The sequence below is a fragment of the Myxocyprinus asiaticus genome, chromosome 2 (genome assembly GCF_019703515.2).
Source record: "Myxocyprinus asiaticus isolate MX2 ecotype Aquarium Trade chromosome 2, UBuf_Myxa_2, whole genome shotgun sequence".
NCBI classification, from domain to species: Eukaryota; Metazoa; Chordata; class Actinopteri; order Cypriniformes; family Catostomidae; genus Myxocyprinus; species Myxocyprinus asiaticus.
Window position 1 is genome coordinate 18,843,037 of NC_059345.1, and position 243,793 is coordinate 19,086,829.

Sequence of the window (243,793 nt, forward strand, 5' to 3'; positions counted from 1 at the left end):
TCTTTTTCATATCTATACACCTACTCATACCCTCAGATCTTCCTCATCAACTCTTCTTGTCATACCACGTATTCGTCTGAACACTATGGGGTCTAGAGCCTTTAGTTATACTGCCCCTCACTTATGGAATTCCCTTCCTCTGGACATTCATAACAGTGAAAGTCTTCAAACTCACCTTTTTAAACAGGCTTTTTTATGACTGCGTATGCATTGAGTTCATACTTTGTATCTTCCGATGTTTTATTGTATATCATATTATTGTTTGCTTAATGTTGTTATTGTTGATGTTTTCAAGGATGACTTTGTTGTGTTCAGTTTGTAAGGTGACCTTGAGTGTCGTGAAAGGCACCTATAAATAAAATGTATTATTATTATTATTACCTGACGGGACCATGGTAGTATCGGCCTGCCTCCTTCAATCGGACAATTGACCAAATCATAATCAAACTGAAAAACACTTAAGGGAGTACAGGGACCATAAGAAGGACATAAGCAAAAGCGACAGTGGACGGAGCAACAATGTTTGGACTCGGACACTGTTGGGCCTCATGTATTCCGATAGAAGACAAGGCAGGCCTAACACAGTCGTAAAACCTAACTCAGGCCCACATACAAAGTCATAAATCTTACTGATAAAAACCACACCAAAATCAAACAAAGGGAGTCCAAAACAGACAACAAATCCCATGAAGCCTTGCTCACTAAATGATCTAACTCTCAACTCCTATTGGATGAGGCACACGACAGAACGCACCTCAACCATGACATCATCAGGAGTAGAAATACCTCTGAAATGCTTCCGGGATTTGCTTCCAGCAACTTTGCTCGTCGTGTGTAGACGCAGCTCATCGCTGCTCTCAGGTGTAGCCTCGTGGCACAAGGAAGTAACGTCCGACTTGAAACTGTGGCCATACAATCTCCATCTCGCTGGACGAGTTGAGATTACTCTGTGTTCCACCGAACACTCTAACGGATCCGAAGGAGACCGCCGAGCAATCCGCATCTTCATCCGTTTGCCTGCAGAATTGAAGAGATAAAAGATTTCTCTTCCATCTTCAATCAAGTCGATGTCGCTGATTTCTCCGCCAGCCTGCTGAGAATCAGCAGCCGTACCGCCCGCCGACAGTGAGGAAACGGCCTTCCGTCATCACCCGAGCCTCGAGGAACCGAGTCGGAGTTAAAGGACGGATGAACACACATTCTACGTCCTCATACGATTCAAGTAAGAGGTTTACGTCTGGGCAGAGATAGAATATTATAGTGTGTTATTCTTGTGTATCAAGGTTATTGCTTGTACAGTTTACGGATCACCGAGTCCACTCATTGCGGCTAATACTCAAGGTATTAATTATCACAAATGAGATCTTTTTATTTTGTAGTATTTTGTAGGAAAATGAACCTCCGAATCACACGTCATTGATTATGCAAACTTGATTACCTCCTGGTTTCAATGTGGGACAAGAAGTGCCAGAGGAGAAGGTAAAACCATTTTGTGACAGTAGATGGCGCTTGTCAGTAGCAGAATAGGGTAGATGTCAGTGTACTGGAACATTCGGTAGCAAAATTTTGACTTCCCATGCGATTTTCACCCCATTTATACACCTTGTATTAAGATGCGTATCGGGTGGTGCTTCGCTGCTTCACTGCCAGGACATTTCCAATTGCTGTGTGCCTGCGGAATCATCCATACACCTGTGCGGTGCTCCTTAAGTGAATTGTAAAAGATTGAGAGACTTTAAATGCTGCAAACTAGTCTATCAACAGTATTCGACAGAGCCTGGACAATCATAACAGAATATTGAAATTTTGTCTCTCTCGCACTCTCTTCTTTCTGAAAAACTGTGGGTCAGGTATAGTATTGATATTTTGTTGATGTTATTGAACAAGTGCTGTCTGAGGCTCTCAATCTTAACTTCAAAGCGATGTTTTGCTCCCCCAGAAGATAACTGCCACTTTAATCACAGCCCACCCACAGATTACGTGATACCTAGAGTAAATCTTTTATTTATATAGCATCTTTTAAAACAAAGTTTTAACAAGTTATACAGCAGATAAAAGCAGTATCTGTGCACAAAGATTCACATGTACACAGATGGAAGGGGATACATGAAAATGGAGACAGCATGAATAAAACACATAGAAATATAGAAATAAAAAGAATAACAAAGTAAAATGCATATATTAAAATAATTGTAAAAATGCAAAGCTAAGGAGCATGATTAGAGCATATTGTGAATGCAATCGTTCTGTAACACGCCAATTTTCAGTATATGTTGTAATTTAGTGTCTGTATTGCACTGTTTATAGGACTGTATAACATTAAAAGAAGCATTAAGAATATGATGATGATCAAATGGAACTGAATGTATGATAAAATGTATAAATATATCATAAAATCATCTAAATTAAAGCTAAGACCAAAAATAAAACTATATATATATATATACCACTTTTTTTATTAAACAAGACCACATGAAAATCCAAATTTTGTTACACAGAAAGTTGCATAAAGAAAAGGCTTTTATTGTCAGTGTATGTAATCAGACAAACCTGACATTTATGGACTGTAGTTTATACTGTATTCACACCATGCCATTTCAGTGGATTTTTATAAGATTAATTCAACATATATTATGTTTCACAAGCAACCTTGAATGGTTGCTCCGACAATGTGGCACATCTTTTATGGACCAGTGAGGCTTCTGTTTCAGCTAATGGTGTGTAACTGCAATCAGGTGCATCAAATGATGGTTTTTAGCATAAGTGTGTTTGTAAATGTGTGTTTTAAGCTGATTTTGTCCATGTAGCTTAACCACTTGTGCACTAATGTGCACTAATTCTTACCTACATCAATATGTAGTTCATTCACAATTTAAAGGATCTTGATCATGCAATTGTGTAGTGTTCAGTGTACAGTTCATGTGAAGGTGAGCATTTAATTCAGCATACTGAATGAACAATGAATTGCCCAATATTTTTTCAGCTAGCAATACACAATCATTTGGAAAGGTCGTTGATATGTAAAATACTATACAACCACTATTATGTGTTTAAAATGATCTATCCTTTATAGAAATGTTATGCATTATGCTTAAGCCACACTTTAAAATATAATATGTTTCATTGCATTAGATAACAAAATATCAAACCAGGTAGAATTTATGTTAAAGACAAATAGCAAAAGCACACTTTCCAAGCAAAACCTTTCACAAAAAAGTTATGTTTTTAATTGTAAAATGTCTAGGTTACTGATGTAACCTTGGTTCCCAGAAAGGAGGGAAAGAAACGCTGCATCAGTAGCTGATGCTTTGGAAGCTCCTTCTAGTGGCGGTGACCTTTAAACCCTATACCATCACGGCAATTTGATTGGCTGATGATGCTTGGCGCTCCGCCCTATGCTTTTATAAGCCAGAGTCCAGTGTCACACCATCTGGATTTTCCGACTGAAGGGAAAAGAGTGCATCTCTTGGTCCTTTAACAGTGAAAAATCAGTAGTGCGGCACAGCTACATTGCCCTATCAGTAGCACGACGTTATGGTATACACAGGGTTGGGGAGTAACGGAATACATGTAACGGGATTACGTATTTAAAAAACAAAATATAAGTAACTGTATTCCACTACAGTTACAATTTAAATCATTGGTAATTAGAATACAGATACATAAAAAAATTATTTTGATTACTGAAGAGCTTACTTTGCATTTTATTGTAATTTGTTTCATTTAAAATGTAGTCCTTTCAGATGGAAAACATTTATACATATAAATGATGCAATCCAAAGTGCATTTGAACAGCGGTGAAACACTTTCTTATGATGTGTTACATTCATACGGGCAGACAGAGAAGTAAGTTTGAAGTAAGTTTAGAGCAGAAGAAATAGAAATAAACCTTGTGTAAATTGTCAGCTTTACGCTAAGCTAAAATGCTATTTCTAGCCATTTTACATGCACATGTTACCAGAAAAGATCATATTTTTTATCAAGAAAATTCACATTGGATCATAATTTCTAGTTCCCTATCTGTCACTCACTCGAAGTTGTGTCGATGTAGTGACACTAGGGGTCACTCTTGGGAGCCCGAGACACCTCTGGTCTTTGATAAAAGGCCAATGAAAACTGGTGAATGGTATTTGCATGCCACTTCCCTGGACATACGGGTATAAAAGGAGCTGGTATGCAAACACTCATTCAGATTTTCTCTTCAGAGCCGAACGGTCATGCTCACTGAGCTGAATTCCACTGTTCATTCACCTCTGCTGGATCTGACGGCGCATTTCAGCGGCTTCTCCCTCCTCTGCACTGGTGCACTGCAGAGAATGCCCCTGGGCGCTTCGGCAGAAAACAAAGAGAGTACATTTTCTGATAGAGTCTTTTCCTCTAAAAGAGTATATTTCTCTAAAAGAGCGGCACACACGGAACGTCTTTTTAAAGACGCGTCTTTTTAAAGATGCCTTTCCGATTGTGTGTTATTCCTGGTTGCGGTCGTTATCTCTCAACTTGATGGTCATGATCGCTATCTGTCGTGTCTGGGCGCAACCCACACGGAGGCAGCGTTTGTGGATGGTTCATGTTGTCATTTCGAGAACATGACCATGGCAACGTTGCGGTCGCGGCTTGCTTCCCGCCTCGGTCCTTCTACCTATGGGTATGAGGCCAGCGCGGCTAGCACTGGGGGCGATTTGGGGACCCCAATGGGATCGCCTCCGCCGGGTATCTTCCCACGGACCTCCCATTCCCCAGCACACTCGTCTTCCGGATGAATCCGCCGGCTCGTCTCACAGCGAGTCTGGCCTCTTGTTCGGGGCCCGCGAAGATGATGAGCTCTCGAGCGCAGCATCGGAGAGCGGGCTTGTCCAGTCGGACGCAGAAGCCTCAGCTGGGCTCCCCCCCTCGGGGACGATTGCCCAGTCACAGGCTGATGCCGAAATGACGGACATGCTTTCCTGGGCGGTCGCAAGCGTCCACTCTCCCCTGAAACCTCGCGGCTTGATGATTGGTTTCTGGGCTCAAAGCAGCCACACCCCGCTCCAGTGCCTTTCTTCCCGGAAGTGCATGAGGAGCTGACTAAATCGTGGGAGGCACCTTTTACTGCCTGGCCCCGATTCCGCAGTTCCCCCGCCCTCACTACCCTCGATGGCGGGGCGGCCAGGGGCTATACGGCAATTCCCCCGGTGGATAAGGCGCTCGTGGTGCACCTATGCCCGCAGAGCGCCGCCACCTGGCGCGGACGCCCTAAGCTCCCGTCCAAGCCCTGTAGGTTCACGTCGTCCCTGACGACTAAAAAAATTCGCTCGCGACCGACCTTGCTCTCCGAGTGATGAAGGTCATGGCGCGGCCTCTCGGGCAGACGATGGCCACATTAGTGGTCCAGGAGCGCCACCTTTAGCTCAACCTGGTCGAGATGGGTGAGGCCGACAAGACATGGTTTCTTGCTGCCCCATTCCCCAGGCTGGCCTATTCGGCGACAATTCGAGGACTTTGCCCAGCAATTCTCGGCGGTGAAGCAGCAGACAGTGACTATCCGGCACATCCTGCCCCGGCGCGGCTCAAGATCCCGCACCCCGTCTGCTCGTCACCAAGGGCGTCCCCCTGCGGGAAGCAGACGCCACCCGTCTCACAGTCGGCTGCTAAGAACCCACGGAGGTCGTCAAAGTGCCCCTGAGACGGGCGACCCAGGGATGAAGAAACCCACTCACCTGGAGCTGATAAGAAGACCACTCCATCCCCGGTGGAGGGCCAGGTGGAAACTCTTTTGTTGCCTTTTTGTTTGATTTTTGAAAACGCTGCTACCTTGCGCGCTAACCTCCTATGGAAGGGCGCGATATTTGGTAAAAGTCATCAATTTAAACAAAATTTTTTTTTTATAACATTTTCTTTTATAATGAAATAAATTAATATGGTGGCACAATTATATTTTTGTCTACAAAACTAATTTCAAACATTTAAGCATACGCCTTCAGATCAAAAGATTTTAAGACCATGAGAAACATTTCAGAAAAGTGTTTCAAAAGTTTTGACCGGTAGTGTGTGTGAGTGTGTGTGTGTGTGTGTGTGTGTGTGTATATATATATATATATATATATATATATATATATATATATATATATATATATATATATATATATATATATATATATACATATCACATATACTGGCGGCCAAAAGTTTGGTAATGTACAGACTTTGCTCTTATGGAAAGAAATTGGTACTTTTATCCACCAAAGTGGGATTCAACTGATCACAATGTATCTAGTCAAGACATTAATAATGTGAAAATTTACTATTATAATTTGAAAAAAAATCTTCAGAACTTCTTAAACTACTTCAAAGAGTACTTCAAAAAATCCTCCACATGCAGCAATGACACCTTATTACTTATTACTACCTAATTACTCCAGTAAGTGCTCCATTAAAGCAGCGCAAGCCTCGCTATCCTCCGTTGCTAGTTCTAAAGTAATGTTTTTGAACTAGCAATGAAGGCTCGGACTGTATCAAAGCAAGACGCTGAATCCGTGGTGGAGGAAAGTAGTTCAACTCAAAAGAGCGTTTTAGGGACGAAAACCAGAAAATGTCTTGAGATAAAACCCTGAACAATGTCTTAATGTGTGGTAGCTGTGGTATAAGAAGAATAATTGACTCCGGCCCATTGAACTATTGAAAAATAATGTACACCCAAGGTGGTAATGTGGTCACGACGCGCAGTGGAGTCTCAAGATATTTTCTGGTTTTTGGCCTTAAAATGCTCTTGTGAGTAGAACTATTTTCTTCCGCCAAGTATTCAGCATCTTGCTTTGATACAATCTGAGCCTTTGTTGGCTTGTCACTTTAGAACTAGCAACGGAGGATTGCGAGGCTTGCACTGCTTTACTAGAGCACTTACTGGAGTAATAAGGTAGTGTGTGTGTGTGTGTGTGTGTGTGTGTGTGTGTGTTTGTGTGTGTGTGTGTGTGTGTGTTTGTGTGTGTATGGGCGGGTTTGGGTGGTTTACTAGGACATTTCTTTAGGTAACTGGTAATTACAAGGGTATTATGCTATAAATGTGGTTTATGAGGACATTTCTAGTGTCCCCATAATTCAAATCACTTAAACATACTAAACAATGTTTTTTTTTGAAAATGTAAAATTTTTTGTGAGGGTTAGGTTTAGGGGATAGAATCTATAGTTCGTACAGTATAAAAATAATTATGTCTATAGAGAGTCCTCATAAGGATAGCCACACCAACATGTGTGTGTGTGTGTGTTTGTTTTTGAGTGATCGAAAGAGAGAAACTGAAAATTGCCAAGATGTAAGTTCAAGCACTTTTCAGCAGCAGCAACTGTCATCATTTTTATATGTAGCTTCTCCAATGTAAACCTTAACAACTGTTTTCAACCCTACTGAGATGCAGGTGTGCACTGACATAACAGCTCTGTTTTTTGCGTTTTTAGTTTGTGCGTAATGCCTGTATGTGTGTCCAGGTGTGTGTGTGAGAGAGTTTAAGAGATGGGGAGGGGGAGTGCGAGGCTGTTTCCCACAGACATTTCAGATAATATAGAAACTGTTGTATTGATCAAGTGTATCTAGCTTTGATACAGCTCAAGCATTTGTTGCTAGTTCGAAAATGTCATTTTAAAACTAGCAACGGAGAATGCACTGCTTTTCGGCATTGGAGTAACAAGGTAGTGTTTGTGTGGGTGGGTGAGACGAGTGCAAAAGAGAAAGAGAGAGAGAGCGAGAGAGAGAGAGAGAGAGAGGGAGCCCAAGGATGCTTTTCAATCAAAATTGAAATACATTTAGGATATTATGGACATTGTTTGTCATTCTTATCAGATGTACTTAACCAATGTCTTTGTTTTAATTGGTTATTGTGTTGTGGTAGTCTGTAGGGCTCTTTGAAATAACTGAAATAATTTGGCAAAGTGATATGGAACCGTTATGTGGTCAAGACCTGGAACTACTTCATAGCCGTGCGTTTACTTGAAAAATAATTGCACACTTTAGAACGCCCGTCAACCAATCAGAATCAAGCATTCAACAGACCCGTGGTATAATTTTCAATAATTCAATGGTCCGCTGTCAATTATTTCTTACATAAAGATTTATTTCAAATGTTATGTACAGTATGTATGTTCCATTCCAGCCTTGACAGTTTCTGGTAATGGGAAGCTTTATGGTTTGCTCTAGCAGCCAGCTGCACTTAAGTGAAGTTTTAATTAGCATTACTGCCATTAGTTTATGAATGTGGCTGCTCACCCATTGTCATTGCAGCAAAAAATCAAACAAGGTTCTATGAGGATTGGCAAAATTAGACCCTCTTCATATCAGGTGTCCATAACGATTGTGCCATTCCACAATAAGTGCCCAGGTGTCTATAATGCTGGAATATATTTTTTTCTTATTATAGGATGCTAAGTGTAATAACAAGTCCTCATTTGGCATCTGCATTTTAGTAATTAAAATGTACAGTCAGTTTCATTATGCATGAAACCAGAAATTGTTCTTCTCGATCAGATTATTACAAAAAATATTCATACTGTATTTTTATTATTATATTATTATGCTGATTTTAAGAACACATGTCAGACTGTTTTTTTTAAAATAATGTGTGCTTTAAAGAATTTTGGTGACATTTTCTATGAAGCCCATATTTATAATGCATTTTAAAGGCGTTATAAATGCATTATACTGAATTATTGTCTCATAATACACCTTATAATAAGTTATAACTTCTCATAAATAATTATAACTACAGTTATAATACATTATAAGACTTCCCCTATTTATAGTTATACTTAAGAGTATAATGCATTATAGCACAAGCAACATCCAATTTTAAGAGAGCAGAAGCTAATAAAATTAGTATAAGTGCTGTATAGTGTAAACAGTCAAACGGCTTTATAACGTGATCATATTATAAGTGGTCTGCCTGCTTAAAGTAAAGTTACAAAAGCAATATCTTCTTATAAACAGCCATAACATTAACATAAAAGTTGCACAAACATGAAAGTTTATTGAAATGAGTCCAGCATAGAGAATCAGTTTGATTTTTTATTCTTGGGTGTTTACACCCAATAAGATTGGCTACATACATTGAATGTGTGTTATTTTGTATTTTGTGTATAATGTATATAACTTTCAGCATGACTTGTAATGTCTTATAACCATGATAAAAATATCTTATGGATGTTCATAAGACATTGCTTTTGTCACTTTACTTAAAGCATATCTATTATATATTATATTACAAATATACTGTATATAATACATTATAACTTCTGCAGATAAAATTGGATGTTGCTTGTGTTATAATGCATTATACTCTAAGGTATAACTATGAATAGGTAAGTATTACAGGCACGTGCTGTGGACTTTGTGACTGGGAAAGCATCAAAGATTTTTAATACACATTATTAAACACTGTGCCCAAAACACATTATACGGGTGAGTGTAATGTCGCGGAAATGTTATAGATGTAAATTGTTGCCTTAGAACCCACCAGTTAATGGAAACAGTTATCACAGTGGTGAACAAATAAAATTAATACTGTATCCCTATACCAAAACAAACCCACACAATCTCAAAATAAAAATCACAGACTCTTACTTAAACAAGCAGGGGCACACACTCAACATGGCCTTAACATTGCTTATCAGTAAAACAGGGTAGGATATATGCAAGTTTAAAATACTCAATTAATGTTATCACATTAAAATTGATTTATGTACCATAATATAAATAAATTCAAATTAAAGGTCGACCAATATAGGATTTTTCTGATACGATAATGTGGTGAAAGAGAGAGATGAGAAAAAGATTTGATTCATAGTGTGGAAATTGTAACTTTAAAGGCTGAAATACACCGGGGACTCTTATTTTGAAATGTATGCGCTTTTCTGCTCTCAGCTACTCATTTAGACAGATAAGGGAAATAAAATGTGCACTCCTACAGTAATCTACAACATATTACAATATAAACAATTAAAAGTAAACATTGTTATATTTCATCAACACTATTTCATCATCATCAACAGCTGATCATTAGTGATCGCTTGTCTTAAATTTCCGATATAGCGGGCAGCATGTCGCTAGACTTTACGACTGGTGTCGCTGGTTGACGTTCCTACTGCTGCCACCGCTCTAACGTTAATGGTGGACTTCACAATTGGCCATAGTAGCGTTTGAAATGCTGTTTACAGATGATCCTGCCGATAAAACTAAGATATCATACTAATTTCACAAGGAATCAGTTCTTTTGCCTCTACAAATGCACATTCTGCATGGGAGAGCCCATCTTGCTTGCACTGAGCCACCTCCAGTATCTCACACTCACCCTGCCTGGAAACTGATGACTAAGCACCTCATCCGCTCCTTTACTTTCATTGGTAGTCGCTCACGAATGTCGTTCGTCATTTACATAAAGTTGAAATTTTCTCAACTTGTCTTGTCGCTCCCCACGGCGATCTCTATCGCCAATGGTCGTGACAGCTCTTGTCACCGGAAGTCGCCGTGCTCTCATTGATAATGAATGGGATGGTGTTGCTGTCTCGCACAATGTCGCTGGCAGTGTGAATGGGGCTTAATGATTGCAAACTGCTCTGCAACAGCAGGAAACACTCACAAGCTCCTGCGTGCTTGTAGAAAATACAACAGTGGTCATGTTTTCACTCTGAAGGACCCAGCGCAGGCATTTATTTAATCAGAACATCATCTTTTGAAGTTTGATAATCACATAAGGTCATATCAAGATTCCTGTCTTTCCGCCTCCAAATAAGACCTCTTTAAATGATAATTATCTTTTGTTGTATCATTTAAGATATTTAAGACTTTTTATGACCTTACATTTTGGAAAACTGAATTTAAGATATTTTAAGACTTTTTAAGGATCTGCGGGAACCCTGCTAATCTGACCACCAAAGACAACATTCTTAACCTGAATGCACAAGGCAAATGTAACGTAAAAACGGCAGTCTACATCCGTTAATATATATATTTTAAACAGACACTGCGCCCTAACGTTATAACTATAAAACAGACAGAGCATAACACAAGGACATGATTGTCAGATCACCACTTCATAGCCTCAGACTAACCAGAAACAATGACCTAGTATCAATAACACAAATTTTTAATAAATATATTAACTTTCCTTTACTTGAACACAAAATGCGTCTCTCCTTGAAAATGAACATCTACGTCACTTTGTTGTAAAAGTCGCCTGCTTGTTGAAGTTTTGATATCCTCTATTTCTTGATTTTTTTTATTGAAATTAACTTTGCCAAATCCGCGTAGGTCATTGATGCTTACACTATATCCATTTTAGCTCTTAGTAACGCATTAGTTACGTGAACTTGAACGTGTTGACTCAAAACCAAAATCTAGCCTCTCAGATAGCGTGGCTGAAGGAAGAAGCTTCTGATTGGCTTACTCATTCTGGTAAACATGCTTACCTTTGCCATTTTGTAGTAGCGGGCGTGACTTTGAATGATGACAGTGTTGAATGAAAAGGCGGTAAACAATGGAATCAGAGAAAGCATAACATAAAGTGCTTATACCTGAGGGTGGCGCCAAAGCTAATAAATGAATAACTGTCTGTGCTGCTCAACTTAGTTGAAAGATGACGAATTTGAATGAAAACAGTAGTTTATACTAACAATATTTAAATATTTCATAGTGTCATTTTTCTGTTCACCCTTCTGTTAGGTAAGCACTGCTTACCTTTCTTATATGGACAGCACATCCCTGAAGTATTATAATGTATTATTGTGGTTACAATTATTTATGAGATATAACATATTATATAAGGTGTATTATGACTATATGAGACATTACAAATGCATTATAATAGCTTTACAATTCATAATGAATATGGCCTTCATAGAAAGTTACTAGCATTTCAAGAGTTTTTTTTTTTTTTTTTGTATTTTTTTGTAAGTATGTAGGCTAATATTTACAGTTCCATATAAACCAAATACAAAACACAAGTTGTGAAATCTATTACAATTATTATATTAATACAAGTTATGGAAGGGTTTCTTGATAATATTCAAGTATCACATTCCCACAGGCTCACAGCAAAAGTCCAGTGTTGAATTAACTCCCACAGAGTTGATTTCAACACTTTTTCAGGGTTTATATAGCTCCACACTCTTTAGACTTAAATTAACACTTTCAAAATAGTTAAACATTTAACACTATGCCAGAGTTCCTTCTTTAACTCACAAAATGTATGTATATTCATATATGTATATATGAATATATGTGTGTGTGTGTGTGTGTGTGTGTGTGTATATGTGTATATACAGTGGTGTGAAAAAGTGTTTGCCCCCTTCCTGATTTCTTATTTTTTTTGCATGTTTGTCACACTTAAATGTTTCAGATCATCAAACAAGTTTAAATATTAGTCAAAGATAACACAAGTAAACACAAAATGCAGTTTTTAAATGAAGGTTGTTATTATTAAGGGAAAACAAAATCCAAACCTACATGGCCCTGTGTGAAAAAGTGATTGCCCCCCAATCCCAATAACTGGTTGGGCCACCCTTAGCAGCAACAGCTGCAATCAAGCATTTGCGATAACTTGCAATGAGTTTTTACAGCGCTGTGGAGGAATTTTGGCCCACTCATCTTTGCAGAATTGTTGTAATTCAGACACATTGGAGGGTTTTTGAGCATGAACTGCCTTTTTAAGGTCATGCCACAGCATCTCAATAGGATTCAGGTCAGGACTTTGACTAGGCCACTCCAAAGTCTTCATTTTGTTTTTCTTCAGCCATAACAGAGGTGGACTTGCTGGTGTGTTTTGGATCATTGTCCCGTGCAGAACCCAAGTTCGCTTCAGCTTGAGGTCACGAACAGATGGCCGGACATTCTCCTTCAGGATTTTTTGGTAGACAGCAGAATTCATGGTTCCATTTATCACAGCAAGTCTTCCAGGTCCTGAAGCAGCAAAACAGCCCCAGACCATCACACTACCACCACCATATTTTACTGTTGGCATGATGTTCTTTTTCTGAAATGCGGTGTTACTTTTACGCCAGATGTAATGGGACACACACCTTCCAAAAAGTTCAACTTTTGTCTCGTCAGTCCACAGAGTATTTTCCCAAAAGTCTTGGGGATCATCAAGATGTTTTCTGGCAAAAATGAGACGAGCCTTAATGTTCTTTTTGCTCAGCAGTGGTTTTCGTCTTGGAACTCTGCCATGCAGGCCATTTTTGCCCAGTCTCTTTCTTATGGTGGAGTCATGAACACTGACCTTAACTGAGGCAAGTGAGGCCTGCAGTTCTTTGGATGTTGTTGTGGGGTCTTTTGTGACCTCTTGGATGAGTTGTCGCTGCGCTCTTGGGGTAATTTTGGTCGGCCGGCCACTCCTGGGAAGGTTCACCACTGTTCCATGTTTTCGCCATTTGTGGATAATGGCTCTCACTGTGGTTCTCTGGAGTCCCAAAGCTTTAGAAATGGCTTTATAACCTTTTCCAGACTGATAGATCTCAATTACTTTCTTTCTCATTTGTTCCTGAATTTCTTTGGATCTCGGCATGATGTCTAGCTTTTGAAGATCTTTTGGTCTACTTCACTTTGTCAGGCAGTTCCTATTTAAGTGATTTCTTGATTGAGAACAGGTGTGGCAGTAATCAGGCCTGGGTGTGGCTAGAGAAATTGAACTCAGGTGTGATAAACCACAGTTAAGTTATGTTTTAACAGGTGGGGCAAACACTTTTTCACACAGGGCCATGTAGGTTTGGATTTTGTTTTCCCTTAATAATAACAACCTTCATTTAAAAACTGCATTTTTTGTTTACTTGTGTTATCTTTGACTAATATTTAAACTTGTTTGATGATCTGAAACATTTAAGTGTGACAAACATTCAAAAAAATAAGAAATCAGGAAGGGGGCAAACACTTTTTCACACCACTGTATATATATATATATATATATATATATAGTCTATTGTGTATTCTATATATTCTTTTCTCTTTTCAATATTTATCTATTTTTTTATTTAATTTTAATTATTTTTTAAAAGTCTTGTTGCTGTTTTTGTATTGTTGTGTACTGGAAGCTCCTGTCACCAAGACAAATTCCATGTATGTGTAAGCATACTTGGCAATAAAGCTCATTCTGATTGTGAAAAGTGTGTTAAAGTAACACTAAAGGATTAGACAAATAACACTGATCCGTGTTACATTTTTTTACTATTTGGGTAGTGTTAGTTTCACTCCTTGAAGTGTCAAACTATCTACACTGAATTTTTTTTTAAATTTAAGAATTAATTCCAATAACCAAAATTGTCAAAAATAACATTTATTTTTGCCTTTTCACCCTTGCAGCCATTCATACAGTTGAATTAAAACATTGTGAATGAAGGTATAATGTACAAACTTTCATCTGAAACGTTGTATGAGCTTTGAATATCAAACGGTTTATGAAATTTAAGCTCAGACATTTTTATTATACACCTTTCCTCACTTCGTAATACTCTGAATGAATGATGATGGTCATCAAAACTCTCTATGAATAGCTTGTCAATAAATTTTTTTTATTTCCAACCAGAAGTATGTCACTTATTTGACAAAAGACTGCCATGTCTTCTTCCACTGCACTGCAAATAACAAGTCCAGCTTTATACTCTACACCATCAACTTTAACCCAACTAGTTGAGAAAACATCTTTTGACAAGATCATTTCAAGCATTTCATTGTTGACCATATTCTCATCTCTGAGGGAAAAAGATGTAATTGGCCCGTACTCATTTTGTCTGAGGGTGAAGGTTTCCCAGTGATAAGCAATGGCCATCTGATGCTTTTTAGCAAGTGATTTGGTTGTTTTTGAAATTTTTAAAAGAAGATTTAAACAGCTTGTGTTTGGCTTCAAACCTCATACACCACGTATGTAATAAGGGGCCAATTTTCCTTATAGAAGATAGGTAATGGATCATAAAATGATGCTTAGGTATCAAGTTCCTATATGGATACAAGTGCTTAAATAGTTTGTGGTGGTCAACAATCAAATGCTTTAAATATATTGTCATACCTAGAGTGAGAGAAGGTGAAAAATCTATGTTCATTATTTGAAGTAACAACAGTAACAAATTCCAGTTTTTTTTCCTGCAGGAATAATGTCACCAAACAACAGTGGGATGTTTTTCACAAGAAACGTCTAAATAGAATTCAAACCAATGCCATTGCCAGCACTCTCCAAAACATGGAAATCAATGAATTAAGTGTATATTATTTTTTCAAACCATATAGTGAATTCAATTGTGGGTTTTCCTGGAGAGACTGGCAATGCATTTCAAAAATATCTTTTCCACAAAGGATCACCTTAGGATCATCCTCACTGTATATCGTTTGACAATCATTCTTCTCAATCAAACAAAGGCAACAGAAATGACGGCTACTGAATGACTCATTAAAACCAAGAATTGTGTGCATCCCTAGATTATCTCCAGTGATCTGTGAGATTGTACCATATACCTGCTCATCATAAAATGGAAGACTTAGTCCTTGGCTTTCCACTTTTTTTAATATCAATTATCAATGGTTCCAGAATAACATCAAAACCATACTTGTGCAGATCTTGCGCGTGAAAAAGTGATACTAAATGAATGTTCATCAAAACCAAATTAAATTTTGGGGGCAAGTTTCTTACAACAAAAAGACAGCCAATTTTGTGAAGTCCACATTTGGAGCCAAGGGGATTGGCTGTTTCAAAATCATCATAGTATAGTTGAATTTGTAATGCATGTCTTTTTGCTGTAAACAAAGTGTGGGTTTTAAAATAACTTCCGTCAAAAAAGTCAGTATAAGTGTCAGGTTCTGATCTATACTCTTTCTTTAGGAAAACACATTTGTCTGAATTTCTGCACATGAACTTCAATGTTTCTAAAATCGGCACATATATAAAAGTATCCTTCACAGGTACTTGATCATAAGTACTGGATTTCTGATTTCGCCAGTTGTCATATCTCACTCCCAGTGTTATTTCTACTGGCTCGACAACTCCCCATTTTATGTTGAAGTATTTATTTTGTTTCCATTCTGTATTTAAATTAGTGAACGGGTTTTCAAATTTTTCAAAAGATTCATTATTACAGATATGTTGGGGCCAGTTGTAGGTAAAGCAGAAATAATGGTATGCTTTGTTTGTGAGCGAAGCTCACCTGTTAGTTCCTCCAAATCTCCTACAATTGAGGATACCAAACTGTTGGAAATCCCATTCCCCTGTAATTTGGCCACGATGGATGCACACATTTCTTTGGTTGGATCTTTAGTAAGTCCTGAATCATTGCTCTCAAAAGAATCACTGGAAGAGCTACATTGATTTTGGGGATTAAATTGGTCCTCCAAAGCATGTGCCTGAGATGAAGTTGCAACTGGCTCACTAGAGCAACAGTTGAAGTTTGAGCAATTTGCTGAACATTGCTATGAACACTATTAAGGTGCTTCCGAAAACCTGCATATGTTAGGAACTGATGCCTACACCCTTCCTGAGAACAAAACAATCTGAACTTGGGCCCAGGATAGTAACCATGTTGAACTCTTAAATGTGAAATCAGCTGCTGTCAGCTGGGATACAGTTTCTGACACATGAAACAGGTCAGCATTGTTTTATCCTCTTACTCACAGAGTGAGAGTGCTACTGTCTGGTTAAGCAGTCTGGCTCTCAAGTCTCTAACTCTGGGTGACTCCGTTTTCCCCACATCAATGATATTCACTGTTGTCTGCAGGAATGTGTAAAAATTCACCAATGCAACATCATAAGACAAATTAAACACAAAATGTGCTTTGAAAAGTTAATCAAATGCCCCGAGGAAGCGGTTTGCCTGGCATGGGATGAGATGCTTATCCATGGTGATGCAGAAGCTGTCAATCTTGCTCTTCTGACATCCAACAGCAAGGAGGTATGGCTGCTGACCCTGCTGGTGGCAAAGATGCTCCTCCAAACTGCAGCATGACTAGGGTTGAGATAAAGAAACTGAACATCAGACACAAGAATAATGTGCAGCCACAGAGAAAACTATGTTATAGAAGCAATTATTCAAACATCTTCTCACTGGCTAGTGCAAGATGGGAATGCCTATGAAGACTTAATTTCAATTTCATCCACTTTTTAACAACCCTCATTTACACATGTGACTAAGAAGGTGACATGTGACAAATTATTATAATCACCTTAATAATATAATTACCTCATGAAAGACTACAAGTCTTTCAACTGCATCACATGCACTAATTTTTGGAGACTTCAGTCCCCCTGGTGGTGGTGGGAGATGTATCAGCAACAACAGGGAGGCCATTTCTTGGTCATAGGCAGAATTAACTGAAAACTCTTCAAATTTAATACTTTAAGTTTGAATGAGAACAGGGAGGCATTATGAGATAGTTTTAGACAGTCATCCATCTATTGTTCATATTTATCCCAAAAATCATATCAACTTTCAGAAATACACAGAATAAACAAAATTAAATCTAGTAAAAGACTCTCACAGGTGATTTCATTTCCTAATTTTAATCATATAGTCATGAAAATAATGAATGAAGCAACTATAACTGCAATTATAGCAAAAGCTTTAAAACAAGCAATAAAAAATACAACTCACTTGTTGCCTTATCAAGATCACTTCCTGGGGGACTTTCTGCTGACTGCACTAAGCGACGCAACTCTGGTGTTGAAGTGAGCCACTTTTATGACATTTGGCTTGAAGAACACATCCCATTTCTGAAGCAGCCTGGAGGATGTCTCTTCATCAAATAGGAGAGTGAAATCTTGATCCACCTGTAAGAAGATTTCATTACTACTACAGGAAATACTTTCAAATTTCAAGCCATTCTAAACATCTCATTCCAAACTTACCAATCCTTTTGTATCCAGGAATCTTGGGAAGGTGGAGAGGATATGAACACTTCTGCCTGGGTCATTAACAAGCCTCTCTCATCTTCTGGAAAATCAGGGAATTGTCTGCGGTATGTTTGAGCAAAGACATGGCCTCTTGGCAAGCATCCCCATCAAGCTGCCTTTCAACAATAACAGTCCTCTGGAAATTTGGGCCTCCTGGAGAAAAGTCATTAGAACCATTTGGTGGCAGTTCAGATCCTCGACGTATCTTCCTTTGGACTGTTTTCAAACGCCAAGAAATGTATCCTGTGCTACATGCAGCATCATAGAAGTGTTCCTGAAATGAAAAAATAATAATAATATATATAATAATTAAATGCGTTGTGATACTCGGCTCATAAGAAATCTCGGAGAATTCAAATGTCAATGTCATACACACAGCTTTGTGTCACAACATGCAAGTATGACATGAAAGTGTCATGCAAATAATAATAATGACTATTACATAGCCTTACTTGGAATATGGATCCTTGAGGGAAGGGAACAGCATCACTATCCCAAGAGCATACTCTTCTCTGATTGCTTTAGTGGGAAGGTGCCTGAGAGGAGATATTAAATTAGTAATCTAAATTTATGCAATGGCCTTGCAGTTATTTGGCACAAATAAAAAGAATATGAAACACACATACCCATGATTATCAACCATGTGAGCCACCAGTATGTTAACCATTTGTCTTCTTGTGGCATCTGTTAGGGATTGTGTTGTTTGGTACTCCTTCTTTACCACCAGACTTGCCTCTTAGCACAGCTTCAATCAACTAATAAAAAACAAAAACATGAGAATGCAAAACATGGTGATAAACATCTTTTCTAGACTCAGAGTGAAAAAAAAGTGTCAAGAAACTCATGAGAATCAAGCTTTGTTCCAACCTGTTTAGCAGACACTGCATCACGTGTATCCTCAATTCTTTGTCTCTTGCTAGGGGCATCATCTACGATTACAGTTGATGCACTTGAGCTGAAGCTTGAGTCAGACATCTCAGAAGCAGAAGACAAGGAGCAATCAGAAAATTCTAAAGGAATAATAAAAAAATAAAAAAAAGTATATTTTACTCCACAGGGGGAATAGTGCTTGATTATACCTGCCTTTATATCTCACCCTGATTTGAGAAAACTCAGCACAACGTTGCCTTGTCCAACGAGGTTGCTGAATATTTCTGCATCAACTTTGGTCCCTGTTGCATCCTTGTATATAACCTCTGCATCAGGTGGCAGGCAAAATCTCTCAATGACTGGGAAAGATGTTAAGATAATTAAATTATTATGATATATAATATAATAAATGATGATTGGCTTTTTTATTATTATTGACTGTTTTGGTGTATATTATGCTTTACACTCAATGAGGCACACACTGCAGAACTGAAAATGTTTAGCAATTTACCCCCATTTATGAAAGAGTCTGCTAAAGACATGTAAAGAAATCAGAGTCTACAATATTAAGGAACTTGCAACATGAGGTTTTAAATGAAAATGGGTGTATTTTTAAACCTTTTTCCTCAGCCAAGCTAAAGTAAAATTAAACATTTTTTTCATGGAATTTTAGAAAGTCAAACCGTCCTTCGACCTCATCCAACTTCACATACTTCTGCTGTTGGCTGTACTTCACCTGGACCAGCATTTTTACTGAGACATGCAAAAAAGTTTGACAAAGTAAATTAACATTTAAAGAAAGAACGTAAAAAGCGAAGTCCCGGTCACACAGACAACTAGACACATGAAACGCGTGTCTGCGTGTTGGGACACATTCTTTGAGGCCTATTTGACGTTCACCACGCTGAAGGCAAAAAAAACCCCTACGACCGTTAGCTCCAGTCTCAAACAAGATTATCACCTGTACAATTAGCTAATCACCTGTACAAATTTGCCGCTCAGTCCTGACAACTAACAAGGATTTGTAAAGCATATATTTTCTGTAGATGTTTCATTGTACATACTGCAGTTCACAGCATCAATTTATAATTGTTTCAGTAAGTTTGACTTAATTGCACTTACCGTGTAGAACTGCACGAGAGGAGGAAAATGGCGCTGACTTGTCTCCTTGTCTCCAAACGAAAGAGTGAAATGCTTGGGCGGACCTAAATTACATCTTTGTGAAGTTGGGCTAACACTGATGTGATCAACTCTGTCAAATAACTCCAACCCTGAACACCATTTAAATCAGAATGTGTTAAAATTACACTTTGGGAGTGGAAATCAACTCGGAAATATTTAACCCTGAAATTTCAACACTCCAGTTTTTGCTGTATTGGTTCTCTATAAGGTTTAACTATAAGGTTTTGATTCTTAAAATCCAATTTCATAATCCTTGCTTTCTCTAACAGCGGATGTTGGTATGTTGGTTTCAAACACCCAGTTCAAAAATAAATTCTATCCTCCACACTAAAATCCAATATCATCATATTTTTGTAATAGCTGTTGAGTAAACAAGTAAACACATAAAAACCAATAAGCACTTTATTAGGAACACTATGGACCTGAATTGGCCTTCTACTGTTGTAGCCCATCTGCCTCAAGGTTCGTTGCTATTCAGCTCACTACCATTGTACAGAGTGGTTTATCTGAGTTACCGAAGCCTTTCTGTCAGCTTGAACCTGTCTGGCCATTCGCTGTTGACCTCTCTCATTAACAAGGCATTTCCGTCAGCAGAACTGCCACTCACTGGATGTTTTTTGTTTTTGGCACCATTCTGAGTAAACTCTAGAGACTGTTGCGTATAAAAATCCTCAAATACAGAAATACTCAATCAGCCCGTCTGGCACCAACAATCATGCCACGGTCTAAATCACTGATATCACATTTTCCCCATTCTGATGATTGATGTGAAAATTAACTGAAGCTCCTGACCCATATCTGTGTTTATATGTTGTAATATTATACAATTCATTAATTACAATTTCATTTGGCCATAACAATGGTTTGATATTTTTATTACCCTTTCCATTTTTGCTGACTTCATGAATTATTTAGTTAATAATTGTTTCAGTTTTAAATTTTGCCTATAGTACGTTACAGATATGGTGTGGAAGGCAGCTTTTTGCTTGAAATTATAGAATTTAAATATATATACACACACACACACATACAGGGTTGGGGAGTAACGAAATACATGTAAAGGGATTACGTATTTAAAATACAAACTATAAGTAACTGTATTCCACTACAGTTACAATTTAAATAATTGGTAATTAGAATAGTTACATTCAAAACGTATTTTGATTACTGAAGAGATTACTTTGCATTTTTTCGTCATTTGTTTAATTTAATATTTTGTCCTTTCAGATGGAAAACATTTATACATATAAATGATGCGATCAAAAGTGCATTTGAACAGCGGTGAAACACTTTCTTATGATGTGTTACATTCATACGAGCAGACAGAGAAGTAAGTTTGAAGTAAGTTTGGAGCAGAAGAAATAGAAATAAACCTTGTGTAAATTGTCAGCTTTACGCTAAGCTAAAATGCTATTTCTAGCCATTTTACATGCATATGTTACCAGGCACGATCATATTTTTTTTATCAAGAAAATTCACGTTGGATCATAATTTCTTTTTTCTTGTAAGACCTTTGATATTAAGGCAAAAATCTTATTCTTGATGATAATTTTTGTATTGTTTTCCTGTAAAAATATCTAAAACAAGATCAATTTGATTCATCTTGTTTTAGAAACAACACTGCATAAGATATTTAGGTTTTTCAGAGAATGTATTTTTAACATGTGTATTATGTCTTACTGAGTTTTTATAGTCAAAACAAGTGAAAAAATCTACCAGTGCTGAAGAAGTAATCCAAAGTATTTAGAATACGTTACTGACTTTGAGTAATCTAACGGAATACGTTACAAATTACATTTTACAGCATGTATTCTGTAATCTGTAGTGGAATACATTTCGAAAGTAACCCTCCCAACCCTGTATAGGTCTATATATATATATATATATATATATATATATATATATATATATATATATATATATATATATATATATTAGATAAACAGATGGATAGATAGATAGATAGACAGACTGACAGACAGATAGATAAGTAAGTAAAATCCTTTCCTGGAACATACTCTGTCTCACATGCACATACACGCCTGGAGACATGACAAGTTCTGCTGGTCCTGTGTTATTATGACGCTTACTGACGAGGACTTGTCACCCTCTAATAAAGAAAAATAGCTTATTTCAACTTGGAAAGATATGTTTTCCTTTCGCTCACGTACATGCTCCCCTCTGTCACAACCTCTTTTTCTCATGCATACCTGAAAGACATTTACTGGAGGAATGGCTATCAAAACATTCATACTGTTAAAAGCATTTCATCAGCATATGCACTGCGACAGTTCATAACAGACATTTCTGACAAGTTAAAAAACAAAAACTTCACTTTATACACAAGTGTTTTTAATATGCTTTGATGTCATCACATGTCATTAGCCTCTTACAAATACATAAACAACCAGAACTATTTCTCTTTTTGTATTATTTCAGTTGTCTTTCACGGACCATTTGTGAGAACTGACATAGTATAGCCTTCTGTGCTCTTTAACAATCATATATTCCGATATTTTATGAGAACAAGCTCCATAGAAAAATATGTAAAGTCTGAATTAAGTATTGTTTGGATTTTTAACACTTGGAATGCTTCCTTGCGTCCTCTTCATATTTATGTATGCCCAAATTATAACAGTCTTAAGACCTTTTGAAAAGCCATTTGAGCAATATGTTTCCATTCAGCAATATATTTGCCAAATTTATCATAAATACGTTTTTAAAATACATGTAGAAGACATATGCAAACAAATTCACTAATAAAAAAGGTGTTAATATTGTAAATATAGGCGGCAGGGTACTGTCGCCTCACAGCGAGAAGGTCCTGGGTTCGAGTCCCGGCTCAACCGAGCCTTTCTGTGTGGAGTTTGCATGTTCTCCGTGGGTTTCCTCCGGGTGCTCCAGTTTCCCCAAAAGACATGCAGGTTAAGTTAATTGAAGACCCTAAATTGCCCGTAGGTGTGAGTTAGAGTGTGATGGACTGGCCACCTGTCCAGGGTGTTTACCTGCCTTTGGCCCAAGACGGCTGAGATAGGCTCCAACACTACCTGCGACCCTACATAGGACAAGTGGCTATAGAAGATGGATGGATATCCAAAGACCTTGATGCAATAATACAAATCATCCACACGATGGCAGCACTCAACATCTCACACACAGGCACCCTTTTTAAATGTGCTCCAAAGCATAATGCAAACCTGAGGTGTGATACGGTGCTGACTATCCCCAACAACACAGCAATTAGCATGTTTCTGCTGAGACAAACTACAGATCAAAACTGGATTTCTTGTTTTAGCTTTTAGTCTATTTCCACAGGGATTCGTGTTAAAGACAATGTTTTTCAGACTACATGTTTATGATTGGATTTTGCCGCTTGACTGTTTTCTGGTTCCGGTCTCCATAAGAAGCAATGTAAAAACTACCAAAACAAGCGATCCAGATGGAGAACAATCACTCGAAGTTTTTAAAGGGATAGTTCACCCAGAAACGAAAATTCTCTCATTTACTCATCCTCATGCCATCCCAGATATGTATGACTTTTTTCTTCTGCAGAACACTTCAGAATATTTCAGCTCTATAGGTCCATACAAAGCAAGTTAATGGAGACCAATATTTTGAAGCTCCAAAAAGCAAATAAATCCAGCATAAAAGTAATCCATAAACTCCAGTGGTTTAGTCTATGTCTTCTGAAGTGATCAAATCAGTTTTGGTTGAGAACAGACCAAAATATAACTCCTTTTTACTATAAATCTTGACATAAGCGGTCTCCTTGGCGTGACCATGATTTCAATCTCGATTACACTTCCTAGCACCATCAAGCACTCTGCGCATGTGTCAAGCACTAGGAAGTGTAATCGAGCTTGAAATCATGATTGTGCCTAGAGACTGCAATGGCAAGATGTACATTGAAAAAGGAGTTACATTTTGATATGTGATTACTCGAAACTGATTAGATTACTGTAGAAGACATGGATTAAACCACTGGACTGAATTTTTGGGTGAACTATTACTTTAATGATGTCAACATTACACTAACTACAGGCCATCGCTTCAGGTCATCTTCCCACTCTTTAACCCACAACTTTGATGGGTACGGCACTGTCAAAAGAGAGTCATCGTGACTCTGTTAAGTACCAGCATTATGGAGCCACATTTTTTTGTTTCTGTTTGTTTGTTTGTTTGTTTTACAAATGTAATATCCTAAACATCGCATCTGGCTAAAAACATATGCCAATGCAAATTAAAACAATGGAGTTCGGAAAATGAAAACAGGCTTCTTTTATGAATCGTGGAACACTTCTGCACTCAGGAAATAGGTTGATTACAATGTTTATTGACATTGTACCATGGTATTCCTTAAAGCACCATGCACACCATGTACATCCTACCATGTAAATAGCACTGTTTATGCATATGGTAATTATTCAGTACCATGGTATATATAAAGATACCATGGTATTACCATTTGAGACCATTGCTGTACCATAGTACTTTTTTCAAGGGGTGGAAGTGATACTAACTGACAGGCTCATTATTCAACTTCCAAGTTTAAAAATAGTTAAATTCCATGTTTTTGTATCATGTATTTTGCTCTGGTAAACTACCTTGTGGATACATGCAATGTCGTTCCGAACCCTGTCAGAAGTTCTGAACGACTCCTTTACAAAAATACAAATGTAAAAAAGATCCACAATAAAACACTGAATGATTTTTATTAAGTGGAATCTTAAAATACTGTGTATGGACATCTAAACACCTCTGAAGTTTAAAATGAGAACATATTATTGCAAAATGTTTCAAAAAGGAACATTTGACAAGCAGCAAGTTACCGTTGAAAGTGACACCAACATGAACGAGAAAGACGTGGTAATCCAACCAGCTTCAATATGTAACCAATTGTTTTTTTATTGTCATGACAATGCAAAATGTTATATCTGCACTGCAGACAGGTAGGTGACCATTTTGAAACCTTGTCTGAGTCTGTCCACTTGGCCACTTATGAAACCACTCACACCTCTTTTCAGTTCAGCTTGTCTCTTAGCGAGTTGAAACTGGTCCTGAAACAGCAGTTAAGCAAGTACTGAACCCTTTTATGAACAAATCTGATATATTATCCATTTGCTATTACCCAGTCTGCACTTTGTCCTCCTGTGCCCATGCTGGACTATGCCCACTGGGTAACTGGGCAGCAGGCATACAGCGATGACTCTTGTATGTGCCTAGATGCCTGAAGCTCCGCCCACACTGGTAGCAAGAGTAGGGTGTGGCGCCACTGTGAATGCGCATGTGTGTATATAAATTACCAAGCTCTTTAAATCTGCGACCACACTGGGGACAAGCATAAGGGCTCTCTCCCGTATGTACACGCTGGTGCCGTTTTAGTCCGGACAACACCGGGAAGCCTTTACCGCACTGCGGGCAGGGGAAGGGGCTCTGGGCTCCACTGTGGCTGAGCCGGTGGCTCTTGAGACGTGCAGCGTGCCGGAAACGTTCCCCGCATTCTGGGCAGACGAAGGGCTTCTCGCCGGTGTGGATGCGCTGGTGCTGCCGTAGGTTGCCCAAATAGTTGAAATGACGGCCACAGTCACCACACTCATAGCCGCCCTCCACTTTCTTCTCCCGTGCTCCCCTCCCGGCAGGTCCTTCTGGGCCTACCAGAACTCGCCCCACTTCACCAAATTCACCCTCTGTGTGAGAGGAGGAAGCACCCGCAGGGGACTGCAGAGCCTGGGTACTCTCGTCATGGTGCATGAGCTTTACATGTTCCTCCAGGAATGAAGAGTCGGGGCAGAGAGTTCCACAGAAGGGGCAAATGAATGTGTGAGCGGAGAACTGCTGACCTAAAAGAGGTTGTCAGTAAATCAATACATATTCAATACATAATCAATACAAAACCAAAACTACTTAATGCCAACCACAGGCCTAAAACTTAGATTTTATCTTTGGTGATGAAAGTCATCTGCTGTTGGGCTACTGCTTGCTGTTATAATGTTTAATAGTGCCTAGGGCTGGGTATTTATACAGATTTCCCAATTCGATTCCGATTCACAAGCTCTCGATTCAAAAATAAAATGTAATTTTTTTAATATATTATATTATGCAATAGTAAAATATTTCTGTCCTAATTTCTTCACTTTCACGGATTATTTTAATGCTATTTAAACCCATGAGCCCTTATTTGTCATGAAGCAAAAACTTTGAGATATATCACTCCACAGAAAGAGAAAGCGTGCGTCTCCTCCTCTGTGTCACTGCGTATCATTAACACTGTGCATATGATCCCGCTATGACCAGGAACATTTGCCATTACATGATCATGTAAAGTGAAGCCAGAGCGCTTTGCGTTCACTAACAAAGTTTATATTTGTTTGAATATTTTTTCGCAGTAGTTTGGCACGATCCTCTGCTGACGGCGGGCGCATCAGAGCACTTCACACGCTTGTCCGAACAGGAGCTGCTCTTGTTGACATCCGTGGTGCGGCTCAGTAATCAGCCATTGGCATTTATATATATCCTTAAAATTCACTTATTTGGACATTAAAATGTGATTGGAATTCGAAGTGCACAATAATCGCGGCTATATCAAATAACTGTGGTTAGATCAAATAATGCGATTAGACGATTATTTAATAATCGCAGCAGGCCTACAAAGGACCCTCTAAATTGGTACATTATGAAAATATTAATTTTACAAATTGTATTTTTTATGTTTGTTTTTCATCAGTTTGCTCATATTTTAGCTTTTTAAAATTAACAAATTCCATCAATACCATCAATAAATATATCTTGAAATTCCATATATCCCATATACAGTTGAGCGCAAAAGTTTGCACCCCTTTTTCTCATAAGTTTACACACCCCTTTCAGAATTTATACATATATATATATATATATATATATATATATATATATATATATATTTTTTTTTTTTTTTTTTTCATTAAGTACTGCCCTTCAGAAGCTACATAACAGATATTTACATGTAACCCACAAGATAAAATAATAACAATCTACACAAATCATCTGGTTTAAAAGTGTACATCCCCTTGATTCTTTAGTGTGTTGCCTTCTTGAGCATCAATGAATGTTTGCACCTTTTATAATAGTAATGTTTGAGTCCCTCAATAGTCCAAAAGTATCAAAAGCAGGATGTCAACAGCATATAACCACTGTTGGGAAGAAATCAAATGTGCAAAAGATGCTGGGAAACCAAAGAACTTCCAGTACCTGGAGGATTTTTCTCAAAAAAAGTGGGCTGCTTCACTGCTCATGGCAAAGCAGGGACTTATGCACAACTATTACAAAAGATACAAACAGTCATTAGCTGCTTTTCCACCATCGCGCAGATTGGATCTGAGCATGGTATGGAATGGTTACAATAGCATTTCCACTTGAGTATGGTTCGGCACTGCACGATTATAAACCGTTCTCTGCCCAAAATTCTTGGCAAGGTTAGCTAACCGTCCAAAACCATTCTCAACCGTGCTGGTGGAATGGCTTTAGTATGTGGCAGCTCGTTTAGTGTATCGTCATGGTTTTATTATGATGGTTTAACTAGTACTATAGCCTACATTTATTTTTCTAAATGCCTTTTCTGTCAGGGAAGTAGATTACTAGCTCATTACATCAATATATTCTCATTATGAGCCCTCTTTTTTATAATAATAATAATAAACATCTTGCAATTCTGCAAGGGGAATGATACGGCAAAAGAATGATATCCAAGTTGTGAGCTTGAACTCTAAATGGAATGTGATAAGATAAAAATAGCGTGTGCTGTGAAAACAAAAACAACACGTCTATCTATTGTATTTTGTGGGGCTGAACGATCAATAAAAATCAAATCAAAATCATGATATGTCCTTGTGCAATTATTAAACTGCAAAGGGCTGTGATTTAATTTAACAATCTGCATGCACTGCTGTGTCCTGAGAGGAGATGAAAGCATTTCACCATATTTGGAATGCAGGGTTCGTACAGATGCTTCAAAGTTAAATTCAAGGACTTTTCAAGCACATTTTTATTTGTTTTCAAGGACTATGCTCGAGATGTCATTAAAACAAATTTTGTTAATTTTAAATACAAATATTTTAACCATTCAGTAAATTTTTTTTTTGTAAAACACCACTTATTACAAGTACAACAATGAGCATCTTTAACTACATATTCTCACAGTAACAATTCTTGGTTCATTCATGATGAAATTGATGTGCAATTGTAGTGTGCTCCCTTAAAACGCACTTCGCTTTCCAACATATGTGAATAACTGGGTCTGTAAACAGTAGTCCATATGACTCATGTGCTGTGTTCCATGTTTTCTAAAGTCACACAACAGATATATGTGAGGAAATGTCCGAAATTGCAAATGGGTCATTCTCAAAAAATGTTGACTTTCCAATGTACAAAATATTGAAATTTTCCAATTAGTTCAGTTTTTGCCTATAAACGCTGAGGGTAAACATTTTGTAACGTGTTGACATTAATTTTTATTCATAAAGGACAACTTGGCTGTTGTTCTTTCTTTTATTATTACATTTTGTTTCACGAACGAAGCAAGTTAACACTAAGTTAACACTAACGAGGGTTAAATGGGTTACAACACCACATTTTGAGGGTTCAAATATTTTTGTGTGAAAATATTAGTTAAAATGTGAATAACTTTTTAACATGCTGGGAAAAATCACTATATGCATATGTAAGCAGCCTCTGAACTTAAACCTTAAAAATTATTTTCTACAACTTTTTGTATTTAAAAAATGTTAAAACATAAAAAATAAAAAAAAGGTTTTAACATTTATAAAACCAATAATATGAATTCAAGGGACAAACATTCTTTTTAAATTATTAATAATAATTTTGTTTTGCTTTTTTGCACACTTGTTCAGCCTTGCACTAATGCTTTTATTAAAAACTAAGTACAAAATAAATACACAAATAACTTTACATGTCATAGAAGTGGTGTACCAGATGAAAGGATCAAGGATTTTTTTCAAGCCATTTCATATCATTAAAGGTTATGTTATAAAATTATAAAAAAATATATATATTTTTTTTCCACTAATTGAAAGCTTTTTCATGACTAAAAAAGTCAAGGGACATGTTTGTCAACATATTTTGATATTGACCCACATGTTGTCAGAAATAACCTATTTTGTGAGACACAAAGCTTTCTTTACAGAAGGGGGCACTAGACGGCTCACAAAACTGAATCCTCCATTGATCTGCATTCAAATCATTCAAAACGTTTTACATCTCATATAATCTTTTCACTCTGGAGAGTAAATTGTAATTAAAACTGATAGTTGCAAGGATTCATACTTGTTAAATCTGCAACAGCAGTATCTATAAAATATATATTTTTTAAATCCTCCAGAAACACTTAATTGCGATTGGCCCATTCTGAACAGCGCTGCCAAAAGTGACAGGTGACAGCGCTGCCTGCTTCAGCAGTGGTCTAATGGTCTGTCGTCGTGTTTTTCCGAAAATAAATAAATACATTTAATTTATTAAATGATTTAAGCAACGTATTTTAAGATTTTCTATAATTCAAGAACTTTTTAAGCACCTCTTGTTAAAAATGAATATTTTCAAGGGTTTTCCAGGACTTCGAGCATTTCAAGCACCTTGTACAAACCCTGGGAATGAGGCGCTGTTTCAAAGGTCGATGGTAACGCAACTTCATGCAGAAAGATATTCCTGCAGTTTTCAAAGGTTCAAGGGTTTAACCAGACCCCATAGCAATGCTTTGTATAAGTTAAAAAATTATAACAGAAATCTTACTTGTATAATAATATTAATAATAATAGTTATTATAATACAATTGTAATATATTTCTGTAATTTCTTAAAGTTGTAATAATACATATTAATTATGCATTATTATTATTAATAATGCATAATTTTACATCTCATGTTACACCTGCTGCAAGAACTGAATTCTGTAGGAAAAACTGGCCCATTCAGTAAAATGATCAATCTTGGGATTGAAGAATCGATATCAAGGTCATTCAAATGAAAATTCAAAACAAAATTCATCAGAAAATCTATATTTTTTACCCAGCCCTAACAGTAGCCAAAAAAAATATTTAAACACTGAAGTCACAATTCAAAATGTGTGACTTTTTCCATCATTTTGAGTCACTTTGACCCAGCAACCCATTTTGAATTTGATGGACTAAAGTACAAAGGAAAGGTTTCTAAATTATGTGTCTACTCTGAACCTCTGCCAAAACATAATCATTTACATTTTGACTGTGACTTTCTTTTTACTTCAGTGCACAAAACTCAAAATGTATTTCTGGGTCAAAATGATTAAAAATGATGGAGCAGGTTACATTTATGCATTTCAACTAAAATCTGCTGAGCCTCTGCTAGACCTTGGTAGACCTTTTCTCAGTGGTAACTTCACTCACTGAGCCATTTTTGCAATTATGTTCAGCCAGCTGTTTCAAAGGCAATTTTAGTGGATATAAGCTATGTAGTTTACATTAGGTTCACACAGGTGTCCTTGCACAGTAACTACAGGTGAAGATCACATCAACTATTGACATGTTCAATTAAGTTTGACAAACAAAGTGTGTCCAAATACTTTTTATCTTAATTTGTAACAGTACAAGTGCACAACACAAAAATTATTTCCAGCTACTCTCATTTTGATAGTTTATTTAAAATTGCCTACTACCAAATTATCTTTCATTTAAAACACTGACCTGGCTCCATTCTGTCCACACTGTCCTCCGCTGGGCTGCTCCTGTCTTCCAGCGGGGAGCCCTGAGTTTCCAGAGGAAAATGGGCAGCGTTTGGGTCAGACACTGATCTTAAACTTTCTCTTCCTCCTCCAGAGTCGTTATTTTCATCCTCGTCATCCACACCGAGAACATTCTCACACTTTGTTTCCGTATCACCTAATGAAAAGATGAAAGCAGGCATAATTACAATACTTTATAGTTTTTGCTCATTTATTCAGAAAATGTTTATCCTAAAGCTTTGAAATGTCGCATTAAACATCTCCATTTATATATATATATTTCAACATATTCCATGCGGTTCATGCAAAAGTTGAAAGAATAGACTTAGTGGTAAATGTCAAGCACAGCACAGTTGCAAGTAAAATATTGCAACAACAGCTCTTGCTACAACAACATTTGAGATCATAATACAGTGCATATAATGTGTACAATTCATGCATACTTTATGTAACTACCAGTATATGCATTTCACAGTACATGCATACTACAATGCAAGCATGTTATGCAATCATAATGCATGCATACTTTATGTAACTCACTACATTCATAATGTATGCAACTAGATGCATACTGCATTGCATGCATTCTATACAACCTTAATGCATGCTTTTATGCTAAAGATTACCCTTAAAATCGGAGTTGAGCTCCACTCCAGCCATCCACTCATAGTCATACATGCGTTTACTGGCGGACGGCAGCATGTTGAAGATGTCCGTGTCTGTGTCCGTGTCTCCGGGAGCGCTGTCCGTCCACAGGCTCAGATGCGTGTGCGGTTGCGGTTTGGTCCGTATATCCCGATCTGATCCAAAGGCCTGATCGCTCTGGTCGCTCTCCACTTCAGCACCACCGCGCTGGTTCTTGTCCTTCATCAGATAGTCGCAGATCGCGTTGATGTTCTCCTTCTTCACCACGGGAGTCCCGAGTTTGGCTTTCTTCGGGTCGGTACCGTGTTTCTGGCCCGGTTGGTGGTCTGATTTCCTGAACTCCAGGATGCTGGAGTTGGGAACTCTTCCTCCGTCTTTCTCCGTCGACTCCAGTTTGGCCTTAAGCAGCTCGATCTCTTCGCTTTTCTCGCGGAGCTCCATCTTCAGGACGCGGATTCGAACGTTGACCAGTTTGCGTATCTCGGACAGCGCGGACTCCAGCACCACCGTGATGTTCCTGCCCAGATGCTCCGTGATCTCGGTCACTGAACATACCAGCTGCTCATCGGGTTCCAGCTCGGAGAAATCCTCCTCGTCACGGTTGAAAGCCCCTGTGTTGTCCATTAACGCGCTCTGGGACTCCGAAGACTGTCCCGTTTCTATATAGCAGTGGTTTCTTTTTCGGTTCATGTTATAAAGCGCAAGCAGTCAGCTGCGATTGCTCAGTGTTTTGATCGTGATGGGCACCGAGGTTGCACAGACACCTCTGAACACCAGGCTAACTTCCTCCCACTTCGGAAGTGGAGAATCAAAAGAGCGTCCTCTACTGAGCCATCCTTTAGTCGCATATTCACGTTTCAGCTAAATAAAGAAATAAATCTCAACTATGTTATTATTATTTTTTATTTTTTTCCAGTGTCATTGTAAATTTACGAAATGTATGGCACTCCATAAGGTGCATGTGCATTGCACTTATTTTGACATAATGGAGAAAACAGGATGATATTTGCCATAATGGAGAATTAATTGAGGTAAACATATATTCAAAATATATTTAAATAATAATTGAATAATTAATTTAAATGAGTAAAATATTAAATGAGTAGTAATTTTATAATGAATCACTTCATTTCAAATTTATAATATTAATTATTGTTAAATCCTAGGGTAACAGTGGACAGCAGAGCAGACCTATACAATAAATAAAGTGTAGTAAATAATAATAATAATAATAATAATAAACACTAGTATACACATTAGTAAATAATTGTGTACACTTAATTCCTGTACACAAAAAAAAAAAAAAAAAAAAAAAAAAACGGGGGTGGGATTTATTGTTAAAAAAAAAAAAAACTGGGGTGGGATTTATTGTTAAAAAAAACTGGGGTGGGATTTATTGTTAAAAAAAAAAAAGAAAAAACGGGGGTGGGATTTATTGTTAAAAAAAACTGGGGTGGGATTTATTGTTAAAAAAAACTGGGGTGGGATTTATTGTTAAAAAATAAACTGGGGTGGGATTTATTGTTAAAAAAAACGGGGGTGGGATTTATTGTTAAAAAAAACTGGGGTGGGATTTATTGTTAAAAAAATAAACTGGGGTGGGATTTATTGTTAAAAAAAAAAAAAGAAAAAACGGGGGTGGGATTTATTGTTAAAAAAAAAAAAACTGGGGTGGGATTTATTGTTAAAAAAAATAAAAAAAAAATAAACTGGGGTGGAATTTATTGTTAAAAAAATTAAAAAAAATAAACTGGGGTGGGATTTATTGTTAAAAAAATAAACTGGGGTGGGATTTATTGTTAAAAAAAAATAAAATAAACTGGGGTGGGATTTATTGTTAAAAAAAAAAACTGGGGTGGGATTTATTGTTAAAAAAAAATAAAAAAAATAAACTGGGGTGGGATTTATTGTTAAAAAAAACTGGGGTGGGATTTATTGTTGAAAAAAAAACTGGGGTGGGATTTATTGTTAAAAAAAAATTAAAAAAAATAAACTGGGGTGGAATTTATTGTTAAAAAAATTAAAAAAAATAAACTGGGGTGGGATTTATTGTTAAAAAAATAAACTGGGGTGGGATTTATTGTTAAAAAAAATAAAATAAACTGGGGTGGGATTTATTGTTAAAAAAATAAACTGGGGTGGGATTTATTGTTAAAAAAAAATAAACTGGGGTGGGATTTATTGTTAAAAAAAAAAAAAACTGGGGTGGGATTTATTGTTAAAAAAAAAAAAAACTGGGGTGGGATTTATTGTTAAAAAAATAAACTGGGGTGGGATTTATTGTTAAAAAAAAAATAAACTGGGGTGGGATTTATTGTTAAAAAAAAAAAAAAAAAAAACTGGGGTGGGATTTATTGTTAAAAAAAAAAAAAAGTAGGAAATCATTTCCATGCAGAAATTGCTGGTAATTTTAACAGACCATATTTTCAAATGAAGGCTACTCACAGATCTTGGTGGCTTTAATTAGACATTCTCAAGAAAATTTTACCTGTAATACTCTCATGTTTCATGTAAATTTTACTCACTCTTTGTACGTTTTACTTTAGCAATTTAGCACTGAATTAAGACATGCTTTTATAGCGTACTAACATTTCAATGCTTTTTTATTTTTTAATAGAATTTAGTCATGTACCAAATGACACAAGGAAGCTTTCGACAGGAACCTTAATGCGTCCTATGTAGTCTATTAGACAACATCACCTTGCTTCAGTGGCGATAGAAACAAGATCTAGATCTGCGCACACAGACCTCAACACTTGGTGCTATTGGTAATGTTTTCAAGTTCACGCTTAAACTAACTTATTCAATGTAGTATGTACTTAATCTTTTCTGCTATATTTACTTCACCACAAAATAATTGTTTCATGTATTTCTGCGAGTTTCCATGTTGTGATTAGCTGATGTATGCATAAACAATTCTTCTGAGGCCAAATGTTTACTAACTGTGCTGTAAAAAAGTGTCTTGTCTGCACAACACATAATAAGATAATGACTGAGCTAAAAGATTAAAATTATTTGTATGAGGCTAAGCAGGTTGGACAAAAACTCTTGGCCTGTCAAACTGCTGACTGCCTCACATTAAATTGCTTATAAAATATACAGTTAAATGTATATGAATTTGTACAATTTATACGTAGCCTGTTAATTATTTGTTTAAAATTAATGCATTTGGTTTGTTTTACTTTAAATCATCTGTATCTATGACTAAAACAATAGACACCTGCTCATTGGACATATTTGCTCTTCATCTGGGTCAAAGTGTAGTTTAATGTCAACAAATTAATTGTCTCACTCGCAACATTGAACTTCTTCCCACGTTACTAATCCGCTTTGACAACTCATTACAATGTGAACACAGTGATCACACAAACAAATAGGTTTTTCTAAAACATTAAAACATTTTAAACATTTTTAATAATTAATTTTTTCTTTAATGAATCTGAATCTGTGCTGACACACATCTGGATGGTTTTTCCATGTACAAGACAGTCGTGGGGTAAAAAATAAAAAATAAAAAAATAAATGCATTAGAAGGAATTAAACTGAATTGGTGCACCATACGTTCCATTATAAAAACTAATGCCATTTGCATTTACCTTCCACTGAATTTCCCAACAATTTAACATGGTACTCTGTTTTATAACCCCAATCTAATATTGAACATATTTTTATTATCCATAAATAAAGAATGGTCTGAAGGTACAAAGAATTAATTGAAGGAATAGTTCACCCTAAAAACTAAATCATTTACTCACCCTCATGACGTCCCAGATGTGTATGACTTTCTTTCTTCTGCTGAACACAAATGAAGATTTATAGTAGAATATCTCAGCTCTGTAGGTCCATATAGATCCAGTCTGTAGGCTCGAACATGATTTCAAGCTCAATTACACTTCCTAGTGTTTAACGCTTGTGCAGAACATTAGATGGCTCTAGAAAGTATAATTGAGCTTGAAATCATGATCGCCTAGGAGACTGTAGATGTCAAGATTTATAGTGAAAAATGAGTTACATTTTGGTGTGTTCTCATCCAAAACCAATTGAATTGCTTCAGAAGACATGGATTAAACCACTTGAGTCTTATGGATTACTTTTATGTTGCCTTTATGTGCCTTTTGGAGCTTGAAAGTTTTGGACCCCATTTACAGAGCTGAGATATTCCTCTAAAAATCTTCAGACTTTGTGTTCTGCAGAAGAAAGAAAGTCATACACATCTGGGATGGCGTGAGGGTAAAATGTTGAGAGAATTTTAATTTTTGGGTTAACTATCCCTTTAACATTTTCTATCTCAGTTTACATTATTAACATACACAATATTTTCCACATCTGCTTTTCACGCTTCATATCAGTCTTTGAAAACTCTCTAAAAGCAGATTCCCTCAGACAAACGTGGCTTTATATTCCACTGTTTCGCTCTCGCTGACTTCCAGCACCCCGCTAAGGGGACGGGACGCTTCTGTGAATGAGTAAATGCCATTTCTCATTTTGTTCTGGCACTGCCGAAGCTCAGCTGCGTAGCCCTCAAAGCTGTCCTCTAGAGTTACCCCCTCAACACTGAGTCCCTTGTCCAGCACAGCTGAGTTCATTTGGGATACTGAGGAGAGACACTGTTCCCTCTGGTTGGTGATACATAAAGTGCATGTTTTTCCTCCCTCTGTACCTGGAGAACGCAGTTAGCACAAAAGTTAGTCAAGCATTTGTGAAGAAAAGTACAGACAGAATCTAGGAATTTGGAACCGGAAGAATTAGACTGATCCAAGCTTGTTTGGTTAATTAAACACAAGTTAAGGTGACATTCTTGACTAAAGGAGAATATGAAATCATCAGACACCTTGACCTTTGATTGTCATTATCACTTCTTGATTCAGTTTATAACATGGTAATGCTCTTGAATGTTGAATAGACTTGTACATTAAATTTGTTTACACGTTACATGCTTTTGTGATTCACACACTGACTTTGGATTGATTATATCAGCCAGTATGTGGTACAACACTACTAATACAACTGAGAGCATGTGGAGACCAGGACTTTAATTAATTATATACACCACAAATTGTCAGTATTCTTATGAAATATTTCGAAGCAGTGCTGCACAGTCATCTAATTTTTACAGTGACCATCCAAGCACAAGGTGGCAGTATATCCACATTTCATTACGATAAGCCCAAGGATAACTTCAGATGGCTTCTTCAAATTCGTTATCTGGAAAATGTTCTCATGCTTGTTTTTGTAGATATAAAAAGAAAGCATTGATTTTTTTTTTTTTTTTTTTTATCCCTATTGTTGTAATAACCAGTTTAGCACAAAAATCTGTACAAGAAAATCAGTCAGAATTAGAGGTGTGTTGAGAAACAATTGATTACTGGAAACAGAAGAAATGCTTGGAGATTTCTTCACGTTCATGCTTGTATATAGTTATAGGTTACAGATGGTTTACATGCAGTCATCTTATTTTGACAGATTCAGCAGGTTCAAATGAATGTTGTTGTGCAATAACATGCAGTACATCATACCAGGTTAGATACTGTATCTATTAGTCTTACTGACGCAATCTCAGATCTTATCAATAACGCTTTGAGGTATCAGATTTGGTTTCAGATGAAGTCTTGATGATCACTGCAGACATATGGTTTTAAGTATATTTTTCAAAATGCAACAAATGCAAATGTAATGAAAATGCAATTGAAGCAAGCATGACTTAAACAAGGTCAGAAGAGGGGAAGAATGGTGCTTAAAGGAATAGTTCACCCAAAAGTGAAAATGTTCTCACCATTTACATGCCATTCCAAATGTGTATGATTTTTTTTTCTGCAGATCTCAAATTAAGATTTTTAGAAATGCAAGTGAATTGTGACCAAAACTTTAAAAAACACATAAAGGCAGCATAAAAGTAATCCATACGAATCCAGTGGTTTTATCCATGTCTTCTGAAGCGATCTAATCAGTTTTTTATGGACCTACGGAGCTGAGATATTCTTCTAAAAATCTTCATTTGTGTTCTGCAGAGGAAAGAAAATCATACACACCTGGTATGGCATGAGTGTGAGTACACGATGAGAGAATTTTTATTTTTGGGTGATCTATTCCTTTAAGAAAAGATGATCAAATTAAGTAAGAATTAACAGGGAAATTAACAGAAGTTACACAAGTGCACAGGCAAGTCTAGTATGATTCACAAGGATTTATTAGATCTAATCAGATTCATACAGAATCAACATGATCTACAAAGGAGACAGAATGGCAAGCAATTCAACAACGCAATTGTTTTAGATATAGTGTATAGCATATACATCACATAACTAAATGATTTATAATACTGTATTGTAAAATATTGTAAAAGTATTTCCAATAGAACCACGTTTAGTTAAAGTCTTCTGCATTGTTGAATGGCATCTTAGACAATGATTAAATGATGGGTAGAGACAGACAAGTAAAAAAATTTAAAACAATATAAAACAAAAATGCAAGTAACATTTTGTTTCAAATGATTATGAACACTGAGAACCCTCACACCCACAGTAAAGGGCATAGCATTGACACACCTATGTGAATACTGTAAAATACTTTTAGTATTTCATGGGTGAATCTCACAAAACCTGTCAATAACATGTCATATTTCACCCCGAATGAAAGAAATTAAGCCTATTTTTAGGACCATTGGGATTTTTTTGCATTTAAATTATGATAAAGCACATCCCAATCAAAGCCGGTAACTCTGACTTAATATCTCACAATTGTGACTTTATTTATCGTAATTGCAACACTATTTCTCGCAACTGTGTGTTTATTTCTTGTAATTTTGACAATTGTTTTTTTTTTTTTCCTGCCCAATTTGGAATGCCCAATTCAAAATGCACTCTAAGTCCTTGTGGTGGTGTAGTGACTCGCCTCAATCCGGGTGGCGGAGGACGAATCTCAGTTGACGCCGCTCAGAGACCGTCCATCCATGCATCTTATCACGTGGCTTGTTGAGCACGTTACCGCAGAGACGTAGCGCGTGTGGAGGCTTCACGCTATTCTCCGCGGCATCCATGCACAACTCACCACGCGCCCCACCGAGAGTGAACCACATTATAGCGACCACGAGGAGGTTGCCCTATGTGTCTCTACCCTCCCTAGCAACCGGGCCAATTTGGTTGCTTAGGAGACCTGGCTGGAGTCACTCAGCACACCCTGGATTTGACACTCTGGCCCTAATAAAGTGCCCGATATTGGTCTTTTGCTGTTGTAGCCCATTCGCCTCAAGGTTCGACGTGTTGTGCATTCTGAGATGCTATTCTGCTCACTAAAGTTACAGAAATAATCAAACAAGCCCGTCTGGCACCAACAATAATGCCACGGTCGAAATCATTGATATCAAATTTTTTCCCTATTGTGGTGTGTACATTAACTGAAGCTTCTAACCCATATCCGTATGATTTTATGCATTGCACTGCTTCCACACGATTGGCTGATTAGGTAATTGCATGAATAAGTAGGTGTACAGATGTTCCTAATAAAGTGCTCAGTGAGTTTATATCAGAATTGTGAGATGTAAAGTCACAATTGTGAGTATAAATCTCGCAATTGCGAGACCACCCACCCCTAATCAGCAAATGATCTTAATAGTCCTAAAATAGGCTTAATTTTCTTTATGGAAAATATAATTAAGTTGTTATTATTTCTTTTTGGTTTAGGGATCTACATGTTGTCTTAATAATGATACTGTGTCCTGAGATGAAAAACAAAGTAATGCCTTGTATGTAGTTTAAAGCTTTCTATACATATTACATATTTTACAGTTATTTACATTTGGATATTATAATTGTTGTACATGAAAACTAAAGCCCCAAAGCCTTACTGAATTAAGTACAAGATAGAAAAGGAAATATAAATACAAAACTACATTTCAATCATCACCGGCACTATCAAGCGTATATCATTCGGCACTTTATCACTTTAATTTTACACTAATCCATTGAACATGCCACCCACAACACACACATGCACACAGCAACACTCACGGCTAGTCAGGCGGGAGAAATACCTGGGTTGGTGTGTATACACGTTGGAAGAGTGAAGTTGGCCTCAGGTAGGCTGCCCTCATAAGGGGGCGGAGAGCTCGGTGGAGGTGGAAGCAGGGTGGAGTTTGGGCTAGTGATGTCCCCCTCCCCCACCAGTGTCAGATCACCCAGTCCTTCCTCCTCCTGACCCTGGGGATCAGAGGAGCGTAAGATGGGGGAGAACGAGGCGGTGAAAGGGGCAGATTCAGGGCTGTGTGTGTGGGGGTGTCCATTGGAAAAGCTGGGTTTGGGGGGTTGGGGGTTGGTGGTGGTAGTGTGGACGGGTTTGTGGGAGGTGGGAGTGGAGCAGGCAGGAGGTTGGGGTTCGGGATCAGGGTTGACACGGAGAAAGTCAGGGAGCACCAGATCTTCTTTTCTCAGCAAGCCTCTCTGGTCATCAACACGACTGCTCTGAGCACGACTCAGCAATTCGAAAAATTCTAGGAAAGGAGAGGGGTTTCAACAACATTTGCAACATTATAACAAGTAGCCAAGATAAAACCAGCCAAACCACAATAACACCATATTCCAATGAAAAGCAACATAAAACACTCTGAATCATAGCCAGCCAGGATTAATTTATTCCGTAAATTAAAGCATCCGATTACAAGGGATTAGAGAGTGCAACAGTGCCCGCCCACGCTTTCAGCCGAGATCACATTATTAAAAACTTTTGATTTGATTTTAATAAGTATTTGAAAATCAGACAAAAAGACAAAGGTATAAGATTGTGTTCTTACTGTCTTTCATGAAAGAAAGAACTACAATCCCATGAAGCATTGCGAATGATGTAATCGAATTAAAAACAATGGAAAAATCTAAAACTATCAATCTAAAGTTGTTGATTATAAGTGTAGAATCAATGTATTTAAAGAATGTTGCAAAACATTCAGATATACTGTATACAAATATACAGTATATGTAGTTTGAGAGTGTAGAGAGACTGACTTAGTTGCACCATAGAAGTGGGCGGTTGCTACTGGGCTAGTTTGGCGAACTCTGTTGGCCACGATTCTCTGATTGGTGGATCTTTCTTTACTAAATAAAGATCTTTCTTTACTGGATAATGTAGTTCTTCACCAGGAATTCCACTAAACAAATTTTTTAAACAATGAAGTTGAATTAACACAGACTGATGGCTTTAACAGAGACATATAGCATTGTTTATCAACCTCAGAGCTCACAGTAGCTCTGTCTTTAAAGGTTTATTAGTTATTGTAACAGATCAATTCACCTATGGAGAAAATGAATGGTATTTTTTACTTCTGGAACCTGACTGTTGTGCTCTGTTGAGATAAAGCAAGTAATACTTGGCTTAACATATGATCCCAATATGGTGGTGCTCATGAATGTGGGCCCAGGACCACTTAGAATAAAGTATTTTTTATCAAAGACTGATTTGACGAGTTTCATTTGAGTGTACATCATTTTTCAAAAATACTGTTAATTTTGTTTTGCTTAAAAGTTTAGCAGATAGCAACGTTGCAACGTTTTGTTTTCTGTCATGTTGTTGACGTTGACGTGATGGCAGATTAGTTGTATCCGTTACAAGATCAATATTCTTCCCAACTAAAGCTCAAAGTATACTTCGGTTTTAATGCGAACAGTCGAACGCGAGCCTGTCAAAGTATACTTCATTCGACTGTGTGCGCATTCACAGGATGTTGGCACATGCGCGCTAAGACTTCTAAGAGATACTGGACTATTTTTCCTCAGGAGTTCAGACATATAAAGATGTCTTTATATTCCTTCAGACTCAAGTTATACAAATGTATCTCCTGACCTCTTCACACACATGCTCTTAATGTGCTCATCCACTGTTGTTGTTTTCACATTCGTCGCCTGTTGTTTGGCGGCAATTATATCTTCTTTTAGCACTACTTCGTGACAGCAACAACTCAAATGTTAGTGTTACCATCTTGTCGTGCCACTAATTAGTGAAAATAATTTCAGGCACATGCGCATTCAAAGATGCGCGGTTAGAAAATCGGGCTGCGTGCGTTCAGTGCTCGAGCACTCTGCCTATGACAAAATTTGCATCACGTGTTCTGCTGATTGAAGTATACTCTGGGCTCAAAGGTACATTCCCGAAATTCTGTTCACACAAACTTATGCACATTGCAACAACATGTAGGAAGTGCTTGCAATTTTCTTTTGTATTGACCTGCACAAAACAGATGAAAAAGAAAATATCGATGAAACAGTGGTTGGGAAGACGTGGGTAGCAGCCTGCTGGCACTTTGATGTTTGTTTTTTTGCCCTCCTCCTGTGCTGTTTTTTTTTTTTTTTTTTTTTTTGTCAGAGACTGTCCGCACACCTCACGACTGGTCAGCCAGATTGTAAATAAGTTTGAAACGTATCTTCTGGAAGTTCTCAATCTGAGAGTTGGAACGTGTGTCTCATAAGTGCACACACAAAAAGAGCATTGGTGACTGGCACTTGCTGCAAGTTGACTATGACCTGCGGCTTTTTTGTCACAGACTTGAAAGGGCACCCTAGGCTTTCTGCTCCACCAAATGGAATTGCAAAAGAATATTGTTTTAAAACAGCTTTCCTGAATACTTCCTCCACAAACAGATTCAACCCCCCTCCCAAACTCACGCCACTGTTTGAGTCAATTTTGCTGCGCTTTAATAGTTTTGATAGTTCCACAAAGCCACAGTGTTTACAGTTTTTGAAGGAATCAACCTACAAATCACTTATTTAACTACCTAAAATAGGAAAAAGTATTTTAACATTGAAAAAGTTACACACTTCGGCTTTAAGAAGATGAACATACTGTATATATGAACAAAGTATTAAAAGTTAAAATTACCCTCTGCTTCATCTTTATGACTCTTTATCCCTTTTCTCCTTTCTGACGCTGCTGTCTGGGATTGTTTGTCTTCACCATTTCCTTTCAATGGTTTCCCTGCCGAGCTGTTGTCTCTCTAGCAATGCAGTAAAGATATAGGAAGAGTGAGTGAATCATGGGCTGAATGTTTCACAGAATTACATGTGCATTAAGGTTTTATTGCCTATATAAAATGGGAATTGTGTTTAAACCATGGATGGAGTTTGCCTAATCCATAGAGTACTAATGTCTTAAAAAGTAATACAATGACAAGTACAAATCTGCATTCACACACAAACCAATAAACACATCTTTTCTCACACCAAGATGACTAAAAAAAATCAGCATGCACACAAGTCATACATGTAACCACAAGTTAGCAGCCACTCACGCTAAGAGTTAGAAACTTAAAGAACATGATTAAACTGCAGCCATGAGTCAGATAATACATGCATGTTGGGCTTGAGTGTTGTAGATGAATCAACATATGGCTATTTAGAGGAATGTGAGGTACACAAGCTCACACAATCACAATGACTGAAGTCACTCACCTCTTTTGGCAGAGCTTTCTTGGCAGCTGGTGTTTTAAAGTTGGATGTTTTAGACTTGTCTGTTGAAGGAGTACAATAAAACAGTAACACAAAGGAATGTTGAAACAACCTTGAATATAATGACTTGATAGTTCAGCAGTATCAGAGCGAGAGGGGAACATGATGTCGACAAAGCCATGTGTGGGTATGCACCTTTGGCTGGATCAGCCCTCTCCAGTACAACTCGAAGCCCGTCAAGGTTTGATATGGGCACTCCAAGATCAAGAACTTCTGTTTCTCCACTCTAAACAAAATCAAAATACAATCATTTAACAATAGCATTAGACTGTTTGCTCTACAAATGTGACAAATTCTCCATTTAAGTAATCCAAAATCCCTTTAAGGCAAGTCAGGTCACTTAGCAACCATGCTATTTTCTGTCTATTTATTGGATACAAGCAGCATGCGAGTACAGCTCCTATTTACTTTCATGGGGAAAGACCAAATCCTTCAAAACGTTTGGTTAAGAGATTATGATCAAATAACATGTTTTATGTCTCGGCACTAAAATCTGACAACAATTGTATGATAAATTGTGCCTCTTTAGCTCAAATGAATAAATAAATAAATAAAAATGCTATTATTTAGGCTGGTCCAGCTAATGTGCATGCACATTTTTAATGAAAACTTGCAGGCAATGTCTCAATCAAAAAGGTGATTGGCTCTTTTCATTCTTTTAAAAGTTAATTCATAGAGCTGCCTTATTCAGTGCTATGATTTCTCCCATACTGACCCATCTCATCCTCTGAGTAATTTCTGTTTTTTTATGAATGATGATAGCTTCTCTGACACAGAGAACGGGTTTAATACATGTTAAGCTGCATATGCACAATGTTTTACAAATGATTACCACAGAAACTTGTAAAAACAAGCAAAATTGTGTTTACAGTAATGCACTTACAATGGAAGTCTATGGGGCAAGGCATTACATTTGGATAAACGTTAATACACACTGCTTCCAAGTATAGTGACAAGACTTAAACATCAGGCTATATGAGTTAGCATGAGACTTGAGTGCTAAAATCAGTAACTAGCCTTGTCTTTGCAGTTTTATCAACTCCTGTCATGACCATGTAAAGCCAGTAAATCCTATAACTTTAACATGATTTGCGTAAGCATACCAGAAAGGGACATAACATAATTATTCGCAAAGTACTCTTTATATGGAGCTCAAGGATGATTTTTGTACGGAAAAATTTGTATAAGAACTTAAACATAAAAACAAGCTGCCATTTATGCTTTTAAACCCCCTGAAATGCCTTGGCCCACTTCCACTGTAAGTACTGTAAACATGACTTTAGTTTTTTTTTACAAAATGAGGGAATAAAATGTATTGTCTGTGGTAATCAACAGCATGCCACAGAAAGAAAGTTTAACTTCTATTGAACCTGAAACATTCCTTTTTTTTGTCAAAAACTGCTATATGTCCGAAAGGTAGCAAGATATTAGCATTTGCTTTTATTTATTAAAATAATTGCTTAATTTATTAGCAATTTATATGCCGTTTTGGATATGCATCAAACTCTAGGTTCACATATTGATCTTGTTACTATGGTTTTGAAGGTTAATGCTAAATATCTGCACTCTGTGATATACAAGTAAAAATTTAATAGACCACTGACTAAAAATAAACTAGCTGTCGTGCTTTGCAGAGCTGGGAGGTGGCTTTGTTTCAAACCATTACAGTCGTTTCTAAACTCTGCTTAGTGCTGTCTTCCATTAACTTCTAAACGTTGGCTCAGAGGACTGCCTTTGACCACTGTTTGACGTTTAAGAGGGGATAAACTGTAGCGGAGAACCAGCATTCCTTCTATACCGCACCACATATCTCCACACCCTCTTACACTAAACAATCTGCATGTAGATTTCATATCAGGAAATTCTATTGTTTTACCTTTGCAACAACAACACATTTAGGTTGAAAAGCAGAATTTAGAGTATAGATTAGATGAAACATCCCAGCCCTTGTTTGGACTACCGAGACTGAATTCACATCTGTACTGACATGCATGCAGTAAACAATGCAAGTGGACAGTATATGTCAACCATATGTGACAGGTTACAGCCAGTAACTTACTATTCTGGCCACTAAGTCACCAAGATGGAGTCCATACTTTGCAACCACAGGACGTAGAACCTCAGTCACAGGTTTTGTGGGCTTTGCTTTCAACCCAACCGATCTGTTAATGGGTACCAGGTCCAGTCTGAAAATAGCAAGCAGTATGGAACTATTTATACACCACCACCAAGCAAGCCACACATTTGTTTGATAGTCTTTGCTACACTTTAAGATATATGGTGCTCTTGAAAAGAGCATGCCACTATTGAAGAGTGATAGAGTATTTCCTACTGAAGATGAAAGTGAAAATAATACAAATATCTGATTGTTTTGAAAATCTTTCGAACTGTGGTATTAGAGCAACAAAATAAGTAGTACTGTACATACAGTCACATTCCTGATAATGAGCGCTTTCCTTTGATATATGATTTGTCCATTTAGGTGATATGTGAAAGACTTTTATATTCATATTAATATTTTTACAACATTACCTCGTGGTGGTGCTTATTTGTGACATGGGTGATTTGAGCTCTTATTTTTTTATTTTATGTAACATAAGTGCAAAAGGGATAGTGTTCTATGAAAAGATCAGAATCTAAGCTTTCAAATGATAACACATATGCCTGATTTATGCATCTGGGAACTTTAACGTTTTAAGTGTAAACTTATGAGATATAGCGCCCCCTTTGGACCCACCGGCCAGTCCATAGTTTAAGGGGTTAGGCTAATTACAAATGCCATAATACATTATGAGATTGTTATTTACAGTGAGCACTAGATTAATTCCAGATACTCTGTGTGAAAGAGAGATGATAATCAAGGGAAATGAGAACATAATGTACCTGAACAAAGTGCGTTTTTCAAGACGAAGTTCTCGGGAACTGAGGGTAATACTATCTTGGTCCAACACCAAAGGCTAAACAAGGAAAAAGGAGAAACAGGCAGCAAAGTTCCAGCATTGCATTCACAGAGGGAGCAAAGTAGTTTAATATTTCAAGATCTGAAGTATCTCTGTACCTTCTCTCCTCCTGTGAGGAAGAGGTCAACAGCAGCCAGGTTGATGTGCTGTTTTTGACATAGTTCCAGCAGCACCTGTCTGATGGAGGCACCCTGTCGTAGAGGGACGCAGCAGCTGGAGCCATCGGGCAGCGTTACAGTACATGTCCTGCTGCATCGCTCTTTATCCTTCTCCCAAACAAGACCTGAATTCCTCAACTCACACTGCTTTACACAAACACAATTATAGAAACAAAAACATTTATTTATGTTATATAATTTGTAAAAAACATTTGTACAAAATATTTTTTTTACTATGAAGAATTTTTTTCAAAACAGATAGTTTTATTGGACTAGCCGTGTTCAAAATAGTTGTGAAATGCCAATCAGATCCTCTTACCTCATTCTTTCCACCAGAACAGGAAGTGTTTAGCTCTTGACTCGCACCGGATGACATAGAACCCTGAGACTCTCTCCGCCCATTGCAGTCTGTCCACACATATGTATATCCAATCACATTAACAACATACCAAATGTGATATTTCTAAAAATACAATAAACTGATTTCATGATTACAACCTTTCCCTTTCCAAGAATACTGTGAAGTCATTTATAGACCTTAATTCAGCTTATTAAGCTAAATCAATATCAATAGAGATATCAATATTAATGCCATACTAACATCAAATATATCAGTTCTACAATGGTACAGCAAAGATTAGATGTTCAACATGCAAGATGATTGCTGATGAGATAATGTTTTGAGACTAACTGTATGGTAAATCTGTGGCTTCTTTTTTCTTTTGTCCTTTCCCAATACTTGGATATCTGTACCAGGGGAAGAAGCCATTTTTCTTCTCGGATGGTTTCTCTCTGAGGTCATCCCTTGAACTGCCTGGTTTGGGCTTCCTATTTTCCTGTAACACATTATTTTGAGATAAGACAGAATTCCAGTGAAACAATCAGACTGCACCTAAAGGAAATATCAATATACAAAAAGCCATTTTGATTGCGTAGAGTTATCATGGAAATATATCTAATATCAGAAATACTGAATCTATCTCAATAGATGCTAGAAACAGCATAACACACTTGATTAAATATCATATCAATGTATCCAAATACAATGTGGTTAGAAAAGCTTATCCACCATAAATTGCTGAGAAATTATTTTTATACCTTTTTAAGATTTATACCTTTTTAGGTGTGGAAAGGTCAGAGGTGAAGCTGTGCTTGGAGGGGGCAGGGCTACATGGAATCGGGCAGGGGTCAGGGAGAGGTTTACCCTCTACATCGGCCAGCATGCACTCCTGATAGAGAGTGGACTTCAGGAACCGTGCATAACTGTCCATCTTCATCAGATTAAAGATCTGCAGGGGGGTGTAATAACACATGAATACTTTTATTTGTACATACATGTAGACAGGCTAATAATACACATATAGCCTTGTTGGGAGATCAGTAATAAACAAATAAAATGAATAAATAACAATAATAAAAAAATAATATATATACAGAGCTCTGGAAAAAAAATTAAGAGACCACTCCAATAGTTTTTTTTAAATCAGCATCTCAATATGTATGGCAGCCATTCCATTCTAGTGTCTGTTGAATTCCAACACAAGCACACCACATTCTACATAATGAGGTACTGATTAGGTGATCACCTGAACCAAATCTTATTTAATGATGAAAAGTATATAAACCATTGCTGTGGTCATCACTATCCTCCTGCAATAGGACCAGCTGGATGGCAAAAACAGTGCTAGTAGTACCTCAAAAGTAATTGGAATAAAAAAATAACTATTGACCATGCCAAAAGAGTTGAAAAGAAAAGTTTTCAGTGAGGAAAAGAAGGGTTCAATTCTGGCTTTACTGGCAGAGGGATACAGTGATACATCCTTAACATTTCAAAGAAGGCGGTTCATAAGAACAAGATCAAGCAGCAGACATTGGGCACAACAAAGCTACAGACCGGTAGAGGGCGAAAACGACTCACCACTGACCGGGATGACCACCAACTAATTTGAATGTCACTCAACAACTGTAGGATGACATCAAGTGACCTACAAAAAGAATTGCAAACGGCAGCTGGGGTGAAGTGAATGGCGAGGATGGTACAAAACAGCCTCCTAGGGGCAGGGCTGAAGTTGTGCAAAGCTAGAAAAAAGCCCTTCATCAATGAGAAGCAAAGAAGAGCCAGGCAGAGGTTTGCAAAAGACCATAAGGATTGGACCGTAGAGGACTGGAGTAAGGTCATCTTCTCTGATGAGTCCAATTTTCAGCTTTGCCCAACACCTGATCGTCTAATGGTTAGACAGACACCTGGAGAGGCCTTTAAGTCACAGTGTCTCACACCGACTGTGAAATTTGGTGGAGGATCAGTAATGATCTGGGGGTGCTTCAGCAAGTCAAATCAAAAATCAAATCACTTTATTGTCACACAGCCATATACACAAGTGCAATGGTGTGTGAAATTCTTGGGTGCAGTTCCGATCAACATAGCAGTCATGACAGTGATGAGACATATACCAATTTACAATAACATCAAATTAACACAGCACAATTTAAACGTCTGATATACACAATTACACACAAAAATATACAAATAATAACATACACAATCGGGCAGATTCATCTTTGTGAAGGACGCATGAATCAAGCCACGTAGAAGGTTATCCTGGAAGAAAACTTGCTTCCTTCTGCTCTGAACATTTTCATTTTTTTTTTTAAGAGTCATCGTCGGGAGTGCTGGAGGGAGAGAGAGACACACATGGAGCTGTGTGTGTATGTGTGTCATCATGTTATTATGTTCCAGTTCAGTGTTTTAAGTTGTAATTAAAGTCTTGTTGATTGTCAATCCGGTTCCTGCTTCCTCCTTTACCAGCAAACGAGAAGCTTGTCTGCCACACTCTCTCTCTCTCCAGCACTCCCGACTCCTCCTCTTGTCTCTCTCCTGCTGATTGGGCCGCACAGCACCAGGCTCGCACACTCACAGCCCGGCCACGCCCTCCTTCTTGTCACAGCTTGAAATTATGTTTTTTTCACATCAATCTACACTCCATACCCCATAATGACAAAACAAAAACCAGATTTTTAATTACTTTGCAAATTTAGAAAAAAAAACAAAACTGAAATATCACATTGACATAAGTATTCAGACCCTTTGCTATGACACTTGAAATTTAGCTCAGGTGCATCCCATTTCTCTGAATCATCTTTTGATTGGAGTCCACCTGTGGCAAATCCAATTGATTGGACATCATTTGGAAAGGCACACACCTGTCTATATAAGGTCTCACAGCTGAAAATGCATATCAGAGCAAAAACCAAGCCATGAGGTCAAAGGAACTGCCTGCAGAGCTCAGAGACAGGATTGTGTCGAGGCACACATCTGGGGAAGGCTGCAAACATTTATTGACTGCATTGAAGTTTCCCAAGAGCACAGTGGTCTCCATAATTCTTAAATGGAAGTTTGGAACAACCAAGACTCTTCCTAGAGCTGGCCGCCTGGCCAAACTGAGCAATCGGGGGAGAAGGGCCTTTGAAAGAGAGGTGATAAAGAACCCAATGGTCACTCTGGTTGTGCTCCAGAGATTGTGTGTGGACATGGGAGGAACTTCAACTTCTTGCAGAAGGACAACCATCACTGCAACACACCACTGATCTGGGCTTTATGGCAGAGTGGCCAGATGGAAGCCTCTCCTCAGTGCAAGACACATTAAAAAAGCACCTAAAGGACTCTCAGACTGTGAGAAACAAGATTCTCTTGTCTGATGAAATGAAGATTGAACTGTTTGGCCTAAATTCCAAACACCATGTCTGGAGGAAACCAGGCACCGCTCATCACCTGCGCATTACCATCCCAACGGTGAAGCATGGTGGTGGTAGCATCATGCTGTAGAGGTGTTTTTCAGCTGCAGGGACTGGTCAGGGTTGAAGAAAAGCTGAATGCAGCAAAATACAGAAATATCCTTAATAAAAACATGATCCAGAGTGCTCAGGACCTCAGACTGGGCCGAAGGTTCACCCTTTCAACAGGACAATGACCCTAAGCACACAGCCAAGACAACCATCAGAATGGGAAAAAAATTTGATCTCAGTTATTTAGACCATGACATGATTGTTGGTGCCAGACCAACAATCATGGTTTGAGTATTTCTGTAACGGCTGATCTCCTGGGATTTTCATGCACAACAGTCTCTAGAGTGTAAAGAGAATGGTACGAAAAACAAAAAACAACCAGTGAGCGGCAGGTCTGTGGACGAAAACACCTTGTTGATGAGAGAGGTCAACGGAGAATGGCCAGACTGGTTCGAGCTGACAGAAAGGCTACGGTAACTCAGATAACCCCTTTGTACAATTGTAGAATGCACAACATGTCGAACCTTGAAGCGGATGGGCTACAACAGCAGAAGACCACCTCTGTCAGCCAAGAACAGAAAACTGAGGCTGCAGTGGGCCTACAGTTTGTGTACCTGTTTGTGTAGGGGTGTAACGATCCATCGATCTGGATCCCAATGATCCAATGTTCCAATGTTATTGATACAACACGTAATTATCGATATAGTTTTTTAAGATGAACCTTTATTTTAATACTCTCATATCAGCCACGTCAGTATGCATTTCCGTCAGGTGATGAAGCAACCTTATTACATTCATTTCATTTTATGAGCGCTAAATATGCTTTTCATGTGGGACATGGATGTGCGCGGGGTCTTTGAAGCCAAATTGTGCTCTGCTATCCGTGCGGCGTGCGCACGCGTCAACCGGGCTTCCTGCGAAATGTGAGCTCCATTGACAGGTTCTGTGCGAGCGCATCAACCGGGCGCTCCTTAAAACATGAGCTCTAGTGACAAATGCAGAGTGGCTCACATGTGCGATTAATTCGGGCTTCCATCGACATCGTTGCACATGTGATCCATTTGAATTTTACATGAGAATTTGCTATTTTAAAGAACCAGGGAGAAGTTCAACCATGTGAAACATCTTGACAACGGCGAGATTCTGAACAGCACTAATGAGGGAAAGAGAAACACCTGCTCAGCTCCAGCATCAGTTATAAGACTTTACACATCTACACATCAACACCCTTACTAACATTTATCCCAGTTAATTGTAACAGAATTTTTCATTACAAATGCGGAAGTTGTAGCCAAGAAAACCACGGATAGCATGGATACCACGGATAGTTGGAAACAAGTCATGGGTATGTAAGTATTTTGAATTGGACTAAACTGAAAAATTAGCTATCATCAAATGAGTGATGATCACTTGTGTGTGACTATATTTTTTATATTATTTATCTGTATAATTTTTTTCAACATCTGAAATACCTTATTTTGTTGTGGATGTCCCAATGTGCATACAGAGAGCTGAATAAAATAATCAAATTATATTTTGGTTGCATTTGAGGGCAAAAAATAAAATAAATGTAATTGTGTAAAATAGGCACATAATATCGGAATATTGATCGCAGGCCCCTGAATCGAATCGTATCGCGGCATACTCTGAAGTATTGGCAAATATCGGATCGCAGGTCAAGAGAATTGATTCAAGATCATATCGAGATTAAACGTCCGATTTACACCCCTAGTACCTAAGCAGAAATCCAGATTTGTCAGACCAGGCGATGTTTTTCCAATCGTCTGCTGTCCAGTTTTGGTGAGCCTGTGCCCACTGCAGCCTCAGTTTCCTGTTCTAAGCTGACAGTAGTGGTACAGGGAGGGGTCTTCTGCTGCTGTAGCCCATCCACCACAATGTTCGAAGTGTTGTACGTTCAGAAATGCTTTTCTGCATAGCACTGTTGTAACGCATGTTTATTTGAGTTACTGTCAGCTTGGACCAGTCTGGCCATTCTCCTCTGACCTCTGTCATTAACAAGTCATTTTCGCCCACAGAACTGCCACTTGCTCAATGTTTTTTTCTCACCATTCTCTTTACAATCTAGAGACTGTTGTGCGTGAAAATCCCAGGAGATCAGCAGTTACAGAAATACTCAAACCAGCCCACCTGGCACCAACAATCATGCCACGGTCTAAATCACTGAGATCACATTTTTCCCCATTCTGATGGTTGATGTGAACATTAACTGAAGCTCCTGACCCATATCTGCCTGATTTTATACATTACACTGCTGCCACACGATTGGTTGATTAGATAATCAGTAGATGTACAAGTGTATCTAATAAAATGGCCGGTGAACGTATATCCCTATTATCCCTATACACATATATACACACACACACACACACACACACACACACACACACGATAAGATGTAAAGTAGATTATGTCACATTTAAATGGTGCATAACAACAGTATCTTATCTCATATATACTATTCAAGGTTTATTTTAAGTGTTTAGAACCTGATTTATTTTTCAGTCCTATCTCAATTTCAGTTATATTATTTTAAATATTTGGCTTTATTCTACTTTCAATCAGCTTTTAACATTATTGTAAATATTTACAGCACAGTCTGGGAGTATGCACAAAGCACATTTCACTAACTGCGTGTAAGTGACGACTTGCAACATGAGTTGGGGTTCAATGAAAGGTTATGTTTGCTCAATCAAGCAATGTGAATGTAGGAGTTTAAATGCATACTGTATGTGCGTATTGAGTGTGTGTACATGTGAGTGTGCTAACCTGTAGCTGTGGCTGTTTGAACATGTTTGGCTGTGGAGCTGTCAGGACATCATCTGCAAGTTGAGCCTGACTATCAATGTTCACTGGCATAGTAGCTTTACTTGAGAGGAAGCAGTTGTAGATCTCTTTGGCCTTCTGGGATAGCTGAAAACAGCAGCAATTCAAGCATTTACCAAAACTATGATTAGGTCATCAAAACACATTTTGACTTTTAAATCTTAAAGAATAGTTCTCCCAAAAATGAATATACTCATACTTATGTTGTTCCAAACCTGTGTTATTTTCCCAAAGAATAGCCAAGGAGATTTTAGGTTTAATGATGCTAGTACCACAGAAATTACACACTTAACCTTTAAATGTCAGTCTGTTCCTCACACAAAGCTATCATATGTCTTTAGAGGACTAAGAATATAGTGTATGAGTTGCATGGACTACTTTTACAACAGTCTGAATCACCATCCACTTTGTATGGGAATTGGACACTCTTCCCAACATCTCCTTTTGTATTCCACAGAAGATAGAAAGTCATACATGTTGTGAATGACATGAGAGTCAGTATATATTGACAGGCTTTTCTTTTTTTGGTTGAACAATCCCTTTAAGAGGCAAAAGGAATGAACTGATTGAACATGTACCACTGAGGGAACCGAATATGTTTTACAGAAGATTACCTGCTTTTTGTCATGTTCTGGAACTTGGCTAAAGGATTCACAGGCCTGCCAGAATAATATGTTTTCCTCACTAAACTCCTTCTTTAGAAACTCCTGTAGGAACATAGAACAGTACATTTGTTTCTAAACATATGTAGATTACTATCCTGTGACATTACTACACTTTTACTCCATGATGGTATTAATGAATTTATCGGAATGCGCGAATCAACAAAAAATAAATACATTTAACCATCAGTTCAACTGCCATAATCATTGTAATTCATGAACAATATTTTCATGTGAGAATGTGAAAGTCTAAGGCAAACAGGGATACTTACGGAAAAATAGCGGACACCCACAGGGTCCTGGAGCAAGCGCTCAAAGCTGACAGCCCATAAGGCAACACAGCGCTCTGAAAGGCGACGATGGTTGTTAATGCCAAGCAGACTGCCGTTACTCGCCAAACTGTTTACACTGCCACAGTCATGATGCATAACACCACTGCACTCTGAAAAGAGCAAAGAGTTTATATCTAAGTTATTTGAATTCGGATTCCTGAACTGATATTTGCATTCCTGGTCAGTAAAATACAATTAAATCTCTATTCTGAACCTATATGTTTCTGTAATAAGCAAGCATATGTTTAAAGAGGAGAAAGTTGGGAAGGTTTTTAAACTTTAAAAGTGCACACAGTAACTTTTGTCTTTGTGTCATCTTGGACTTACACTGACACCTAGCGGCTTGGATGCAGCATAATTTAAAGGTACAGTATGAAAGATTCAGAAACACTTGCTATTAATGACACCTGTGGCCGTTAAGTGAACTGCAGCCAGCTACCTGTTGCTCTTGCTCGTGCACACACTCCAAAGGGATGCGAGCATCGACCAAATCAATGACATAACATACAAAGAGACTGAATGTGATTCACCGACCTCATGCTGACAGATGAGGCAGCATAATTAAAATTACACAGTTATGATTGTTTTACTACAAACTTTGAGACTGTATATTATATTTGACACTCCAGTGCTGGAACAGGGCTAAAACAAAGTGTGGATACAGGTCTGACTATGTGAGACTGTAGTTTGAAGTAATCACTTTTCTTTGCATGATACATTGACTGCATTTATTACATGGCCTATGTCGGCGTTAGCTAGCTAGCCAGCTTGATCAATAGCTGTTAGCTAAATTTGGTGGATGATGACAGTAGCTGTTTATAAAATAGACTGTACATTATAAATATGTTGACACAATTCAGTATTGATGTGATTCCATCACAACTGTCATTTTGATATATCGATGCGCTATTGTTTTATAATAATAGAATGTATATATTTTCTGTATAACCAAGTTACGTTACACTAATGAATGGGTCTTTTTGCATTATCTTGAACATTGTCTAGCATTCATTTAATGTGTTATTGTAGTTTAGCTAAAATTACACAGATTAATCCTTATGGCACTATATTTCACATGCTTTGCATTTATGTAAGCTTACCTGTCCAATAAGAAGAACGCCAATTCAGGGTCGGTTTTGATCCCCAAAACTGAACGAAGGTCCCTCCAGGAATCAAATGCCCTGCCGATGTTCACTCTAGTTTTCGCTCGACCACGATCACGTTCCCGCTTAGCCAGACGGGATTCAGTAGATAAATGTTTTTTTTGTGTGTGTGTAGGAGTCAGTGTTGTGCTGGGACCTGGACGTTTGCTGGATTCCATCTCTAAAATAACGTTACCTAGTGTTGCAGTTTGTTGTCGCTGTTGAATAGCGGAAGAGAAGCTATTACTGTCTGAGGCAAGGCTCTCGGGAGCGTGCATAAACGTCACATCCTTTGGATTTTCCCGGCAAAACCGACCTGCTCCCTTCGCATGAAAATCAGTCTACAGGCTTTAATAGGCTACATAGGAAGTACGGGAAGGGCTCATTTTTTAAGTTGCGTTACAAGCCGTTCACACATTGGCAAAAAATGTTATTACATGAAAACTGTTACATATTGCACCTTTATATTCAATAGTTTTCCATTTCAGAAGCCAAGATTACTTTAATCAATGAGTGAAAGTGTCAAATAACAGGACGGTTACTGAGATTAAGAGAGTAGTATTCGGCTGGTCATGTGATTCTAACATGGCAGCCCCCATGTGCGGACCCTCTCCATGTAGAATAAAACAACTTCTATACATTTACTGATATGACTGGTGTCTTCATTTTAATGTGAGTGGTCATGATTTCTTACATATATTGCAAAATTATTATTCATGTCTTTAGGAGTTAAACTTTTTTAATTAGGAAAAAATTACTGAGTGCACCTTTAAGATTAAATAGAGACTCAAATAACATCAAAATGCCGTTTGACATCATGGAAAAAAAAATTCTCCTTTTGTGTGTGTTTCATGGAAGAAAGAAAATCATATGAGGTTTTGAATGACATGAGGGTAAGTTTTGGGTGAAATATTTCTTCAATGTGTATTGAAGTAATATTTAATGACATTCAAAGTTTTTCTTATTTTAGTGAGAAAGGGTGGATTTATTGAAGGTAGTGTAAGCAACAGCACAGTCAATACTGTATGTATAATAGATGATGGTTGTTTATGCTATGGAATACTTTCCCAAAATGGGAGTGTCATTTTAATGACAGTGTAACACATACTGTGTCTATACATTAGATGTGATATTTTCTAATGGCAATGGCACTTTTTAATAAAGTTCAATAAAAACATGTTGTTTTGCATTTTGTCATACATAGTTACAGCCTTTATCATACATATTATTTGTTTTCCTTACTTTTCAGTAAGCAAGTTCAGACAAATCTCGAAACTCTCTCTGAATACAACTGTCACAACCCCATTTTGTCAAATCAAAGGGAACTTTCTCATCGAGCTGTTGACAGTTTGTTTTATGGTTCTGAGATGCCCAAAAGGACCTCTAACCTAATGCAGCTTTCAGCTCAAGACATGTAGTAAGAATCACTGAGGAGCTTTTAAAGATTTAAGATTCTATGCTCAAGTATGTAACTCAACTTTGCAATTGCTACAGATTACAACAATCAAACATTCCAATCTGTATTTCATACATAAATACCTAGGTTTGCTTTATTCTCAGTATAAATCTAAAACTATACAATGCTAAGTTTAAATGATGATATTGTACCTCTTTTACAACAGCCTCCACTAATAAAATTCAAAGGAACACAACATAGGTTCTTATTTGAAGCATTTAAATTAACAGTAATATCTACATATAGCACACTGTCAGCATTTAGTGAAGAAATTTCTGAATGTTGTGATTTTTTTATTTGTTAGAAAAGGTTTAAAAAGTGTACTCACCTCCAGCTGATGCGGCCGACTGAAAGAGAAGAAAGAAAGACATGAATGAGCAATTGCCATCCTGACTTTGATGCGAAAAAGATGCATGAAGAGGGGGAAAAGAGGACAGAGGTAAAGCTGAGCTGGAGACAGTGCCTGCAGACATCTCAGCAGCCTGTCTTATCTTAACTGAATGTTTGTGACATGTGTTTGTTGAGCGGTGAGGGTCTTTTCATACGATCGTTTATGTAGCTGTGTGTAACACGCAGCTGTTCACACCTCTGCTCTGGTTACTGCCTCCCTCCCCACACACAAAGACGTTGACCTGTCCCAGGCCTGTCCAGACACTTATTAGACTATATTTCTTCAACAAAGAACCTTAGTCAAGCTTTTTATGTCATCTAACTGCTCCTGCAACAGTTTCTTTGAGTGTGGAGGGACAACAGGAAATGAGAGGAAGAACACAAATAAATATTTAAGTCAAGAACAGTGGGGAGGCGGGGTGGTGTGTGTGTGTGGGGGGGGGGGGGGGTACTAATTGTCCCACACAATACAAAACAATGTGTCTTTTTTTAATCAGTGCAGAAAATAATTAAATATGTGATGCTGGTAAATTAAGCATACAGGGATCCTATCATACAGGAACTTTTGACTTTTTAATGGTTGCTCATCAAAGTGTTGATAGTGGACAAGTGCATCTTTTTTAAATTAAATTTAAATTGTCCATAAGAAGGTATAACAAAACTTTCTCTTTCATTCTTTCAGCATGTAATATAAATACCTGGACAACTCCATAATCACATAAATGAAACTAATGCTGCTCAACTTTGTCAGTTCATATAGCAAGGCATATTGCAGAACAACTTGGTATTCAAGGTTGGCTAAGACATGGTGAAGTAGGGGACTGAAACGTGATCCCAATGTTCAGATGAAACCTACGCCACTTGCTGACCTACATGATAAAAATGTGTAACCTCCTGTTTGATCGCAGATACAGCTCATTCATTTACATCATGGCCAGCAGAGGTGTGTGTTTGTAGGCTGGGAGCAAAGCACATGGACAAACACACATACTGTTTGTTCAGAGGGAGGAAGTGTAATGAAATAAGAAAGGGCAGTTATTGAGACAGCAGACACACAAAGGAACAGAGATTTTTGTGGGGTGAATACAAATGTGAAGAATCAAAAAGAGGGATATAAAAGTTCTTTGTTGCCACATAATACAATTATAGAATTATGTTAGCGAGTCACGGAACCCCTGGAGGATGTTTACTAAGTGACACCATATACCTATTTGTATAAGGTGGTGTTTAATTTCAGTTGTTAGTACTTTGATAGTTGGCATTGCTGAAACCCTTCAACACTTAGCCTTTGCACTTACACTTCCAAATGAAAGATACAAACTACTTCCTTCTGGATACTGACATGCTCGATGCTTAAACGGATAGTTCAACCAAAAATTACAAATTTGAAAAATCATTTACTCACCATCATGTTGTTACAAACCCACATTTCACTCTTCTGTGGACCACAAAAGGAGAAGTTCAGCAGAATGTTGTGGCTACTCTATTGCATACAATACAAGCATATAGTGACCAGGGGCTGTCAAGTTCCAAAAAGGACAGAAAAAACATATTAATGCACCATTTTGTTGTCAATTACACAAAATACTATTAGTTCAGTGTGTCTTGCAACCAAACATAATGAACCAAGTTTGAATATGTGCAAGCGTAAATGAAAACTGAGAGCTACAGCTGAAGTGAGGATTTTCAGTGAATAACAACTTCAATTTTGGTCTGTTCCTAAAACAAAGATGCTGTGCACAAGACATATGAACTACTTTAGTGGTACCTTAATGGTGCTTTTTTCTGTCCCTTTTGTTTACTGTAAGCTTTCATTTTCATCAAATTTTCTTTTTGTGGTCCACAGATAAAAGAAAATCTTAAGGGTGGGATTCTTTGATGATTGTTTTAAATTAAATACCATGACTTTGCCATGACCTTTCCAGTCATTTGTGATTACTAATCAAAATTATTCACATTCTGATTAATTCAGCTGAACTGGACTGACCGATTCATTGTAAAGAACTGACTCCAAAGAACCATTCACTCACAAATCAGATGTCACTGTGGCAGATGAAATATGCCAGTATGCCACTATGACAGATGAAATATGAATATCTCTCTCTCTCTCTCTCTCTCTATATATATATATATATATATATATATATGTATATATTATAGAAATGTCCCTAACTTTGTCATGACTTCCCTTGCCATGCAATACATGATTTTCCCAGGCCTGGAAAACACAATTTTAAAATTCCCGATTTTTCCAGGTTTTCCATGACCGTGGGAACCCTGTACAGGTTTGAAATAACATGAGGATGAGAAAGTGACAAAATAATTTTCAAGTGAACTCTAATTTTAAGACATTTGTACACTGCTTTTTATTTGTTTGTCAGTGTGTCGACTTTAAATTATGTTAAAGTCACAAAAATAGCAACAGGAGCATTTGTGTCTGTAATGACAACAAACAATGAGCTACATCATTACCTCATCAGTGCTCAGAAATGGCACATTCCAATCCAAGCATGTTACCATTATCAATTATCACCATTATCAATAGCCCCTTCCAGGAAAAGTCGTTCTGGCAAATGTTCTGGAACTGTTGTTAATTCACACTGCCAAAACTTTTCCATAATATGTGCTTGCATTTACACATATCCCAAGAAAATCCAGTAAAGATAAAACTGACATCACGATGTGATGTCTAATGTACAGTATCTTGAGTTTACTGATAACCTGCGTATTCTCTCTCGAGAAGCCTGTTCATTCATTCTCTTATAAACAAATAAATAAACTTTTTGCCATGAAATTTGTGTCAAATTCGCAAAACTTGCCTTAGTAACAACCACTAGTAACATACCAATATTGTAGTAGCATTCTGTAGACATAAAGATTGCTAAAGCCTCCTCTGACCAATTTTCAGTGTACCCCAATCCAAGAATGCTCTTAGCAAAGCGAAAAGACGCAAGAGGGATGGCCTCCAAAAACCACAAACCTCCATGAGGCCACTTCAAAACGCCAATGTGCCTCAAAATGGAGAGTTACAAAGGCAGTCTTATATTTCACTGTCAACATGCCAATAGGAGCTAAAGGCTGACCACAACTTACCTGAGATAAACTCAAATCAAGCCAGACTCCAAAAATAATATTCATGAGTCTGAGTCTATAACTGTAGCAATCTCAAACCAAGACCCACAGATATAAAAAGAGTTTCACTCTATCAAGTGTTTAGTTTGAGCAAGGGTACAGCTGATCTTCTCTCTCTATCTCAGGTAACATAACCTATCAAATCCATGACTGATATAAATCTCACTTCTTTTAAAACATGAAGCGGCCCTTCTATGGTTCTAATTATAGTGAGGGATGATTTAGTAATGGGAAACAGAGGGAGGAAAGAAAGAGAAGGGAAGAAAATGAGAAGCTATGACATGGTAAAGCCTGATTACCAAATGGTTTGTGCCACCACCCTAGTGTATTTGGTCAGAAAACTATGGCAACAATTCATTTTAGACCACAAACATTGAGGCCAGCAATGACATGCGTCTCAGGCGGGGGCGTTCTAAATATATCACGTGGTCCCATAAGCAACGTGTTATTACAAGGGGGTTTTACAGCAGCAGGATCTGGTAGGCGTACAGCGTGGCAGGATTTAGGGGTGGGCGTCTGCATTGATGAAGTGTCTACAGACATCTGGAGTGACATGTCTCTGAACCAATCAGATGACTTGAAACTTATGAGAAGAAAAACCATAGAAGTGTATTTATGGTGTTCAAGAGGAAATGATGAGGTAATTTCTGTGTTTAGAAAAAACATTTTAAGCCTGTTTTCTAGAATAGCGCAGGGAAAATGTCTAGGCTTGTCATCAAACCATAATGGAAGCAGCAGACTCCATTTTCTTTCTATAGAGGTATTTGTGCCCAAATACTCACCTCAGTTTACAACTGTGTAGCAAAATGAAAACTCAATTTTTATATTTTCTGAAGAAAACATTAGTCACAATGCTAGGGTGTTCTGGGTGGTTCTGAGTGGTTTCCAGGGCATTGCTATGCGGTTACTAGAGTGTTTTGGGATGTTGCTAGGTGGCTACTTAGAGGTAGGTGAGCTCTTTTGACTTGGGCCAGTACATTGCAAAAAATCATTTTCTTAATTAGCATTTTTGTCTTGTTTTCCAGTAAAAATATCTAAACATTCTTAAAACAAGATAAATTTACTTGACAGGCAAAAATCGCATAAGATATTTTGTCTTGTTTTCAGACCAATCTTAATAAATTTAGTGATTTTAAAAGAAGAAAAAACTATTTGTCAGTGGGTTAAGAAAACTTTACTTATTTCAAAGGGAAAACAAATGTATTTTTCTTACCCCATTTGGCAAATTATAATTTTTTTTTTCTTGTTTAAAGCATTAAGTTTAATAAGTTTTGTCAGATTTCTCTAAAAACGTCATGGTTACTTGTGTAACCTCCGTTCCCTGATGGAGGGAACGAGACATTGTGTCGATGTAGTGACACTAGGGGTCACTCTTGGGAGCCCGAGACACCTCTGGTCTTTGATAAAAAGCCAATGAAAATTGGTGAGTGGTATTTGCATGCCACTTCCCCGGACATACGGGTATAAAAGGAGCCGGTATGCAACCACTCATTCAGGTTTTATGCTGAGGAGCTGATATAAGGTCTGGCCATTTCAGCGGGTAGTTCAGCGTTGTGGCAGGCGGGACACAACGTCTCGTTCCCTCCATCAGGGAACGGAGGTTAAACAAGTAAACATGACGTTCCCTATCTGTCACTCACTCGATGTTGTGTCGATGAAGTGACACTAGGGGTCCCTATATGAAACGCCACAATTGGCTGAACTGTGTTACGTGAACTGGCGATGTGTGGTGGGCAGACTACTGTGTGCCTCATAGCCAGCACACCAGGTCGACATGTAACCTCCCCCAACATAGTTATGAGTGTCGAACGGCCCTTTTTGGTGACAAGTCGACTACCCAAGAGATAGAGACAGGCTTAACCCAGTCATGGCCTCTTTTCCCCTTCTCTTTTTTCCACTCACTAAAAAAGAAGGGGGATTATCCAACTGGGCCGCCAGATCTAGTTGGGGGGTGTCCCTACCAAGGGGAAGACACAGCGGAGACCACACCTCGCCCGAAGAGAGGGGTGGATAATGAAGTGGAAGGATACGTCACATGGTCTTTCCAACCATGTGGAGAGTCTTCAAGGTAGATCCTGCCCAATGGGGGAGGAGTTACTACAAACATGGAGACTGGGGCAGAGGGGCTCTTTCCAAGGAAGACGCAGTTTGCCAACAGGGAAACGAATTAGTGGAAGATATATAATCGCATGGGGTTAACCTTACAGGGAACAGCCTAATGCAGAGCACCTACCCCAGAACAGGACTCTTAGTTAGTACGTGTACTGGGCCGGCAGCGAATCTCTCCGAAAACTCGACTGACACAGGGCTCGGAGGAAGTCAACCAGGGAACAAACTTGTGAACACTACTGGGAATTAATGGCACATGTCTTCAGCTCAAAAGGAGGTAGAAGGCACTATGTGCAAGCGATACACCCGGCCGGCTATCCCATGCTTGTGTTGCGTGCCACTACCTGGGACGAAACCGGTTCCACCCGGAGGCTGTAGAACCTTGCACAGGTGTTGGGTGTTGCCCAGCCCGCTGCTCTGCAAATGTCTGTTAGAGAGGCACCTCTGGCCAGGGCCCAGGAAGCCGCTACACCCCTGGTAGAATGGGCTCGTAGCCCTACCAGGTGGCGGCATGTCCTGGGAGAGATATGCCATAGTTATGGCGTCAATGAGCCAGCGGGCGATCCTCTACTTGGAGACAGCGCTTCCTTTCCGCTGTGCACCAAAGCAGACAAAGAGCTGCTCAGAGATTCTAAAGCTCTGTGTGTGATCCAAATAGATGCGTAAAGCGCGCACCGGACACAGCAACAACAGGGCTGGGTCTGCCTCCTCCTGGGGCAGCGCTTGCAGGTTCACCACCTGGTCCCTAAAAGGGGTGGTGGGAACCTTGGGCACATAGCCCTGTCGGGGTCTCAGGATCACATGAGAGTAACCCGGACCGAACTCCAGGCACGTTTCACTGACAGAGAATGCTTGCAGGTCACCTACCCTCTTGATGGAAGTGAGCGCAGTCAGGAGGGCAGTCTTCAAGGACAGTGCCTTAAGCTCGGCTGACTGCAAAGGCTCAAAGGGGGCTCTCTGTAGACCCTGAAGAACTACAGAGAGGTCAAATGAGGGAACGAGGCACGGTCTGGAGGGATTCAGCCTCCTGGCACCTCTTAGGAAACTGATGATCAGGTCGTGCTTCCCTAAGGACTTACCGTTGACTGCGTCGTGGTTTGCTGCTATGGTGGCAACATATACCTTCAAGGTGGAAGGGGACAGCCTCCCTGCCAACCTCTCCTGCAGGAAGGAAAGCACTGATCCGACTGCGCATCTCTGGGGGTCTTCGCATCGGGAAGAACACCACTTAGTGAACAGACGCCACTTAAAGGCATACAGGCGCCTGGTAGAGGGGGCCCTAGCCTGAGTGATCGTGTCTACCACTGCAGGTCCCGTCCATGGGCCAGACATGGATATTCCAGAGGTCTGGTCGCGAGTGCCCCATCCCTGAGAAAGAAGGTCCTTCCTCAGGGGAATTCGCCAGGGAGGAGCTGTTGTGAGAAGCGTGAGGTCCGAGAACCACATCTGGGTGGGCCAGTAGGGTGCTACCAGGACGACCTGCTCCTCGTCCTCCCTGACCTTGCACAGGGTCTGTGCATGCACGCTCACTGGGGGAAACACATATTTGCGTAGGCCAGGGGGCCAGCTGTGTGCCAGCACGTCTATGCCGAGGGGAGCCTTGGTGAGGGCGTGCAGTGGGAGGATTCTTGGGAGGCGAACAGATCCACCTGTCCCGGTCCGAATCGACTCCAAATCAGCTGGACCACCTGAGGGTGGAGTCTCCACTCTCCCCTGATGGTAACCTGCCGTGACAGAGCGTCCGCTGTAGTGTTGAGGTTGCCCGGGATGTGACTGGCTCACAGCGACTTGAAGTGCTGCTGACTCCAGGGGAGGAGACGGCGGGCGAGTTGTGACATACAACGAGAACGCAAACCACCTTGGCGGTTGACATATGCTACCGTTGCCGTGTTGTCTGTCCGAACTAACATGTGCTTGCCCTGGATCAACGGCCGGAACCTCCGCAGGGCAAGCAGAATTGCCAACAACTCGAGGCAGTTGATGTGCCAGTGCAGTCGCGGACCAGTCCAGAGGCCGGTGGCTGCGTGCCCATTGCAAACAGTGCCCCAGCCCATTTTGGAGGCATCTGTCGTGACCACAACACGCCTGGAGACCAGTTCTAGAGGAACACCTGCCCGTAGAAACGAGAGGACGGTCCAAGGGCTGAAAAGACCGGCGTGATGACCACGCAATGTGTCCCGTGGCGCCATGCCCATCTCGGGACTCGAATCTGGAGCCAGTGCTGAAGCGGCCTCATATGCATCAACCCGAGCGGGTTGGCCACCACCGAAGATGCCATATGCCCCAGGAGCCTCTGAAAAAGTTTCAGTGGAACCGCTGTTTTCTGTTTGAATGCCTTCAAACAGGCCAGCACCAACTGGGCACACTCGTTAGTAAGGCGCACCATCAAGGAGACAGAGTCCAACTCCAAACCGAGAAAAGAGATGCTCTGAACCGGGAGGAGCTTGCTCTTTTCCCTGTTGACCCGAAGCCCTAGTCGGCTGAGGTGTGAGAGCACCAGGTCCCTGTGTGCGCACAACATGTCTCGAGAGTGAGCTAGGATTAGCCAGTCGTCGAGATAGTTGAGAATGCGAATGCCCACCTCCCTTAACGGGGCAAGGGCAGCCTCTGCGACCTTCGTGAAGACGCGAGGAGACAGGGACAGGCCGAAAGGGAGGACTTTGTACTGATACGCCTGACCCTCGAAAGCAAACCGCAGGAAGGATCTGTGTCGAGGAAGGATCGAGACGTGGAAGTACGCATCCTTCAGGTCTTCCGCCGCGAACCAATCTTGAAGCCGGACGCTCGCCAGAATGCGTTTTTGCATCAGCATCTTGAACTGGAGTCTGTGTAAGGCCCGGTTCAGTACTCGCAGGTCCAAGATTGGCCGCAACCCACCGCCTTTTTTCGGTACGAGGAAGTAGGAGCTGTAAAACCTTTTCTTCATCTCGGCTGGAGGGACAGGTTCTATCGTGCCCTTCCGTAGGAGGGTAGCGATCTCCGCGTGAAAGGTAGCAGCGTTTTCGCTCTTGACCAAGGTGAAGTGAATACCGCTGAACCTGGGTGGGCGCCTGGCGAACTGAATCATGTAGCAGAGTCAGATGGTCTGGATCAGCCATCGCGACGGATTGGAAAGCGCGAGCCATGCGTCCAAGTTCCGCGCAAGGGGGACCAAGGGGACAGCGTCGTTGGACGTACCGGCAGGTGGGGTCTTGTGGCGGGGCGGAGCTCGAGGTGCCACACCATGTCGTGGCCGTGCTGAGTCTAGGGACATCGAAGCACTTACCTGGCTCCTTGTGACCACCCCCGGAATAGCCTGGAACGGGGGAGGAAGAGGCCTGTCCTCGTAACCCGTGGAGACTGTGTGCCACAGCTGGGCGCTCAGGGGCGGAAAGACCACCGCTGGAGCGCCAATCCTGCAAGAAAAAACCTGTGGACAGTAGTCGTGGTTACGTCCATGCACATCTCAGGGGCAATTTGACGACCTCCATGGGTTCTTAGGTGCCGGCTGTGAGACGGGTGGCGTCTGTTTCCTGCGGTGGCCTCCACGCCAGGGCTGGGCCGAAGGGGCGGGCTGCGGCGGAGCCGGTGCAGTCACCGCAGGGGGACGCACTTGGCGATGAGCAGACGGGGTGCGGGATCTTGAGCCGCACTGGGGCAGGATGTGCCAGATTGCCTCTGTCTGCTGCTTCACCGCCGAGAACTGCTGGGCAAAGTCCTCGACGGTGTCGCCGAATAGGCCAGCCTGGGAAATGGGGGCAGCAAGGAACCGTGTCTTGTCGGCCTCACCCATCTCGACCAGGTTGAGCCAAAGGTGGTGCTCCTGGACCACTGGTGTGGCCATTGTCCGCCCGAGAGACCGCGGCATGACCTTCGTCGCTCGGAGAGTGAAGTCGGTCGCCGAGCACAGTTCCTGCATCAAATCTGGGTCGGAACTACCCTCATGCAGTTCTTTCAACGCCTTGGCTTGGTGGACCTGTAGGAGAGCAATGGCGTGCAGGGCAGAGGCAGCTTGTCCAGCAGCGCTGTAGGCTTTAGCCATCAGGGACGACGTGAGCCTACAGGGCTTGGATGGGAGCTTAGGGCGTCCGCGCCAGGTGGCGGCGCTCTGCGGGCATAGGTGCACCGCGAGCGCCTTATTCAGCAGGAGAATTGCCGTATAGCCCCTGCAGGCCACAAGCCTGGGACTCTATTTGGTCGGGGAAGTGCGGGAAATTCGGCAATCCTGACGAACGTCGTTGCTGACTTAGAAGATCTTGCTGTGATACGTTGATCGATCACTGCCATGGAGACGAAATTCACTGAGGTGGTTACAAGAGTGGGGGATGTCGAGAAACGGATCGATTATCTTGAGTCATCGGAGAGGGAATTATCTGCTAATCCGCTATTGACCAAGGTGGATTTGGACGCGTCTGGGAGAAACTGGAGGACATGGAAAACCGTAACCGGCAGAATAACGTCCAAATCATCTGAATTACTGAAGCTGAAGAGGGTCAGGATATGGTGAAATTCCTGGATGGGCTTTTTCCGAATCTGCTTGATATAACAGACCATAAGATGGAAATTGTGCGAGCTCACAGGGTTCCGGCTTGGCAATCCGCTGAGGGAGACAGGCCCCAATCAATTCTAACCAAATTTCTGAGATCATCCGGTAAAGATCTCGTGTTGCACGAGGCAAGGAGTTAAGGAAGGCTTTTTTGGAAGAACCACAGCATTTTCTTGTTCCCAGACTTTGCGAATTCAACAAGAGAGAAACGTGCTCGATTCAAGGAATGCAAGAAACTCGGAAGAAACGGAAGATCGCTTTTGCACTGATGTTCCCTGCCAAATTGAGAACAGATGCTAAGGATGGCTGCAAAACATTTACATGTCCCCAGCAAGCTCTGTCCTTCATAAAGTCAATGGAGTAAGTTATTTTGTGGTACTCATGTTGCAGCCAAGTGGACTGACTCACTGAACATTCACTTGACTGTTCGAGGAACTGAGCGCCTTTTTTGTTTCTTTTTGTGCTGGTTCCGCCTAGTGGCTGGAGTTTGTTTTGTGAAGTAACACTCCTTCGGGACAGTGTTGTGGATGAATCTACACGTTTTTGTGCTTATGCCTCCTATTGGCTGGAGTTTGTTTTGTGGAGTATTTATTGCAAGACATTGGAGTGATTAGGTCATTTGTGGTAATCATGTTGCAGCCAAGTGGACTGACTCACTGAACTTTCCTTTGACTGTCCGAGGAAACTGAGCGCCCCTTTTGTTTTGTTTCTTTGTGCTGGTTCTGCCTAGTGGCTGGAGTTTATTTTGTGGAATAACACACCTTCGGGACAGTTATGTGGATGAATGTACACGTTCTTTGTGTTTATTTCCGCCTATTGGCTGGAGTTTGTTTTACAGATTATCTGTTGTTGTGTAACTCTGTAATTTGTATAGAAACACTGGACTTGAGCAATCCGATGGCAAAGTTGTCACAGGGGTTCTCGTAGGCATGGACTGTTTGAATTGAGAGGGATGGATGCCAGTTGGTGCTGTCATGTGTGGGGTTAATGTGCACGTTTTTCTTTTTTCTGTTTGTTTGGTTATGGGGGAAGTTCGGGGTTTGATTGTTGCACTAATGTTGGAATGTGGTCTTTATAATTTTGTTTTTGACACACAATCTATTTTTTCTTATATGTCAAAAAGTCAAATGTTAATATGAGCGGATTGTCTCTCGCCACGTGGAATGTGAATGGGTTGGGGCAGCCCATAAAAGAAGATTATTTCTCTTCTTAAGCATGAGAAATGTGATATAGTGTTTCTTCAGGAAACGCATCTTTCCCCACAGGAAGCTGAAAAATTTGGGAAGGTATGGGGTGGACATGTTTTCTTTAGTGCTGGCTCAAGTAAGAGCAGGGGAGTCATTACACTGATAAGTAAACATCTACAATTCAAATGTCTCAAACAGAGTAACGATAAATTAGGGAGAGTCATTATAGTTTTAGCAGAAATTCAGGGGCAAAGTCTTATTTTGGCTAATATTTACGCACCTAATGTTGATGATCAGGGCTTTTTTATAGATCTGGTAGGGATGTTGCAAGCCGCTGGCACCCCTCATGATTTAATATTGGGAGGAGACTTTAACCTTTTGATGGACTCCTTGATCATAGTGAAGCTAAAGTGTGCAAGACCCTTGAGCAACATTGACGCTTCACAGGATGTGTAAAAATCTTGGTTTTACAGATATTTGGAGACTTTTGATCCCAAGTCCCTCATTTCATCTGTTGGTGATTGCTCAATTGGAAACATTTTAGTCTCAGATCACGACCTGGTGAGTTTAGAGGAGCTGCCACATATGGAGAAAAGGAAATCATATAGTTGGCGCTTTAATGTATCCCTTTTGCAAAATCCTGAATTCCAACAAATGTTGGAAGACTGGGTAACTTAGATTTGTTTGTTGGGAAATGGGGCAACTATTTGGAGTTTTTGGAGGGCTCTCGGTGAGAGGCAGTGGAGAGAGAGGTATAGGTATAAATGTGTGTGATTAATATATATTTTATTTCTTTATTTGTTTGCTTTTTTGTGTATATATGCATGTGTGACCACAGGAATGTTTGTTGAGGGTCAGGGTGGGTTGGGGATTGGGAGGAGTAATAGTGGGGGTTAAACGCTGATTCTATGTAAATATGTTTTGCTTTTCTTTATTTAATGTATGAATCAATAAAAAATGTTAATCATAAAAAGAGTAGATTTTGAAAGGCTAAGCACTCGACCACGCAAGACAGAACTGTATGTGGAAAAATTAAGAATACCCTAGCCTTTAGGGTCAGGGGTTTGTTTGAAGTCGGCATGAAATCAAAATTGACCCTGTTTATTTTATTAATGCAAGTTACTGGTCTTATTGTGATGGATTCATCAATGCATATCTGCTATTTTATAAAAATATCTGACCTCGTAATCTTTATCCACTCTTCCGGTGAAATGACTAACTCTTCTCTGCTGGCATATATGGTAGTCAGTTTTAACTCTGCACCTTCAAGAGTCTTGTAAATACACTTGATGTCAAAGCAGCTTATGCAGAGATGAAAAGGTGTATTTTCAGCTGTTTCCCCCCAAAAGTCCTGTTTCTTAGCCCAAACTTCCTTGGTTATGCGCCATTTCACTACGTCACAATATGGAAGTTGGTCACAACTTATATTTCATTTTGACTTTAAGTATACCAATAGTAATGGAGTTAATACTAAAAAAAATCAATAGTGATGCTTGCCTTCCCTATTGAAAATACCAGCACTACTGGTCACCAGCAAATGTTGTGTTGTGGATGCTGGGCCTTGTTATGGAATTCTATCCTGGTCCCACCAGGCTTCTTTTTAATTAGCTGAACCAGCAAGCCTTCCTTGGTCAACTGGTTTTATCAGAAAAAACTTGGTGGCTGACCAACATTTTTGGCTGGAGACCAGTACAAAACCAGAAAAAAACAGTTTGGATCAGCATGGAAATTAGTGCTGTTCCAACTTGGTCTTTTTATCAGGGTTAGTGAGCACCATGGACTACATCAAGTATAAACGGTAGCCCACTGAATTTCCAGGCCAAATATTGTGTTTGAAATCTGAAAATTCCCTCCAATCACTACTTTCCTTTGATGTCTAGGCACACCTGCCACACTTCTTGTGAGTCTTCACACCTCCACTGACTTAACACAAGCAAGCTTCACCACAACATGTGTGGCAAAATTTGCTGAGACTTGCTTTGTTTATATTTCCACCTTTTAAAATATGTGACGTTACATTTTGCCCTTTTAACCTCAAAGGAAACTCAAGAATTAAACTGGACTATCTCCGTTTTTTACATGGATTTATTTGTGATACATATGTTGCCTTCTCTTTTTCTTTTAGTTGTAACCGCTAACACTACTTCTTTCTTGTCACGTAAGGTCTTTTTTTTTTTTCATTTCATTCAGGAAGTTCAGCAAATTCAAACAAACATATTATACCCTCTTCTGATGATATTTGTTGATAAAAGAAAGACAAAACCCATAGCCAGAGCACACTATCTCCTGGCTACAGCTAAAACAGCTGAAACAGAGAAGCACTGGGTCTAAACAAAATATCCTGGCTTGTCATGGCATGTTTAAACTGAAGTTATGGCACAAGAGGATAAAGACGAATCACAAGGACCTACAACCACAGGCGAGAACACAGTGAGGACAGACATCCACACACACACACACAACTGTGGAAACATCAGAGCGTGAAAATGTAATGACTCCAGTCCAGATGAGCCTGAGACTCCCTGCCGCAGATGCTCAGTGTGGGAGTGCAGGAATGAGATAAAACACCATGAGTAAAGCAGCTGATCTAACCAAGCTCAATCATTTGGCTTCGGAGAAAAGAAAAATAGAAATTAGAGAAAAAGGCTGAAATTTGTGGCGCAAACTTACCATTTTCGGGGGCTGCTTTTTCCTGAAGGAAAGTCTCTTTATGAGACTCATGGTCAAGATGCTTCTTCTCTTTGTCGAATTTCGGTTCATTACTGCAACTGCATGAGTGGGTGACTGTGAGTAAATGTGTGCATACCTGAAGATTCGCTACCCAGGATCAGATATTGACACAGAAAGACTTGTCGCTACATGTTCAGTCAGCCTCCAACATATGACAATGCAGACTAACTGACTCTCTTGTACTGTAGTCATAGCTAAGCTGTAACACACAAGTAAAGTCAGCTTCATATCTTCCTCAACCACTTCTGACATATCTATCAAAGAGGTCTATAATACCTGGAAAAAGCTTTCCATTAGCATTCCAACTGATCTGAATGGCAGCTGCTCAGCTAGCACATGACCCCCCAGAAGTATGTGACCTGCATGCTGCCATCTTTGCTTATGGGTTTCAGATACAGGTTTTTTTTTTTTTAAGCGAATCACCTGAGCCGTAAATGCCATATCACTTATATAATGCAACGGTTCCCACCACATTTTTCAGCTATAGGGATTTCATAAAATGCTTAATAAAAGAGTTTTATGACATGAAGCAAACCAACCAGCTCTGAGGTGAATCACAACATTACAAACTTAAACAAAAAATATCCAATTTGATTTAAAGCAAATAAATATAATCTCAATATCAAACTATTAAATTAAAGTTGTTGATTATAAGTATAGAATCAATATTTTTAAAGTAGTTGGCAAAATATTCCGCAATATACAAGTAGTTTGAGAGTGTAGGGAGACCGACTCGATTATGTACACTGATGAGCCAAAACATTATGACCACCTGCCTAATAAGCTGTTTATCCTCTGTGTGCCGCCAAAACAGCACTGACCCGCCGAGGCATGGACTTTACAAGACCCCTGAAGGTGTCCTGTGGAATCTGGCACCAAGACATTAGCTGCAGATCTTTCAAGTCCTGTATGTTGCGAGGTGGAGCCGCCGTGAATCGGACTTGTTGGTCCAGCACATCCCACAGGTGCTCAATCGGATTGAGATCTGGGGAATTTGGAGGCCAGGGCAACACCTTGAACACTTCATCATGTTTCTGAAACCATTCCTGAACAATGTGTGCAGGGTGCATTATCTTGCTGAAAGAGACCACTGCCATCAGGGAATACCATTGGCATGAAGGGGTGTACCTGCTCTGCAACGATGTTTAGGTAGGTGGCACGTATCAAACTGACGTCCACATGAATGGCCAGACCCAGTGTTTCCCAGCAAAACACTGCCCAGAGCATCACTCTCCCTCCACCGGCTTGTCATCTTCCCACAGTGCATCCTGGTGCCATCACTTCCCCAGGTAAATGGCACACACAATGGCCATGTGTTTTACATCACATGACCATCCATGTGATGTAAAAGAAAACGGGACTCATCGAATCTGGCGACATTCTTCCACTGCTCCAAGGTCCAGTTCTGATGGTGGACAAGGGTTATCATGGGCACTCTGACCGGTCTGCGGCTTTGCAGCCCCATACGCAGCAGGGTGTGATGCACTGTGTGTTGTGACACATTCCTCCCGTAACTATCATTACAATTTTCTGTGACTTGTGCCACAGTAAACCTTCTGTTAGTTCAGACCAGACGGGATAGCCTTTGTTGCCCTTGCACATCGATGAGCCTTGGGCGCCCAACACCCTGTCGCCGGTTTGTGGTTTGTCCCTCCTCGGACCACTGTCAGTAGGTACTCACCACTGCTGACTGGGAGCACCCCACAAGCCTTGCCGTTTCAGAGATGCTCTGACCCAGTCGTCTGGCCATAACAATCTGGCCCTAATCAAAGTTGCTTAGGTCTATATTCCTGCCCATTTCTCCTGCATGACACGTTGACTACGAGAACTGATTGTTCGCTTTCCATCTAATCTACCCAGACATTGATATGTGGCCTTGTAAGGAGAAGAACAACATTATTTGCTTCACCTGTGAGTGGTCATAATGTTTTGGCTCAGTGGTGTAATTCACACCACGTCATGGAAGTGAGTGGTCACTGCTGGACTCTTTTGACATAATTTGTTGGCCGCATATCTCTAATTGGTGGATTTTCACCCTTGGTGTCATGGGTAGTGTAGTTCTTCACCAGAAATTCTGCTTTTAAACATGGATTTTAAAAATGAAGTTGAAATAAAGCAGACTGATGGCTTTAGCAAAAGCATACACCATCGATTAACAACCTTGGAGCTTATGGTAGGTCTGTCTTGAAAGGTTTAGAAAGTTATTTTTAATCATCAATTCCCCTATGGGAAAATGTAATGGGATTTTTACTTCTGGAACCAGACTGTTACGCTCCATTACTCCGGAGCTGCAGGAAATTAAGTTAAAACAATGCTGATTGGTTGATCACACCACAACAATGCGCACAGTCCGAAGCCTTTCACTAATGACTACCCTAAGCTATGACATCAAAGGCAGCAGAGATTGAAGAATACAAGTTAATTTCATGCTTTAAAGAGCCCTCCAAAGAAAAACTGGGCACTGGTAAACAAAATATATATATAATTAAATATTTATGATTTTAATCTTGCTAACAAAATTTTTTATTTCAACAGAATACATGGCTATTTTTGAATGGCTGTCAATGGCAAAAAATTCCTCACCTAGAATGATGTAGATACTGCATCTACCAGCAGAAGCTACAGCCCATGCTAACCAACCTTGACCCCTCCAACTCTATGGTCAATTTATCCTATATAAACTCCCTGTTTGGAATTTACTTGGAAATGTGTCTATGGATAAATTTAGATCCATTTGTCTTAGCACTGGGCATTCTGGGTGGGCCTTTCCCACACTGTAATTACCAAGGAAGTATGATTATATTACAGTGTTTTTCTTTTTCATTTTGGTTTTAAACCAGCTCTCAACTGTATTTGGAGATTTTGTGGTTGGAAAAATAAGAGTTAGCCAGGCTTACCTACACTAGGGTTGTGTGTATATCTCTGAGTCAGAAAAGATTGTGAGCTCATGAATGTGTGCATGTTGGTTGGGTGTGTATGTTTAAGTGAGATATAAAGTGGGCTGTAGATTTACAGTATTAGTTTCCGCTTATTATCCGCGAATGGCACCAGATTAGAGAAGTGTCCATTCTGTTGTGCTAGCAGGCTTGAATTGATTTCATGTACTCAATACTCTACATCTGCTGATGACATTTCAAAGTGGAGTATGTAATACATGGTGGATGTAGTGTGCTTGGGTCATAAAATAAAGCTTCTCTTTTTTAAGTGGCATCCCAGAGCTGAAGTAAAGCAAATATGATTCCAAAGTCATTTTCAAGGAGGCACAACAAATATCATCCTCTTATCTCTGGCAGACAACAAACCGCCTGAAAATAACATCAGAGACCTCGGAGGAAACTTCCTTTGAGGCCGACGGAGGAAGGGCAAAGACTAATAAGGGGAAAACAGACAGAGAGGTAAAGGAAGACAGAAGCAGAGGGAGAGAGAGAGGGAAAGAGAGAGAGAGAGAGAGAGAGGGAGGAAGGTAGGAGGGAGAATATCCAATATTTTAGTGGTAGATGGTCATATTTCACCCCAGAATAAAAAATAAATAAATAAATATGTCTATATATGAAGTCTATTTTAAGATTTTATGTATTGTGATATTTTCATGACACTTGTCATTTGCCATTTGAAAAAAAAATGTAAAGTAATTATACACATTGGTAGTATTTGTTCAGCTAAAGGCCAAAGTATACTTTGGTTGTGCACGTTGCGGATCCCTCCGTGCACAGTATGTCAAAAATCAAATCAAATCAAATCCCTTTACTGTCACTGATTTACACATTACACAATTTACACATATTGTTACACAACACAATATACAATATACACCTAATAATATACAATATACAGTATACACAAAACAAGAAGACTGTATACAATAAAAATACACTGTACTCAAACGTAATCAGTGGAAATAAATATGAAGTGCTGTGTTGACATTCAGCTGTCGGTTGATAGTCAGTTGCCAGTGTGTTATTAAGAGAAGTATAAAATGTTGAGTCCATTCAGAGGCTAATAAAGTGCAGTGCTTATATATGTATCGTGAGCGATCAAGAGTTCAAAAGTCTGATTGCTTGGGGGAAGAAGCTGTCATGAAGTCGGCTGGTGTGGGTCCTGATGCTGCGATACCGCCTGTCTGATGGTAACAGTGAGAGCAGCCCATGACTCGGGTGGCTGGAGTCTCTGATGATCCTCCGAGCTTTTTTCACACACCGCCTGTGTGACGCAAATTGCGTCATCAGTACAGCCATGCTTCTACTTCCTCCACATTGTGATGTGACACTGTGGAAGACATTTGCATCTGATCTTCTCCACAACAACACATCAACGCCTACTTTAGCTTATCACTTCCATAGCCCACCCCGCATCGGTAAGCAGTCAGATGGCAAGTAGAGAGAGCAGGTCAGTCAAGAGCAGAGAGCCAGTCATAACAGTGGGCGTTTACTGTCAAGTCTTAAAGGATAAGTAGCACCAAAAAGGGTCAGAATGAGGGTAGACAATTATCATGTTTTACAAATATATGATTGCTTATTGTGCAAAGAACTGCACTGATATTATAAGTGAACCTCAAGGAACATATTAAAATAATAAAAAGGGCATGTCATGACCCTTTTAAGGAGAACAGAGGGTTTACTCCAACAAAATGTGTCTATATCAACTGTACATCTACTGTTCATGATGTAGGCTGCCAATATTTATCGATTTCTGAGCCCAGAAAAATTGTAATACAAACAACACCACATGGTTTGCCATTCATCCCATCAGACACGGTAACCTCTAAATGAAACCACATGATTACAGTCAGGGACAAAAACAAAACCAGATGCAAACTTGCAACCACAATATGTCATCTGCCAAGGCCATGTATTCTCTTCCCAACCATAAAATGAACCACAGCGATATTTTAACCACTGTCTTAGGATACATCGCCTGTAGAGGTCTGTCCTTACAAACAGCAGGAGAAAAAGCTAATTGCAGTGACCTAAATCTTTTGCCAAAACAATGAATGGATCATTTCCATGTGAAAAGATGATCCCACATTCACAACCAGAGTATAGTGTCAGGATGTTAGGCCTCTGGCCAGAACACCCTACAATACAATACTACAATACAGTGTAGTATCTAATCTAAGATCTATAGTTACAGTCATCCTTCAAATTTCCATGGATGTTTCCGTGTTACAGTGCATACTGTATCAGAGTGGGCTAAGGCCAGGGCCATGGCATTACAATGCTGTTGAAATTGTTAAAATGTTTTTGTTGTAACAGTTAAAGTGGATCATGTGTATCAGGTTACACTGTACTGTATCTATATAGCTGGCCATGAATGCAAGGTTTAACTGCAGTCAATGTTGTGCTGCTTTTACCAAATGCAATTTATGGTAAAGTAAACTAGATTTTTACATTTCTAAAGCTGCCTGCAACGATGCAAGGGAGTTGTAGGTGGTTGCCAGGGCACTGTTATGTGATTTATAAGGTGTTCTGAGTATTTTGTGTATGGCGGTGCAGTTGCTAAAGTGCTAAGAGTTTTTATTTGTGTGTGTGTGTACAGATTTGGGTGGTTTATGAGGACATTTCTAGTGTCCCCATACTTAAAATCGCTTAAAAAACATACTAAACAATGTTTGTATTTTTTTCAATGTAAAAATGCAGAAAGTTTTTTGTGTTTGGTTTAGGGGTAGGGGATAGAATCTATAGTTTGTACAACATAAAAATCATTATGTCTATGGAGAGTCCTCAACAGGATAGCCGCACCAACATGTGTGTGTGTGTGTGTGTGTGTGTGTGTATTGCTATGCAATTGCTAGGGTATTCTGGATGGTATCACTCTGGCCCCAGTCAAAAGAGTCCACCACCAAGTCTCAATTATATTCTTGTCCCTAAATTTGGATCTGGTTCCTCCTCCAATCTAGATCTATCAGAAATTTAATGCAGCTTTATTGTCATCAGCCAAAAATAATGAAATATTAGCACACTGCAATACAAGCTGCACGATTCGATCGTTAATGTCTGTAGCAAAAACGGCAGACAAAAATCTGATGCATTTTTGTGGCCGTCTGCAGTGTTTTTCAACTTTTTTGAACAGAATGCAAACAATATTTTTTTAAACATGTGCTAGGTGGACGTATTTGACCATTGTGGCACGACTTTTTAGCCACATTTTTTAAAACGCCGTGACAATTTAAAAACAGGGATGCAAACTCATGAGAGGTGAAAAAGGTGAGAAAGTCATAGCAGGTGTTCCAGATGTATAGGCTAATTTCTGTTGATTTGTTTGTCATATTTAAAGCTTTTTGGTTGTATTTAAAGCTTTTTTTTTTTTTTTATGTTTAAGCTTACAGTAGCCCTTTCAAGTTATTTTAATACAAAGGACAATGTTTTAAAAAGGACAATGTAGAAAATTTTACTGAACAATTTGGGCAAATTAGCTTCAGAAAAGTTGACTTAAGCTGAAAGGTTAGTAGTTTGCATCCCTGTAAAAAAAAAAAAAAAAAAACATACACTCATGTCTTGAGACACCTGCATTCTGTTTCCATTGCATCTAGCCTTTTTAGAACAAGAACACATTCAGTCTGAATAGCCCGTAAGGCTACAGGGATGTTTTTAGATTTAAACTATTGCAAAGCAATGCGAATCAAAGTTTCAGAGGGGCCAACATTTCAAACTAAGCATTAGCAAATTTGTAATGTAACGAATGCTCAAACACAGATTCCCACAAGGAACATATTTGCAAGCATTTAAACAGAGCCACATTAGCATCTGCAACACAGGATAAACATCTCCCAACTCCTCTGTGTGAGAGTAAGGGAGGAGAGCAGGCAGCACTCATTTGTCCTGGAGGAAAAGCATCCATCATCATCTAAGCTTAACCCGAGACCCCACCCAAGTACACTTTCAAGCGTTCTCTCTTTCCTCCCTCTCTTTGTGCCTGAACCAAACTGAAACCTTACACTCATAATTATAAGAGAGCAGATCTTTTTCCTGGCAAAAATAGTTCCCTGTGCCCAGAAGCGTGGACCCAACCAACTAATTTCAAAGCCATGGTGGAATGTTTAAGACAACCTGTCAAATGACTGAGGAAAGAGTAGGGATGGATTAAAAGGGCTCACCATGGAACAGAAGGAGCATCTTCACTCTTAAAAATAAGTTCTTTTTTTTTTCCAAAGATTTTTTGCAGCACCAAGGACTGTATAGTGCTATATGATTCTTTGGTTATTTTTGAAGTTATATTATAGGTTCTTCAGAACAGCGTATTGGTTTCTGGGTTCTTTAAAGCACAAGTACTAGAGCATAAGAAGCTCTTTGTGAACTTTAGAGGAATACTGATTACCACCTAAAATAATTTTGACTCATCCCCCATTTATATATATATATATATATATATATATATATATATATAAAGCATATTGGTTCCAGTAAGACACTTACAATGGAAGTAAATGGGGTCTGTCAATAAATGTTAAAATAAATATTATTTCACAAGTTTAGCCACAATATGTAAACATTATTCTTGTTAACATGACTTTAGTGTAATAATATAGCTTACTAACTTTATCTGTGTAAAGTTATATTCAATATTACGACTTCGATCGACCGTTGTGCATTTGTTCTCCGCACTTGATGTCAGGCCATTTCTCCGTGTGAGAGCTGCAGGTCGCAGTGGTTTGTTTCATCACTCCTGTAGGGACCTCTTGTTTAGACATTTTATCTTTCCACTTGCACTCATTCTGTTTGGAATGTCTCGTGGATCACACTCCTGCTTATCCATATCATCACTCTGGGCTATACTGTTGACTTGGGCTCCATTGTTGTCTGTAGTATATATATTGTGTTTGTTATAAAATTGTTTGATTTGCTTGTTTTGTTTACATGTACTTTTATGTTTGAGCATTGGCTGAAAGTGCTATAAAAAGTAAGCATGTTATTATTATTGTTACAGTTTTTGACAATTGCTTACACACGATTTCTGAAACTATGGCTCATTTTCTCTAAACTCTACACACAAAACCCCAAAGCAAACACACAACATGCAAAATGTCACACATCTCTTGCAAAAGCAAACACTTAATTCAAAACTATATTAACTCTTCTCAAAATTGTGTTTTTGTATCAAAACTCTACACACAAACCATCAAATGAATAATGGTTGGCCTTGATGCGTCCTGAGGATCATGACAACAGCAAGCACTAAATGAATTCAAAAATGAAAATTGTTTCATCATTTACTCAACCTCATGTCACATAAAACCATTATGATGTTAAAGAAGAGCTTACCTAAAACTTTAACACTTCTTTTGCTGCCTTGCAAGCACTGACATTTCTTTCAAAAAACGCTAATGTTTTTTTTTTTAAAGCTGCACTATGGAACTTTGGGCTCTCTAGTGCCATCTGTGGTTGAAACTTACAATTGCAAGAAACTTGTGGAGGATTATGCGAGTAGTCTTTCGGCACTAATATTCTGCACGGATGAATCTCATGGTTTGAGGTTGCCTGCTTTGCCTGTTATCACTTGGAGATCTTTAACTGCAGAGCCAGAGTCATAATATGCTATTTTCATGGTGATATTACATTATTTTGCTATTACTTGCATTGAGGAAGATAAACAACACTCTTATTTACATATTTTAATATGATAATTCATCCACTACACATTAATGTTTGTATTGTACTACACATATAAATTTAAGAGGTGAAACTCGTGATATGGCTGATATGAGTTCAATGGAACACATGTATTTTTATGTTCCAATTTACAGCCTCAGTGGACAATGCAAGTGAACCGTAATCCTACAACAGTAGGTCTATGCACTCCAAACAATAAGACTGCAATATAAAAACACAAAAAGGGGATTCAAAAATGATGGGGATGAAATATACTTTATTAAACATGAAAATAATATGCAGAAATATGAAATATAATAATTACAATAATAAACTATAATAAATAATAGTTTCTTTGGAAGTAAAATTATAATTGAGAGATGGTTACATGCTAAACAAACTTATATGGACATTACTGTATTATGAAATCGGTACATTATAAACAACTTGGGATGAGCATACTTTCATGGAGAACTACCATACCATAAGTGGCTTTTAGATGCAATTTAAAATTGTCCACTCTGTTTAAACACACTATCTGCTAAAAGGACAATGGAAAGTGATATAACTTGTGCATTTCTGTGACTGGGGTAAAATAAATAAGATAACAGTGGCACACACAAACACATTTAGGGAACCTCGAAACTACAGCAATGTTATAAAATACTTAGAAGTCATGAATATTAGTAAACGTGTTACAGTAACTCCACCGGAAAACATAGCCTATTAAACACATTGCGATCGGTATATATGAGTAAAGTTCGATTCATTAAAGAATGACAACCAATATAAGCTTAACAACCCTACCAGAAAACATATCCAAGCATTATAGGAAGAAAACAGCTCCACCAAACAGTTGACAGTTAAAAATCCATCCGGAGACTGATGTCCTGCCCCTTCCATCCTGTACTGCGACTGACTGAACCGCCATAGTTTTCCAAGCTGACACATGCAAGTCACAGTCGGTCATTCTTTTCTGAGCTTACGGAGATGACGTAAACACGCATGGACAAATGATTTAAGTCTGTGATTTCATGCCAAATCCAACCCAACAGCTCAAAATGAAAATTATTATTATTACTGTAAACTTACCGTAGTGAATCGAGGCAAGGACAGGGTTTTGAACATGGATTTTGTATGTACTCACTCAATAAATAATATTTGTAAATTGTAACCAAAAAAAAAAAAAAAACGTACGTAGAGCCACTCTAATCAATAAATCCAGACAAGAAGCCTCCACCTGATCCATTTTATTACTCTTACTATTTCTAAGATTGTTCTGTATTCCAAATTGTTTAACCTTAAACTTGTTTCCTCAGTTACCTGCTGAAGTAACCATCCCAAACATTTTGCAAGAAAGTATCTGCCAAGCACATAAATGTAAATGAGCCATGGTCCATGCCAGAAGTGGCAGCTCTCAGACCGCTGATGCACAAAGTGCCGATTTTAAGAGGTTAATAATGAGGGGTAATAAGCAGCCGTAAATGACTACTAATGGCTTCCCATCTATCTTGAGGCAGGTTAGCTCAAACAAGCAAAAACGTAGCTAAACTAAAGGGAGAAAATTAACTCTCTGACTGTGTCCAAAACTATTCTCACAATTAAAAACAAACAAAACACAAATAAATCTGCATGTAACCCACATCAGACAAAACCAGACCTCTAACTTTACATTAGCTTGGGTTCTTTCATCTGAAAGAGTCTTGAAGCAATTAGCTACAACCATCACTGCTGAGCCACAATGGTCAGGCACTCCTCAAAAGCTTTCATAAAGGACTATTGGTTGTGTTATTGTGAGATGCACCAGATCTTGGGTGAGGGAGAAGGGTGTGGCGTGGCAGGTGGAAACGGTGAATGTAGATAGAAGTGAGGCCTTGTTTGGGAGTTGACCTTGAAGCTTATATAGCTCTGATGTGGGACAAGACTAATTGTTTCCATGCGCACAAACAGACACACACACACTTGTTCACCCATGTTATTATCTAACAGCATCTAACAACATCTAAAGCTTATCATAATGCATCTAGCTATAGTATACAAAGGGGCTCATTTGTTTTCATGACTATCAAAATCATTATTAATCTTCAGCAAATTCAGGTCATAGGGAGCATTTCCTCTAATGTTAGAAAGGGGGATAGTCATATAGCTTGTGGTTTTGGGTTACCAGACCTGGGAGCACGGACAGGCCATGCATCTAGACAAAAAAAACATTGCCCTTTAGCAGAACAGGTGGCCTCTGCACAACGTATCAGAAATGTAACTGTCAAAAAAACATGGAATATGGGCAAATATTTCTGAAGAAAACTGTCAGAGAAGAATGAAGACCAAGTACAGATTTGTGACTGAAAACAGTACACATTTTCTTTTTATTTATTTATTTTTTCATCTAAAAACATCACTTATTTGTAGACATTTGAGTCATAATGGTGACCTCACAGATAACTGTAACAATCTAAACACAGGTATGTAATTAAATAAAAACCAAAAACAGAACAACAAATTAGGCAAAGTTATCTGTAAATGTGCAATATGCTATTTGACAAAAACAACAAGGTACGTGAAAGTGAATACACTTAGAGAACAGTGTTTACAGGCAGCTTCAGGCTAAATTTAACAATGTCGTTTCAGTAGGAACATGAAGAAACTTTGGGTGGATCTGAGAATTCTTCATTGTTGTCATCTGCTTCAGTTACAGTTTTCTTGCAGTTAAGTTAGTTTAAAGATTTCACCTAAACATTTCAGGGAGTTGCTCCACACCGACCAAAACATTCCAATGCGAGATGACACATGTTCTCCACAATGCACAATTAAAACATTCTGGAGAACAGTTTTTTAAGAGCTACAATGAAGATCAATTATATATATACACACATATGTGAACAAGTACCCACATGCACAGAGTTTTATCCAAAACAGATTTAGTGACTTCAGGAGGAAACTTACTTTAGAAGATTGAAGAGTTAAAGTTGGCTCCATTTGTGTGTGTGTTAGAATTATTAGTCCTCAGCGCTCATTTAGATACCCAGCTTAAATAAACATGTCCATTCAGCCGCACGCTCTGTGAGTTCACAGGGTGAAGCTGAAGTGAATGTGTCTGTCTTTCCACAAGAGTTCCTGCACTGTCCCTGTCTACGTTCTCTGTCTGTCTCTCCCTCTTGCACTCCCTCCCTTTTCCCTCCTCCCATCTCCTTTCACTCTCTGTTACAGACACATTTCTCCTCCCACTAAATCCACTAGCAATAAGCCTTCACGCACTCAGACCAACTCCAAAACTTTCTGAGATGTCATGCTGATTTGGAAGGAAACTCCACACTGTGCAAGTTTATGAATTGAGGTATGTTCACTTTCAATGGCTTAATGTCTTCAAGATTTTTGTTTGAAATAAAAATAATACAAAGAATGTTGCCACAGCTTTATTATGTTTATCAGTTACTTGCCAGCTATTTTTTGTTTTTTTGGTTGAAATTTGCATTTGAAAAATGCACAATTATGTATAATACATGTCCTTTTGAAAACTCGCTGGCTGTAAAGAAAACAATGTTGTCAACTCAAACTTCTTACGAACCATCAGTACTTTTCTGATGGCTTTGTGATTACATTAGGAAAGGAAACTAATCTGGCCTCTCTAACTCAAGGGCAGTTACACCAGATTTTGTCTTCCATTCACTTCCATTTATGTATGTAAACATGGGAGGCTGGGTGCATAAACAAAGCATATGCATATAATATTTGTCTTTCACTGCATTTTAAAGTTGAAGTCTGGTGAACGCTGAACTTCAAATTAAAATAGCAAAAAGACATTATAGGACCAATAGAGGATCTAAAATTCATAGCTTGACCCTTTTGGCTGTAGATTTGGCATGGATAAAACTCTCCTTTTGGCAGATTCCCATCATCCTGTTCTTTATGGGCTAATACAAGTTTAAAATAATATAAAATTAAATTAAAGCTGATGTAATTATTATAATGTTAAAATACTTTCTCCTATTCCAATTTAATATGCAGAGAAAACTGTAAGTAAAACATTCGTAGATTGAAATCCCTGAAAAAATGTAAACATTGCAGCACTATCAAAAATTGCTTTGTTTATATGAGCATTCAGACCAGCCAGTCATGGCGACATTGGCTACGTTCACACCGCAGCTGAATGTGGTCCAAATCTGATATTCTGATCAAATCTGACTTTTTTTGTAAGGTTGTAGCCCATCCGATACAGGTCTGAATAGCAGACGCTCCTAAACTGAGCTGTTTGAATAACCCTCCCTGAGCATGCGTTTAACAAACTCTGGCATGTTCATCAACGTAATATGAATAATGAATTAAATTGCATTTAAAAATGCAATTAGCTCTTTTTTTAAGCATATAGGACATAATATCTAATATTTCAGCAAGTGATGGAAAAAGACCGTCTTGATGATATTTTTAAATAAAGTAGTTTGCCTTTGTATGGTGCAGTTTACTTATCATCGAAGCTCAAGAGTGTAGTATTACTGGGGGCCTGGGTAGCTCAGTTGTAAAAGACGCTGGCTACCACCCCTGGAGTTCACTAGTTCGAATCCCAGGGTGTGCTGAGTGACTCCAGCCAGCAACCAAATTGGCCCAGTTGCTAGGGTGGGTAGAGTCACATGGGGTAACCTCCTCGTGGTCACTATAATGTGGTTCGTTCTCAGTGGGGCGCATGGTGAGTTGAGCATGGATGCCGTGGTGGATGGCGTGAAGCCTCCACACGCACTATATCTCCGTGGCAACACGCTCAACAAGCCACGTGATAAGATGTGTGGGTTGATGGTCTCAGACGCAGAGGCAACTGGGATTCATCCTCCGCCACCCGGATTGAGGTGAATCACTACGCCACCACAAGGACTTAAAAAAAAAGCGCACTGGGAATTGAGCATTCAAAATTGGGTGAAAAAGAAAAAAAAAAAAGAGTGTAGTATTACTTATGAGTGAAACACACCATAAAGTCGAAGGACAGTAGAAAAAGCGGCATTACATATTTGAAAGGTAAGACGACTTTTATCTATAATTATTTCAGATTTCCATTTACTTGTTTGCATTCGCATTTTGATACAGTATGAGAAACACAGAAATGTCTTGGTTACTGTTGTAACCTCCATTCCCTGATGGAGGGAACGAGACGTTGTGTCGATGCAGTGACACTAGAGGTCGCACTTGGGAGCCCCAAACACCTCTGATATTTGAGAAAAGGCCAATGAGAATTGGCGAGTGGAATTTGCATGCCACTCCCCCGGACATACGGGTATAAAAGGAGCCGGCTTGCAACCACTCATTCAGGTTTGTTCTGAGGAGCCGAGACAGAGTCCCGTCCATTTCAGCGGGTAGTTCAGTGTTGTGGTAAGAGGGACACAACATCTCTTTCCCTCCATCAGAGAACGGAGGTTACAATAGTAACCAAGACGTTCCCTATCTGTCACTCATTCGACGTTGTGTCAATGTAGTGACACTAGGGGTCCTTATACAAAACGCCACAACCAGCTGAACTGTGTTACGTGGATCGGCGGTGCAGGTGCAGGCAGGCCACTGCGTGCCTAGTTGCAAGTGCACCCGGCCCCATCGTAACCGTGCCCCACGTATGTCGCATGGTCCCTCGTACCCCAAGGGGGAACAAGACGTACTTACAATGGGAACAGGCCGCACCAGCCGCTTCGGTCTTTTCTCTTCTTTTTATCCCAAAAAAAAAATAAAAAATATTGAGCTGGGGCCAGACATATTCGTGTCGGGGAAGCTATTCGCGTCGGGGAAGCTGTTCTTTCTCCCCCCGGGGAAAAGACACCGTGGAGACTTTGTAATCTTGTTTTTGACACACAATTTATTTTTTCTATTATATCAAACGTCAAATGTTAATATGAGTGGGATATCTTTCTCCACGTGGAATGTGAATGGGCTGGGGCACCCCATAAAAAGAAGGAAGGTTATTTCTTTTCTTAAATGTAAGAAATATAATATAGTGTTTCTTCAAGAAACATATCTTTCCCCACAGGAAGCTGAAAAATTTGGGAAGATATGGGGTGGACAATTTTTTTTTAGTGCTGGCTCAAGTAAGAGCAGGGGGGGTCATTATATTGATAAATAAACATCTACAATTAAAATGCCTCAAACAGATTAAAGATAAATCAAGAAGAGTCATTGTTGTTCTAGCAGAAATTCAGGGGCAAAGGTTGAATTTTGGCTAATATTTACGCACCTAATGCTGATGATCAGGGCTTTTTTATAGATCTTGAAGGGATGTTGCAAGCCGCTGGTACCCCTCGTGATATAATATTGGGAGGAGACTTTAATCTTTTGATGGGCTCAGTCCTTGATCATAGTGAAGCAATAGTGTGTAAGCCCCCTAGAGCAACATTGACGCTTCACAGGATGTGTAAAAATCTTGGTCTTGCAGATGTTTGGCGACTTTTGAACCCATCTGGTACAGACTATACATTTTTTTCATCAGTCCGTAAGATTTATTCTAGAACAGAAGTCCCTCATTTCATCTGTTGTCGATTGCTCAATTGGAAACATTTTTGTCTCAGATCACGCCCTGGTGAGCTTGGTGGTGTTGCCACATACGGAGAAAAAGAAATCATACAGCTGGTGCTTGAATGTATCCCTTTTGCAAAATCCTGATTTCCAACAAATGCTAAAGGCTGAAATCAATGTTTATATGGAGACCAACTGGTCCTTAGTATCCTCTGTAGGTGTGGCTTGGGAGGCACTTAAAGTGGTTCTTAGGGGTCGGATCATACAGTATGCCTCATTCATCAAAAAGACCAAAGCACGAGAACTCGTGGAGTTGGAAGGGAATATTAAAAGTGCCGAGGCAGAGCTGAAGCGCCGAATGTCGTCTGATGGCTTCAGAGAATTGATCCGATTGAAATACAGATAAAATACTATTTTGTTGCAGAAAGTGGAGTTTTAGTTATTCAAGGCAAGACAGTCATATTTTGAGTCAGGGGACAAAGCAGGGAAGCATTTGGCTAGATATATAAAACAGAGAGAGTCTTTTTCTACCATTCCATCAGTGAAATCTGCTAGTGGCAGATTTACCTCAGCCATTGATATTAATAATGCCTTTAAAGAATTCTATCTTGATCTCTATAGTTTCACGTCTTCGTCTACTGATGATGATATTAGAAATTTTGTGGAACCATTAGAACTCCCTAAATTGACAACTGAGCAAAAAAACTCTCTTGATTCTGAGATAACCTTGGAGGAACTTGACGAGTTAATTAAGGCCTTACCTACAGGCAAGGCTCCGGGGCCAGATGGCTTTGCTGCTGATTTTTTAGATCTTATGCTACAGAACTGGCTCCACTTTTGTTAGAAGTTTATTTGGAATCATTAAAGAATGGAAAGCTTCCGCCAACCATGACGCAAGCCCGGATCAGTCTGATTCTTAAAAAAGACAAAGATCCAAGCGAGTGAGTTACCATCCAATTTCCCTAATCCAGCTAGATGTAAAAATGTTGGCTAAAATTTTGGCTAACCGATTATGTCAAGTTATGACATCTCTTATACATATAGATCAGGTGGGGTTTATTCGGGGTCATAGCTCTTCTGATAACATTAGACGTTTCATGAATATCATGTGGTCAGTGGCAAATGATTAGACTCCAGTCGCTGCCATCTCACTTGATGCCGAAAAGGCATTTGATATGGTAGAATGGGATTATCTTTTTAAGATTTTGGAAATGTATGGGTTCGGGAGTACGTTTATTGGTTGGATCAAGTTACTTTATAGACACCCTGTAGCAGCGGTACAAACAAATGGATTCATTTCAGATTATTTTACTCTGAATAGGGGCACCCGGCAAGGTTGCCCTCTTTCCCCATTATTGTTCTGTCTTGCCATGAAACCATTAGCAGCCGCGATAAGAAAGGAGGATAATTTTCCAGGGGTGATGGCGGGAGGCGTGGCGCATAAGCTTCTGCTTTATGAATATGATATTTTATTATTCGTCTCTGACCCTACTAAATCTATGCCTTGTCTCCACAGAATTATTAATTCCTTTTCCAAATTCTAAGGATACAAAGTCAACTGGTCTAAATCCGAAGCTTTGGCTCTGACAGCATATTGTCCAGTAACGGCCTTCCAGCCAGGCGCCTTCCAGTGGCCCAAACAGGGCATTAAGTATTTGGGTATTTTATTCCCAACAAATTTGTCTGATTTAGTTAGAGTTAATTTTGACCATTTAATAAAAAGGATTTCGAGCGATGTAGACAGGTGGGCTTCATTACATTTATCGATGATTGGGAAGGTTAATGTTATTAAAATTAACTGTATTCCAAAATTTAACTACCTGCTACAGTCTCTCCCGGCAGATGTCCCCATCTCTTATTTCAAGCAATTTGAGAGCATAGCAAAGTCTTTTATTTGGAGTGGTAAGCGTCCCAGATTACATTTTAGTAAGCTGCATAGGCCGACTGACAAAGGTGGGCTAGGTCTACCCAAGATTTTGTTTTATTATTATGCGTTCGGTCTCAGACATTTGGCTCATTGGTCGCTTCCACCTGAAAGAGCCCCTCCCTGGTTTTGCATTGAACAAGAAGTTCTTGCCCCTATTTTGCCATTGCAAAGCCTTTCTGTCAATATAACCAGAGAAGTTAAATCACACCCCGTTATTTCACATTTGCACTCAGTATGGACAAAAGTGTCCAGAGTGTTTAATTCAGATATTTATCTAAATGTTGCCTCGAGCCTATGGCTAAACCCCAAACTATGCATTAATAAGTCCCCTTTTTGTTGGTCAGAGTGGATTGCGAGGGGGGTTAATACACTTGGTGATCTTTATGAGAGTGGTGTGATGAGATCCTTTGAAAATTTGGTTCAATATTTTGGGATCCCCAGATCTCAGTTTTTTAGGTATCTTCAGCTATGCCACTTGCTCTGTACTATTTTTGGGAATAGCATACACCCCCCTTAAAGCAGCAGATACTCTAGGAGAGGTGATTTCTGCTTTTGGAAAGGGTCATGAGGCATCCCTGCTATTACTCCCTGCTAATTCAGAGTCTAGGGGACGGAGTCTCAACCACTCTCAAGAGATTATGGGAGAAAGATTTAAACTTGGAATTGGAGGAGGGAGAATGGGCTAGGATTTTAAAAAACATAAAAACTGCATCTAGAGATGCAAGGGTGCGCCTTATACAATTCAAGATTTTATATCGGTTCTATTGGACCCCCTCTAAATTGTATAGGCTTGGTCTTAAAGACACACCCACCTGCTGGCGATGCCAATCAGAGGACAGAGATATAACCCATGTCTTTTGGGGGTGTGTTGAAATACAAAAGTTTTGGTTAAAGGTGCAGAGTCTGGTGTGCGATGTGCTAGGCATTCAGGTATCATTCTGCCCCAGACTCTGTATCTTGGGTGATGGGGCGGTCATTGTCATTGAAAGTAGACACATAAAGAGTTGGGTCTTAACCAGTGTTATGATCGCCAGGCAGATCATTTTGAGGGGTTGGAGGTTGGCTGGAGCACCCTCTTTTCAGGAGTGGTGCTCAGAGATGGGAAGGGTGGCGGCCTTTGAGGATGTGACATTCAGAGGAGCGGGGAGGTATAAAGTGTTCGTGGAGAAATGGGGCGGGTATTTGTCATTTGTGGATGCGTGATTATTGTTGTTGTGTTTATCTGTTTATTTATTTATTTTATTTTTTTGTGCATGTGTGTGTCTATGTCATTTGGGACCACTGTTATGTTGTTGGGGTTAGGGTGGGATTGGGAGGGGTAATAGTTCGAGTTACGTTTGATTCTATGTATATATCTTTTGTCTTATGAGTTACATAAATGTGAATCAATAAAAATTGTTAATCGAAAAAAAAGACGCTTTCCGTCAGTGCTCACTCTTTTAAAGAAAATATACTCTTTTAGTTTGCTCAAGTGTGGCTGCTGAAGCATCCAGGGGCGTTCTTTGCACTTATCTGTGCAAGAGGGGGAGAACCCGCTGTAATGCGCCGTATCCAACAGCTGCCTTTAACACTTTCTCTTCGCTTTCGTCAGATGTGAATGGAACGGCAGTGGATTTCATCAACACCGCTCAGCTCCGAATAACAAATCTGAATGAGTGGTTGCAAGCCGGCTTCTTTTATACCCGTATGTCTAGGGGAGTGTCATGCGAAGTCCACTCGCCAATTCTCATTGGCCTTTTCTAAAATATCAGAGATGTTTGGGGCTCCCAAGCGCGACTCCTAGTGTCACTACATCGACACAACATCGAGTGAGTGACAGATAGGGAACTGTGTTTTCTGTGCGAGTGACATGAGCAAAGAGTACTGTTATGTAAATATATCTCTGTATCTTTTCATGCGCATATTTTACTAACGAATTGCTGAACTCAACTGTTGAGCCCATAATTTTATTTTCTTTCATTAAAAAGAACTGAATGCATTAACTAAAAAAAATATGACTCGCAATTAAACATTTTAAACAATAACAGTCTATATACAGTATGCCGGAAATCAAGTGTGCAGATGACAAATATTGAGTTAGATTGATGTAAAAATCACATTGAATCTGCCCTGGCTGTTCACACTGAAGGCACATTGGAAAAAAGCATACTTATCCGATTTACTTTCGATTACATATGAAAGTGGCCCAGATAGGATTTGAAAATGTCAGATTCAATGTGCTTGTGGCTGTTCACATGGTCATTCAATTAACAGATCTGTGTCACATGTGTGTGAAAAAATCTGATTTGGGCCACATTCAGCTGCGGTGTAAACATAGCCATTGACTAAACCAATGGTGTGAGTTTGGAGTGGGACTATCTATCTCTTCGGCCAATGGCAGAGGGTGACAGAGGGAGTATTCAGGAAAGGGAGTATTCAGAAATGACACACTTCACTTTCCTGCAACATTTAGTTCCAGCTTTAATCGAACACACCTAAACCAGCTAATCAAGGTCTTTAAATTTACTTTAAATAACAAACAGATGTGATAGCTCAGGATTGCAGCTTAATGCTGCAGGAAAGTAGATTCCCAGAAGTAGAACTGTGTACCTCTAGTCTTGATTGACTGCAGACCGGCACCTCACATGATGTAGACCCTGGACAAGATGATCATATCCAACTTTAAAAGCCTGGTAATTTTAACATTGAACCCACTGCAGACACATATGGGTGGAGGATCCTAGAGGTTGTGAGATTTATCTGTTTACCATTAACAAATGGTCTGCTTTTTTTACAGTCAGGAAAACGCAGAAATAAACATCATCAATAATGGCCAGAAGTGTTTTAAACTGAGAAGCATTTGCATATACTTTCTCAATTTTCATTAACTTGAGAAATAGCAGCAGCAGTTAACCAATTAGTGCAAAACAGGTGAATCCTTGTGTAATAAATCTACAATGTACTATAAAACTATCAACGCTAACAATGAACATGTGTTCTGAAGATTTAGCCTGTTTTTAGATACTGTTTGTTTTGTGTTTATAATAACATTCAAACTGGGACAATTGTCCTCTACAGTACCTTCAACACCAGGGTGGGAAATTAACTTGCACACCAGCCACAGTGTAGGGAACACGCAAAGCACTAAATCCTGACAGCTGTTATCTCAGGGTGTTTTCATATTTGCATCCTCTTCTAATCTAATCTAATCACACATCCTGATGAAAGCATGCATCTGAAGTGTTCATATAAAAGGCCAAAACTGTTGCAAACTGTTCTGCACTGCTGAAACAAGCCAAGCCTGCATGCACATCAAATGTGTTCTACTGAAGATTCAAACAAATGCCTTGCGAATGTAACTTGTTCTTTGAGATCTAATCGGAATATTTTACACAAGCACACATCATTGCTACTAAGCAACAGAATTTCTTGTCTTAGGCCAAGGGTCTGCAACCTAGGGCACCAAGGTAGGGTTAATCACTGGCATGCAAACAACAGCGAGAGAAAGGAGTATGTATTTTGTTCATATGAAATCCTTCGTACCTGCATGTGGCATGCCTACTGCTTTTTGTAATCATTTGCCATGGTTGCGCAACGTGTTTTTTAGTTATTAACTGAAAGGAAACCTAAACACAATAAAAGTGTGATGAAACTGCACTAGTCAACAACAGACGAGCGCAACATGTGCAAACCATTTGTGCTTCACGAAACGTGGCTCAGTGATTAACAAGGAAAAATAAAAATGGCAAAATGTCATAAAGGTTGTCGACCCCTGTCTTAAGCCAATGTAAGACATCTTACAGGTTGCCCAGCACAGTGGCTCATAGATAAGGCAATATCATCCGCCTCCTCAGAAAAATACCCACATTTGGCTTGGGTGGTAATTTCCCACCCTGATCAACAGCAAGCTGCTGCTGCTGAATAACTTGAGGTCAGCACAGTTTGGCAATCATTTCTTGTCCTGGATTACTGACTAGCTGACCAGCAACCCATTATCTCAATGCAGAATTGTGTTGGATGGGATTGTCATTACTCAATTCCACCTTCTACACATTTGACTATTTGCAGAAGTTAGTTAAGACTCTTTAATTGTTGTGTGCATTAATGAATGGAGCAAGAAGGATAACAGGGACATGCTTAGCAATTTTGTTGAGTGGGGTCAACTTAACCACCTCAAACTAAATGCTAACAAGGCGATGAAGGAGACTGCAGGTGGTTTAGTGTGCCACTGACCCATGTCACCATCCGGGGACATAGTTATTAGTGAATGGCTTGAGACTACACACTTTCTGTGGTTCAACCAATCAGCATTATCAGGATGTCATCTTCCTGTGGCTCCAGAGTAATTACTCATATGGCATTTATGGCTCAGGTGATTGGCTCATGAAAAAACTACAAATAAATTGTGTCCGCCAATGATCATAGATGGCACCATTCAAGTGTCATTCTTCTGGGGCTGCATGCGCCAGCTGAGCTACTGCCATTGAGATGAAAGTGAATACTAACGGATAGCTCATTCCAGGTATTATAGACCTCCTTGTGCACCTACAAGTGGGGAACACCTTGACAATAAATTAATGTGTAGTTGGGTTCCACATGCAGATCAGCAAATATGCTCTCCTTAAAAAGAACTCTACTAAACACTTTATCAATCAGTAGTAGCAGCAGCGATCTTTTATGTGGTCATGTGCTGGCAAAACTGCATCAAGACTGGGGCTACTAAAAGAATTTAGCTTAATCAAGATGGTTGGGTCAGTGCTAGCGCTGAACCTCAACCCCCGGGATGTGTTGGCTTAGAGAAAGATGCTTTCCAAACTCTCAGTCATCATGAAAAACACCTTACATCTACTCTCCTTGCTAATCTCAGGTCATAAAGATCTGACTGATTGGAGTCTCAAATTTCCTGTATGAAAAACACAGCATACGCATCTTATTAATGAACACACCAGTTAGATTTTTGCAAAGTCAGACTAACAGACCTAAATAATGCGATTATAGCTCGGCTTCATCCGGGATGAAAAACACATTAATCAGACCACAATTGGCCTCTATGCACAACGTATAGCCTATTTAACGTCCTTCCTCCAAATATTTGATTACGCATCGTGTCATGTACTTGGACAGACAGATTATAACTGTTGCTAAACTACATAAAAACCTGCTGTAACTCAATTATATTTTTTAAATGTGTAAATACCAAAATCCTAGTAAATCTCTTTTCTGGTTTTAAGAAATCCATCATAAATAGATGTGGAGTTTGTTGCAACTTCTTGAGTTTAGCACAAACATGATAAGTATTACTTAAATGAACTGAATGGCCTCTCATTTAGATGCTATCTGGCAACAAAGAACATGCTTAGACCATGCATTTTCCAACCAAACAAGCCTCTCCATTTCACATCCCCTTTCTCTACTGGTGAGCACCAGCGTGACTGATGTTCTCATAACCACACTTTCCAGTCTGCCTGACCACCAGAGGGGCATTAGTGCTGTGAAAAAGGCTGCTTTAAGTTCCAGGAAAAGCCAAAGGGAAATCCTACTCCTCTCAGAATCCACACTTGGAGAGGTGACAAACCTTTTCCAGCTTTGCAATATTTAAAGGTATGAAATGTATTCAGTAGTATTCAACTTAGTTTGTTTTTATCCACACAGTTTTGTTTTTAGAAGGCAACAAAACCAGTACTTAAAGGAATAGTTCACTCGAAATGAAAATTCTGTCATCATTTCCATGTCATTCCAAACCAGGACCAGCCGTGGTCACCGTTCGCTTTCATTGTATGAAAAAGAGCATCTTAGACATTTTGCTAGATTACGTCTTTTGTGTTCCTACGGGTCATACGGTCATACGGCAGGAGTGCTCACAATTCTATGGCATGAGATCTACATTTTCATACTACGATTATGGTAAGATCTACCATGTATTGTAGGAAGTGTTGTCACAACACCAAAATTTCACTGGTCGGTACCTGTATACCAGTGAAATTTGACAATACTCGATACCAAAACTAATACTAACTCATTTGTTCTTTAGGTAATCATTGTTGTTCTGAAGTGATTTTTCAAGACAAGGAAACAAATGAAGAAAACAGTGCCTCAATTTTCTAACAGCAGTATCAATATGTATCCAAGTATATGTTCAGAAATTGAAAAACATTTTTTTAAATAACATTAATATTTTTAAAGCTACTAAAGTTATCCAGCCAAGAGCCATAAATAGTCTCAAATTCTTGTTATTATTGTTTAATTAACGGCATAGATGAACAGGTCTATCAGGCTACACAGTAGTGCCCGACCGATATCAGTCAGCCGATATTAGCCTTTCACCGATATATCGGTATCGGTGTATATTTTACCGATATGAAAACTTTTTTTCAGAAAATATAATGCAGAAAACAATGCTTTAGAATTGGTGTCATAGCGTAGTTTGTCAGCGCAGTCAGTAATGAAGCAGACTGAAAGGTAAACATCAGAGCATCTTTTTGCAGCTCAGCAGACAACGGTGCGGTGGTGGATTGTGTGTTGAGTGTTGATTTCACACTTCGCTGTTGGTGAGACACAATGCTGGAAAGTAAATAAAGTCCATCTTTTACTCTCCATGACGACGAGCTTATAGCTAACTAGCTAATCACGTAGCTACTTTCATTGCTTGTCAGCTGAGTGGAAGCTAATGAGTAAACATGTATTCACCAAAATGTTTTGTTCAGGATTCACAGTTTGGTAACACCTTCAACCGAACAATTCCAGTCGCTGCATTTATAAAATGTAATATTTAAAAGTCTGGTTTTCCAGACATTAAAATAGGATACGTAATAAAAGTAGATTTAATAAATAGTATATTTGTCCTGTGTAAATAATAATATATAGGAACCGTATCTAAAATAAATGAGGGGTGATACATACTAATACAGCAGGCTGGAAATGCAAAACATGAGCTCATTGATGTCATTAAGTGAGTCTGCTTTTTTATTCCATCAGTTACTCCTGGTCGGAGGCTGCCATATATATTTAGTCTATACGTTGGGTTACGTCCTCCATAAATTTAATGGTGCAATGCTCAAATATTTAGTAGAGTGTAAATTGTGACTTAGTGCCCATTTACGTCACAACTAGGCTAAGTTGTAACGTAGGTATAGCTGGTATTGCGATTTAGCTATTTATTTTATTTTAATTTATTCTTTATTTAAATGGTCAGCAACTGACTGATACTAAACAGTACTACTGATGTTTATTTAGCTATTTATTTTATTTTTATTTATTCTTTATTTTAATGGTCAGCCATTGACTGATACTAAACAGTACTGATGTTAATTAAACTATTTATTTTATTTGTATTTATTCTTTATTTTAATGGTCAGCATTTGACTGATACTAAACATACAGTACTGATTTTTATTTAGCTATTTATTATATTTTTATTCTTTATTTAATTGGTCAGCAATTGACTGATACTAAACATACAGTACTGATTTTTATTTTATTTTATTTATTTTATTTATTCTTTATTTAAATGGTCAGCAATTGACTTATACTAACAGTACTGATGTTTATTAAGCTTTTTATTGTATTTTTATTTATTCTTTATTTTCTCATTGTTAATTTCTAGAATTTGTTGACAATGTATAATAATAATGTCAAATGTTCTTTGATAAAAATATTTAAGAAAAAAGCCTTCTGAGTACTTTTTCATAGTCATATCGGTGCAAAATAGGTGCATAATCCACATAGAAAAGTGTATTTTTCCCTTTCTAAAATCAGTATTGGTCTCAAAAATCCCATATCGGTCGGGCTCTACTACACAGTCACATGTATCCGCATTACCGTGGGCACTCTTACCACACACACATACACACACACACACATGCTGGTGCAGCTATCATTATGAGGACTCTCCATAGACATAATGATTTTTATACTGTACAAACTATAGATTCTATCCCCTAACCCTACCCCTAAACCTAACCCTCACAAAAAACATTCTGCATTTTTACATTTTAAAACATCGTTTAGTATGAATTAAGGGGACACTAGAAATATCCTCATAAACCACATTTATAGCATAATACCCTTGTAATTACCAGTTTGTAACCTAAAAAAATGTCCTCGTAAACCACCCAACACCGCCCACACATACACACATTTGCATGCTGAAAGAAAGAAGGCATCAGTCAGAAAGTGGGGTTAAATTTCCGAAACGTAGGATGGCAAGGGGATGGGGTCTATATATATTCATGAGGAAAGCGATACCTGATTGGTTAAATAATCTATAACCCAACCCTAATGCTACCCATAAACCTAACGCTATTCAATCAGGTATCGTTTTCCTCGTAAATATTAATCAGTCTTCCCCTGCCATCCTGCGTTTCGGAAATCCATGCGCGGGGGAGCCGAAATAAGGAAATAAAACTATCTTTAAGATTATCGCTATTTGTGTAGTTTATATCCCTTTCCCTTTTGACCTGTTCACAAGATTGACCAGTGGTTGTTTTGTGATCGACCGGTCGATCGCAAGCGACATAATAAGCACCCCTGTCATACAGATTTGGAATGACATGAAGGTGAGTAAATGATGAAATAATTTTTCCTTTTAGGGTGAACTACCCCTTTAAACTGCTAAATCAGTTGAAGAACTAGTGACATTTGGGAGACAATACTAATGGTAATATCACTGTAATGCAGAGTACCATGTGTTTATAAGAGTAAAAAGGTTATCTTTGTTTTGTACAGAAAAACATTGTTGTGCTTGAGAATTATGCTCTATCACAAAGGCCACTCTGTGTATGTAGAGACAGAAAAGAATTGTGGAATTTAAGGAGTAAGACAACCAGAAATTGAAAACAGGAATGGTGTAAAACACAGATTGACAGATTATGCACTGATAACCAATAAGTGAGAACAGACCAAAATATAAATCTCCCTGGTGATCATAATTTCAAGCTCGATTACACTTCCTATCGCCATCTAGCACTATGCGTATTTGTCAAGCACAAGGAAGTGTAATCGAGCTTGAAATCATGATCATGCCTCGAGACTGCAATGACAAGATGTACAGTGAAAAAGGAGTTACATTTTGTCGGTTCTAAACCCAAACCGATTGGATCATTTCAGAAGACATTGATTAAACCACTGGAGTCATATGGATTACTTTTATGCTGCCTTTGTGTGCTTTTTGGAGCTTGAAAATGTTGGACCCCATTTACTGGCATTGTATGGACCTATAATCTGAGACATTCTTCTACAAATCTTTGTTTGTGTTCAGCAGAAATAAGAAAGTCATACACATCTGGGATGGCAACAAGGTGGGTACATTTTGAATGAACTTTTTAAGTTTAAGAGGGACATTACCCATTTTGTTGTTTTTATTGGTCACATGAATTATTTACTCTGAGGCAAATGTATGACTTATAGAAACTACGATTTAACAGACAATGACAGTTTTTTGTTGAGGCAAAGCAGAAACTGGTTCTACTTACCTCAAGGTCATTAAGTGAATGAGCCAGACTGAGTCTTTTAGCCGGACTCGAAGGCCTTCGAACAGAGGACCGTCCTCTTTTAAGCGCCCAAAATCTGGATTCCTGAGAGGACAAACATTAACAAATCTGACTACAGTTGCAATACAATCCTATTAATGGTATTTTTATCAGCAGCAAAAGATTTGTATGTACACACGTTTCTTATTTTCACAACACTGTTTGCCACATTAAAAAAAAGGAAATAACATTAATAAAATAATGTAAGTTGAACAGTGCTAATCAAAAAGTAAGACAGACTTACAAGACAAAAAGTAAAAAAAAAAAAAAAAAATTACAAAAATTGAGAGTTAAATGGCCTCAATTCCTTCATTGTCTTTAAGCTTTCAAGCAACTAAATCAAGGGTAATTTTGTGCTGAATATACATATGAATGGAATGATTGGCAGAGAATGAGCAAGATATCACTCTTACATGACTCATGGCCCTGAAATTTGCCTTAATTTATGGAGTCACAAGTATGCATTAGGCTTTATCAGTGCTGGCGTTTGCACTGTGTCATTCACAAATGACCAAAAGAATTATGTTTCTGGAATTTCACATCACTAGAAAAAAACATACTTTAGTACATGAGCTGCATTTAAAGGATGTAAAATTGTATTAACATATTGTTAATTTATTACTCTGTTGTCCATATAAAAAAAAAAAGAAATTACTGTCCAATAATCTACATAATTACAATTTGCAATTCAAATTAAATCTGAGGGGCTAAACATGTCAGAGAGAGATGGATGATCCAGCAATAAATTTTATCAGTGAAACTTAGGAAATTAAATTTCTGTTCTGTCACATGGCTGACAAACTGTTGCTAGGTGACCCTCTACATTGTAAATAGACCTTAGGCTGATCCATCCGGTTTAATCATATTGAACTGTGCTAATCAACCCAATAGCTCCATCTGCCTGTTACTCGTCGCACCATCTGTTCCATGCTCTCATTGTATTAAGCCTTTTAGCTTGACATGACTGAATGCTGGGGAGACAGCAAAGACAAAGCAAAGATTGCCTAGTTTGATTCACCTTATACAGATGAGACCTTAACTGCAGAAGATAAACATGAAAATAAAACATAATAGTGATTATCACTGTATTGTTGAGTTAATGTTTAAGCAAGTTAGATATAAACCAAGCGTTACAATAAACACTCTAAAAAAGTCATTTGTTACTTAAACTGATAATTAAGATTTGATTTAGGGTCAGTCATTAGACTTACTTAATGTATTTCTTTGTCATAGTGCCAGCAAATGTGTTGTCTTGTAACACTATTGCACTGGCTCAGTGGAAATGTTAAAATTGGTCAAATTTCCCAACCAAAGGAAACACTAATCACCATAATGGTGACTTCAACCTCCAATTACACATCCCCATGCTTTCCCTATGAATACCAAATTATGTATTTCTTAAACACTTTAAGAAAAGTTAAACTTTTTTTCAGCATCCTTTCACAAGATTTAGAGTGATTTAATTGTAGAGTGTATTTTCATTATTTAGTTAACTGGGTAATGTTACTCAAGGTGTTAACAGTTTATCTTTTTTAATTAGTTTACTGCATGAAAACTTGATATAATAGTGTTTTCTCAACTGTAATGTAGCATAGGCTGTTTAACATTCAAGTTCACTTTAGAGAATGAGTGAAGGCAACTACAATGCAAGTTTATTGTTAAGTGTAGTGTAATATGAGAACTAGAGATCAAGTTATCAGATATTTCCTGTCTGACCTTGTTTTCTCCATCCTTGTGCTTGGATGCCCTGCTGAAGAACCTACATGTCATTTTGAGCTGTGGGGTGAAGTTCATTCTCTGATGGTGTTTGAAATCTTCCAGTGGTTTGTATCTAAGAGTTGGGATTTGTTCCATAGCAGGTGGAAGGGTGTCACTTTTATTTCTGTGCCCTTCATCATCCCTCTCCACCAAGCACTCAGTGCTACTGGGGCTAGATTTCTGCCAGCGAGCTTTTAAGCCAATAGAATGTCGCCGTTGACTGCTTCTGTGTTTAAATGGCAAGTTAGATTGGACACTCAGAGACAGAAGAGTAAAAGCTGAACCATCTGCCCCAGCAGAGACACATTCTGGAGTCACAGGTTGACCAGCTCTTGATAGTGGCTCTGACAGAAGGCATCTGCGATCTGGTTTGAGGAATGCACTGTTTCTATGCTGGGAATCATTTGGTGGTGGGTTGGGAGTGTTTGGAGATGTGAAACTCAACTGGCCAATGAGGCTGTCTCGATCCTCTGGCGATGCATTTCCAATCCCACTGTCGCTTCCGCTGCCGCTGTTCTGGGTATTTTGCTGTCCTTCATCAGGATTTTCACCATCCAGTTTCAGTCTTAGTTTTTCAATATAATCTCCCATGTCAGTATAGAGGACGGACACAAAGTTCAAAATCGAGTGTGGAGTCTGAGGAAACTCCAAACAGCTTTGAGTGTCTGGATCTGGAGTACATGGAATACCAAAGTGTCCCATGATACTTTGATGCTCCTTGTGGTCATAAAGCTCTGGATCTATGAAAAAGACATGACATAATGTCTTCAGTGGGGTGCCTGTTTGTGCTCCTGCACCAATACTTTTGGTTAAGTCAACTGAGACAAGACCAAAGAACCTGCTGTCATCTGTGCAAATTACGCAAAGCGCCAGGCTCTCCGCAGGGTAAGATGCCAAAACGACATCTCGGTCATCACAAAGTTGAACACAGTTGCATTTGATCCTCATCAAGACCAGCGAATGGGTCTTCTGCTCAATTCCGATCTGGCTGACACACTCACGGATGGCTTGCAATGCCTCCTCTTCAGAGTGTGATGTCATGAGCTCCAGTTCCATAGAGTTGATGTATCCTACAATCATTGCTACATTCAGGATGTTGGATTCCAATGCAAAATCATTCAGACTCTGAAGGTCCGAGAACACAGAGTCCCCACTTACAACTCGAGGTGTGTCATTCTGTGAGAGACTATCAGGGTGGCTTTTGGATCTGACCTGCTGGACCCAATAGGACATATCTGGTTCTGACAAAGGTCTCTGTTTTTTCAGCCTCTCTTGTGATGTGCTTATGCTGCTCTGATCTGAGATCTCAAAGATAGTATCAAAACTTCCAACTGAATGAAGCATCGGTTCCGTCATGTCTCTGCCTTTGAGCTGACCTGAGAAAGGGTCCTTCTTTCCTGGATTGAGCCATGGCAATTTACCCTTACTCTGACAACCCAGCTCCTCATCACTGGAGGAGGAGTTTATGGGTGGCCTGTCACCTGACGTGACCAGCAAACAGAGTGAGTGCGATGATGTACCAATCAGCTTCACCACCACCTCATGCGAGGCCTCGGACACATCTGTACCATTTACACGCAGGATGCGGTCCCCAGGCCGTAGTCCAACACTGTACGCCGGACTGCCTTTTATTATCCCATGCAGGACACAAGGTGCTTGGCCGGATATGGTGAATCCATAGCCAGCTCTGCTGCGTTCCATCTCCACTTTGTAGACTGCCAGGCTAGGGGGGCAGTGCAGATGCCTCATTGCAGACTCCGCTGGTTTCAGAACTCTCATTTTGTTGCTGGAACTTACTGGATAGGGAACAGGTGTAGTAGTAGTAGTCCTGGTCAGACCCAACACCAACCATGAACAATCATTTTACTTCACTGCTAAGGAGCAGACCTGAGTGGAGTAAGGTGACTTGAGTTAGAATACATTAGAAACTTCTCATTTGTTTACATTTTTATATTAAAAATGCAAATACATTTAAAATACTCTTTCACATGATGAAGTTTGTAATACAGGGACAAACAAGGACACACAATAAAACAACATCAGACAATAAAGAGGTGGCTTTCTGGGAGACTATTACTTTAAAACACCTGTTTCCATGTTTGTCTATTATTTACTGTGCAAACTTGAAGGTGGGCTGTATAGAGTTAATCTTTACACAGTGCTGATGGTAAAACTATATATCATTCTGTCATACCATGTTAACTACACACACACACACACACATATATATATATATATATATATATATATATATATATATATATATATTCCCTTACATATATTTGTAAATTTTGTTGGGGGAAAAAAGGTCGTGTTATAGTTCAAGTTAACTACCCATATACACTGTATGCTTTTATAATGCTTATATGTAGGCCTTTATCTTATTCTTACATTTATAATATGCTAGATCTGTCGGTTTGACATTTCATTATGTACCTTTTAAGTTGTTTTAATCACGTCCATGCTTTACATTTCAGACAATATTATTATATTAAAAGCGAGGACGCTTCAAAAACTTAAAGAAACATACTGTTTAGTATCTAAAAGAGCTCTCAGAAATGTTTTACATTTTGTTTCATTCTGTTTTAAGTCCCCAAACTCTGCCAAACAGCGATGTTTTTAATGTATGGCAAATGAAAAACAAATTTACAATCCAAAAGCACCGCTTTCATTTAACACGTGTTTATTTAATAACGTCAAATTTACGTACAGGCGCTTACCTGCAACTTTTAATAATTCCAAAGTTTTTCTTCCTTTATTTCGTATTTCCATTCGCGCGACGGACTTAAACCACTGCCATTCACTATTGTTGCGAGTACAAAAGCGTCATTCTCCTGTCACTATGGCACCACAACGTATGCAAACTGATATCAACTCTCTGATTGGCCAACAGACGTGTCAATCATGTTTGATATTTTTAAATAAATACGGCGCTCTCATTGGCTGTTGGACAAACCATATGAAATACAATGCAACAGTTTTCGAATTGGAACCAATACAGGACACCCCTTTTTTAATTAAATGATGGATTATTTGTTTACAGTAAATGCATTCTATAGCACTAATTAAGTATCAAACAACTCCAAAACTATGACAGGATTACAAACGGTGTAGTCAAAGTTGATGTCAGGCGATGTAGTCTTTTTCAAAAATCATTAATTTGATAGATAAATAACCGTTTCGCGTAAGATACCAGTTTACAGTTGCAGTGTATTTTTCAAAAATGTCGGTTTGTATTCATGAAAAAAGCGCGACACCCCACCCAAGTCATTGAGCACTAACGCCTTTCCTCATATCACAGGGGACCTTTCATGAACGTTTGACTGGTCCGTTCATCAAAGAAGATTAAGTAGGTGTTGAACTTCATTTTTATTTTTACTTCTTTGATGCTGTTTATGACCACATGCACAATTTCCGGCACAGCAAAACTATGTTGTCTGCACATTAAGAAGAATTAGAGAGCATGTGGTGCATTAAAATAATGTTTGGGTGCCAGTCAGGTTCAATCTATCTGGCCACATTTGGGAGTGTATAAGCATATTAACTGCTCCCAAAACAATTATGCATTCAGTGACATTTAGTAACATGTTATATTGTTACATGTTACAGAATTGAACTAACATTGTACAACAACTGTAATTGTAGTAACTAAACTGTAACATTTCCCTCTTTCCCATTCCATTTTGAATCCTTATCAGCTTAAACCTGTTTCTGGCATTGTGCCATGTGGCTCATTCTCACCAGCTACTGAGTTATCTGTCTCTCTCAGTTGACCTGCTCTTCTGTCCTTCTGGTGTTTTCTTCAACTCTGTGTCTTCTTATAGCATGTCTGAAAAGGGCAGAGATATTCCTTATACTGAAATCCCTCAGATGTCTGTTGGCTTTGACCAACATTACATGGTATAATTTTTAACTGTTGTCTTATTAACCTGGAGTCTGAAGGGCCATCCAGACAGCGATTAAATGACTGGAAGTTGCAGACTTCTGTCTCCACGTATATGCCAAATTCCATAATTTTTTTGTATGCCAAAAGCAGTATGTCAAAGAAGTAGGATATTCAAATCCTCAGTGTTTATAAAGCAAGAGGTGAAAAATACCCGGATGACCTACTGCATCCAACTAGATTAAGAAATGGACAGTTAAGCTATTGTGCAATAAAGCCACGGGAGCTATGGAGCCCGTCAGATTCAAAACACAAATCTGGAGTGTATAATTTCACACTTCATAATTTTCATTCGGAGACACAAAAAATAAACATTGTTTTTAAATAGCTTTTCGAATATGGCCCCCGTCTGCTGTTGACTGAACAAACAGGTTGTCTTGTCCCCCGACTCACACCACTGTCATTACTGTTTTGTTAGGGTAGACAGACCACTCAAAATAGAGACATTTTTGTGATGTCTCTTTACGACCGCACCGCCATGACCAAAATTCCATTTACCTTCAATGTGCTGCGCTGTGGGATGCGGCTCGCCGGTCACACATCAGACTCGCCTCCGTAAGGAGGTAAATCGTGGTTAAAATATATTTAAATGTCTGCGAAAGTCAAATTTGGCAATATTTGTGCTGTCATCAGACCTGTATACACCTTTCCTGGGACTTAGCATGGATCAAAAGCATTTTTTTATGTTTTTCTAGATATCGTTTTATGGGTGTTTTTCCATTCACCACCATTGTTTCCTCCCGCTGATGGTCACAAATATGGCGGCTGCGGGGGAAATGTGACTTCACTGAAACAGGTCAATAGCGCCACAGACATTTACATTTACATTTATTCATTTGGCAGATGCTTTTATCCAAAGCGACTTACAAAAGAGGAAAACATAAGCGAATCATCTTAAGGAGACAGTGGAATGAAAAGTGCTGTATTACAAAGTTTCACTAGCATCATAATAGTATTCAAACAGAATAAAGTGCAACAGGAATTATTATTATTATTATTTTTTTTTGTTTTTTTGTTTAAATGACTGGTTAAGTGCTCATGGAAAAGATGTGTTTTTAGTAGTTTTTTGAAGACAGAATGAGTCAGCTTCACAGATGGAGTTGGGAAGGTCGTTCCACCAACGTGGTACGATGAAGCTGAAAGTCCAGGAAAGCGTTCTGATGCCTCTTTGTGTGGGTATGACAAGGCAACGTTCCTTAGCTGACCGCAGGTTTCTAGTGGGCGTGTAGCTCTGCATAAATGATTTTAGGTATGCTGGAGCAGACCCAGTGACTGTTTTGTATGCCAGCATCAGAGCCTTGAATTTGATACATGCATCAACCGGCAGCCAGTGGAGAGAGACAAGGAGTTTTGTAACATGTGCTCTCTTTGGTTCATTAAAGACCAGAGGTGCTGCTGCATTCTGGATCATTTGCAGGGGTCTAATTGCACATGCAGGGAGGCCTGCAATGAGAGCATTACAGTAGTCTGATGTTTCTCTGGTTCTGTGTTAAGGCAGCATCAGAGCAGCCTTAAACTTTGTTTTTGTCATAATGGAGCAATATTTTTCATAATTAAAAAAAAAGTATAATTTCAGATTTTTATTAATTTCTATATTCAAAATTTTATATTTTAAAAATTAATCTCATAACATTATTTACATTTATGTAATTCATGTGTAAATGCATTAATGCCACATCTGAGCAGCACTAAATAGTCTAGGTAAATACACCTAAATGCCACTTCAGATGCAACTTCTGTGCCACATTTGCAGTGTAAAGATAGCTATTGATTTGGGTCACGGGACAATGCTAACATTCCCGTATTGATAATACTCGTATACATACCTAAAGAAATTTACTTTATTAACAGCACAGAAGTACATTCTTCATCAAATGCAGTGCATACTTTGACGTAGGTGAATTTGTACACAGCCTTGCTGTTGGTTGCCTGTAGGCACTCTTTATCTTATTGTATCAGGCAGTGAATGACTGTCTGCTCGCTTAAGGCGCAGGTATTCTTCATGCAAATTCAAAGAACGAACGGGTGTGACGTCATAATTTTTCATAATTAACTGTTTTGGAGTTCATTTGGTGGTTCGGCACAGCTCGCCAGAGCGAATTTTCAGGAAAACTTTGTACCGGCTGCTAAACACCTTCTTACTGCCATTAGTCCTGGAGCTACACCTACTTTGACACCAACGGATATTTCCAATTATATTGTTCCGTTAAGTTCAGTCAACATGAACTCACTGGTGTGCAGAGTTATTACCAAGCTAGTGCAAACATAGCTACATCTGTCCAATCGTTCGCGTAGAGACATTTTCCAAGAACATGTCATGTGATTTTTTTGTTTTGTTTAATTAGTCTACAAAAGGAACCAATCTACTTAAGTGCCCATTCACTACGTTGTTTGATGTGCTGCTTTACTCAGCCGAAAGCCATTCACACATCTGTCCAACGTAAGATAAGCCTCTCTTTCTTATCATCATTCTTTTGTCTGTATTCTGGCCATTAACACTCTTTTATACACCCCTCTTTGCAGTAGTATCAATGTCATTATAAATTACAATAACAGTATTTATTGTGCATATTATGGCTAAGTATAGGGTGTTAGCACATTAGTGCCATAAATGAAGAATGTAAACATGACAAATTACACATTATGTACTGCATAGACACTGGCGGCCAAAAATTTGGAATAATGTACATATTTTGCTGTTTTGGAAGGAAATTGGTACTTTAATTCACTAAAGTGGCATTCAACTGATCACAAAGTATAGTCAGGACATTACTGATGTAAAAAAAACAGCACCATCACTATTTGAAAAAAGTCATTTTTGATCAAATCTAGACAGGCCCCATTTCCGGCAGCCATCACTCCAACACCTTTTCCTTGAGTAATCATGCTAAATTGCTAATTTGGTACTAGAAAATCACTTGCCATTATATCAAACACAATTGAAAGCTATTTGGTTCATTAAATGAATCTTAACATTGTCTTTGTGTTTGTTTTTGAGTTGCCACAGTATGCAATAGACTGGCATGTCTTAAGTTTATGTCTCAAAATGGCAAAAAAGAAACAGCTTTCTCTTGAAACTTATCAGTCAATCATTGTTTTGAAGAATTAAGGCTATACAATGCTTGAAATTGCCAAAAAACTGAAGATTTCATACAAAGGTGTACACTACAGTCTTCAAAGTCAAAGGACAACTGGACAGAAAGAGATGTAGAAGGCCAGATGTACAACTAATCAAGAGGATAAGTACATCAGAGTCTCTAGTTTGAGAAATAGACGCCTCACATGTCCTCAGCTGACAGCTTCATTGATTTCTGCCCGCTCAACACTGGTTTCATGTACAACAGTAAAGAGAAAACTCAGGGGTGCAGGCCTTATGGGAAGAACTGTAAAGAAAAAGCCACTTTTGAAACAGAAAAACAAAAAGAAAAGGTTAGAATGGGCAAAGAAAGACAGACATTGGACAACAGAAAATTGGAAAAGAGTGTTATGGACCTTAACCCCATTGAGCTTTTATGGGATCAGCTAGACTGGAAGGTGCATGAGAAGTGCCCGACAAGACAGCCATATCTATGGCAAGTGCTACAGGAAGTGTGGGGTGAAATGTCACCTGAGTATCTGGACAAACTGACAGCTACAATGCCAAGGATCTGCAAAGCTGTCATTGCTGCACGGGGAGGATTGCATTTTTGATTTTTGATGAGAACTCTTTGAAGTAGTTTAAGAAGTTCTGAAAAAAATTTTTTTCAAATTGTAATAGTAATTTTTCACATTATTTTATTTATTTATTTTTTCTCCCTAATTTGGAATGCCCAATTCCCAATGCGCTCTAAGTCCTTATGGTGGCATAGTGACATTGTTGAGTGCGTTACCACGGAGATATAGCATGTGTGGAGGCTTCACGCTACTCTCTGCAGCATCCATGCACAACTCACCACATGCCCCATCGATAGCGAGAACCATATTATAGCGACCACGAGAAGGTTACCCCATGTGACTCTACCTTCCCTAGCAACTGGGCCAATTTGTTTGCTTAGGAGACCTGGCTGGAGTCACTCAGCACGCCCTGGATTCGAACTCGTGAATCCAAGGATGGTAGTCAGTGTCTTTACTCGCTGAGCTACCTAGGCCCCCAATTTTTCATGTTATTAATGTCCTGACTATACATTGTGATCAGTTGAATGCCACTTTGGTGAATAAAAGTACCAATTTCTTTCCATAAGAGCAAAATCTGTACATTATTCCAAACTTTATACACTTTTCGCCAGTGTATATTACTTTAAATCATCACAGAGTGGTCATAATCGTAAAGATGCACTGGTAAGTGATACGATCTGGGCTGTGTTTCCCAAAAGCATCGCAAACTTAAGATGATTATAAAGACCATTAGCGCCATTTGTTTCTACAATCTACTTAGGCTTACAATGCATTTTCATGCTATTCTAGTTATGACATAATCTACTGTTTATGACATCATCAACTGTATACAGTTGTGCTCAAAAATTTGCATACCCTGGCAGAAATTGTGAAATTTTGGCATTGATTTTGAAAATATGACTGATCATGCAAAAAAACTGTCTTTTGTTTAAGGATAGTGATCATACGAAGCCATTTATTATCATGTAGTTGTTTGGCTCCTTTTTAAATCATAATGATAACAGAAATCATCCAAATGGCCCTGATCAAAAGTTTATATACCCTTGAATGTTTGGTCTTGTTACAGACACACAAGGTGACACACACAGGTTTAAATGGCAATTAAAGGTTAATTTCCCACACCTGTGGCTTTTTAAATTGCAATTAGTGTCTGTGTATAAATAGTCAAAGTTTTTTAGCTCTCACGTGGATGCACTGAGCAGGCTAGATACTGAGCCATGGGGAGCAGAAAATAACTGTCAAAAGAACTTTATAAAGATGGAAAATGATATAAAAAGATATCCAAAGCCTTGAAAATGCCAGTCAGTACTGTTCAATCACTTATTAAGAAGTGGAAAATTCAGGGATCTCTTGATACCAAGCCAAGGTTAGGTAGACCAAGAAAGATTTCAGCCACAGCTGCCAGAAGAATTGTTCAGGATACAAAGAAAACCCACAAGTAACCTCAGGAGAAATACAGGCTGCTCTGGAAAAAGATGGTGTGGTTGTTTCAAGGAGCACAATATGACGATACTTGAACAAAAATGAGCTGCATTGTCGAGTTGCCAGAAAGAAGCCAATGCCACAAAAAAGCCCAGTTACAATATGCCTGACAACACCTTGACACGCCTCACAGCTTCTGGCACACTGTAATTTGGAGTGATGAGACCAAAATAGAGCTTTATGGTCACAACCGTAAGTGCTATGTTTGGAGAGGGGTCAACAAGGCCTATAGTGAAAAGAATACCATCCCCACTGTGAAGCATGGTGGTGGCTCACTGATGGTTTGGGGGTGTGTGAGCTCTAAAGGCACGGGGAATCTTGTGAAAATTGATGGCAAGATGAATGCAGCATGTTATCAGAAAATGCTGGCAGACAATTTGCATTCTTCTGCATGAAAGCTGCACATGGGAAGCTCTTGGACTTTACAGCACGACAATGATCCTAAGCACAAGGCCAAGTTGACCCTCCAGTGGTTACAGCAGAAAAAGGTGAAGGTTCTGGAGTGGCCATCACAGTCTCCTGACCTTAATATCATCGAGCCGCTCTGGGAAGATCTCAAACGTGCGGTTCATGCAAGACAACCAAAGACTTTGCATGACCTGGAGGCATTTTGCCAAGATAAATGGGCAGCTATACCACCTGCAAGAATTTGGGGCCTCATAGACAACTATTACAAAAGACTGCATGCTGTCATTGATGCTAAAGGGGGCAATACACAGTATTAGGAACTAAGGGTATGCAGATTTTTGAACAGGGGTCATTTCATTTTTTAATTTTTTTTTTCTTTTTTTGTTTTGCCATGTTTTGTTTTATGATTGTGCCATTCTGTTATAACCTACAGTTGAATATGAATCCCATAAGAAATAAAAGAAATGTGTTTTGCCTGCTCACACGTTTTCTTTAAAAATGATACATATATTACCAATTCTCCAAGGGTATGCAAACGTTTGAGCACAACTTGTAAGCAATTACTAGAAAATATACAGCAAGGTTAAATCCTACCAGTGTACCAATAACCAACATGATCTACCTAGCAAGGCTGTGTGTGAAAGAATTAAAAACTACAGCTAGCTATAATGGACTGCAACTTACTTGACAGCTGTAACTCTTGAGCTCTGTAAAATATTGTCTCTGACGACCCTGTCATGGTAGACATTACATGACACATTGTACAGGGCTCGATGCTCCTTTCAAAGTTCAACTTATTTGTTCTTCAGTGCTTTTCGTCACCTCCTGATCCACTATGAGGACGTTGTCGCTATTTCATTCCATATTGACCTCTGTCAAAATTTTTATGCCGTTAAAAATAAACGCATTATATCAAAGATGAATGTCAATCAACACATGCTCTTTGCTATAATGGCTATCTATTTGTGCAGAGAGCGGGTGTGGGTCCACACACACACAATCAGTTGTCATATATGCAACACACAATCTCAAATATGCTTTTCCATGCATCGTTTTTTTTTTTTATATTTGCAGATATTCACCAACTCTTTACTGAAAAGGAATGAGTTCAGGCTGCTTTGTTGCTGCAAGTTGCTGCCGGTGCAAACAGGTCTAGCTGCTTTTTCGCTGCAAATCGATGTGCAGCATGAATGTCACTTGACGTGCAATTTCTTCTTTAACATTTTCCCCAGACTCTAGGTAACTAACACTAATTTAGAAATGTAATGAATCAGATAGTTCTTTATAAACAAAACATTATGTGAACTTACAGTAGTCACATAATAGAAAGATCATCTCTGTGCAACTTTGGGGCACAAACAAATCACATGCTAGATATTTGCTTATGTAGTTTACTATAGTCAACATTTTCAGCATATTTTTATTAATATACTACTAACAGGGCTCAAACAGATCTAAAAATGTACAGCTATTGTATAACTAGTTGGTCATGTAATAACTTGAGAGCTCTAGGATAGCATAGCCACACTTCCTCTATGAAGAAAAGTCCTTATCTATGGTCCCATCACTCAGCTGTAGGTGTTCCTAAACCCTTTGTGGCTGGAGGATTGGGCCAAGAATTGGCAGGCTGAGGAACAGCTGGGATCATCTTCTCTAGAAGGTTCATCATTCGCTCCTGAAGCTGGAGGCTCTGCACCTGCAGGAAGTTCTGCTGATGCATAACGCGGCGAACTTCATGACATGCCTCTTCTACGGCACGGCTTATCCTGCGTTGTTCCTGCAGCATTGCGTCGAGGACACGCAGCTTCTTTCGTCGCAGTGACACATGTGACAGTCGCCGCCTCTTGCGTGGCTGTGACCTGTAGAAGTGTAACCATGCAGTTACTGTTCCAAGATCTATGATTCTGAAATGTGTATGTGATTTGAACTTGAGCAAATATGTTACCTGGTCTCAAAAGAACTTTCAGAGTTCTCAGTTAGACCTTCCTCCTCATCGTTGATGTCTCTATCTTCTGAGGAACCAGTATACTCGGGCAGAAACCCACTTGGTGGAGCTGATTGGGGCACAGAAGATTCGAGTTGGGAGGTTGAGGGGCCAGACGTTGGGAGATTCGGTGGACTCATTTGGGTATGCTCTGGTATCTTTGACAAGATCCTCTCAATAGACTTGTAGTATGGCCAGTCAGGTACACCATTCCCACCATTTGCTGTGTACTTCAGCTTCCTGTTACAAAAAGTCTTGTTAAAAGATTTCTTGTATTAAGTACATATTTCATTTTCTCTGAAAGGTGTATTTACACCTTAAAAGAACCGACTATAAATATTAGGAGTCAGTCATTGCTGCACTAATTGTATTGCTCATTTGGCTGTTTGCCCATCATAAATGTTTAAAGTTCTAGGCCAAGATAGTGACTTTGGTTTGACGTTTGGTGTAAAAGTTAAGAATTTACTGTGATATTTTTGGGAACTTGCGAGGCGACTGGTTAACCTTAATAACCAAATCTTACAGGTGTGACACTGTATACTAACCAGACAAGGTAAGATTCCAGCGACAAGCAGCCTTTCTTTCCACACAGGATGCAACACAGCTGAGCGAAGCGGTGGGAAGATAAACTTGGGAATTGTAGAGATCGTCAGAGGGAGTGGTATGTCTGTCACCCCTCCTCTTTTCTGCATCGGTGTGTGTGAGACAGACTTTCAACTGAAGAGAGGGAGTTTTCAGCACAAGAATCGGTAAGTGTGACACCCAAATCCAAAATCAAGGATTTTGGACCAATGAGAGTTTACAGTGGACGGGGCTACCTGACGCGACGCCGCAGAAATAGAAACCAAGAGATCGACAGAATGTCCTTACAAGATACCTTTCATTTATTCATTTATTTACTTTATTGCATGCTGTGGTGTTGCATCTCATCCCATCTAGTTAGGACATGGTGTGACATTTCTGTAAGTTTCAGAGAAATTTGCCATTAACTATTTAGCATAATAAAATTCACTAAGACTTAATTGTGCACAGAAAAATGCTGTTCATTTTTTCTGTCTGCTCTGATTTAGCGCCCGATTGACTTGAGTAATTATGTAGATCAGGCAACAGCGCAAATGCAGCCACAAAATCTTTGCTGAATGCAGTTTGCACGGCACAAATTGCTGCCATAATCAATGTACACAAACATCTCTTTTAAATCGAATTAGTTTTTTTACACCTGCTTTCTTTGGACGGCAATAGCATGATGTCAATAGCCTGGCAAACAACATGTAGTTTTGTTATTTAAGGGTTATCTACAGTGAGTCTAATTTAAATGAAAAAGAGGCTTGTTTGTGCAGAAAAGAAAGACAATGACTTTATATACTCAAGATGCGGTGCTATTTCAGCACTGATTACACCTGCTTAAACTAGATTTTAGGGGGTTAGTGAATAAGACAGGTTTACGCTGAAATACCAAGCGAACAAATTATGGAACTGTTCAGTGAATTCATTGTTAAATCTGCAAAAGAAAATGGCCAGTAATGAAGCTCCTATAGTGGTCTAATGCCAGCCCTATTCCTGTCCCTTTTTAACAGTGCTTGATATATTTCCTCCCTCTGATCTAATGTCTGCAGGACCACTTAAGAGGTGTAGTCAATACTGTTAATGCATCACTTGAATGGCTGTGTTTAAGAACACAAACAACAGCAAAAGCATACAATCTTGAAGTCACTTGTACTTGAGAATTTTATATTATATAGTATATTGTGCACTGTGTATACAGTGTGTACTATGTGTGTATACTATGTGTACATTGCATATTGTAGTAAAATATCTGTCACTACCCTACAGCATTGTCGCGGTGCAAGGCTTTCACCCACCATTACAATTGTGTTTATGGTGATGTAACCAGAAAGTTATTTGATTTGATTTACAAGATTTTTCTAGTCTCTTTGTCCTCCAAAGGAGTGCTTGGTTGCATATTTGCATTGTATGTTGCTATTTTAATTAAATGTGTAGACTTTGAAGAGTTAACATAGAGTTGATCACTGGCACACTGTTTTGTTTCTTTTTCCAAGTAGGGTTAGGGTTTCAATGTATAACTGCACTGTATGTTCATCCAGTTCAGTAGTCCACAATTGCACCAGTCCTCCAAATGCTTTACCATTGCTGATATTGTTTCTTGTTTAAGCACGTCATAGCCATTTAATAGGCCTGCTACTTGCAAAGTTTTAAAAGTACACTGTAAAAATTGCTGTAAATTTATGGCCAAATTCCTACAGCAATCTACTGTGATTCTTAAATACAGTAGTTTGTTGTTAAAAATGTTGCATTCTGGGAGATCAAGAGCAGGCTCACTGTGAAGTGACTAGTTTTATGGTAAATATCTGTTCTGTGCAAGGCATTTTAGTTTGTGGCACATGATTAGTGTTCATGATGTTTCTGACCAACACCTCTGTTCTTTATCATCTCACATCAGCCTTCACTTGTCTGTCTAATGAGAAGTCAAATAATAATAAAAAATCAACCTTTGAAGCAATGTACATATTAAATGTACAATTTTGCCAGGATTGACCAGTGTATTTTTTATGAAAACAAAAAAAAACCAACAAAAAAACAACAACAATCTGTACACAGTAAAATAACAGTATAGCTCTGCATTGTGGGTTATAATGGTGAAATACCCATAAGCCTTTTCACTTGAATAAGTATGTATGCTTTGGCAAATGCATTGGAGCTACAAAAATTGTAAAAATAAAAAATAAAAAAAACACGTACAAAATGATTTATTCAGACTTAATAGAAGTCTTAGCTTAATTAGTGTTGTTGTTTTGTTATCAATAGTTGTTTTGATTGAAGTCACCATTATGGTGATTAGTGATCTCTTGAGCTGGCACCTTGGACCTTCTTTATTATTATATTATGTTCTTCCAGCCAGTCAATTTACGTTTAAGTAAAAGACAAGTTGTTGCACTGTGCTACTTGGAAGACAAAACCTAAGGTCAGCCTGAATGTCTGATCCTACCTGGCAAATGGCACTGTATGTGGCAATAATGATGCATTACACATAAAAGCAAAAACAATAAAGGATATTTCAGCAAAATTATATCAGCAAATTGAGTGTTTGATGTTTTTGATTAACTTACAGCATAACTCGAGTTTGATGAAGTTACAGCATAACTCGAGTTAAGACACACAGATATCAACTCTCAGCATACAAAATGCAACAGTGGTGACAATTAACAAACATACTTTTACGTAAATAAGTAAGAGCTGAACGTTAAAATCCAAGTAACAGACTACAACAAAAACAACGTCAAAATAAACCAGTAAATAGTGAAAAATCAAAGTAATTTCTTCATGCCGCAGTGCATGCTGGGAACATAGCTGTTAATTTCAACAACAGTAGATAGTATGTAATTTGACAGCTATATGCTGCTAAATTATGGTTGTATACTGTAGGTGTAAAAACAGTATCTAGCTGTTAATTTCAGCAATATCAAGACACCGTTAATTTTACAGTAACATGCTGGCAACTCTGCTGCCAGTTCTTTACTGTTTTTTGATGGGAAAATCTTTAAGAGTGTAGACACCTTAGTACTGAAAACCAGATCATTGAAAAGTATGATTACAAAGTCTTTGAGAGTGGCTTTTACACAGACAGACAGATGCACCTCTGCGGTGTACAATTATTATAAATACTTGCCTGAATTGGAAAGTCATGTTGGTAATTTTCATCTTGATCTCCTCTCTGTGTCGATGCTCCCCAGTTAAGTCGTAAAGTTGCTTAGCCATTGTCTCGTAGATTTTAGCATTGCGTTTTGCCTTCTTTAGCTCTGTCACATACTCTTCCCAAATATACACAAGAGCTTTCATCTCTGAATCCGTCCAGTTACGAGCCCTCCTGTGCTTCTCATTTGAGCCTGGCACTGTGTAACTATAAAAGTCTTCAGAAGCCATTTTATAAACAAACTGTTTCTTTCTCCCAGGTTTATGATTTAAGCTTGTTTTTGCTCAGTGCAGTCTGTTTTCCTGTGCTTACTTTGCTTTCTCAAGCATGTGCTTGTGTGTAAGAGAGAGGCCTCTGCTACCCTTCCCCCAATGCTTAGTTAAGAGGCCTCAAAATGGATCCTGGAGGGCTGGAGCAATCGCTTTAAAAGCTTTTAAAGAGGGAAGTTCGTCACCATGATGTCAAGTTACCCTGGCAACTGCCTGCTAAGGCCCTCCTCTTCAAACCAAACCCCTTTCCCTTCTCCTCTACTCTTTTGTCTCTGTCAGTCTGCAGCAAAAAGCTTTTAGCTGAAAACCAACAAAGTGGGTCGTGCAGGTGGAACATGTACATGTGAAATACAACAAATCTGGGGCTAAATGCACCAGAGTGCACTGTTGTCTAGGCAACAGGTTTCACTCCGAGCCAGTCCATTTATGGGTTTAAAAGCTTTTAATAGCAATGGACTGGATTGATGTTGCAGACAAAGTACATTTCCACAGTGCTTTTGAAAATAATTTAAGGCCTGATTGTCATTTCATGAAACGCCTAAACATCTCTTCATAAACTGTGAGTACTAGAATTACAATTGTTAACATTTTCTAAATTCTCAGCTTTGTATTGTGACAATTCGCATGTTACGGCCTCCTTAAATATAGCTCCTGCTTTTGGATTCCTTAATTTGTAAATAATAATAATAAAAAGCAAGAAATCGTGTAATCTTGTAAAAAATTCTTTTTTGAAATGTGCATATCTGTTTTCTGTGCTTGTTGCTGAATGAGACTTGATTTGGTTTACTTAACTGCCCAATCCCCTTTGGCCCTGAGCGCTTTTTACAACACTACATTTGCCCTCGTAGCCCTCCTCTCCAATCCCACCCAAGTGTTTTAGATTACATCTTTATTCACAAACGATGGGGGTCCTGGCCCTGGCATTGGGGGCAGGGTTATCTTGTGCACCTTTTGACGGATTACCAGCTGAGATGACTCATGGTGGATGTGTCTTTATGGCTAACTCAGTGTTAACTGCATTATGTCCTTTGGCCCATCTGTCTAAAGACGTACCACAGCCAAGTTGTTACCACCCTCACCTTCACATCCAAAGTTCAAATCCCTCAGTTAAGGATTTATGATATTTTGGGGGAAAGTAATCACTTAGACTATACTGTGAGCTGGTTTGCTAACAAAACAGTTTGCTAGAATTCCTAATTTACACATACCCCTGACTGTTTTTTTTTTCCTCCCCCCGACTAATTTCTGAAAACAAAATAGACACAAAGATTAAATTTTTAAAACTGGGTTAAAAAAGGTTTTCTTATTTTTATCATCTTGGGCAACCTTATTTGTCAATGTACATAACCGACTAGGCCAGTTTGGCTTTATAATAATCTAATTCAATCATCTAATTCAGAGCATATAAATGAATGACATTCAGTAAGATTATACTGCTTGATTTTCTCACTTTAAAACATTGAGATCCAGTGTTATGTAATATGTCGAGTTTAGAGAGTATTAATTAGCAGGCTGGCCTGTAGAGGAAATACCCTAATCTAAGGAAAGGTTTACAAACTGTTGTACTAATAATTTTCAGTGGTAATCAAAAGCACATGTTGCATAGACCAGGTTAAATCCAAGTTAAGCTCCTTTATCACGAGGGCTCATTTCAGCTCAACAACGCCCCCTACTGTGTCAAATATTTAATGGCTAACTGATATAGATAAACTTTGCAAAAAGGGGCAATATTTTGGATATGGGTGTTTTGATGTGAGAAAGAACTGTAGCGATAAATCAAACCAGAATTTCTTTTTCTGAGTACTTTTAATATTTATTCAGTATTTCAGCAGCTATTTAATATGCAAGAGTTGTTTTGTACATTTTATATTATACAGCAACATCAGTTCTCCTAGCTCCATTCCCTGTCTGTCTTCACAGTTTTCTTCTTGGCAGAAATGCCATTTTCACTGTTGTTTCCATAGCAACCACCGTGAGGAACCTGGCTGGACAGTAAATCAAACCGTACAAGTGCAATAAATGGGAGTAAAACTTCACAGTGGGAAAAAAACAAAACTAATAGCTTATAAGAAAAAAGTTAAATCAATTAAAAGAATATAAAAATGATACAAGAAAAAAAAAATACATACTCATTTACTTCCACAACATGCTTTTGGATGCAGGGAAAACAAAAAGAATTGTGTACATAAATCACATACATACAGCACATCAACTATAAATGTAAGCTTACACATTTGCATGTACACACATGCAGTAGTCTCGTCAATAGCTTTGTAAACTGGTCCATTATAGACCTACCAAGAACCGACCAGAAAGGCAACCAGAGATAGTTTATCCACTCTAACAGATACATTTTTAAACCTAGCAGGGTAAGTTAGTCACTCTTAGTAACCATTTAAAAGGCTGACACCTTCAACTTTAGAGATAATAAACCTTAATTTCTCCTTTTGTCCTAAACTGATGATGCCATATTTCATAATGGTTCTGTCTCTGACACCACATCTAATCACAAATAAAATTTGTTAATATGTTCGCATTTTGAGAACATAAGGCTATGAGAGGCTAGAAATGGAAATGAATCATTTGTGTGTGTTCATCCGTTGGCCGACAGTCTCACTTTGGCTCAACATTTCTTTAATACTGATTAATGAACTAAGCAGTTGGAGTCTAATGTCTCTTAACTGGATTATCATCAGTCCTGGACAGAGACAAAGATTTGTTTCTATCCCAAAATCAAAGACAATACAGGATTCTCGTTTCAGCGATATAAAATAACACAATTTCGATAAAATAAAAAGTACAAATATAAATGGTTAAATGTAAATACTGTAGACATTTTTGAAAACTATGTCATCAAATAAATTCCATGGTAATTACTGGAATGTATATGTTAACAAGTGCCACTATGGGGCAGTAAACATTCACGTTCCATCATCTAAAACTGCAATTGGAGCTTCAATGTTAGTGACAAGTGGCGACCTTGGTTATACCAAGGACATAAAACTCTCTGCGCCCAAATGATACAACTACATGCACAGAAGTACCTTTGTTTTGCGTATCCTTCACAGAACTACAATACATTAAATGGCTGAACAGACACTGAGCCATTCAGATTTCATCTATGTCTGCAGTCCACAAAATTGCACCAAATCTATTTTTTGTGGGAAGGGTGCTGACCTCCACACAGTGCAATATTTTTGTATTTATTACAGCACTTGCATCTTGCCGTCCTACTTCTGACAGATGTCTTCAGCAGCAAGAGGGCAGAAATCACTAAAAAGAATTTGAGCAATGCAACCTTTCGGAGTCCATAAACATCAAAGTGTTTAATTTTGCAAGTGACTCAGGATTCTGAGAAACAATAGCTGGGAATTGAATTCAGATTTGGCAACACTAACACAAAACATTCAGTCTTTGTGGATGGACACCTCCCTCAGTCCCTCATACACTCTTCCTCTGTGATGCCTTGCGCCCTCAACTCCTCCAATACATTGTCGAGGTGACCGGAGTCAGGGTAACCATGACCAGTCAGGTTGGAACCGAATTCGGTCTTATGATGCACCTCGTTCCAAATGACTGTATCCGTCTCACCTGTAGTGCTGGACGTGCCCACTGAGAAGATCAGCCGGCGGTCCCATGCAACCAGCAAGAGCTTCAACACCTATTAAAGCAGGATCAGGAGAGAATTGTTTTGAATAAAAGCTGAAAAACCTACTAGAGCTAGAATTTTCAAGCAGAAAGTAGAATTCTCGTATATTGTTAAAATGCAAATTAATAAAACATAAAGATGCACTCAGTAACTTTTTCTTTATAAAACAAGTTTAACACAAAGAAATCATGTACACTCATATGAGATATCAGTCATATTAGTAGCCTCATAAAAGTGTTATTTTACATGCAGCGTTCCCAAACCTTTTGACCAATTAATTTCTGTGACTTTTTCATTCCTTTTCCAATCATTCGAGATGGATACTGGATACAGATATTTAAAAAAAAAAAAAACTCAAAAAGAGCAATATAAAGACGATAAAATATTTTAGACCTGAAATAATAATAATTAAAAAAAAAAAGTGCATTCACAATATAACTTTCCATGAATTTTCCAGGCCTGGAAATCAGAAAAAATAAAAAATAAATTCCAGGTTTTCCATGACCTGTACTTGAACGTAAATAGGGTATTTTTGACAATGGCATTGGTAATTGCAAATGTTTGCTTCTTGTGTTATGCTGCATCCACACAGTTAGATGTCAGTGTTAGTCCAAGACGACAGCATAAAATGAAGAAAATTACTGAGTGCCACATTAAGAGAGAAGTTATAACATTTTAAATGGAGTAAGAGGATGAAATGATAATTGTGTTTGTGAATGTAGGAATACTCACTAGGCGGCCTTTCTCACTGTCAGGGAGGTAGCAGTGTCTCGGGAATCCACGGGCTGTAAAGGGCTTCCCGGGGTTGGGATGCTCAGGACCCTAAAACAAATACAGAGAGAGCAGTTAAGACCACCAACGTGGTTATATAATGCATGCATGCAGTTATACAACACTGCAGCAATGCCATATATGATGTAGGTGGCATGAAGACAAATATAAATGCATGATCTGGACAATGCAGTGTTTTTAAACACTGTTCTATATACATGTCTATAGTAAGTAAAGGTTTACCTGAATGCCAGGGGGGATGTTGTAGATAAGCCGGATGGTTTTGCAGTCGGGGTGTCCAGGAAGCGAGTGAGGAATGACGTGGTACTCCATCTTGCCAGGTGGCTGGTTTCCTGTTTTAACACCATAGATGGTCTTGCAGGTGGGGCACTGGAGGCTGCCATCCTTGTTGCCATTGTTGTACATGGCCACCAGGCATTGCAGGTGGTACTGATGTCCACACTGAGACAGACGACCAACTGACTCTACCCGAGAAATTCCACCAACACTCGGGCCTTTATAGCCAGAGGGGCCACAGAGAGACTCCATACAGATAGTACAATCCTACGAAAGGAAAGATTATAATTGAGCAAAAAAATAAATAAAATAAATAATTTGGGCATTATTGTAATTTATTACACAGCTCTCTTGAATACTTTATTTTGATTGGTCAATCACGGCATTCTGTGGTCAAATGTTTTTGTATAATAACCTCTAAATTGTATAATTGACCATTGTCTTTGGGGTTGTTCAAACCAAGCGTGTTCTTGCGTTAATGAAACAAAATGCAGGTGTCTCGAGGCGCAGTTTAAAAATACGTGCCAATCATGTGTGAGATGCTGCAAAAATGGATGAACACGGTGCAATGGTCAAAGACTTCCATCTAGCGCTGGTTTACGTAAAAAAAAAAAGAAATTAAAAAAAGTGTTCTGTGTGAACGGTTCCTTAGGCAACATAGCTGTACAAGTTTCATGTGTCTAGTATTACTCCACATTTTCTTTCTTCTCATGTAATAAAATCACTTTAACCCAATATTTCATGTCCCTTTATTTATTTATTTGGCTAGTAGCTGTGTAATAAGCGGGATAATGTAGTCAGTCAGTTACTATCGCAAACTAAACTCTTTAGGGTGTTACAAGATCCCTCCACATCGCATGCACGTTATCCTTTACTTCATGGAATTAGAGATGCTGAATATTGTTCTTACATGTCTAAAAAGGCAATTTTATCAAATAAATGCAATAAAAATAATATGTACATTTACCTCCTCAGGTGGGTTGCGGACCTTCTGGAGATATCTTCTAACCACTTCCTCTGAAGTTCTACCTACTCAAAAATTAATTAAATGGAAGATTGATTTGAGAAATAAGGCATTCACCACAAGATTGTGAGTGAGAATGTTAATATATATAATGTTTTATACACACACACACACACACACACACACACACACGAGCCAAAACATTATGACCTCTCACAGGTAAAGTGAATAATGTTGATCATCTCCTAACAAGGCCACATGTGAAGGTTTGTGTAGATTAGATGGTAAACAAACAATCAGTTCTTGTAGTCAACGTGTTGAAAGCAGAAGAAATGGGCAGGAGTAAAAACCTAAGCAACTTTGATTAGGGCCAGATTGTTATGACCAGACAACTGGGTCAGAGCATCTCTGAAACGGCAAAGCTTGTGGGGTGCTCCCGGTCAGCAGTGGCGAGTACCTAGTACAGACAGTGGTCCGAGGAGGCATATACCACAAACCGATGACAGGGTGTTGGGCATCCAAGGCTCATCAATGCGCAAAGGCAACGAAGGCTATCCCGTCTGGTCTGAACCGAAAGAAGGTCTAGAAATGTCACAGAAAATTTGAATGATGGTTACTGGAGGAATGTGTCACAAGACATAGTGCATGGCACCCTGCTGCGTATGGGGCTGCGAAGCTGCAGACCAGTCAGAGTGCCCATGATAACCCGTCAACCGTCAAAAGCACCTACAATGGGCACGCGAACATTGGAACTGGACCTTGGAGCTGTGGAAGAAGGTTGCTTGGTCCGATGAGTCCCATTTTCATTAAATAACATGGATGGCTGTGTATGTGTGCACCGTTTACCTGGGGAAGAGATGGCACCAGGATGCACTGTGGGAGATGACAAGCCAGTGGAGGGAGTGTGATGCTCTGGGCAACGTTCTTCTGCCATTCATGTGGATGTCAATTTGACACATGCCACCTACATAAACATCATTGCAGACCAGGTACACCCCTTCATGGCAATGGTATTCCCTGATGGCAGTGGCCTCATTCAGCAGGATAATGCGCCCTACCACACTGCACACATTGTTCAGGAATGGTTTGAGGAACATGATGAAAAGTTCAAGGTGTTTCCCTGGCCTCCAAATTCCCCAGATCTCAATCTGATTGAGCATCTGTGGGATGTGCTGGACCAATAAATCCAATCCATGGTGGCACCACCTCACAACTTACATGACTTGAAGGATCTGCTGCTAATGTCTTGGTGCCAGATTCCACAGGACACCTTCAGGGGTCTTGTAGAGTCCATGCCTCAGCGGATTGGTGCTGTTTTGGTGGCACATGGAGGACCAAGAGCATATTAGGCAGGTGGTCAATGTTTTGGCTCATCAGTGTATGTATCAGAGTTTCTGCTAAGAAATTTGGTGCTGCCCAACGTATCCAGGAATTATAACATTTGCTGGACAAATTGGAAAACATCCAGTCATCTCATTTCAGTGTTTGATGGACTATGCATAATATTGCGGTATAATAATGACACAATCAATTCAAATTAACGATAAATTATAGGTGCTTCATGAAATTATAGGTCATGGAAATGGTGCATAATAATACAAAAAAAAAAAAAAAAAAAAAAAACATTAAAAAGGGGGAAAAGCATAAAAACTAAACTGCAATTTGCCACATATCTTCTCTTTTTGAAAGAAATATGAAAATAACAAATCATTAGGTTATTTCATATAATTTCCTTGGCTCTTTATTTTTGACTGTTTTCCTCCGTTTTGCCACCGGAGTGAAAAGTGTCCAGTGTTTCTCTACGACTTAAGATTTACATTAACACTCCTCCAGAAGATGGCAAAGCAAGGCTGTTTTAATGCGATTCTGAAGTGAGAAGCTTCTCACTGCAGGCATACAAGACGGGAATAATGCAGGCTGCTTTTGCCAGTGTACGGGATACAACCCGCTGTAGTCATGGATTAGGACATTGCAAGCTTCGGCAAAGTTTAAACCTCCATGGCAGCGAAGCGCTGTTATCACTGGGATGGCGTCAAGCTGTGCACTTGTGGCATCAACAAAAGGAGTTGCTGATGCATCGTGTTGATATTTTTAATGTACATCGTGTCCAATAATGTTTGAATTTGTCAGACATTAGAACATTTTAATTGTCAAAAACCGTTAATTACCGGCTAATGGAAAATCTGAAATATCAGTATATACACAGTAAATTTTTAATACCTAAAAACGTAAAAATGTTTATGCTGCTGACCTTTGCGAGCCTGCTTCTTTGTGGTCTTGCGACAGCAGTGGCCGAGGCCGGGCACAGGTTTGATATCACTCTTGCTGACAGGTGGAGGGTGGAGCACAAGTTTGGGTGGGCGGGTCAAGCAGACCGGGAGTCCAGCGGCGCTCATTAGAATACCAGTGATACCTGACCAATGAGAAGAGATATTTAAACATATTAAATGTTTAAATTTAAACATAATATAGACAATGGGACAGGTTTTTGTTCCGTCTATTTTTAAGTTAAATTTTGATGGTTGAAAAATGATTCCAAATACATTTCTATATTTAATCATCGCAGTCACTATCTATAACTTGTTTGTAAGTTTTTTTTCTCACCTGCCAAAGCTGGGTGGACGGGACTGGATCCATTTAAGTTCTTCACTGGGACAGTTGGGACTCTAAAACATAAAAAACACCCCCAAAAGAGATAAAATGAAACGTATTCTATCAAGACCAAAGCAATCATTCACCAATCAAATGACAGCAATGAAACACACACACACACACACACACACACACACACACACACACACACACACACACACACACACACACACACACACACACACACACCTCAATGGTCTTATCTATTATCATAATCTGGATCCAAACTAAATAACCATGCTGTTGTCACGGCTACACCTGCTTGCACATCACTCCCCCAACCTGGCTCAATGACATGCCGAGTCACGCTGCAGTATGTAAACCAGGTCACACCTTCTGTCAAACCTGCTGCTACCACTAACAAAACCTCCAACTGGCACTGAACCAGCAGACAACAACAGTATGTACCGCATATCAAAACCTCACATGACCAGACAACCTGTTGCCCATTTGTTGGATATTTAGTTCGCAGCTGTCTGTACTTGTTCAAACTATTCCAGGGCATCCCCACCTAAGCATGAGCGAACATGCACTGGCGGCCAAAAGTTTGGAATAATGTACAGATTTAGCTGTTTTGGAAGGAAATTGGTACTTTAATTCACTAAAGTGGCATTCAACTGATAGAGTATACATATAGTATAGTCAGGACATTACTGATGTAAAAAACAGCACCATCACTATTTTTTATTTTTTCCCTTTTTCTCCCAATTTGGAATGCCCAATTCCCAATGTGCTTTTAAGTCCTCGTGGTCACGTAGTGATTCGCCTCAGTCCGGGTGGCGGAGGACGAATCCCAGTTGCCTCCGCATCTGAGATCGTCAACCCGCGCATCTTATCAAGTGGCTTGTTGAGCACGTTGCCATGGAGACATAGTGCGTGTGGAGGCTTCACGCCATCCACCGCGGCAACCACGCTCAACTCACCAAACGCCCCACGAGAACGAACAACATTATAGCGATCACGAGGAGATTACCCCATGTGACTCTACCCTCCCTAGCAACCGGGCCAATTTGGTTGCTTAGGAGACCTGGCTGGAGTCACTCAGCACGCCCTGGGATTCGAACTAGCGAACTCCAGGTGTGGTAGCCAGCGTCTTTACCACTGAGGTACCCAGGCCCCAGCACCATCACTATTTGAAAAAAGTAATTTTTATCAAATCTAGACAGGCCCCATTTCCAACAGCCATCACTCCAACACCTTATCCTTGAGTAATCGAGCTAAATTGCTAATTTGGTACTAGAAAATCACTTGCCATTATATCAAACACTTCTGAAAGCTATTTAGTTCATTAAATGAAGCTTAACATTGTCTTTGTGTTTGTTTTTGAGTTGCCACAGTATGCAATAGACTGGCATGTCTTAAGGTCAATATTAGGTCAAAAATGGCAAAAAAGAAACAGCTTTCTCTAGAAACTTGTCAGTCAATCGTTGTTTTGAGGAATGAAGGCTATACGATGCCAAAAAACTGAAGATTTCATACAAAGGTGTACACTACAGTCTTCAAAGACAAAGGACAACTGGCTCTATCAAGGTCAGAAAGAGATGTGGAATGCCAGATGTACAACTAAACAAGAGGATAAGTACATCAGAGTCTCTAGTTTGAGAAACAGACGCCTCATGTCCTCAGCTTCATTGAATTCTACCCGCTCAACACCAGTTTCATGTACAACAGTAAAGAGAAGGCCTTATGGGAAGAATTGCATAAGAAAAGTCACTTTTGGAACAGAAAAAAAGAAAAAAAAGGTTAGAGGTAGCAAAGAAATATTTTCACGTTATTAATGTCCTGAATATACATTGCGATCAGTTGAATGCCACTTTGGTGAATAAAAGTGCCAATTTCTTTCCATAAGAGCAAAATCTGTACATTATTCCAAACTTTTGGCCGCCAGTGTATAACTACTAACTTTAACCAAAAGTAATATTGAGAACATTTAAAATCTATTGTTTAACAAAAGCGCTCAACAGGCAACTAACGCAAGATTTTCCAACCTTAAACCCAAATCAAATGACACTAGCCATTATAAATCACACAACATTATATTTAATTAGTCTTTTCCAGTAAATTTCACAATAGGCTCAAATGTTTTCTGTAAAAAAAAACAACAAAAAAAAAAACATTGTTTACACTGTATTCATTTAGGGATGTTTGTTTAAAACAGTTTGAGAACAATACTTTTACAAATTATTAAACAGACATCTAGAAAAACATGTTCAAATATACTCACTGTTTGACCTTGATGACTGTCATGTTTGAAATATTCCAACAAGCTTTAAAGAGATTTTTTTAGCAAAAGTTTTGGTTATTCCGAAATGATTCGTTTTCTCCCTCAAGAAAGCATGGAATCAATGTATTTTCATCTGGCATATATTTCCTGTCTCTGTGTTGCTCTCTTGTTGAATGCGGTCGTCTTGCCTCTCTCTGTCAGCTGTCTCTCTTATAATGCTAATCCTCCTGTTTACATCTGTTGACAAGCAGCTAGGAAAAGGGGTGATCCACGTCACAGCAATAGGGATTACCTCTCAACGTCACCCTCTGGCACTTCGCCATAAGGTTCCATCACACCGGCACACAGGGCAAGAATGCTCTCACACAAACTTATCTATACCATGTGTTCGTCCTGCACGAGTTGAAACGTTTTGGTCATATATGGACATGCTCAACCAGTGACTATAACGACACAGACATAAATGCAAAAACATACAATATATAAACACCAGACCATTGGTGTATCACCAGACTAACCCTGGTACCAAATGTTTGAAAGGAGGAAGATATCACTTAGTGATCAATATTTTACTGGACTCTACAAAGTGATCATTAAACAAGGATACACGGTTTATGATTAAGATGCACAATATATCAGTGGTGACCATATTGAGACTAGCCAATGTTAGACATTTTTGATATATGACATACTTTTTTGATATCGGTTTGCTTAGGCCGATATTGGAAGCAGATAATATCAGGGCTTTTTCAATTCTAAAAATATTGTAAAAAAATTAACAGTTATTCATCTTTTCTACTGCACATTATAGAGTTTTAGATGTCTTATTACACATTTAGCTTGTAAAATTCTAGATAAGAGCTTTAATGTAAACTCAAAACAACATTCATATTTATTCATTTAAATATCCCACTAGATATTTAAAGTTTGTCAAGACATAGTTTAATGTTGGCTTGACAAAGCCTTGTCAGGTTTTCCACGTCTTACAGTGTGTAAGCTGTCAATTCAACATAATTATTGCCCATCGGAATCTGCAAACATGTCAATGCAGGTGCATCCCCATTTATGATGTCAATTGTCATTGACATTCATACGCATCTGAACAAAGTAGATCTGAAACGCAGCTCATGTGAAGAAAATTTTAACATTCCTCTGCACATGAAAGTTCAAGTTTGGCGAACTCTGACTTAAGAATTTGGATGATGTGTAGAAGAGCAAACAGTTTATGCACAGCAACCTGACAACAAGTAAGGTCGTGTAAACACCTAAAAGATTTTTTTTATCTTTATATCAATAAAAGAGTGCCTTTTAAACAAAAAAAACTATGGGGACACGTAGAGTTTTGCTCATTATCCCAGTAAACACATTTACTGGCGTTGGGCAACTTATTCAATGTGCGCATGTCTTGTGAGCATGTCTATTTATGTTTTGATGTCAAACCCTGATCATTTTAAATCTCAGGTAAACGCAGATTTCTTGTGTTGTCGGGTATTTAGAATTATTCGATTTTGGATAGTAATCATCAATTTGTTATGCATGTAAATAGCCACACATTCACATTTCACATTTGTTGGGAATCGGTTTAGGATTATATAACTGTTCACATAAGTGTCATCGAATTTAGCGAAACCTAAAAACACAGATCAGTATGGCAACACTGCATAACATATTTACTGTGAAGTGTGAAGATACGTGCTGCCATCAAGATGAAAAAATAGGAGGAAGAGCAGGGCGTTGGCATGCATGTGTTGGGTGGGGGTGAAAGGAGCCAACCTGCAAATCTTCAGTCACGTTTGTTGCTGGCTAATCTAGTGGTATTAGCACAAAACCCATATGGTTGCAGGCGTAAGCACAACTCACCTAATAAAACCATGGCCAGATGTATATACTTACTGACGAACATGAAAAGCACAATGAAGGGGGGGAAAGGCAAGAAACGAAGGAAGTGAAATGTGGAACAGGTGGAGACAGCAGGAGGCAGGGAATCTCGAATGTCAAGGGTTCGCTAGTTTGATGACTATCATGTCAAACTCACTCACGAGTCCCCACGACCTTGATCCCATCACAATCCTTTTCACTTTCTGGCTCATTTGAAGGAGACACTGCCAATGGATTGAATCTGACTTGCCAGCAGTGTTGGGGAAGTTACATAAAAATAGTAATCCACTACAAATGACTAATTATTTATCTAGAATGTAATCAGTTTACTTTACTAATTACATTACTTTTAAGTTACTTTCTAAAAAAAAGTTTTCCACTCAACAAATGTAACATAATGTCTATCTTTTCTTCCTTTTTCATTGTTACACACAAGTCATAAGACTTTCACCCACTACTGCACTTGTGTATATGGTTGTGCGACAATAAAAGTGATTTGATTTGAACTCAGCACCTCACATTTCTCCTCCACAATGACTCGTTACAGGGCCATAATTCATGTATTCTACATAAATAATATAAGGATAACCCAATAATGTACTTAAAAGTAAATAAAGTCAGTAACTATAATCTAATTACAAGAATTTAAAATGCAATACATTACCCTACATTTTTTTTTACTAAAAAGTAATTAGATTACAGTAATTACTAACTACTGTAATTGGATTACAGCCAACACTGCTTGCTATACATTTTGTTTTTGCTATAGTCCAACTGTGACTTCGTTATATGTTTATTAACAAAAGACAAGAGCTACATTTTTTGCAAAAAATAACCGTGGTGGTACCATGGTACAGTGATGGTATCAGATGGTAATACTAATTGTACTTTAAATGTTTCTTTGATACATACCATGGTATTATATTGAATGATTTATTAATTTAATTTTACCATATTCATTTACTATAGCACTTTTTTTGTTTATGTTACACTGACATCAGATGGACTGGCCATCGGGAGCACCGCGCATTTTCCCGGTGGGCCACTGGGTAATTTAGACCGGCCCGCGGCTGCGCAAGTACCGGCCCGTCCTACAGGCGATATAGGCGGCCGCCCTGGGCTCCAACATTTCATACCGCAAATCAATACTGGGAGCTGAAGTGCGGCTTGCTGAATAATGCTCACACCTGATAAAAATGCAGAAAAGAAGTCATGAAAAATATTACTTTGTGGCTAATTGACTCTTTGAGGCTTACTTTGTTTAAAAGATAGCAGAAACAGCGCTTGTCAAAGCATAGGGCTTTTCCATTTTTCTCAAGAACAATCTGGGGAAGGAATTAAAACACTGCAGATATATAGATGCAGCAAACTCACAGAGCAAAAATATGATATTTACATTTGTTTGTTTATTTATATACGTACATATACTGGTCAACTTTGTTTTGATTGTTTTGTTTTTAAATAAACATTAACACATAGTTATGCGAGTAATTGACATGAAATTTTAAGCATTGTCATCAGTGTCCTGCTGTGTGACACTTTCTTCATCTAACTATTTTAAACAACATTCTATGATCTTGTATAGCTATATATACATATATAATATATTATTATTATACTTATTGTTTTCACAACCCCATATTAACTAAGACAATAGTTTATTTGCACTTCTGGAAAAAAGTTGAAAGGTGATTAAGGTCTTTAAAAACCTTGAAGAAATGCTGACATGACACAGCACCTAAAATACACACTTTCCCTAGTACTTTCATGTACATTTTAACCTAACATCTGTATGTTGGGAAAAACATTTTCGGACATGTTATTTGTGCAAACTATAAAGTGCTTATTTTTAGTGTTTTCTCTAAAAAATCCTCATCACATTTACAGTGGTTTTATTTGTTTAAATTTATGAAATTTTTTGCAATGGTGGGGCCTGTTGTCATGTCTAGCAGTCAACAGAGCTGTCTTTTTTCCCACACAAAAATCTGATATTGAGACGGAAAATGAAATCAATGAGCCAGTGTGTTATGGTGTGGTGTGTTGTGGGTCAGGTTTTGTGGGCCGCTCTGGCCAAAAAGTCCATGGCCACTTTTTAGTCCCAGTCTGCCCCTGACTGACACCTAGCGGCGTGGATGTAGCATAATGCAAAAGCAATAGATTTTGATAACCAGTGGCAATGTAGAACTACACATTTAGAAGTCATGATGAATTAATTTATAACAGTGTCCACTAATAGGGGGTTATAGAGATAAGCGAGTAGCATTTATCTGGAGGGGTTGGGGGTGTATGGGTGGTGCGGACAGTTATTCCATCAACGTGCGCTACCAGTGTTTATAAACACGTCCCCCGCTGAACACTTTTTAATACGCTCTACAATATGGAATAGCCTTTCTGTGGAAACACAGTCCAGACCCCCTCAAGTCCGGGCGAAAAGGTCCAGTTGTCCCCCCTTATCTGTTGCCCTGGGACTGAGTCTCCATCTCTTGCATGTGTACATGATTTTAAACAGATTTTTCAGAAGCACAGTTCATTTCTTTGTGTTTAATACTTTTTAATGAGGAAACAATTACGGAGTACAACTTTAGGTGAGCCTAAAACTATTTAGTGACAATCCTGTCTATTATTTCTCAATTTGAATCCATAATATTGGCATAACAGTGGCTCTGTATCAACCAAAAGGGTGTATGCAGATTGTGCATTTTTATAATATGTATACTATATTCCAGACCATAGTAAGGCATACTTTAACTGTGCTATTTTTGTTTTGAAAGCACGGAGGAAGGTACAATGTGGGCCAAAGGGGGTTAAAACTAGGAATGTAACGATACACAGATTTCTCAATACAATACGATACAGTAGCCTCACGAAAGGATACAAATTAAAAAAAGTTTAAAAAATAGAATTCCTTTCACTATAAATGTCGACATGAGCAGTCTCCTTGGCGAGATCTAAGATCTATGTATTGTGCTATTTAGGCTCATAGCTCACTGTGTATTTCTATTTTGAGTAGTGTTTGATGCATATCAGTTCCAATAAATGTTCTTTTTCCAGAGTCCAGACGAATAACCAAATAACCGTTCATGAACCCTCGAGGTTATCCAAATATTACAAATGGTTACTATGCACATCCCTACACAGTAGCCCTAACAGCACTACCAGTTTTTTATGTATCGAATTAACCATACAGGCATCGAATCAAGAGTGTTGTATGTTGTGTGTAGAAAGAGAGAGGGAGAGAGAGAGATTAGATTAGTTATCTCTGTCTCTGTTAATTACTGTCCAGTCAGAGGAACCATCTGGGACCCCTGCTTTCACCTGACTCCCACTACAGACAGCTCAAGAAACAGAAAACAAACAACATGACTGAAAGAAGTGAAGAAATGGTGAGGAGGTTAAAACTAGTGCCCTGGCTTGTATCAGTGTTCCTCTGGTGGTAGAAATTAAACTGAAATGAAATGAAAATAAGAACAAGCAAACCTGCAATCAGGGTGAACAACTAATCATTTTCACCATCAGCTAAACACCCTTTATTGCTTCCTGCCTGGTGGAAATCACACTGGGACAACTGTCAGACAAATTACTGATTGAGGCAAGAGTTTGTGAATGCTGTACGAGACCAATCCAAGGCTGTTAGAACAAGCTGAGCAACAAAAAAGGTTTTGCAATCATTAAAATAATAGAAGATAATAGCAGGGCTCCAGACTAATTCTACAGTTGGTGGCACCAGCACCTGATCTGGTAGCACCGGTGGGGGTCTGTGGCCTATATAATGAAAAATGTGAACACAGAAACTAATAATATAAGTGATATTATTATTATTACAAAGTGAAATTACAAATAATACTGCATATTTTGTCCCACTGAAATGTTTATTCAACAGTAAAGCATTGATTTTGATTTGGGATGCAGATTTTAATTTACTAAGGTTATCTATAACAGTGGTTCTCAACCTTTTTATAATTTTTGTGATTATAATTTTTATTTGAAATAATGATAATGAATTACAATGCTAGAATAACAGCAAAAGTAATAAAAAAAACAAAACAAAAACACCCAAAAGTACAGTAAGTAAAGCTACAGGGAAAATTAAAAGGAACAGATGAAATGGCAGCAGATTATCACGTAGGTTGACAAATCTTCATTTTAAAATAATTATTTTAAAGCTTGGGCTATGTAACTCCAATAGGTGACAGTATGTATTCTAGCCCCATTGATCCTTGAAGTGCTGCATTCCAAACAAACTATATTATAAAATTAGAGCAACCAAGATCTTTTAATGTCAATGTCAGGTGTAAACCATTGCTGTAATATTGTTTTTTTAGCAGCAGTGAAACCTGTTCTCAAATTTTTTTTAAAGCTCTGGACCCCCATCATATTTCTAACCATTCTCAAGAACCCCCTCCCCACCCCACCATCACAAACATTTTACCTAAACACAATTGGCTACATACAGGTAGCTAATTAATGATATTGGAATTAGATTTCTTGACTAAGTTTTATAGTCCCCAAGACAAAAACCATATAGTTTACTTGTATTTACCATTAACAACATTAACAACTTTAATATTAGAATGCGTATTTTGCTAGTTTTAATACTTTTTATGTCATAAAATGGTGAGATTCGATACACCCTGTTCCATAACTGTTCTAGGAAGACAATATGTTAAATAATTCAAAATCCCCTGGCTCTAAGACATTAAAAGACACTTACGTGCTCAAGCTAATGCCCCTGAGGTCCCGAGCGATTTGGCCAGAGAAGTGAGGGAAATTTGGCGAGAATTGTTGAACATGTCGGCAATGCCGATGAAGGTCGTTGCTGACTTGGGAGGATCTTTCTGTAATATGTCGATCGATCACTGCCATAGAGACGAAACACACTGAGGTGGTCACAAGAGTGGGGGATGTCGAGAAACGGATCGATTATCTGGAGTCATCGGAGAGGGAACTAGCTGCTAATCCGCTAGCGACCAAGGTGGATTTGGAGCGCGTCTGGGAGAAATTGGAGGACTTGGTGAACCGCAACCGGCAGAATAATGTCCGAATCGTCTGAATTCCTGAAGCCGAAGAGGGTCAGGATATGGTGAAAGTCCTGGAAGGTCATTTTCCAAATCTGCTTGATATAAGAGGCCATATGCTAGAAATCGAACAAGCTCAGTGTTCCTGCTCGTCGATCCGCTGAGGGAGACAGGCCCTGATCAATTGTGGCCAAATTTCTGAGATAATCCGATAAAGATCTCGTGTTGCGCGAGGCGAGGAGTAAAGGAAGGCTTTTTTGGAAGAACCACAGCATTTTCTTTTCCCAGACTTTGCGAATTCGACAAGAGAGAAACGTGATCGATTCAAGGAATGCAAGAATCTCTTACATCAATAGAAGGTCTCTTTTGCACTGATGTTCCCGGCCAAATTGAGAATAGATGCTAAGGATGGCCGCATCTAAGGATGGTTTCTTTTTGTGCTGGTTCTGCCTAGTGGCTGGAGTTTGTTTTGTGTAGTAACACTCCTTCGGGCCTGTTGAGTGTATGAATCTGCACGTTCTTTGTGCTTAAGCCTCCTATTGGCTGGAGTTTGTTTTGTGGAGTATTTCTTGCAAGACATTGGAGTGATTAGGTCATTTGTTGCACTCATGTAGCAGCCAAATGTGCCAGCTCACTGAATATTCGTTTGACTGTCCAAGGAAACTTTTTTTTAATTTTTTGTGCTGGTTCCGCCTAGCAGCTGGAGTTTGTTTTGTGGAATAACACACCTTCGGGACAGTTATGTGGATGAATCTACACGTTCTTTGTGTTTATTCCGCCTATTGGCTGGAGTTTGTTTTATAAATTATCTATTGTGTAACTCTGTCTCACAAAATTTGTATAGAAACACCGGACTTGAGCAATCCAATGGCAAAGTTGTCGCGGGGGCTCTCGTAGGCGTACATGGATGGTTCGAGTTTAGAGGGATGGACGCCAGTTGGCGCTGTCGTGCACGGGGTTAATGCGCACATTTTTCTTTTTTCTGTTTATTTGGTTCTGGGGGAAGATCGGGGTTTGATTGTTGCACTAATGTTGGAACGTGGTCTTTATAATTTTGACACACAATCTATTTTTTCTCATATATCAAAATGTCAAATGTTAATATGAGAGGATTGTCTCTCTCCACATGGAATGTGAATGGGTTGCGGTACCCCATAAAAAGGAAGGTTATTTCTCTTCTTAAGTGTAAGAAATATGATATAGTGTTTCTTCAGGAAATGCATCTTTCCCCGCAGGAAGCTGAAAAATTTGGGAAGATATAGGGTAGACATGTTTTCTTTAGTGCTGGCTCAAGTAAGAGCAGGGGAGTCATAACACTGATAAGTAAGCATCTGCAATTCAAATGTCTCAAACAGATTAAAGATAAATTAGGAAGAGTCATTATTGTTTTAACAGAAATTCAGGGGCAAAATCTTTTTATGGCTAATATTTATGCACCTAACGTTGCAGATCAGGGCTTTCTTATAGATCTGGAAAGGATGCTGCAAGCCGCTAGCTCCCCTCATGATATAATATTGGGATGAGACTTTAATCTGTTGATGGACTCAGTCCTTGATCATAGTGAAGCAAAAGTGTGCAAGCCCCCTAGAGCAACACTGATGCTTCACAGGATGTGTAAATATCTTGGTCTTACAGATATTTGGAGACATTTGAACCCATCTGGTAGGGACTATAAATTTTTTCTTCAGTCCATAATATTCTAGAATAGATTAGATAGAATAGTCCATCATTTCATCTGTTGTTGATTGCTCAATTGGATACATTTTAGTCTCAGATCATGCCCTGGTGAGTTTAGAGGTACTGCCACATATAGTTGGCACTTTAATGTATCCCTTTTGCAAATCTCTGAATTCCAACAAATGTTAAAGGCTGAAATCAATGTTTATATGGAGACCAACTGGTCCTCAGTATCCTCTGTGGGCGTGGCTTGGGAGGTACTTAAAGCAGTTCTTAGGAGCCGGATCATACAGTTTGCCTCATTCACCAAAAAACCCAAAGCACGAGAACTCGTGGAGTTGGAAGGTAATATTAAAAGTGCAGAGATAGAGCTAAAGCGCCGAATGTCTTCTGATGGCCTCAGAAAATGGACTCGATTGAAATACAAACATAATACTATTTTGTCGCGGAAGGTGGAGTTTTGGCTATTTTTTTCTACCATTCCTTCAGTGAAATCTCCTGGTGGTGAAATATTTACCTCAGCCATTGATATCAATAATGCCTTTAAAGAATTCTATCTTGATCTCTATAGTTCCACGTTTTCGTCTACTGATGAGGATATTAGAAACTTTGTGGAACCATTAGAACTTTGTAAGCTGACGGCTGAGCAAAAAAATTCTCATGTTTTTGAGACAAGCTTGGAGGAACTTGGTGAGGTGATTAAGGCCTTGCCTGCAGGCAAGGCTCCGGGGCCAGATGGCTTTGCCACCGAGTTTTTTTTTAGATCTTATGCTACAAAACTGGCTCAACTCTTGCTAGAATTTTATACGGAATCATTTAAGAATGGAAAGCTTCTGCCAACCATGACACAAGCCCGAATCAGTCCAATTCTTAAAAAGGACAAAGATCCAAGAGAGTGTAAGAATTACTGTCAATGCTTCACTGATCCAGCTAGACGTTCAAATATTGTCAAAAGTTTTGGCTAATCGATTAAGTTATGACATCTCTTATACATATAGATCAGGTGGGTTTTATTCGGGGCTGTAGCTCTTCTGATAACATTAGGTGTTTCATCAATATCATGTGGTCAGTGGCGAATGACCAGACTCCGGTTGCTGCCATCTCACTTTATGCCGAGAAGGCGTTTGATATGGTAGAATGGGATTATTTTTAAGATTTTGGAAATGTATGGGTTCGAAAATATTTATATTGGTTGGATTAAGTTACTTTATAGACACCCGGTAGCGGCTGTACAAACGAATGGATTAATTTCAGATTATATTACTTTGGATAGGGGCACCCGGCAGGGTTGCCCTCTTTCCCTATTATTGTTCTCTCTTTCCCTGGAACCATTAGCAGCCGCAATAAGAAAGGAGGATGATTTTCCAGGGGTGGTGGCGGGAGGTGTGGCACATAAGCTTTTGGTTTACACAGATGAAATTTTATTATTAGTCTCTGACCCTACTAGATCAATGCCTTGCCTCCACAGAATTATTAATTATTTTTCTAAGTTCTCAGGATACAGAGTTAATTGGTCTAAATCCGAAGCTTTGGCTCTGACAGCGTACTGCCCGGTAATGGCTTTTCAGCCGGGCGCCTTCCAGTGGCCCAAACAGCCACTTTTTTATTCCCAGCATATTTGTGTGATTTAGAGTCGATTTTGACCCTTTAATAAAAAGTTTTGAGCGACGTGAGCAGGTTGGCTTCATTACATTTATCTATGATTGGGAAGATTAATGTTATTAAAATGAATTGTATTCCAAAATCCAACTACCTGCTACAGTCTCTCCCTCTAAATGTCCCCCTCTCTTATTTCAAGCAATTTGATAGCATAGCGAATTCATTCATTTGGAATGGTAAACATTCCAGATTACATTTCAGTAAGTTGCACAGGCCGATAGACAAAGGTGGGCTAGGCCTGCCCAAGATTTTGTTTTATTATTATGCATTCGGTCTCAGACATTTGGCTCATTGGTCGCTTCCACCTGAGAGAGCCCCTCCCTGGTTTTGTATTAAACAGGAAGTTCTTGCCCCTATTTCACCACTGCAAAGCCTTCCCTATCAAACTAATTGGAGAAGTTAAGTTACACCACGTTATCTCGCATTTGCACTCAATATGGACAAAAGTGTCCAGAGTGTTTAATTCAGACATTTATTTAAATGCTTCCTCGAGCATATGGCTGAACACAAAACTATTATATATGTTAATATTATTATATAATTATATAAGTCCCCTTTCTGCTGGTCAGAGTGGATTGTGAGGGAGGTTGATACACTCGGTGACCTATATGAGAGTGGAGTGTTGAGATCCTTTGAAAATTTGGTTCAACATTTTGAGATTCCCAGATCTCAGTTCTTAAGGTATTTACAGCTGCGCCACCTGCTCTGTACTATTTTTGGGAATAGCATACACCCCCCTAAAGCAGCAGATACTCTGGGAGTGGTGATTGCTGCTTTTGGAAAAGATCATGAGGCATCAGTGTATTACTCCCTGCTAATTCAGTGTCTGGGGGATGGAGCTTTAACTTCTATCAAGAGACTATGGGAGAAAGATTTAAACTTGGTATTGGAAGAGGGAGTGTGGGCTAGGATTAAAAAAAATGTTAAGTCTGCATCTAGAGATGCAAGGGTGCGCCTTATGCAATTCAAGATTTTACATCGATTCTATTGGACCCCCTCTAGATTGTATAGTCTTGGTGTTAAATAAACACCCACCTGCTGGCGATGCCAATCAGAAGTTGAAGACACAACCCATGTTTTTTGGTGGTGTGTTAAGATCCAAGAATTTTTGTTGAAGGTTCAGAGTTGTGTGTGTGACGTATTGGGCACTAAAATAAAATTTCATTTTGCCCCAGACTCTGTATTTTAGGCGATGGGGTGGTCATCAATATAGGGAATAAACACATAAAAATTGGGTTCTAACCAGTGTCATGATCACCAGACAAGTTGGTTTAAGGGGATGGAAGTTGGCTGAAGCGCCCCCATTTCAGGAGTGGAGCTCAGAGATGGCGAAGGTGGTGACTTTCGAAGAAGGGTCATCTAGAAAACTTTTTGGATTTGTTTGTTGGGAAATGGGGCAAATATTTGGCATCCTTGGATGGCTTTTGGGGTGGGGCAGTGGAGAGAGAGGTGTAGTTGTTGATGTGTGTGATTATTATATATTTGTGTGGGTGTGTGGGTATGTGCTCATGTGTAACCACAGGGGTGTTTGTTGAGGGTCGGGTTGGGGATTGGGAGGAGTGGTAGTAGGGGTTAAATGTTGATTCTGTACATATATGTTTTGCTTTTCTTTGTTTGTTTTGTGAATCAATAAAAATGTTAATCACAAAAAAAAATTTGATTAATAGTAGGCATCAATTCATTTAAACATCACATTGTCATTTAGCCTTGCGTTTCTATTTTTGTCACGCTACACAGCGAGTCCAGCATCTTTCCCTGCTTTTTTATTATATTATTATTTAACAATTTCATGACAATTGATTGATATGTTTTAGTTTTTGTTTCGTTATGCATGTAAATAGCTTCTTACTGTTACATCAAAGCCAACTCTTGATGTTTTGGGTATCTGGCCCATTATTTTAAGTCATGTTTTTTTTTTTTTTTTTTTTTTTACGCATACACAGTATAAAATATTATTCTTATAATAAATACTATATAAAATAATATTTTTAAATGGCCCATGCAAATTCTGTTTTAATAGGCCTACCAATTGACTTTTGATGAAAATAAAGTAGGGAACTTTTTACTATCTGTTGATGAAATTTAGCCTCCTGTTAGTGAATGTTCTGAGGTGACATGCAGCTTACAGTGTAGATGCAGTGTTACATCAATAATATAAATAACTAACTGAAATATCCACTGTGATCATGCACTGGATGCTAAAATTTTCCTGAGAATTGGGCAGTTTTTCATGTGTGTGTTGGGGTACCTGTTTGACACATAAGAAAAGATGAAAAAGTAACCCACGGGTCCAAACGGTGATTGATGCCGCACCGCCCGTGTTCAGTGGAAAAGTTAACATTAAACATTCACAATTTTTTAAATGTTATCACCCCTGAAGTAAATCGCTCCCAGTATAAAGCGGTCTAAATTGAAAGTGTGCACTGCAGTATGATGCGCCTTCAGCTGACAGACGTCCCATTATTTCTGATGCTCTGCAGAGCTATTCTAGCTACTTTATTATCCTGTACATCTGAAATAAATTGGTGTTTTATCTTACAAATATCATATGCGTCAGTTATTTTGCCATGAATTTACTCATTATGTTTAAATTACTGCAGACCATTACATTATAGCCAGATTGTTATATTATAATGGATTTAGTTTGAAAACAAATTTTCATTAATAATTTTTCTCCTATTTAACTGTTGCTGAATTCTAGCATCAAGTTGACTGCTGATTGGTCAATTGTTAGAAAATGTTCTAAGATGAAGTGCAGGTCCGCGGACCCCTGATTGAGAAATACTGATCTATAACATCTACTAAAAGTAAAAAGTTAACACCTAATTTATATCAGGATAAATTATTTTTACAGTGCAACTGACAATAAAACCAGTTATATTTTAACCGCAATCAGAGAGCATTAGAAAAGAACAATTTTACAGATAAGGACAACTCGCTTAGTCAATAATTCACAAAGGTCCAGGCTTTAAAGCCTTTGATTCTATTTTGCATTTGCCCTTATGAAAATGTACCATAGTCTTTTTTTTTCTTCTTTTTCTTTTTAGTTTTATCAGTGGTATTCATAACAAGACCATGGCAACAACAGGTAAAAAAAAACATGGCTCTTCACTACCATGGCTAGATGTAGCCTAACCTGAATGCTAAAACAAACTATGGCATTTTTGTAATAATCAAACAGTACCCTAAACACATTTAAAAACAATAAATACAAAATATAAACATTTATAAACTTGTACAGTTGTAACAAAAATTAATATTACATCACTCCCCAATGTAGCCTATTATAAATTTAATAGAGCTATAGCCGTTATATGACAATATTTATTATGAATCTATTTATGCCTAAAGCACTACAGTTCAAGGGTTTTCAAACTGGGGTCCTTGGACCAGCAGAGGGCCGTAAGGGGGTGCTAGCATGCCCGCAGAAATTTTCAGGAAATACAAATGTGTGGGGTTACCATTTTACTTTAGGTTTAAAAGATATAAACACTTGAGACCTGTTAGAACATCAACACAAGGAAGAAGTAGCCTAAATATACTGGTGTATAAACACATAAAAACTACAGATACAGTTGTGGCCAAAAATATTGGCACCCTTGGCAAATGAGCAAATACGGCTGTGTCTTTAAGTTTTAAATAAATGTCCTTATTTTTTATCCTTTTGATCTTTCATTCAAACATTTACAAAAATCTATCCTCTAATGCAGGGGTTTTCAAAGTGTGGGGCGTGCTAGAGCATGTCAGGGGAGGTGCAGAGAGTGGTAAAAAAATGTATTAAATAATTAATATGTATATATGTATAGAGTTTAACTATTATATTAGAACATTATTTAAACCGTTCTGAAAATAATAGGCAAAAATATATATATTCATCAATTACCTTTGTGAAGATTCGTTGATATTTGTCAAGCCTGCCAATAAAGCAGACGTGATGTATTAGTCTGTAATTACAATGAAGCGGTTTCCGAGACCACCAAACTTGATTCCTTCAGTTTCAGGGGTCAAACCCAAAAGACGACGACACAATGAGCATTATTTAAGTTTAGGATTTACAACTATATTGTTACAAACTTAAAGGTTGATGCACCACAACCTTTAAATGTCATTTGTCAGGAGATTTTAAGATACTGACAGCATGCGAACTGCTTAACTCCACAGACACCTCGACACCAAGCATGCTGAGGTAGCAGGAAACCCTCCTGAGTTTTTCCCAAAGAAAACTTCAAGCATTTCAAGATCAGAAAAAAGTTGTCTGAGAATTTGTCAAATTAAATGTAAAGGCCACTGAAGCTTCATATCACATTGTGCTCTGTATTGCCAAGGCGGACAAAGCACATAACATCGGAGAGACGTTGATTCTGCCAGCAGCCAAAGATATGCGTTCCTTGATGGTAGGAGAGACAGTGGCTTCTAAGCTTGATTCTATTCCACTCTCTGACAACACTGTGGGTCGGTGCATCTCTGACATGGCACAGAATGTGAAGGAGCAAGTGTTAGACAGCAACAGGCATAGTGCATTTTTTGCACTCCAGATCGACGAATCCACTGATGTGGCCATATGTGAGGTACGTGGAAAAACATGGACATTCAAGAAGAGTTTCTGTTCAGTAGTCCTTTGCCTGCCAGCCCACACCCACCAACCCCCTCCCCACACACACACACACACACACACACCTCCTCTCTTTTACAGATCTTCTGACTTTTATTTAGTTATTGGAATTTCAAATTGTTATTTTTTATTTTTTTTATAGGAACTAGCATTGTTTTTTTGCATTTTTGTCCACAATTGTAAAAAGGGGATGCGAGACCATTCCTCCATACAGAATCTCTCCAGATCCTTCAAATTCCAAGGTCCACGCTGGTGGACTCTCCTCTTCAGTTCACCCCACAGGTTTTCTTCGGGGTTCAGGTCAGGGGACTGGGATGGCCATTGCAGAACCTTGATTTTGTGGTCAGTGAACCATTTTTTGTGTCGATTTTGATGTTTGTTTTTGGATCATTGTCCTGCTGGAAGATTCAACCACAGTCCATTTTAAGCTTTCTGGCAGAGGCAGTCAGGTTTTGATTTTTTTTAATCTGTTGGTATTTGATAGAGTCCATGATGCCATGTATCTGAACAAGATGTCCAGGACTTCTGGCATAAAAACAGCCCTACAACATTAAAAATCCATCACTATATTTAACCGTGGGCATGGTGTACTTTTCAATATGGCTACCTCTCTGTGTGAGCCAAACCCATCTCTGGTATTTGCTGCCAAAAAGCTCCATTTTTATTTTATCTAACCATAGAACCCAGTCCCATTTGAAGTTCCAGTAGTGTCTGTCAAACTGAAGACACTTGAGTTTGTAATATGGGAGCAGAGGCTTTTTTCCTGAAACCATCCCAAACAACTTGGTGATGTACGTGATGTTTGATTGTAGTTTCAGAGACTTTCTGATCCCAAGAACCAACTAATTTCTGCAATTCTCCAGCTGTGATCCTTGCAGAATTTTGGGCCACTTGAACCATCCTCCTCACAGTGCATAGAGACAATATAGACACGCGTCCTCTTCCAGGCCAATTCTTAACATCTCCAGTTGATTGAAACTTCTTAATTATTGCCCTGATGGTGGAAATGGGCATTTTCAATGCTTTGGCTATTTTCTTATAGTCACTTCCCATTTTGTGAAGCTCAACGACATTTTGCCACACATCGTAACTATATTCTTTGGTCTTACCCATTGTGATGGATGACTAAAGGAATTTGCCCTGTGTGTTACCTCAAATTTATACCCATGTGAAAAAGTCATGGCTGAACAATTTCATATTCCTAGTCACCCAGGTATCCTACATTTTTTTTTAAATATGAATGGGAATATACTTTAGATATGTTTTACTCATAAGAATTTCTAGGGGTGTCAATAATTGTGGCAAATGTATTCTGGAAAAAAATATTTATTTAATTAGGAGACTTTCCCCCCCCTTTCAAATAGTTTACTTCAATTTAAGGTTAGATTTTTGTGAATATTTTAAATGAAAAATCAAAAGGATAAACAATAAAGACATTTTTCACAGCCTTCTTTGCCAGCTTTTTTGTTCCTGTTATAGAGTGTGACTAACTATTAACAAGTTAGACTGTGACTAATTATTATTATTATCGACAAAAGCTACACAAGCTTCACAAAAATATCAATGGTGGTACAAGGTACAGTGATGGTATCTGATGGTACTTATACATGACACTTTGATAAATGCCATCGTATTGTATTAAATGTTTGTGAAATTAATCTTACCATATTCATGCACCATGGTACTCCGAAACAATACCACAGGTAAGCACCATTCACATTTTCTTCAGAAAATGAATCTAGTTTATCATCTACTTTCACTCAATACACAGTTACAGAACTGGTAGCCAAGGCTGAGCATTCAGAATTTTCAGAGTGCATTGTAGATCTTGCTTTGGGTATGTGCATTTGCAAAAAGCTAATCTTAAAACTTATAGTGACTTATTAGTATGCAAGAGCACGTCCGAATATGTCTGCTGGCTCATTTAACTTTTTGTGGCTCTATCCCAGTCGTTTGCCACTACACCTAAGCTTAAAGCTGTGCTACTCAACAGTGAGACATTTGTGTCAACGGGACAGCATCTGAGTCTCACACGCACACACACTGACTCAAAACAAACAATTGCTCAATCAAGCTACTAGTCCCAAACCTCCTTCACACAGACTACCAAGTCTTATCCGCCTCCTTCCACTTTCTACTGACATCCTCCCCCTTTAACTGCATTGTGATGCAAATACAAAACCCAAGCTGCCAACAAAGGTTGCCTTGGATACACTCTCAGCACACACACACTCTTAAAAACACTCACACAATGGGGCTAAAGGGCCCCCCAGGAATGAACAGAGCATGGGAACGGGGAACAGGCAGAACAAGACCAAAAGAAGGCAGGGGCTCTAATGAACGAGACTGACCTGTTGACACTGATGGTGGACTCCCTTCTAGAGTGCTATGTCTAGAAAGCTTCCTTTCATTTCCTTTGCTTCATAACTGAGCTCTTATCTTCTCACAAAGAACCCACAGGCAGACATACTTTTTGAAAAGTCATGGTTTTGGCACAAGACAACTGTTTGGGTTTTGCAAAAAAAAAAAAAAAAAAAAAAAGATAATAATAATAATAATAAATGCAATTGGTAGTACATGGGTACTTTACACATAACATGTCCATGAACTTTTTGTTTAAATTATCAAGATCTTGGAGTAGAATAACAATGAATGTGTAAGAGAAAGTGTATTTTAGGTGTCTGATTGATCCCCATTTCTTTTAAGTTTTTCAACATTTTTAACCACCTCTTTACATTTTAAATGGTCCTCCAGTGTAACAAAATACATTTTTAAAAGTACACATATTCTTTATTGGCTAGTTTTTCAAATTAGGTTATTAAAGCTGCATGTATAACAACTATAAAATAATTAGCAAAAGCATAGCATATCACATCACAGGACATGTCAACTTCCCAAAAGTAGCCTATTTCCTGTCCGCTATCCACTATTTTTGTTATTATTGGGAATTGTTGTTTTCTCAAAAGTACTCCACACTCCATTATGTGGAACTGGAATCTGAACCAGAATCATTAAATTCCTTACTATTTTCATTCCTTATTTTTGGCAGAGTACCACACAGAGTCTTTAAAATAGGTCATAATTTTTAGATATATTTGTTGCCTTTGTTACTTGCCTTTCATCAAAATAACCTGTATTACAGAAGTGAAACCTATACAGTTTTCCATCACAGCACAGAAAAGTTTAGAAGAGATAAACTAATAACCTAACCCTTTTGAACCACAAAAAAATAAAGCCACCACATAGGGCATAATAGATTCCATGTCTCGATTGTCATGTTCATGTTACCTCTCTTTTACTCTGTTCCCTAAGGTAAAATACATTCTGAAAAGAGCAATAAATCTGAGTTAACTATCTTTGTTTACACATCCCAGAGTGAGACTTATTGTAAATAGTCAAGGGTTTGACATTTGATAGAGCATCGGTTAAACACAAGCCGAAAATATTTCTCACACTCGCTTCACAGACAGTAGCAAGGGGTTCATAACATTTGGTCTAAGCAACCAGTCAATGTTTTAACATCAATAAAGCTGAAGCTTGTTGAAACTTAGGTGGTTCTGATCATTAGCCAACTTGGTTTTCATCCATCAAGAACATCAAGAGTACAGTAGTGAGAAATGGTGATGTCTGGATGGTAAACCTTAATCTGTGAAACTTGCGAAATTAGCACTGACTGCTATAAATCTTAAGGTTACTACAACTAAACACATTGCATGAATGTCGCATGTGAATCTTACAAGACTTTTTGTTCCACAATGGTTACCATGTAGACAGGACAATGAATTACAGAAGTATCTTTTCCTTTACAACCACAGATAGATGATGTTGTGGTAACTTACCCTGATGCAATAAGCGCCCGAGATTGTGCCATGGCGATTCTTTGGAGGGCGGGGCGGCTAAGGCCAGCCAGACTGCTGCGAGGTGGCACTGGGGCGGCACATGCTGCTGATGCTGTTGAGACGGGACCCAGAACACGAGCAGAGGGCGTGGGAGCGCAGGTGGTCGCTGTAGATATAAGGGCGTTGGAGGGTGTAGGCACACTTGGGTTGGGTGGGGAAATAGTAGTGTAGGGTGTGGTAGAAGGAGGTGGGGGTGGCGGTACAGCAGGTGGAGGAGGACGGTTGGAGGATATTGACAGGGCGGCAGTGGCTGAGCCCAGGAAAGACAGGGAGTGTCCAAAGCCTCCAATGGCACCCGAGGTGGAGTTCCTGTGTGGGGAAAGTACTCGGGAAAGGGAAGGAGGGTGAGGGAGTGTGAGCGAGTACGAGTGTCCCCTTGAAGCCACTTTGGGGCTTGGTGGTTTGGGTGCCGGCGGTGGCTTCCGCCCAAGAGTTTGTGCCATACTAGGGGTCTTGACACCCAAGACTAGCATACACTGTTGGCAGGAACATGGTTGACCTAATGATGTAATTGCAGAAGCCGGGAGAGCTCCACTTGGATAGGCACTGCCATTCCCTCCACTAACCCCAGATACTCCAACCCCCAGGAGTCCACCACTTCCAGCAGAAGACCACGCATGGGGCTTTGGCAGAGGGCCAGAGACGAGCGGATAGGCCAAGTCCGAGCGTCTCTGGATTCGTCTGCGCCGCTGTGTCTGCCCATTGATCTGCGTCATACCTTGCAGGTCTATGAGGTAGCAGAAGCCCAATGGTGTTAAATCTAGCCAGGGCTGTTGCCGGTCGCGAGCCGCTTGGATTGCGATGCTTACCTCTGTGTCATATTGAGTCCATGAGCCTGAGTCATTCTCCCACTCCCACACCCAACCCTGCCCCGGTGCTGACCGTGGGTCATAGAAACTTCGCCGCACGGGCCTAAGTGTACCTGAACACAAGAGTAATGACATGTTAGCCTAGCAAAACAGACAGACAATGTACAATCTGAAGTTTTTAAATAGCACTTAGTTTTTGTTAAAATTCCAACAAACTCACATTAAGTCACATCCTCTGCAACCAATTGATGGTTGGGAAAGTATATATAGTATTAGAGCATTAGTACAACTGAACAAAACATTTAGCTCGTTTACATGGACACGAGGACATTGTTAGTTGTGAGTAGTGCCCGACCGATATATCAGTCGGCCGATATTATCTCCTAAGCAACCAAATTGGCCCGGTTGCTATGGAGGGTAGCGTCACATGGGGTAACCTCCTCGTGATCGCTATAATGTGGTTCGTTCTCGGTTGGGCGCGTGGGGAGTTGAGCATGGTTGCCGCGGTGGATGGCGTGAAGCCTCCACACGCGCTATGTCTCCGTGGCAACGCGCTCAACAAGCCACGTGATAAGATGCGCGGGGATTTGACCTCCACCACCCGGACTGAGGCGAATCACTACGCGACCACTTAAAAGCACATTGGGAATTGGGCATTCCAAATTGGGAGGAAAATTTTTTTAAATTCCCATATCGGTCTGGCTCTAGTTGTGAGAAAGCTGCTTAAGTGGTGATTGCATTCACATGCACTATGTAAGCAGTGTACTCTTTAGCTCCGTATGTGGCTCAGTCAGTAAGCAGCTCTCTCAACAGCAACATAATTTCCCCCATGCCACTATTGTAAATAATGAACAAGCCATCTTAGGATAACTTCTCTATTTTTTGTTCTCTGTTGATTCGCTTTATTTCCAGATATCCCACAGTTGCTGCTGTGTTTGTTTCCATAACTTTCCATTGCACCCTGCCTTGGCATTGTGCTGCAATATTGGGGTTTCCCTCTTACGTCATACTCCAGGATTCCGCTTAAAAAACTTATAAGAACGCTGCCACATAAGTTGAGTTCTCCGGAAGAAACCTAGGTGTGTTAAACCGTTTTCTCTTAATTCCTTAAACGGTGTAAGGACAATGGCGTTCAGGTTTACATCACGCTTTTTATGCAAAAACTCTGGAATAAGCCTTTTTTTTTAAGTGCATGTAAACAGGGTCACTGATTAACCATGATTTGATTCTTGCTAGTTGAAGTAGGTGGTATTTACAATTCTCATGCTAGACAGCATTTCATTGGACAAAAATGTGTATATGCCTATGCGTACAAGTTTTTGATCCATTTTTCTGGAATAGATAACGATTTATATTGCCAAGTTTAGGAGAACACTAACAAATAAATGGCCTCAAAAGCTAACACACATTAACTAAAAGCCACAATACTCCTGATTTCACGGGGTCTTTAACAGTGCAAAAGGCAAAAATAAACACCTTAAAATGCCAAAAATGACAACAACTGAGCCACAACAATGATGTTCAACCAATGATATAACGTTTGTTATGTCGTTCCATAAACTGCAACAATTCATTTGAGACATAATAAAAACCAATTACAGGCTTGTTATGCATGTTCCAGATTCCACAATCCAAGAGACCTAAGCATTAGTTAATGAGTACTAAAGTTTGATTAGTCTCATGAATTTGACAGTCCATATACTGCAACACAAAGGTTATACATCCACCCCCCCATGACCTCACTCTACTACCATACATTTATCAGTTTCCACCTCCTCACTTGTGTTTTTGGGAGCGATGGGTTGCTACTCTTTGCTGACCCTATTCTCTCCATTCCTCCATCTTCCTAAGTGTGGTGAGCCTTGCACAATGGCTTTTGTCAGCATGGGTGATGGAGTCTCCAAAAATTCTGTCAGCCAACAATCCGCCCTTTGTTTTGGCTTCACGTTGCCCATTTTGATGGGTTCAATTTATTCCTTCCTTCTCACCAGCACAGCACTCATGTGTTGACATGAACATTTCTCAATCATTAAGATTTAAATGGCAGACCCATTTGAACTCAAATGTCCACAATGAATGAGACAAACAAACATGAATTAAAAACATGAAGCTTAAAACTGATGTAGGCGAGTTGGCTTGTGATAAAATAAATAGAGGCGTTTAAAATCAATTTTTTGGTCCCAACCTTTTTTCCCCCCCACTTCACAGTGAGCTTTCAAAGCATCTGCAGATGGTCATGCTCAAACTATCCCAATAGCAGGGATCGACCAATAGGGGTTTTCAATGACTAACGCTGATATCAAGAAATCAGGGTGGCCGAAGGCTGATGTAATGTTGATCAAGTTAATGATAGCGCATAAGACATCCACAAAATTGTTTAACTTTTATTTTACACAACATTCACTCAAAGTATTTGATATGTGACTATCTATCGACAAGGCTGTCAGCACATTTTGGAACCGTCACAGGGAGGATTTATGACTTAATCCGGGTTTACGCTGTGCGGTTTTGTCCACGATTTTGCCTTCGAGACAAATTTTGGGAATCGTAAAAGTGTATTTATCAAAATATGGTGACAACCATGTCCCTTGAATTTTCAGTCATGAAAAATATTTCAAATGGTCAAGAAACCCCATTTAAAAGGCATCATTCTATAACCTTACCTTTTATTAAATATACAACAGTTAGTTCCGATCCTCGAATCTGATTCTGAATCTGATCACACAATCAGCCCTCAGATGCTTCACTGTGTGTATCCCGCTTGTGTTCATGCCGTTCTAAACTAAAGTGTAAGAGCAATGCAGATGTGTTAAGAGATGTCTCTTTCCATTTAATTTTGTGACGTTACATATTTTAACCAGCAGGTGGAGGCAAAAGACCAGTTTTGTGTTATATGAGCCAGTTGGTGACATATAGTGAGTCGGTGTCACTGAGTGTTTATATTCAACAGCACTCTGTGATCCCTCACTACACTACTAAAGCTAGGAAACAGCTTTAAACTAACAACTTCAGTAAGAAAGTAGTTCCATGCACAAATGCGTTTTTTGTGACCGTACTCAGTTTTTCCTAATTTTTTTAATTTACTTGTTCATTGAACTGTTGTATATAAGCAATATCACTCGCAATCCTGCTATATGGCCCTAAATAAGCACTGCTGTGTTACCTAAGGCACTTGGCCTGTGGCCGAATCACAGCAGTGCTGATATAGGGCCATATCGCACACTTGCTCGTGTGATATTGCTTAAATATGAATTGGTTTGACTTTATATTGATTTACGCATTTGAAAAAATATATATATTTGAATTTGTCAACTGCCTGAAAAAACCCTTCATCTGGTACACCACTTCTATGACATTTACAGTTATATGTGTTTATTTTTTACTAACTTTGTTTTCTCAGGGCAAGCATCAGTGCAAGGCCTAACAGGTGTGCAAAAAAGCAAAACCAAATAAGTAATTAATAATTTAAGTAAATTAAAAAGAATGTTTGTCCCTTTGATAACACCAATGACGTGAAACAATGTTACAAATGTGCATTTTGAAAATACAAAAAGTTGTGGAAAAGAACTTCCAAGGACAAAGTTCAGAAGAAGAGGCTGCTCAAATGAGCAAATAGTGAATTTCCCACTATGTTGAAAAAGTTATTTACACTTTAATTTTTCTACATGTTCATTTAAATATGTCATTGGTGTTACACTGTTTAATATTACTGTGAAAGATTTTTATTGAAAATAATTGATTTAATTGAATGATTTATTGATGTGTGTCTGATCAGTGGTGTATGTTTTGTGATGCTATTGACAGGTTTCCACCTGGTATTACGATGTGTCTCCGGTGATCCGATCACATGTGGTCAGGTGAGACACATCGCTGTTTACACCTGGTCACTTAAATGCATCTCCTGTGACCACTTGTGCTTGGATTTGGAGGGGAGGGTCTCTGTTTCTTGATGACATGCATCAATCACTATGTCAGTGTGCTACTGCATGATAATAAAGTGCAACAATGTCAGAAAAGACAAAGAAAGTGCAAAAAAAAACCAAACAAAAAAACAGCATGCTGTTTCTCCCAGATGGGACTGAAATTGAATCTAAGCACAAACGCAACACGTCAAGCAGAATTATCCATTATTTTAGTGGATTACCTGTATTAAAAGAACTTCAGGAGTTTGTGCTTGTCATCTGTGTTGATATCAGACACACCAAAGAAGATCCGTGAAGCTCTTATGATTGTGTATGATTCCACTTTTAAAAAATGTCCAGTAGGACGGTTATTTCCTTTTAAAGCCACTCGTAAACGGCAAACTTTTAACTCTTGTTTTAGTGCAGTGGCTGATTGACAGGTGAGGAGTGGCGCTTCGCTGCTGTCAGGACGCATACAAGACGGATTAGCTTTTACACCTCAAATGTGATCTGGTCACATGCATTTTTGACCACATTCGTATGTGGTTTTTGCAATCTGATCACAAAACATTTTAGACCCCATTTAGACCTGTATTTAGGGCTGACCACTTGTGATCGGATCACCCGAAATGCATTTTAATACCATGTGGAAACAGGGTCATTGACACCATCTTAGAAAATTCATCTTTTAAGAGAATTTGTCACTGGTGTTATTGTCACTGGTGTTACAACCCAAAACTAAATAATAAAATAACAACAGTCAAGTTGTCCTTTATGAATAAAATAATGTCATCTTTAATGAGTGAAAACTGAACTGAACATTTCGGAAATTCAAAATTTTTCAAAAATGACCCAAAACATTTCTCTTGTCGAAGGGCAAAATCAGCAGTCTTTTATTCTGTGTTCTCCAATGGCCGATTAATTGCCTTTGCGATTAATCTTAGCATCTGTCGTGCAGTTTGATTGCTCCAATGATGACCAGTTGACGATATAAACCCAGCGAAAGGTCAATTCGCCGATTGGGACCGATGTCTTGGCTACGATGTGTATCCTAAAGTCTGACATAATGTGCCATTGCTTTTACCCAAGATCTCATCATATTGTATAGTTTGACATGCAACAATCTTAAAGGATCGTACCGTGTGCACTCGGCTTTCGGTTATTCTTCCATATGTGCAGTTACTGGCCTTTTTCTTTAATCTCAAAAAGGTCGATATATATTGGTCTCTCTCTCTCTACAATACTGTACTGAGATTATATGTGCATTTAAATGATATCAAAGCAAACAAAACAAAATATAATAACCATGCATAAGAAAAAGGATATTAACATTTGTCGGAATTTCCTTTGATCGTGTAAATCATGAAAAATTATTTTACAAGTTACACATCAGAGGAGTTCCCAAATTTCTAGTGAGAATTCTGGCTTTTTGGTATGCTCATCAGTCAGTGCATGTAAAATGGGGTAACTCTGTGTCTGCTCCATTCAATGTATGCAATGGAGTTAGACAGGGAAGCATTTTGTCTCCCTTTCTCTTTAATGTGTATATGGACGATTTTCTGGAAGCTGCTAAACGGCTGTGGAACAGGTTGTATGGTTGGTAACACTATCATCAACCACTTGATGTACGCGGATGATTTGGAGTTTTTTGTCCATATAGTGCTGGCCTTCAACAGTTATTGAGGGTTTGCTCTCTATATGGCTAAGACTTTGACATTAAATACAATGCAAAGAAGAGTAATATTATGATTGTTAGGAGTAGGGAAGACAGGAAACTGTCATTTCCTGACTTCTCTCTGTCTGGTATTGTCCTTAAAGTATGTGATGAGGCTAAATACTTAGGACATTATATAACTGATGACCTGTCTGATTATAGGGACATTTATAGACAGTGTGGTATGATGTATGCACAAGCTAATATGTTGAATCGCAAATTTAGTATGTTCTCAGGATCTGTGAGGACTACACTTTTTAGAGCATATTGTACCCCTATGTATACTGCCCATTTGTGGCGGAGCTACAGAAAGAGCAGCATGCAGAAACTCAGTGTAGCATATAATGATGGAATGAGGCTGCTGCTTAAGGTGCCACGATGGAGCAGTGCAAGCCAAATGTTTGTCAGTGTTGGCGTGCCCACCTGCTCTGCGCAATATCATGTACAGATGTATGTGTAGGTTATCAGACTCTGCAAACAGTATAATTTCAACAATGACGAACCCGGCACTAAGTTCAGTAAGGTTCTTCTCCAGTATGTGGAACCACTGGCGTTTTAGCCTATATGTAAATAGGTGATTTTGTGGACTATGTCTGTTTTTTCTTTTTTCTTGTATTTGTCTGTTTTATTGTTTGTGTTTTGGACATTGTGTGTCCTTAATAAAGCTTTGATTGATTGATAACTATAATGGATAATAAAAATACACAGAAAAAAACACAATCGCTTAACATGAGGGCAAGATGTCGGATGAAAAATTGTCTCACCGGTATCTTGCCGAAACTGGTGCATAGACTGCAGGTCAATGATGTACGGCGATAGACGTGAGTCGACCTGGCCCAGCACCACGCTCCCGATTCCGCGAGGGTCGCTGCGGATCACCGCCTCAATATGATGAGACACCGCCGGGCTGTAGGGTCGCCAGCGCCCGTGCTCGTTCAGCCATTCCCAGACGACCACGGCCGAGGCTAGCAACATCTCATACCTGTGCAATAAAAAACTAAAATCACATCCACAATAATGTCATTTGATAGTGTCTTTGACTCAGTTCATTTTTTACAGCGACTAATTCCCGCTCGTGCACAGGTGTACGTCATGATTCATCCGACCACAAAGGGAATACGATATGGACAATTTTGAGTTGTATGCAAGGCGTTTTAGTAACACATTTTCTTAAAATGACCATACATAAATCTGCAAGGCGGGTCTTTAAATCAGTTCGTCACATACATCCTGAATCACACGAATATTCACGATCTCCAAAAATAAAATGGTAGCGGTTAAATTTGTGATGGTAGTTGTGTTGCTCGCTTTGTGTGAATTATAACATGTTATAACAAACCCATATTAACGGACTGACGTTGAAAGTGCGAGATGCAACAACACCGCAAAGTAAAAAGACCAGTTTTCTCTAAAATGCGATAATAATAAAAAAAGACATGCAAGCACTCACCAGTAAGAGATCGGTCGTGTTTACTCGTTTGCATTCAAACCATAGAAGACGAAGGTAATTCCTTGGGCGAATCCATCTTAACTAGCAAAAGTATCCGTGCAATATAACAATAGTCCCAGATTTTTTTTCTCAAGAGGAAAATGCAAATCGAATTATTGCATTATTGTGCTTTAAAATCCACTGTCGACGCAGGGCACTGTTAAAGAGCTCTTAAAATGGCAGGACTCATTTTGCCTAGTGCTACGTGAAGACATTTAAACGTTATTCTTTTTCAAGTAAAGAATGTGACATTTTTGCAGGACTCTTCGATTGTTTGCGTGCGTCTGCCTACGGTCACGCCCACCGCTGCTAAACTAACTAATGGCGTGTCGATATCTACGCCCACTCAAGCTTAACCAACCAATGATCTGCGCATAAGTGCAACTTCCGACTCATTAGTGTATCCTCCCCACATTTTTAAGAAGGTACGTGCATTCGATGTTTTTTGTACTAACTACATAAACTCTGTAAATTCAGCATAACGAGAACATACTGAGATTTAAATCAATTATACAATTGTATTGCGCGTTGGTGTAAGATATTGTCTTGCGAGAGGAATTAAAAGAATACGTGGAGATGCCGGGGATTGAACCCGGGACCTCATACATGCGAAGCATGCGCTCTACCACTGAGCTACATCCCCGCTATATTTTCGTATGCAACCAATTAATCCCAAAGATGTTGGGTGGCTGAAATAGGCATGTTTCAGGGAAGTTTAACTTAAACTTTACAGAAAGGTCGATCTCTAGGAACAGGATTGAGCATCTCCGATAATATAATACTTCATAAATTTCATAAAGCCATGTTCACAGAACCTTGTAGTTTGAGTATTTTTTTATTTATTTTTTGCACAACAGTCTCTAGAGTTTTCTTAGAATGATGCCAAAAACAAAAAGCATCCGGTGAGCGGCAGTTCTGCAGATGGACACGCCTTGCTGATGAGAGAGGTCAACAGAGAATGGCCAGAATGGTTCGAACTGACAAAGTCTATGGTAACTCAGATAACCGCTCTGTACAATTGTAGTGAGCAGAATAGCAGCTCAGAATGCATAACACGTCGAACCATGAGGCGGATGGGCTACAACAGCAGAAGACCATTTTAGAAAATTAATCTTTTTATAGAATTTGTCACTGGTGTTATCATCACTGGTGTTACAACCCAAAAATATGCAAAACTAGATAATATAATAAAAGAACAACAGTCAAATTGTCATTTATGAATAAATAAAATGTCAAGATGTTAAAAAATGTTTATCCTCAGCTTTTATGAGTGAAAACTGAACAGAAAAAAATAATAATAATGTTTTGAGATTGACCGAATCACGGGGTAACACCTAAACCATGATCTTTTGATTTTACTCTAAATGATCTTGAGTGGTTTCATGGTTGCAGCCCCAAAATGGTTGGGGTTCAATGTCTTAATGTTATATCAATGGCATGGAGGTCAAGTTAATTAGCCAGAGAAAACACTAGAAATTTTCACAATCACTTCATTGACATGAAATTTTTTTTATTGTAAACATATTTACATCTCATAAAAAGTTAAACAAGTATATACTTAAAATGTATTTTCAAATAGTCAGCATTAGCAGAAAAAGAGAACAAAGAGGAAAAAACTGACAGCTTACAAAAATAATGGTGTGTTATTGTGTACCATATTTACTCAAATGTTAAACTTATTCTTACATACAAAACTGTTCTGTAACACTTGAACCCACTGGGCAAAGGCAACTGTTTTCTTGCCTATTCATTTCTAAACCCATGTCTCTGCTCATCTCTGTGCTTTTCATAAAGCAGTCAAGTCATTTCCCACATCTTTGTTCTCCTCAGACCAAATAGCACTACCGGCAAATGGCTTGAGGTCTATAAGCAATCCCACTTTCTCTTCGTTCTTCACCTCTTCACTTTGTGTAGCCTCCTCTCCTGCTGCTGCCTCATTTTGTTTCTCCTTCTCTTCCTCTTCCTCAGTAACACTTTTCTGGTCCTCTTTCCTCAGGCTTAACCTCTCCCTCAGGTCAATGCTAGAATAGTCATCCGAAGAATCATCTTTGGCATCACCACTTTCCTGTTCTCCATCCTCATCAGCATGACTTTCATTCTGTTTGTCGTTAACATCCTCCTCCTCCACGTCCTCTCTGTCATTACCTTGCATGACCTCCTCATCTTCATCACGGGGTCGAGGCCAGATGTTAACACCAAATCTGTTTTCGACAAACCCAACTCCTTGTCTCAATCGGTCTCGCAGGCCGCCTTCGGAGAAGACTGCACGTTGGATGGTGTACTGTCCATTTGTGTCAGCATTTAGTCTCTTATAGAAGTACACCAAAGCCAGAACAAGTATGACCCATATGAAGAGGAGGGCAATGACAGTTGGGGTGCTATTACTATCAGCGGTGTCAGATGTCATGGCTATAGCATGAAGAAAAGAGAAGCACACTGGTTGAAATACGTGAAATAAATTCAGGAAATTATACATTCATTTAATGTAGAATCAAGAATTTCACTGATAAATAACTTACATTTCAGTTATTTCTCACCAGATCTATTGTATGCCTTAAGAAAACTTGGACAATGATGCACAAGCGGCATGGACCAATTTTATGATACTGATCGGTTCCTTTTTTTAAGCTTTGAAGTCACTATCAACTGCTATTTTATTGAATAGACAGACTGGGATATGTATTAAAATCTTTCCTTTTTTGTTTTGCATGAGAAAGCAAGTCATATGTATTTGGGATGACTTGTCTGTGAGTAAATGATGACATAATTTTCATTTGGGGGTGAACTACTCCTTTCTATCTGAATACAAAGCAAAAACAAAATTGCTAGATGTGTATAAATATGATGAAGAACTCTACATTGTATTCCTGAGCTTGAAGTGGGTATTAACCAAAACTCATGTTCTATCGAATCTGTGATGAACTGAGGTTTATTTGCCAGTGCGAGCACTGCATTCCCGCCATACAGTATTGGACACTAAACCCAATGCAGTGCAGTAGCACACAGGAAGTAATCTTGCTTGCATTTGTTTTTGAACAGTTTGCAGTAAATCACTTTAGTTTCTCACACCATCATTATTGTGCAACTGTGAAACCCTTCTACACTAGCCTGTTAATTAAAGTTTCTGAATAAATGAGAGTTCCCAAGCACTTAACAGCCCTTAACTGCAATTCGCAAGTTTTGCTGATGCAGCTGTGAATGCTTTAAATGCAGCATGGACAAATGTTTTTATTGTGTATTATTGTCCCAAGTAATATGCCAAATAAGATCATATGACAATAATGCCTAAACGAGCGAAAATTAACCTAATATATAATTATGTTTGAAGACAGAAATCACCTAAAGTTACCTAAAGCCCATATGTTATGTGCCACTAAAACACTGTATATTTACATACATAGATATGTATATAGAACATTTATAGATGAACAAGAGACTGTCAGAGATCGTTTTTTATGAGTAGCAGGTATGTATATAAGGTTGCAAATACATTTTTGGGTGGAATGAAAAAAAAAAACAATTTCAATATAAAGCAACAAATACAAATACTATGAGTTACGCCCCAGTAATAATAATATAGAATATTATAATAGCAATATTAACTTACCTCTATTCAACTGTCCTTACACCCATAGCCCATTAGAACATAAAATAGAAAATTCAAATATGTCACAGTCATATAGTCAGGAAAGAGGGGCGGGGAGAGAGCGTGTGTGTGTGTGTGAGAGAGAGAGAGAGAGAGAGAGAGAGAGAGAGTACATGTGAAATGTGTGTGGGTGGTGTGTTTATAAGACCTTGAAAACCAACAACCCAAAAATTAAAAAGAAAATATTGATTTTGATGTCAAATATAAATTCTAAATAACGGAAATGTGTTGTGCCTTACGCAAATTTAAAGCTGTAGGCAGTTTTGGGTAAATTATTTAAAAAAGTAATCCACTGCAAATTACGGGCCAAGCCTTGAAGAGGCTGTAGTCTTTATTGCATCCGTTAGTTTTCTGTATTCTTCTTCTTATTTTTCTTCTTTCTGGGAGTCTATGGCAGCACCTAGAACCGTACATTGGAAAATGATGAAATTTGGCACACTGAAAGGGGTGGTCATGAGTAACCCCTATATAGGTCTCTAGGACATACTTTATAGCGCCACCACCATGTCAAAATGTTTGTCTGATTACTCTCCTCCTGTTGATTCATTTGGACCCCTTACACTAAAACACCGGCCATTACAGTGGCCGCCATCTTGGATAATGATGTTTACAGTTTAAACCTTTCACATCTTTTAAACGGTCTGATTTTCCCAAACAATGGCTCAAAATAATCTCGACATAACCCGATTTTAGAGTTCCCCCACCTCCAAAATCCTAATGTAACCCCTGACTATAGTTCCAAATGTTATTGGTTCAAATCCAAACCTAGGCAGGGCATCTGGTATGATTTCTCTTTACTGGAGCTCTTTGTACTGTGCTTAATGAATGGTTGCAGGGTTAATTAAATTTTTATTTTGTTTATGAAGTTAATCATGGTAACTGCTGTTTGGCTGTGCTTACTGTCAGCATGGCATGACACTCTGGTGGCTGTCAACCATGAGGCAGTGTGGTTCAGTGGATTGTGCACAGAGCTGTAATATGGAAAAGCACAGGTTTGAACCCTGCTTGGGATGACTTGTAAACCAGTGTGCATTTGCAAAGTAAACCACAGCCAGTCTGAGGGTCATGTAGGCCAAACAGGCAATTTAGTGGGGCTTGGCCCCACAATGGCTGCTTGCAGCTATATTTAGTACTCTATAATTATAATCAAAATTAAACTACTTCATTAATTTTTATTTCATGGAAAAAGTAATGAAATTACTAACTAATTTATCTCCTTGTTCACCAACGCACTCAAGTCATAGATGTTTTTTCCTCACAATGACTCTTCAGCCGTCACAGAAAGGAAAACAGACATACATTAACAGAATTCATGCTTTAAATGTATTCTACTTAATATTATTTGTTATATGTTTTTGTTAATGTACTAAAAGTAATTACCTTCACTAACTGTATTCAGATTTTCTGTAATCTGCCTTTTTTTTTTTTTTTTTACTTAAAAAGTAAGTATATTACAGTAACTAATAACTTTGCAATTGGATTACACCCAACACTGGAAGGGGGCAACATGAAAGAAAATTAAAGAAATGCGATAATTAGATCTTGAAAAATCTAGAAACATTGGAACACTGCTATTATTAAAGAAACAAACATTTAAATGTTTGCATGAAAGCACATGCAAATACAGACTTTGACTCTGCACAGGAAGAGCACAAAGAAACATGGTTTCCTTTAGCTGGAGATTGAGAGCTGAAGCACAAGTGTCTCTTAGACCACATCCTGTTGTATATGTCGACTTTAAAAATGCGATGAACCATGAAAAAAGAATGCTTTGCTGCTAGTGCTCACTGCAAAAAGCTATGTGAAATTATTGATTTAACAAAAAGCTTTGATACAGATGATCTCATTGGTAAACACATTTTGTTACAAAAAATCACAGTAGCAGTGTAACACTCACATAAGTGGCAATCATTGTTCTAATGCTTTTAGTATTACTGTACATGTGAAAATGTTCTCACATCAAGGAACAGTAATATGTGAGAAGTCACATTGGTTCAAATATTTTAAACTTATACACACAGCACTCAGTAAAAGGTTATCACTTTTTCTCCTTAGCTAGTCATACAGCTACTCTTAAATCAGATCTCAAAATTAATTGCACATGTGCTGTTTTAGTTTTTAGATTTAGATTAACCTTGATTTAAAATGTTCATATATTTCAGAAAAAAAAGTGTGGTACTCAATGTTATTCCACTTCAAAAATAGCCAGGAAATGTGCATGCATACAGTAGAAATCCATGTCTGGCACTGCTAAACCAGTGGATTTTCATATCTAAAATTAGCCTTAAAAACCACCCATTTTATTTTTATCTTTACTGTGGGCCTGCAGGTAAAATCTGATTGTAACATGATTACAAGAAATAAAAACAAATAGTAGAAGTACATACTGTATGAGTAAATGTTGTTTATTAAAAAGAACAGGTTGAGTTAGCACTTAAGTTTAAAGTTGATGGGTAATTAGCTCATTTACAACATATGCAGCAAGTAAAGCTAAAAATAAACAAAACATTTACAGAGAAGGATGAGTCATCCCTGAACTAGCATTCCTGATTGTAGTGCCCATGATTAAAGACTTTAAAAGAGAGACTACAGATAAAACAAATACAAAAACACCACCATCTAGACCTATCAACATCACATCATTCTAACAGATTTTTCATATTCAATCAAACAGGAATAAAGCACAACTATTCATCATTAGAAGAAATGAGATCAACGCATCTCACAAAACCTTTTAAGAACGTCTATGTCATACTCCCCCCAAAAAAGAAATAAAGAAATTATATTTTGCTTTAAGAAAATAATGCTTGTTTAAAGAAAAATTTGTTTTTTGGCATTGTTGACAATTAAGCCCCAACTCTCATTACAGTAATGAGAAATTGTTTGAGAAAGTGTGCTCAATCATCACAAAAACAATTTCACAATGCTAAAAATGTAATTAGCCTAGAAATAATTTAGGTTTCATTTTCTTAATGCAAAACACAATTTCTTGTGTCTTTGGGGTGAAATGTGACCTGTTCTTGTTTTCACCCTACAAGATCTGCATCTGAGGAAGTATTTTAGTTAATGACAGTTAACTCCATTGCTCTAAGAGCTAGTGTTTCTTTTTTATATATAGACAGCTCACCAATACCTTCAACTAAGAGTACAGTTTCTAAGACATACACACATATCTACTCATGAAACTCTAAGAACATCCAAACTGATGCTACAATTGTTAAGACATACACTACCGGTCAAAAGTTTTGAAACACTCATTGTTTATTATATTTGAGCATCTTCAAAGTAGTCATCCTTTGCCTAGAATTTGCAGACATGTACTCTTGACATTTTCTCAACCAACTTCTTGAGGTATCACCCTGGGATGCTTTTTAAACAGTATTGAAGGAGTTCCCATCTATGTTGGGCACTTATTGGCTGCTTTTCTTTATTATTTGGTCCAAGTCATCCATTTAAAAAAAATTTTTTTTATTTTTTTTGTAATTTTAGTTTTATAATGAAATAAATGTATATGGTGGCACAATTATATTTTTGTCTACAAAACTAATTTCAAACATTTAAGCATACGCCTTCAGATCAAACATTTTTAAGATCATGAGAAATATTTCAGTCAAGTGTTTCAAAACTTTTGACCAGTGGTGTATAATGGAAGAGAGGAACTATTTAGAGCAGCTAAACCCAAGAACAGTGCTGGTCAGTGTATGCTGATAAGCACCATTAAGCTTTAGTGAAAGACTTAGCAATTCAGCATGTTGAATTATTACACTTCCTGAAGGATTCTAACAGTTTTTAAGTAGAGGCATACAAACACTGGCGGCCAAAGTTTGGAATAATGTACAGATTTAGCTGTTTCTGAAGGAAATTGGTACTTTAATTCACCAAATTGGCATTCAACTGATCACAAAGTATAGGCAGGACATTACTGATGTAAAAAACAGCACCATCACTATTTGAAAAAATACAAGTTTGATCAAATGCCAGACACATCATCGGAGGTCAGCTTCCCTCCCTCCAGGAAATATATACAAGGCGGTGTGTGAAAAAAGCTCGGAGGATCATCAGAGACTCCAGCCACCCGAGCCATGGGCTGTTCTCACTGCTACCATCAGGCAGGCGGTATCGCAGCATCAGGACCCGCACCAGCCGACTCCATGATGGCTTCTTCCCCCAAGCAATCAGACTTTTGAACTCTTGATCTCCCACGATCAAAATACATCAGCACTGCACTTTATTATCCTTACTCTTACATCTCACACTGGACTGTCATAAATTATATTATTATTATATTATATTCTCTCTTAACAACTTACTATCAACCGACAGCCTGAATGTCAATACAGTAAAATACAGCCTACTGTACATTCTATATATACTACTATATATACTTTTTTATATATTTTTATTTTTATTGAATAATGTGTATCTATATAGTGCGTATTGTATACTGTACAGTGTATGTTATTATTTGTATATTGTTGTGTGTAATTATGTGTATATTAGACTTTAAATTGTGCTGTGTTAATTTGATGTTATTGTAAATTGGTATATGTCTCATCACTGTCACGACTGCTATGTTGATCGGAACTGCACCCAAAAATTTCACACACCATTGCACTTGTGTATATGGCTGTGTGACAATAAAGTGATTTGATTTGAAATCTAGACAGGTCCCATTTCCAGCAGCCATCACCCCAACACCTTATCCTTGAGTAATCATGCTAAATTGCTAATTTGGTACTAAAAAAATCACTTGCCATTATATCAAAAACTGCTGAAAGCTATTTGGTTCGTTAAATGAAGCTTAACATTGTCCTTGTGTTTGTTTTTGAGTTGCCACATTATGCAATAGACTGGCATGTCTTAAGGTCAATATTAGATCAAAAATGGCATAAAAGAAACAGCTTTCTCTAGAAACTTGTCAGTCAATAATTGTTTTGGGGAATGAAGGCTATACAATGCTTGAAATTGCCAAAAAAACTGAAGATTTCATACAAAGGTGTACACTAGAGTCTTCAAAGACAAAGGACATCTGGCTCTAACAAGGACAGAAAGAGATGTGGAAGGCCAGATGTAAAACTAAACAAGAGGATAAGTACATCAGAGTCTCTAGTTTGAGAAATGGATGCCTCACATGTCCTCAGCTGACAGCTTCATTGAATTCCACCCACTCAACACCAGTTTCATGTACAACAGTAAAGAGAACACTCAGGGGTGCAGGCCTTATGGGGAGAACTGCAAAGAAAAAGCCACTTTTGAAAAAAGAAAATCAAAAAGAAAAGGTTAGAGTGGGCAAAGAAACACAGACATTGGACAACAGATAACTGGAAAAGAGTGTTATGGATCTTAAACCCATTGAGCTTTTGTGGGATCAGCTAGACTGTAAGGTGCGTGAGAAGTGCCCAACAAGACAGCCACATCTATGGCAAGTGCTTCAGGAAGCGTGGGGTGACGTACAGCCAAAGATCTGCAAAGCTGTCATTGCTGCACGTGGAGGATTGTTTGATGAGAATTCTTTGAAGTAGTTTAAAAAGTTCTGAAATTTGTTTTCAAATAGTAATAGTAATTTTTCATGTTATTAATGTCCTGACTATACATTGTGATCAGCTGAATGCCACTTTGGTGAATAAAAGTACCAATTTCTTTCCATAAGAGCAAAATCTGTACATTATTCCAAACTTTTGGCCGCCAGTGTAAATGCTGTCATAATACATGCTACAAGAGAGCATTAGGTCATTTCCTTCTTAGTTTGCGTGTTTATGCAAATGCTGACCCAACCAAATACAGACAAGCAGACAAGTATAGTTAGCAGTAGTCAGTACCTGACAGCCCTATTAAAAGCACAAAAATGAGCAGCATTTATTATATCAAATGTCAGTGCATTTAAAAACAAAGTGTTCCAATAATGTGTAAAGCTTAATCGCATCTTTGTATCGCTATGCCATAGTAATGTAACTGCATTTCCCAAAATCCCTCAGTGAAGCTTTCTTAATCTGAGTAATAAGGCTATGTGTTCTGATTTGTTTGTAGTTTCCTTCACACTTCTCCGTCCTCAATGCGGGCGAATTGTCTTTCGAGTACGTCAATCCTGTGACCTTGAGTCAGAACCAGGGCACGCAAAGCTCGCACCTCCGTTAGAATATCAGAAAGTTGGTCATCCTGTGCAGAAATAAAAAGCAAAAAGGTCAAGTTAACATGAACTTAAACCGGCAGACATAGATGAAGGACAGCAGAGTTAGCCTGACAGGCCTTGCAAAACTTGTCGGTATGATGCTAAGGTGTTCCGGCTTGTTGGTTATGTGGTTGCTGAGGTGTTTTGAGTGGTTGTTTGCACATCGCTCTACTGTTTTAAAATGGTTTGCCTCTTATCTCAAAGAGAGAAATTTGTCTGTCCGCATTGCCAGTTTCTCTTCAACTTCAGCACCAATCGCATGTGGCATCCCCCAGGGTTCCATCTTGGGTCCTCTACTCTTTTCTCTTTATATGATTCCTCTGGGCTCTATCTTTCAAAAATATATCTCATGCCACTGTTATGCTGACAATTCAAAACTTTATCTCATGGTCAGGTCAAACAATAGCTGCTCCTTAAGCAATCACTTTTCCTGTCTTGAGGATATAAAATACTGGATGTCAAAAAATTTGCTCCAACTCAATGAAGACAAAACTGAAGCAATTATTTTCGGCTCTTCAGCTTGCATGTCTAGCCTTGGTAACCAGTTAGATCTGTATCTTCTAACTTGCATAACAAGGTTAAGAACCTGGCCATCATCATTGACTCTGCAATGCTTTTTGATAAGCAGGTTAGTGCTGCTGTGAGCGGAATGACCTGGAAACAGTCATTCATGCACTTATTACTTCACGGCTGGACTATTGTAACTCCTTGCATGTGGGCCTGCCTCAGTCTTCCCTTGTACGACTACAGATGGTTCAAAATGCTGCAGCAAGATTTTAAACGGGTACGAAGAAAAGAGACAACATTTCCGCTGTGCTGGCATATTTTAATTTGATCTTTTAAGAGTTAATTTTAAGATTTTGCTTGCACGTCCTTGCCCCACAATATATTTGTGATCTCCTTCATCCTTATTCTGCCCCCAGGTCACTCAGGTCTTGTTATCAATTACTTCTCTCCATTCCTTGCCCTCGGTTAAATTCCAAGGGTGATTGGGCTTTTTTAGTAGCTGCCCCTAAGTTTTTGAACAGACTTCCATTTCATGTTAGTTCTTTACCTACCCTTGCTATTTTTAAATCCAGTTTATAGGCTAATTTTTACTTCTTAGCTTTTGAGTTTGTTTGAGGTGTGAAGTGGTTTTATGTTTATATTATAGCATGTCTTTTATTATTTCTGTTAATTTTGTAATTATTAATTACTTTTTGTAGTGTGATTTCCATTATCATTGCTGTTATTAATATTTATGCTTTATTATTATACTTGGATTTCTTACTATTGTACAGCACTTTGGTTCAACGTCTGTTGTTTTTAAATGTACTTTAAAAATAGACTTGACTTGTTGATAGATTGTTACTTTCTGGCCCAAGTAAAAAAAACAAAAAACACCCCCAAGTGTCTGTGATATTCTGGTCTTTAGACTGATTCTTTGATCCTTTTGTAAATGTAAATCGATAAGGTTGGTCCGCCAGCCAAAAATCATAGAAAAGTGATAGCATGCCTTTCTTTAATAAGCTGAAAGATTTGAGATATCATTCACATCTGTAGTAGAATTACATGCAGGATGTATGAAGCTGTATGCCAAGTATACAGTAGTATATAGCACAGTGTATTTTCATAGCCCAGAATACTTTATACGTGAAATTGTTATAAAATATTTGTTGTACAACATTAACTAACTGCTAAATTCATAGTTGTCACATAAAATACTTTGCTGCTCATTAATCTCTTAATGAATGTTACTTGAAGTTGAACACCTAAATGCATGCTAGACACAATATCTTTCTGAAAAATCAGTGTGAAAAAAACTAAAGTATTGAATTGTTTTTTCTCTCTAAAGAACAACAGAAACAACTAGAAAAAAAAAAAACTTGACCACGTTGGTCATAATTCATGCATGAAAACAATAACACTCAGGGTTAGAGCAATTGCCTTATCAAGCAACACTAATAAAAATACTGAAAAGTAAAAGTACAGAAACAATAGAAACTGAAATTTGCATATTTTCTTAGTTTATCTAGAAATATCAAGAAAAGGAAAAATATTTCACCAACCTTTGACAACAAACATTCACTCACCTCTTTCTTCATTCTCTCGATCCCTACATCCATGTCCCTCCCTCCTCGTCTGTGGCCCACCTCCTCACTCTCCATCTCATCTGCCACAGGGTTTGCTGGCGCAGTCGTGCTGCTGGGACTACTGTTGGTCTGAGAAAGCAGTTTGGGTCGACCCCGGAGCGTGGCGCATTTGGACGGAGGGGCCGTGTAGCCTCCGCTGAGGGAAACAAGGGTTGGAGGAGCATCCTGACCTGCTATCCAATCTTCTGCCAGCAGAGCTGGCTCTAATCCCGCTGTATCCGGGTACAAATCCCCTTGAAACAGGTCAGACTGATTGTGGTGGGAAAGAAGAAAATAGATGAAAAGAATTTGATTGAATTTAGGCAGAGAGAAAAGTTTTATTTTTTGCTATTGAACTACGAGGGCTGATTTGTAAAGGGGCATTTTTTCTTACTTCCTCTTTCTTAGACAAAAAGCTTCTAAAAATAGAGCAGTGGGAGAAATACCAAGAACTGCATAAAAGACCAGCAAAATGCTAATTACAGCAAATTTGCAGAGGCTTCCTGTTTTATTCTGGGTTGACTTAAGGTCTTATGTTCAAGAAATTATTAAGCTCTAAGGGGCGAATTCACTAAACAGTTGTGGCACTTTTGCACATGATATTTCAGTGCAAAAACCTGTGTCTTACTCACTAACCACCCGGAATCTAGTTTAAGCAGGCACAATCAGCACTGCATCTTGAGTATTTAAATTACAGTAAGTCACTGTCATTCCTTTCTGTGCTATTTGCCCTACGGAATATACATCGTGTTAGTACAGTCCAAGGAAAGCAGGCGGTTAACTGAATTTTATTAAAAAGAGACGTTTGTGTACATTTTATATCGATCATGGCAGCAGTAATTAATCATAATAATGATCAAATGATGGAGAAGAGCATTATAACCTGGCATATATGCACGGTGCACAGTGTAGTCAAACACACTATCGGCATGTTAAAGAGATGATTCAGGTGTCTGGGTCACAGTAGTGATGTGATGATATAGTCCCAGCAGTGTGAGAAATTCATCTGCTGCATCCTCCGCTATATACAGTAGTGCTCAGTGAATTCTTAGTGAATCCCTCCCTAAATGATCTAATGGTAATCAGTGCCATGCAAACAAATGTGTTTAAATGTCCCATGATTGCTCAGTGTTGGTAAATCTACAACTTTTTGCCACTTGTAAGAAGCTACATTTTCTAAACCAGATATTCTTTGGTATACAACTGAATCAGAATAAACTAATTTTTTGTACATTTGCTAAAAATATGAGTAATGCTTGCTCATGCAAAACTTGCTGCCACAATGCTGAGGTGTTATGCATAATTGCCAGGGTGTTGCTATGAGTTTGTAAGTATGTTAGCAATGCTCTACCAACCACCCCTAAGTGTTTACACACCCTCCCAAGTCAAATAAGCCCAACCCAAGTCTTTATGATATTCTGGACCCTAGATATTGCTCAGGTCCCTCCTTCAGAGTAAGTCTATTGATGTTTTATCATTTGCCAGTCAGGATCTCTAAGTATCCCTAACCCTAAATATAAGGATATAATAAAAGCGATTCTTGCCTTAGCTGTTTCAAAGATATGTTTTGACCCTCAGCCAGTACATTTTAGTCTGCTCAGTGTTTTGATTTGAAATAGATGATTGTACATTGTGCATGAGGTTTGGCTAATATAAGCCATTTGAACAAATGGGAGTCAATAAACCCAATTGTTGACAGCATAATACAGAAAATGAATAAGGTATTTTTGAACTTCCTGTCTCAATCTAATATTGCAAGGTTTTCCCAAAGGGAACCAAGTTTGACCCAAAGGCCATGTAGATGACAACACAGAATTACTAAACAATACAAAGTAGTATGATTTTATCCATGGGTAAATACTATATTGTACTTTGACTGTCTCAGAAAATCAAGGCTAAAAATAAGTTACCCAATAACTTTCCATTCTGACACTCTGTATACAGACACAAAAGCATGAACAAGCTTTTATCTTTGACCTGTAGGCTGAACATACCTTACGAGGCACAGTCATTGAAATGGGCTCAACCCTCCTCTCATGCAGCTTATAGAACCTGATGAAATAAAATGATTTTAAACAGAATCAGTGCAAGTGTGAACTGACCAAGGCCTTGTTTACCAAAAGCATCATAAATCTAAATAGATTGTAGAATTCATCTTATGATTCATCTTAGTTTTGCAGCCTTTAAGTAGTACTTGAAAATGGTTGTAGATTTACAAATGCTCTGGAGTAATCTTAGCGCTAAGAGCATCGTAAGTAGACAAACTTATGCAGACACCTGCAGAACAATTGCAAAATTACACTTAATACAATTTAATAAATGTAATTTTATGATGATTACATTTTATGCAGCATACAATGAGAATTTAATATCAGCTACATTTAAGGTAGATTTATTTTACATTTTACATTTATTTGTAAATAAATCAACAATTACAAATAATAATAAATAAATGCATAAAATAGATAAATTAAATGGGAAATGAGGCCCATGGCTTCTTGAATTAAAACAGGTTGATGGAATGTTCTGGGTTCAAAACAAGAATCCTTATTAAGTGCAGCTTTGCGAAACGCACATAAAAATAACGCTCGTAGAAAACGCTCTTCTTAACCGTTATGATCAATCGTTATTGGGAAATAAGGCCCATGGCATCTTGAGCATCCCTCAGTTTCTAAAACTGTTCTAAATGAACCGTTCACAGACGCAGTTAGTAAGAAATGTTATCACGCAGGTTTCTATTTAAAATGTATTATGTTTTGTCTAAGGTCTTGTGGCTATACCCTCAAAACAGTGTGTATTATTACATTTATCCCAGTGCAATGTCTTGCCTAATAGAGTGCAACAGTCTGGTTCCGGAAGTAAAAATTCCAATAAGTTTCTTCACAGGCGAATTTATTTTTTAAAGATAACTTATAAACCTTTAAAGACAGACCTATCATGAGATCCAAGATTGTTCAACGATGCTTCTGTTGAAGCCATCAGCCATCATTATTTCAATTTCATAAAAACAAAAAAACAAAACAAAAAAAAACAGTTTAATGGTGCAATTTCTGGTGAAGAACTTCACTAACCATGATCCTGAAGGGAAACAATCCACCAGTCAGAGAGACGCAGCAAACAGAGCGCCAAACAAGCTCCGTAGCAATCATGTCTGTCTCCCTACTCTTTCAAACGTTTGTTTTTATCTGAATATTTTGCAATAAACTTAAAATATATTGTTTCTATACATATAATCAACAACTTTAAATTAATGGTTATACTTTTCTATTGTTTTCAATAAGATTATGTCATTTGCAATGCTTCATGGGACTGTAGAAAAATACTTCTGGAACCAAGGCGACTGAAAAAGTGGATGGTAATGCTGGTAATCTGTCATTCTAGCTTAATTTATTTTGAACCCAAAACATTCCTTTAATTCAGGCAACCAATTCATTAATTTTGAGGCTAAATACATTACAGTGCATGAGTTAAATTTGAAAATTTATCACAAGTTTACTTCCTCTTTGAGGCTATCAGGACATCTGAATTAAAGAAAAGAATGCCTGCCACTTTATTTGATTTCACAGAATGACATGTTTTGGAGAGGAACCTCTGATGCATCATATACACTGATGTGCCAAAACATTATGACCACTCACAGGTGAAGCAAATAACATTGATCATCTCCTAACAAGGCCACATGTCAAGGTCTGGGTAGATTAGATGGTAAGCAAACAATCAGTTCTTGTAGTCAACGTGTTGAATGCAGAAGAAATGGGCAGGAGTAAAGAAATTAGCGACTTTGACAAGGGCCAAATTGTTATGGCCAGATGACTGGGTCAGAGCATCTCTGAAACGGCAAGGCTGCTCATTCAGCAGCAGTGGGCGCCCAAGGCACATCGATGCGCGAGGGCAACAAAGACTATCCTGTCTGGTCTGAACCGACAGAAGGTCTACTGTGGCACAAGTCACAGAAAATTTTAATGATGGTTACGGGTGGAATGTGTCACAAGACACAGTAAATAACACCCTGCTTTGTATGGGGCTGCGTAGACGCAGACCGGTAAGAGGTCCAATGGAGACCCCTGTCCACCGTCAAAAGCGCCTACAACTGGCATGCGAGCGTCGGAACTGGACCTTGGAGCAGTTGAAGAAGATTGCCTGGTCTGATGAGTCCCGTTTTCTTTTACATCATGTGAACGGCCGTGTACATGTGCGCCATTTACCTGGGGAAGTGATGGCACCAGGATGCACTGTGGGAAGACGACAAGCTGGTGGAGGGAGTGTGATGCTCTGAGCAATGTTCTTCTGGGAAACTCTGGGTCCGGCCATTCATGTGGATGTCAGTTTGACACGTGTCACCTACCCAAACATCGTTGCAGACCAGGTCCACCCCTTCATGGCAATGGTATTCCCTGATGGCAGTGGCCTCTTTCAGCAGGATAATGTGCCCTGCCACACAGGAAATGGTTTGAGGAACATGATGAAGAGATTAAGTTGTTCTCAATCTCAATCCGATTGAGCATCTGTGGGATGTGCTGGACCAACAAGTCCGATCCATGGTGGCTCCACCTCACAACTTACAGGACTTGAAGGATCTGCTGCTAATTTCTTGGTGCCAGATACCACAGGACACCTTCAGGGGTCTTGTAGAGTCCAAGTCTTGGCAGATCAGCGCTGTTTTGGCAGCACGTGGAGGACCAACAGCATATTAGGCAGGTGGTCATAATATTTTGGCTCAGTGTATAATGACAATTTGTCCAGTTTTAAATTTCTTGGTAAAGTACACAGACCAAAAACTTGTTAAGTAGAACAAACAACTTTGGCACTAAATATAGTCCTGAAGATGAAGCTGCCACTCAAATGTTATTGTGGGATTACAGAAGGCAAATACAATGAGATCATTAAAATATAATCAAATCCACACCCAAATGGGATTAAATGGAAAGAATCAGGAAATCTAACAATGACAAATATGATTACACTCTTAAAGTCATACAATAGTCCAATTCCACACCTTGCTATTTCACACTTGTTGACATCCACTCCTCGTTTGCTTAGGAAACCAGCACCTCTCTGCGGCTCCTTACTGCTGTACAGACTCAGGAAGTGAACATACGGTGACTCATCTGTCACCTCAAAGTAACGAATGGTACAATCCCCCTGTGAGACAGATTTTGACAGATGAACTAAAAGCATTGAGGACATCGGCCTGTTCAATTCTTACATATCTACCTGGATGTCAAGTATGTATAATACAATACATACTGTATGTAACTATGCTGTGAACTTAAAAAGGTTAATAGAGCTTTATGAATTCCATTTGGAACACAAATGCCTTGGAATACCATGTAAATATTGTAAATGAATAGGGTAATTATTCAGTAGCATGGTATTACCATTTGTTGCCATCACTGTACCATGTTACTACAACAGTACTTTTTTTTTGGTGAATCATGTGCCATCACATTCAACATTTTTAGTGTTTATTGCATTAATACATTATTACATAACTTTCTGCAATACTTGATTCTGATCAAATACAGCTGAGATTGACCATTATCCAAGGCATGGGGACAACAATGTTTCTCATATGACTCTGTAGTCTCTTTCTTCTCACATAATACAATAATTTCCTCTCAAATCAATATTTTATGTACATTTATTCATTTGGTGTAATAAACAGGATAATGTGCAATCAGTCGGTCATTATCACAAAATAAATGCAATTATGACCAGCTGACTTTGCATAATGTATGTTACTTATGTTTATGTATGCAGGGAAAACTACCCCAGGCACTAATTGTGCTGGACGTGTTTTCTGTAAACAGCACATGTTCTTGTGTAAGTGTATATCTCTGTCAGGGCTGTTGGAGAAACTTGTCGACCGGTATTTAAAGGTTATAGTGTAAAGCTGGGTAATCTTACCTTTCCACACAAGTAAACCATGTTGGTGTCTGGGTCATAGAATGGAAGTAGAACTCCGTTACTGGAGTCCATTTCTTGAGTCACCATTGGCTCTGAGAGATCTTTCTAAAATACACAGACAGAGACATAAATACTAAAAAAAATATTTAGCTGCTTGTTCAGTTTACTTAATTAAAATGAGCTACTACAACACAATTATTGAACAATTTGCCACAACTTTATTTCGTAGCACATACTTAATCCATTTGTGTTGGGACATAAATAATTTTCATTGGCTGAACAAGATTTTGCTGTCTGGTTCCCATCATGCAATGCGGCAAGAGTAAAAATGGTGAATTCATATTTTAATGTTTACTATTTATTACAGTATTTGCACTGGTAGTGTTGTGTTTCTTGCTCCTTTGAGTTATGTGTCATGAGGTATTAGCTTAGAGTGCATCTCCTTTGGTTGTTGAGTGTCATCATGATTGTGGTTGGTGGGTTGGATGTTAAGTACCCCATATGCCTGTAACAATTTGTAAACTGATGTGCAAGATGTTGAGCTCACAGCACTTGCAATAACAAAAGGGTCAAAATCTAAAAATGGTGAAAGTTACATGGCCTCAACATAATTAAAATAACCTTTAACAAATTTTTTACTAGTGGATATGACAAAATAAATCTAAGTTCATACAACATGACTACATCAAATTCATTCAAAGAAATACATTTTTGTTGAAATAATGTAATTTAATTGCGTGTAAAAGTTTTCCTCAATTTTATTAACCCTTTAAGCTTGGATGGGCCCTTGAGAAGAAGAAAAAACAATCATCAAAATATTAACAACTACAGTCTTGACCAACATCAAGTAGGTATCGTTTGAAAGCATAGAAGCTCTACTTTCCATTGCATGCAGACATTAGGACCAAAACTGAACAAGTGCTTTTAAATTTGCAGATAAATCAGAAGTGTTCCGTTTTGATCATTTCTAAAAAGAAATTGCACTGTACATATTATTGCAATCAGTAAAAACATTAAACTCATCAAATAGCAATGTGTTATATGTTGTTGGAAAGCTCTCAAAGAGTAGAATACAACCAGCCAACTTACAGACAAAAATATAGCGAGTAATAGCTTAGTATATGTCTTTGACAATTATGGTGGTGTTGTAATATGAGGTAGAAATATCAGAAAGATCAACAGTTTACTGATGGATTCTGATTGATTAACAGTTTTGACTTCAATACCTTATTTTATACATTTGTGTTCATTCATGTGATATGCTATATTAATGTAAATGAGCAACTGTAGCCTACTGTAGCCTCAACAAGCAAGCCTTCATGCCTGCATCAATCCTAAAGTTTGGTTAGGAGTAACATGGTTGTAAAAACCTTTCTAGATGTTGTAACTCTTCTATTGTTCAACTTTCCTAAGGAGTACAGCACTTGGCCTGTGGCCTAAAAACACTGCAATAGATGAAATGATGTTATGCATGAATAAATAAATAGCATGACAACTGTTTGTAAACCCAGTATAAATGATCTATTAATATCAGTGTATGATAATGTGATTTATGTAATCCTATGTAACTGATCTTGTAGCGATGGCTTCCAGCTGGAAAATTATAGACTATATGGATGGTTTCAGGACAGCTAGGATTATTGGTGGATATCTGATAATTGATGTAGTAGTCCTGAAGTGTCCAATCTGAGGGAGAATTGTCATGAAACACCCAAAAATGAGAATTCTGTCATCATTTACTTGCCCTCAGGTTGTTCCAAACTCATATGACTTTTCTTCATCTTCCATGAAACACAAAAGGAGATTTGAAGCAGAATGTTTCCCTTAGTCACCATTCACTTTCATTTCATGGACAAAAGATGCAATGAAAGTGAATAGTGACCAAACATCTACTTTTGTGTTCCACAGAAGACAGAAAGTTATATGGGTTTGGAACAACATTAAAGGGAGCAAATTATGACCTAATTTTAAATTTGAGGTGATCTGTTCCTTTAATTAAAAGTTTCAAAGTTGTGTTAAGCACTCAATAAAACACTATTTTCAAATCACTGAAGGCATTCAAAAACACACAAAGGGGCAAATTCACTAAACAGTGCGCCATTTGCTGTGTCTTATTCACTAACCACCTGCAATCTAGTTTAAGCAGGTGCAATCAGCATTGAAATTGTGCTGCATCTTGAGTATTTACAGTGGCAAGAATAAGTATGTGAACCCTTTGGGAAAAGCTGGTTTTCTACATTAATTGGTCATCAAAAGTGATCTCATCTTCATCAAAGTTACAAGTATAGACAAACACAATGTGCTTAAGCTAACAACACACAAACAATTATAATCTTTCATGTCTTTATTGAACACATCCCTTTAAACATTCACAGTGCTGTGGAAAAAGTAAGTGAACCCCTAGGCTAATGATGTCAACAAAAGCTAATTAGAGTCAGGAGGTGGCAAACCTGGCATCCAATTAATGAAAATAAGATGGAGGTGTGGGTTAGAGCTACTTTGACTTTTTGAGTTTGCTATTCACAAGAAGCATCTGCTGACGTGGACCATGCCTCACAAAAAAAAGAGATCTCTGAACTTATGGTCAAGAATTGTTGCTTTGCAAAAAGCTGGAATGGGTTACAAAGTTATCTCGAAGAGCTTAGATATTCATCTGTCCACAGTTAGACAAACTGTCTATAAACGGAAACGATTTAGAGATGACTCAAAGGGCACACCACAGAATGCTCAACGAGGAAAAACGGTGCAGAGGAGCTAGCATCATGATTTGGGGTTGGTTTGCTGCTTCGGGACCTGGACCGTTTGCCATCATCGAGGGAAAAATTAATTCCCAAGTTTAATTCATCAAGATATCCTACAGGACAACTACCTTAAACATCGAAGTAAATCCACTACCCAATAAAGATACTATAGAAAGAAGAGAACGGCCTCAAGAGTGCCATTCACACAAGACATCCTAAGAATATGGCTGAGCTAAAGCAGTTCTGAAAGGAAGAATTGTTTAAAATTCCTTCTGAACAGTTTTCTACCGGAAAATCTTGGTTGAGGTTATTGCTGCCAAAGAAGGATCGACCAACTGTTAAATCCAAGGGTTCACTTACTTTTTCAACATCACTGTGAATGTTTAATGGGATGTGTTCAATAAAAACATAAAAGATATAATTGTTTGTTTGTTGTTAGTTTAAGCACATTATGTTTTTCTATACTTGTGACTTTGATGAAGATGAAATAGCATTTTACGACCAATTAATGCAGAAAACCAGCTAATTCCAAATGGTTCACATACTTTGTCTTGCCACTGTAAATTAATTCATTGTCATTCCTTATGCACAAACATGCCTCCTTTCTATGTAAATTAGGCTTATTATAGATTGCACTTAATTCACAAAAATTGCCTACTGCAATTTACATCACGCTATTACCACCAGATGAAAGCAGGCAATATGTATTTTATATAAAAGCAATGTTTGTGTACACTTTCTCTTGTTCATATCAGCAGTAATTCATCAAATAATGGAGAACCTGGCAAATTATATCCAGATGCGCAGTGTAGTCAAGCTCTTTTTCAACATGTTTAAGAGATGATTATGGTACCTTGATCACATTAATGAGGTGATGCTGTACAGTCCCAGCAGAGTGTGACCGATAACGGTGGTCTGCTCCATCCTCCGCTATATAATACTAAAAATTGGCCCGCAAGATTGGACCATTGCCTTATCTGCATAAATCCTTTAGTGAATCAGGCGCTAAACTAGCACAGACAGCATGTGCAAATAACCACACTTTTACCGAGGGCAATTTATTCTTAGTGAATTTACCCCAAAGTGTTTATTTCCCTTTAATTTGCATGCTTTACATGCACCTGCTGTAGGTAAAAGGGATGTCTGAGATGTCCATGTGTGGAGAGGAGACGAGTTGGGTGTAACACTTCTAGACTGGTACCACCAGGTTTAGGAGGACAGATGAGATAAAAAATGAAGGTTTAAATGAAAAATAAAGCAGTTAAATTATGCAAGTTTATTGATGACTCTGCAAATAAAAAACATGGTCTTAAGAGACAAGTTCAACACAATGACAACACAATGACAACTAGAGTCCAAATGCTACAAGGAGGTTCTAGTAAGGTCAATTAGATTTCTATTACCAAATTAAGGCTACACCTCAGGCTCTAAAGAATAAACCAATTTAACAAAGTGGACAGTAAAACTTTCCTCTGCAAAATGCTCTCACCGTATCCCAGAGGGCGAGCTGTCTCTCACTCATGCGACTGAAGCCGGTCGTAAGGATTTTCCCATCAGCCAGAAAGACGGCCCTCATTGGCCTGGAGCCTTCATGCGCCTTTTCTCGCACCTAAGTGAAGCATCATCAAATGACGACAAAAATCATATACTATGGCTCCAAAAAGTATTTGAACGCTTTAGCCACACTTAAAAATAGATTCATTTCATTACATTTAATGACACAATATAAATCCAAGTGCCACTTATTTAAAGAAAGATGGCACAACCACACTTTTCACAAAAATAAGTTTGTTAGGTTAAATTATAAAACAATACCGTATTCTGTTCAAAATGAAGACAAAGGCATTTTCTTATTGTGGCACTTTCTGGTTGTCAAACTTAGTGGAACAAGTCTATAGTTAATGTGATGAAATACACCTGTGGTTACCAAGGACACCTGTGAGAACTTGAGTGGAACAGACTTCAAACATCCAATACAAATTATCTTGGAACTAGCTGGTTAAAACTCATTGAAAAAAAAAAAGTTAGATCCTAGAACAGCTCTAGGATCGTTTGTTGTCTGCAGATGCCACTTGCTTTAATATTTTGTTATCTAATGCAATGAAATTCTTAAATTTTTTAACACTGAGTTAAGTTTTCATTATTTCTCTATTTACACAAATATGTTATATCTGAATTTGAACTGCAGTGACATATTAATAACATAGATGATTGAGGAAACAGGAAGAATCAGACTAACCTTCAGGACAGTTCCACGCCGGGGGTCAATGACACGTAAGGCTTTGTCTTTACAGGTGGTGCACACCACACTGCCCTCACAGTTCCAGCTCACGCTGTATATCAGGTCTGGATGGGCATCACTCAGCTGGTACACCAGCTCCCCGGTGCCCACATCCCACACACACAGGACATTATCACACCCTAGCCCAAGGGCAAACAAGATAAAAAAGCAAACTCAAGCCGCAAGGTCAGCAAAACAACATCAGACCAGTTTGAGCTAAGATTTGCATCTCAGATATTTACATGCAAATACAAAACAAATCTAAAGATGCCTGTCTTTGTCTGGATGTGGTCAACCTAAAGATATATTGGTAACACTCTTCAATAAGTTTGTATTCGTTAACATTAGTGCATGATATTAGTTACCATGAACAACAAATAATAATACTTTTACAGCACTTATTAATCTTGGTTAATTTCAACAAATAGTAATTGTTTGTTTGTTTTCTTATTAAAAGTTGCATATGTTAACATTAGTTAATTTGTTATGCACTACCATGAACTAATAACCAGTGGTCAATTGTCAAATTCATAATATCTAATGCATTTACTAAGGTTAATAAATACAACCTTATTGTAAAGTCTTACCGATATATTACAGATCTGTTCATCAGAAAGGTTCAGTTTAGGCTAGAGATTTATTTATGTTCCTTCTTTTCATGTTGTTCTATGCAAGGTGTTCATAGACAAATATATATATATATATATATATATATATATATATATATATATATATATATATATTATACAGTAAATATAGTTGAAGTCAGATGTTTACATACATCTTAGCCAAATACATATAAACTATGTTTTTCACAATTCCTCACATTAAATCATAGAAAACTTTCCCTGTCTTAGGTCAGTTAGGATCACTACTTTATTTTAAGAATGCGAAATGTCAGAATAATAGTAGAGAGAATTATTTATTTCAGCTTTTATTCCTTTCATCACATTTCATCACATTCACAGTGGGTCAGAAGATTGCATACGCTTTGTTAGTATTTTGTAGCATTGCCTGTAAATTGTTTAACTTGGGACTTTTGGGTAGCCTTCCACAAGCTTCTCACAATAAATTGATGGAATTTTGGTCCAGTCCTCCAGACTGAACTGGTGTAACTGAGTCAGGTTTGTAGGCCTCCTTGCTCGCACAGGCTTTTTCAGTTTTGCCCACACATCTTCTATCGGACTGAGGTCAGGGCTTTGTGATGGCCACTCCAATACCTAGGCTTTGTTGTCTTTAAGCCATTTTGCCATAACTTTGGAGGTATGCTTCGGGTCATTGTCCATTTGGAAGCATTTTGCAACCGAGCTTTAACTTCTTGACTGATGTCTTGAGATGTTGCTTCAACATATCCACATAATTTTCCTATCTATTTTGTGAAGTGCACCAGTCCCTCCTGCGCAAAGCACCCCCACAACATGATGCTGCCACCCCCATGCTTCACGGTTGGGATGGTGTTCTTTGGCTTGCAAGCCTCACCCTTTTTCCTCCAAACATAATGATGGTCATTATAGCCAAGCAGTTCAATATTTGTTTCATCAGACCAGAGGACATTTCTCCAAAAAGTAAGATCTTTGTCCCCATATGCACTTGCAAACTGTAATCTGGCTTTTTAATGATGGTTTTGGAGCAGTGGCTTCTTCCTTACTTAGCAGCCTTTCAGGTTATGTTGATATAGGACTCGTTTTACTGTGGATATAGATACTTGTCTACCTGTTTCCTCCAGCATCTTCACAAGGTCTTTTGCTGTTGTTCTGGGATTGATTTGCACTTTTCACACCAAACTACGTTCATCTCTAGGAGACAGAATGCATCTCCTTCCTGAGCGGTATGATGGCTTCGTAGTCCCATGGGGTTTATACTTGCGTACTATTGTTTGTACAGATGAACGTGGTACCTTCAGGCGTTTGGAAATTGCTTCCAAGGATGAAGGAGGTCCACACATTTTTTTTCTGAGGTCTTGGCTGATTTATTTTGATTTTTCCATGATGTCAAGCAAAGAGGAACTGAGTTTGAAGGTAGGCCTTAAAATACATCCACAGGTACACCTCCAATTGACTCCAATTAGCCTTATCAGAAGCTAATTGGCTAATTGCCTAAAGGCTTGACATCATTTTCTGGAATTTTCCAAGCTGCTTAAAGACACAGTTAACTTAGTGTATGTAAACTTCTGACCCACTGGAATTGTGATATAGTCAATTAAAAGTGAAACAATCTGTCTGTAAACAATTGTTGGAAAAATTACTTGTGTCATGCACAAAGTAGATAAGGACTTGCCAAAACTATAGTTTACTAAAATGAAATCTGTGAAGTGGTTAAAAAATTAGTGTTAATGACTTCAACCTAAGTGTGTTTGACTCCTGCTACTATCTATCTATCTATCTATCTATCTATTGATAGATACGTAGATAGACAGATAGTAGCAGGAGTCAGACATAATGTTTATTTACATTTAAACTCCTTTCTTTTCAGCTTTAACAGTTAACACACATCATGTGAAGGTGCACCAATTCATCAAACAACTCCAACATCTAAAATTAGTGCTTGATAAAAGATATAATGCAGGTTTAGGACCCCAGAATTAGAGCACAAACTCAAAATAGAGTGTGCCAGAAAAGACTTAATCCAAGTTCAGCACGGCACGCAGGCAAATTATACACACAAAGGAGGAGCTTACCTGCAGTCAACAGGATGTTGAGAGCAGTAGGATGCCACGCTAGGATGCCCACTCGTTTACTGTGGCCCTCGAGAGTCACAACAGCTTCAGACATGGGTGTTGTAAGACCACCATCAGAAATTTGCCAAATCTATTCATGCAAAAATACAATGCAAATCTCTTTCAAATATAAAAGTTAATGATTTATAACCTAAAAGCTTCTCTATGAGAAAGAGAGGAACGTTCTAATTCTAAACATAATGACAGCTCTCAATTGAATTGTAACAAGTTTGTGATGGGGGTGCAAGGAGGAAGCGGGAGTCGGCAAGTTCCAACACAGAAAGGTATTTATTTTTCAACAAAACAAAACTTCGTCCTATTCATATGCACACAAGTCTCTGTGGGCACGTGGTAGCTCTCTCTCTCTCCTCACTGGCATCTGGCTCGCTCTTTAATCCATCTCCAACTCTCACTGCAATGACAAACAGCTGTCAGAGACAATCACTGACAGGTGATGATCCTTATCGTTCTCATCTCCTGATCTCGCTATCCATTCACAAGCCGGCACTAAACCATGCCCCCACTTCCACATACCCCCATCGCCTGACCCAGGCCGGGGAGTCATCCGGCCTGCGCCCCCAGTCTGTGGACCAAGGAGTAGTAATACAAAGACTTTATCTCCCTGTGTAAACTCCCGTAGCCGAGCTCCCGTTATACAGCTGGGACTGACGTTCTTGAGCCTGTAGCAAATTCTACTGTGATAGTGGCCCCAATGTGTGGAGTTTTGCTCTCAGGTCAAGAATGCATTGAATTTCATTTTTACTGTTTGAAGGTCCCTCCTCCCACTTTTCCCATACAACATCTAAGACACCGCGAGGCTTACGCCCATACAGTAATTCAAATGGGGAGAACCCCATGGAGGCTTGTGGGACCTCTTGAACTGCGAATAACAGGGGTTCAAGCCACTTACCCAATTCCGAGCATCTTCGTTCACAAACTTACGAATCATGTTTTTCAAGGTTTGATTAAACAGCTCGACCAAGCCATCCATTTGTCGGTGGTACTTGTCCGAATCGATTTAATACCCAATAATTCATACAGCTTGCGTAGTGTACATGACATGAAATTAATGCCTTTATCAGCGAGGCTTTCCTTCAGAATCCCCACTCGGGAGACGATTCTGAAGAGGCACTGCTTCAGGATATCATGTTGCGTAGTCCACCATAACCAACACAAAGCAATGTCTGCGTGCCATCTGCTCTAATGGCCCGATGAGGTCAATACCAATTCTTTCGAAGGGGACCTCGATTAAAGGAGGCAGTTGCAAAGGCACTATTGGGGTGGCCGGCTGCACATCACCTGCAAACAACCCGTGAATGCCCGGCCAATAGAAATGGGCCATAAGACGGTTTAGTGTTTTTTCTTGCCCTAAGTGACCCGCCTTCGGACTATGATGAGCCGTCTGGAACAGCATTTCCCGATGGCACTTCGGTATCAACAACTGTGTTGCATCTTCTTTTGTCTGAGCGTCCTCTATCACTCAATACAACTGATCATTTATAATGGAAAAGTATGGATATGAGAGTGCAACAAATGGCTGAAGATGCTGACCATCGACTACTTTCACTTGGTCAAAGGCGTGCCTGAGGGTTTCGTCTCGCATCTGCTCCAGAGAGAAATCCCCTGCAGGGAATCTTCTAAGGGCTGGGAAGCTGGTAATTCCACCTCCCTAACATCATCCTGCCATGGATCTGATGTAGACTGCCCGGGCACCACAAACCACACACAGAGACGCTTTGTTACAGGACCCATCCACACAAATTTCCCTCAATAATCGCCATCACGACACAATGTTTTTGTCCATCTTAACCAGTGGAACATGGGCTGGGATGGTTGCAGGGTCCGGGGTCACAGCTGCAGGCCCCTCCTGGGGTAGCAAGCTCCAGAGCACCTACCGGTCCTCCGCTTGGGCCTGGAGGAGCGCGATGAACTGCTGCTCCTGTTCGGTGCCCAGCTCGAGGAGGGCCTGATGCTGCGACTAGTGGATGCTGGCGAGGGTCTTAAACATTTCCTCCAGATGGCAGTGTTCTTCCTCCTTCAATCCCACGTTTCGGCACCAGTGTAACAAGTTCATGATGAGGGTGCAAGGAGGAAGCGGGAGTTGGTGAGCACATTCAATTCACCAACAATTACAATAGGCGCCATCTACTGTATACTGTATCTATCTATCTATCTGTCTGTCCATCTATCTATCTATCAGTCACATTACCGTAAATTAAGCCTTATGATAATGACCAGCGAACGATACATTATTCAGCTTATTACATGGCTACTTACCAAATAAATCAATAAATGAACAAGAAATATTGATTTGTATTTAAATTATTTGATTAAGTGAGAAAAATAGACCATGGAGTGATACAAGAGACATGAAAATGCATAGTACAGTATGAAAGTGGTTGCCTGGGACAACAATCAATGACTTTAGCAGTCATTTTACCAAAAATATTTGCCCGCAAAATTTCCAATTGTCAAAGTGGTGGCATTTTGGTCAACACAAGTGCCCTCACATCAGAGTGATCACACTGTGAATTCGTCATCAGGAGGTCGAAAGTTCTTCTGCTGGAATCGGTCTGGGCTTACTGAAATTTCAAGCACTGCCCCAGCGGACAAAGCTGAAAGTGCTGTTGAGGTGAAATGTCCACGAGTTGACGCCAAAAGCGAGTTGTAAATTATGTAATATAGTCAACATGAATGCATATTTTATTAGCCATACTCCCTAGCTCAAACCCCAACCCTAAACCTAACTGACAGTAGAGTATAAATTAAATTTTAGAGTGAAATTGCAAGCTCTGAATCACGCTCACAATTGTTTCTGTGGATGTGATTACTTTGGTTTCCACAGGACCAGAACCCAGAGATTGCTCGCAGGAAATGCTATTAGTAGTGCCACAGGGTAAGGTGAATTTTTATTGATGCAAAAATGTCTGATGGGAATGGTGCTTGTCAGTAATTCGAAAGAATGGGGTCGATTTCCACCCAAAAAAAAAAAAAAAAAAAACAACAAAAAAAATGGCTAAAACAGTAAATTAATGTTTGGTTGTACTGAATGATACAAACCTTCACAGTGCAGTCTTCGGAGGCACTGGCAATAACATTGTCATCATGTGGACACCACTGCACATCCAGCACTGGAGCGGCATGACCGCACACAGTCGGGGTATTCTGGTCCACTCTACCGCTCTAGTATTAAAAGTCATAAAAGCATTGTGAGTTAAACATATACATTTTTAAAAAGGAGAAAAACTAAACTCCTCACTCACGCTGATTTTCACAAGAATAGACAGTAATGACATATTTTCATCTAATATATCAATACTTGTTTACTGAAATGCCCAGATGGAAAATGCTGAATTTTTTTTATTTTTTGCATTGTTTGTGCTAATTTTAGGGGGAAATCTAAATAATTTTGAATGGAAGGGGTTTAAACATGGTAAAATGTGTTTAAATGAGCTGGGAGTACCACATTCTAATTGGTAGCTAAAAGCAAAATCAAAGTGGCCAAAATATTTAACAAATTCACAAGCAAGGAACTACTGTAAATATCTAAAAAACAACAACAGTACATCCAAATTGACAGAGTCATGAAACTGGAAAGAAATTGCTATGAACTACAAACACTATTGTATACTGCAGATATGCCAACCTTGGTGAGTGGTAACACAAGAAAGGCTCCACCGCCTCCAGCCTCAATGATGACAGCGATAAATTTCGGATTGGCAGCACACAACGGCCCGTCCCATGTCACCCGTGATACTCTGATATCATCAAGGCAATGCTCAGCCTTCCATGCCTGGGCAAATACATGCCGGAACTTACTCTGTCTGACAACACCCCTCCTGAAGGACATGACTGTAGTGGGAAAAGTTTAAATATGTACACTTAAGAAGCATGTTCATTAAAGAATCAACTGATCAATCAAATATTGTCTTTACATAGATTAAAGCAACCCAAATTACAATAATCAGTAATAACATAGACATTGTGACAAAGTAATAATGGTCATAATTTTTGTAATAGTATTAATGACAGTAATATCAATGTTGATAACATTCAACAATAACACAGAAACAAAGACAGCGTGCCTAGGTTAAACATAACCTGTAAAAGTAAGAATATCATATCTAAAGGTAAACATGAAACGGCATCCAAAACCCATTTTCGTCCATAATCTGATGTATTTCCAAGTGAAACAACGAACAGTAAAAGTGATAGGTGACTTCAGCCGATAAGGATAGTAGTTTCAGAGGTGACAAACACTTTTTTCCTTTGGAATAAGTTAACGTGCTGATGAAACACAATCACAATAATACCAGGAATTTGAATAAAGACAGTAAATTAAAAAGGGTTTAAAATGCCTACAGGTTAAAATTAGTGGTTGACAATATAGGTTTTTCAATGGCCGATGTCTACTGATATCTAGAGAGCAGGGTAGTTAATGGCCGATATAATGCCAATATATACATAATCATATTTAATGACAGCAAATGAGAAATTACTGAAATGCAATGAAAACGTCTTGGTTCCAACTATAACCTTGGTTTCCTAAAAGGAGGGAACAAGATGCCGCATCAGTAGCTGACACTTTGTGAACTATGCCCCTTTTGTCATCGCGAGCATATAAGCTGGGCACTGCACCATTTCATCAGGATTTTTAAAATTAAGGGAGGAGCAATCTCTCAATCCCTTAACAGCAAGAAACCAGTAGTGCGGGAAGCTACGCAGCATCTCGATTCCACCTTTCAGGAGAAGAGAGAGAAAACACTAAGGTCAAAGACCTGCACATATTTCAACAATGACACTAGCCAACAAGGTAGTGAAACACTGACATGTCAACCCTCTTTTGCTGCCAAAATGTGGGTAGAGAGAGAGGAAACATCCAAGTTATTAAACTAGGCAAAGCTTTTAGGGGAAGCTTAGCCTGCTGCCAGATAAAATTCTTCTAGAGACACTCCTTCTGCCCAAGCCCAGGAGGAAGCCATGCTCCTTGTGGAAAGGGCCTTAACACCCATGGGGTACTGTATGCCTTGTGAATTGTAAGGGAGCGCAATGGCATCAACAACCTATGGAGAAAGTCTTTGCTTGGAGATGGCAAAACCTTTTGAGTGGCCTCCAAAGCAGACAAAGAGCTCATCTTCCAGCCTAATTCAAGTCGTATAAACAATATACATGCGCAATGCCATCAAAGGAAAAATCATGTGCAGCTTCTAAGCCTCACCCGACTCAAACAGAGGAGGCGACAACCTGAGCCTTTAGGGGCCAAAACTTTGCGCACATTACCCCTGGGTTTGAGGACAGCCTTCCACATGCCTGGTATGAACTCTAAGCAAGAGTCTTTGACCGACAAGGCTTGATGGTCCCTAACACATTTGACTGAAGCCAAAGCAAGTAGCAGCACAGTCTTCAAAGAGAGTATGCATAAGCTTACTGTGTATATTGCTCAAACGGGGAACTCATAAGCGTATTTAATAACAGTGGCAAGTCCCAGATCATGACGGTAGCGGGGCGAAAGGACCTCAGCCATCTAGCTCCTCACAAAAACTTACAGACCAAAGGGTGTTTGCCCACTGACAAACCACCCAGAGGGTTGTGTCCCGACGCTATGGCAGCGACACATACTTTAAGCGTGGAGTCCAGCATCCAAATGCTCTTGCAAAAAGTGGAGCACTGCCTGCACAGGGCAACATGCTGACTACTCGTCTTAGGAGGAAAACCAGACAAAATTCAAGGCATCGAGTCACCTCGTGGGAAGGTTTCTAGCCTGTATTTTTGTGTCAAGCACTGGCTGCAACAACCACTGAGTGTCAGATCAGCCCAGTTCAGGGGACAGAAACAAAGTCTCCATAGCTCTAACTAGGGATGCCAGATCAAACCTCAAGCTTGGAGAGCAGATCCTTCCTCATGGGATTTTCCCGCATGAGAGCATCCAACAGCTTTACCAGCTCCGGAAACCAAGGGTAGTTGGGCCACTCCAGTGCAACCAAAAATGCTGTTTCCTTGTCTTCCCGAACCTTGGTGTAGCAAGCAGGAAAGGAGGGAATGTACATTTTTGCTTCGCTGGCCATTTGTAAGCTAAGTTGTTGAAGCCCAATGGAGCTTGAGTCATGGAGTAACAAAGGCAACAATGCGTCGGTTCCAGAAAGGTAAACAGGTCCACCTCAGATTCCTTGAATACCTCCCAAATCCTCTGAACCATCTGAAGATATAGTCTCCATTCCCCCGGTCTGAATCTCTGACGTGGGGGCAAGTCTGCCTCTGTTCAGGTGACCGGGGTAGTGCTTCCCATGTATTGATCAAAGAAAAGACTTGCACCAGAGGAGAACTCGATGTGTTAGAGCCAACATCGAGCACAAACGCACTCCACCTTGGCGATATATATGTATCCCACAACCACAGTGCTGTCCATACGGACCAAAACATGAAAGTCTTGCACGTTTGCCCAAAAAGCTCTCAGAGCCCAGAGGACTACAAGCAGTTCTAGACGATTTATGTGTCATGTAATTTGCGGTCCAGTCCAGGTGCAGAAAGCTGGATGACCATCACACAGGGCACCCCAGCTCAATCTGGACGCGTCCGTCGTGACCACTTTGCAGCTGACCACAGAACAGCAGTGAAGGTAAAGCACACATCTGGATTTTCATGCAAGTGAGGAAGAAAAGAGGCACAAGTGACAGACTTTTCGACTGGGGGAAGCTTGGTATAACCTCTCTATGTGGTGCGATCAAGCAATGTGAAGGCCGGCACCGGAGACATGCACTCTCGCGGAGTAGGGAGAGCACCATGTCTTAACCAGCTCTTTGTGCAGCTTGGGCAAGAACGCACTAGGCAACAGAACTCAAATCCACGCCGACTGTGCAAAAACCATTCATCAAGCCGTGAACACACTGCCACATCAGGCATGGGCTAATCAAGTTTAAGTTAATCAAATGCCCAAATGAGAACCTCCATTAACTCAGCATCACAGGCCATTCTCCAAACAAGGGGATATACCAGTGGGCCCGTCAGCCGAGTGTGACCCAGTCTCACTGTCAGAGGCCTCCAGCTATTTCCGCCGAATGTGATCGCACCATGCACACCAACAGTAGGGCGCAGATCGTCGTTGTCAAACGGAATAGGCAAAGCTGCATAAAATGGTCAAGAGGAGAGACGCGAGGCCTAAGCCTGTGACAAATCATCCATGATATCTCTGGGCTCTTCATCCTGTCCTCCCTTACCTCCCTCATGCCGTCCCTCGGGAGCCGCAGAGGTCGGATATCGGGAGGAGATGGCCGGTGTCGGCTTTCAGAAAGAAAGCGAGCAGAGAGGAGTTGAAAGTGACTGACTTGAAAGGAAACTAAATTGAAAAAAATCACTAAAATGACTTGAAATTTTGAATTGTTTATTATCTATTGACAAGGCTGTCATTACATTTTGGAACTGACACAAAGTGGGCTAAAGGCTACGGTACTCTTCATTTTTCAATGTGTCAATACACCTTGCACACGTTCAAGCATTCTAGACTTCAAAGTAAACTCTATAGAGCGCAACAGTGCCCGGCCACTTTTTTAGCCATCTTGGTTCCAGAATTATTTTCCCCATCTATTTCATAAAATCCTTCATAAAACAGTCCTAAACCATGAACCAAACCAACCAGCTAAGGGGTGAATAACACCATTACAAACTTTGATTTGAAGCAGAGAAATATTTGAAAATTGGACAAAAAGGCAAAGATACAAGACTGTATACTTAACATCTTTCATGAAGTCAAAAACTACAATCCCATGAAGGATTGCGAATGATGTAATCGAATGAAAAACAATGGAAAATTATAAAACTATTCATTTAAAGTTGTTGAATCAAATTATAAAATATTCCGATATTTGCAAATATACAAGTAGTTTGAGAGTGTTGGGTGACCGACTGAAATGTGTCATTTACAGTACTGTACCTCATGAGGGTAGGTGCTGCATATAGTAGTTTATTTGGTAAGCTTAGTTGGTCACGATTCTCTGATTGGTGGAGCATTTTTCTTGAGGTTCTTCAGCAGGAATTACGCTATTAAAAACATTTTCTAAAAAATGAAGTTGAAATAACGCAGACAGATGGCTTCAACAGAAGCATATACCATAAATTAACAACCTCTCTCCTGCTGTCTATAAAGATTTATAAGTTATCGATAAAAATTAAAAATTAAACTAGACTGTTGACCGCGGGTCCCTGTGGACCCATTTAAAACATGCACACTACTGCTTTATGATACTATTTAGTATTGTACAGTCAACTCCAGACCAATGCGGACAGTGCTGATGACTAAATTTACATCACACACACTGTGCTCAAGACATAGTTGCATGCGGAAAACCAAAGCATACTTTAGGTCTGAACACGTCTGTTAATGAGCCAAGTGGACATGATTATCAAGCAATGCAGATAATCTCAAAATGCACAGCTAAATATTGGCCAATTACAAGCCCTGACCTAGTATATATTACTAAAAGGTACACTTAGTAATTGTTTGTTTATGTTGTGCTGGCAGTAGTTTTAGTTATACAGACATACTGTATGGATGCAGCATTATTAACGGGATTGTTCACCCCAAAATTCTCTCACCATTTATTCACCTTCATGCCATCCCAGCTGTGTATGACTTTCTTTCCTCAGCAGAACACAGATTAAGATTTTTAAATAATATTTTAGCTCTGTAGGTCCTCACAATGCAAGTGAATGGTGACCAGGCCTTTGTTGCTCCAAAAATCACATAAAGGAAACATAAAAGTAATCCACAAGACTACAGTGGTTAAATCTCTATCTTCAGAAGCAATATGATAGATGTGGTTGAGAAACAGATCAATATTTAATAATTATTTAATTATCCTTTTTTTACTCTAAATCTCCACTTTCATTTTCACTTTTACATCTGAAAGCCACATGTGGTGCCTGTTTAGCTTCACTTTCACATCTGAAAGTGAACGTGGAGATTTAGAGTAAAAAATGTAAATTGCACTATGTAAAAAACTGTTTCTCACCCACACCTATCATATCACTTCTGAATATGGATTTAACCACTGGAGTCTTATGGATTACTTTTATGCTTCCTTAATGTGATTTATGGAGCTACAAAGACATAATCACCATTCACTTGTATTGTAAGGACCTAAATAGCTGAAATATTTTTCTAAAAATCTTTGATTGTGTTCTGCTGAAGAAAGAAAGTTATACACATCTGGGATGGCATGAGGGTGAGTAAATAATGAGAGAATTTTTATTTTTGTGTGAACTATTCCTTTAATAAACAGTTATAGGTTTCCAATGCCATTTAAGAAATGAGCGATTCGCAGTCAGCCTTGATTAATTTATTCCGCAGTTGAAAGTGTCCAGTAAAACTGTTATGCCCCCATAATGCAGCAATTTGAAAAATATGAAAAGTACCATTCATTTCTTTAGGGGTAATTTTTTTAATGAGGAAAAAAAAAATAGATATGTACTTTTTATTATTCTGTTGGCACTCTTAAATCAGATAGGTTGAAGTATTGAGGTAAAAGTGAGAGCCCCTCTTGTTCAATGCAACTCTAGAAGCATCCGAGCTCTCACATGTCTGTGACTGTGCAGGGATGAACATTACACAGCAAGTCAAGTCAGAAACCACAACCCATCAACATTCAAGGTCCAATGTTCGGTTACCTTCCATTACACATTCATATTCTAACGAGACCTATTGACTGGGATATTTAAAGAAATACATGGATTTGGACAAACTTAAACCTCCCCCCCAAAATATTACAGCTTTTAATGTAAAGTAATAAAACGTCAATCAACTGATCTGTAGCAAACAGTAAACGCTGTAAACATCTCAATATTATTAGCTTACAACTTTGTTAATCCTAAACCTGTGACACAATGTGCGCTGTGGTCTAAGAGTACATCTTCTACTAGAATATTTCGTAAATGCAAATTAATTATATACACTTAATTTAATATAAATGAAATCTCACAGCCAATACATATTAAATGACACTTAAAATATACAATATACATAATAAAATAAAAAAATATGCAAATACATGTATATATTTAGGTAGGCAAAACACAGCAGTGTTTGCGACCACCGAGTAAAAAGAGCTATGTAATATTCATAAGCATTCGTATGAATGAAAATCTGTTAAAATGTATCAAGGGGCCGTGAGAGCATTAAAGCGGATGACGAAACGCGTTCTAAAATGTAACCGCAAACATGCACTAATTATGACATGATGACAAGTGGGCAGGTTACATTCATTCAGTTTACTGTACCTCTGTGTGTGGCTTTCCTTCCTTCCTTGTTTCTTTTCTTCCCTTTTCTCTCTCAGAAAACTACTAATATAAATCAAGTGATTCGGCATAAAAATTAAATTATCTATATCAATTAAACTAATCCTTGCAATTCGTTGTTTTCGCCGTGATATTCTGCATGGTTAGGTGGAATATTCAATTGCAGCACTGACGGAGAAACTAATCCACATTATCACGCAAAATAATAAAACGATTATATATATATATTTTTTTTTTATAAAGACACAAAAGATTATTGTACAAAAAATGTACTATAAAGAATAGAGGATACTTAAATAAACCGGGAAAGGCGTCGACAGTGGTGAAAGAAAAATGATGATGGGTGTTCAAATTCCTAAACGAATGTGCCTAGAATTAAAACCAGCGATGTGTGAAGCTCGCCATGGTAAGGAGTAAACAAAATGGCCGGTGATACATTGTTCTGGTGTAGTAAAAGTCCAGTCCTGTGCTCTTTGTGAATATTTTACATTTTATAATTAATCATTTAATTAGCTACTTCGTAGAATATGGTTCACTAAAATCAAGATCTAGGCCTACAACATGTTTTTGATTTGCAAAATGGTAAATTTACTCTGAGGAAAATGAATTAGTTGTGATCGCTGTTTTCACATTATGCTCAAAGAAGCATGAAAATAAACAATTTCCAAGGCGTCAATATGAATTTAAATACAGAGGAATACTTTTAATTGTAAAGCACTGCAAAGCAAACTGACAGCAGCACAAAATTAATTTGAATGTCCGTCTGACTAAACCTCAGGATTAAATTCAAAATAAAAGTCGAAATAAAATTCATAAATGGATCATTCCTGCCATTCGGTGACATTTCGGCTTTAAAACTTTGGAAATGAAAGATACTTTTATAAATATCTTTATGTTTCATAATTAAAGAGACATGTTAAAGATTTTATAAGTCGTGCCAGTTAAGCTAAATGACGTACAAATTACATGTTCGTACGGTTAAATGGGCAGGGTTAGGGCGAACATAGCAGGGTGGACATTCAGTGGATAAATTAGCCATTACATGGTCTGTGAATGATATTTAGCAAACATATTTGAAAACTTATATTGCTGATTTTTTTAATTACATACTTTTTTCTTATATCCTCCCATAACAGGGTGAACATGTTGTGCTTGACCACATGACTAATATCACAAAATAAAGGGAAACATACATAAAACAAACAAGTTACGCTCTTTAAATTACTCAAAATAATTTTACGAATGTTAATTGAACATAAAGGGGGTAAAAATAGAAATCTAACGATTTAGCACTTTGTCATAGATGTTTGACGTGCTGCTCCGGGGACACGAGGAAATGACACTAGTGCAATAATAACAAATAATTTCAATGATTTAAAATTCAACTCTTAGCCTCACAGCAGTGTGTAACATTATAAGTAATAGTATAATATTTATAAAATTACTCTTTGAGCTTTTATTCTTTTTAATCAAGCCTATTAAAATTGCAATCAGGTGAAATTAAACATTATAAATACCACAACTTGTACTGGGGGCTTAAATGGCTCCGAATTGTAGGAATGACCCAAATATGTGCAGGCATGAAGGGGACAAAGAATTAATTGCAAGCTTTTAAAAAGGATCACAACCCTTACAGAAAAACAACCATAGTTTCCACAAAAACACCATAGTTAAGACAATTATTGTTAATACTGCAAAAACATACATTAATATGGCATTTTCTTATTATTATTGTTCTTTATTACCACAGTTACAACCAGTTTTAATGTAGAAGCCTAGCAATAACTGTACTAACAATGGTAGTGTGATGGAAACAATGTTAGTTACCAAGGTCAATCTTTGGGAGTCACCACACCCCAGATACCTCTGTTCAACTGCCGAACAATGCCAAACCATGCAGTTCTAATTCCAGTATTTACATTAATTAGTACATACTATATGTAGGGTAGATTTAATAACCAGCTGTTAAAGCCACATCCACACACTGTTGTAACAAATGACAATGCTGAATTGCTTATATGCTCAAATGAACTGAATACAGCAAGATGATCATCAGGACCAAGGCATTATATTTTGTGAGATAAAAAGAGGTCACAGCAGTATCTGACCTTGTGGTAGCCTAACTTGTGGTAAAACTTGAAGTACTGTCAAACTAAATATGTTTAAAGCACTATTACATAATGAAGTATAAATGTTGTAAACAATGATAATGTCACTGACATTCTGTGAATACTCAACAGCCATTCACAATTTTTTTTATTGCAGGTAGTCTGCAATACTTCATAATACTATTCATGCAGTGGCTTTGCAAATTGCAAGTCTTTAAAGGGTAGCTTCCAGTAGCAAAATATACAACACATACATATTCAAAAATATTCCAGAATACCAACTGTACAATCTCTGGATTACAAATATCAAGCTCCAAAAGTCACAGTGAAGGATTAACTGCCCAGACTCTTTAGAAAACAGGGCATGCAGTGTTTTTCTCCCAAAGCTATTTGCACATATAAAATCTTAATTCCTTTTCCCTGGTTAGACAAAGGAGCTCAGCTCTGGTGCTCTCCAGTTAATCCATACCTGAAACACATGGTGTGCCCCTTAATATTCAAGAGGCCCAGAATACGTTGTGGATTATGCGACTAAGGCACTATGTAAATAATGCTGGTACTGTTCTTTCGGTCTGAGTTCATTTGGGGTTCATTGCAGATAGACAGGGGGTCCGTGGAAAATTCGTTGTGTATAGAAATGTACAAAAATGTCAAAAACTGGCAATATGATAAGGATGTATTTTTCCCATTCTTTTTCTCCATAGGCATTTAAAAATATTCTTTAATAAAGAGTTCTAAACCTGGAACTAAACCAACCAGCTCTCAGAATCACAATGTTAGATTCCAATAATAAAAAAAATTATTTGAAGATAAAATAATAATAATAATAATAATAAAAATAAAAATCATGAAAGGGGTCCTTGTTTCAGGAAGTCTGAGAAACCCTGAGTGTGGTGATGGCCTCACAGTCATTTTTAGCCCCACATTTTTACCACCATTTCAATGTATTTGAATAAAAGTTCAATTGGCCTTGACTTTGTATGTGATCACTTTGAATAAAAAGCACCTGCTAAGTGAAAAGTAACTTTCTTTTTAAATACCACTTTTTTTCTATAGTTTTCTATGCAAAAATATGGTATATACATCCACTTTTGGCTTAGCATTTTGGAAACAATGAGTATGAAAATCTTGATCTAGGGCCCAGACACCCCCCCTGCTGGAAAGTGAAGTTACAGAATAAATTCAAGGTTCTTCAAACATTGGGCCAAAAATACAAATTGATGTAGTTCAGAGTCTAAACGATCTGAGCTCTATGGATAGCTGGGCTATGGGAAGGGAGGAGCAAGGTAGTGGTGCTGGCAGGGAGCAGGATGTTATTGGGTTTTGACTTGGGCCGTAGCGTGCCATTACTACGCTCAAAATGAGTGGATAGTGCCTCAGATATCTGATGACTCGTTGTCTCGCTGCCGCCGTTTTCAAATCTGCCAGGCTCCGTTAAGCCTCTGCGAACAACTAAATCTTCATCTGTAGGGCTAACAGAATCTTCCTCTTCATTGGAAGGAGTCGGGTATTTAGACACTAAAGGTGAATGTTGCCCTCGGCTGCCTCCTCTGCTACTGCCTCCTGATTGTGGTCTCCCCTCTCCAAGGAAAATGGCACTGCCGTTCCGAGATCTGACAATTTCAGTGGTCTGGTCCATTGTATAGGAAGAGGGGTGGAGGGGAGGGAGGAGTTGGGTTTCCTGGAAAGGAAAATTACATTTATTACATACTGATTATATAATAATCTTTATTTAGCTTTGTAAATGTGCATTGATTTTAAAAGCATATACTGTGTCACGATTCAGCATGCTAGATGTATCATACATCAAACAGGCTGAAATACAAATATATATTTGTATTTTTTATTTTTTTTATTTTTTTGGGAGTAGTTGCATCAAATATTAAAGTAAAAAGCTAGGAGGGGCTTAATACACTGCAGGTATACAGCAGGTTCAATGGTACAAAGTGGTGTCTCAAGGATGACAAATTAGTGGTTTTTAAAGCAATCATGGCACAAATCCCATGTTCTTTAAAGTGAGAACTATTAGATATTTTAGATGAGCTATAATCTATTATAAATTGAATAGTAACACTTTACAATAATGTTGTATTTGTTAGTATTAGTTAACTACATTAATTAAAGGGATAGTTCAGCCAAAAATGAAAATTCTCTCATGCCATGACAGATGTGCATGACTTTCTTTCTTCTGCTGAACAAAAACAAAGATTTTTAGAAGTATATTTTAGCTCTGTAGGTCCTCACAATGCAAGTGTGTGGGTACCAAAATTGAGAAGCTCCAAAAGCACATAAAGGCAGCATAAAAGTAATCCATATGACTCCAGTGGTTAAATACATGTCTTCAGAAGTGATATGATAGGTGTGTGTGTGAGAAACAGATCAATATTTAAGTCCTTTTTTACTATAAATCTCCACTTTCACTTTCACATTCTTCTGTTGTTTTTGGCAATTCACATTCTGCACCTACTGGTCAGGGAGGAGAATTTATAGTAAAAAAGGACTTTTGATCTTTTTCTCACACACACCTATCATATTTCTTCTGAAGTCATTGATTTAACCACTGGAGTTGTATGGATTACTTTTATGCTGCCTCTATGTGCTTTTGTAGCACATATACATTGGTACACATTGACTTGCATTGTGAGGACCAACAGAGATGAAATATTCTTCTAAAAATCTTTGTTTGTGTTCAGCAGAAGAAAGAAAGTCACAAACATCTGGGACTGCATAAGGGTGAAAAATGAGAGATTTTTCATTTTTGGTTGAACTATCCCTTTAACATGAACTATCAATGAACAAGTATTTTCCGGCATGTTTAAATCTTGGTTAATGTTTATGTTAACACATACTAATACATTTTTAAAATGTAAAGTTGTATATGTTAACATTACATAATGCATTATGAACTAACATGAACTAACAATAAACAATTTTATTTTCATAAATTGAGATTTACTAAGATAAATAAATGCTATATTGAAATAGTGTTTACTGTTAGTTCATGATGCCTCATATATTAACTTATGTTACCAAATAGATCCTTATTGTAAAGTGTCACCAATTCTACATAAAAAGTAGTTTCAATGTCTCAGGTTGTTGCTGAGACTTTTTGAATGTGTTGGCTACATTTGTCATGCACAACTCAACCATTCAACATGGTATCAAAGTTATTGCAAGAAAATGTATAGAACAAATATTTTTCTTTCATTCATGGAAAATACAGTACAAGTTTATTTATTGTTTACTGTATGTAATGTTTATTGCTAGAAAAAATAAATGAAATCAAACAAATAAGACAAAATCAGACACAAATTTGGGTAAAAGTGATAGCAAACGTTGCAAACATTATGAAATAAAACTGCATATATAATATTTGGTTAGACCTCCTGCAGTGGACAAATTTTCTAAAGATTAAGCACCTCCTTTCACTTTTCCTTTGTTGAAAAAGAAAAATATTTTAAAGCTCTATTTGAAAGTTTTGAATATCAAACACACATAAGTAGCTTTTCCACCATCAGGCGGAACAGTTCTGAACACAGTGAGTAAAGGTTTCAGTACCATTTCCACTTAAGCATGGTTCAGTACGGTTCGACTTCAAACCGCTCCCTTTCCAGATTTCTCAACATTTTCATATTCAAAAATAAAATGAAGCTATATACAACTGAACAACACATGACTGCAATTTTTTAATTGCCTTAGGTCAGTTCATATCTGACAAGTTCACGATACAGTGCAGCGCATTGAATCTTTAATACAATATTCATTCAAATAGTTTTACTATCATTAATCAGCTGTAAATTCCAGAGGACCAGAACGCTGCTGAAGCAGCACATACACGGCACGGTCACCTGTTACTTTTCTCAGCGCTGGTCAGGATGGACAATCACAGCCGTTTATTAGTACTGGATGGATGAGGACTTTAAGAAATGATTGTATAGATACTGCTGTGGCAGGTTTCATTGCAAATATCGTTTTTATTAAAAACTACTATCCAGTATAAAAATGTCTCCAAATAGATATAAAAACGTCCTGAGATTTTAATGCGGATCAATGGAGCATTCTGTTTTCTGAGCCGTCAAGCGCCCCCTGGAGGAAGAAAGTTTTGTTTCGCAATTTCGGTTCGTTCCTCACACACAGCTTTTGCATGATTTTAGAAAACTTGGAAAATAGCACATTAGTTACTAAAGAAAAAAATATTATATCTTCAATAAGAAAACTATATCTTTATGTCTAGGGGCACTAAGGAGACTTAATCAGGCCCTGTTGATCATCATGGCATTATCTGAAACATTCAAAAACAGTAGCACTCTTCACTAGTAAGCATAAACCATCTAGATTACATTATGAAATATGTCAAATATGCGAACACTGGCCATGATGAAGGCTATGCTATTTAATTTGTTTATAGTAGCTAATGTTTCACAACATCATCGTGTAAAAAGATAATTGAAATTTTATTACAATTCTTTGCATCCCACCCCGGACCTCACAATTTTTTTAAACCCTGGTTCCAGCCCTGACCGTGCCAACAGGCCTGGATCGTTACTTAATGGCACGGTTTCACAACGAAAACCCTTCTGCCTGATGGTGGAAAAGTGGCTACAGAGACCCACAAAACCAATTTCATACCTGTGACATATTACTGTCCCGTTCATAAGACTCCATCATCAATCGAGTGGATTCTCTTTCAGCTCTGTCTCTCTCCATCACTTTTTCTCTACCTCTTCTGGAAGAGTTATAAATTGCAGGACGGCCAAGGAAGTCCACCCCTCCCAGAGTGGAACGACTATCCCTGGAGCGAGGACGATCCTTTTAACAAGAAGGTTTTGAGTGTTTGTGTGAGTGCCAAAGAGAAAAACGAAACATGAGTTTCAATTCTAAAATAAATTAAGATATGAAAAAATGAAAATATAGACGAACCAGTGAGGAAAGACTGGTGCGCAACGTCCCCTCAACTTTTAAGGGGTGATCGTCCTTTAGAAAGAAGATAAACACAGTGGATTGAGAGGGAGGGAGATAATAAAACTAACATACAATATACACACTTTTGTACATACAAAACCTGTCAATTTCATACAGTATATGTACATCTCACAAAGCCTGTCTTCAACATATCTGCTTCATATTTTTCTCCAAAATCAAGAAAATAAATAATAAATTATATTTTGCTTCAAGATAATGGAGATTGTTTAAGGACCATTTTGAAAAAGAACTTTATTCCCTAAATTGTGAATTATTTATACATCATGCTCTTGTTTTTTATACTTTGTTTAATTTATACTGATTGTAATAGACTTCATTTTCCTTATGCAAAATATAATTTCTTATTTTTAGTATTTCTTTAGATAGAGGAATGTGATCTGGACATGAATGTTTCCATGAGATTCACCCATGTAATGTACATTGAAGCATTCCATGTCAACAAATAAAGGAATACTGAGATAAATAGCTATTATAGGCAGGCAAAGAACATGACACATAGTGTGTAGAATTGTGTGTGGATTTGTACCGAATATCTGTTGTCTGAGCTGCCTGAGGTCACTCTCCTAATCGAGGCTTGTCTTGATAGAGTGCTGATTTCTTCCCTTAGAAAAAGAGTAAAACAGAAAGATTGACTTACAAGTGTGCAGAATTCTCGTATTCTCGCATCAGTCTTGTAAATTATTTTGTGTATAGAATATAGACAAAATACTGCTTACTTTTTTGCATCCAGCTCTATGGCCAGTTGTTGGTTTTTGCGTTTATAGTGGCGATTTACGGAGAAAATCACTATGACAAGAGTGAGAACAACCACTGTAGCCACTACACCAATAATAATCATCAGCATGTGGTTAACGGATGTGTGCTGCTTTGATGACTCTGCAACAAACACACATGAACGCACAACTTAGATTTTGTATACTCCTCTTTTAAGGAATGTTCCAGGTTCAAAACAGGTTAAGCTATAGTGTCAGCACCTGTGGCATGCTGTTGATTTACCGTAATGCACTTATAATGAAAGTCTATGGGGCAAGGCATTCCGAAGGCATTCAGATCTGAAATGTGCAGCTTCTATTTTTGTTACAGTGATATATTAAAGAGATCTGAACTCTGTCATCATGTTGTTCCAAACCAATATGACTTTCTTTATTCTGTGGAGATGTCAGGGAGAATGATACCCTCAGTCACCATTCACTTTCATTGCATCTTTCTTCCATATATAAAAATGTATGGTGACTGAGGCTAAAATTCTGTTTAATATCTCTTTTTGTGTTCCACAGAAGAAAGAAAATCATATGGGTTTTGAACAACATGAGGGTCAGTAAATGATGACAGTATTTTCATTTCTGGGTCAACTATCCTTTTAATTCCTCCTGTACAAATATGTGTGATATTTTAGCTCTAAAGTTATCTAAATCATGCTTTTAGCAGTTGCACTACTTTCTAGGTGAATAAACTTCTGGATATGCTTTTCTGACATACTTTCTGTGGGTGGATTTTTCTCTATGTAAATAGTCGCTTTCTGGTATCCTTGCATGCCTTATACAAAAGTTAGTCAGTTTACTGTGTTTAAGTGTTTTATCACAATAGTATAATGTTTAACATAATGTTATAATGATAAAAAATAAATAAAAATAATAATAAAGAAATGAAAATAATAATAATACATATTTTAATCTTGGCACAATGCCTTGTCCCACAGACTTCCATTGTAAGTGCAATACTGTAAACATTTGATTTGCATTTGTTTTTACAAACTGAGTGAGAAATCAGTATTATTGTCTGTGGTTATTGACAGCATGCCACAGGTGCTGTTAATTAAGCTTAACCACTTTGAACGGGAAAAATTCCTTTAACACATGCACACCCAGAACCTTTCAATTTTATGGGTGTAAGCCATTGCCTAATATTTTCCACTAGATTGCAGCACTGGGCATATAATTTCAACGTAAATCCAAAGAGCAAATGGGGTTTTAGAGGGACACACACACCTAATATACTTATTGCAATCTCAGCTTTCCCAGATCCCACCTCATTGGTGGTTGTGCAAACATAATCTCCTTGATCTGTCAAACGGAGGGGCCTACCAAACCGCAGAATGCCACCATCCACAGTCACACCCTCTGGTAGGCCTTCACCTTTCCTATATAAAAAAGGAAATAAGGTTAAAACCTAAAATCAAAATCAGCCTACAAAAAACTTGAATGCATTTGCAATTTATGATAAAAACTAATATACAAGGTTAACTTTCAGTTCTTTCAGTACTGATTGATTAATTCAGCAGGCAGTTTACACTTTAAGAACTAATTTTATTCTGTATGCAGCTCTACGTGTCTTGCTGTGCTCTGAAATACATTATGTTTCTCCCACAAGGACAAACACGACAGCTGTAAGTTAATTCACTCTACAGGAATATACAGTGCAAGACTAGTTACAGTAATACTGCACAAGGATATACTGATTGAATAATTATTTTGGCTTGACAACTCTTAACATTTTACAGATCTTAAAGTATTCAAAGTTCAAAAAGCCAATACAACGTTCAAACCTAATGGCTTTTTAAACTTTTTAAAACTTTCAGGTAAGACGTTGTCAAGTTTGCCTTGACAAATTTTCCTTTACTAGTTATATTTGTACAATGTAGACACAAATATGCGGTGTTCCTGAAAACAATGGACAACTGTGTGTCCACAGCTTATATGAGGAACTATATGTTACATGTTTTTCATATGGCACAACACAATTTGCATGAGGACAGTGATAATACCCATCCCATGACACACAAACACACAGGCAAATTCCACTGAAACATTTAAATCCTCTATAGTCATAGATCCACTCATCATCCTGTTTTCATCCACCCCCCTTCTCTCTCCCTCCGTGTGAAAGTGCACTCTGTCTGTTTGTGGCACAAGTTGCAACACGATACCAGGCCACAGTTACTTCATTTACTTTGCATTCACACCAAGCAGCCAGAGAACAGGTTTCCCAACTCAAGGCAGGAGGAGAGGAGGTAAAAACGAGATAATGTTTGTCTCGAGACTGAGCTCAGAAGTGCGTGATCTATGAAATGTTCATGTCTACACCCCCTTAGTCACTCCTACCAAAAAATGCAAGAAAATAGGTGTGGGAGTATGATTAATTATCTCAGAATTGTTTGTCAGTTCCTAAACACAAAAATTAACTGGAGTGTACTTAATTACGTCTCGGTATCAGTGGATGAAATATAACTTCAAAAAAATAGATCTGATCAACTGGACTGTCACTAAACCTCTGTTCACTTCCACACCTACAGATTGGTCTGGCAGATATGGATGCCACCCGAGACAGAATTATAGAAAAACTGGTCATAAGACAGACAGGAAGACAAACAAACAAAACAAATGAAGCTACAGAGTTGGGTGAGAGACAAAAAGGGTGAATATAGGTAATGTGGAACTGTAATAATTTGTCATTGGTGTTGTTTGGAAATATAAGGCTGACACAATAACATTTTAAATGGCTAAAGATCTCCAAGGGAAGAAATCTTAAAGGTGCACTCAGTAATGTTTTCCTCATTAAAAATATTTTAACTCCTAAAGACATGAATTGTAATTTTGCAAAATATGAAGGAAATCATGACCACTCACATTAAAATTAAGACACCAGTCATATTAGTAACATTATAAAAGTTGTTTTATTCTACACGGAGAGGGTCCGCACATGGGAGCTGCCATGTTAGAATCACATGATCAGCCAAATACGCTCTTAATCTAAGTAACCGTCCTGTTATTTGACACTTTCACTGGTTAATTAATGTAATCATGGCTGACTGTGAATACTAAATTTCTACAAAGGCAGCTGAAACTCAAAAATATAGATTTTAAATGATGCTGCATCCAAGCCACTAGGTGTCAGTGTAAGTCCAAGATGACATAAAGATAAAAGTTACTGAGTGCAACTTTAAATACAAAAACGCAAGTGTCCCACTTTACCTGTATTCACCTTAGATAGACAGTTCATATTTTACCTAGTCCAGTTGAATTGGTGAGGTTTTGGATTTCCTTGACCAGTACATTGTAGCGTGGCACCTTGCATTTCAACATGCCAGTTGTCATCATAGTCAGAGATCAATGCATTTGGAGGGTCTACACACACAGAGAGACACACACACATATAAATGATAGAAATTATCTAGAAATTAGGTGTGTCTAATTCACATTCAAGCCTCTTGTTTGAACTTGTGATGAACTTCCTATTTGACCAACAAGTTTGGCTGATCCTTGTTGTTGTTGACACAATACAAACCTTATTATTAATAGCATTAAAATGTTAATGTTGTAATTATTGGGATTTTATGCACTTATTTAAGTTTCTCTGCATTCAATTAAAGCAAAGATATTTTTGTAAGCACAGTTTAAGTAGCGATGAATCAGACAAAAACAATGTAGTCATAGTATCGATAAAGGCAATAAACAGGTGTTCAAAAATTATAGCTTACAGGTCAAAACACATCTCAGGGTTAAGGATGTAGACTAGGAAAAGAGCTGGAAAGACAGTTTCATCATATTTTAAATTTCACAATTTAAGTAAACAGGAAAGGAGTTGAGGTTTAATGTTTAGACTGTAACATTCACAATCATTGTGAGTCATAAACTGGCAGCGGCGTATACGTTTGACGTGTCTAGATAGTTCTGACGAGGCTTGTGACGCAACAGTTTATCAATCACACTACAGCAAGGACATTTTTATGTTTGCACTAGCAGGTAAAAACTGCAGTGCACAGATCAACGGTGCATCTTATCTCACTCCCTAGTTCCATAAGTCGTGAATCAGTATATCGTGAACAGGAATTCGGGCACTGGCAAGGGTGTTCATCCACTGAACACTGGGACAAATTGGATGCTGGATGACTCCATTACCTACGACATGATTATGAGGTCGCGCCTTTAAACACAGTTAGTATTAATTAACAACATTGCGGTATAAATGACACTATTGTCTATTTTTATTGTAGATATTAAAACAAAGAGTATTATTATAAAAGATGTCATATATGAAGAAATAAAAATTCTAAGGAGTGCATTTTAATATTTTTCTAAAACATTCCCATTATGTATGAAAGATGATTACAAACAAGAAAATTTTACAGAGAAAATAAGGCCTTGACTTCCTAATTTTACACTTGTGCTCATCCTCTGATGGCTTGAGAGACTTCAAAAGACATAATTTAATTTTTAGTAAGAGAACATAGTGAGTAGCGATGCTCCCTGATTTTTAAGGTGAATTCTGGGAATTTTTAGGGAGCAAACATTTTAGTGCGCTGGAACGATTTTGCAAGTGTGACAGTCCTAGAAATGGCTGACTCCCTTGTCAGTGCCCTGACTATTGAACTAGGAAGCTTATTGAGATACACCATCTAAGGAATGCCCAAAAGAAGTACAGAGAAAAAAACTAACAGCAGCGATAATGTATCCTTGTCCACAGTTCATTATAAAATACACTAACTTGGGAAAATGAAAGTTAAACCTACTGTAGGAACTAGTTGGGTGATTCTCATGAAAACTGTCAAGATAGGTCCTGGTCATTTTTAACCCCAAAATCAAAAGTAAGAACTGAGAAATTAGATTTCGCATAAAGACATGGACCAACCTATGTCCCTCTCCCCCTTTAGAAAACTTGTTCGGCTCACTAGTTTCCAGTTATATGTGTGACAATGTGCTGTAGATGCCTAGTTCCCGAAACTCCACTTAAAAAGAGTGTTTGTGAGAAGATTTTAAGGTCTGGACATTTTCAGAGACAGAAGAAGAAATATTCTGAACATTACAGTGTACAGCATCAAAATTCAGTGGAAGAACAGTTTTCAGAGCTTTAATTCAGCCCAAGCCGATCTGAGAAAGCAATGGCTGGTATACACTATAAGCGCATTTCTCCACATACTGAGGTCTTTAGGCAGACATTTAACCACAGATCAGCTTGAACCGCAAATGTCAGAAGGTTGAAGGAGACTAGTAAAGGATGTCAGCACCAGCGCTCTTTTAATGAAACAACTACACGGTTCAAACACTTCAATGCATGTGTGAGGGAGAAGAGAGAGACCTGATAAACACATGCATCACCCCTTTTTTAGTAAATGTTTTAATCTCTATTTGGTGTCATTTTTTTCATTGATGAGTATATCGCTATATGTTGAAATGTTAAATGCATTAGTTGAAAAGCTGCCAAAGACAATGAGTTATAATGTTTGAAACCATTACAGTATATATTTTAGCGCAGTTATTGTATTTATTCAATTTTACATTAAAAATGCTTTATTCTGTTTGGAGTGTTTTTTAAAAGCATGGTCAGAGTAAGAGAATGGCTAATGTTTTTCTAAATCAATCTATCTGGGACATACTAAAGTAATTTGCAATCATTGCATGGTGGAATTTATCGTTAAAGCTCAACAGTTATGAAATATCATCAATGAATGAAACAGGCATCAACAAGATGGCAAGACTGGTGCAGGTTATATACTGTATGTTTGAAGTATTATTCAAGAGCTGAGTGTAGCTTTATTTTTAATGGAAAAAAATATATATAGAGACAAATTTCAGCAAACAGTAAATTTGAAATCACTCACGTTAATGCAAAAAACATGATTTATTGTTTTAATCAACTGAAAGCCCTAAAAAGTAGAATTAATCTGCCGTTCCATGAATAAATCTCTGCATGTAGGTGCGCTGAACACTGTAAACGGAAATGCCTAAACCGCACTACGTAGAACGCGGAAGCAGTTGTGCAAGTTGTCCATTCACAGTAATTTACTGTTATGTGCAAAAGTCTCAATTCTCATTACTGTAAATGTGAAGAAGAAGAAGAAAAAAAAAATCATAGTATATAATATTTAAAATGCAAACTACATTTGTACAGTACACATCATGGTAGCATTTGCTGTACTGAATTGAATTTATATTAAATTATTCATTACAGTATCACAGTAGTGAAAATTAGATTGTATTTTTTTTACATTACATTCTTTTATTTGTTTGTAGATAATATGTGCTTGATTGTCATGAAAATAATGTCACAATGGTAAAAAAATCTTATTGTTCAAAAAATAGGCTTCAGTTTTTTTATCCAAATAATAATAAAATCTTTTGATTTTGGGAAGAAATATGACCAAGACAGTTCTTCGTGAGGATCACCCATTTCAGTTCCTGAGACGGTATAGAATGAGACAGGGCACTGATATACTTTTAAATGGGAGAAATCTTAATGCTGAATATTGCAGCTCTAGGAATGGAAGTCCCACCTTACAGTAAAAAGAACCAATCACCTTTTTGATAGATACAGGTGCATCTCAATAAATTAGAATGTCATGGAAAAGTTCATTTATTTCAGTAATTCAACTCAAATTGTGAAACTCGTGTATTAAATAAATTCAATGCACACAGACTGAAGTAGTTTAAGTCTTTGGTTCTTTTAATTGTGATGATTTTGGCTCACATTTAACAAAAACCCACCAATTCACTATCTCAAAAAATTAGAATACATCATAAGACCAATAAAAAAACATTTTTAGTGAATTGTTGGCCTTCTGGAAAGTATGTTAATTTACTGTATATATACTCAATACTTGGTAGGGGCTCCTTTTGCTTTAATTACTGCCTCAATTCGGCGTGGCATGGAGGTGATCAGTTTGTGGCACTGCTGAGGTGGTATGGAAGCCCAGGTTTCTTTGACAGTGGCCTTCAGCTCATCTGCATTTTTTGGTCTCTTGTTTCTCATTTTCCTCTTGACAGGCCTGGTGAGTTTGCTGGCCAGTCAAGCACACCAACACCATGGTCATTTAACCAACTTTTGGTGCTTTTGGCAGTGTGGGCAGGTGCCAAATCCTGCTGGAAAATGAAATCAGCATCTTTAAAAAGCTGGTCAGCAGAAGGAAGCATGAAGTGCTCCAAAATTTCTTGGTAAACGGGTGCAGTGACTTTGGTTTTCAAAAACCACAATGGACCAACACCAGCAGATGACATTGCACCCCAAATCATCACAGACTGTGGAAACTTAACACTGGACTTCAAGCAACTTGGGCTATGAGCTTCTCCACCCTTCCTCCAGACTCTAGGACCTTGGTTTCCAAATGAAATACAAAACTTGCTCTCATCTGAAAAGAGGACTTTGGACCACTGGGCAACAGTCCAGTTCTTCTTCTCCTTAGCCCAGGTAAGACGCCTCTGACGTTGTCTGTGGTTCAGGAGTGGCTTAACAAGAGCAATACGACAACTGTAGCCAAATTCCTTGACACGTCTGTGTGTGGTGGCTCTTGATGCCTTGACCCCAGCCTCAGTCCATTCCTTGTGAAGTTCACCCAAATTCTTGAATCGATTTTGCTTGACAATTCTCATAAGGCTGTGGTTCTCTCGGTTGGTTGTGCATCTTTTTCTTCCACACTTTTTCCTTCCACTCAACTTCCTGTTAACCAGCTTGGATACAGCACTCTGTGAACAGCCAGCTTCTTTGGCAATGAATGTTTGTGGCTTACCCTCCTTGTGAAGAGTGTCAATGATTGTCTTCTGGACAACTGTCAGATCAGCAGTCTTCCCCATGATTGTGTAGCCTAGTGAACCAAACTGAGAGACCATTTTGAAGGCTCAGGAAACCTTTGCAGGTGTTTTGAGTTGATTAGCTGATTGGCATGTCACCATATTCTAATTTTTTGAGATAGTGAATTGGTGGGTTTTTGTTAAATGTGAGCCAAAATCATCACAATTAAAAGAACCAAAGACTTAAACTACTTCAGTCTGTGTGCACTGAATTTATTTAATACACAAGTTTCACAATTTGAGTTGAATTACTGAAATAAATGAATTTTCCACGACATTCTAATTTATTGAGATGCACCTGTACATAGCCTGCCAGTTTTCTTCAAGAATGTGCATGTGCATTAGCTGGACCAACCTGAAAAATAGCTTATTTTGCATGATCTGAGCTGAAGAAGCAAGATTTCTGATATCTTTGTCATCAGATTTTACTGCTGTTTTGAAATATGTTATTTGTTTGTAATCTTGACCAACCGTTTTGGAGATTTCAATCTTTCCCTATGGAAGTAGATAGGAGCTATTATTCCCTACATTCCAAATGATAAATCCGCCTCCAAAAGGCAATTCGAAGGGGGAAGGCCGCCATGTTGAAGGGTCGGTCCAAACCGAAGGGCACATAAATAGCTGCTTCGAAGGGCCCTTTGAAACAAGTGTTTCCGTAGGGTTCAACAGATGGATACTTCGCTGCCAAGTGGACCGAAACCGGAGCATACGTAACAAATATTGAGGTTTGCCAAGTGTAATTTAGTGTAAATTAAACCAGCTGCAACTGCAATCTGTTTCTATAAACAAAAAACACGTGACATCACTTCATCTCCATAGTCTATAAAAGCTTTTAATTTTTATAATGAACTTTTAAAAACTTTTTGTTTGAAACTGGTTAATGCTTGTGTTATTTTAATGTAAATTCGCTGGATCAGTTATTCTAAAGGAGTTTAAATAAAATAATAATACAAAGTGGCATTTTATTTATTTAATAAATGCACTGTACATTTCTTTACTGGTTTCTTTTTTATTCAAATAAATAAAACACAAATTTTATAACCTGAAGCTTAAATATTTTATAAAGTCATACAGATTTAAATAATTTCTTTTAAGTTTCTATTCTGAAAGCAGTTAGTGATGCAAAATCATGTGTAAATATTTCTGATTAGGTGCAGGTGTCAACATTGTGGGAAGGCAGCAGCTCCTTTGGCTTTGATAGATGACGCTGAAGTGCGTTCCAAATGACTGATGTTTTTTTAGCCCTACACCCTTCAGCCCTCCGAAGTTCTCCCTCTAAAGGGATTAGAGCATAGGGATAAGCCCATCAGAATGGAACACACCCAGAGTATACTGCTTGTATCCATCTAAAATAGCATTACGAACATGGCTGCCGAGTGACCTTACTTGCCTTAAAGGGACTTTGGTAGTTCCCAGTATTATCAACTAGTAACAATTGACAAAAAGCATAACAAATGAAGACTCACAGTGTACTATAAGGTTATTGCTAATCTTCCGGGGGCCGTTTTGAGATGGGTGCCAGACCAGGCAGTCCAGCTTCTGACCATTCATGCTACGGAGAGGGTGGAGGGAAAACTGTATAGAGGCCACCCCATCATCCAAGCTTCTGTTCTGGCTCTGACCTGGCAAGTCCGTGTCCCAGGATAGGCCTGCCATTGGCTTAGCCACCGAACGGCACGTAGCAGCCACGCGGAATGACTGACCCTCAACCAGAATGACTGGCTCGAGGGACGTGATGGGTTTAGCTGTGAAATGACATGATAAATGATATATTAAAAACATGACAAATAGGATTTAAACAAAGAGCGAAAGACTGACTCTGTGTTCTGACCAGTTGCAATGCTACAAAGCATTAAAAAGCTATCTCTTCCATGTTCATCAGAATTTTCTGTCCTAACTAGCCATGACAGCTGTTAGCCACTAGCAAGCACACTATATTTTTTTAGTTGCTTGTTTCTATTTTCTTGCATCTTGCCAGGTAGGCCGACCCACAATGAAAACTAATTGGACCAAAATCCCAATTTTCACGTATATTAAACATCATACATCAACAAGGACAGATTGAGAGTTGAAGTCAAGATGGACTAAATAATATATGACAAATAACACAAGTTCCAAAAGTAACAACCTTAAAAACGGTGCCGTCTGGTAAAGCATCACAGAAGTCATGAAAATTCAAAGAATGTGCTCTTATGGGAGTGAGTAAACAGAAGGAACCCATCCACACACTTTTCTGGTTGCCTGTCATTTTGTTGCATCTCGCAGCATTTTTGTTTCAGTGTGGACAGAAAACATACTTGTCGCTGGAATTGTGTTTTGCCCTATTGGGCCACAGTATAATAGTACAACTCAGCTAAACATTAGCACTTTTGGACCAAAAAACACTGCATGTGCCTTCACTCCAAAAGACATCAGTGATTCTTGTTTGTTACAGCATACATTACTCATTTTGCTACCGACCTGTAAGCCCAGTTGCAAACAATCAATTTGAACACAGTCATAAATAGAACTTTTGAAAGAGAAAGCAGCAGCTTTTGTCTGATCTCATAATCGTGCCAACAATGAACACTGTCATGTTACAACCTATATCATTACTTCCATTGACGCAGACAATGCTAACGTGTTATTCATCCAATAACAGAATACATTTAGGCAGCGCTAGCCTTGTGGTTATCGGGTTGTCACAGTATTTGAAAGAAACCTTGAATCAAATGGCAAAGGAAATGTTAATAATGAGTATTGTATCTTTGTCTTGTTCTATCACTATGGGCAAAATCTCTGCTAATTGCTACTGGATTACAGTAATCAAATAAGGCTCAACTCTACTCTAGAAATGTGTGAGGATTTTTCTGAGGGTTAGGTCAAAAAGTATGCATGTATGTACGCAATTGGAAGAAAACGTAATTGTGAATGCTTGGTATATTTAATGTGCATTTGCATTACTACGGCGGGAACAAACCTCAGTTCCCAGTTACTTTTAAATGTTGTTTACCATTAATCTGGAATTATTATTATTCAGATAGTTAGCTAGAAGCATATGGACATCTGAACTGTTTAAACTTTAACTTTAAATTAATTGCTCAGCAATTCTCTCTAAACTGATGCTCAGCCATATAAAGTGACCATATAAAAGGCACAAAGCATCAGATTTTTGGAAACATTCAAGAAGTAATTACACTATTATTGTCCTAACTCATACCATAAACCTAACCATCATAAAACCTTAACAGTACTGAGATTAAAACAGCATTTTTTCACTTACTTATGAATGTGATTTTCGGAAAAAAAAAATTGAGTAGTAATTACATTCAAACACTTTTAACCCTAACATAAATCCTAAACCTAACCCTTACTATGTAACAGTACAGAGACTAAAACAGCACTCTTTCTTATTTCTGTGCAAATCTCACTAGCTGGAAATCAAAAGGGATGTGACATCAAAGGCTAAGCACTGGCAATTACCAGGCAATGAACAATCGGGCATGGTGGGTCTTTTCTGGAATTCGGCACATCAGGTCCGAATTTGGGTGGGGAAAAAACGGAACTAACCTCCGATTTCCCATGTGATAATGCTGCTTGAAAATCTTTTCGTTTTTACAGAAGTTCATACTAATACCTTGCGGAAACTCTGAGAATGAAATAAGTTCAGACACATTTTCTAACGCAACAACGCATTTGTGTTTTCATATTAGTGTATATTTCATGTCTATGCAGCTTTCAGGGGTCAGTGTGCAATGAATTTGTATAAATCTGCCAGGAAACAAAGTTATGTTACAAGTTACCATGCTGCTACAATAAGCACGACCAAGGAAAAATGAATTGCTATATTTGCCAAAGTTTACATTTTATACCATCAAATGATATTACATGGAAGATAATTAAGAATTTTGTAAGTAAACATAATGTCCTAAAGCACAACTCTATAATCTTTATCTGCAGAGTTGTATCTGCTAATTTTTGGTGGAAAGAAATCCTGATGTCCATATAGTCCACACACATTTTACACTAATTTCTTAGTTTTCACAATTGGTTCGATTGCTTGGTCAGCAATTTGTTGCATGTCAGTATATTATTGTGATTATAGTGATTTCAGATTTACCGGCCTCTAAATGTCACATTTAATCTCCCTGAGACAGCCTTTTCCTGACTAAGTGCATGGGCGATTCTTGGCCAGAATAAGCTCTAAATAAGCACAGACTTCATGATGCCTCTGCAAAACTGAGCATATTTTCTGTCTTCCTTCTCTGAAAACATTCTCAACAATGATTTTCCAATGTACAATGCATTAAATAAGAACATTAAATAAAAAGTTTGTGGCCCATGTAGCACTGAATAGGGTTGAATATACTTACTCCAAATTGTCAGAGAAACCTCAGTCTCAAAGTTTCCTGTGGGGAAGGTAACGACTTTGCAGATGTACTTGCCCTCATCTGAGGAACTTGTGCCCATAATTATCAGAGCAGAGTCTGCTACTGGGTTGCTGGTCTCAAACCGCACACGCCCTGCATATGCAGAGTTCTCTGAGAGAGAGAGAGATAGAGAGATTGAGAAATTTAAATGAGTCACAGAGTAACTTAATAAAGTATTGTAGCTGGAAGTGTGCTTGTCACATTGACTTCATAGTTTGATGATGTTATCTTGATCAAAAATGGTCTCTGCAGATTCTTTCAACCCAAGCTCATTACAGTCCAACAAAACAGAAAATATGCAGTAAAGAATGCAGCAAAAAAACATATTCTCCTTTTTTCTCTTTTATCAACTTTTCTGCAGTTACACTTCTGCTCTAGCTTTGTATTACTTTTTCTAATACTCATTTATTCTATTCAGCTAATTTGTTTTGCTCCTGTACGATAAATTACTTGTTTTTTCCCTCATTTGTAAGTTGGTTTGGATAAAAGTGCCAGCTAAATGAATACAGTATATTTAAATGTAAATAAAAGCTAGATGAGTACATAACTTAAGTGTCAACCCTCTATTGAACTGTGTTGCCTCAGGGTAACAAACCCATTTTCTTGACTTTCCAAGTACATGGTGCATAAGACGGCAATGAAATGGTTAATAATAAAGGGATGACGTAAAAAAATCAGCTTTTTCTTGGTCACGCTATGTCCTAATATCTTTTTCTGGCATGGTGCACCATGTAAAGGCTGCACATTTTTTCACAGGAGAAGTGCCCTAAGAAAAGCTATTTTAATGATTTTTTGATAGCGTAGTTATTTGCCTTTTTTATTTTTATTTAATTTTTGGTATTGTGACTGCCACAATATGTATAGTGTATAGTCCAAAAAATATTTAATATATAAAAACTTGTCTTTCTATTTCTTTCAATTGTCGCACCTCCAAGCAACACACCTAAAATTATTATTTTTAAATGATTCTTTTTCTAAAAAACAATATTTGAATAATTAGGTTAAGTTCATGCAAGAAAAATATATTTTAATTTTTTTTACATTGATTTTATAATGCGTCCAATAGAAGAAACTGATACAGTTGTAGTGATTTTTGGAGGGTTTAAAGGTGGAAATGTGAAGCTTATAGTTTTATAAAAGCTGTAAAGTTGTTTAAATTGTCTTTTACGTAGTGTTACGTTGTCATGGCACAGAAGTTGTACAATTAGATATAACTTTACACAGAAAAGGTTAGTAAGCGATTGTATCACATTAAAATCATGTTAACATGCATATTGTTTACGCCTTGTGGCTATACTTTTAAAACAGTGAGTATTTTGACGTTTACGGATTGGCCCCATTCACTTTCACTGTAAGTGCCACACTGTAACCACAATTAACATTATGCCACAAATGCTGTTAACTGAGCTTAGCTAGTATTAAACCAAGAATATTCCTTAAGTGACAAGAAGCTAAGTGAGCAAAAAATTAAACCACAAAGCAGATACTGTAAGAATCCATATAATTATTTTTAAAATGACTCTGGCCTCCCTAGCTCATGGAGAGGAGACTGTCTATTACTTGAACTTATGTTCTCAAAGTAAGTTTTTCCATATACAGTACTGTAATTTATTGTAACTAACCAATACATTAACTTTTTCATTAACACATACAATAACACCTGTGGCATCATCATAACCAGCCAAGAACAGTGCAGAATACAAAATGTATTCATATAATGTATAATACATTGTTTTGGAAGTGCAAGAATTTCTTTGGGAATGACAATATTAGTAACTGGAAAGAACATAATGTACAGTATGTTTAAAAATGTGTAGCAATGGGGGCCTGGGTAGCTCAGCAAGTAAAGATGCTGACTACCACACCTGGAGTCGCAAGTTGGAATCCAGGGTGTGCTGAGTAACTCCAGTCAGGCTTCCTAAGCAACCAATTGGCCCATTTGCTAGGGTGGGTAGTGTCACATTGGGGTAACCTCCTCGTGGTCGCTATAATGTGGTTTTTGCTCTCAGTTGGGCGCGTGGCGAGTTGTGCGTAGATGCCGCGGAGAATAGCGTGAAGTCTCCACGGTAACGCGTTCAACAAGCCACGTAATAAGATGCGTGGATTGACGGTCTCAGATGCAGAGGCAACTAAGATTTGTCCTCCGCCACCCGGATTGAGGCGAGTCACTACGCCACCATGAGGACTTAGAGCGCATTGGGAATTGGGCATTTCAAATTGGGGAGAAAAGGGGAGAAAATCCACACCAAAAAACCCAAAAAACAAAAACAAATGTGTAGCAATTCAGGCTTTGATTTGTGTAAAGTAAAAGACAAAGATTAAAGTTGATTGAAAAAGTGTTTTACTTGTCTGGCCGTCGCTGAAATGAGCAGTGATAATCTGTTCTTCATCTCCATTCGAGTTCTCTCGAATCCACGTCACCTGCACCACCTGAACCTCACTGTCCGATACATTGAATCGACAGGGTAAGCGTGTGTCGTCCTCTGCCACAGAGTACAGAGGCCAGGGGGTGTGTGGGGGGTCTAGAAATAGTTCTCCACTAACACAGGCTTCTAAAAAGAGAGAGAGAGAGAGAGAGAGAGAGAGAGAGAGAGAGCGAGCGAGAGAGAGAGAGAGATGTAATGGATTGCTACATGGATTCATCCTTGAAATGACATGGACTTTAAAAACACATTTTAGAACACTATTATCAAAGAGCTTAATGTTTTACTTCAAGGTAAACAAGGAAACTTAATAAAAATAAACATTGATTTCAAACATTGAGGGGAAGCTTTACAAAGCTATGTCTGAAAGTTAAAAAGTTTAAATAGCCTTGAAACTGGAAGGTTGTATAGGCCTTATATACTGTACATTAAGATCTTTGCAACAATCTATACCGACCTGGATAAGATAGGTACGTAGGAAGGCTGGTACAGTAGATATAGATACGAAAAACAACATCCCTGGATTAGTCATGCAATTTGTTCGTAACACTCTTTATTTGTTAAAACTACTTAATATGCTTGTCAGACCACAGCACATATTTCCACAGTCCGGCAGTCCATCACATATGCGCTCAAGCCCAGAGAAGTTGGCCTCGTTTCTGAATGATTCTCAGTATTGTTTTTCAGCCTTTCCCTTTACTCACAAAGATTTTTCTGGATTCTCTAAATCTTTTAATCAGATGATAGACAGTATCTTGTGAAACTCTTAAATTACTTGCAATCATACGTTAAGAAATGTTGTTCTTAATTGTTGAAACTCAAACAATCCTTGCTCGCCTATCAGTCTGTTTACCTGTGGAATGTTCCAAAAAAAAAAAAAAAAAAAAAAAAGAAATTGCATTCCTCAGCCTTCCCAGTCTTACATTACCCTGTCCCAACATTTTTGGAATATGTCCATTGAAAAACAACAACAACAACAACAACAACGAAGTTGATTAGTTAAAACACTAATTATCTTGTCTTTGTACTGTTGACAATTGAGTATGTCAAAAAGGATTTGCAACTAATTGATCTATGTTTTTTTCCCCCCTTTCTTGTGGAATAGAGGTTTGAACATACCATGCTGTACTGCATGTTGTATTGTATTTCAAATGGATCGTTTCAGTCCTGGATGCTGATCGGTCAATACAGTGTTCCTGCCATGCTAGAATAAACAATATGAAGTGGAACATGTGTTAACCTAGCTAGCATGTGTATTGTATATCAATGTGTGTAGCACCCATAGAGGCCAACAAGTAAAATAGCTAGGTACTGTATTAAACCAGGTAGGCTAAGGTCAGAGGATTGTATGTCTTCTAGTGTAAAGAGGGCACTTATTTAATTGGTTTAATAGAATAACATTTTAATGATAATTTGTGACGTTCATGTTTTTTTTTAATTTATTTTTTTTATGTGGTTACCATAATGCCTAACAAGACCCTTAACAGTATGACTATATTTACAGTATATCATCTCCTCTTGTACCTTACTACTTCATTATTTACATTGCTGCTGGGAATAATTCACCACAACAAATTCCTTGTAAGAACAAAACCTACTTGGCCAATAAATTTCAACAGCTCATAGCTACATTACATAGTGTATAGAATGGTGTGACCACACATTAAATGGCCAGATTGAAAAAAGGTGTTCACCTTTAAGTGAAATATACCTGCATGAAAAAGGAGCAGGATCTGCATGAAAAGAATGTTGGGACACATTGAGGACACATTGAGATCTATTACCTTCAGTATAACGGGAACTCAAACCTTTCATTTTTCATCACTCTATTGAACAGGCAGAGAGAACAGAGAGGGAAGCAGACATGGGAAAAGATATGGATAACAAAATAAGAGAAAGGAATGGGTGAGAGACAGAGAGGGAAGAGACAAACAGGTGTCTGGAGTTAATGGACGAGAGTAGTAGATATGCTGCTCAACTCGTTATTTGTCTCAAGGCTAATTACATTTGGGTGGCAGAAGAGAATAAGCAAACACACACTCAAATTCAGTGTGCACATGCAAAGTTAATTAATTGCTGAATTTAAGATGAACTATTTACAACCTCGTTTTACATTTAAACTATGCAATTAATGTACAGTGGGGTCCTTAAGTCTGAGGTGACATTAAAAATCCTGTTGAAACCTGGAAACAAACAGAAAGTTGTAGGATTTTGATTTTTTTGTTAAATAAATGTTATGACGTAAAATGAAGATATACGGTATGTACAATTCTATTTATAGGTCACTTATCAAATATACTCTTTTGTGACATTTAACCATTGTAACTCCTTTGTGCGAAAGGACAGATTTCCTTGAAGCACACAAGATGATCTTTGGAACTTTTTTAAATCATGCTGGGATAACATGGATCATTAGGTTTTAAACAAACTTGTGGAGTTTATGCCAGCTCAAGTGCATGCTATTATTGAAGCAAATGGGGGACATACGAAGAAGTTCTCAAATTCATGTTAACTTTTTCAATTCAACTTTTCACTCAAATTGTTGTGCTGTATTATATTATTTGTTGAACAGGAAAAGAAAATGCATTAAATTAGAAAAATGCAAAATAGAGGCATTTCCCCCGGTCTCAGACTTTTGGACACACTGTAAATTTAGTAAATACTGTAATTCTTAGGCCCTTGATTATAAAACAAGCCCAGACAGGGATGTCATGCATACTTTATGTTGATTGGGTTCATTTAATTGCATTATGTTTATAATGCAATGAAATGTGCATTATGTTTATCGTAATTGAGATTTATTCATGAAACACGAGAGCAAATTTCCATGTAAATCAAGCGTAAAACAATTCTTAAGGAAAATTGCTGCATTAATTTCAATCAGACAATTTATATACGAGTAGGTTTATAAACAGTTTACACAGAAATTTGTTTTTCTCATTTTCCATGAATGAGGCCCAGTTTGTTTTTGATATTAAATACACTGCTTTCTCTAAGTCTGATCTGTATTAAGTTTTGCACTTGAAACAAAATAATCTTGATTAAAATATTGTAGCTCAGCATCCACCTAGGTTTCAGAAATACTCTATGTTATACGATACCTCTATACTAAATGGGACTGGGCACATTTTCTGAATAAAGGCTACAAATGTGATAAAGGCCCAAAGTTGTATCATTTTTGGTTTTAAAAGAAAATACACAAAATTATTTACTGCCATCAAGTTGTCCCTCATTGTATTTTTTTCCCCAATAGAATCTTAACACAATATTTTCTTCAAGAATCCTAATGTTGCTCTTTTCCATACAAAAACAGTTCATAATGACCACTGCTGTCAAGGTCCAAAGAACAAAAAATCATAATTAATATGCCATAAATGTAGTCCATACAGCACAAAGCTGTTGTGTGGCCCCAGAAAGCTTGGAATATAATGCACAAGTCATATAGACTATTGTTATGATGTCTTTATACTGAACCTTTAATAGTGATTAATATTGCTTGTCCTTTTTTGAAGCTCGACAGCTCCTGCTCACTATAAACTGTTACTCTATGGAATAGAGCTGCTTCAAATATCTATTATTATGTTCCAAGAAGAAGTAACAGCATGTGGGTTTTGAACAGCATAAGGGTGAGTAAATGAGTGAGTAAAAGTAAATTTTCCATTTTTAGGTGAACTACTCCTTTAACTGGGGGGTAACAAGTAAGGGGGGGGTGACTTGTCCCCCTCAATGTATTTTGTGGTTATGGCCCTGGATCCCTGTAATTCTTTGTTTCTGACTCACATTCACTGGGCATTGAGGCTGCAACCTTTGCTGACATCCTTTTTGTTAGCAGCCCAGATCCTTGACCTTTAGACTAACACCCAGTTTGTGAAGTCTATGATTACATGAAAGATCCATGCCCCTCAGACACACACCTGAAGATCAGTTAAGACATTTAAGTGTGTGTACAAAGAACTGCAACTGAAGGCACAGGTGTAATAAGACAGTTCGTCTCAGCTGAGCTACCAATGAGAACATTCTTTTTAGATGTGATTGGATATTTTCTAACCAAACATATTTTCTGTTTCAGTAAGGGGCAGGATATTTCTAGCCTACGGTGAGATGCGCTTGCAGCGCTGGAGTCACCATAATAATTTTGAGCTGTATATTTACCTCACGGTTAAAAGTGAAAATATGAATGAAATTAAATAAAAACGTATGCTATTCAACTTTGGGAAAATACTGAGTGTCACTGCACCCATGCTAGTTTTTTATGCTCTTCACAGATGACAAGTTGTACCGTAATTGTATAAAGGGGAGTGATCCTCGATACAATCACAGTATGCCCACCTCTTCAGTCACTACTACACCACTGCTTCTAAGTCATTATAACATGTCTAATGATCTAAAATTACAATTTAAATAAGCTTAAAGGGATAGTTCACCCAAAAATGAAAATTCTGTCATCATTGACTCACCCTCATGCCATCCCAGATGTGTGTGATTTTCTTTCTTCTGCTTAACACAAACGAATATTTTTAGAAGAATATTTCAGATATGTAGGTCCATTCAATGCAAGTGAATGGTGGCCAGAACATTGAAGCTGCAAAAAGCACATAAAGGGAGCATAAAAGTAAGACTCCGTTGGTTAAATCCATATCTTCAGAAGAGATATGATAAGTGTGGGTGAGTAACAGATCAATATTTAAGTCATTTTTTACTAAAAAAATCTCTTCCCATCCCAGAAGGTGGCGATATGCATGAAGAATGCAAATTTCCAAAAACAAATTATGAAGAATGTGAAAGTGGAGATTTCTATTAAAAAGGGCTTGAATATTGATCTGTTTCTCACCCACATCTATCATATCATTTCTGAAGACTTAACCACTGGAGTCGTATGGATTACTTTTATGCTGCCTTTATGAACTTTTTGAACCTACAAAGTTTTGGTCACCATTCACTTGCAATATAAGGACCTACAGAGCTGAAATATTCTTCTAAAAATCTTAATTTGTGTTCTGCAGATTAAAAAAAGTCATGCACTTCTGGGATGAGTTTTTGAGTGAACTATCCCTTTAAGTCATAACCAAGTAAATATTTAGTAACTGAAATGCATATTTTTTTTTTTTTTTTTTTGCTAGAAATGGAGCCATAATAAGTTGAAAAAAGGGGACATTCATAAACAAATTCTGCTTTCATTTGCTCCCATTATATGTCCTGTTTATTCATTCATCACCATCCAGTGAACCACACACAGAGGATTTTAAGCAGTAAAATAAAGGCTTAATTTGCTGCCTTCAAAAATGCAGGCATCTCAGTGGACAGGAAGTGACACAATTATTGGATGCAGACATGCCTTGATACCTTCCTACCTCCATATACAGCCTCCGAAATCAGCAAATTTCAGCTTTCGGAAATAGCCAATGTGTTCTACGGCAGTGGTTCTCAACCAGGGGGTCAGAACGCACTAGGGGGCCTCAGCACACTTCCAGGGGGGCCTCAAGATCTCTTAAAATTATTTAAAATATGATAGATTATTATTATTTTTATATAATTAGTATAATTCAATTTACTGAAAATGCTAAAAATATGTAATAACCCCCTTCAACAGCTTGCTTTTTATGAAGAATATACAGTTCATTTCTGGAATCACAAGTTTTAAGGAAATATCTTATAATATAAATATCTAATAGCCTACATGGGGGGCCATCGAATATTTTCTCCAACAATGGGGGGCCTTGGAGTCAAAAAGGTTGAGAACCACTGTTCTACACAACTGGAACATGGATCTACCAAATTAGGTTCCTAGTTGCTGTACTTTGTTGCCTAACCCTATGCCTAAAATCAGGGGCCTGGTTTGAATGCTGTTCCAGGCCTTACTCCTAACCCTTACACTAAGTCAAACCTGACTCAATGATTGGACGACTGAAATGTTGTTCGAGGCCCTAAAGGATATTGATGCAGGTAAAATGACTCAATTTTGTAAATCACTAAGCCACATGCTCAGGCCAAAACACTGAAAAATATAAGTTACGTTAACAACACCCTCATCTTCATCACACCCTTATTCCCACAAGATACAAAACTTAACTAACCCAAAAAACACAAACCGCACATTGAGAGAGTGTGTATGGACGAGCAGGGCAGCGCCTCTCTGTCATTGAATCACACACACACTCAGAGGGCTGTCATCAGAACCAGTTATTCCGGTTATATTAGACATCCTTAAAAGTGTTGTGAAGTTCTCTTCCAAAAAGATTAACCCTAAATGGTAAAACATACCGCAAAAAAAAAAAAAAAAAAAAAAAAAAAAAAATTAAAAGAAAATTGAACACAAATCTGACGGAGAAATACACGAACAATGTATTTATAGTAGAGCCTTTAAAATTACTCACCTAAATTCCAAATGATCATAACAGCAAGAATATAAGAAACTGTCTTCATCGTCATCCAGTTCAGTGTGGGACTTTTCACCTGAGCCCAGTTTATAAATTTGGATATCTCAAGGTGATGATCATTATTAAAATACAAAAACAGTGTCCCAGTCAAGCACTGGCTGTATTCCCAATGAAGTCCGTCATATGTCAATCCCAAAGGAGATGTAGGAGAAGAGGAGACTCCCATACGAAGAATTGGGCAAGAAAACCCAAAGCATCAAAACGACAAAGGTCACTCAGTGTTACGAATCAACATCTTAAATATGCCTGTTCGTTCATTTGGTATCCATAGAGCAAACGATATCAGTCAACAGGTGGTGTTTTCTCGATGCGCGCAAAAATCTCCAAGAGCGCACAAACGTGTTTAGTCCAGTTAAAAGTGTTTTCGTCTAATTTCAAGCCCTAAAAAAAAGTTTTTGCACGGTTCATCGGAAGTTTGTTTGAATTTGCTCTGAGAGAGGGAATTTCTTTGAAGACACCTGTTGGAAAAAGCTCTCCATTGCGCAGTCGCGCACATGTTGTTACGCGCACTGCTGAACTCAACTTTCCAGTTTTTAATCCGGGTGTTTCTTTCCAATCTTCTTATTCAATCTTGCTACTGATTTAATATTCTGTAATTGCTTAATCGTTGCGGATTTTCGTACATCTCCAATGACTGTTTGAGTTCAATGGAACAGCAGTATAGGGCTGTACTTTATACAATAATAGGCTACATATTACATTGCTATGATGTTTGAGTGACAAAATGTTTATTTTTAATAAAACAAGAAACAGCAGTAACTCTATAGTATACTGTGACTGTCTTTAGACGGTGAGTTCCTTTAACAGTAGCAACATATTAATATAATGCAAATAGAGGATTCTAGAATCAAAGAAGGTCCTGCTAGTTCAACTAAAATTCCTACTGGATATAGAGTACATGTAGATCACATATTTGATTAATTATGTTAGTGGGGTCATATCTCTGGAATTAGTATGAAATGGTTAAATGATTGTTCTTTATCTTGAATCTAATCTGAACTGCTATTTATCTGGTTGCATTCTTTGCCTAAAGGTAAGGGAGCACCAAAACTTTAAACCTGTTCTCCCTCCTGAAAACAGTTAAAGCCTCAGGCACATTTAATGTGCTCAATGGAAGAGTGTTCCAGAAGAGGGGTTGTGCTGAAAAAGGCAGTTAGCCTATATGCATTATATAAATATATATATATATATATATATATATATATATATATATATATATATATATATATTATACAATGCATCTGGAAAGTATTCACAGCGCTTCACTTTTTCCACATTTTGTTGTTACAGCCTTATTCCAAAATGGATTAAATTCATTATTTTCCTCAATATTCTACAAACAATACCCCATAATGACAACATGAAAGAAGTTTGTTTGAAATCTTTGCAAATTTATTAAAAATAAAAAACAAACAAAATCACATCTACATAAGTATTCACAGCCTTTGCCATGACACTCAAAATTGAGCTCAGGTGCATCCTGTTTCCACTGATCATCCTTGAGATGTTTCTACAACTTGATTGGAGTCCACCTGTGGTAAATTCAGTTGATTGGACATGATTTGGAAAGGCACACACCTGTCTATATAAGGTCCCACAGTTAACAGTGCATGTCAGAGCACAAACCAAGCCATGAAGTCCAAGGAATTGTCTGTAGACCTCCGAGACAGGATTGTATCGAGGCACAGATCTGGGGAAGGGTACAGAAAAATGTCTGCAGCGTTGAAGGTCCCAATGAGCACAGTGGCCTCCATCATCCGTAAATGGAAGAAGTTTGGAACCACCAGGACTCTTCCTAGAGCTGGCCCCCAGGCCAAACTGAGCGATCGGGGGAGAAGGGCCTTAGTCAGGGAGGTGACCAAGAACCTGATGGTCACTCTGGCAGAGCTCCAGCATTTCTCTGTGGAGAGAGGAGAACCTTCCAGAAAAACAACCATCTCTGCAGCACTCCACCAATCAGGCCTGTATGGTAGAGTGGCCAGATGGAAGCCACTCCTCAGTAAAAGGCACATGACAGCCCGCCTGGAGTTTGCCAAAAGGCACCTGAAGGACTCTCAGACCATGAGAAACAAAGATTGAACTCTTTGGCCTGAATGGAAAGTGTCATGCCTGGAGGAAACCAGGCACCGCTCATCACCTGGCCAATACCATCCCCACAGTGAAGCATGGTGGTGGCAGCATCATGCTGTGGGGATGTTTTTCAGTGGCAGGAACTGGGAGACCAGTCAGGATCGAGGGAAAGATGAATGCAGCAATGTGCAGAGACATCCTTGATGAAAACCTGCTCCAGAGCGCTCTGGACCTCAGACTGAGGCGAAGGTTCATCTTCCAACAGGACAACAATCCTAAGCACACAGCCAAGATAACAAAGGAGTGGCTCCGGGACAACTCCGTGAATGTCCTTGAGTGGCCCAGCCAGAGCCCAGACTTGAACCCGATTGAACATCTCTGGAGAGATCGGAAAATGGCTATAAACCGACGCTCCCCATCCAACCTGATGGAGCTTGAGAGGTCCTGCAAAGAAGAATGGGAGAAACTGCCCAAAAATAGGTGTGCCAAGCTTGTAGCATCGTACTTGAGGCTGTATTTGGTGCCAAAGGTTTAATAAAACTAGTTCACTTTTTAAGAAGCCTATGTAGGTGGTCACGGTTAACAATGTATAATGACTAGGGGAATGATGCCACCTAGAGGATGTTTCAAATACAGTATAATGCATAGTTTTTTGTTTCAACAACACCAGTGGTTCTAAAAATAAAATAAAAATTGCTATGCCCGCCCCCCCCCCCATTGTTATTTTCTCTATACTTTGTTAAAAAAATAAAGCATTTCAATTATATAACTCTTAAAATGTCCATAAGAATAGAGAGAACAGTATAAAGAACATATAGAAATTAAATTAATAAAAGAGTGATACTGCTTTGAGCAATGTTAAAGGAATAGCTCACCAAAAAATAAAATTTCTGTCATCATTACTCCACCCTCGAGTCATTCCAAACCAATAAGCTTTGACTTTTTTCATCCGTGGAACACAGGATTGAGGGATGTGAAAGGGTTGTGAATTTGTGACTGACAGTTACTTACAGTTAAGCTCCAAATGCACACATTAAAGCACCATAAATTGCATATCACCCATGAGCTATATTTCATCCGAAGCATTCGATCCCAGATGTGTATGACTTTTTTCTTCTGCTGAACACAAATTAAGATTTTTAGAAGAATATTTCAGCTCTGTAGGTCCTCACAATGCAAGTGAATGGTGACCGAAATGTTGTAGCTCCAACAAGCACATAAAGGCAGCATAAAAGTAATCCACACGACTTCAGTGGTTATATCCATATCTTCTGAAGCGGTATGATAGGTGTGGTTGAGAAAAAGATCAATATTTGAGTCCCTTTTTACTATAAATTCTTCTCCCTGCTCAGTAGGTGGCGATATGCACAAAGAATACGAATTGCCAAAAACAAAAGAACGATGTGAAAGTGGGGATTGGTCGTAAAAAATGACTTTAATATTGATCTGTTTCACACCAACACTTATCATATCGCTTCTGAAGAAATGGATTTAACCACTGGAGTCGTAAGGATTACTTTTATGTTGCTTTTTAGACCTTTAGAATTTTGGTACCTATTCACTTGAATTGTGAGGACCAACAAAGCGGAGAAATTTTTCAAAAAAATCTTTGTGTTCAGCAGAAGAAAAAAGGTCATACACATCTGGGATGGCATGAGGGTGATTAAATGATGAGAGGATTTTCATTTTGGGTGAACTATCCCTTTAATTCACTGAAAAGCTCTCATTCTTTAACCATGTTTAATTTAAATCCTACATGTAATGCAAGCAATTATGTTTAAACTTGACCTGTTGCACTTAAATATTTTTGCTACTGTTTTTTTTTTTTTTAGCCTCCAATGTACACATTGTTTGGAATATGTAGAATAATGTTCTTTTTCCTATTAAAATACAGGAATAACATTTGGCCATCTCATCTTGTTAATCAAATAAATAAATAATCGACAGATTATATGACTTGATTACTAATGTATTAATATGACTTTGCCACGTTTTGTTTAGGTTCTTTAAAAAAAGCTCTGAGGTCCTACTTTTTGCCAAGACATTGAAGTCAAAGCTTGAGACTATTTCTAAGATGTTGCATACATACAGTATGGGCCTTGATCAATCGATTAACTGTTCTGTAATTGGATGTCTTTTGCATGCTTTTACATATCATAATTTTGACATGAGCTCATTAAAGTTGAGTCAGTAAAATATACTTGCACAAATAGGTTTACTAAAATGAATACAGGTTTCTGTGGTATAAAGGAAAGGTCTGTTAACTGATATTTGTGAAAATGTTTGGATGTTTTTAAATTAAATCATCACCTAAATAGACAAAACCCTCATTTATGCCACAGAAAAACAGCAATTGATCAAATAAGACCAGACAGGGTTGTGGAATATACTCTGTAATACAATATTCATCTGTATTGATACATAAACAACAACAAAAAATAATGATAGAGTCTGCAAAAGGGAAGCTGTCATTTGTCCAAGTGTTCAAAATTGTTTTCAACAAAAACATCTTCACTCCAAACCTTTGCATAAAGCATCTCATATCCAACAGAGACATCATCAAGCTAAAAAAAAAAAAAAAAAAAAATCTGATAATTTAAAACAATTGCCAAAAGGACAAGATAGCATCAAGCAGTCGTATCCCTCTATGCTGTATTTCGCTCACTGGAATCAGACTGGTTTAGTACATCTTGGAGTTCTTCCTGTTTGCTAGATGATTGGTCCTTTGAGTCCGCTCTCTTTTCTGAGATTAGATGGCCTGAGTCAGAGTCTTGATCAGAGTCTTCCTCTTCCTCATCATTGCCCTGTCCAATCTTGCCCACTGGTACAGCTCCCTTCCTCTGAGGCAGAACAGTAAAGAAAGCTTCCTGCCAGTCTCGTTTCTCCAGGAATGCCAGAATGATCTCAAAAACTAGAAGCATACAAGCAAAATGACCTCATAGCTTAAATTTTTACAGAAAAATTAGGCTTAATCAGTATCCTTCAGAAGTACCTTTTTTAATATATATCTATTGATTGAATGCGAGAAAGCATATACAGCAGGGCATCTCACCATGATTGACAGCCAGCACCTTACGGCTATTCATCTTGACAAAACTGCCCAGTGGAAGCTGAGCATGGGCAATGCCAAGCTCTTTGGCACGATCAAATGAGATTCCCTGTAATAAAGCATTTAAATTAACCAAAAAAAAATAGCTTTGGGAAGATATTAATGACCCCTATATAAAAATAAAGAAGATGATGAACCAAGTTGGCTTTTCTTCAATTATTCATTTCCATTCACTTATGAAGAGTTCTTAATTTCTAAAAATGTCAAACCTAAAAGCTAAATTTCTCCTTTAGGTCTAATCCTAACAAGCCACTCACCTTATGGTGGTTGTGATCCACCAGGCCTCCAATCACATAGGCTTTGGCCTCATCCAGTTCTTGAAGCACATTTGGTGAATCAGAGGTGAGGTAGACTAGGTCCTCCTTGCTCATGATTTCATGAAATGGGTCGGGCTTGAAATGGACATCCTACATCACATTTATTGGGGGGAGGGTATATTAAGGTCCTTGCTTTGTGTGTATGATGGGAATGGTTACAGATTCACAGCACAAGGTTGATTTATTCATGGTTAGTATTTGTGGTTTTCATCTGTTGTTGGATGGTGTTGTTATGTGAAAACCATCTGGCTATATTTACAGATTTAGAGTGATTAAAAAGCAGTTATGTAGTCACCACAAGGTACCATGTCTACTTCACAGCAAGTCAAAAATTTACGGACAATAACAGATTAGGTCAATGTTCAAAACATCAACCTAAAATTAATTGACAAACAGCACCTAGCAACAGTACTGTGCAATTACATGTTAATATGGGCCTCAAAAACAATCAAAACATAACTATTTAATACATGTATTCTTATTTATCAGTGTCATTTCAGATCTTACTGTACCTTCCAGTTCACCCAGCCTTTGTTAATTTCATCCATGATTTGCTTTAACTGTCCACCATGACTTGTGAGGTAAAACTGTTAAAAAAAAGCACAAAAAAAGTTGCTTGCAAAGAACTTCACATAGTGAAGCGAAGTTGTGTTATTTTCATTGATACTCTAGGTTGTGTAAACACTTGCCTGTACAGGATGTAGAGTTCGTCTGTTCTCAGCATAGCACCTTTGAATCTGCTTGTGAAGTTTCTTTACATCCTACAGAGCATGAAATAAAAATGCAAGCTTGAGTCAGTCAGTACATTTAAATGCACTTTAAAAGTTCGATTTCAGTTGAACTAAAACAATAATTCGTCTTTTGAAAATGTCATGTAAACGCTTCTAATCAAGCTAAAATCATACCAGTCCGATTTCTGTGAAGTCAGACTAACAGACCTACATTAAGCGATTGTAGCTCAGCATCATCCAACATGTATACAAAATAAATGGATCGCAATTAGCCTCGGCATTGCGCTCATGATCTAAAAGACAGATGTAATGGTGACGTACAGTGCTGGGTAGATTACTTCTAATTTGTCATTTAGAAATTACATTACTAAAATTGCAATCAGTAACGTAATCTCATGGATTATATTTTTGGGTTAATTACATTTGTATTACCACTGAACTAATTTATCATGTTTGTTAGATTTGATGTCACATGCATTTGAGTAGGATAATCTACAGTATACCATTTTGCCCTAATATTGCTTAAATATAAGACATATAAGAACATATAAGAAAACTAAATTAATGAATCAAAATGAGAATTTATATGATCCTTTGTGTTTTACTCACTATTTGTTTTAAGCACTTTTTTTTTTATTTTATTTGCATGGAGTAAAAATAAGTTGCAACCCCTGTGATGCTGACAGAGCTCTAGGCCATCCATCAATGACATACACAAATATGTTTCTCAAATATGACAGACTCTGCATTTATGTGTGGATAACATTGTGAATATGAAATGATGTGTATTTGTGCATTTTGATGCATTTGATCGACAAGACCCTTCCAAAGTAATAACACATGGTTATATGACACACAGAGTGATAATTCAAATAATAAATACAGAATAATGTGTTCGTCAGGAGTTGGTTTACTAAGCAATGTAAAGTTGAGAAAACATGCAAGCCAACCTCCAAATGCTTCTTTAGATTTTATGTGGAATCGTTTGTAGTGGATATGATATTAAGTTTTGGAAGGCAGAGTTAACATTGCACAGTAATGTTTATGCCCTGTGTCTCCTTAAAAGTAAAACAATTTTTATAAATCTAGTGGTCAAATCTAGTGGCCTTATATGCAATCATGTAATCTATAACAATGTAATTGTAATCTGATTACAAATATTTTAAAATATAATTGAATCTAAGTACTTAATTTTGCAATCAAATATACAATATCCAGATTACATGTAATCTGTTAATACACAGCACTTGTGATGTCTATTGCCGACACTCCCTCAGCTGACCTCCTAACTTATATCCTCCTATACTTGGACAGACAGAAAAAGACTGTAGATCGACTACGGAAAAACTGGCTGTAGCTCTATTGCAACTGCTCATGTAATTGTTCTGAGTGACTGAACTAGGCTGAATGGTGAAATGTCCTCAAAGTGCTTCCCATGTTCATTTGCATTTTACGAAAATGTCCCATGTGTTTGCTTGACTTTTTACACATTGTTACAGATGTTGTAAAGAAGTGGACCTTGAGCATCATGAGGTTATCAAAACTGCAGTCTATGACCAGTCTGAGAGAGCTGGGCTCTGCTGATCTGCGCAGACGCTTCTTTCCTGACCACTCCGCTCCATCATCAGCCTGCGTTTGTCTCTCAAGTTTCCTCTGCTGTTTTCTCTCCTTACGCTTTTGTCTGCAGAACCATAGAAAAAAAATCACATTCAATTCAAACAGCACTGTGACAAGGCACGGCAGTCAACGCTCATTTGAAATAAAAATTTGTGTTGTTAATTAGGGTCACCTTCAAATTTCTTGTTGCCAATTGGATGTAAACAATGAACAAAATTTAAAGCTGAAGTGTGGAATTTCTGTGCCAACAAACGGAGTTGCAAAAGTAAACATTAAAGAAACAGATAGTCCCGCCTTTAACTCACACCATTGGTTCAGTCAATGTTGCTGTGTCACTTTGGATAGGCCGTGGATTTCCGAAACATAGGATGGCAGGGGAAGATTAATTCATATCTATGAGGAAAGTGCTACCTGGTCGTTGAAATATTTAGGGTTAGGTTTAGGGGTAGGGTTGGGTCGTTCCAATGACCAATCAGGTATTGCTTACCTCATGAATATAAATAACTCTTCCCCTACATTTCAGAAATTTGCAGCTGCCCAAACAAAACAGCCATTTTTATAGTGTCACAGAGACCGTGTTTACAGTTTGTGCTTACTTGCGAAGTTCTCTCTGTTCCTCCCACTGTTGGTTCTTGAGAAGTCTCTTTCTTTGCCTTTTAGACAGAGTTTCCCCTTCTCCAGTCTGTACCTTTTCATTTTCATGCTTTGTAGATTCATGGCTGCTCTCCTGCACTGCAGGTATACTGGCCATATCAGTGGCCATTTAATCTAAAGATCCTAGAGTGTCAAGACAGATAAAAAGAATGTTGAGGCTGGTTGGGTTGTTTAAAGGCTTTGTTTGACACAAAAACTCTTTACTAAAGATGAATGGAAAAAATGAACAGGAAATACTTCCAATAACAACCCAGGTCGCTTAAAAAAAAATACAAATAAAAATAATTATATATATATATATATATATATATATATATATATATATATATATACTATATGGCCAAAAGTTTGTGAACACCATATGTGCTTGATGAACATTTGATTTCAAAACCTCAGGCATCAATTTCCCCCTTTGCTGTAATAACAGCTTCCACTCTTTTGGGAAGGCTTTCCACTATACTATATGTAGTAAATGGCTGCAGGGATTTGCTCTCATTCAGACACAAGGCTATCAGTGAGGTCAGGAACTGATGTTGGTCGATGGGGCCTGACTTACAGTTGCTGTTCCAGTTCACCCCAAAAGTGATCAGTGGGGTTCAGGTCTGGGCTTTGTGAAGGCCAGTCAATTTCTTCCATGCCAGACATAGTAAACCATTTCTTTATGGACCTCACTTTGTTCACAGGGGCATTGTCATGCTGGAACAGAAAAGGGCTATCCTCAAACAGTTGCCACAAATTTGGAAGCACACAAAGCCCAAGCCATTACATAAAGAAACATTAAGATTTTTCTTTACTGGATTTAATGGAGTAACCAAATTCATTAATTAGAACGGGGTGTCCACAAACTTTTGGCCATTTCAACAACGTTGGATAGTTTCAGAGACAAACTATGTAGAGGGCTGTCAAAAACAAATGAGCTGCCCATAGTGCATTTTTGGGCATCGATTGATCATTGGCACGTTCAAATGCTGCATTCAGCATTTCTGATCCAGGCATTTTCAAACTTTGACAGCATTTTTGGCATCATAACCACGCTTAACTCTTCGATTCTAACTTTGAAACCATTTTGGGCATTACAGGCGCATTAAACGGATAGTTCACCCAAAAAAATTAAAATTTGGTGAGATACAGATCAATATTAAATCCTTTTTTACTATAAATTCTCCTCCCTGCCCAATAGGTGGAGATATGCGTGAAAACAAAAGAAGATTGTGAAAGCGAAAGTGGAGATTGATAGTAAAAAAGGACTTAAATATTGATCTGTTACTCAACCACACCTATCATATCACTTCTGAAGACATGGATTTAACAACTGGAGTTGCAATTTTATGCTGCCTTTAATTTTGGAGCTTCAAAATTTTGGTACATATTCACTTGCATTGTGAGGACCTACAGAGCTGCTATTCTTCTAAATAAATCTTCGCTTGTGTTCAGCAGAAGAAAAAGTCATACACATCTGGGATGGGATGAGGGTGAGTAAATGATGAGAGAATTTTCGTTTTTGAGTGAACTATCCCTTTAAACGGTTCGATTCGAATTTCGACAGCAATTTTGACACCATATGATGCACAGAAATGCTGTCTAAAAAGACTGCACACTAGGTTTTAAAACGAAGACTTTATGTCAGCTCTCCTTGCATTATCATACGCTTTAACAGTTATTGTATTCTGTAACCGAGTTAATTCCCGCATAAATAACGCTTCGATTTTGTTAAATTGTTATTACTTAAAATTAATCTAGATTAACGTGAGGTACTGTAGCTACATCTCATCAATACGTTTACAAGCATCAGCCTGGTTTCAGAGTCTATTAAATATTCTGAAAAGCAGGGGAGACCTATAAAACATAAGTTGTCAAACCGAACATATAATAATTGCTACTTGTAAATGTACTTTTAAAAAAGAATACGAAAGAGTAAATTACCTCTAAAATGCTGTCTTTGCAATAGGGCTGTCATCTCATGTGCTATTATTTGCTGCGTCATTTTAAAGCGACTCGTTCAGTGTGCTGAACGCGAATCGGAACGTCCTGAACATATCGCCATGTTGGTGAGGGCAAAGTAACGTAATTTGAACCACGAGAAATTGATTTCGGTATTTTAACCAATTTGTACGTTTTAATTGGCGTGTTGAAACTGTCATATGGTGTGGGTCATCATATCACACATTCTATATTGTCTTCTGTAAAGGAATCACACTATCATTTACAATCAATTATTGTAGAAATAGTATCCAAAAACTTGCACAAATTTACTCCTTGTCCAACAAATTGAAATAAGCATCCAGGGGTACCAATTAACCAAGTGATAGTCTATTGACAGTCTATAGTCACTGTCTATTGTTAAGGAAACAATCTAAGCGAAATGCATAACAAAAATCAGAGTCAAATCTTAATTCAAAAGGTAGGCCTAATAGGTCTAGTTATTTGACAAATGCAAAACTTTATTTTCTGTGCAGTTATCTTAAATAGGCTACAATCTAATATGTTGACTGACTTTTCACACGTTGTGGCTTGCAAAATACTGTCTCAACATATGATTTAATGTCACACCACCATATTATGTTTCATGCACAGATGGCCTTATGTAACTTAAATATTCTACCCATAGCATATAAACTGCCACATGACATAAGCGCTTTTAATGTACCAATGACAAAAAAAGTTTTTAATAATGACACACACTATTTATATAAACAAAACTTCTTAAAATGAACTTTGAATGCACAGCTCACCTTTTGACCTTCTGTTATCACAGTGATGTGAACTATTCTGCCTGGTTGAGAAGACCTATACACTTTAGCTTCCCTTAAGTGTATAACATTTGACAATCAAAACTTACAGTATAGTGTATTTCACTATTTATTTTATTTTATTTTATTGTATTGTATTCAAGAGGGGACACAAAAGACCATGTCCTGGCAGTCGTTTTGTAGATATAGCCTACTACCTGCTAGATAATGTTGTGGTTTGCAAGACCACAAACATTGTTTTATTCTCAGCGGAATATCCTCTCAATAAGCATTCCTAAAAAATATTGATATGCATTGATAAAAAAAAAAAAAGTGGAGATTTTTTAAATGTACTGAATTAAAAAACAGATGTTAGTCTTAATTCAGAGCAATGCTGTCAGAGCAAGTCCCCTGAATAGTGTAACTGCTAATATGGAAGTTTACATACCCATTGCTGCATAAGAATGTGTGACAGCCTCTTAACTTGGATATCACCTTTCACATTAACACTTTGCAACACTCAATATTAGCATATGGATTTGCTACTTTCCATATGTTCACTCTGTCATACTGCCATAGACTTTGAAGAGATTACTTTCAATAGTTTCATATGGGGAACTTAATACTCTTCTGAGCTCCACAATGGAGGGTAAAAATACTTCTTATCACCAGCAGGCAAACAGGCAGTGTTGGCAAACAGTCATAGGACTAGGAGAGGTCTGTTGGAGTCATTCTTTTAATGCCATTGTGCTTAGTAAAAACAACTGATATGGACTTTAGTAAACACCCATCAACAACGCCCGCTGAAAAATTAGCCACAGGAGATTTATATCGAATATTTTCTATTTAGCTGTAATGCTTGGAAAAGTGCATATTTATTGTAAAAGCTGCATTTTCAAAAACACACAAAAATTAAGAAAGAACAAAATGGCAACAAAGCGTAGTGCAATTTCCACATTTTAATATCATGTTTCCTGTAACTGAAAGACAATCAGAATGTCTCTTTCTTTTGCAGTCCTTTTTGAATCTCAGTCTTTATCCTTTCTCAGATGCTATAGTACGTATTTTCACCCAATTTGTCGCCTACCCATATTCACACATACCTCTAACCCTTAATATATAACCTTGACCTAATTTCAATCTTATAAAAACATAATGTTCAACCCATTGCTCTTTCAGCAGTGTTACTTGTGGCAACCAAATTACAGGAACATTCTATTTTTCAATGTCATCTTTATGACATCATGACTCCTAATTACATCACTAGGAGCTTTAGAATCATCTTTTGCACAGAACATACAAAATCAACATAAAGCACAGACCAAACAAAAAATGTTCACATATTTACACTGATGTGATTTTGCATTTCACACATTTGATGTTGTTTTTCTAAAAAAATACTTTTAGAAAACTTAGTCTTTTCTCAGAATGTAATCCTCTGAATGGGGTAATCTGATTAAACGGAAGACAACAGCACACCAAACTTTCTCAAAGACAGCTTAACGGACTGGCCAGCAGCTCCAACAGCTGAAATAATGAATGAATTCACAAATGTACTATTACATTAATAAAATAAAAAATAAAAACATCAGAAAAGAACATCAAAAAAGAAAGATAAAACAGAGGGCCCAAACGTATTTCTTCTGTTATTAAAATGTTCTGAATAATGTCAATTATAAAGAACAGTGAAAAATATACTGTAGCTCTTTCAGGGATGCAGTTTCTGAATTCTTAGGGTTGGGATATATATATATATATATATATATATATATATATATATATATATATATATATATATATTATAGTTATGTTTAATTTCACTTGGATTTATTTGAGGTGTATGGATAATAAACTGAAATGTAATTGACCCATTCCAACTGATGCCACTTTTGAAACATCAGCAAACATGTAATGATAAAATAGGGATATCCACAAAAACCACAAAATATGATAGCTTAAATACAATTTCACTCTGAAAGCCAAATAAAAGCATTTAAAATAATCAAATAAACAAATAATTCATCTAGTTTTCATATAATACCCTCAAGTATTTGCAGATAAATCCTTTGAAATTGAGGCAAAATTTACATTTGATTAATCCCTTTAAATTCACATGTGGGCAGTATGTTTGGTTTGGCCATATTTGACTCTAGGTTCTGCCCCGTGTTAGGCTGGAGACCTATGTAAAGTGTGCTGTAGGATTTACCAGGTTCTGCATTCAAACTACATGAAATCTCTGCTAATACCTCTTGTTTCTTCTCCAGAAATCAATTCACCTGATCTTGATCTTTATCACTGCAGCCAAAAGAGATGGAACTGCAATACCAAATCAGAATGATTCAGTAAACACATCTCTCAAACACTCATACCACACTGGTACTGCAAGATAATAGAGGAGGACTATCCCCTAAAACATCCCATTCACCACATTATCCACACTATATTGAGTGTTCTGTGGTGATGTATTTAATACCAGCAGAAAACAACAACAGTAAAAAATGACAAAAATATACAATATAAAATTGTAATGCTATCCATTTAGTTCACAAAACACCTCTAACGGAAGAGTGTTGAAAATCAAGGTCAGGAGAAGAACTTCAGTCAAAGAATCAGAGATACAAGCAGAATTTCCTTTTTGTTTGTTTTTTTTTGTACAGAACTTGTTAAAAGTCTCAACAAAGTCTCTTGGTAAGTGTTAAAGTTAAAAGGAGCAGATTACCCAAAAATGTTGTTCCAAACCCATACAACTTTCTTTATAGTATGGAACACAAAGGGACAATTTAACAGTTTAAGTGCTTATTTATAGTGGGGCAATGCGCGATAAAATAATGAACCAAGTAATTCCCCCAAAGTCTTAAAAATGAATTAGCAGTTTATGGGCATTATTCATGAAACACAAGCATGCATTCAGACGTACATTGTCGCATTAATTTCAATGGGACAATTTACACAAGAATAGTTTTACATATGATTTACACTGAAATTAATTCTGCTCGTGTTTCACAACTAAGGCCCTATAAGAAAGAGAATTTCTGTAATTCATGTCATTTAAAAAGTTGTTTTCTTTAACTTTTTAGACTGACTCATAACATACATTAACATTATGCTGAAGGTGCTACAAGTTTGTTTTTTGTTTTTTTACAGAAACCTACAGTATATGCAGATAGGTTTAGCTACCCTCTAAAAAATGTCCAACCACTTTCATAATGATATGAAGGCAGAAAAGCAGTTTAACAGCACAAAATGAAACAAGTGGGATAAACAAAGAGGAGAAACATAGAGCCACAAATAATAGTAGGAGGAGAGCAGGCGATTAAATTATTCCGATGACTGTTCGTTATGAAGGAGATCATGATTCCAAATGACAGTCAATAAGTGCCATAAAAATGGAACAAACTGGACACCAAATCAGTGAAAAGGTGATGGCATATGACTCCTGTGTAAAACAAAACAAGTATAATATTAGAAACTGAGAACTTGTGCATTTTATAAATACATTTTTAGTCATCAGCAAACAGGTCATTTATTCAGATCATACCCCAAATCAAGCATGATCGTGAACCATCCATTAATTGCTCTTAGCTGGGTTACTGGTCATGAAAGTTTACAGTTCTGGTGTCTAGCATTACTGTCTGTGCTGCTTGACAGCATGTCAGACGATTTGTTTATATAGTAACCCTTAGCCAAGGTTTGGCCCGCCTCTGGGTCTTTCCCTTTAACATAAGGTTGTCCTATAAAAAGGTGACCCCTCTATGCCCCAAACGTCTCAGGACGAACCTTGATGTCCAGCAGCAGCTGGCCCACACTGTATCAGCACAAACACATGCCACAAACTGGCTAACCTTTCTCTTCTCCCACGACTATGCCAACAATGCCACGCCTCTTCCCTTCTGCCCATGAAGTGTGGACAGAAGCCATGCCACCCTCTGCTCTGTATAGATATTATTATATGATATGATATGATATATCATATGATATGATATGATATGATATGATATGATATGATATGATATCATATCATATCATATCATATCATATCACAGATATACAGAAGCTTAAAGGAATATTCCAGATTCAGTACAAGTTAAGCTCTATTGACAGCATTTGTGGCATAATATTGATTACCATAAAAATTAATTTTGAATCGTCCCAAAAAAAAAACAAAAAAAACACAAAGTTACAGTGAGGCTCTTACAGTGGAAGTTAATGGGGCCAATCCAACCCGATCTCATGAAAATTCATACATAATTTATGAGTTGGCTATTTCGTATGATCTCACACGATTTTGTTCACATAAACTCGTACAACTTCATCACGTGCAAATTCCCGGATGTGTAATGCAGAAGTAAGGTGTTAAAGACATGCTTATTAATTTTATGCCTTTACCCAAACCCCTTTTCTAAACTTAACCAATCAGTAGAGTGTGTAAACATGATAGGAAGCTGCAATTAATTGCAAGTAATTGTTGCGTATTAGATGGAAACGATATCCAGCGACGTCATTGGCTGTAGTGAAAGTTGTAGGAATTCAAATGAGTGTAGTCGCACGATATCATACGAATTAGGCAAATTTAGAAAAGTCGTACGCATCCTGACGATTTCACTGTGAGAGTGTGTTGGGCCAATCTGTAAATGTAAAAATACTCACTATTTCAAAAGTATAGCCGCAAGATGTAAACAATATGAGTGTTCACATGATTTTAATGGGCTAAAATCGCATAATAAGCTTTTCTGTATAAAGTTATATCCAATTTTACAACTTTGTTGCCATGACGATGTAATGTCAACAAACCCCAAAACTCTAAAACGACTGTAAAAATGACGATTTAAACAACTTAACAGCTCAAATAATACGAGTTTTAACAGAAGAATTAATGTAAGTTCTTTTATTCGTTTATAAGATTCACATTTCCGCGTTTAAACCCTCCAAAAATTGGCCCCATTCACTTCCATTGTAAGTGCCTCACTGTAACTTTGAAAATTTTTTGCTTTTTTTTAAAGAAAAGGACGTAAAACTTTTGTGGTAATCAACATTATGTCACAAATGCAGTCGACTGAGCTTAACTTGTATTGAACCCAGAATATTCCTTTAAGGACCCAACACAGTACTGAAGAATTTTGAGGATTACTCGATTTTATGAGTGTAGCAGGAACCAATCACACACAGGGAAGTTGTCACAAGGGCTATATCTCAGTAACAATGATATTTGAAGTCAAATTGTGCAAATGTGTGTGTTCTCTAGCATAGGTTTTGTGTGTTGGTTGAAACACCTAGTTCAAACCCCTCTTAAGAATAATTTATGTGAATTCTCTCCTCCAAAGTAAATTTTCACTATCATCATATTTTTGTTATAGCCCTTGAGTAAACAAGTGAACACAATCAAACCACACTGGCACACATTATGGCAAGGGTCAACTATATTATAAAGGCAGATTTTTAGATACATTTTTAAATGTGTTTTTAGGATATAGGTATTTTTTCCTGAGCAATAATGGTGAATGTTCAGTTTAAAACAGTTACACTGGTGCAAACATGCAATGAGTTCTTAGTTTATCTATATTATGTAACTGAGATGAGATGTATAACAAATGCTTAACTTTAAAGACAACATGAAATTACATTCGCAAAGCATCTAACTTAAGTAATATCACATATTTCAAGCTGAAACAGAAAATTAAGCAGGAAATAATGCAGAGTGGTACTTTATCTATGGGGAAATGATTGGATCATGGCTGTCAGACTGTGATTTTAATATTATTTTTTCCTGTGCACGTGCTTTGCTACATCAGGAGGCCATTTTACACTAAAAGAAATAGCTCTTTGGCTGAATTTGATTCAGCTGTGGACAGTAGTTCCACTTGAGTTTTCTTAACTTAAAATTACTATGTAAACTCAACACAAACACTTTTTGGAGAAAGAAACTATTTGAATTGGGTAAACCCAACAAAATTAGGCATGTCAAGCTAACTCAAATAAATCAATTAAATTTATTTTTTGTTAATACTAACTAGTGAAAGTGAATGTTGTGCTAAATACATGCTGGTTGGAAGCACTACAGAGTGTAGTTTAGTAACTATGCTATGTTTAACACAGCATTTACTCAACGAAGCCAGCAATCAATTTCAGGTGTTATATCTACCTGTCCTCATCGTTAGCTCAAGCTCCACTCTTTAACATAACCCTCAAAACTCCATCATAACAGAAAATCTTCTAAATCTTAATATAACAATACATGAAACACTAACAGGTATTCCCCTTTTATTTTCATCTTGCACAAAAACACATAAAATAAAACCTAATTTTAACATTTACTCTCCATATCGAGTCCCATGGATAGCATGCTGGGAAATGGAAATCCCCTGCCCAGTTTCATCAGTGCTACATTAACACCACAAAAAGTATTCATGTAGTCCCAACTCAAATGGATTAACTAAACTTCCATTTTACAATTTTAAATGGATAGAACGTAACGTAATCAAGTTGTGACAAAATGTTCTGGAATTTTGTTGATTTAGTTCTTTTTAATTAACTAACTTAAAAAGGCAGCAAAAATCCTTTTATTTTTGTTTAGTTTGATGAAAGATAATGTGAACAAACTTTTTTTTGGTGACACTAGCTAAGAAAGTCTTCAATATTATTACCTTGGAAAATACAATATAGCAATATAGTGAACAACATACATTCAAAGAAAGCCCATTTTGTACAATAAGTGTTGCGAATCATCTTACAAGACTCTAAACCCAACACTCCAAAAAGTCGGAGGCTATTAGCTTGCAGCTTCCAACAAGTATAAATTAATAAACAACACACTGTTAGCCCAAAAGTTGTTTCTATGCAAACAATTTAAGTATATTTTACTTTAAAAAAGTTTTATTGCATGACTTAACCAATCTTAGTATATTGTTCTATTATAAGGTTGTCACTGGTTGCACTTGTATCTTTAAGTTGAATAAGCTTAAAATGTCACTGTTTTGCAAGGACCACCCCCTATCCAGATTCTCTTTGGTTAATTCACTCAAGACAAGCCTGGGCTTTGTTGGATTGATGATAACAAAAAATTCTGCCTTTTTCTCTTTCCCATGGTTAGTGTTTTCTGTCTTTTACCAAGATGCCTTCTTCATTGACAAATACTCTGGACTAGACTGGGAGTTTTTTGCAGTGACATGATTTTAAAAAATAATTTAGTTTTTGTATTTTTTTTAGATACCAAGACCGACTACACATTAAAATCAACAGTTGGCTGAAGTAAAGAAGATGACACCATTTTCTGCCTTAACCTGTTTTTCATGTTCTGAACTTTGGTAAGTTGTTTTACAAATTCAATTTGGAATTAAATAATGGAAAGAAATTATTTTATTGATGTTAAAGCTTACGTAAACTATAAACCAATTTGAATGTTTGTTTGAATTTGAAATGTTAAACTGCATTTGAATATTATCATCAACGTCGCATTAATACAGTATTGTAACCAGCATAATTAATTTAGTCACTATTGTCACTGTTGGTGTAACCAAACCCTTTATAGCCAGGCCCTGCCAATAAAAAATTCAGACAAACCTCTAACATAAAACTAACACAAATCTTTTACTTTTTCTGTTAGGATCTTAATGATGCAGACCTCTTAAACATTTCAGTGGGACTCCTCAGTCTTGAGGATAATGTGTCCCAAAACCCGGCACTTCCTCAGCTGAATCCATCAAGAGTAGGAGTTATCCTGGAGGGCAGTCTTGTCATTGATGACCTGAATAACCTACCTCAGGCAATGTGTCTCTTGTTTGGGCTAACTTATGCATTGCACTTGGAGTACCCAAAGTGCATGAAAAAACACTTTTAACTTTATTCAGCAGGTCATGCTAAACCTGGGCAAAAGTGAGCTATCGTCCAAATTTCAAAACCTGAAAAGTCAGCTTGCTGAGGAAGACACATTTATAATAATTGCTCAACTGTTCTTAATGTTCCTGTTTTGTTGTGTGGCACAATTAGACTGCAGTGATATATTTAAACAATCTGCTAGTGCTATTTTTGTTTAGTGTTCCATCTGGTCAGAAATGTGTTTTCTCAATCTTGAATCTGATTTTGTATTTTGCAGTTGAATCCACCGTTATATTTACCCTGCTAAAGATGTAGGATAATATTATTTTTTTAAATAAGGGGTTCCATGTTGAATGTTGTAATGCAAAGTCTTAATATACATTTCTACAAATAAGTGTAACTGAGAAGTACCAGGTTTATGGGCTGCTGCAAAACATTTAACACTGTTAGAATGAAGGATAATATTAGAAACACTATGCACACTAATACAGTTTTTTCCACTTTCAGTGTTCAAATGTGGTTCTAGATCTGGTTTACCATATTCATATTAAGCAACAATGTAAACATTTTGTTGGTCTGTCATCTCTTAATAAAAAATTAAAAAGGCATTGTTTTTTGTGTTTATTAATCAAGTTAAATAATTAAATAAAGTTTTCATAACTTAAACATTTAAGTATTATAAATACAATAAATAAAACTATATACAGTGCATCCGGAAAGTTTTCACAGCGCTTCACTTTTTCCACATTTTGTTATGTTACAGCCTTATTCCAAAATGGATTAAAATCATTATTTTCCTCAAAATTCTACAAACAATACCCCATAATGACATTGTGAAAGAAGTTTGTTTGAAATCTTTGCAAATTTATTAAAAATAACAAACGAAAAAAAATCACATGAACATAAGTATTCACAGCCTTTGCCATGACACTCAAAATTGAGCTCAGGTGCATCCTGTTTCCACTGATCATCCTTGAGATGTTTCTACAACTTGATTGGAGTCCACCTGTGGTAAATTCAGTTGATTGGACATGATTTGGAAAGGCACACACCTGTCTATATAAGGTCCCACAGTTAACAGTGCATGTCAGAGCACAAACCAAGCCATGAAGTCCAAGGAATTGTCTGTAGACCTCCGAGACAGGATTGTATCGAGGCACAGATCTGGGGAAGGGTACAGAAAAATGTCTGCAGCGTTGAAGGTCCCAATGAGCACAGTGGCCTCCATCATCTGTAAATGGAAGAAGTTTGGAACCACCAGGACTCTTCCTAGAGCTGGCCGCCCGGCCAAACTGAGCGATCGGGGGAGAAGGGCCTTAGTCAGGGAGGTGACCAAGAACCCGATGGTCACTCTGACAGAGCCCTGGCGTTTCTCTGTGGAGAGAGGAGAACCTTCCAGAAGAACAACCATCTCTGCAGCACTCCACCAATCAGGCCTGTATGGTAGAGTGGCCAGACGGAAGCCACTCCTCAGTAAAAGGCACATGACAGCCCACCTGGAGTTTGCCAAAAGGCACCTAAAGGACTCTCAGAACATGAGAAACAAAATTCTCTGGTCTGATGAATCAAAGATTGAACTCTTTGGCCTGAATGGCAAGCATCATGTCTGGAGGAAACCAGGCACTGCTCATCACCTGGCCAATACCATCCCTACAGTGAAGCATGGTGGTGGCAGCATCATGCTGTGGGGATGTTTTTCAGCGGCAGAAACTGGGAGACTAGTCAGGATCGAGGGAAAGATGAATGCAGCAATGTACAGAGACATCCTTGATGAAAACCTGCTCCAGAGTGCTCTGGACCGAAGACTGGGGCGTAGGTTCATCTTCCAACAGGACAACGACCCTAAGCACACAGCCAAGATAACAAAGGAGTGGCTCCGGGACAACTCTGTGAATGTCCTTGAGTGGCCCAGCCAGAGCCCAGACTTGAACCCGATTGAACATCTCTGGAGAGATCGGAAAATGGCTGTGCACTGATGCTCCCCGTCCAACCTGATGGAGCTTGAGAGGTCCTGCAAAGAAGAATGGGAGAAACTGCCCAAAAATAGGTGTGCCAAGCTTGTAGCATCATACTCAAAAAGACTTGAGGCTGTAATTGGTGCCAAAGGTGTTTCAACAAAGTATTGAGCAAAGGCTGTGAATACTTATGTACATGTGATTTTTTTTTTCCCGTTTTTTAATTATTTTTTTATATACATTTTAAGATTTCAAACAAACTCCTTTCAAGTTGTCATTATGGGGTATTGTTTGTAGAATTTTGAGGAAAATAATGAATTTAATCCATTTTAGAATAAGGCTGTAACATAACAAAATGTGGAAAAAGTGAAGCGCTGTGAATACTTTCCGGATGCACTGTATCACAGGAAAAATATAGTAATTGTAACTTATAATCATGAGTTAAATAGGCGAGCAGCAGGGCTGATTTTACAGCAAGTTTTGAGTACTAATAAATTGCCTTTTAGTAGACAAAACTTAAATCTTTACTTCCAGTCCAAACTTTAAACTTTTAAGTTGATTCTACTCAAATAGATCTGTGTTGTTTACTATGCATTACTTTAAAATTTTAAGGCAATCAGTTGTTTTAAATTATTTAAGTACAATCAACTTATCTGGGTTTACAGTGCAGAGGTAAGAGCTGTACTGGTTTTGTTACTCCCGTGTAAGTGGGCACCTATTTGTTTACAGCTGAAAAATGTAAAAATGGCCATAAAAAGACACTTTTGCAACCTCTATTCCTCTCCAAGTGGTCGAGAGGAGGACATTTTTATATATTAATCATCTTATTACTGCTGCCTACTGATGGAAAGCCATTCAAGTTAATCCGCATTGGAATGACTTACAAGTTTGGTCCTAAACCTACAGTATTTTAAATAAGAAGACATGTTAAAAAACTAGTGCTTTAGATTATGGAAATCTTATATTACCCACACAATAACAATCAGACATCCTTGCCATTGTGTTAATCTACACACACGCTTGCTGAGATAGAACAGTCATATCTAAATTCCAAAAACTGATATTCTTCCTTAGCATAATTTCCAATAAATCATTTCTGTGGTCTGATGGAAGATAGTATGTAATGTAAATCAGATTGATTTTGAAACATAAAGTAATATATACTTCTTTTTTTACACTGAAAATATAATTTTAAATGGGGGCATGGGGTCACTTTTCCTTTGAGGATTTAAAACATTATTACAGGTTCAAACAACTACTGAAAACAAGCAGGATATTTTTGTCTACATGCAGTTATTGTTATAATAAGGCAGTATTTTCCACAAAAAAAATAGTTTTTATTAAGTTTGATCTCTGGAAATGTGGATTTGAACTTGGGAATGGAATAGTAAGAAAACTGGCATTATTTGTACTGTAAGGCTGTAGATTTTCCATTTTCAATTCTTATAAAATCTGACTATTTCAGCATTTATTGTCAACCTATCAAAAACAAAAATTTTAACTTACTTAATACAACCAACTCTTTCAAAATTATTATTTGTTTGATTTACATTTTTTCACAATGCATGCAAATATCACGAAAAAATAAATAAACAATAATACCACTTACGCTGTATGTGAGTGGGGCTTTACCTATGCTCCACCACAAAGCTCATGGTGGTACCATCAAAGGAGGGGGGTGCAATGATCCTTGGCCCTTGCTGGGAGGTGATGCTGATGACAGGCTGCTTGCTGATGGCTAGCCTGCTGGTGGTGACGTGTTGAGCCACAGTGGCTGTTTGCGATGACTTTCCATATGGCATATAATAAGGACTCTCCATGTAAGCTCCATCCTCCTGCTGTCCCAGGTGTGAATGGGATCTGTCCCCATCATCTGCCTCTGACTGCATAGAGAGCTGGGACTGCATGGTGCGGGCGGGGATCATTGTGGTTGGCATGTATCCTGGGTAAAACATGTAGGTATGTCCATAAGCTCCTGGGCTGAGGGCGAGGGGGGATATTGGCAGGGGGACGGGGGTCATGGGAGGCTTCTGCGGTACGGGGACATCCACATACTGCCCAGTCTCTGGATCAAAGAGACGTCTGGTGGCTGGCTGTACTGGAGTGTCCACCAGGTAGAAGTTTCCTGTGGTGGGATCCAAAAGCATCTTTTTTTGGGTATGCTGGAAGTGTTCTGTTGGGACTGGGGAAGGTTGAACTGTAGGGGAGAAGCAAATGACTTGAGGCTGAGCAGCTTCCATTGTAACAGGTAGGGGTGTATGGTAAATAGTGGCAGTAGGGGTATCTGGGGACTGTGTCTCCATAACAAAAGATGGTCGTTTGGGGGACTGATGGCTCTCTTTGTGAGTGAGGTAAGGTGCTGGACTGGCAGTTTGGGTTTTACCTCCTGTGGCTGGGATTGTATAAACCGCTGTTTTTGCTAATGCAGCAGTGGTTGGCTTTATGGCCGAAGTAGCGTGAGGCTTCACGGGTATGGTTAGATAGTTCTCTGCATCTGCAGTGAACTGTAAAGGCGCAAGCTCAGCTTCACTGCTATTTTGCCTCTTCCTCTCCTCCATCACTCGTTTTGCCTTAGATATCTTCAAAGACACTGGTAATTTCTGAGATTTGGGTGTCACACCCTTGGAACTAAGAGATGCTGGTGATGAAACATGTGTTTGTGGTGCCTTAATGGAACTTGTGGCTAAAGGTTTCTGACTGTGACTCAGGGTTATATTCTTACAAGGCGTTCCTGTTAGCTGCATGGGTGTTTTAGGACCATTTCTCTCATCATGGGTGATAGGAGTGGTTGATGACATTGGCGTGTCCTTTTCGTCTTTTTTAGCTGGCATCTCAGTATGGGTTGATGGAGGCCTAGCGGAGATTTTTTCTGGGATTGAATCTCGTCTCACAAACTTCTCCATGTTTGTTGTGGGAAACGAACTGGCACTGTCCTGCTCCTCAACAGCGCCGCCATGTTCCTCACTGGCAATAAGCGAAAGCAAGTGGCTATCTGTTATTGGCCGTGGATCTGTTTTTCTCTTCCATTCATTCTTGTCGAAAACATACAACTGCTCCATTGTTTTGACAGCAGCTTGCAGTTTCTCCAAAGCAGCCTGATTGGCCATCTTGGGTTCGGCTATCCTCTCGCCCACGTCACTTGTTTTATCTTGTCTCCTTGTGCTTGTCTCAATTTTTAATCCAGGTGGCACGTCTTGCTTTGAGTTACTTTGAGTTGCTTTGACTGAAGGAAGTCTGTTGACTTGTTTCTGGATCGTTGCACTCTCGTTTTTGGCGCCCTCTACATGAACTTGAGGAGATGATCTGTCAGACTCAAATATATCCTCGGGAAATCTTCGCTTAGCAGGATCTATTAAATTTCCGGATTGCTTCACGTTGCTATTTGTATTAACGGACTGGCATTTAATCACTATGGGCGAGAGAGAGGCCGAGTTCAGATATGAGCTCGGCTTTAATACCTTGTGCTCTCCGTCTGAGCAACACTTGTTTTCGTTGCTATCTAAAGACACAAAGTGGTACGAACTCTTCACCAATTTACGCACGTCTCTAACCTGGTGAATAGGTGTCTGTAGCTTGCCCTTGTTATCTCTAATGTCTCTGACAATGAAGTGTGGTACTTTGTCAGTCGACTCACCCTTAAATGTTGTAGCGAGCGCGTGGCATCTGGTGTCATCAGCTGTCTTTATCAGGCTCGCGGCATTACAGCCTATATTGGGAGTCAGCAGTTTTGCTATATTGAACGGGTCACTTTTGTTATCCCTTACGCTCCGCAAACTTATTTTAATTTCTGGTGACTTCGATGTGACAGCCCTGGGCGTAGTGTCTGTAACATATAGAGTGTTTGAGCGCATTCTCATACCTCCGCTGTCTCCTTCGTTGCGCATGGAATAACTCATGTTCGGCGGCGGTTTCCTCAGTTCCCTGTCACCGGACGGAATTTGGATACTTGGCACAAACAAATGTGACATTTTAGTATTCTTGCTTGTTGCCGGATCGATGTATGCGTTCGTTTCCCTCGGACACCGGTCAGTCGGTGGCAGTTTCCCTTCAGGAGTTTTATCGTTTTTATGTTCCTTTTGAAACTCTAGCTCGCCGTCCCTCCAGGATCTGAATGCGCTATTTTGGCTTCGAAGCAGCGTGCTTTTGGATGCTTCGAATGCTCCTTTTTTAGTATCGAACGCTGCTTCATTCGCCGGCTCTAAAGTCGTTTCTGATGCACTAGTCAAAGTCTCTTCTTTGCGACTGTCGTCTTTGGCATCGCTTGAATTGCTGTCCACTATATCCCCCAGTTCATCTACGCAAACGATGGTGTGGTCCGAGTCGGCCTCGGAGAATTTCGAGTTTTGCCTTTGCAGCCCTTTGGAATTTTTCTTTGTCACTTTCTCCTTCTGGACTTCGTGTTCGTGCGTCGCAAAACACGGAGAGGGCGCGTGGTGGGTCTCGCATATCTCGCCCCTCTCCATTTTGCGCTCCTGCTCAAACTGCATTTTCTTCGAAATGACATTTTTTAGGAGACTCGATGCGAATATTGCTTTCTTGTGCGCGTCTTCCATGGTTTCCCCTGCATTGCAGGGTCGCTTGCTGGCCTCACACCCCTGAGCGCTTGGCAAGGTGTCTGTAACTTCATCTGTGGAACGTGATCCTTCAGCATTATGCGCAGATTTCGCACGCCTTTCGTTTCCAGACTGGTCGGATTTGACATTACATCGAAAATTTAATGTTTCCGTCAGTCTTATGACCCCACTTTGACCCTGGGCAAACTTCCCCATGAGCTCAATTTTTTTTGTTGTTGATGATGCGTTTTTATGGCCAACTAAACTGCCGTTCAGAGCAAATATCTCGACTGGGGGCGCTCTCATACTTGTCAATGTCAACCCCGTTATCCCCTTACAGTCTCTCTTTTTTGCAAAATGGAAATTAGATGTGGTGCCTTCATGGGCTACTAAGTTTTGATCTCGTCCCTTGGACATATTTACATTGCCATACTTGAGGTCAACAAACGTTGACCACCTGTTTATTCCCAGTCCATGCTCTGATGCGGAGGACTCGCTGGAGGTACTGAAATTGATGGCATCGAAATATGGGTATGCCAAACTTTTGAACGCTTTAGCAGTGAGGTTGCGCACTTCTTTATCGGCGTCATCCAGCTCGCTCACTGCGCTGGATGCGCCGCTGGAATACTCGTTCACATCTTTGCTTTTCAGTTTGCGGCCAAAGTGCAGGCGCCCCGGCACAGCAATGAAGCACTTGGCGTTATCACTAACTTTTCCCCTCTTTGCATCCACCCCTTTCAAAGCATGGCGGCTTGAATCTCCTGAAGGTTTGCCATGATCTTGGATATTACTTGGCTCATTTATAGCGCGGGAAGTGGCTTTGATTGACAGGTGAATCTGCCCGGCTGTATTTTGATTTTTTGACAGGCTCTCATCTGAGCTGGCACATTTGTCCGTGTCACAGAGAATGCTTTCAGGCTTACTGCTGACCACTGCTCCGCTCGTTCTAGACTGAGCCTGATTGCTTTTCATATCTGCCTCTTTTGCGCCTATCGTTTCATCACTGTCAAAAGACGCGTAATCGACAAACGAGTAGACCTGGTGATCATCTTCGATATCCCAGCTGGATCCCGTCTCAAAGTCGTAATCCACATCATGGTCCAACTCCAAAAGCTGGATTTCGTGGGTTGTGATGTAATGAGACTCATCTTCGTACATTTCTGGCGTGCCATGATCTGAAAGCACCACAGTAACCTCATCGTCCGACTCACTATTGCCTGCGCTTTGTGTCTCCAATTGTTCTTGGGTGTCTCGCTCTGTCACCTTAACAGGGGATTCGACACATTCCGTGTCGTTTTTATTGATCTGAGGTACTTCCGAAGTTGCTGTTTCAAAAGAGCTGGACTTCTCCACACACTCCTCTTGTTTGGCGTGATTGATTTTGTCAGTGGACGGATTAGAGGGCACCTGGTTATCCTCGCCTTGGAGTTGCGCGTTTGAATCTTTCATGATACTTTTAATTATTGCCAGTTGGCTTGTGTCGCCAGTGAATGTCACTTTTACTGTTTTTGTATCGTCTAATTTCAATTCCAGCAAATCGTTCAAATCGACATAATTCGTCTCTTCTTGTGCAGCTATCAGGTGCAAATCCCTGTTGGAAAGCAAATTCTTGAACGAATCCGTGTCTTCTCGGTAAACGAGTGTTTTCTCCGATGCTGCCATTGGCTTTATTGGTGATGAAGCTATAGTTGTAAAAGCGCGTGCGTTTTAGTAGAGACACCAGTCCCCTAGAATCCCTACTGCACTCCCTGTTGTCCAATCCTAGTGGAGTTGTGGCTCTGCGCTGCCTTTCTCACCCACAGTTGTTAGTGTGGCACTTGAGACCGTCATTTAACAGGCGCGCGTGCGGAGACTTTTGCGCGTGGTGTGATGCGCAAATGCTACTCTCACGTTAATATCGGAAGGCTAATATCAGAAACAACACAGCTGACTTTCTTCGAGGGAATGTCGCGAATATTCTTGTAACGATACAAACCGATCCCAAGTTCCATGACACAGCCTGTTGTGTTGCGCCCTGACACTTAAAATGCATATGACTGCAAATTTAGAGCCGGTGACGAAATGCGAAAACGGCTATTTTAGAGCGAGGATGTTATGTTCAGCGTGTTTTGTTACATACTGCAGACAAGGCTGACTCCCCGGCACAACATGTGTGCTAAAAATGAATCCTCCTTAAGCTTCTCCCTCAACAATGTGCGATTTTGACGTGTCACAGCTTTAACAAAAGAAATGTGTCACAGGCATATAATCACTCTTAATCATGTGACACTCTAACTGGAGAATTACAGCATGCCAAATATATGAGAGGGATTTTGTTCTGTCAA

At 38.4% G+C, this 243,793-nt stretch overlaps 9 protein-coding genes, 1 long non-coding RNA gene and 1 other non-coding gene across 16 annotated transcripts; all 11 read right to left on the minus strand.

The window, feature by feature from the left end:
- Positions 1-14,305: 14,305 nt before the first annotated feature.
- On the minus strand, positions 14,306-18,886 carry LOC127410263 (uncharacterized). Its single transcript, XR_007892100.1, has 7 exons — positions 18,750-18,886; positions 18,509-18,637; positions 18,335-18,418; positions 17,838-18,156; positions 17,584-17,759; positions 17,173-17,312; positions 14,306-16,938 (listed from the first exon to the last, which is right to left on the minus strand). It is a non-coding gene; the product is annotated as an uncharacterized LOC127410263 (long non-coding RNA).
- Positions 18,887-22,281: 3,395 nt separating this feature from the next.
- Positions 22,282-32,109, minus strand: znf16l (zinc finger protein 16 like). Its single transcript, XM_051653464.1, has 3 exons — positions 31,307-32,109; positions 30,643-30,837; positions 22,282-25,774 (listed from the first exon to the last, which is right to left on the minus strand). The coding sequence occupies exons 1-3, from the start codon at positions 32,013-32,015 to the stop codon at positions 25,059-25,061; spliced, it is 1,620 nt and encodes a 539-aa protein (XP_051509424.1). The 5' UTR covers positions 32,016-32,109; the 3' UTR covers positions 22,282-25,058.
- A 2,469-nt stretch (positions 32,110-34,578) lies between these two features.
- On the minus strand, positions 34,579-101,325 carry LOC127412198 (regulator of G-protein signaling 12-like). 3 transcript variants are annotated; one of them, XM_051648394.1, is made up of 18 exons: positions 101,201-101,325; positions 98,439-100,367; positions 96,666-96,767; positions 56,477-56,495; positions 53,491-53,660; positions 53,171-53,263; positions 52,500-52,643; positions 47,045-47,218; positions 46,621-46,765; positions 46,249-46,337; positions 45,870-46,076; positions 45,695-45,768; positions 44,871-44,997; positions 42,947-43,037; positions 42,755-42,813; positions 42,186-42,300; positions 39,355-39,810; positions 34,579-35,985 (listed from the first exon to the last, which is right to left on the minus strand). In XM_051648394.1, exons 2-18 carry the CDS (start codon positions 100,257-100,259, stop codon positions 35,705-35,707), a joined length of 4,167 nt encoding a protein of 1,388 aa, XP_051504354.1. In that variant the 5' UTR covers positions 100,260-100,367; positions 101,201-101,325; the 3' UTR covers positions 34,579-35,704. The 3 variants fall into 3 exon arrangements, with proteins under 3 accessions (XP_051504354.1, XP_051504361.1, XP_051504344.1); XM_051648401.1 differs by having other exon boundaries at positions 45,870-46,073; positions 101,191-101,290; XM_051648384.1 differs by having other exon boundaries at positions 101,191-101,290.
- A 7,291-nt stretch (positions 101,326-108,616) lies between these two features.
- Positions 108,617-114,053, minus strand: msantd1 (Myb/SANT-like DNA-binding domain containing 1). Its single transcript, XM_051650065.1, has 3 exons — positions 113,640-114,053; positions 109,913-110,191; positions 108,617-109,826 (listed from the first exon to the last, which is right to left on the minus strand). Exons 1-3 carry the CDS (start codon positions 113,891-113,893, stop codon positions 109,532-109,534), a joined length of 828 nt encoding a protein of 275 aa, XP_051506025.1. The 5' UTR covers positions 113,894-114,053; the 3' UTR covers positions 108,617-109,531.
- Positions 114,054-115,729: 1,676 nt separating this feature from the next.
- On the minus strand, positions 115,730-151,424 carry LOC127413078 (E3 ubiquitin-protein ligase DTX4-like). Of its 2 annotated transcripts, none has more exons than XM_051649929.1 (9): positions 151,105-151,424; positions 150,419-150,636; positions 143,170-144,151; positions 122,218-122,279; positions 121,865-122,026; positions 119,617-119,678; positions 118,596-118,916; positions 118,314-118,403; positions 115,730-117,593 (listed from the first exon to the last, which is right to left on the minus strand). In XM_051649929.1, the coding sequence occupies exons 2-9, from the start codon at positions 150,627-150,629 to the stop codon at positions 117,366-117,368; spliced, it is 2,118 nt and encodes a 705-aa protein (XP_051505889.1). In that variant the 5' UTR covers positions 150,630-150,636; positions 151,105-151,424; the 3' UTR covers positions 115,730-117,365. The 2 variants fall into 2 exon arrangements, with proteins under 2 accessions (XP_051505889.1, XP_051505898.1); XM_051649938.1 differs by having other exon boundaries at positions 150,419-150,651.
- Positions 151,425-151,714: 290 nt separating this feature from the next.
- Positions 151,715-151,786, minus strand: trnaa-cgc (transfer RNA alanine (anticodon CGC)). Its single transcript has one exon. It is a non-coding gene; the product is annotated as a tRNA-Ala (tRNA).
- Positions 151,787-152,632: 846 nt separating this feature from the next.
- Positions 152,633-154,863, minus strand: si:ch211-119e14.1 (retrotransposon-like protein 1). The gene is made up of 2 exons (XM_051650145.1): positions 154,751-154,863; positions 152,633-153,552 (listed from the first exon to the last, which is right to left on the minus strand). The coding sequence occupies exon 2, from the start codon at positions 153,548-153,550 to the stop codon at positions 152,930-152,932; it is 621 nt and encodes a 206-aa protein (XP_051506105.1). The 5' UTR covers positions 153,551-153,552; positions 154,751-154,863; the 3' UTR covers positions 152,633-152,929.
- A 2,316-nt stretch (positions 154,864-157,179) lies between these two features.
- coro1b (coronin, actin binding protein, 1B) lies at positions 157,180-187,379 on the minus strand. Its single transcript, XM_051650025.1, has 11 exons — positions 186,984-187,379; positions 180,361-180,566; positions 179,775-179,897; positions 176,676-176,805; positions 173,957-174,138; positions 173,207-173,326; positions 168,977-169,081; positions 168,066-168,211; positions 165,064-165,121; positions 163,031-163,339; positions 157,180-160,945 (listed from the first exon to the last, which is right to left on the minus strand). Exons 2-11 carry the CDS (start codon positions 180,562-180,564, stop codon positions 160,823-160,825), a joined length of 1,500 nt encoding a protein of 499 aa, XP_051505985.1. The 5' UTR covers positions 180,565-180,566; positions 186,984-187,379; the 3' UTR covers positions 157,180-160,822.
- A 324-nt stretch (positions 187,380-187,703) lies between these two features.
- On the minus strand, positions 187,704-216,349 carry LOC127413090 (nectin-4-like). 2 transcript variants are annotated; one of them, XM_051649960.1, is made up of 11 exons: positions 215,860-216,349; positions 209,408-209,611; positions 207,006-207,173; positions 204,120-204,398; positions 198,099-198,216; positions 196,081-196,232; positions 194,809-194,968; positions 194,619-194,694; positions 194,030-194,083; positions 193,739-193,918; positions 187,704-190,790 (listed from the first exon to the last, which is right to left on the minus strand). In XM_051649960.1, the coding sequence occupies exons 1-11, from the start codon at positions 216,086-216,088 to the stop codon at positions 190,344-190,346; spliced, it is 2,067 nt and encodes a 688-aa protein (XP_051505920.1). In that variant the 5' UTR covers positions 216,089-216,349; the 3' UTR covers positions 187,704-190,343. The 2 variants fall into 2 exon arrangements, with proteins under 2 accessions (XP_051505920.1, XP_051505911.1); XM_051649951.1 differs by having other exon boundaries at positions 187,705-190,790; positions 209,408-209,614; positions 215,860-216,347.
- A 3,143-nt stretch (positions 216,350-219,492) lies between these two features.
- On the minus strand, positions 219,493-226,416 carry trmt10a (tRNA methyltransferase 10A). 2 transcript variants are annotated; one of them, XM_051650054.1, is made up of 9 exons: positions 226,344-226,416; positions 224,977-225,116; positions 224,363-224,543; positions 223,668-223,830; positions 222,108-222,179; positions 221,931-222,005; positions 221,359-221,508; positions 221,045-221,150; positions 219,493-220,903 (listed from the first exon to the last, which is right to left on the minus strand). In XM_051650054.1, the coding sequence occupies exons 3-9, from the start codon at positions 224,527-224,529 to the stop codon at positions 220,638-220,640; spliced, it is 999 nt and encodes a 332-aa protein (XP_051506014.1). In that variant the 5' UTR covers positions 224,530-224,543; positions 224,977-225,116; positions 226,344-226,416; the 3' UTR covers positions 219,493-220,637. The 2 variants fall into 2 exon arrangements, with proteins under 2 accessions (XP_051506014.1, XP_051506017.1); XM_051650057.1 differs by lacking the exon at positions 224,977-225,116 and having other exon boundaries at positions 219,497-220,903.
- Positions 226,417-228,974: 2,558 nt separating this feature from the next.
- c2h4orf54 (chromosome 2 C4orf54 homolog) lies at positions 228,975-243,341 on the minus strand. The gene is made up of 2 exons (XM_051649873.1): positions 238,526-243,341; positions 228,975-230,585 (listed from the first exon to the last, which is right to left on the minus strand). Exon 1 carries the CDS (start codon positions 243,129-243,131, stop codon positions 238,545-238,547), a length of 4,587 nt encoding a protein of 1,528 aa, XP_051505833.1. The 5' UTR covers positions 243,132-243,341; the 3' UTR covers positions 228,975-230,585; positions 238,526-238,544.
- Between the last annotated feature and the right edge of the window lie 452 nt (positions 243,342-243,793).

Coding starts and splice junctions, on each gene's coding strand:
- znf16l (XM_051653464.1), bottom strand. CDS start 32,015: ATGAACCGAAAAAGAAACCACTGCTATATAGAAACGGGACAGTCTTCG. Junction 30,838..31,306: donor GCTCAACTCCGATTTTAAGG/GTAATCTTTAGC, acceptor TCTTTTCATTAG/GTGATACGGAAACAAAGTGT. Junction 25,775..30,642: donor TGTGGACAGAATGGAGCCAG/GTCAGTGTTTTA, acceptor AACCTCTTTTAG/GTCAGCAGTTCTCCGCTCAC.
- LOC127412198 (XM_051648394.1), bottom strand. CDS start 100,259: ATGAGAGTTCTGAAACCAGCGGAGTCTGCAATGAGGCATCTGCACTGC. Junction 46,077..46,248: donor GTTCTGGTGGAAAGAATGAG/GTAAGAGGATCT, acceptor GTTTGTGTAAAG/CAGTGTGAGTTGAGGAATTC. Junction 42,301..42,754: donor AGAAAGCTCTGCCAAAAGAG/GTGAGTGACTTC, acceptor CTGCATTGCTAG/AGAGACAACAGCTCGGCAGG.
- msantd1 (XM_051650065.1), bottom strand. CDS start 113,893: ATGGCTTCTGAAGACTTTTATAGTTACACAGTGCCAGGCTCAAATGAG. Junction 110,192..113,639: donor AACATGACTTTCCAATTCAG/GCAAGTATTTAT, acceptor TTTTTGTAACAG/GAAGCTGAAGTACACAGCAA. Junction 109,827..109,912: donor GAAAGTTCTTTTGAGACCAG/GTAACATATTTG, acceptor ACACTTCTACAG/GTCACAGCCACGCAAGAGGC.
- LOC127413078 (XM_051649929.1), bottom strand. CDS start 150,629: ATGTTGCTAGCCTCGGCCGTGGTCGTCTGGGAATGGCTGAACGAGCAC. Junction 119,679..121,864: donor AAAGAAGCAGGCTCGCAAAG/GTCAGCAGCATA, acceptor ATTTTTGAGTAG/GTAGAACTTCAGAGGAAGTG. Junction 118,404..118,595: donor ACATCCCCCCTGGCATTCAG/GTAAACCTTTAC, acceptor TATTTGTTTTAG/GGTCCTGAGCATCCCAACCC.
- si:ch211-119e14.1 (XM_051650145.1), bottom strand. CDS start 153,550: ATGACATCTGACACCGCTGATAGTAATAGCACCCCAACTGTCATTGCC.
- coro1b (XM_051650025.1), bottom strand. CDS start 180,564: ATGTCCTTCAGGAGGGGTGTTGTCAGACAGAGTAAGTTCCGGCATGTA. Junction 174,139..176,675: donor CAACATCCTGTTGACTGCAG/GTAAGCTCCTCC, acceptor CCCTTGGGCTAG/GGTGTGATAATGTCCTGTGT. Junction 160,946..163,030: donor TCGAGAGAATGAAGAAAGAG/GTGAGTGAATGT, acceptor ATTTCTGCACAG/GATGACCAACTTTCTGATAT.
- LOC127413090 (XM_051649951.1), bottom strand. CDS start 216,088: ATGGGAGTCTCCTCTTCTCCTACATCTCCTTTGGGATTGACATATGAC. Junction 204,399..207,005: donor GGTTTCTCTGACAATTTGGA/GTAAGTATATTC, acceptor GTCATTTCACAG/CTAAACCCATCACGTCCCTC. Junction 196,233..198,098: donor CACCAATTCAACTGGACTAG/GTAAAATATGAA, acceptor TTTTTTATATAG/GAAAGGTGAAGGCCTACCAG.
- trmt10a (XM_051650054.1), bottom strand. CDS start 224,529: ATGGCCACTGATATGGCCAGTATACCTGCAGTGCAGGAGAGCAGCCAT. Junction 222,180..223,667: donor ATAACCTCATGATGCTCAAG/GTCCACTTCTTT, acceptor CATGCTCTGTAG/GATGTAAAGAAACTTCACAA. Junction 221,151..221,358: donor TGGATCACAACCACCATAAG/GTGAGTGGCTTG, acceptor GCTTTATTACAG/GGAATCTCATTTGATCGTGC.
- c2h4orf54 (XM_051649873.1), bottom strand. CDS start 243,131: ATGGCAGCATCGGAGAAAACACTCGTTTACCGAGAAGACACGGATTCG.